Source organism: Anas acuta, chromosome 1, assembly GCF_963932015.1.
Source record: "Anas acuta chromosome 1, bAnaAcu1.1, whole genome shotgun sequence".
Classification (NCBI taxonomy): Eukaryota; Metazoa; Chordata; class Aves; order Anseriformes; family Anatidae; genus Anas; species Anas acuta.
In genome coordinates this window covers 161,058,362-161,317,720 of record NC_088979.1, presented here as the reverse complement: position 1 = coordinate 161,317,720, position 259,359 = coordinate 161,058,362, and the positions used below count along the sequence as shown (strand labels likewise).

General features: G+C 46.2%; 46 protein-coding genes and 1 long non-coding RNA gene across 58 annotated transcripts in view; 23 read left to right on the top strand and 24 right to left on the bottom strand.

The window, feature by feature from the left end:
* The window catches only part of GSG1 (germ cell associated 1), an 88,842-nt gene extending 73,749 nt beyond the window's left edge, over window positions 1-15,093 (top strand). Inside the window, exons 1-7 of one of the 9 annotated variants that reach the window (XM_068668974.1) lie at window positions 22-496; window positions 1,486-4,597; window positions 7,199-7,517; window positions 10,017-10,064; window positions 12,242-12,394; window positions 12,728-12,839; window positions 13,895-15,093. In XM_068668974.1, the coding sequence (XP_068525075.1) occupies window positions 7,199-7,517; window positions 10,017-10,064; window positions 12,242-12,394; window positions 12,728-12,839; window positions 13,895-14,210 (948 nt within the window). In that variant the 5' untranslated portion in view covers window positions 22-496; window positions 1,486-4,597 and the 3' untranslated portion in view covers window positions 14,211-15,093. Of the gene's footprint in view, window positions 1-21; window positions 502-544; window positions 1,384-1,485; window positions 4,598-5,094; window positions 6,933-7,198; window positions 7,518-10,016; window positions 10,065-12,241; window positions 12,395-12,727; window positions 12,840-13,894 lie in introns of those variants that run through there. The other 8 variants (XM_068668977.1, XM_068668972.1, XM_068668978.1 and 5 more) reach the window with 8 other exon arrangements.
* FAM234B (family with sequence similarity 234 member B) lies at window positions 15,028-36,420 on the bottom strand. Of its 2 annotated transcripts, none has more exons than XM_068668969.1 (13): window positions 36,265-36,420; window positions 30,415-30,807; window positions 29,378-29,476; window positions 27,252-27,440; window positions 25,572-25,702; window positions 24,747-24,894; window positions 24,245-24,386; window positions 23,440-23,583; window positions 20,003-20,084; window positions 19,621-19,776; window positions 18,894-19,011; window positions 17,519-17,745; window positions 15,028-17,116 (listed from the first exon to the last, which is right to left on the bottom strand). In XM_068668969.1, exons 1-13 carry the CDS (start codon window positions 36,299-36,301, stop codon window positions 17,111-17,113), a joined length of 1,872 nt encoding a protein of 623 aa, XP_068525070.1. In that variant the 5' UTR covers window positions 36,302-36,420; the 3' UTR covers window positions 15,028-17,110. The 2 variants fall into 2 exon arrangements, with proteins under 2 accessions (XP_068525070.1, XP_068525071.1); XM_068668970.1 differs by lacking the exon at window positions 36,265-36,420 and adding an exon at window positions 33,556-34,201.
* A 6,461-nt stretch (window positions 36,421-42,881) lies between these two features.
* LOC137849401 (uncharacterized) lies at window positions 42,882-52,710 on the top strand. Its single transcript, XR_011091870.1, has 5 exons — window positions 42,882-43,231; window positions 45,819-45,990; window positions 48,332-48,461; window positions 48,870-48,999; window positions 50,948-52,710. It is a non-coding gene; the product is annotated as an uncharacterized lncRNA (long non-coding RNA).
* A 1,205-nt stretch (window positions 52,711-53,915) lies between these two features.
* On the top strand, window positions 53,916-59,724 carry HEBP1 (heme binding protein 1). Its single transcript, XM_068668967.1, has 4 exons — window positions 53,916-54,078; window positions 54,215-54,353; window positions 55,685-55,865; window positions 57,183-59,724. The coding sequence occupies exons 1-4, from the start codon at window positions 54,001-54,003 to the stop codon at window positions 57,352-57,354; spliced, it is 570 nt and encodes a 189-aa protein (XP_068525068.1). The 5' UTR covers window positions 53,916-54,000; the 3' UTR covers window positions 57,355-59,724.
* A 15,946-nt stretch (window positions 59,725-75,670) lies between these two features.
* LOC137849399 (retinoic acid-induced protein 3-like) lies at window positions 75,671-82,931 on the bottom strand. The gene is made up of 4 exons (XM_068668966.1): window positions 82,719-82,931; window positions 78,794-79,764; window positions 77,731-77,783; window positions 75,671-77,045 (listed from the first exon to the last, which is right to left on the bottom strand). Exons 2-4 carry the CDS (start codon window positions 79,716-79,718, stop codon window positions 76,953-76,955), a joined length of 1,071 nt encoding a protein of 356 aa, XP_068525067.1. The 5' UTR covers window positions 79,719-79,764; window positions 82,719-82,931; the 3' UTR covers window positions 75,671-76,952.
* A 14,633-nt stretch (window positions 82,932-97,564) lies between these two features.
* DDX47 (DEAD-box helicase 47) lies at window positions 97,565-105,730 on the bottom strand. Its single transcript, XM_068668965.1, has 12 exons — window positions 105,571-105,730; window positions 104,950-105,043; window positions 103,483-103,671; window positions 102,872-102,943; window positions 102,237-102,355; window positions 101,672-101,743; window positions 101,425-101,541; window positions 101,037-101,183; window positions 100,582-100,719; window positions 99,125-99,195; window positions 98,485-98,614; window positions 97,565-98,394 (listed from the first exon to the last, which is right to left on the bottom strand). Exons 1-12 carry the CDS (start codon window positions 105,685-105,687, stop codon window positions 98,272-98,274), a joined length of 1,389 nt encoding a protein of 462 aa, XP_068525066.1. The 5' UTR covers window positions 105,688-105,730; the 3' UTR covers window positions 97,565-98,271.
* A 2,905-nt stretch (window positions 105,731-108,635) lies between these two features.
* On the bottom strand, window positions 108,636-112,986 carry APOLD1 (apolipoprotein L domain containing 1). Its single transcript, XM_068668964.1, has 2 exons — window positions 112,830-112,986; window positions 108,636-111,001 (listed from the first exon to the last, which is right to left on the bottom strand). The coding sequence occupies exon 2, from the start codon at window positions 110,994-110,996 to the stop codon at window positions 110,292-110,294; it is 705 nt and encodes a 234-aa protein (XP_068525065.1). The 5' UTR covers window positions 110,997-111,001; window positions 112,830-112,986; the 3' UTR covers window positions 108,636-110,291.
* A 12,402-nt stretch (window positions 112,987-125,388) lies between these two features.
* On the top strand, window positions 125,389-126,308 carry LOC137849380 (histone H1.10-like). Its single transcript, XM_068668944.1, has one exon. It carries the CDS (start codon window positions 125,583-125,585, stop codon window positions 126,249-126,251), a length of 669 nt encoding a protein of 222 aa, XP_068525045.1. The 5' UTR covers window positions 125,389-125,582; the 3' UTR covers window positions 126,252-126,308.
* A 402-nt stretch (window positions 126,309-126,710) lies between these two features.
* On the bottom strand, window positions 126,711-127,221 carry LOC137849390 (histone H2A-IV). The gene has a single exon (XM_068668956.1). It carries the CDS (start codon window positions 127,219-127,221, stop codon window positions 126,832-126,834), a length of 390 nt encoding a protein of 129 aa, XP_068525057.1. The 3' UTR covers window positions 126,711-126,831.
* Window positions 127,222-127,240: 19 nt separating this feature from the next.
* LOC137849394 (histone H2B 5) lies at window positions 127,241-128,004 on the top strand. Its single transcript, XM_068668960.1, has one exon. The coding sequence runs from the start codon at window positions 127,547-127,549 to the stop codon at window positions 127,925-127,927; it is 381 nt and encodes a 126-aa protein (XP_068525061.1). The 5' UTR covers window positions 127,241-127,546; the 3' UTR covers window positions 127,928-128,004.
* A 1,311-nt stretch (window positions 128,005-129,315) lies between these two features.
* LOC137849386 (histone H3) lies at window positions 129,316-129,863 on the top strand. Its single transcript, XM_068668951.1, has one exon. The coding sequence runs from the start codon at window positions 129,369-129,371 to the stop codon at window positions 129,777-129,779; it is 411 nt and encodes a 136-aa protein (XP_068525052.1). The 5' UTR covers window positions 129,316-129,368; the 3' UTR covers window positions 129,780-129,863.
* A 626-nt stretch (window positions 129,864-130,489) lies between these two features.
* LOC137849387 (histone H3) lies at window positions 130,490-131,034 on the bottom strand. Its single transcript, XM_068668952.1, has one exon. It carries the CDS (start codon window positions 130,982-130,984, stop codon window positions 130,574-130,576), a length of 411 nt encoding a protein of 136 aa, XP_068525053.1. The 5' UTR covers window positions 130,985-131,034; the 3' UTR covers window positions 130,490-130,573.
* Window positions 131,035-132,241: 1,207 nt separating this feature from the next.
* LOC137849383 (histone H2B 5-like) lies at window positions 132,242-132,983 on the bottom strand. The gene has a single exon (XM_068668948.1). It carries the CDS (start codon window positions 132,839-132,841, stop codon window positions 132,326-132,328), a length of 516 nt encoding a protein of 171 aa, XP_068525049.1. The 5' UTR covers window positions 132,842-132,983; the 3' UTR covers window positions 132,242-132,325.
* Window positions 132,984-133,047: 64 nt separating this feature from the next.
* On the top strand, window positions 133,048-133,654 carry LOC137849393 (histone H2A-IV). Its single transcript, XM_068668959.1, has one exon. It carries the CDS (start codon window positions 133,048-133,050, stop codon window positions 133,435-133,437), a length of 390 nt encoding a protein of 129 aa, XP_068525060.1. The 3' UTR covers window positions 133,438-133,654.
* A 313-nt stretch (window positions 133,655-133,967) lies between these two features.
* Window positions 133,968-134,743, bottom strand: LOC137849379 (histone H1.11L). The gene has a single exon (XM_068668943.1). It carries the CDS (start codon window positions 134,704-134,706, stop codon window positions 134,029-134,031), a length of 678 nt encoding a protein of 225 aa, XP_068525044.1. The 5' UTR covers window positions 134,707-134,743; the 3' UTR covers window positions 133,968-134,028.
* An 11,081-nt stretch (window positions 134,744-145,824) lies between these two features.
* On the bottom strand, window positions 145,825-146,329 carry LOC137849384 (histone H2B 5). The gene has a single exon (XM_068668949.1). It carries the CDS (start codon window positions 146,250-146,252, stop codon window positions 145,872-145,874), a length of 381 nt encoding a protein of 126 aa, XP_068525050.1. The 5' UTR covers window positions 146,253-146,329; the 3' UTR covers window positions 145,825-145,871.
* A 222-nt stretch (window positions 146,330-146,551) lies between these two features.
* Window positions 146,552-147,571, top strand: LOC137849391 (histone H2A-IV). The gene has a single exon (XM_068668957.1). The coding sequence runs from the start codon at window positions 146,594-146,596 to the stop codon at window positions 146,981-146,983; it is 390 nt and encodes a 129-aa protein (XP_068525058.1). The 5' UTR covers window positions 146,552-146,593; the 3' UTR covers window positions 146,984-147,571.
* Window positions 147,572-153,001: 5,430 nt separating this feature from the next.
* Window positions 153,002-155,352, bottom strand: LOC137849382 (histone H2B 1/2/3/4/6-like). The gene has a single exon (XM_068668947.1). The coding sequence runs from the start codon at window positions 155,350-155,352 to the stop codon at window positions 154,834-154,836; it is 519 nt and encodes a 172-aa protein (XP_068525048.1). The 3' UTR covers window positions 153,002-154,833.
* Window positions 155,353-155,559: 207 nt separating this feature from the next.
* LOC137849388 (histone H2A-IV) lies at window positions 155,560-156,075 on the top strand. The gene has a single exon (XM_068668954.1). It carries the CDS (start codon window positions 155,560-155,562, stop codon window positions 155,947-155,949), a length of 390 nt encoding a protein of 129 aa, XP_068525055.1. The 3' UTR covers window positions 155,950-156,075.
* Window positions 156,076-156,091: 16 nt separating this feature from the next.
* LOC137849381 (histone H1.01) lies at window positions 156,092-157,643 on the bottom strand. The gene has a single exon (XM_068668945.1). It carries the CDS (start codon window positions 157,613-157,615, stop codon window positions 156,959-156,961), a length of 657 nt encoding a protein of 218 aa, XP_068525046.1. The 5' UTR covers window positions 157,616-157,643; the 3' UTR covers window positions 156,092-156,958.
* A 9,570-nt stretch (window positions 157,644-167,213) lies between these two features.
* On the top strand, window positions 167,214-167,624 carry LOC137849395 (histone H4). Its single transcript, XM_068668962.1, has one exon. It carries the CDS (start codon window positions 167,251-167,253, stop codon window positions 167,560-167,562), a length of 312 nt encoding a protein of 103 aa, XP_068525063.1. The 5' UTR covers window positions 167,214-167,250; the 3' UTR covers window positions 167,563-167,624.
* Window positions 167,625-168,483: 859 nt separating this feature from the next.
* LOC137849389 (histone H2A type 2-C) lies at window positions 168,484-168,976 on the bottom strand. The gene has a single exon (XM_068668955.1). It carries the CDS (start codon window positions 168,933-168,935, stop codon window positions 168,546-168,548), a length of 390 nt encoding a protein of 129 aa, XP_068525056.1. The 5' UTR covers window positions 168,936-168,976; the 3' UTR covers window positions 168,484-168,545.
* Window positions 168,969-170,376, top strand: LOC137849385 (histone H3). Its single transcript, XM_068668950.1, has one exon. The coding sequence runs from the start codon at window positions 169,878-169,880 to the stop codon at window positions 170,286-170,288; it is 411 nt and encodes a 136-aa protein (XP_068525051.1). The 5' UTR covers window positions 168,969-169,877; the 3' UTR covers window positions 170,289-170,376.
* Window positions 170,377-170,966: 590 nt separating this feature from the next.
* On the top strand, window positions 170,967-171,457 carry LOC137849392 (histone H2A type 2-C). The gene has a single exon (XM_068668958.1). It carries the CDS (start codon window positions 171,006-171,008, stop codon window positions 171,393-171,395), a length of 390 nt encoding a protein of 129 aa, XP_068525059.1. The 5' UTR covers window positions 170,967-171,005; the 3' UTR covers window positions 171,396-171,457.
* Window positions 171,458-172,303: 846 nt separating this feature from the next.
* Window positions 172,304-172,701, bottom strand: LOC137849396 (histone H4). Its single transcript, XM_068668963.1, has one exon. The coding sequence runs from the start codon at window positions 172,675-172,677 to the stop codon at window positions 172,366-172,368; it is 312 nt and encodes a 103-aa protein (XP_068525064.1). The 5' UTR covers window positions 172,678-172,701; the 3' UTR covers window positions 172,304-172,365.
* A 4,988-nt stretch (window positions 172,702-177,689) lies between these two features.
* On the top strand, window positions 177,690-178,577 carry LOC137849378 (histone H1.03). The gene has a single exon (XM_068668942.1). It carries the CDS (start codon window positions 177,838-177,840, stop codon window positions 178,513-178,515), a length of 678 nt encoding a protein of 225 aa, XP_068525043.1. The 5' UTR covers window positions 177,690-177,837; the 3' UTR covers window positions 178,516-178,577.
* Window positions 178,578-181,361: 2,784 nt separating this feature from the next.
* On the top strand, window positions 181,362-182,303 carry LOC137849376 (histone H4). The gene has a single exon (XM_068668940.1). The coding sequence runs from the start codon at window positions 181,399-181,401 to the stop codon at window positions 181,708-181,710; it is 312 nt and encodes a 103-aa protein (XP_068525041.1). The 5' UTR covers window positions 181,362-181,398; the 3' UTR covers window positions 181,711-182,303.
* Window positions 182,304-183,353: 1,050 nt separating this feature from the next.
* LOC137849375 (histone H3) lies at window positions 183,354-183,869 on the top strand. The gene has a single exon (XM_068668939.1). The coding sequence runs from the start codon at window positions 183,377-183,379 to the stop codon at window positions 183,785-183,787; it is 411 nt and encodes a 136-aa protein (XP_068525040.1). The 5' UTR covers window positions 183,354-183,376; the 3' UTR covers window positions 183,788-183,869.
* Window positions 183,870-185,317: 1,448 nt separating this feature from the next.
* LOC137849373 (histone H3) lies at window positions 185,318-188,107 on the bottom strand. Its single transcript, XM_068668937.1, has 2 exons — window positions 187,530-188,107; window positions 185,318-186,920 (listed from the first exon to the last, which is right to left on the bottom strand). Exon 1 carries the CDS (start codon window positions 188,077-188,079, stop codon window positions 187,669-187,671), a length of 411 nt encoding a protein of 136 aa, XP_068525038.1. The 5' UTR covers window positions 188,080-188,107; the 3' UTR covers window positions 185,318-186,920; window positions 187,530-187,668.
* Window positions 188,108-189,494: 1,387 nt separating this feature from the next.
* LOC137849377 (histone H4) lies at window positions 189,495-189,892 on the bottom strand. Its single transcript, XM_068668941.1, has one exon. It carries the CDS (start codon window positions 189,866-189,868, stop codon window positions 189,557-189,559), a length of 312 nt encoding a protein of 103 aa, XP_068525042.1. The 5' UTR covers window positions 189,869-189,892; the 3' UTR covers window positions 189,495-189,556.
* An 11,386-nt stretch (window positions 189,893-201,278) lies between these two features.
* On the top strand, window positions 201,279-202,200 carry LOC137849372 (histone H1.10). The gene has a single exon (XM_068668936.1). It carries the CDS (start codon window positions 201,316-201,318, stop codon window positions 201,973-201,975), a length of 660 nt encoding a protein of 219 aa, XP_068525037.1. The 5' UTR covers window positions 201,279-201,315; the 3' UTR covers window positions 201,976-202,200.
* A 1,077-nt stretch (window positions 202,201-203,277) lies between these two features.
* On the bottom strand, window positions 203,278-203,757 carry LOC137849371 (histone H2B 1/2/3/4/6). The gene has a single exon (XM_068668935.1). The coding sequence runs from the start codon at window positions 203,704-203,706 to the stop codon at window positions 203,326-203,328; it is 381 nt and encodes a 126-aa protein (XP_068525036.1). The 5' UTR covers window positions 203,707-203,757; the 3' UTR covers window positions 203,278-203,325.
* A 205-nt stretch (window positions 203,758-203,962) lies between these two features.
* On the top strand, window positions 203,963-206,384 carry LOC137849366 (histone H2A.J). The gene has a single exon (XM_068668929.1). It carries the CDS (start codon window positions 204,038-204,040, stop codon window positions 204,425-204,427), a length of 390 nt encoding a protein of 129 aa, XP_068525030.1. The 5' UTR covers window positions 203,963-204,037; the 3' UTR covers window positions 204,428-206,384.
* A 2,341-nt stretch (window positions 206,385-208,725) lies between these two features.
* LOC137849370 (histone H4) lies at window positions 208,726-209,140 on the top strand. Its single transcript, XM_068668934.1, has one exon. It carries the CDS (start codon window positions 208,768-208,770, stop codon window positions 209,077-209,079), a length of 312 nt encoding a protein of 103 aa, XP_068525035.1. The 5' UTR covers window positions 208,726-208,767; the 3' UTR covers window positions 209,080-209,140.
* A 31-nt stretch (window positions 209,141-209,171) lies between these two features.
* On the top strand, window positions 209,172-210,031 carry LOC137849368 (histone H2B 7). The gene has a single exon (XM_068668932.1). The coding sequence runs from the start codon at window positions 209,606-209,608 to the stop codon at window positions 209,984-209,986; it is 381 nt and encodes a 126-aa protein (XP_068525033.1). The 5' UTR covers window positions 209,172-209,605; the 3' UTR covers window positions 209,987-210,031.
* A 264-nt stretch (window positions 210,032-210,295) lies between these two features.
* Window positions 210,296-210,707, bottom strand: LOC137849369 (histone H4). The gene has a single exon (XM_068668933.1). It carries the CDS (start codon window positions 210,666-210,668, stop codon window positions 210,357-210,359), a length of 312 nt encoding a protein of 103 aa, XP_068525034.1. The 5' UTR covers window positions 210,669-210,707; the 3' UTR covers window positions 210,296-210,356.
* Window positions 210,708-219,770: 9,063 nt separating this feature from the next.
* On the bottom strand, window positions 219,771-220,417 carry LOC137849365 (histone H3). The gene has a single exon (XM_068668928.1). The coding sequence runs from the start codon at window positions 220,236-220,238 to the stop codon at window positions 219,828-219,830; it is 411 nt and encodes a 136-aa protein (XP_068525029.1). The 5' UTR covers window positions 220,239-220,417; the 3' UTR covers window positions 219,771-219,827.
* Window positions 220,418-221,301: 884 nt separating this feature from the next.
* LOC137849367 (histone H2B 8) lies at window positions 221,302-221,817 on the bottom strand. The gene has a single exon (XM_068668931.1). The coding sequence runs from the start codon at window positions 221,756-221,758 to the stop codon at window positions 221,378-221,380; it is 381 nt and encodes a 126-aa protein (XP_068525032.1). The 5' UTR covers window positions 221,759-221,817; the 3' UTR covers window positions 221,302-221,377.
* A 207-nt stretch (window positions 221,818-222,024) lies between these two features.
* LOC137849364 (histone H2A-IV) lies at window positions 222,025-222,545 on the top strand. The gene has a single exon (XM_068668927.1). The coding sequence runs from the start codon at window positions 222,113-222,115 to the stop codon at window positions 222,500-222,502; it is 390 nt and encodes a 129-aa protein (XP_068525028.1). The 5' UTR covers window positions 222,025-222,112; the 3' UTR covers window positions 222,503-222,545.
* An 8,446-nt stretch (window positions 222,546-230,991) lies between these two features.
* Window positions 230,992-231,446, top strand: LOC137849362 (histone H4). The gene has a single exon (XM_068668925.1). It carries the CDS (start codon window positions 231,034-231,036, stop codon window positions 231,343-231,345), a length of 312 nt encoding a protein of 103 aa, XP_068525026.1. The 5' UTR covers window positions 230,992-231,033; the 3' UTR covers window positions 231,346-231,446.
* Window positions 231,447-232,312: 866 nt separating this feature from the next.
* On the bottom strand, window positions 232,313-232,815 carry LOC137849360 (histone H3). The gene has a single exon (XM_068668922.1). It carries the CDS (start codon window positions 232,769-232,771, stop codon window positions 232,361-232,363), a length of 411 nt encoding a protein of 136 aa, XP_068525023.1. The 5' UTR covers window positions 232,772-232,815; the 3' UTR covers window positions 232,313-232,360.
* A 532-nt stretch (window positions 232,816-233,347) lies between these two features.
* LOC137849359 (histone H3) lies at window positions 233,348-234,177 on the top strand. Its single transcript, XM_068668921.1, has one exon. The coding sequence runs from the start codon at window positions 233,719-233,721 to the stop codon at window positions 234,127-234,129; it is 411 nt and encodes a 136-aa protein (XP_068525022.1). The 5' UTR covers window positions 233,348-233,718; the 3' UTR covers window positions 234,130-234,177.
* Window positions 234,178-235,055: 878 nt separating this feature from the next.
* On the bottom strand, window positions 235,056-235,508 carry H4C16 (H4 histone 16). Its single transcript, XM_068668926.1, has one exon. It carries the CDS (start codon window positions 235,466-235,468, stop codon window positions 235,157-235,159), a length of 312 nt encoding a protein of 103 aa, XP_068525027.1. The 5' UTR covers window positions 235,469-235,508; the 3' UTR covers window positions 235,056-235,156.
* A 150-nt stretch (window positions 235,509-235,658) lies between these two features.
* Window positions 235,659-239,028, top strand: LOC137849361 (histone H2B 1/2/3/4/6). The gene is made up of 2 exons (XM_068668924.1): window positions 235,659-236,102; window positions 238,265-239,028. The coding sequence occupies exon 2, from the start codon at window positions 238,598-238,600 to the stop codon at window positions 238,976-238,978; it is 381 nt and encodes a 126-aa protein (XP_068525025.1). The 5' UTR covers window positions 235,659-236,102; window positions 238,265-238,597; the 3' UTR covers window positions 238,979-239,028.
* A 1,142-nt stretch (window positions 239,029-240,170) lies between these two features.
* LOC137849356 (histone H1) lies at window positions 240,171-240,991 on the bottom strand. The gene has a single exon (XM_068668919.1). The coding sequence runs from the start codon at window positions 240,890-240,892 to the stop codon at window positions 240,236-240,238; it is 657 nt and encodes a 218-aa protein (XP_068525020.1). The 5' UTR covers window positions 240,893-240,991; the 3' UTR covers window positions 240,171-240,235.
* Window positions 240,992-242,832: 1,841 nt separating this feature from the next.
* On the bottom strand, window positions 242,833-243,400 carry LOC137849358 (histone H2A). The gene has a single exon (XM_068668920.1). It carries the CDS (start codon window positions 243,342-243,344, stop codon window positions 242,955-242,957), a length of 390 nt encoding a protein of 129 aa, XP_068525021.1. The 5' UTR covers window positions 243,345-243,400; the 3' UTR covers window positions 242,833-242,954.
* Window positions 243,401-247,172: 3,772 nt separating this feature from the next.
* On the bottom strand, window positions 247,173-258,010 carry WBP11 (WW domain binding protein 11). 3 transcript variants are annotated; one of them, XM_068668916.1, is made up of 12 exons: window positions 257,852-258,010; window positions 256,169-256,269; window positions 255,320-255,351; window positions 254,642-254,735; window positions 254,074-254,270; window positions 253,109-253,242; window positions 252,304-252,503; window positions 251,375-251,569; window positions 250,618-250,719; window positions 249,766-250,074; window positions 248,971-249,153; window positions 247,173-248,264 (listed from the first exon to the last, which is right to left on the bottom strand). In XM_068668916.1, exons 2-12 carry the CDS (start codon window positions 256,230-256,232, stop codon window positions 247,831-247,833), a joined length of 1,944 nt encoding a protein of 647 aa, XP_068525017.1. In that variant the 5' UTR covers window positions 256,233-256,269; window positions 257,852-258,010; the 3' UTR covers window positions 247,173-247,830. The 3 variants fall into 3 exon arrangements, with proteins under 3 accessions (XP_068525017.1, XP_068525018.1, XP_068525019.1); XM_068668917.1 differs by having other exon boundaries at window positions 256,169-256,335; window positions 257,852-258,004; XM_068668918.1 differs by having other exon boundaries at window positions 256,169-256,297; window positions 257,852-257,992.
* Window positions 258,011-259,359: the final 1,349 nt, after the last annotated feature.

Sequence of the window (259,359 nt, the reverse complement as noted above, 5' to 3'; positions counted from 1 at the left end):
GTAGCTCCAGCAGAAGCTCTGTGTTTCACTAGAAATGATTGAAATTCTTTAGTTTCTGTTATGGAGGAGATCAGACTGTTGTAGTAGTGGTTTGTCTTGATAATAATAAAGAAAGAGCCCATGACAGCCATTGAGTCTGGGTGTTTGTGGTTCCGTACAGGAACAAACTGAGATCCCATAACTGGTAGATTTAAAACTGGCAACAATTTTCATAAAGGAGAATGTTATAATTTCCAGATGCATAAAGATGCATTCTGCAGAGGTGGACGCCCTGCTGGTTCTGCAACTGTGATGAATTAGCAAGCTGAGAAAAGAATTAACTCATCAATAAAATGACAAACTTGCTACATTTCAAAGCATCTGTTAGGATCTCATAGAATTTCTTGACTGTTGCATGTTTAGTCAAAAAGAAAGAAAGAAGTGGGGTGAATCCATGCTCACCTTGCAATATTTCACTGGATGCCTCAGAAGAGCTGATGAAGATAGTGAGCAATGGGTAAGGTAAGATGTTATATACTTGGGGGGTATGGCCCCTGTTCTAAGACTCGGTCTTATTTAATGTCATTACAGATGTCTATAAAAAGTTGTCTTTTTCTTGTCTGCTTATAGTTTACAGTTGACTAAATTTGATAAAAAACTTTTTTTTTTTTTCTGTGTGCTCAGCTAAACACATCCTAAAATAGCCCAAGTTTAAGTACTATGTGAAAAGCAACCTCCCTTTAACTAGTCTTATACTGCAAATCTAAAAATTGTGGCATCTAGAATCTTTAAGTGAATCCTCAAAGTCTGTGTTGCTGCATCTGACTTATTTTTTTTTTCTAGGTCTACTTTCTATTTGTTTTTTGAGTGTTTCAAATAATACAGATCAAATGGAAAAAATCTAGCCAACTAAGACCTGTCTGGGGGAAAAATAAGTTAGGTTTAAAATAATGGCAAGTTTATTTGTTCATTTTTAAGATGAATTTACTTGTTCCAATTCAATCTTTATGTCTGTTCTGCCACAGACGTGCTGTCTAGCAATGTAAGCTGTTCATGTTTAAAAACAGAATTCACCTTTAAATGTGCTTTGACTAAAAAAAATTGCCTGGTGAGGTCATTTGCAGAGCAAGAGTTAATGCATCATGCAAACAGCTAAATAAAGGTTACAATCTGAGTGGAATTATTCAGAGCTCAGGAAGAAATCTGGCATTTGCAGTCTGTCACCGGCTTAGAGAAGTCTGGTTCTCTCAGTGTCACTGCCACCCAGAGACATCCTGCTCTCTGTGTGGCAGCAAGGGAGGGGACTGCAGTGCTGGACCGTCTTCCTGTAAAAACAGCAAAAACAGGAGCGGTGGGTGGACGGAGCACGGAAGTGTCATGTACGAAGAATGTGTGGAATGAGGGGTGAGTATGAGCCTGCCTTTGTCCAGGTTTCAAAGAACAACTTTATGGGTGTAAATAGCGATTTTATAGGTGTAATTCTTTCTCCTCTCTCTTCCTCTTCAGGATGACTGAAGAGCTGATGTCAGGACAGCGTATGATCCCCGGTACCCTGGGGGAGGAGAGCTGCATGGAAGGCTACGAAGAGCCATGTGCCTCTTGAAATCTGCCAGTTAAGTATTGCAATCGTTGGGCCCTATCTGGTAAGGGCTTCTTGCCCTCCTTTCCCACCAACATCCCTGGGAGCTGAGGGTGTCACTGTTGGGCACTTACGCCCTAAGTGATAGGGGCATAAATGATTTGTGGCACTTACGCACATATGTGATACAGACGGGATGAAAATGCATCACTTCTAAACCCTCAAGCTTCTGTAGATTTGGTAATCTCCACAGAGGTGTTGTGCTAAGATTGTGCTGTACATTTTGTTTCCTCATTTTGTTTCCATAAGCAAAGCACTTGGCTGATAGCACAGGAAACCAACTGCTATGGGCATTCACTTCAATGGGTGAACTTTAAACGAGTCACCAGGGACTGGCTGCTGCTGAGTTCAAAGAGAAAGAGACATCCAAAACCTCTAGTGAAGCCAAGTTATGGTGGGAAATGCCAGATACAAACAGGAGAAAACTGGAAAGCACAGTAGGGTGAAAGACAGATAGAGTTATGTTTTCCTGTCCCTAGTTGGTCAGATTTAGGCGAGGTGGGAATGCAGATTTTAAAAGAAATAACATAAAATTTTACTAAGGGAAGTTTGTTGAACATCAGGAAATGTGCTCTGGTGTTGATGTTCTATGAGCTGAGCACAATAATCTGGGAATGGAAACATGCTGAGAAAGTTAATATGGCACTTGACAAAATACTGGAAAATATATTAAAAAGAACAGTTTTGTGCAGGGCAGAAGGTAGAGCAAATGACCCACTAAGCTTCTCCATTTATCCTCTTTTTTTTTTTTTCTTTCCCCATTGATTTCAAAAATCTCTCATGCTCTCATGCAACTGAAAGAGAAGGAGCCACCCCCCACATCCATCCAGTGAAGGAAAGAGAATTTATTCACAGCAATGGAAAAAAAAAAAAAAGAGAGGAAAAAAAAGGAAGGAATAGAAGTCTAAACTTGGGTGTCAATTCCCCCCAGCACACACGTGAGCATCAGACTCCCAAAATGAAGACTAGAGTAATATTGCCATCTTCTGGAAGGATAAATATATGCCATTATTCAGAATACTAAGTCTGATATATTTTTGAAGCCATAGTACAATTCTGATAAATCTGTTTTCTAAACCTGAATTCTTATCCATATAAATGTAAATTCAGTCTCTTTTCATCAATATATATGCCACAATCTTAGCTTTAGAAAGTGACATAGCATCCTGGATTTTAATGAGACATTCATCATGCATAAAATTAAGAACATGTTAACATTGGGGACTATTGGTATTGAGATTAATTGTATGTATCTTTGAGCTTGAAAACCAGTTTTTGTTTTGTTTTGAGCATTTAGAAGCCCAACTGGGTATAAAGAATCCAAACTTAAGGTGTCCAGATGCAGAGAGAATGAACAATGAAAAAAATATTACCACTCCCTTTTTAAACAGCATCAGCTGTTACTATACCTCCTTCAGTACATTAAGTACATCTGTGTTGAACAGAGCCTTGCTATTAATCAAAAAACTTGCAGACAGCCTATGAAGCACAAAAACATTCAGCATTACTTTCAGTTAGCCCATCTTAGAGATGATTATCTATATTAGAGGAGCTTATGCAGTGGCTGGGATTAAAACAACCACACAGCTCCCAGCTGTACCACTGAGGGCAGGAAGGGTCAGGAGCCTGTGACAGCACTGCCCATGTGCAGACTCCTGAACCTCTCGGCTGTACAGGGGCTGCCCCGGGCTGTCCTGCACCCAGAGCTCTTTGGTGCTAGACGGAGGGGATGAAAGTAGCTGGACCGCTGGTTTCCTCCATCCCAGCAGAGCAGTGGGGCACCTCCTGCCTCGCTCACTTCCTGCAGCAGTAGGAACCTCACCACAGCACTGAGCAAAGCTGTGGGGTCCTGTGGGCATGGTGCGGTGTGCACCTTTGGGATGCTCCTCTCCCTTGTACTTCGATTCGGTGTGGTACAGCTCCATGTCCTCTAGTGACTGCTCTTTCTCATGAGAGGTGATGCCATTCTTACTTGCTGTTCTGATGCCAAACAAGCTGTTACAAAACCCTTAAGTACAGTAGGACCTTTACACTTTTAGGACAAGAGCACAGAGGGGACTTTGAATGAATGTGAATCTTTCTGTCTCTCTTACTAGCTTCCCAAATCCATCCAATGTGAAGCTGCTGGGAGCTGAAATTCCTGGTGAACTTTATGCCTTGTTAAAGGCTGCCACTACGAGGGACAGCATCCTTTGAGTTCTGGGCTTGACTTGTCACTGTTTCACAGACCTCTGTCCCTGTGGTGATGCCACAGTGTCACTCAGCACCGCTTCTGCTAATGGGCTTCTTTTTTCATTAAAACTCCAGTTCCCAAGGGGAACGCTGGATTGATATCTCTTTAGGGTCTGAAACCGCAGTCCTCAGAGCAGATGCAGTTGCATGAACTTTCTGCACCCTATTTCTCTCATTTCTATGATTGGCATCTCTGGCCAGGAAGATATCCTAGGGCTGGGGGCTTGTGGTCTTTGTCACCTACTGAGGCTGTGCACAGGGCAAGGGGCTAGATGATGCCAATAGTGTTGTTAATTTCTGAGCTAAGGTCACATGTCCCCTGCAGCACCAGTCAGAGAGCTGCAGCTCGTTCCATTCAAGCTCCCAAAGAGCCAGTGTCCAGAGATGGCTGGGATCTTTTCATGTTTTACTGAAACGTTTTACTCGCTGAATGCAGGTCGCCCTTTTGCATTTAATCCCAGCCCACAGCACCAAGCACTTCCCATATAATCTCCCAGAACAGCTGTGCTGTGATTGCATTGTGGATTATAAAATGACCATTTTCCACAAAACAGCTGCTGGCTGTAGGGATAGCTTGTAATAATCATGGGGAGAGGGGTGGAGGAGGAGGGAGATGAAAAGAAAGAGGGTTTGGAGCGGTTTGGTTTCTCGGAAAATTTAGAGATGAGCAAAACAGAAGACAAAGTGTGAGTTCCATTTCTGTATTACTCCTCCAAATTAACAGGACTTCAAGGACTTCCTGGTAAGGTAAATTCAACCTTCTTTCCTTTTGGGGCTATCTAGATACTGTGGTCAGTTATTGTCAGTAAGTGTGTGGCTTTTATGGAAGGAAACTTTTCTGAAAGTATTCTCATCAGGAAGTATTTCTGATTTGCTTCTTGTCTCCTACATCCTCGGCACCCTTGATCCAGTTCCTTCTTCTGACTAGTCCCTTTTCTTTTCTTTTCTTTTCTTTTCTTTTCTTTTCTTTTCTTTTCTTTTCTTTTCTTTTCTTTTCTTTTCTTTTCTTTTCTTTTCTTTTCTTTTCTTTTCTTTTCTTTTCTTTTCTTTTCTTTTCTTTTCTCTTCTCTTCTCTTCTCTTCTCTTCTCTTCTCTTCTCTTCTCTTCTCTTCTCTTCTCTTCTCTTTCTCTTCTCTTCTCTTCTCTTCTCTTCTCTTCTCTTCTCTTCTCTTCTCTTCTCTTCTCTTCTCTCTCTTCTCTTCTCTTCTCTTCTCTTCTCTTCTCTTCTCTTCTCTTCTCTTCTCTTCTCTTCTCTTTTTTCCTTATCACTTCTTCTGAAATGATATGGCCTTTGACCTACTAATACAAATCAAATGGAGAGAATATTTTTCCCAATATTGAAGATTCAAATTAGAATTTTTTTTGTGTGTGTGTCAATATTATGAGTGGAAAGATTATTTTCAGTGAAAGTATGAGCAAACTGAAACGTGGTAACAGAAAATATAATCAAGAATTGAAGAAAAACTGAAAAACTGTGCAACAAAGGCTTCTATTTTTCAGATGAAAAGTCATGTTTCTGAGACAATTTTATCTATAATTTCCTTTTAAGTCAGAAACCAATTTTTTGATGAAAAAACTTTAAGAAGAATTTGCCACCAACCTTAGCCAGAAACCTTCATATAATATATCCATATATATTATATGGATATAATTATATATTATATATATATATATATATTATATTCATATATATTAAATGTATATAATATATATTCATCTAGTATGTTCATACATTCATGTGTTCCTGGCAAATATCCACTCTATGAAAGTTGACTGTACCCAGCATGCCTTCAGATCATGGAAGTTATTTGTTATTGTATCACTGAGACAGTACCATCTCCAGGGTGCAGCATCTCTGTTGCTGAAAAAAAGAAATGCTCTAAAGACGAGACGAAATAAACCAGAGCATAAGACAATGTAGGAATTTCTCAGGAGCTGGGTATTTTTGTGCCCTTGGTGAGAATGTTCTGGAGTAGGCACTGTTTTTTCATTGTGATGAGATGCTGATCGAGTCCTGTCTTCCAAGCAGAGCTTCAGCACCATCTTTATTGACCACATTTCTGAGCTTGCTGGTTCTAACAAATGCTTCTAACTGCACTACTTTTGGCTGTATCCTGTAAGACTGTCACAAACAATGCAATCATTTATTTATCATTTATTTATAGTGGTGTCCACAGTGTGCTGGGCCTTTCTCACACATTCAATGTTGGGTGAGTCAACAGAAGTTATGTGAAGAGGCCCAGAAGCAGGCAATGTCTGTACAAACTGAATCTATTCATGGCCAAATAGATTTTAAGAGTCATAAATAGGAAAGGGTGGGAGTAGCTGGATGAAGTTGTGCCAAACATAGGGAGTACAATGTGGGAAGAGGTAAGCGTTGATTACATGAAAGTTGATGTGTGGGTAGATGACATCTAATCAATCCATGGCGTGATAAGATGGGGTTCTCAGAAGTCAGTGCAGGGTTTTACAGGAACCTTAAAATCTTAAGCTTCTCTCTGAGTGAGAAAGACCGAAGGACCCTGGTATACAACCTGCTTTCAGAATTCCTTATTCTGAGGAGATGAAACTGGGAAGAGTGTTTGTGACAACATTCACTCTTAAAAAAAAAAACACTTTTCGCACTTGGTATGAAAGCAGAGACACTGTCATCCACCAGCCCTACCAAATTTCTGATGTGCGGAGCAGTGCTTGCTTCAGGTGGGAGGTGCTGCTCTGTGGCTTGAACTCAAGCTGCTGGGTGTGAATACCTGGGTGTCCCTCTTGGGCAGGTCACTGTTTTGAAGTGTGACCTTCACTGGGATCTGGGAACATTTCCCTGCCTTTCCCCACTATGAAATCAATATCCTACCTGCCCTTCTAGGTGCAGTATGAATGATGCTGGAAGAAGTGTTGTGGGACACTTGGCAGCAAGAATTCTCATTTAGTTGGACAAAACATTCATCATGCCCCATCTAATGGAAATACATGACATTCTGGGGAAGTTGGTTAACAGCTTTTCCCTACCATCTCCGAGATGGGGTGAACATGATCACCCCTCGCATGTTGCTTATACTCAAACACACTGATGCACTCAGCCACGGTAGGTCCACAGGGTCACCTGGTCTTCCCCCGCACACACATTTGGTGTATTTTGGAGTGGTTGAAACTGAGCTATTGCTCTGTCACCCTGGCTTTTAGGAAATTGTCCTTCCTTGCTGGGTGAGATGTTGGGACATCATGGGGAGGGCAGAGTGTTTCTCCGACACGTATCCCCTCCCCACAGGTGCCCCCTGGGAAGAGTTAGGGTTCATAACATGAGGTGGGACAAATGGCTGGCGTGACGGTCCCACCGTTTGTGTGTTGCAGATGGAGCTGCTGAAGGTGTTGCCATGGCGCCGTGCTTTCCTGGCAGTCATCCTGAACCTGCTGGCTCTCAGCCTCTCCACCACCGCCTTGCTCGGCAGCTACTGGTGCACTGGGACCCAGAAAGTGCCCAAGCCTTTGTGTGGGAAGAGTAAAGCCACCAAGTGCATTGGTGTCCCCATGCCGCCCGATGCAGGTGCTAGCAATGCTTCATCCCAGGATGTGGTGCACTACAGCTGGGAGACTGGGGATGACCGCTTTGCCTTCAGATACTTCCACACGGGGATGTGGCTTTCCTGTGAAGAGAGCATGGAAGGGCCAGGTAGCATCTTGCCCAGCCAGACACAGCTTCTTCCCTTGATTTTATTCCATTGGAGTTTGGAAATGAAAAGCAGAGGCTGACAATGCTTGGGAGAAAAGCCATCTTCATTTTCCTAGATGGCACCAGCCCTGCACACTGTCATTATATTTCTGTCCTTCGTTGAGATGTTTATGGGGGTGGCAAGAGACAATGTCTGTCTCTGGTGTGCCCTTCTGCCTGGAATAGGGGCTGTGAAGTGAAAGTGGTGGCACCGTTCATCCTGATGTGAACTGGAGTGGGCCTCCTTTCTCTTTCCTACACAAAGCTCAGCTCATGCTCTAAAGGGCTCATTTGTGCACATCTCCTGGGAAACTGAAGCATGGTGATTTTATTCAGTGTTGTCAGTGTGTAGTTGACAACTGTGAGGAGGACTGCAATTGTTGGTATTCTCCTTAAATCACCAAACTGAGGAGTTATATGAATTGAACAGGGACTGGGATTTTTTTAAACAAATGCAAAACAATAAAGGGAAAGAAAAAAAAAAAAAAGTATTATGTTATAAGTGCAGGGAAAAACTTGAGGATCTGACCACAGAGGAACCAAAATTAGGATGCAAATTGACCTGAGGATTAGAGCTGCAGTATTGTCATTTTTAATATTTTTTTTTGATATTGTGATAGGTTTGATTTGTGATTTTTGACCATTTGTGGCTGTCACAGTAGGCCCTGGAGTGCCAGGGGCTGGTCATGCAGCCTGTCCTAGACCCCTTGGTGTCTCCATTCACCCTTGATTTGCTTCTTCCAAGCCCTGCTGAAGGCCTTCTGCAGGAACCGGTGCCACACCAGTACAGGTGGAAACTCTACAGTGCACAGATGCTGTTTACAGCCTGCTTCACACATCAGGGATCAGAACTGACCCAGAAGGTGGCCAACAGAGAGATTTGTAACTAAAGATGCAATGATGAAAGTTTCTTTCATCAGGCCCATTCCCCTGAGCCTACTGCCCTCCCTTCAGTTCTCCCCAAGCATAAGCATCTCATCTTCTTTTAACTGACCAACCACTCTAGTATAGTATTTCTTGCTTTCTTATCTGTTGCTGTCAGAGTTTGAAAATTACAAAAGTAAATAAAGATGAATAAAGGCAGACAGAAGAGACAGGAGCAGGAAAGTGCTTGAAACTCTCATGTCCTAGTGAGAAGATTGCTTCATTATGAGCATTTCCAGATATGCTGTGGAAGGAGGTGTGTTTATTTGGGACTGGTTTGGGCTGGAGTGTGTTTCCATGGTGCTTATGGAAATGGGACTACATCATTTGACAGCTTTCTCTGAAAGAATTGTCTGGCCACCAGGCAGTCCTGGAATAACCTCAATGCCTGAAGGAATGCTGAGAGCAGGTTACATCTGGATTGCAGCAGAGCATGGGGTAGAGTACAGAGACAGCCTTGGTCCCCAGCTGCCTCTGAATTGAGTACAAGCCACCCACTGCTGTGGGTCTTGGAAGCAAGTGCAGAGACAACAACAACTAAAAAAGGGGCTATGATCAGCAAAAGGAGTTTGAGTTGAGCTGGAGAAAGGATTTCATTATTCAGGCTAATCTCAGGATCAGCTTTAGATGAGCCATTATGAAGAACCTCATTAAAGTTCTAGGTGAAGTAGCAAACAGCAAGTTAATGATGACTGCAGATGGCACTAAACTGGGTAGCATCCTGAGAGCCATGGATGATAGAAGTAATATAGGGGATTGGGAGAGATTAGAATTGGGGATAGACATCGAGGAAATGAGATTCTTACAAAAAAAGCTGCAGGCTAGTATTTTCTGGGAGAAAATGCCATGCCATGTAGAGGACAGAACCCTCAAATGCAGTATAGAGTAGTGCTAAGAAAGACTTACACATAATAATGGTGGACTCTCAGCTGAGATAACAGTTTGCATCTGGCCACTATAAAAAGCCAAAGCAAACACAAACAAAAGAATTTGTCTAAATAGCATTCCTAAAATGTGAGGACAGAAGACTTTACTTCTGTGTGATTCTCTATCACAGGAGAACTTCACAGGAAAGATTTTTTTTTATTCTTCTTGGGAAATCAGAGTTGTAAATTGCTTTGCTTGAGCCTGAGGTGAGTAGAAGTGCATGTACTCAGCAGCAGTGCTCGGTCTATGGTGTTACAAGCTACACCTTAATTGGCCTGAGCAACAGTCATCGAAGTCTTGTAGTAATGTGGTGGATTTGTAGCAACAGATTTATATATTTACTAGAGGCTCATTTACAGATTGCTGAAATTTTTCTAGAAAGGCCACCTCCTAGAGAGAGGTGGAGACATTGCTAGGAGATCGCCTTCTCCTGCCATGCCCCCGTGAAGGTATGGAAAGATGGTCAGAAAGAGAGCACAAGTGAGAAGATCTGGTGGGTAGGCTCAGGTGACTGGAGCTATGCAGTTAAGTGAGAGAGAGGGGGAGAGGTTTTCTTTTGCCTTACCCTACATTATTTTACAAGCTAATACACTTGTTTTTGTGTTTCAGAGGAGAAATGCCGTAGCTTTATTGAGCTTTCCCCACCAGCAGAGAGAGGTAAGAGCAAATCCATGTATCATGCCATAGCTGTCCAGTGTACCCCCCCCCCCCCCGGACAAGTGACCTGCAAAACCACTGCTGTGAGGACAGCAGGGTGGGTCCCTGAAGTCAGGTGTGAAATCCTGGCCTCATGGATGCTAGGAAAAACAAACAAACAAACAAACAAAGATTTCCTCCCAGATGCTTCAAATTATCCTGAGGGAAACTATGATTCTGTTAAACCTCAGTTACCTGGATGTATGTGCACACATGTGATGGAAACTTCATTTAGGATTCTTAACAAAAGCTTTTCAGGTGGTGTGGGGTTGCTAACTGCTCCTGGGGCTGGAGACTGGAGACATGTCATTTCAGAGGACATTCATGCTTGAGGGGAAAGCCCTGGGGTGTAGGTACCACTGGTTAAGCTGTTAAAGCAAGGGCTGGAACACACACTGGGGTATTGTAACAGCTGCCAGGAAGATGAGTGCTTTTGGGGAGCTCATCTTCTTCTCTGCCTTGCTTTCTCTATTATAAAAACAATGGCAAAGAATGACGACCTGCTTTTGTAAAGCCCCGTGCATTCACAGGCATGGGGGGGGGGGTCCAGTGTGAGTGATGCGCTGTGGAGTCACTGTGCAGATTAAACTGGGTCAGTATCAGCAGAACAGCACGGCAGGGTAATGTCTCTTCTTTTTGGAAACAGCATTTTACAGAAATCAAATAGTGATGATGTTACAAGATCATTTTGAAGTCATGTAGATCTCCATTTTGTCGTAAATGAATGACTTGACTGCAGTAAGAATTACTTTTGCATTTAACATAAGCTGCTCAGTTCACAGGGAGCAGTAATTCATTTTTCTGCCTTCTTACCATCTTGTGGTCTGTTCCCTGGCCAGGTCTCTGGCTCTAGTGGTTCCAGTGTCTTCCCTATAGCCAGTTTTCCTAAGAGAATAGGTTTATGCAACCAAAGTATACATCTTTGTAAATCTATCTGTCTGTCCCCCCTCACACTCCTCCTACTGCTCCTTGCCTCATTTCAACACAAATCTGAAAGAAAGTCCCAGTTGTGTACGACACTGAGCTCTTCAAAATTAATTGGAAGATCACTGTGAGCAACACTCCCAGTGTAACAGCTCCACCAGTTGCCTTCACCCCCTCCTGCACACAGCATCACCTCAGGATGGCCCGGGCCTGCGGAGCAGCTCCTCTAAGCTGGGAACGCGTCCCAGCAGTTGCTGTTGAAGAGCTGGGTGACTCCATGGGAATAATGATGCTAAGGAGTCGAGTCAGTACCCCACTAATGAGGGTTTTCTTCACATTTGTTTTCCCAGTGGAATGGCTCCTCTAAGGCCATTAATGGTTGCTAACAGTAATGCCCACAGTGCTTCTTCACTTGCCTTTTTCAGTGACTCCCACACCCTTCCAGAGCCCAGCGTTAGAGTGCCTTTCCCTGCTCAGCTCCAAGTCCTGGCACACAGTGAGCCGTGCTAAGAACTGTGCTATCAGTCATGTCCCACTGATAAACCCAGCACGAACCTTACCTGCTCTCCATTTAAGCAGCAGGGCGGGTGATGAATGTTACTGTTCTAGCTGGGTATCCACCCCCAGGAATGCATTTTCAAATTGGGGTTTCAGCGAGAAATACAGGCCTGCCTGGGGCTTTGTGAATTCCAGAGCCCCAGGTCCCAGCTATCACCATGGATGTACCATGCAGTTCTTTTCTTAACCAGATGAGCTCCAGATTGAAATTAATTTTGTTCCACTGTTGTGATTATAAATCTGCTCTGTATGTCACTGCACTAATGGGTAAGAACCTTTCAACGTCCAGCTGAGATGTTTGCGGCCTGCCTATGACTGCTAGGTCTTGTGCTAATACTTGGTGGCATTGCCTCCATCTTTCCTCTCATGGCTTCTTCATCGCTGTTTGTGAATAATGCTGCCTTATATACAGATAGCTGTTTTAGGTCCTCTCATCTTTTGCAGTCAAGCCATCTTCTGTGGCAGATTCTCTGTCCCCTTCAGCATCTTTCAAGCCCTTGCTCACAAGCTGGGGGGATTGCTGTTGGGGGCTGGTTGTTTTCCTTCTCTCCCTTCTTTCCAACAGACATCCTTTCAGGTTTGGGTTGTGAAGGGGGAGTACTCTCCCTCAAACAAGCCACCTGGCACTGATATGAGGGGTTTCTGATTCCTGGCAGGAATCCTGTGGTTGTCACTGGGGTCAGAGATGCTGTACATCAGCCTGCTGCTCATCAGCTTCATCCTCCTGATGGTGGAAATGCTGCATACTGGCAATCCTGTCTGTGGTCTGAAGCTCAATGCCTTTGCTGCTGTCTCCTCAGTGCTGTCAGGTAAGTGTGTTACCCTAAGGCACGGTAGCAACAGGTACATGTGGGCAGAAAAAAACACATAAAACACTGAGAGCCTCTCACATTCACTCACCTCAGCTGATGAGAATCAAAGTGAAAAGGGCAGTAAAAAGCATGTGGCTGAAGAGAACATGAGCAGGAAGAAACAGTGATGGGGAACTGCAAGGAGATGATGGTGTAGGTGCAGCCCTGCAGAGGTGGTGTTCCAGCTTCTGGCCATGCACAGCAGCAGGAATGCCCCCTCCCACACAAGGCTGAAAAGTACAGCTCAGGCTCTTGCCATAACTTCCTTTCTTTCCTGTCTTCTCCCATCAGGTCTCCTTGGGATGGTGGCACACATGATGTACACTCAAGTCTTCCAAGCCACGGTTAATCTGGGACCAGAGGACTGGAGACCACACTCATGGGACTACGGCTGGGCTTTCTAGTATGTGAGCTCTAAAACCATCTTCACTTGGTCTTCAGCCATACCATACCTCGGCAAAACTCTTCCTCTTCTAGACTGTTTGTGCTTCCAAAGACAGGTGTACCATAGTTCTCACACTGCTAAATCTCCTGCCTTTGCCTCATTGCCTGCTTTAACAAATAGTTACTGAGTTACTTAAATGAGTAGTTACCAAGGACTCCTAAAACAATGGAGTCACACCTCAACAATTACCTTCTAACCTGCTGACTAATCAGGCCTGTCCCTGTGCTGGTTTGCCCTGTTTAGTCTCAGCTCTTCCCTGTGTATGGAGGCCATGGTCACACCTGTGATGTTGCTCTCAAACATACCTTGCTTTTCTGCCGTTTAAATAAAATTGCATGTTGGTTTGACATCTTCACTGAGCAAGGTCCAAAAGGCCTGTTCCTGTAGCACATGGTTAAAGATTTGGACACTAGAACCAGGAAGAGCAGATATAAAAAGCCAGTGGCTCAGGATTGTTTTCTCTGAAGGCTAAAGAATGACACAGCTGACACACCACAATTGACTTGAAAAACAGTTGGATGAGGCCTGCTATGTCCGTGGAAGGTACAGACTCTTGTTTGCAATGCTGTGCTGATGGTGGCCAGTTGATTTTTAAGACTTGAATGCTCCACTGTCACGTGCCAGCTGTGGACATGAAATGTCAGCATGGCCATCTGGTTATGCTTAGATACATATGCCTTTTGTCTGGGAAGACACCGAGCGGCCCTGCTTTACAGAGCTTGCTTCCAAGCCATGCTGCCCTGCTCTGATAGACTTTCCTGTTGCCCTTTTTATTTTCCCCATAGCCCTTCCTCCCAGTGTCAAGGATGACCAGTGTTTAACCCATGACTAAGGAGAAGGATTGGTGCTGGGATAACAGTGAAGCACTTTAATGTTATGAGCCTGACACCTCTAGTCTTTCTAGTTCAGCAGCTAGATCATTTGCCCAGCAGCTTCTGCCTGGCAAATCGGGGTGTATCAAGGTGCATGCAGTTCAGTTCATGGCATATGTTATTCTTCTTTCTCTCCTGTAGCATGGCCTGGGCCTCCTTTACCTGCTGCATGGCCTCTGCTGTCACCACTCTCAACACCTACACCAAGACAGTGCTGGAGTTCAAACGGAACCACATCAAGGGCTACGAAGCGAGCTTCAAGGATCAGCCTCAGCACCAGCAGTACTTCATACAACAGCAAATAAGCAGCTACTACGAGCCCCGAGACAAGCCCCTCCACTCGGTGTCTGAGGGAGTTGACTTCTACTCTGAGCTGCAGCAGAAAGTGCTACAGCGAGAACCAGAGCTGGAGCTGGATGAGGTCTTGGGGCAGACGATCGGGGAAGATCGCTGTTAAGGATCAATGCACTGGGGCAGAGCAGTGGGGTTTGGGAGGCAAAAAGCTCTGAACCAAACACCAACACCACTATTAGCAAGTTCATGGGGAGCTCTTCCTTCCTCTAATGTTCGGGGAGTGAGAAGAAAAAGTTGGCACTGGGACAGAGCAATGGCAGTGCCAACAGGAGCAATGTGGGTCCTCTCTGACCACAGCTTGAAGGGTGTCCTCAGCTGGGAAGGATGAAAATGGGGGTAGATGTTGTTGGTGCCAGCTGTATCCAAGCATTCTCTGACAGAATTGAGGCAGGTGTCCTAATCCCAACAGTACTGCACTATGGCATAGATACATTCAGTGCAATCCAGCTGGCAAATTGTAGTGCTGGGCCTCTTTGGGTGGTGTCACATTGTCACTCCAGCAAGCCCCCTTGGTTCAGAGTTGGGCATGGGTGCCCATACTGATTTGCTGCAGTCTTCTCTGAACACTATTTATTCCTCATTTCCAGGCCCTGTCACCTCTCCCCACCCCCAGGTTAAAAGTGCTGCTGAAGAATGGGGGGTTGCTCCCAAACATCTCTCTCTTTCTCTTTCCTATCTGTAACGACTCCCATAAATACTCCCTCCTTGTTTTGCCCCCTCCAGCTCCTATCCTGAGATACTTTCCTGTCTTTCTACTGTGCTTCCCCACAACCTTTAAGACTCATCTGGACTTTTTCCTTTTTTTTGTTTCTTTATACCAGACCCCTTTTCCCCTACTGTAAAAATAATGCCAACAGGCCCCATATCAAGCAAACTCGTAATCCCTCAAAAGTGAAATGGTGGCTCATATGACACACTGATGCTGTACACAGTATTTATTTGCTCCACTGCGGTTCACAGTTCAAATACATTTTCCCAACAATATACAGACAGACTCTTTATTCACAGTGGGGACGTGTGTGTGCGGGTGGGGTGAATTCACATTATGGAGGAGCTAGTGTCACTGCACTCAAGTATCAGTTCTCTCGGGAAGAACCTCAAGAGAGTAACTACAGATAACAGATGCCTCACCTCTCCCAGCAAGGTGGTGGCTAGACAGGAGGAAAGGTGCACTCCTGTATAATCTTCATATGTTACTGATCCTCACGGTTTTAGTCCCTATTATGCATCTGTATTAACTAACTGAATATTATAAATACTAACCTCTGTCTGGAGGAAAATCCCAGGCCTAGAGCTGTTGCTACAGTTGTGCTAATATATACAAAGCTATTTACACAAAAATACCATTAAACATATACAAACTGTTTTCAGGGTCTGACATTAGGAGAGAAGGGCCCAAGGACCAGCCCTGGGGTTTGCAGCTAATCCTGAAGAGCTATCCTGGAAGCTTTGCACATAGATGCAGTGAGGGAGAAGAAAGGGTGACATCGCAAGAAGAGGTGTCAAGAGCCCAGGAGAGTAAACCCATGGTAGCTGTGCCCATGTGGAGGAAGGATCAAACTCCTGCCATCACCTCACCACTTGGAGGAAAGTGCAGGGAGGCAGGAAGGGTTACATGCCAGCAGGAGGACAGAAGAGCCATTTGCAGTTCTCACCTCAGCCTGGTTCTGCGTAATGGCAACAGTCAGACCTAGGAAGGTATATTTGCAAAACAGGCAACATGCTGTTGTCCTGCATTGTTGGGAGCTACCAGGGCACCAAAGTGGCCAATTTATACATGGTCATTTCTGTCACAGGAAGCTTCATGTAGATGCTCTGCCACTACAACGCGGGAGACTGATGGAACACTCAGAGGCACAGTTCAAAGCACTAAATGTACTGAAAGCAAACCTGCCCCGAGGGCAGTCTGTTCTTTCTGGAACTACACACAGAGCTGGGCTGGCAGGAGAGAAGCCCAGAATATGGGTCAAGTGCACAGAAAAGCTTTCCATCTCTGCTTCTCTGTCTGAGCCTCTAAAACCTGAAGCAGTAGTGAGAATCAGCTTCTCTGCAACTGGATCTATTGTGATCTTTATAGTGCCAGCAGGGATCTGCTGGGAGTCTATCCCAAAAGGGCTGCAATGCTTCTCAAGGGGGAACTCAGCCCACTGGACTGCAGTATGACATTGCAGTGACACTTCAGGTTCATAAAAAGCTTAAGGATCGATGAACAGGAGGTAGAAATGAGATATGAACCTTTTGCTTCTACGTCACCCACATTAACTTGTTTTGAACTTGGGACTTGAAAAAAAATACACAAGTGCAAAGGCTGAGAAATGCTGTTGCAGCCTACTTTCTCTAGATCGGGGAGTTCAGCAAAAGAGTTAGCTTTTTTGTGAGGTTGGCAACAGAATGGAGAAGAGGACTGAGAGCACAGGAAAGGTTGTAGACAAGACATGCCCTGCAGGAGCCAGATGGAGGCTTCTTTCCAAAAATATAAACATTAAAATAGATGTGTCCTTTACCCACACCATTTGCCTTGAGTCATCATAGCCCACCTTAGGCCTAGAGCTTGTTTGTCTGCCTGGGAATACTGTTTGGACATAAAAAGGAGTGTCCTACATCTGTTCATAAATTAAACATACAAAAAATATACGTGTATTGTATAAATTGATACATACATATATATATATATCTGGAAAACAACAGTTTTCCATATATATATAACCTAGTTGTATATATATGTATGTATATAAGCTCTAAATTCACATTTCCATGTTACCTGGAAGGAAGCATGCAAGAACAGCATATGGAGGGGGAGATGCTGAACAAGGTTCCTCTGGTACAGGACAGGTTTGCCTAGGACAAACCTGCCTCCAGCAGCATTCCCCAGAGCTGAAGAAAGGGGAAGTGCTTTTAGCCCCCATTCCCTCTACACAGCAGTTTTCCTGAAGATCCACAGAGCAGCTTCCTCTATTCCCCATGCAGGCCATAGGTCCAGCCAAAATCTGAGGAACCACTAGGCTAGAGCTGCAAAAGGAAAGGGAAACAAAAAACAAAGCCAAAATCCATTATCATCCAGTCTGGTAGATAGAACTGGTAATTCATGGGAGAGCAACTGAACCTGGGCACCACTGAAGAGAGGATTGATGTTTGCCCATGTCAAAACAAGGGATTTCTGTTCTACTTATCCATTCCCTCAGTCCCTTATGATTACCATCCCTGGTTCTTTTTAAGATCCCTCTCCTTGTCCAACTGTCAAAATTACAGCTTGGCCTCATACTCTGGCCAGCTTATGCCCAAAGGGGCAGGTGGTCACCTTGCAGTCAATTTGCATCCCACCCTATAAAGAGCACCTAAATGTGCTTGTACAGAAGAGATCAGATGTCCTCAACAACCTGGATTTCATCAAAGATTCCTGCACAATCTCACCTTGTGAGGAAAGTCAACAAATTTTAGCCGGGCAAGAAATCGCCTCACTTCTCCACGGCTGATTTTGGGAGTGGTGGAGTCCTTTAGCCACACCATTCGACCTTGAGTCATCATGGCCCACTTTAAGCCCAGCTTGCTGACTGAGAGAAATCCTGGCTGTTTTTCAGAGGTTGCAGTTGTTGTCACAGTGATGTGAAATGCATCCTTCTGGAGATCGTTAATTCCAACTGGCCCATCAGAAAAGAGAGAGAAAATATTGGCAAGGAGTAAATGATTATGCTTCTCCCAAAAGAAACCCTCCTCTTTACTCAGACAAAACATCCACTGGACTGAGGGTATATTCTGATTTTCCAATTGCATGCTCATGTGTTCATTAGGGCAAACAATTTTAAGTTAAAAAATTTCTGTGTAAATAAACTGAAAAGGAAATCAGAAATGGAAGTTTTTGGTTCCAGGTGCTGGTTTGAGTTTGACATACGAGATGTACATATTTAATTAATGAAGTTCACCTGAATAGGGCATTCCTTCCCACTCCTATTAGCAGATATTGTTACCTCTACAGAATGGGAAATTGGTAAGGCATGGGCAAGTCAGTTCACTCCAGCCACCACAGAATGATCTGTACAGATCTCAGAAATCCCAGTTTCTAATAAACCCCTCTAAAATGATTTCTATTTATTTTTGACCAAGCTGTGTTTTTTGATACAACTGTGATTAAACATACTGCTATGTAGCATCTTCTCCCTGCTTCCTGGTCAACTGGACTCAGTCCTACATGAACTGATTTTTTAACCCACATCCTGTCATGCCTAACAAGTTGGCTGTTGACTGAACTACTTTAGAAAAGCAAGGAAATCCAACAGGGACTGTATGATCTTGTATAGACATTAAATCTAGATCCACTGTTCCTTAAAAACACACATTTAAATATTTTGGATTCTCACTTTCAAAAAGAAAGTGGAAACAGCAACACAGCTGCTATCTCAGAGAGCAGAACACAGCCAACAAAGGCAGAAGTGTATCTGAGGTAACAAAGAAGTACCATAGTGATTCTTCATGCACTGCCTTAAATAATAATCAGCTCCATGGAAAGCAAGGGAACTTCTCTGGTATAAAACATGCGTGAAATCAAACTCCGACTTTCCCATTTTTAAATGTGTAAATGAAACTTGGTGGGTCTTTTATTTACAAAGTAGAGGTTGGACAGGACCTTCCTTCAGGAGGAACAGCAATGTGATTTCCCATCTCTGGCTTATATGTGGTGGACCACACACATTTACTGTAGGCAAAATGAGACCACATTGTTTCTCATAGCTAACTCTCCCTTCCTCTTATTTCTTTTAGCCTATGCAGTCTCTCCTCCATTTGTACTCACTTGCTGAAGCAATGACTTTGTCTGTTGCATTGGTGAGGTCCAAAAGGACTGTAGGGAAAACAGGATGGAGGAGATAAAGGTGGTGCAGCCCTGGGCGTTCAGATCTGGGACCAGGTTGCTGTTGGAATGAAAGGCAGACAAAAATGTTTCAGATGGCTAGCAAAAAGCAATCTAGTGTTACCAAAGAAATAGAGAAGTTTTCTGACACTGCACTAACTTCATTTGGTTCAGAGAATCAAAAAAATAATGGTTTTGTGGAGCTGAAAGCCTGGAAAGTTTTCTTTCTGGAACAGAATTTGCTCCCCAGACTACATTTGGTAAAGTTGAGATTTGGCTCTACGAAAGCCATCCTGATGGACCAAGCTACAGTCTCGAAGTTGGAGTTTCCATGCTGAGCTGTGTGCCTGCATGCTGAGAAGAAGCTCTCAGGGGCTGGGAACAAATTCGCAGTAAGAAAATCTCAATGTTGCAGAAAAAAAAGTGAAATTCACACAGAAAATTTTGGTTTTGAACAAATGAGTTTTAAGTCAATTAAACTTTTTGGAGGAGAAATCACATATAAGCTCCTGTGTGCAGGCTCAGAGAGGTCTGAGTGTCAAACCAAGAAGAAAAGATGTTCCTGGCAGTCTCATATAGTATGTTTAAGGTCAAATTGCATTAGGAATAAAAGAGAAATTGCGTGTGTCTCACAGACAAGCCTAAAAATGAAGAAAGTATGGTTGCTCACCAGACTTTGTAACACAGGCTGTGCTTCATCAGCCCAGAAGAGGAAAACAGATTTCTTGTCCAAAGTCATGACTGACAGTGCATCAAGTTGCTGCTTCTGCCATGGGAGTTCCTGGTTCCAAACAGGGATGCCAGATTTGCCATCTATCACTACCACCTCAAGACAGGGAAAGAGATATAGCTTCAGTGGCTGTTCAGGTATCATCATAACAGGAGTCTCCTTCCACTGGCACAGCCTGTGCTGTTCCCTGCCATGACTGGCCACACAGTGACCAGTGCCAGCCACAGAAATGGGAACAGCCAGGAGTAGGGAATGACTGCCCCTTCCAACCCAGCCTCCCTCACTATGTTGCTACTGCCCTCTTTGCCTCCTCTTGTTTTACCTTTTTTTTCCCGTCTCCAGTCTGTGCTTGCAGCATGAAGTCCAGAGTCTGATCAGCACTGAAGTAACCCAGCACAGGCTGGCTGTAAATTTGGACAAAGAAACATTCAGCCCTACGTCAGAAAAGCAGGAATTGCTTTCATAGTACATTCTGCCTTTTACAGAGACAGGATTTGTAATACTAAGTAAAATCTTTCATCCACTGAGAACTGTTCTTACAGGCAGGAATCATTTGTTGGTGGATCAGAAAAGTGAAAAATGATCAAGCAGCTCATTGTGCTTGTTAGCCATTCTTCAGAGTTGTCTATGTTGGGGCCAACTCTTGCAGGGCTGTCTATGACCCAAGACTCTATGACCCTTTCCTTAGCATGAGAACCCATACAGTTTTGTTATGGTCATAAAAAAATTCCTAACCCTTTCAAAATTCATCAGCAGATTTGACCTCCTGCTCAAAGTGAATGTCCCAGCCTGCCTTAGCTGTGTAAAGTTGCTCTTAACATCCCCATCATTAATGTCAGCCCATGAATCCTTGCTTTCTTACTGTTGGTGATTTTACAAGCCTTTTTGTAACCTTCAGGAGTTCAAATGAAGCCCCCTCCCATCCTTTCCCTTCCGGGCAACATAACACCACTACTTGAATCTCCCATTGTAACTCTTTTCGAACTGTCTTACTTGCCTTTGGCTTTCTGAGTCTCAGCTCTGCCTTTCTTAAATTCAGCACAGTTGGACATAAGGCTCTAAGAAGCATAAATGATTCCTTTAAACCACAGAATCATATATTTTAGGGTGAGACGATCACACCATGCCCTCCCTCCTCTTATTTATGACAGATTACTCTATTTCATCCAATTAAGCAAGTATCAGTAGGCTGAGTCTGACTAGATCTACCCAGCCCTGAGGCTTGCTACAGAAATACAAAGAGGAGATAAATTCATCACTTCTTGTGGCAGTCAGTTCTAATGATTAATCCCATCCATAGAAACATGCCTGCATTTTCATTTTCTTGAACATGAGTGGCTTCTGCTCCAAGGCACTTGTTCTTGCTATGGCAAGATTAAAATATCTGTTAGTTCCTGTGACTTATATGCGCATATGAACTCACCTCTCAGGCTTCTCTTTGATCATCTAAGCCCACTAACTTCAATCTACCATGCTAAAGCACTTTTCCAGCCCTTTTCTCCAAATTTTTTAGCTTCCACTTTAAAATGTGCAGACTAGAATGGCTCCTGAACAGCAATGCCACAGTACAGCAGTGGCTTCACTATGTATACTTAATGCTTCAAACGATGTAATTCACTTTACAGACACCTTTGGCAACCACAACCAATGCTTCCAAGGCAGTATTCTGGAATACTCCCATAGCTTGAAAACTCTCCTGTACCAAAAAGAAGTAGTAGGTAGTTCTATCCTATGGGCATTAACTTAAACTCTCCTGAGATGACACATCTCATGTCCCTTTAGGGCTACAGTCAGTGACTGATCCTACAAACTGAACGTAGACAAGCAAATGTATTTCAGATGCTACCATCAACTGAAAAATCCCACGGGCACTTTCTCAAATGAACCAGAAGGCTGATAATTACTCCTGCCCAACAGTAATCCCCGCAGCAACCTGCTATTAATCCTCTCTCATCTGAAACATCCATTTACAACACAATTTTCAACTGCTTACTCAATTTCATGGTCTCTGAACTTCACTCTTGTTTTATGACTACTGGTTCTCCTTTATGGTCTTCCAGGGATCTTGTCAAAAGCTCTTTGGAAATGCAGCACACTTGCAACAGCCAGGCTGTTTTTATCAGAGAATGCTCCCAAAAGGCTGGAGTTAGTCAGCTTGGCTGGAGCAAGAGGGAGCTTGAGGCAGGTCTACCCAAGTAAAGGGGAGCTCTCAGCTGGTTCTGTACACTATGGCTGATGATGACCCAGGTTTCACAGCATCACATAATCACAGTTTGGGACTGTTTGAATCCCTTGTGACACCTCTGAACTGAATTGGTTCCCCACCCTGTGTTGCTTAGGCAGAACCTCTAAGTCCTATAAAAAATACCATCTTAAATTAATGCACACTATATTCAACCTACTAGATTTTATCTCCCTTAACTCTGAGAAAACAGACAGACCAGGACTTTAGCACAGTGGCCTTGAATAAGAATAGCTTTCATTATTTTTCAATGACCTATCTGGCAGCTTCTGTACACATACTGTACTTTGTTCCTTGGGATGTCACAGAAACAGAAAAAACATGGCTGGAGTGCAGCAACCTGAAATACAAGTTGCCCAGAGAGGTTGCAAAGTCTCCATCCTCACAGCTATTTAAAACGCAACTGCACACAGCCCAGAGCAACCCGGTGTAGCTGAACCTGCTTGAGAAGGGTTGGATTAGATAATCATCAGAGGTGCCTTCTATTCTCAATTATTCTGTGATTCTGAGAGTTGAACAGGAAAAGCAGTTTTCAACCCTTCTTGGTTCTGAACCCCCTACAATTTTTCCGTTTAGAAATTTCTTCAGTATTCCTGCTTTTACAGCTTCTTTGAACTGGTTTTGTTTAGTCAGCATGTATTTACTCTTTGAACTAGATTCCAGACACATCCAGAAATCTGCAGACTCTAGGCCAAAAATACTTTTACTCCACCACCTTTCCCCACAGCAAGATGATCTAGCCATAAGCCATTCCCTAAAGCCACTGCTTATGTCACCCACCAGCCCTCAAGATGCTCTTGACAGGTAACACTGAGCTGAGAGGTAACACTGCAACGAGAGCTGCTTTCTTTCCTCCAGACAGCAGAGCAAACAATCTGTTTCCAACATAATTTCCTTGAACTGTGTCCAACTGTCCTTTGCATACATTTAATACAGAGCAATCTGAAATTGCTGGTTATCATCAATTTATTAGATCTAGCAAATTGCTTAATTTACATGCGTGAAATAAGAAGATGAGCAATATTGTTTTAAGGTTTACATTTAGTACAGACTGACTGCCATCAGAGTGATGACTGTCAGCTTTCAAGGAATATTATTATCTGTGGGACATATTCAGACACCTTCTCTAAAGACTTGGATGCTAACACGCTAATGCACCTGCTCCTCTCCACTGAGCTGGCAAGTGGCAGCTGCGGACAGCAGATGGGCTGTAGTCCCCACCGGTAGTCCCCTGAGCTTCAGTGCCACAGCAGTCATGACATCAGTGCTGGGTATCTGAATCAAGCTCTTCATATATGAGCACACAGCTCAAAAGATTTCATGTCTTCTGCTCTTTGCTTTCTTTGCCCTCCTTGTTTGCTCAGCAATGTATCCACATGCCCCCAGTTCTTAGATTTCCCTGTGGACTTTGTTTTTTTTGGACTTGATTGCTTTCCAAGGAAAACATGTGCTTGAAGGTGAAAGGCAGGAAATAGAACAGAAAGATATAGGAAAGAAAAATGTTCCCAGTACGTAACCTGCTGATATTCTGCATTTCCAGAGTCCAACGGGGCTCCAGGTCCTGTCCCTGTAGCAGGATCAAGCCCTCTTTGCTGGTGATGAGCAGGTTGCTGCAGTTTGTGTCAGGTGTCTTCATCATCTGCAGGAATTCAACACCCCCACTGGGACAAATGGAAAGCAGAGAGAAGATTCCTAGGCTTGTATTCCCACATCTCAGCATTACCTGCTTGTCCACATAACAATTCATGCTACCTAAAATTTGAACTATTCTTGGAGAAGCCCATCTTTTCCCCACTGATGGAGCTTAGCTTCCTGTTGTGGGTTTCTAAGCAGGCTAAATAAGCAGGCTAAATTCAGGTCTGGGCTCTTCTGAACATCTTGAGTTACTATAAATAGCACAAACTGTGGAGGCTCACATTTGTTCCTTCCCTTTATTCCTAACTGGGCTGACCCTGACCACAATTTGCCAGTAACGGAGAAGGGGCTGTGAAATCCTGGCCCACAATGCTGTACAGGGACTGGGCTTCCCAAAAAGACTCTATTAGCTGGAAACACTACGTTTTTTCCTCCAGAAATGCACAGGAGGCAGAAGAAAGGTACAAGGAGCAGAAGAAGCAAAAGAGTCAATTTTATCATACTTTGTATTTCTTTTCCTAGGACAACCACAGGACAGGGAGGAAACAATGTACTCTAGAGTGCTGTTATCAAGGAGGCAATGAAAGACAACATTGAAGTAGCAGGGAACGTGTCTAGGAGCACTAAAAGGCGCTCACCCTCCCCTACCTCTTCCAGCAGAAGCAAGATGACCAGTTTATCTCCTACCTGTAAATGTCAATGAGCTCTGACAGGTTTACAGATCTTCGTTTTTCCCACTCTGGCTCCTCCTGCTGCAGCATTGCAGGAAAGCTGTCCCGGTTTCTGGCTTGGGTAAAGATATCCCTCAGGGCAACTGCTTGGACATTACCTGCCAGGAAGAGTAAAAATGAAGTCATGCCTGCAAAGGTTAATTGTGTGATAGTACAGAGGGTCCTTTGGACCACTGTAGCTGTGGTAAAAGGCCACATGAAGTAGAAGGCAAAAAAAGAGCTGAAAGTTCCTTGGAATGATGTGCCACTGGTAGAGCTGGCTTTGGGAAACTCCAAGATATTCCAGGCACTGGTACTCTTTCACATCATGGCAGTGAGACTCTTTCTCATGCTGTCTACTTCCAGATTTTACATTGCAAAGCATGGAGCAGACAACCCAGGCACTCTCTGAGCCACTTCTGGTAAAATAAATGTTTCCTCAGTAAGGGGAAGTATTGGAGAGGCTAGGTGTGTCTTACCAAAACCAAAGAGGATGTAGATGGCTCCCCGGCTGGTGATATGGACTTGAGGACCAATCACTTTCCCTTCTCCATTGATGCTGTACTTCACAGGCCCACCCAAAGCAGTCCCGGTCTTTCCTGACACCAAGACGAAAAACACATCAGGCTGCAAAGAGAGAGATGTAGAGATTTCTGGCAGTGATTTAATGCATTTGTACTCTCAGAATCTTTCCTGGTGCCCACAGCATGAAGCTCTGCTGCCTTTTCCATCCACAGCAAGGTCTAACAAGTGGCGTCTCTGCTCAGTTTGGTTTCCTGGGAGTCTTACATTCATGGTTTTCTCTTGTCTGCAAAAGCATCAAAGATGGAAGGGACTTCAAAGAAACGGACTCCTCTAACAACAGCAATGCTAGAATCACGGGGATGTGAGCATAGAGGAAATCTGCACTTAAATTCATCACACAAGTACTTATTGCCTCTGGATAAGCTGAGTGCTCTTTTCTCCAGGGATCTAACTCAACATGACTTCCTACAATGCTGCTAAACACTCACTTCAAAACAAGCATTCACTGAGCAGAAAAAGATAGTTCTCAAGTCTCAGCCAGGAGTGAATAATGACCCTTCTGTTCATTCGCAGCTGATAAGAAATGCAGGTAGTGTCATTATTGCTTGATCTCACTGCTCTGAGCCACTGAAAGAAAGAAGGCGTTTTTCAAAGAAATCTAAGGGAACAACAATTAGGAGCTCTTGTATCGCCTGTTATAACCTTTCCACATCAAGGGTCCCTGTTTTTCCTCTAAGCAGTTAAGGTCCTTTCAGACCTGTAGCAGGGACATGCTGTACCTGTGTCTCTTTGAGAGCCAGAACAACAATATCTCTAACGCCATCTCCATCTACATCCGGAAGAGTTGCAGCCGGTGCAGCCAGGATCCCATCAGAAAGGTGGATAGAGTTCAGTGTCCAGATGGTCTTGCCTGTGGGAAGAACAGGACCAGAGAGACCTGCAGCACTTGGAGAACCAGTGGGCATCCCCAGCAAGTTCCTCAAAACCTATGTGAAGGACAGAACAAGAGAGCTTGTCTTCCCCATTCCTGGAGAAAAGGGAAGAAAAGCATTCAGACTGGGACAACATGCAGTGGGAAGTAGAGTTCTTCCCCTGGCATTTCTTCAGATTGGCTTTGAGACATGCCTTCGTCCTGCTGTGCTTCCTTCTCTGCATCTCTCTACACAGACCTGAGCCCAACAAGCTTCCTGAAACAGCAGGGAATATCTGAGGTTCACTCTTGGAAGGAGAACCTAAATAGGAGTGCTGGTCTGCAGGACAGCAGTCAGCAGTAAAGCCTGTAGGTGGATGCCAGGAAAGGGAACAGATGGGCAGTTCTGATATTCAAAGTGCAAATCTGTGTTTCAGTTAAATTCCCAGCAGCAAATAGCCACTCCAGCATAGAATGCTCACTCCACCTCAGGGTGAAAGCATGTTAGCAGACGTGATGTCAAATGGTTCAGCAGTCCAGCATGGACCCAGCTGGAAACTCAGTAAAACCTGATTTGCAAATTGGCAGATGAACGCCAAAAAAGGCAAAATGGAATGTGATGCTTTTACTTCTTTGTAAGTCTTTTGCCAGCACTTCCATTTTTCAAATCAGTTTAAAAATGCTTTGCTCCTGCTACTGCTATGTAGGATATGGTTCATCCTTGCATGACAAAGGATACCAAAGGCCAGACCTGCAAACACTAGTGCACATTATTAAAGCTGCTACTGCTGGTAAAGGAGACAGCCTGTGGTCCTCATGATGCAAACATGGAGCTGTGCACATGATCTGGTCCCTAAAAGTATTTGAAAGGCAAGTACTGCTGCTCATTGACTGAATCTGTCACTTACACCCAAAGTTTCTTGTTTCTCTCCATCCTCTGTTCTGATTCCAAAATCATTCTCCTATAGTTACCTATCAATATTTCTGTCAGTGAATTAATGTGGCAGAACAAGCAGCAATCAGAGAATGGAGATGCACATGACCATGTGATTAAAAATGCAATATTCATTCATATTTAATCATTTTTTCTATGGGCCTAATTTCTCTGATGGGTTTACTAGCTGTAGCATATGTCTCTGTGTAACTTCTCGATCTGGTGCTCAGCTTCCCAGTGCTGCTACGTAGGTGCAGAGCTGTACTAACAGCTCATTGTAGATGAAAACAGACCTTACATGTCCTTCATGCCACGCAGCTATTACAGATCAACAGATAAGATTAACACTTTGAAATGCTCTGAGATGGTAGGATGGAGATGCTACCAGAGAGTGGCAATGGTCTGCTGTCTCTCTCACCCTTTGTAGAAAGAGTGAAAACACTAATAAGTTTCTAGTTACAAACTAGAAACTTATTAGTGCTTTCACTCTTTCCTGTGTGTCACTAGACAACAGCCAGCACAAAGTGCCAACACTGAATCACTCGTGCTTATTTGCCCTTCAAAGGAAAGGCAAAAGCAGCAGCATCCTTCTAACATGCTAGTAATTGCCTTTACCTGTGGAAGCGCTGAGAAGGCTGAGGAATTTAGATGTTCCTGTCACAAGGCAGGTGGGCTCTCCTGGTGCCCCCAGAGACAACCCTTTGCACTGTACACTCCGGGTCTCCTCTGGAAGCTGGATGGACCACAGAGTGCTGCCATTCATACCAGAAAGGGCCACCACAGTCACAGAGGGCCTAGAGACACCTGGAAGAGACAAGAGAGAGAGAAAGTGAAATCCCTTGGCTTCAAAGGCTATCTTCATAGTGTCTTTGGTCCTTGTGCTTACATTCCAGCTCCACCTCCTGAAGCTGAGTGGCTCAAGCCAGTTATCTCCACACTGTCTTAAAGTAAAGGTCAGATCCCACCCTTTGGATTAGTCTCTCTGCCTGCAGAGCCTAGCAGTGACCTGAGCTCACTGCAAGAAATGTGGTCAGGTGGGCACAGAGAAACCAAGCTCCTCTTGGGGACAACCTGCTGAGCTGTGCTGACTTCCTGGTGTGAAACACATCGCTGTCAAACCAGACTGACCCTTCCGATCCCCTCTTCCTTAAGCCAATGGACACCACTGAGGAGATGTCTTAAGTGACTCCCAAGGCAGCTGCCACCTCATGTGGAAGGTCTGGGCTGTCTGTAATTCTGGGGCACCAGAAAGTGACTGACAATCTGAGAGCTTTTTCCTTTGTTTTCCAACTTTTTTTGTTGTTGCTGTGAAAAGCAGACTGAATGCAACAAATTGGTGTAACTCAGGGTCTTTTCCTTATTCACCAGTTAGCACAAAATAACAGTGAGAAAAGGCGTCCTATGCTGCTGTTTCAATAGACTGTTGGCTCTGATTCCAAATGCCAACAACTTTTAGCTCAGCCTCTCCTCAGATACAATTGTGGTTACTGCAATCTCCACCCTGGACATTCATACCACAACTTAAGATGAACTCCCATACATTTCAAGATAACAACAGTTCCTGTTGGCTCCCGTCTTTCTGCCAAAACTCAGCATGACCTGACTATGTATGGAGGGCGTATCTGGGCCACTGGCTAAAACCAAGTCTGAGCCCACCCTCTAAATCTAAACCTACCCTCTTCTCAAACTGAAAATCATATGGCTCACGCTAAGGATCAATTCTTTTTGTTGGGTTGGTAGGGATCTAGAACACCTAATTCTTCAATGCAGCTCACAACTGCTGTGTGTATAAGCTGGTTAAATATCTAACAATGTCACAGCTTGGTCCACCAGAACCTATTCTAAGCAGCCACCAGAACAAAGAAGAGTGATCCCTGCTAAACAGTCAAGCACAGAAGCTTCCCCACCATCAGCCAGTTTATTGTACGTGAATTAACATTTGGAGCCTGGTAGGGATATGGAGGGACATGGAGAAAAAGGCAGCAAGGTGGGGCTATTTCCTGCAACACCAACCTGCTGCTGCTCTAAAAACAACAGAATCACTGCAATAAAAGAAGTTTGTACAGCCCTCTTTGGCCCCAGGGAAGACAGGGAATCAGAGCAGCTCCAGGGAAGAACATCCATAACGCTCCCTGTTGGCAAGCAGTGAGCTAGGTCAGAAGAATCAGAGCACTCAAGCAGTCAGTCTGTCATCACTTTTCCTATTGCCAGCTACCCTTAGCAATGGCCAGGATCACGGATCAGGAAAAAGTCCAGACTACTACTGAATCCTGTCTATGATCTTTGTCAAGCTGCTTCCCTTCTTTGTGCTTCCACCTCCCTATCTGTAAAATGGAGGTATAGAGACAGAGCTTTTTAGTTAAGAGCTTTGTGAGGGAGCAAAGGGGGAAAAATAACACCTTATTTCTAATTGCTATTTGTAGTGCAGTGCTTTCTGATTGCTTTATCTCTGCCTTCAAGCCAAGTGTGCACTAGTACAGGACAAAGAGATGGACTTGCCCCAAGATGAGATGAGGGGAAATGGATGACTGACTGGCTGAGAACAGGTACTAGAGCAGAGGCTTGCAAGGAAAATAATGAACAGCATGACAAAGCACAGTCACAGAACAGAAGCCATGTTAATAAAAGAAACAACAAGGTGGATTTGTAGGGGTACGAACTCTTCCCATGCGCTAGATGTATATACCAAGGTTTGTACTGACAAGTACAGAAAGGGGAGTGGAAGGAACTGTGGTGCTTACCCATGACACTGGCATTCATCAAGGCTGTGAAGACGATGAGGATGTCAGGAAGCCCATCGCCGTTCACATCACACAGCTCCAGTGGGGATAACACTCCACCTGCAACAGTCACAGAGAACCACCGCGCTGCTGACAGAGCAGCCACTCAGCCCACTCTTCACACTGGGAGCAGAAGGCTGGCACAAAAAACAGACTCATGGAGTCTGCTAGGGAAGCAGTAATGCCAGACAGCTCCCACCACAGCTAGATCTTTCAATGCATGGAAAGGCAGAAATGTAGCATCTGAGACAGAGGAAGGAAAGGGAAAAATACAGGAACTGACAGAAAAAGATATCTGTTTCCCACTTCACTTTCTGAGGTGATGTGGGAGACACATATCTTATGAAGGGCTTAGATTTGGAAGCCAGGGGCAGAAAGCAAGGAGGGAGAGACATATCTAGACCTGGCAGAAATTATTTCACAAACTACTGTTACTTTACTTCAGAGGTCAGAATGGGAGATACTTCAGAAATGTTATCAGTGGCCTGTGTAAGTTGACAAAAAGGTCCCAAATGTTGATTTAAAGATTCAAGCAGGGCAAGACAAAAGAAATAAGGTTAGTTGAGCCAGTCAGGAGACACAAAGATTTCTATCTGTCTCTTCCCAAGCACTCCCACACACTTCAGTGTGGAGGTGCTGGTACAACCCAGGGTCTAGAGAGGGAGGCACTATGTTTTAAGGTGGGCTGGGCCATCTGTATCTGAAACAGAGCACACCATCCAGACAAAAAGGTAGGATGGGAGAAGAGTCAAAATGCTTTTCGGTGTTGACAGAAACAAGATGTTGTGGTACTGTTAGCTACTGGTGCCAGATTTCGCAGGCCTCAGCTTGAAGAACAAGCAGGACAGAGCTGCCTGTCTATTACCTTGAAGCATCTGCAGTGGTGAGGAAGGGTCTCTGCTCTGAGCTGGCTCTCCCAGATAGGTCTCTCCCGCCGATGCCCAGCCTGGGAGCTGCCACCTCCCCCACGCCAGATGCTGTTCCTGGGGCTTTCTCACCTGTTCCCTGACCTAGGTTGCGGTTCCAGGTGTTATGCAAATCCCTAGGGGGACAGGGAATGAGAAAGGCGCACACCAAAACAAGAATCATCGAGATCACCACAGTGAGCAAAAAGACCGCTGTGCGCAGGTATGGCATGAGGGAGGGAGCAGCCTTCTGCTCCAAGCTCCCAGCCGCCTCTGCAGGATAACCCTCGGGCGCGCTTTCTGACGTGCGCTGCTTTGTCATCCCAACCTCCACATCGGAGTCAGGATCCTGCATCTCCTCAGGGGGGCTCTTTCCATTCTTGACACCCCCGTTTTTCTGTATGTTGAGTACGAGGTCATCTTCGCTTTCATCACTATCAGCCTGAGTGAGGGGATCGTACTCCCCGAGGTCCGGGCTCTTCTTTCCTGAGGAGAGACGGAGACAGACAATAAAGCATTAGCTCCTTGCTTTTTCAGGATTTCAGTGGAGAAAAGGCTACAGTGAGCCAGCTGAGATCCCAGTGAGAGCTGTGAGAGAAAAGACGAGGTCTGTCCAGGTTTCGGAGTAGGAGCCACAGGAGAAGTGATGCCAACAGTTTACTTCCCCAGGATAAAGGCATATATATATATAATATCTGTACACATACATAGATACAAGTATGCATGTAAACTTTCCTGTTTGGTAGTGAGCTACACAGACACGAATTGTGCTTAGTCCTCCAAGTACCTAAACTGCAACACTCTCCTGACTTCAGACTGAACACCTTTAGCATTTGCCAAACCCTAATCCCAACACAGCCCCTCTTCACTTGTAGGCTATGTCCCTCAAGGGGGGCATCACCTGCAACTCATTTTTCCCCTGCTTCTTCTGCCCGGTCCAAGCAGCACTGCTGCCTTCTGGTGTGGTGTATTTGCTGTCCTGCTTCATGAGGGATTGAAGGGTCTCAGCTGGGATGGAGCTCTGTGAAAGGTTTGTCTGCGCTGCTGGTAAAAATGGATATCAACTCCGTGAAGATTAGGGCAAAGTAAGTGATTTTGGCCTGTTGGATCGGTATATTCTGGTGTCTGAAGGGATCAGGGATGCTCCTTTGAGACACCACCTTCTCTGCATGGCTCAGCCAGCCCCTACAGTGGGAAACCAGCGCTCCTGCTCTGCTCCTGCTCCCACCTCAGCTGACAGCTTGTGCCCACCCTTGCTGAGATAAACACCATAGCGCTGATGCCTTCAGGTGGTGGTACAAGAAGCTAGTTAAGCTCTTGGAGCCTTCCCAGCTCCTGCCCCTGCGCCACAGATGCCTGACACATGGATGACTTCTCCCCCAAGCCCTTGCCAGCCGCAGGGAGTGTGATGAGGGCAGGGGCAGAGCCCAGTGCTACCTGCTGGCTTAAGGCCAGGGCCATCTGGCCACGGGGGCAGGCGAGATCACACAGCCTCAGGCTCCTCAGGCTCTGAGCTACGAGTGCAGGAGCGCATCTCAGGGAGCTGCCCCCAGCCACTGGGCTGGGCACAGAGCCATGGCCACTGCTTGGATGTTTAAAGGGTTTCGGTCTGTTTCTTTCTCTCTCCTATTCCAAGCTGGGATTTTGTTATCCCAGGTATCTATCTCATTTCCCTTTGCCTAAAGATGACCTGAGACAAGAGCTAACTTGTGCCTGGAGATGCTTGAAGGGATACATGCAAGGCATAAATGACGGGAAAAAAAACCACAAGCTATAACCATTCTCAGACACTAAGATAACAGAAAGGCTCTACTGAGCGGAAATTTAAGGACTCTCATGGGTATTCTTACTGCATAATATGCCTTACTTCTGGTTTTCCTGTAAAAGGCAGACCCATGCTTAAACAGGTACTGTAACATTTAGTTAAGATTTAAGAAAAACAGTCAATCCCAATACAGGTCAAAAGCCCCACAGTAAGAGGAGCAGCCAGGGCAAGCCACCCATACTGATCAGAGGGAAATAAAGATATCCAAACAGATCATACGTCTAAATCAGACCCTTCCCTTCTGAACCACGTGCTTCCACGTAGCACTCCCATTAAAACACTCTGGTGCACAAACCCACTCGAAAAAGTGGTAGAGCACTCAGCTAAAAAGCACTGCATTCCTATGGGACTGTGTATCCTTGTGAGACACTGCGTTGTTGGACATAGTTCTGCCCTGAAATAACATGCACTCAAAGTCTGTGCATTTCAGGGAAAGTCTTGGCCTGACCTCAGTGGCACACAGCTCTCTGCTTGGAGGTTGCAGTGAGCGAGCAGTGTGAGTTTCCCATGCAGCAGGATTGTGCTACGCTGCTAAAAGAGAATTCAGCAAAACCAAGGAGTTCCACAGAGGACTCACTAGCAGGGTATTTACAGCATCACACTACAAATCCAGATGTGCCAGCTTGATCCAGGTCACAGTGGTATTAAAAGTAAATGCTGCTGACCTAAGAGTAAATGGTATTTCAAATATCTGGCCTGGGAAGTCAAAGGTGGACAGTTCTGATGTTAACCAGACTGCTCCCGATTTTGAACCCTGGTGTACTTTGAGTCCAACAGCATGCTTACACTTCAAATAGACTGTGACCTCCTTAGTTATTTTAATTCAGGCAGTGGACCCAGAAGACTAGAATCTGTTGCTCATCCTTGGAGCAACTAAAAGTATTGGCAGGAATGAGCTTTATCTGCTATGGTTTTGCTTTGGATCTCTAGGAAACAGAAAGGACCTTGAAACTATGGCTCACCCACTCCTTGTGCTGCCTGGGACCGAGATGCTGGGAACATGGACAGTCATGTCAGCCACCACAGAGGTTCTGTGACAGGAACACCGTTCCTGCTGAGAACCAGGTAAGAATCCCAATCCACTTGTCAGATGTTAGAAAACAGCTACTATACAGGTAAATAAAGATTGAGATTCTTACAAGGCATAAAATGCTCTGATGAGGTTTTTTTAAACCACAAGGAGAGAAGATACCGCCCTTTAACACGGGCTGCTGGTGCACTCACCTAGTCCATAGGAAACCCAAGTGTATATCTAACCTCAGAGGATTCACATGCTTATCTCCCACTGCTCCAAAAATACCCTAACAAACGATCTGTCGATGCTTTGGGAACACATCTGGCGTGCACATGCTCAGCCCAGCCTCCTGAGGCTGTTCTGCAGTGCAATGAATAAGTAACTCTGGATTCACCTGGCTGGAGAAAGAGCAGAAGGGATGTGACTCTTCACCTGAGTTTCAGGTCACTTGCCGTGGGAAGGAAGGATGCCACACCAGGTTTCCACTGATTGCTCCAGGATTTTTAAACAGAAAAGTACAGAGAGACCTAAATAGCAGTAGGATTTGTGAAAACAAGGCCACTCTCACATCATTTAGAGAATTATCATTTACTAAGACGTGCTCACTGACTTCAGACTCAATTTTTTTCCTTTCTGGTCAGCTCCGAGGCTCAGGCAGGGGGAAGGCAGTTTGTCCATCGAGAGATTGCTAAAGCTGCCATTGTTTTAAGTGATCAGCTCTCAGAAAATCCAATATTCCTGTGCAGTTTCTACTTTCCACTGTGCAAATAAAAATAAGTCAGCTTCTTGATCAAACTCTTCTTGATCTCACCCTATCTCCTGAAACAATAATCAATGTGTAACTGTCACAATCCTGCACTAAATAAAACAGAGGCCAGACGAGCCTGCAGCAGTTCTGGGGCCTTGGACATGTAATAGACTTGTGTAACTCACATTCTGTTATCTTCTTTTGCACAGTGTCCCTAAGTGTATATAAACTTTGCACCCACTCTACTGGGACAGTACTCTCCTCAACAGTCAGCTTGTCTACTGATCTGCATTTTCACCTGTGGCTAATGAACAGCTTCCCGACTGACCTCACCTAACTGGTATTTGTGTTTGTTTTTTTTCATGACACTAATGATGAAACAGAGGTTCCCAGTCAGTGGCCTGTGGTTACAAACAACCAGGGGAACTCCTGGTTGTGGTCTGTGGATAAGCTATCAGTAATGACACTCCTTTCTTTCTTTTTTTTTTTTTTTTTTTGCAATCACTGATAGAAAAAGCAAATACCAAAGAAGGAGATTTTCCAAAGCAGAAGAGAGAGAAAATGCCCCAAGCTTGTTAACTTCCAAGGGCAGTAAGACTCCAAAATGCACTTTACGAATTTGAAAATCATCATGCATTTGCCTGACAGTACTTTTTGCACAGGGTGCTCTTGTGAGTGCTGCAGCAGTAGAATGTGACCTCCCACAGAAGAAAAGATGAATTGTGCTACGGCTTGGAAAGGAGGCACCTGTGAGGTGATCCATGTTAAATCAGGTCCTGCTCATAATGAAATATTCATTGCTAGTGCTGATGCCTTGAAAGCTATTAAATTGTCATATTTCTTTCTTTCTTGACTTACTGGAAATGTTTTTTTTTTCATCTACTTTAGAGTGAAAAGAGCAAACCTTGGACTTCAGACAAGGTGCAATTTTCAGCGCATTATTCCAATGATGACACACTGGTTCCAGTATCCTTTGTACTCGCTTCAGGCTTCTGTTTATTCTTTTGTTTTTTTTTGCAGTTGGCAGGCACCAGTCATTGGGTACTGCAGACATATCTCTCAGCCCGTAGGGAAGTAAGTTGCCACATATTGATGTAATTAATTTAATGAGATGCAGCAGAAAAAACAGCTCTAGCAATAGGCTTTCTGCTTTTTCACTGCTGTTGAAAGCTGCATTTTTCAGGAGATAACCACATGAACGAAGTATGATTCATGCAGTTTCACCTAAGGACTGATACAAGAACCATTTTCCTCACTGCAGCTACAAGGCCTGTGCTCTTTTCCCGAATCAGTGCCTCCCAATGGCAGATCTCAAATAGCTCTTGCTATTGCCAGAGATCCCAAGAGAGATTTGTCCTTGTTACTGTACAGTTCCCCAGTGGTCACACACCAATAGACCCACACACCAGTTTGCATTTGTCCTAAATAAACTTCATGTAAAATCGATTCTTTCCTGCTGCCAGGAACAACAGTCTCACGAAACCAAGAAGAAATGGAGCAGCAAGTGAATCTGTGTGTGAGACCAAACAGGCCTGATGTAAATACAAAACTACTGAGCACTGCTGTGGGTTACCAAAGGCAGGCTGGAAGGGCCCTGCAGACATTACTGTGACCTTCTTGGACCAACAGAGGAGGAAGGCACCGCCTGCCCTGGATGCTGCTTCATGGATTGGGGCACTGCGGGGTCATACTGGGGTGCAGATTTGGGAAGGAGCCTCTGTCCCATGGCTGTTCTGAGGGCAAGACGTGGCCAGGAGGGGCACCGAGGCACCTTGCCATTGGGGTAATGGAGCCAGGTGCTTTGGCAGCGTCCCCTGCAGAGTCCTGCCAGTCCTTTCAAACAGCACCTAGCAAACTCCAGGCGTGGTTTAGCAATGTACCCTGATAACCCATAATATCCGTGCCAAAGAGAATGGCTGGACTGCTGCTGGCTGCCTTATCTTTGGAAGATCTGGCTCCCAGCACAATAGTCCCTTGTGTTCCCATATCCTTTCATCTCGCTCAACATCTCCGGCCAGGAACTACGCAGAAGAGCGAGGCAGACCCCGAACTCCCACCTGGCTACGCTCAGCGACACGTACCCAACCCCTGCCCTTTGCCTTTTTGGGGTAAAACCGGCAGGAGGGCCTCAGGCAGGGCCCTGCGAGGCTGCCTGGAGCCCTACGCCCCCCGCAGCCAGCCCCAGTCCCGCAGGAGGCCCCCGCAGCGCCCGCAGCCCCGGCCCCTTCCCCACCGCCGCCGGGAGCAGGAGCAGGAGCAGGACCGGCCCCGGGCGCGGCTGCCCCCGGCCCGCCCCGGCCCATCCCGGCCCTGCCCCGCGCTCCCTCCCGGCCGGCCGCGGCCGCAGCCCCTCACCCGGCAGCTTCAGCGCCCGGGACAGCACCGTGGCCATGGTGGAGAGCGCAGTGAGCAGGCGCCGCCCGCTGCCTCCTGCTCCCTCCTGCGGCACGCTGGGGAATGTAGTTCTGCCGGGGGTCTCTGCCAGGCCGGGCCCGGTCTCACCCAAACCAGGGCTCTTCGCCCCTGTGGGGTGCTGCGAGGCTTGATTCAGCCTTCGGCACTGAGCCGTGGCCAAGGGCAGCCCGCATTTCTGCGGCTCGCACAGCGTGCTGGGCACAGATGCGTGCGAAATTGCACTCCTCGTCCCAAGAGGTTAGTGCAAGAGCCAGTCCTTTGAGTTGTTCCTGGTACAAACACGTGCCTACATTCTTGGGAAGAGTTTGGCTGGGAGAAGGCTTATTTTGCCATTTGGTTTTGTTTTGCAACATTTTATTTTTTTTAATTACTGTACAAATGACCACCCGGGCATTTTCCAGAACTCTCCTCCATCTTCACCATAGCCTTAAGGCAAGCTCCTGAGTAAACTCTTCCCTTCCCACAATGGGGAACTTCAGCAAAGAGGGTTTTGTGGTTTCCCCAAAGCCATAAGGCTCTGGCTCTCTGATTCCCAGCCCCACACATTGGCCTTCTGACACCAGCACTTCTTCAAGCCATGATTTGTATGAGAGCTCTCAAGACTGAATGTTTTGTCAGAGAAGAGAAGGGTATTAGCTAAATACAAGAAAGGAAAGTCCAACTGCCTAAAGACTGCATCATATTTTCTCAGCAACTGCTGCTGCTTTCCCCCTATTCTGTTCCTGGAAATAATGCACCACCCTTTCCTGTCCAAGTCTGTCCTGAAACTCGTTAGATAATAACAGTAAGGAAGGAGCAGAAGAGAGACACCAAGTGGTTTAACCGTTGAAGAGACTTTATTTATTTATTTATTTATTTATTTTAAAAAACAAACTTGAAAGAGGGAAAAAGAAGTAGTTCCCGATCCAAAACCTTTTGGTACCACTGGAAGTTTTTCCAATGATGTCACCAGGCTTCAGATCAGGACTTTCCTGAGAACACAGCGCATGGTGGGACAATCCCAGATGGCAAACTCTGCAAAAGCCATCAGAGTTACTCTTTTTCCTTCCTTTCTAGGTCTGTCTGAGTACACACTCCTGTTCCATATTGCCATTTCCCCTCCTCCAGTTTTTGATTTAGGAGCCATAGTGATCCTGTAACTATGTCAATATTTACGGGAGAGATCCTGGATGCTTTTCAAGTCTCAGTTAGAAAATCTTGTGATACACAGGGACAAGAACTGCCCTGAAGAAAAGCTCTTTCTAAGAAAATGCTTCTGGCACCAATTAGACTTGGGAGCTAGGTTGCAACAGAAAACAGCCAGAACTGGGAACTGGAAAATCTGTTGTCCTCATTTGTGGTCTTCTCACATCAGGCACACACACATACACTGCAAGAGCCTGTAGTTTACAGTGCTCGTGTGTTTGTGGTACAGCATAACCCACTCTTAAATTCATGCATACCCACAAAAATGTCTCTTTCCCCAACCCCTGAGATCTCTGTGAGCCTAATGGATAGCAAGGGCAAGTGATCTGCAGCAAAATCTGATGCATTTGAGGAACATCTGGCTGAGCAAAGTGTTCAGAGAGTTTAATGATATCCAAAGCATGAAAAATGAAGTTTTTCTTCTTTACACTGTGAATGTTAGCTGATTTGCATATAAATTGGACCTGTCAAGTGCACTAATATCAATCAAAAAGCTGTGAAAATAAAACTGAAGTTGCAAATAAATCATTCATTTATGTGAATGTTGCTTTTACATGAATTGTTATTTATTTTTTTCAAAGCTGTTTGAAGAAGCCAAATGCTGAAAAATGGGATATTGGGACATAAGCATAGAAGTCTGAGAGCTTTGGCTTGCAATGCTTTTTGTCTTTTAGAAAAACATTACAAGCCAAAAAGCTTGGAAATGTGCAGCTGCAAGCCCCTCATCAGCATTACACTTGTGCAAGCCTTCTCTGTCTAGACTGGCACTTGTTGTCCTGCTTAGGTTCTCCCTGCCTGAGGTAAACTATCTGTGCCCTGCTGGATGCCTGATTTCTGACCTGACCCATCTCCTTTGAAATGCTGGTGTGTTGAAGTTGCATTATTCATCTGACTACACAATTTGTAGCAATATCCAAGCTTAAGATGACCAGTGCAGGATACTTTGCAGTTGACTCAAAAATGGTGTGACACACACGTAGGAAGACTTTTTAGTATCACCATTTGCATTACCTTTTCACTGTCAGTCTATGTGAACAGAGAAGGGTGATGTCCTTGAACAGCAACAGAAAAATGACGTGTGTGGGCAGCTGCATTGTGCAGCAGTCCCAGATAATGCATTCTAACCCTGCATCCAGGTTGCAGCTATATTATTTTTTTTTTCTCCTCCTTTATTTCTTCTTGTGATTGGCCATGTATCATCCCCCTCCTGCCTTGAGGTCCTTGTATTCAGTTCTCTTCACCTTTAGCCACTGGACCAACCTACACTGAATGTCCCACAAGTGAGAAGTGCTGTCCTTTCTGTACAGTGGTAAGTGCTGCCTATTTTCCTCTGTAGGAGTTGCCAGATGCTTGCCCGGTGTGTCCCTGCTGATCCTGCCTTCTATTTCCAACATCACCTGCCTTCAGCATGGGTCTGAATCAGACTGATTTTCTTCCGTCTTTGCAGCTGATGCCTGGCCTTTTGATCTTGCCCACTGAAAAGTGATAGTGCCACATGCAGCTTCTGTGAGATCTTTGCAGCAATGGCAGTCTTCCTGCTGCTCTGCTAGGCCCGACTCTTTCTTGCAGGATAGGTGTGGAGGCAGGTGGGGCAGGGAATGTGATGTTGGGAGAGCCCTTGCTGAGCTCACCCCTGGTCTGTTGACCCTACAGAACAATCATGCAGGTTCCCATGTGTGGAGAAGAGGGGTCATTGGCAGCCCTAGGTACTTAGTGCTGTTTTAGGAAATTAGTTCATTGCCAGGAAGGCAGCAGGCACTCTTGTGGCTTGGGAGGTTACAACAACCATAATAGCTCTGTGCTGCACCTCCGTCTCATAGGCACCAGGATGTCCTATCTGGTTTTGTATCTGTGGGCTTCTCTGGCTGTGCTGGAGCAATGGATACGACACAGGTTTCATCTGCTGCTCTCCAGCCAGGTACAGGCCTTCATCACTTTCCGCCTCTCTGTGTTGCAAGGTCTGATAGGCACTATGGCTGCCATATGGCCCATCGTTTCATGTCTACTCCAGGGGGTGCCTGGCAGCCAGCTGTCCCACAGCTCCAGCCTGCAGCACACAGCATGGGTGTCTGACATGGACAGACTTGCCATAGCCTGCCTCAGGGATCCTGCTGAGCCCTCTCCACCCAAAGCAGGGAGCCACGCACAGCCTACATGGCCGGCCACTGAAAAGTCCCCGTCCCTGCTGCAGCCATTTCGGGGCTATCAAACGTGTGGTCAGCAGCTGAAGGGGACAGAGACTCACAGCTGCCTTTGGCTTCATGGTGGCACCCTCCCCGCCTAAGGAAGTGTTAAGAACCTGTGAGAAGAAACTGTGGAAGAAATGGTGAGAAGGGAAGACTTAAGGAAGGATGTTTCTTCACTGCTCCAGTCAGCTGTGGTGGCCAGGATGCTGTGCTGTGATGGAGGCCTGGCTCACTTGTACGGAGAACCAGCTGGGAGGTGCACACCGCAGCTGGAGCAGCTGTTCTCAGCTGTCCAGAGGAAAGAAATACCCAGTATCTTTGCACTCCTATGTGCCCTAAGCTAATGCTTTTACGGTTCTTCTCATCCTGCCCGTCTCATTTGCAGGGCTGGCCTTGGCTATGTGGGCAGGGCTGGGAGCACCATCCTTGTTCCTCTTGTGCCTGGCTGAGTCTCTCCAGGATGGAGAACTCACATGGGAGCAGACACTGCAATAGATAGGAAATGCTTGTTCAAACAACAAAATAAAATGCAATCAAGCAGTGAAAGCTAACAGGAAGAAATAATAAAAGCAAGAAACAGGAAAAGTGGCAATAACATTCCTAGCAGGTGCAAAACACTCCACTTTTTCTGGTACCTACAGCAAGAGTATTTCAGGCAAGTTTAAGCAGTGCAGATGTGCACAGATTTTTCAATGAGCCCAGGCATTTAAACCAGTTCCAGCCCTGAATCCTCCTCAGCATAAACAAGAGGCCAAAAGATAGCTGCAGCTCTGCAGATGTCTAATTTGTGGAGCCCCACGGCTGTGTGGTGTGCCTGTGTGCGGCCGTGGGGCCAGAAATGCTGGGTGTTTCTGATGTGAAACATCTTGAGGCACCCTTGGGAGTCACCTTCTTCCTTCTAACCAGCCTGGCTAGATAACACCTGTTTAATCCATGCTCTGAAGTGCTTTGCAGGCTTGCAGAGCCAGACCTGTGGCCCCCGTTGGTCTTTGAGGCATCCTCTGAGAGCCAGGACTCCCTGTGCAAACACCTGGCCTTGGCATGGGAGGTCTGAGCGCTGCTGCAGGTGCCCATGCCCAGAGCACTGATGCGGGAGCTTGCTGTGGCTGTCAGACCGCAGGAAGGAGGGATCTGAGCCCCTTTTGCCTTCAGCTTGCTGAATCTGCACCTGCCTAAAGGCTGCAGGCTGGACCAGGGACAAAGCAGAAAAACACAAATGTTTCTGCAGGTGTTGCTCTTGCCAGAGGGATTTAACTGTCTTGGAGCTCTTCTGTGGCCTGAGAGACCCCCAGACAGACGTGCAGCAGCCCATTTGTATGTCATAAGCAAGCTTCAGACTGAGGCTGCTTGTGTTTAGAAAAACAACTGAAAGTGGCAGTCCTCAGAGAGGAGATCAAATTAAACGCCCTGCGGTTGCTTACAACACAGTCATAGAGATGTGCCAAAAAAAAATTAAAAAAAAATGGGGAAGTGTTTCTTGTTGCTTGGTTGTATTAACAACATTTCTGATCTCTGCTTAGCTCATTGCAGTGATGGCACATGGGTGCTGGTGGGCTGGGCAGCACTCCTCTTTCACATCACTGGAAATGTGGAAGGTACAGGGCAGGCAGAAGAGAAGGGAAGTGCTGGAGCTCCCTTGGGTTCTCCTTCCCTCCACAAACCCCAAGAGCTGCTGCTAGCATGAGACCAGAACATCATGGAGGACATTGTCACCCTTTCCCAGCACAGGCTGGGTTTGGCGTGTTTCAGGGTGCCCTGATGTGACTGTGTGGGTTTCCCACCAGGGTCATTTAGAGCTCAGCTGGGCCCTGCTGTCCTTGTGGACACCCTGGAGGGCTTCTTGCATGCATCCAGTGTCCCCATCCCACCCTGTCCCACAGCAATTCATTTCCTCTTCTCAAGGAGCTACAACAGCAGCATGACCGGACTGTGTTTGCCCTGTGCTAAACAGGGAACAGCTGGAGACAGATGATTGTTTGGGTTATTTTCTCGTTGCCTGGACATTTTATTTGCTTGTTTGAGCCCTGACAAAATAGCTTTCCAGTTCCTCCTGAGGCTGGTCTATGCTAAGCCTTCAGATTGTGGGCTGCTTTAGAAAACTGGTGTTTTATAACTCTGCAAATGAGCGTCCCGCTGCTTCAGTGGCAAGGCTCTGTAAACCAGGCAGAAATTGCCTTGCAACAGAGCCAGAGGGACTGGGGGTGGGCAGAAGCGGTCTGAGCTGTCCTTGTCTGGTGTCAGAGATGTAGATATCCCTTTCTGTGGTCCTGGCTGGAGCTCTGCTGTGATTGGAATTAAATGGCTGGCTAAATGCTAGTAGTGAGCAATGTTGATGGGCTGTGCTCAGAAGGATGCCACTAGGCTTTCCTGCTGATCGGCTCCTCACCTTGGGTAAACCTGCATTGCCAAGTCCCTTCCAGCTGGGGATCTGCCTCTCCGTAACACTTACACACAGCCTCTTGCTCCTTCATTTTTGGCTGTCAGCTTTTATTCTGAGCAGCTGGATGGTCCTTTGCCCCATGGAAAAGGATCTTTTTTTTCTCACTACCGAGTGCAGACGTTTTGGCCGCGGAAAACAGAGTTAAATAAGAATAGACTGATCAGGAAGCAGAGAGGGTGTTGCAGCCAGCTGATACTGGAGAAGTAATATCAGGAAGAATGCGGATTTGGCCAAGGCACTTGCAAGCAGTGCCTTGGTAGGTCCAGTCATGAGCCTGGGTGCGCTGCAATTGTGCTGCTCAGGGCCACTGCCGTGGTGGCTGCACATCCTCGAACCACTGCAAAATTTCTGTCTGACACAGACAGGACCAGACTTGGGGTCCCACCTCCTGCTCCACAAAAATCATCCCTTTAACACCTTGCATTTATTTCTTTGGGAGTCTTTTTATCAAGCACTGACCAGACCTGAGCCTGTTTGTTTTGGCAGGCACAGACCTGGGAGAGGGGGAGCAGGGAAAAATATAATAACCCTGCCGCCGATTCATCCCTCCTTGTTTATTCCACCAGAAATAGATTTGGCAGAGAGCATCGGGAATGAACTAATCAGCAGGGAATTAATTGGCATGTTTGTTAAAAGGCAGGAACAACGTGGTGAGCAAATTCATGGCTGGATGGCTGGAGGGTTCAAGCAGCCAGAGAGGAGCAGTGCATAGTGGAAACTGTGACTAGTCAGAGAAGTCAGACAGCTGTGCCGGGGAGGTTGAGTGCTGCCCAGAAGGAACCGGGGGCAAAGAGATACGGGCGTCCTCACGGGCAAGGCTGCTTTCAGAAGGGGCTCCATCGTTGAGGCTTCCCTTCCCATGAGGCTGCCATGTGTGGGGGAGATGGCCAGCTTGCAGGAGTGGGAGGGAGGGGTAGGAGAGGTGCAGCTGGAGGAGGCTCCAAGGAAAGGCTGTGGAAATGCGGAGAGCAGGGAAATGACGAGGGACACGTCACTCATTGCAAGCTGAAATGCAGAGGGGGTGGTGAGGAGAAGAGGAGCAAGGAGGCAGAGATTTGGAAGCATCAACACAGAAGGACTGTCCTCAAGAGTGCAGGTAAAGCTTGTATGCTCTTCTCTGACTTCTTTCCCAGGAATGCTTGCCTTCTTCCTCTGGATGAGACACATCCAGGCACCTAGGGCAGAGCCTGTTGGGTTGAGGAACTCTAAAGGCACCTGTAAGAAGGGCCAGGAGAGGAGGGAACATGTGCAGAGTGGCATAGACTTGGAGGCTGGTGGCTTGCTACCTACATTTCTGAAGAATAGTGTCCAAAGTGAAGGAAGGAGGGAGAAAGGAAGAGTGAATAGATCCTTAGAGACAGACAGACAGACAGACAGACATGTAGAGTGCCAGGTCTGTGTACACCTGTCCAGGAAGAGAGAGGAAACTTCTTAAGAGGGAGAACTGAGCTCTAGCTGGGAGAGAGGTGGAGATAAGACATAACCTGAAAAAGCACGTACACCTGGAGAAGAGGCAGAAGGTATACATTACCTCCTCCAAACATTTACTGATGCTATGATTTTCAGTGGATGTGTGCTATGCACCTGGATGACTTTGTTTTTCAGCATCGGGATGCCTGCTTGCTGGCAAAGCATCACCCTGACTGCCAGTCACTGGGGCTGTCTCTGAGACCCCTGTGCTTAGCAGGATGGACAGGCTGTTTGAGGGAGTTGGGTGCACTTTGCTTTCGCAGAACATGCAGGTAGAAAATGAACAATTTAACTCTTAATTATATGCAAAAGTACTACTACTACTCTGGTGTCAACCCAAGTATGTCCTCACGTTTGCAGAAGTCAAGATATTGTTACTGCCGTGTAACCAAAGGTGTGTGTGCATGTGTGTGTGCAGCATTTAACCCACATGCATATGAAAAGGGGAATAATACATTACAAGGGATTATTAGCTTTTGAACTTTTTGGACTTTTGAAACAGGTGATATTCCAGCTGTACCAGCATGGCTGGGTTAATACTGCAGGCTCCATTTTTTAAATCGCTTTTGACATTTTTCATGATCTTTCCACCATTACATAATCCTACAACCATATGCTAATGTTTATATTACCCTGTTCTTTTGCTGAGAGAGCTAACAAATGCCATCCGCTTCGCAAGTGGGGCTTGCACATTCTTTGTTCTGGACTCGCAGGCTTGGCAGCCTTCTCCTCTACACAGCTCAGAGTCTTTTCAGGATCCCAGCCCGGGAGCTCTGGGAGAACTGGCATTAACTGAGAAATTGCGCAGCTACTAATTTTTTTCTATTTATTTTTATGTGAGACTCTTTCATTTATAACATAAAACTTCCTTGACTTTATACATAAAACATAAAATTTTAGTTGTGTATGTGTAAGTAACATAACCTTAAAATATCCTTGAAGTGTTTCATATGAAAATAGAGAAATTCGAACAGCCTGCAAAATATCTTTATTATATATTGAGATACTTTACAAAATTGAGAGCCTTAAGCTTACTTTGTTGTTTAAATGTCCATTACCATTGGGGTGCAAGTTATATTTTATGCATTTATGATTTACCTGACATCAAACTCTCTGATTCATTTAAAAGTATATTTTATTCCTCTGCAAATAACATCAAACCCAATATCACTCGTCAGCTTTAGTTTTAAAGTGGCTTGAAAGGAACTTGGGAAAATTAGGAGAGTAGAAAGGGTCTCAAATGCAAACCACAAAGCTAATTCACTTGCAGTCCAATATTGCAACAAAAAAAAATCCTTCATTTTAGGTATCACTACAGTGACTGCTACCTCTAACCAACAAAATCCTCACCTTGAAGCAAGCATGGGCTTGAGCTGATACTCTGGGATGCTCACACATGGCATCAGGAGAGTGTTATGTGCTCGGCGCTGTTAGAAGTGCAGGCAGAGGTTTCAATCTTTGCTGTACACAGGCAGGCAAGCTCTGAATCACAATGCAACATCTCACGTCTGCAGCAGAGACAGCATGTACTCCTCTCTGAAACGAAGCTGTGTCTGGCACCAGGAGAGCGTAACCTAGAAAATTCCCTGATACCCTAGCAGCCAACACAAGCCGTGGGCAGTGGGGAACTCAAGTCATCACCTGCTTTCCCTATGGGTGCTGAAATCTGGAGCAGGTACCAGTGAAATCAGTGCTCTGTCGTGTTCCCTGCCCTGCTCTGTGCAGGGAGGGATAGGTACTGGAAATGGAGTGTACTGGAGCAGCCAGAAACAGAAAGGGTGAATGGCAGAGGGACACAAGGACGGGAGCTCAAATTCTGGCAGCATGCCTTTGCTTTGGGGCAGAGATTCAGGCTTGGATAGTACAACTGCTGATCCTGGCTGTGCTGTGCTTAGGGTACTGAGCTCGCGGAGCTCTTTTATCATGTCAGTGAGGAACTGAGAGGCCAGAAGAAGAAAAAAATATTGGGTAATAATGACACGAGTACGTCTGTCTTCATTGCTTTCAGATGAAGGCAGTGAATCACTGCGCCTACCCTGCTCCAAGGGCAGAACATGATGCAATTTTCTGACAGAGAGCATGCCATATTATTGTAATTAGTAGTAGCAATAACAAAGCTACTATATCATTGTTATTCTCTGGACTTAGAAAAGAGCTTCATCTAAAGATGTGTGTGTTTTCCCTGTTTGTGAATCTGCTTTCTACCCTGACAGTGTTTTCCAGTGCAATACTGCAACAGATCTGAAGACATAATTTCCATGGGCTAGGCATCTGGTTCCTGTTACAGATGACCCTACAGACTTTTTCTGCTAGAAACCTTGTTAGTAAAGATCCAGTTGCTTTCTACAATTCCACCTAAGAGAAGGAGGACTGCTTGATTTCTGTGTAAGTATCTGAGAAATGGGAACCCTTTTCAAAGATGATTACAACCTGATGTTTATAATGACAATAAATTACAACAGGCGTTCAGGAATGCAGGGAGCAAAGATACAAAGAAATTGGTCCATGAGGGACCTTGCAAACAGACCATGTGTGTCTTGTGATCCATTTGAACGCATGATGCTTTAAAATGTTTGAGGTCAAGTAGGGTGGATTTTCAGTACCAGATGCAGGTGGAACTTATCACAAATCTTCTTTTAATATAAAAAATAAAGATCAAAATATCCCTGCCCTGGGGTATTGAAACAAGTGGTACGTGGAAAGGGTAAGGAATGGAAAATCTCTTCAGGATGTTTTAAAATGAGCTGGAAAGCCACACTGCCTCCTTGATGTCGGCAGCATTTTAAAATCATTTTCAATTAGAGACATTGGCGTGTGGGAAGTCCTTTCCCACCAAGGAAGATTGAAAAGGCATGTGCAGTGCATCGCCATCAAACAAACAAAAAAAATAATCCAAGGAATATTTATCTGGAAAGACAGAGAGGCAGAGGAGTTTTGGTGTCAATGGTTATAGTTTCAAGAGTGTCTGTAGAGACCGTTTCATTATGTGCCTTGGTGATATCATCAAGCTTTCTTAGAGATCTGCATTCTGGCAGCGCTGGGTGAGTTAGGGGGGGGAAGAAGAGGTGTGTGCATGTGAGAGATAGGAAGGAGGTAATTTATTTTTTTCCTTTAAATGAACACTGCAATTAGAAGAATACAAAATACATCCTGACAGGTGGAAAGTAATATTTTTAAAGTAGCATGACATTTTCCATCAGTATGGCTATATTCATACTGCTATTTTAAATATACAGAAAAATAAATGCAATTTCAATTAAAATACACTAGTAATTAAATGTAAGAACAGCACAAAGTAAAATGATTTATTTATGTTCTGCTTTATCTGGTACAGCTCCTAGTAGGTTTCGAGGTGGCTGAATTCTCCCCAGATGGTTAGGAGATGAGGATTATATGATACTAAAAAAGCAATTTAACATTCTTGTATTTTGCAGTGAGGTCTTAGACTTCTGATGCATGCACATGAACAGGGGAATAATTTGGGTTTTCTCAATGTGCCTACTTCTCACATGAGCCCCTCAATCACTGTGTCTATGGATGACTGAAAAATCATCACTAGAACTCATGAACTTGGCAATGCATATTTTTCATTTGTTGTGTGCAATATGTGCATAATTGATATTTCCAGCCAGTTTCTGCCACAACAGCTGTCCATGACATAAAAATAACCGGTTCAACACTGAAGGACTACTTAATTAAGACAGAATAAAAAATTAGCATGAGTAAACTCTGGAGAGACTAATCTATCCTCCTACATTCAGAGGAGTACTTGTCCAGGAGGGCCTGTAGGTTAGGACTGGCTTCTGTTGGCTTGGAAATGACGGTAAACTTGAAAAAAAATGAGGATCTTAGGTAAACACTCACATCAGTTACATCAGTTTATCTACCTGCCTTGCCTACTCTACAGATTTGCTCAGGAGGAGCACACCCCGCTAATGGGCGAGACAGCACATGGCTTTGTGTTTTTATTTATTGATTCATTTATTTATTTATTTATAATGTTTGTTTGTTTGCTTTGTTGCTTTTTTTTTTTTTTTTTCCTTTGAGGCCCATCACTGGGTGACATCTCAGTTAGGCAGCTGGGTTGTGGATCACGTCAAAGAGAACAATTTCCTATTCTTGCTTCTATTAAATCCTTGATGAATTGCTTCACTACTTTTTACCTTGTTTTCCCTAACTGCAAAGTGGGGATGCAGCTGTTTTTGTACCTCTTAGTGCCTTCTCCTGACACTCACAAAACATTCATAGCTAAAAGGTGCTATCCCAGCATGGCTACACATGAAGCAAAGCTACTTTCACACAATCACATAATTACAGGGTGGCTGAAGTTGGAAGGGACCTCCAGAGACCATCTTTTCCAACCCCCCTGCTCAAGCAGGGTCACCTAGACCATGTTACACATGATCCCCCCAGGTGAGTTTGAATATCTCCAAAGAAGGAGACTCCACAGCCTCTCTGGGCAGCCTGTCCCAGTGGCCTTCCTAGCTGCTGTCAGTTGAGGAAGCATCTCTGGTACCACTCAATGGCTTGAAAAAAAGGTAAGATACTTTGTACTTGTGAAAAAGAAAAGCCCCTGTGCTTCTGTAAAAGCTCAGCTGAGCAACTTTTAAAACATTTTAAAGAAATACATCATCAGAGAGAAAGGTGGTGCTGGGGTGACAGATGGCAGACAGAGGAAGAGGGGAAAGAGAAATAAAGCAGTTAGCAAGATTTTCTGTCTCCACAGAGCAAAGGGAAGTCCAAGGCCCTACGAACCACCATTATGGTGACTATTCCTCTTTTCCTCTTCTTCATCTTCTTACCATGCTGTAAATCCCAGGAGGACCAGTATCAGAAATGGGACTACAGAGACGGCGGTAAGAAGTGGTGCTGGGTCAACCTGGGAGGCATTAGCTAACTCAGGGCTGAAGATTTGCCTATTTCCCCTTGGAGTGGGACACACGCTGCTCTCTCATGAGTTGTCTTTCTTGATTCCTGGGTAGCTACTGAGATTTTGGAGAGAAAAATGATTTTAGAAATAATCAGCTGGGGCATTCAGTGACAGCAGAAAACTTGGGCAGCAGGAGGCAGAGAATTACATAGCGAGGGAGAGTTATCTGCTTTTTAATTTAGATCATCCTTATATTTGGTATTTGGCAATGAATATTTTCATTGCAACCCATCTGAGGTGAAGAGGAAGGGAATTAAACTAAGACTACTGGCTCATGTTTTCTTGTTCTGTCAAATTTATTTTCCTCGCTTTCATGGATGTCCTGCTAACCTAGCTGACAAGGTCAACATAGAAGGCGTTAACAGCATTACTCAAACACTTGAGAAATGGGGAAACAGCATCTTCTGGCAAATGAAACACACCCTGCTGAACAACCCAAACGCTTTACTGCCGGAGATCTCCAGGTAATTCCCTTTATCTGGAGGTGTGATTCAGTCCTGCCCCGGGTGTCCTGCCTTAAGCAGGATTCATCTTCTTTAGCTTTCAGATTGGTCAACTGCAGGGAGCTGAATCCCACTCTTGGTATCTGTTGTGCTAGCAGCTCTGAGCACCCTAGGAAATTGAATATACTGCTCACTATTTATTGGGAAAGATTGCCAATTGCCATGATTGTATTGTAAGAATTACCCTGAAGAAAACTTAGGCTGTCCTCAACACTTCATTTCTGTGAAGTGTGAGAACAGACTGGAAAAGATGAATTGTGTTACAAATCCACACATGGATTTGGCCGCAGGGTAGGGAGAAGAAGCTGAGCTGGCCTGTGATATTTTGATTTCAGTCTCTGTAACACCTAAGCAGTGGAAGCTATTCTGTAGTCCATCTCCTCACATTTCCCCCTTAGCAATACAGGAAATATTTCCTATTGAACACACTCAAATGTTACTTTAATCTGACATTTCCAAAAACAGAGTGGAAAAGACAGAGGAAGATAGAGAGAAGAAGGGAACACAGGAACTACAAGAAACTACTATCTGTTAAACCAGAGTTGTTCCTAAAGCAAATGGTTCTCTTCCACAGCTCAGATTTCTCTTTAGAAAAACAACAACAACAACAACAACAAGAAGAAACAAAAAACCAACCACACATGCACAAAAAAAAAAAAAAAAAAAAACACCACAAAACCAAACCAAACCAAACCGAACCAAACAAAACAAACCACCACGCAAAACAATCTCTCCACAACTGCTGTGCATTGAGACAGATGAAAAGGAAAGGCTAGAAGCATAAAATGACACTAATGAGAAGGTCACACATTATCAAATTAGGGTTTAAGGAGGATATGGTACATAGATTATATGCTGGTCTTTGTCATCAAGTAGATTTCTCCCCACCTGCATGGGGGATGCTATTAGCACAGAAATGATTGCAACTTTCATACCCCCAGTGCAGAAATTTACCAGCACCTAAGATTTTCAGGGCAGACATTAAGTCATATATTTGGAAAGACCTAACTTAGAGAGATCTAAGGACTTTTGAGATCTTTCTTTGACTCCTTAACTGTTGTGCAGGGAGAGGTAATGAGACTATTCAGTCACTTTTCCCACATAGTGCTGTGAAGTGAGTGCTTGCTGGTAAGGACACAGGCTGGTCCACTTTAAGTGCTGAGGATTGGCAGTAGCCTGTGGGAATCAGTGGCCCAGCCTCCATTTCTGTTCCTGGTTAACAGTAAGTCTGATTAATACTTATTAATATCACATGAGATTGGAATGATGGTCAGAGCTTGTTAAGACCCAAAGGGAGACTGAGAGAAAGCCTTCCAAAGGAAGGGCCAGGGCTACTCCCAGGCATGCCAGTGCATCAGTGAAGCCCTCACCCTGCTAAATCCTGTTGAAAAACCCAGCTGTCCCCTCCTCAGCTTGGGGAGAGGCACAGCCTGCAGAAACTGGTGAGGGGGCTCTGCAATCCCATCTGCACTGTGGCAGCCAGCAGCCTGCCATTCATCGGGAAGTCCCCACAGGATTTCCTGCACATTGCTGCTCTTGGCTGCTTAGCCCCACTGGTTCCAGCAAAGCAGGATGGTTTTCATCTCCTCCCTGAAAGCAGCAGGGCTGTGAAGTGCTTATGGGAGCTCATAAATCAGCTGTCAACCTGCACCGAGCCAGCTGTGCTCCGGCAGAAATGGAAAGAGCGTGTTGCACACACTGGTCCTGTAGTTCATAGTTTTCTGATGGGCTCAGAAAGGGGTGTCTTACATGAGTGTTTTGTAAGCATCTTTTAGCCGACTGCTTCCAGCTCTTTCAGCTACCTGTCTCCTTCCCCAGGCAACACAAGGCCTGGTAGCCTGTTAATTTATTTAGCATGCTCAGGATCAGCCCCCAAACTGAGTTATTCTTCTGTGTTACTCTTCTGTAGTCTCCGTCCCGTGTCTGCGGCTGTAGACAATCTTGTGAGGGAAGTCCAGTCGATAAGGAAAAGGCTGGAAGAACTCAATGAACGTCTCAATGTCATCAACAAAGCTGTCCTCCCCATCCGACTTAATGCTCTGCAGAGCCAAAGGCGTGGAAATACTCAGCTGCGGAGACTCCCAATGCACAGGAGAAGGTTGTATGCTCGCAGGAGACTTCAGAGGAGTTAATTTTCTACCAGAGAAAAAAAAGGAAATCTCTGTATTTTTTTTTTATTTTTTTTTTCACCTGCTTAAGCCTTTCCTGGTACAATGCTGCTAGACAGAATAAAGCAAAGCACATACAAGAAGGCTTTACTGAAGAAACCAGAACTTATGCATTTTGTCGCTCCCTTTCAAACCTATGTTGGTAGGTCAAATCTGACCCTGTTCTTCAATGAAGGCAGTTTTGTGTCCCATGCAAAATGAGTTGAGAAGCTCAGTCTACTTCAGTGTGAATACCTTTAGGCTATGCAGTCATTCTTTCTGCTTACCAGAGTAAGCTGTTTCTATAAAGATCAGTTGAATTTCTCTGTCCTATTTTCACAGCACTCTGTCAGAAACAGCTGGGGAATTCAATCTTCAAAAGTGCTGAATGCCATATGAATGCAGGAAGATAGATCAGTGCTTTGTACTTCCAGCTGGGTGGGGAGGGGGAGAGGAAGCTGTGTTTTAAAATATGGCCTTAACCTATTCTTCACCAGTGCAAAGAATGCCCAGTTCATGTGTTCAGAGAGTGGGTAGGGTTGGATAAACTTGGTCTGTGCATAGTGTTTCGAGAGTGAAGATGTATCAGATTCTAGGGACCAAATTTCAACACCTTCATTCTACAGAGAGCTTTCTTTTAGCTACCTGGAAGTGGGCACTGAAACCCTTGTTATTCAACAGAGATGTCCAGAACTTCCAACACTGTGAAAGACATCACAGTGACTTCAGCCAAGACCCTTGGAAAACAGGATGTTTTTCCAAAACTATTTAGATACCTAATAGCATAAATAGATGTCTAGAAGAATTTTCCAAAATAGCTTAGGAGACGGTTTAGTTTCCAAAATCACAGGTAATTCAATTGGTGTCCGACTGGTAATTTGGTGTCTAATTCATGGATTATCTTCTCCACATGCAGACACAGACCTCCAGTCATTATGCACTGAATGGAGGATAGAGTGTGCTTGTTCTTCAGGTCTCTAAAGAGATTCTTACCCAGCACTGTACTCAACTGCATACCTGAAATCTTTTGAAACATAGATAAAAGAGTCAGAGAAAATAAACTATTTTTAAAGATCTGAATGAAGCAATTTATGAGAATAAAATAAAGAATGAATTATGCCTAAATGGTTGTGGCTAAGGCTGGCATACGAGTTCTTTTGCAGTCTTCAGTCATAGTAAGGATTTAAGGATTCCCAAGGCCTGAGTATATGGAAAGAAGTTCAGTGACATTTAACTTTAAGAGGGAAGGGGAGAACCTAACTTCATATTAAATCTTTCAAAATGAACCACAAGAATTAACTCAGTGAGCATTGTGGCTGGGATCTAGGAGTTGAGTGGGGGAGTATGAGGAATATATGAAACAATCTGGTAAATATTTCCTGGGTGTAAATTCTGAATTCGGGTTTTCAGAAAATAACAAAACCCTAATTTGGTAAGTATTTCCTTGGTTTTTGCTTAGGAATCTGAAACACTGTTTAGCTAGAAAAGGGAAAAAATATGTAAAAAGGCTGTTGTTTTTTTGTTTTGTTTTGTTTTGTTTTGTTTTTTAAATACAGTCATACCTTTGGCAAAACTTTCATCATAATTTCTAAGGAGATGTAGACTACATGTATTTTGATTCTAGAATATATTTTCCTAAATGACAGTGAGTAACAGGAGAGAAAGGCCCCATCAACCTCCTCCTTGCTGCCCTGCGTTCAGAGCTACAAGGCAGTGCTGGAGCACCAGCTGTACGCCTGCACCACTGCTGCTCCCTGCATGAGCTGCTCTGCACACCTCGCCTGGGGCTGTAGGGACTAGTGGGCATCTTGGCCTTTCTGGAGGAAAAAATACAACATAGACGTCAGCTTTCATTACCTGCTCACATTTCAGACATGAGCATCTCACCAGGCAACCTGAAGTTGTATAAAGTTGTATAAAATCCACCAAGGACTACCTGAAATGGGACGATAAGATGTCTGGCCCAGGGAAGTCTCTCAGCCACAGATGGCTGGAGGTGGGAGGCCAGGCCTGGCCACCGCGGGCTTTGCCTTTTTACCCAAATGTCCACCAGCACCCTCTGTCACAGACAGAAGACTGGGCACGATGGGCCCCTCCGGTCTGACCCAGTCCATGTTTTCCTCCACTGATAGGCACAAATAGGTATTTTTGGCAAAACTCAGCCCAGCAGAGATAGTCACCACTCGTTCCAAAAGAGAACCAACAACCTGCAGCACACAACGTCTGTTACAACCACAGCTTCTTGCGTAACAGCAAACAAAACAAATTACAATGGTTAATAGGTGACTAGAGCTGCATCCATGCCACCCTGTCAGCGCCGGTCTGAGCACAGCCACCGGGCTTGGCTGGTCACCGACCGCTTTGTCATCGCAGGAGGGTCCCTATCAAGGGGGAAGTGCCTTAACATCTCTTCTGTCACATTCTTTTTTTTTTGGGTCCTTAGCAAAACCCCGGGGGCTCCTCACCAGCCCCCCTCCGCCCGGCTCCTGTCCTTCAGCACCCCACGGGCCACCGCGGTGGGCTTCACCCGCGTAGCTCGAGCCGGGTGTCAGAAAGCAAAAACTGACAACAAAAATTACAACAAACGCAGAGTTTTCGCAGCTCCGGGAGAGCTGAGCCCTCCCCCCCAGCCTGTCCACGTACTCCCCCACGCTTCTGGCAGCCCCTGGGCCCCGTTTAACCCCTTTCCCCGAGCGTTTCCCCTCCTCTCCCCGCCCCGTCCCGCTCCGCCCCGCCGCGGTCCGCGGCCGCTCCCTGCCGGCCGTGCTGCGCTGCGCTGCGGGGCACGGCGAGGGGAGCGGGCGGTGTGGGCGACATGCTGGGCATGATCAAGAACTCCCTGCTGAGCACGGTGGAGACATGGCCCCACCGCGTGCTGAGGAGGGGGGAGAAGGTAGGGGGCGGCCCGGCTGGGTGGCGCGGGGGTCCCACGGGAGGGGAGGCAGCGCGGAGGGAGGCTGCCCCCCGCCTCCTGCCCCTTCGCCTTCCTTTTCCTCCTCCCCGGCTCCTGACCCTGCGCCTTCCCTCAGGAGCAGCTCAGCTACGAGGAGAGGGAGTGCGAAGGCGGGCAGTTCGCCGCCGTGGAGGTGGAGGGCAAGCCCTTCGACGAGGCTTCGAAGGAAGGGGTGCTGAAGCTCCTCAAGTACGTCGGAGGAAGCAACGACAAGGGTGAGAGGCCGGGCGGCGTGCTCAAGCAGGAATGTGCCGCCTTGCAGCCGGGATAGTGCAGGGACAGGCACACGTGGAGCTGTCACGGCTCTCGGGGTGCACGGTAGCTGATGAAATCCGGGGTAACTGGGGCGCTCCGGTTCTGTGATCACGCCCGGAAAGCCTGCCCTTGTAGGCAGGGAAATAACTTTCATGACCTTGAATTTTTATTTTGTAGCCCGGTTATTTTTATTCATGAAAGGATAATGAACAATGAGCGTGCTTTTTAATGGTACTTCGCAGTGTTTTATAATGGTGCTTCCAGGTGATTGCCTCTAGTTCTCAACTTACTAAAGTATGTGCATCAATAATCATCCGTAACAGGCTAAGAAGACCACGGAGTAGATCTGAGGCATCTCATACCCTTCTCAGACATGTGGTAGAGGGAGTTATATAGTCTACATGGGAATAGGAGGTGGATAGAGAAGAAAAGGGCATTTACAGCCCTACAGTTTCAGAAAGGTGATCACTGCTGCTGTAGAAGGGTACCTTCTGCAGCATGGCACTGAGACGGGTATGGTATCAAAGTGTACAAATAAGTGAGAAAGATGTCATGATTTCAGTCCATTGTGTGCATATCAAGAACTCCTTGCTGATTACAGTGAAGGCATGTCCCCAACAGAAAGCTATAGGTTCATTACTGCTGAAATGACAGGGAAGAAAAATGTTCTTGCATGCCATGTACCTCTGGGAAGTAATGAGCAGAAAAGAGGTGTGCTGTTCCCGGACTTGGGGACAGTATGGACAGTCCTGTTGAAAGCCAGACAAGCTCTGAGTTTTGGGGCACTGGAACTCGTAGGACCTGTGGAAGCATTTGGAAGGGTTTGGGAGAAAGCTTCTATCACCCAGTATTGGCTACAGCCAATACTAAGTATAGATGATAATGATTTAAATACTCCTGAATTTAAATACTCATATATAAATGTGCCACTGCACAAGAACTGTAGGTCCTGTTGTATTAGAGGTGATTTGTCAGAAGAGAGTGTGGCATGAGCTATATAGTTGAGAGCCACAAAAACAAAACCAATCATGAAAAAAACATCCAGAAAATCACCTGGGGCCCTTACTTCCCAGGCTCCCTGTGTAGTCAGTATGAAGAGAGGTTTGGCTCAAGCAAAAGCCTGAAGGCTGTTCTGCATGCCTCAGAGTACCCCACTCTCTCAACTGACTGTGCAAGGAGATCATGGTGAGGAGCCTTCCTAAAGCAAAATTAGCGTTTATGAATCCCCTGTTAACGCTTTGAGTTCCTGAGAACGTAGGCTTCTGTAGTAATTTGTGTGTGTCTCTTTCAGGGGTTGGAATGGGCATGACTGCTCCAGTCTCCATCACTGCCTTTCCTGCTGAAGATGGATCCTTACAGCAAAAAGTGAAGGTCTATCTGAGAATCCCAAACCAGTTTCAAGCCAGTCCTCCTTGTCCTAGCGATGAAAGCATTAAGATTGAAGAGAGACAAGCCTTGACCATTTATTCCACGTAAGGAATACATCCTGGGATTCCCAGTCCCATGTGCTCAGGTCTCTGGGGTGCTCTGAAGGACAGTGGTGTTTTTTATTTGGTGACGTGAAGGACAGGGTGTGTGTGTGGTAGGAGATGGTGGGATCTTTCTAGACTGTGAAGGCAGGTGCTTTATGTCATTTCTTGTCATGATTCATGGTGCACAGATTTGGAATATTAATTTTTTTTAACTGGTAAAACAAGTGCAGGGGTTAGCCCTGAAAGGCTCTTTGTTTCACCTGAGGAGGTGAAGAGCCAGGGAGGGTGAATATGAAGGTACTGAGTCATTCCTAATCTCTGAAAACCATTGTTTTCCCCATTTTCTGGGATCAAGATGGTTCTTAGTCATCAAGGATGTCCCTTGGTGTGGTTCACATCAAATTATAGGAGTCAGCTGAAGCCCAAATGTCAGAACCCATCATGGAGACAAGTGGCCATTGCATTGCTTCAAATCACCTTTGAATGGCTTTGGCTATTGACTGACTTAAGCTGGACTCAAGCCAGCATCACAGCAGCGATAAACTCTTTACCCCATTTTTAACCCCTTGGATGTTCCCCTGCCTCTTTGCTTGAGCTATTTTGGCTGACTGAACTGTCCTGGGCTGCTGGTTCCTCCCATGCCTGTGACTGCTGCCTGGCCTTTGCAGTGGGTGTGGGCTGCTTCTGCAGCAACAGGCTGTTTTGTCTCAAACCTTGGCCCTAAAGCAGGGCTGCTAGGTGCAGGCTGATGTGGAAACAGTTTCTGTTTGTGGGAGATAAACATAAAACAGACCAATTCCAGCCCACCCCTTTAAAATAGCATTGTGGGCTGTAATTGCTAATGTTTCTGTTCCCCGCCTCCCTTTTTCTTTGGGCTAGCTAGAGTTTGGCTTGCCTTCATGATCTTGCTTCCAGCAGTCGGTTGTTCACACCCCAGTGAACATGGCTGTTGACAGCATTGGTGGAAGGACTGCGGGCTGAGCAGACTTGGAGATAACCTTGCTCTCTGGGGAGCTGTTCCTCTGATATGGCATTCATTCAAAGGGCAGGGCCATTCTGATGACTGATATACATGGGTCCGTTTGGGGTCTGTCAGTGGCTGTCAGTACCCTGGCTGTGTGACCTTTGAGACTATTGATCTGTTGCAGACGCAGTGTGCTGGTTCTCAAAGAACGGTGCCTGCGCAAGTGCATGCTGGCGGGACCTGGATCAAAACGAGAGGCTAAATATATTCTAGCTGTGCATTGTTCTCCTTCTCTTTCGTGCTGTGCTATTCCAGTGCTGCTCAGCACTTCTCCATGTTTGGCTTCTTTGCAGGCAGTTTGGTGGCTATGCCAAAGAGGTGGACTATGTGAACTATGCTGCCAAGCTGAAGTCTGCGCTGGGAAGCGAAGCTACGTACCGCAAGGATTTCTACTTCTGCAATGGTTACGACCCCCCAATGAAGCCTTATGGACGACGCAATGAGGTCTGGTTTGTGAAAGAGTGAGCATCTGGATCCTGTTGGTACTGCCTTGCACTAATAGCCTCCCCATACCATGTCCCTCTTCTCTTCAAAATAAATTAACAATTTGACAGAGGCAGAAAAACCAAATCCCCTCCCTCCATACCTGTGCATTGCCCTTTTAAGGACTAACCATTTTAGAAGAACACTGCATACCCCCCCTGATGATCGTGCTCCTTCCTTCGAGACTAAGTCCTCAACCACATGGACTCTCATGATCTCTCAGCAGCTTGCTTTTATCTCCCTCGTGCTCCCAGAGCTCAATGCTGAGACAGCTGAAGTACTTAATTACCAAGACTGGTGCCTGACAGGAGTCACGTCCAAGTGCTGGCAGACTATTAGTCTTACCTGAGGCAGGCAGGGGAACATGACGAGAGTGCATACAGGGACTTTTTTATCTTCTTGAGCTTGCTGCAGCTGTAAGATTCTGCTTTTATCTGTGCCATTTGAAAGGCGGTGTAAAGGGACATGAACATTGCTACCAAAACAATGCAGTGAAAATAGGCATCCTTTACATTTTCCAGTGTGTGCAGGAAAGCAACATTTCTGTCATCTGACCAAGAAAAGTTACTTGAGGGAAAATACTGTTTTCAGCTCTCCCTTCTGTTTAAAGTGGGACATTTTGGGTTCTGTTTTGTCCTGATCTCAACCAGCAGCTAGACAATGTGACACAGAGACCCCAAGACCATTTCATCACCTTCCTATTACTTGTGTGTAATTTTGCTTTAAAACTAGCCTACACAAGGACCAAATTTGAAATGCAGATGGTAATCTATTTGAATTAGAAAAATGGAAACTGTGAAAAAAGTGGGTACCTATTATTTGCAATCTAAGGGTGCATCTGAAGAATGGTGAGCATCTAGTGGAACTCCTGTGGGTGCAGATCTTTATAAAACCTCTCCTTAAATGTTGTGAGTTTCAGAAAGGCTTCTCTGAGCAGCTGTCTTTAAAGAAAGAGGACAGTCAGGTTCTTGAAAACTGGGATTTACACCAAATAATAAGTAGCCTTTCTGAAACTTCAAGTACAATAGTAAGGGTGGGTCTTGTTTTAGGAACACTGTCAGTGTTTAATTGGCAGGCATCAAACCAGCATTTTAGCTGTCAGCTCCCTGCCAGGCAGGAAGCAAAATGCCTACAATGGGGACACACTCGCACACACTGTGATACAGTGGGTACTTGTATAATTCCTTAACTCCACTGAAAGAGATGCACTCCTCTGATGCTAAAGTGCCTCAAAGTTCAGGTGCTTTCCAAAAGCCATTTTCCTCCTAGAGCTGAAAGATTGTTCTGATGGAGCCCTGGGTTCTGACCAGTTGAGCTCTTTGACCTGTGCCTTCTTTTTGAGAACAAATCTTAGCAGTAACAGGAGAAAACCTGAAGTTCTGATTTTTTTTTTCTTTTCTCTTTTGCTGAGCCATATAGGAACTTTGCTGTGGACCTCACGACAGAGTTTCAGTTCCTTGTGTGCAAGAACTGTTAGTCAGGATGGGTAAAAAGCAGATGAGCACTTAATTTAAAAAATAAATATCAAATGGAAAGCTTTTCACCATTCTTAGTGATTGCAGCACAGTGTAAGAGAAATCAAAAGAAAATCAAAGATGTGGCAGGTTATGAAGGCTCCTTAAAGGAGCAAAGGCCCTTCTAAGGCCATCCCCAATGCAAAAGGGACCTGTTCATGTCACATATTATTTTTACCTGCACAGGTAAGGAGTGGAGGGATGTACTGCTGCTTAGTTTATGCATTCCTGAGTTGATTTTGGAAGTCAGATATAGACTGACTGGATACAAATCTTTCTGGGTACTGACAATGAATGCACTGCAATGATCAAAATCCTGACTTTTTTTTTTAATTTCTCCTGTGAAATCTCAGATGTTAGGAAGACCAGTAATAAACCTGGTATGAACAGAGCTACGCATCTCAACAGCACAGTATGGAAGGAAGCTGGTTTTTTTTCGTAACATGCATACACCTTCTGAACAGCGAGCAAGCATGTCTTACCCAGTATGAGAGTAGCCAGGTCTGTAGGCTCTGCCTCTGCAGTCCTGCCCCTGGCCTTTTACATGCAGTAAACAGGGTAAAGTTCAACAAACAGTGTTCCTGATATCAAAAGCTTATGCAGATTGAATTGCCTTTTCTATACAAGCAAAGATGCCTGTGTTCTGTCTGCATTTTTAGAGTTTTACATAAATATAATAATACTGTGAATTACAATTTTTGTGCTGATGATTGACTTTGTGAGCTCAGTGGGAGTTGTTGATTTGGAAGACTCTAGGTTTCCAGTTTGGGCTACTAATCATGTCACAGTATCTGTATGTAGTCATAAAGCTTTTTCCAATAAATTTCTGTGTTGGGTATCTTGGTGTGGCCTTGCATTATCTGACTGTATGAAGTGGGAGCTGATGGAATAATCTCTTTTTTTTTTTTTTTTTTTTTTTTTTCTTTCCATTGGTTTCAGCCACCGAAAGGCTTTCACTGATTTATTTGTGTTAATATAGAAACTTTGAGAACTCACCTGAGGAAAACTGTGTCTTCGCTTCTATGTTCCCAGGGCTGGGGTTCATAGTGTTCAGGCAAATATTCATGACTCTGCTTTTCAATATGCACTTCTATTCAGAAATGTTAGACATACTGTCACATGAAAGTCCAGTCAGCTTTCAGTGATGGACAGTAGAGGAAACTTAAGGCAGAATACAGGATCAATGCAACTCTGTACTGATACTCCGTCTATAAATATTCCCCTGGTCTCTAGCACAGTGTGGCTCGGGGCATTTTGTTTCTGTGTGTAGTAGACCCAGATAGACTTTTTCCTGTGCTTTTGTGCAGTTACATTTTGGGCAAGCTTACTGTTGGTGGCATCCTTCCATCCTTTGGCAAGGAGCTCCTTGCATGTGGAAGGGCAGAAATCCTCTGGCTGAGGGTTTCCAGCAGGTTGGCTCTCTGCTCTGGGCAGCAGGGCCAGCCAGCCTTTGGATATGTCTCCATCACTGGGTGGATGCTCCGTTGGTGTTAGGGGTGGTCTGGTAACCGCATTTTGCTGGGGCCAGGAGTGTAACCAAGCCAGAGGTACGCTCTGGATTTTTGACCCAAGACCAACATGGATGTATGAGTACAGGGAGGGGGAAATCAGAAGGCTTGCTCCAGCGCTTCAGTGCAATGGTGGGTTGCTTGGTGCTGGAGGTGAGCACAGCGAGGGCCACAACTCTGCCTGTGCCTTTCTCCTGCAACTATCAGCCAGGGGCAACCCTGCAGCAGCCGGTGCTGCTTCCTGGGGGGGTATGCAGGCAGGGGAGGTCAGGCTGGGGGTTATCTTAGCTTGCTATAAACAGTAGAGATGGTGCTGATAATTAGCTGATAGCTGTAATGCTTCTCCTTGTCAGTGGTGCCAGCGCTCAGCCCCATGCTCAAGAGTGCTCTCCTGCCCTCCCTCCCAAACGAGGGGTGGTAAATGGGGGCCTGGTGTGTGGGTGAGGTGTGTGAGCAGAGCCCTGCGTGGCATGGAGCAGTGCTGTGACGGCAGTGGGGACAGCCACGGGTCAGGACAGCTGTGCATGGGCAGGCTCAATCTCTCCTGAACCTCCAAAACATATATATCGATAAACATGTCTGTGTGTGTATGTGTATAACTGCATGGATTTGTTCACCTATATAGGTCATGTACAAGTAGGGGCCTCCAGACCCAATGTTTGCAGCTATTAGTCAGCTTCTGCTGTCACAGAACTTGCCAGTGCAAACACAGCCACAGGGCAAACATTTGCAGACCAAGGCTTTAAGTCTGCTAGGATCAGAGCTTTGTTAGCTTCAGAAAGAGATACTTTCTTTTGTAGGCACATGCCTAAATATATCTAACACTGCATTAAGAAGACGACAGCCTTGATAAAAGAGCTAATTGGTTAAGTTGTCCATATAAATCTGGGCAGGCTTACAATTCCCTAGCCACTTTGAGGGGACGGTTGATTTATGATGAATGGAGAAGTAACATCATTATTCCTCCATTTTCATCAATCACCATGGCAAAGGGTGCATGAGCAGCTATTGTGCTTGCGGTAGCAAATTCTCAGCTTTGCGAGGCTGCCCAAAGGCAACGGGACAAGGGAAGAAGATGGTGGCTCCTGGCTCGCATTATCCCTCTTGCTGTAATTACAATACTACCTCTTTTATAATAGCACTCTGAGCAGTGGCTCTCTTCTCTGACAGCATTTCAGCCACACCGAGCTAAAAAAGAAATGTATCTCTTTTAACAGGACCATAAGGAGCTTTGGATGTATAACGTCTCTATAAAATTGCTTGGCAACTTGATTTATGGGAGCAGGATCAGTGATAAAAGTGACTTCTCTGACAGTAATGGATGAAACACTTCCAGTCTAGCTGCTCCGTCTCTGCTCGGTGCCTATGCCAGCAGCAGGCTGGTTTTGTCAGCTCATTCATAATCTCTCTGCTTTTCTCTGAGTTTTCTCTCTTGTTGCACAAGACAGGTTTTGGCCATGCCTTTTTCCTAGTCTTCTGCGGGAGCCGCTGCAAAATATGGGTCAGTGCAAATGCTGCTTGATTTCTAGCACAGCGTTTGTCTGAGTCCACACCCAGGTGAGAGTTGGGTGCATGCTGCTCCCCTACCCCTCGTTTCTGTCCACCCCTCAGTTTCTATGGGGAGAAACTGGAGTGAATGGGTTGGAAGGAGGCACGCTCTTCGGAGGCTGAGTGCAGAGTCTGGCTGATAGTCTGGCTCTAGGTCCTGGGGTAGCTTCAGGTGTATCTTTCATGCTATCCAGATATTTGAGTTCAGGAACCTGAATTTTAGGTGGTGATTTTTCAAAAGTACAAATGGAAGTGGAGCCTCCCAGAAACATCTTGAATGATACCACTGTTATTTAAGTACTTCAGCATCCTTGAGGACTTAGATTCTCATGCATGTGGGTCAACTCAGTGGCATGCACCGAGCATGTGATTCAGGCCAGTGCCTCCTGTTTTACGTCCCCTGCAGCCTGGCCCGCAGTCTGGACTTAAAAATGCAGTGGCCCTTCTACTTCAGGGTCCTATGAGCTGATGCAGCTGGACATCTTAGGCTGCAAACCCCTCACCAACCCCACTGACTCTGTGTGATCAAGACCCAAGAGTGAGAGGTACAGAAAAGCAGTTCCTTGGCCATGTGCTGCAGCGCCCTGAGCTGCATCATGGCTCAGGTGTCACGGTGGTGTTGGGAGTGCAGTGTGGCACTGGCAGTGTGACCTGACACCGGGGCTGCCCGTGTTGAGACACCAAAGCACAGTCCCACTCTACGTGGGCAGCTGTACCACCCTGTCTGTGTTGAACCTGGAAGCTCAGTGGGTTTGAGCCTCGTCCGTGCCTGGAGCACTGCGGGGGGTTGCTTGGTCTGCGTGAGGTGCGCGGTGGGGAGGTGCCATCCGTACATACTTCTGTTATCCCAAGGGAAAACAGAGAAACATTGCCATGGCAACTATTCTCTCTTGAGTATTTTTCCAGAGCTTTCCAAGCCACCAGTCTTTTTTTTTTTTTTTTTTCTTTCTTTTTTAATATCCCTAATGTTTAATTTAAGGCCTTTCTTAATTGGCGTCTGAAGAACCAATTGCAGTGTCTTCTGCTATTAGACAAAGAGTTCAGTCACCTTCCCACACGACCGATGAAGTACAAGACTAACAGAATTAAATGTTGCTCTTAGTACGAGAGGAGAGGATCTGAAATTTGACATGCATCATACTCAAACAAATGAGACAAATGAAACCTTTTACCCAAAGCGAAGTACTGAAATAAAAGGTAGTGTACGGCGTGACAATTTTGGACACACATTTCTGCTGGCAGATCTTTCTAGCTGTTTAATCACTGACTGCAGAGTTTCTCAATTCTCTTTATGAGTCATCTTTGCAAGGGAACATCTTTCCAAATCATCATGTGCTGGCTCATTGAAATGTCTTCCATGAACTGTAGTATTATTTAGCAAGGGTACTCAAAAGAGCATGGCAGTTAGGATTGCACTGCACTGGTGTTTATATGGGGTAATTGAGTTCATGTAAATCAACATTTTTCATTCTCCATTACCTTGCTACTACCTGCACACTGGTACCTGTGCATGGGAAACCCAGGAGGAGCAAAAATCCTGTGAAGATGTAGGAGAGCAAGGATTGTGCTGTCTCAGGGGAAAGGTGGTGTGAGGCTGGGCTGGATGGACGTAGCTCTTCGGGTGCCCCATAACTTGTGTGCCTACCCCCTCCAGATAGGGTTTATGCTGTGATGGGTGCAGCACACCCTGCCTTGGATAGGCCAGTCTCCTCCCTTCATTCCAGGGAACAAAGATCTCCCTGGAAATCCCCAAAACAACTCCACTCCTGCTGTGTTGCCATCTGTTTTGTGCAAGACTTTGGTACACGCCTTTGTGGAGAGTTGTACTCTTCCTGCCCCAGGGAGGGGAAAGCAGCAACCATGGTTTTATGAGATACTGTGTCTTGGGAACCTGGCCTGAAACACCCTGCAGCTGGGAACCCAACCAGCTGATTTCAAAACGATGAAGGACATCCGGTGGATTTAGGGGTGTTAATGGGGAAGCAGGCCTATGTAACTGGAAAATGCAGTTATGGTTTCAAGCATATAGAGCACCCAGGGGTGGTTGTGTTCCTCCCAGGTGTATTTTTTGCTCTGGCTGTGTGTAATCCTCTACCTCCAAACCTTAACTTCAGGTTAGGCAGTGCCCTGTTTCCCACTTCACTCTTTGTGGCCCTCTCTAGGTGCAGGTGGTTTCAGCTTTTTAACAGTTGCACAGGAGCTGTGTCTGAGATCTGTCTGGATCCAGGAATGAAGCCCAGATCTTGAACCTGGGGAGTCATCTCGCTGAAGACAGCTCTCCACAGAGTTGTTTTTTAACCAGAGGTGTGGGTTCATTTATATGCATTGCAATGGTGCTGTCTCTGGAAAACAACAAAGGAGAAAAATACAAGCTTTTTTTTTATATATATATATATTTATCATTTTTTTTTCTGTTGTATATGATTTAGGTTTTGGCTTTTAAAATTTTGTTTATTTTGAATGGAAGCCCAGAATGCACAGAACGTTGCAAAAATTGCATAGACACAAACAGGGATTTTTATTCCACCTTCCAAGTTACTCCTGCTCCTGATGGTAAGTCAATAGCATTTGAAAATGCTCTGGATGTTTTTCCTTTCCCTGGAAAGAAATATCTGAAAATAATAATCCTGAAGGAAAAGTGGAAGAAGCTGCTTTCAAATTACTGAAAGCTGCAAGATGCAACCAGGCACACCAAGGAGGTGGGCAGCTGCCACCCACCAGAGGGTCTCCTTGAGACTGGGAGATGCAGGAACGGGGAGGAATGGGGTCTCTCCAGACAGCCCTGGTGTGGAGGCAAACACAATCGCTTTCCAAAATCCTGCAATCAACAAATCCATTTATCATAAATAGCCAATGCACAGCCTACTGTTATGACAAACTCTTCTGGAACAAATCCAGCACCAGAATTATGATGAGCTAAAAATGATGTCTATTCCCATGGCTATAGACAGAGAGCTGCTACTCAGCAACAAATGTAACACCAAGTGCCGTAAAAATAGCCCCTCTGGAATTATTCAATGCTGGGGAGTTGTCATTTCAGAGGGGTAAAAATGGATCCATTTTGTCACAAAATATGCATAATATGTATTCACAGTCTTATAAATAGCGTTTATAAAATTATGTGTGTAATTTTATCTTAAATTGATGCTGAGCAAACAGACAAAACAATCAACAAGAACTTAGCCCACAACTTTTGTTCTAGGGAAAAATTTCAGTTGCTTGTAACACCTTAGATAACTTCAACAATTTTGTCTTAGAAATGCAGATGACAAAAGTGACCTTTCCTTCTCCCTGTCCCTTCTTTCTTTCTTTAGGACAGTTTTAGGAAAAAAAAAAAATCTTGGTGTCCCAGATTTTGCAAGTGGAGTCACAGATGTGATGGAAATTCAGTTGCTGAAATGGGTCTCTGAGCCAGAATTGGGGTCAGTAGCTGGGATATAGCTTGAACTGGCTCTTAAAGGAGCATTTGGGATGGTGCTCTTCGGCTTCCTCTATCATTGCTCTCCTTCCTGATCCAGGCCATTTGTCTCACTGCCTGTGCAGCACTGATGTAGGGACAAAGCACTGGTGCTGGTGGGTGAAGAAGGTGAGGAGAGGTACAAGTCTGACTCCTTGGAGGCTGCTCAGCATCTTTTCTTTCCAACTTGTTGGCTTTGCTGAAAGGCAGCAGATGCAAATGTAGAGGCTTCCCTGCTGCCCTGCCTCAGGCTTTCCTTCCTGCCATCTATCTCAGAGCCCTGCTGAGGATCCTTCTTATCTCTAGAGGTGGTCACATCACATAGTGGCCAAAGCCATAGGGAGGAGAAGGAGTTGGGAGTGGGGAAGAAGACTTCCAGGGAAAAAATACTGGAACACTGGATCCATAGTGCTTCATTCGTTCACTCTCTCATATCTGTATAGATATGAAAGATTTATCTACATGTATCATAAGCAGCCTGATGCCAGTATCTAAGTGGCGGTTTACTCTGGGAGAGATAGCCACAGCTGTCACCAGTGGGACAACCTCTGCCGGTGGGGTTGGCATCAGTGTTGCTGAGGAGCATCGGGCAGTTGTCCCCTGTTGGTAATCAATCACCTCTGCAGCCTTTCAGAGCCTGCAAGAAGCAGGAGGCACATACCTGCAGTCTCCCTCCTCCAGCTCCATGCCAGATGGCCATAGGGACCTTCAGGCCATAGGGGAGCTGCAGGGTGGGGAGCAGGGCGCACACACTGGGAGTGTCACCCCCCCAGGACACTGTGCCTCAGAGTGGGGTTTGTGGTTGTGGCGTCTCCTGATACAGTGCCCAAATGGGTGCAGTTATGCTGTGCTGACCAGGGGGGGATAGGGCAGTTTAAAAGCAAGTTGCAGTGACTGAGAGAGGAGAATAAAATGGGTCCCCAGAACAGTGCAGCTGCACAAGACGGCAGCTTTGCTGAACTTGGAAATAATTTAAATTGTAATGCTTTTCTTTAGAAATCACCATTAAAAAGCACTTCTAATGAAATGTGATGTTTTTCTTTGAAAAAAAAAAAAATCTTAGAATTCTACATTAAAAAAAAAAAAAAGGATTTTCAGATGAATCCACAAAATTCAATAAATATTTTCTGGGGAAAATGACATCCCTCTTACCATTTTACTGAAATTATCAAGTGGTTGCTAGGACAACTTTCCAATAGCACTGGGGTTCACATTTCTGCTTCTTGAAGGGTCAGGAAGGTCTTGGTCAGAGGAATCATGGAATAGACAAAAATGTCAGAACAGCGCTTTGATGTTTTCCCACCTCTTGCTAAATCAAGAAATATTGCCTGCTAATGTGATAAAAAGGCGTGAGGCTAGCAGGGGATTTATGCCCTCCTGGAGACATGGTGTGCTAGCTCTCCTCCAAGTTCTCTCATGCTATTTCCATGGCAACTCCATATAATGATAACTCCCACTGATTTTCTTCTTTTATCTGTTATTTTGGTCCCAGATAGTGACGGAGCTGAGGAATACATTTCTTTCACACCATTTGATGCCCATCACCAGCCTAAAGTAAATAATGTCCCCATTCTTCAGACCTTTAGGAAGTGCAGTTAGTTCACAGCACTTTGGGGAGTTCACCTGCAGAGCTGGACAGAGCTGAGGCAGGAAAATCAGTGCTACAGATGCTCAGAGAAAGCTGCAAAGGGTGAACACTCACTGTCAGCACAAGGTGACAGGAGCACATCCTGCTCCTGCCCTTCTCCTCCCCTTGGCTGGGATAACAGCTGGAGGAGAAGTAGGAGGTCACAGCGCAACGGGGGACTGCATGACCTGTGTGCAAGGAGGTGCTTCTGTTCTGCCCATGGAGACAGGCTTGGAGGTACTGCCACCCCCCTCCTCCTCCCCTGCTCTCTGCTCGTGATCACAGAGATGATCCAGCTCACGAGACAAGGGGCAGGAGCTTCTCCCAGGCAGAGCTGCAGCCAGAGACACCCTTGACCAAGTGCCTCTGACCCGTGACTTCCTCCCTCTTACGAAATCCCTGCAGCAAGCTGCTGCTGCTGGGTGATTTTACATAGCAGAAGTGGCAGGCGTGCAGCTTGTTTTGGGAAACCTGGGCTTGCTTCATCAGGACAGTACAGGCAAATTGTCAGGACCAGGGCAGATAGTCGACTGCAGTCAGTGCCAGTGTCCCCTGGCCTGCCCTCCTTACTTCATGCCGTGAGAGTGCACAGGTATCTTGGCTTTCCTCATTTCTTCATGTGGAGATTCCCACTCAAGCAAGTGCTCAGTGCCAGCTGAAAGAGCGTCCTGCTTCAGGAGGGAAGCTTAAATCCCACTGATCCATGTGATGGTGGTACCCCTCCTGAGTAAGGCTGCTGCCTCAGAAAAGAGCTGTCCTACTCCGACCAGCCCTCTGCCCTGCAAACCAGCAAGATCTTGGCTGGGGCTGTTTTAGCAGTGAGGCTGATCATGCAAGAAGTGATTCAGTTCTCTACATGTAAGGAGCCACTGGTGTGTGCATGGGAGGATGTGTGGCTGCAGGAGCTGGCGTGGATCAGCTCCTGGCTCCCCTGCAGCCACCCCTGAACTGAGGCAGGGACTGCAGGCACACACTTTTCCCCACACACCACCTCCACTGCATGAGAGGAAAGAGGGCTCCGTGCCCTGAGTCTGTGCCCAGAGCAGCCTGGGTTTGAGTCTCTTCTCCGAGTGTCAGACAGCACCCTGGGTGTGAGGGCGAACAGCCACCTAGGCACGGTGACAATCTGCCCCTCACCTCGTGCCCTGAGCAGAGCAAACAGCATTTCCCCATCACAAGGGCATGCCAGAAGGATAAGCACGTGGAAGGTCTCATGCAGGAGCTTTGGCAATTCAATGGACACACCAAACACACAACAGGAGCTTTACTAAATGCCAAATCTGAGGTCACCAGTACAAACTCAAGCCCAGTGCCTTGTCCACATGTATTACAATGATCCCATCAATCACAAGCAGTTCCTTATTCCCCGGGGCAGAACAGGGGGTGAAGCCATGGGGTTAAAGACAAAAGCACATCTTTGCTAAGAGGGAGGCTGTGAGGATGCATTTCCAAACTCCCCATATAAAATTTTAACAACATACATGCATATTTATTTCCTAGGATGTTGCTAAGACACATATACCCATAAAAATGATTCTTTCCAGTCTTACATACCCAGATGCCTCTAACATGAGAACTAAAGCCAAAGAAACTTTTGTCAGTGATTTTAACATCAAGTATTTAACTTTTTGTCCCAGTTTCTCACTTCAAATACATCATGATGCTTCTATTAATTTCAGTATGAGCATTTGTATGCACGGCTGGAGATGGAGCAAGCCACAAAAGCTGATTACAGTTGAAGAGTGCACTGTGAAAGAGAAATCAGGAGAGATGCTACCACGCATTTCATCTCTTTGGGTTTCTGTAAGGGAGCATATAGTTTCTTTTAGAGTTTACACATTTGTTCAATGTAGAGAAATTCACTTGCACTTTTAGAATTTGCCACCAGACAATAAAGGCAAATGTTATTCAAAAAAAGACAAGGTGCATAATGAAACTCGCAGAGAGGCCCTTCCTCTGTCCCACCCGTCTTGTCTCCAGGATTTGGAAAAAAAATCACTTGTAACTAGAACAAGGGCCAGACATGCTGGTAAATCTTTAGGACTACTGTTGGATGAAAAACGTAGTGGCCACAAGATGCAAAGCGCTGATCTTGCTTGAACTCACTCTAATACTCTGAATTGGTTACAAAATGTTTCGTGATCCATCCTCATGTGTCCTGCCTGGGTAGCTCAGCAGATACGGGGCGTGTGGCCGTGCTGGCTGGAGATGCCCTTGCCCGGCTCCAGCAGGTGGCAGAGCAGGAGCACCAAAACGGAGGTGGTTCCAGGTTTCAGGTCCTCGCGTGGGCCAGGTTTCACCTGATTTCCAGGGAACACACCAAAGCGCAGCAGGAGCAGGGTGGCAGGAGAGCAGTAGACCCGAGGTCATTTGGAGTAGCACGAGAAGAACCCGCAGTCCTTCCAGCAGCCTAGCAGCCTCCCGTGCCTCACAGAACCTGCTGTCCATGCAATACAAGCAGGAGGAGATGCTCCCCACCACCACCCCAGAGTCAGGCTCCTCCGTGTGTGATGTGGGGCAGGCTGTGCGATGTGCTCAGCTGCTGCAGTTCGCCCCCCCTGTGGGTTGTGCGGGCTCCTGGAGGGTCTCAGAGGGAAGGGGAGATGCTGTGCTTTTCTTACAGGGAGCACACACCAAGCTTGGCTGTGGTGCAGCTGCAAGGGGCTCAGCGGTCGAAGCATGCCCCCAGTCCTGGCTGTGGCTCTTCCCCAATAGACCCTACCTTTTCCGGCCAAAATCTTGCCTTTCAGATCCATCTCTTGGGCCCAAAGCTGTGTGACCCAGATTGGAAGCACACTAGAAGCCTAACAGATGCTTGTTTATATTAAAGTCTTGTGTCTTCTACATGCCAGGTACAAACAGATTCTGGGGCTGGGGCTGCCAAGGCAGGCCCAGATGTGGAGCTGGCCTTTCCCCGCTCTGTGCTGTGCAGCAGAGGATGCGCAAGGAGTGGCAAGGCCATCTCAAGGAAGCCTTCCAGATCGTGGTTAGAGCTGCTTTTCAGCCCAGATTTGCTCTTTTTTTTTCTCTGTCTCTCTTTTTTTTTTTTTTTTTTTTTCCCATGTGGACAGTGACAGCAGAAAAGATGCTTTTGATGCAGCTTGAGACTCTACTCTGAAACAGATGCAATCTCATATGGCTGAACATACCTTGGCCCACCAGACTCTTCTCACAAACCAATAGCTTACCATGCTGCCAGAAACTCCCAGGTAGATCTGTCATGCTGGAAAATTTGTGTACTTTCCTCTTCTCCCTAGACCACTAAGAGAGCCAGAAAGATGGGTTGATAGACTTTTCTACCCTTTCCCCTTTGAATCAGCACACACATCCTTGCAGAAGTCACTACATCTTCTTTTGAGGTGACCTGCATTTAAAAGTTGGGCATTTAATCCTGACTCTGCCAAGGTGTCATCTGACAGAAAGCATTTTCCATCTGGCACCCAGAAGATTGGACGTAGCAAGGGGAACCAGAGCACATCCTTGCCATATAGTGGTGATGGTGGCTGCGGGGCAGGGGGAGAAGTGACTTGGACAGCTTGTGTTATCTACAAACAGCACCTTGCAATGTTATCCACCTGCTGCCTCTCTGTGTAACAAAGCTGTCCTGCACGCATCGCTGCCATCTGTCACCAGCTCTGCTGCTGGAGACCTCCTCTCCGGCTGACCCACCCAGGCAGAATTTGGCAGCCTCCATCTGAGAGGCTGCATGGCACGGGGAGAGGAGAGGAGCTGTGAGCCATAACCTGCCCAGACACCCAGCTTGCAGGCAGCGTGCCCTCACACACACTCACTGCTCTGTCCTAGTGGCTGTCTGTCTCCTGTGGCCTCCTGAAGCACCACGAGTTTGTGCCCTAGGCTGCGGGGAATGACAGTGCCCCCTTGCCCACACACACCTCACCAGAGCTGGGCAGGAGGCTCCCCAGGCAGCCGTTTCTCCCTGGCAGCTGCAGTGCAGGCAGTTAGGAAGAGGCTGGTTGAAATCAGACCAAACCGTGCCCAAAATAAAATGAGCTCAGAGAAGCTTTTTGTATTGCTGTGTAAAACAAGCTGAACGGCGCAATGGAAAAGCTTCCCTTTTAGGATGGATATATTTTGTTTTTCTTGCTGGAACATGCTGAGTCAAAGAAATGAAGTCATTTCATGGGAGCAAAATTGCAAATTTTATTGAAGTTCAAAGAAAGACTGTGATTTATTTTATATTTTATTTTATTTTATTTTATTTTATTTTATTTTATTTTATTTTATTTTATTTTATTTTATTTTATTTTATTTTATTTTATTTTATTTTATTTTATTTTTCAAGCAGGACTCCAGCGTGTGGGCTCTGCTATGTCCTCCCGGAGGCAGACCCCCCCCCAGCCCCGTGTCCCCCCACCCCCCGGGGCTGCGCCGCGCTCCGCGGAGCACCGGCGCCACCCAGCGGCCGCCCGCAGGACCCGGTGGGCGCTGAGAGCATCCTGCCCCCGAGCACCCCACAGCACCCCACAAGGTCAGGCAGGGGCAGGAGCTGCGGTGGGCTCTGCCTGGGCAGGCAGGTGGTGAGATGAAGGAAACAGCAGACACCGCTGTGTGTTGGAGACACGGTGTTCTTTTTTTGACTCCTGAATATTCCATTAGAGAAGAAGATGCCCGTTTTGTAAGCCACAGCCTTTGGTTTCTCCTCAAATACACCTGTTACTGGTTTAATGGGAGAAACTCCTCAGCCAGGTGGAGCCCCAGATGACGGCGGGAAGGCACTCAGCCCCTCCACACAAGGCCAGCCTGGCCAACCCAAATTGCAGCTCCTGCCTGCACTTCAGAAAAAAACTTTTGCAGGAAACAGTGCTCCCTGTAGCAAGTGTGGTGTTCCACTTGTCACCATAGTGAAGGCAAAGCAAACACCACTTTCCCTCGAAAAGTTGGCCAGGAGACACAGCATGTTGACTTTAAGGGAGGGCGAAGATCCCATGTAGGATGGAGCTTGGTACAGAAGGCTGAGTGTGCTGCAAGCGGGGAAAATGGACAGGACCAGTGCCACGTCCATATGGGGAACCAGGGCTCCTGGAGCGGGGCAGGGACCCCCCTCTCCCCAGGGGAGAGTTCCCATTGTTGTGTGACAGAGGGAGGGCACAGATCCAAGGATGGCAGCTGGTCACCAGCATCTCACCAACCCCAGCCTGGGCAGTGACGCTGACCAGCTGGTACCCAAGGGCTGTGCTTGTTGAGGCTGAGGGCACCTCTGCTCTGCCTACAGAGCCCCCAGGAAGCTGGAAAATATCAGCAGGGGCTGTTGGGCTTCCTTCTGTGGGGCTGCCCACTGGGAGAGCTGCCTGCAGCCCTTGGCTCACGAATAGCCTTGGTTGCTGTTTCTGGCTCCTGTACACGTGCCTTAGAGATGAAACCTCAGGACTGCATCATCACTCCTATTTATAGCCACACAAGTTCCTCCAGGGCAAAGGGATTAACTGGTTCTGGGTAAAATTAATCTGAAGAAGGCATTGCCCAGCGTCGTGCACTCAGTGTAGGCTGAGCACATACCAGGCTGCATGAGTAACGGTGAAGTCAGCAGGGTGAGGGAATTGGTTCTTCCCCTTCACATAGCACTTGTGGGGATGTATCTGTAGTACTGTGCTCAGTTTTGGCCTCTCACTGCAGCAGAAAGATTGATCAAGCTGAGTAAGTCTGGCAGGGGGACCACTGAGATATCGGGGGCTGGCTGGAGCCATCACCAGGAGAGACTGAGGGAGCTGCTCAGCCTCAGAGAAAAAAGGCAAAGGGGCATCCTGCTGCTGCTGGCTATTTAGCAGATTGGGGCTATAGAGAAGATGGAACCAGATTTTTCTTAGAGGTTCACAGTGAAAGGACAAGGGGTGACAGATACAAGCTGCAACAAGTGAAATTCTGTTTAGAAACAAGGAAAAAAAAGTCCCAATGAGTGATCAAGTCTCCATCCTTAGCGATATTCAGAGCTTACCTAGAAAAGGACCTGACACCCTGGTCTATCTCTGAAGTAAGCCCTGATAAGGGCAGAAGCTGGACTGGACCCCTCCAGAGATCCCATCTGACCCAAATGTCTGCTCAGATGCAGAGAAGAGCTGGGAATGAGGAAGAGCCTCAGAGCCACCACCTCCCTGCTAGCGTGTGAGATGGTGCTGTGAAGGGAGCTTGGGGCAGAACAAAACAGGAGGCATCCAGTGCGTGACCCACACACTGCCAGCTTTCAGAGCTCATGTTTTTCTTTCAGGCATTGCAAAACCAGTCCTTCCCTGGGGATTGTGCATGTCACTGGGGACCAGACACTCCCCTGTGCTGGGGACGGTCACCTCTGGCAGAGGAGCACCACCACTCTTGGGCCAACAGTTGCCACAACCAAGGCGTGTCCCCGGGATTTGGCTCCCCGTGGATCAGAGCTGACTGAAGAGAACTTTGCCCAGCCAGCCCCCCTCCGGCCCCCGTGAGTCATGCACAGCCTGAGTCACCTGGTGACACCCCTGAGTGTCCCATACTGAAACAGGGAGGGGAGCGGGTGGCAGCACAAGGGACACCTGAAGGAGGGAGCTAGCTGTTGCCTGTGGCAAGCCAGCGAGCACTGGGGAGGTGAAGGAGTGAGGTCCTTCCCCATGCCAGGTCCTGGCCCTGCTGGCCCTGTGCTGTGCCCCAAGGTTTTATGGCACCCCCTGCCCAGGCCAGTGGAGCCTGACAGCCCTGGCAAGGTCCTGCACCCCAGCAGTGGTGCTGCCGTTCCTCTCCCTCCTGTGACACCCTGACCTGCAGATGCCAAAAAAATAAAGCAGCTGGAGCCTCCTCCACTCACTTGTTCCTTCCAGGTCTGGCCTATCCTGCCCCACCAGTTCAGGATTTCCCTAGGGCACGTGTGTGTGACTAAGTATCTGTCTGGGCTGGCTGGCTCAGGTTGCTGTGCTGTCCTCTGCTCATTTGCAAGGAAAGAGGAAACTGCTGCTTTCCCCAAAATCCTCTCCTGAGGTTTATGGAGCCCCGGGCTGCCCGTTGTGCCTCCTGCATGGCAGCACCATCCCGCCTTCCCAGCCAGCTCCCAGTGCCACCGAGATCGGTGTTTAGTTTGGCAACTAAATCAGCCCTCACCCAAAGATACCTCAATATCGAACTGCAAGATATCTCTGTGCACATGAATATTTGTCTCATTATACAGTGTTTAAAAAAAAAAAAAAAAAAAAAAGACTGAAAGGTACTGTAAATCCATTGGGGGGGGGGAGGGGGAAAGGGAAGAGAATTTCACTCTGTGTAGAGCAGTGTGCACAGTAACAATCAATTAATCACAAAAAATGTTGTCCCCTGCATCAATGGAAGTGTGTATGATATACCTCATCCCTTCTCGTTGTGCTGCCTCTGGGACCAGGTGCATTTGGAAGGCACCTTTCAGTCTGTGCCAGTCGGTGAAGGAGTTGAGTTGTGCCTGGGATTCACGGAGGTGCAACACACATCTCTTGACTTGATTTCTCTTACTCAGATGGCATCAAGTTCTCCCCATGCTCACAGTGCCAGCAGTGGAGCAGTTTTGGAGGCAGTGTTACCTTGCCCTCACCCACCAGTGGCACTTCACTCCCATGGCTGGGAGTTGGAGAAGTTTTAAAAGCCAACACTGTAAAAGAAAACATACCTCTGTATCCCAGGGGTAGCCAGGCCCCAGTAAAACCCTTGTATTTGGGAAGAAATTGAGTTTCACAGAAACACCCAAGGGCCTCAGAAACCTGGAGTGAGGGACTCAGCTCTTATTTCTCATGTTAGCCTATTCCTTCGCAGGCCTCACTGAAGCAGGGGATGGCTCTATCTCTGTTTACCACATTTTGGGCTCTTCCTGGAACACCTTCTAGCTACGTTTAAGCCATCAGTGTCACCACACTAGCTTAAAAAGCCCATTCCTTGAAAGTTTGCTCTTGCTTCAAGCACATCCCACTTACCTTCAGCTTACAAGTCAATAATGTGTGTCATGGTTTCACCTACCCCCTTCCCAATCTGCTTACTGATATTACATGAGTATCCCCGAGTTTTTTTCTCCCATTCTTGTGGAACTGGGTAGGTTAGAGGGGAGAGAAGTAGAGGAGGGATATGTGGGAGCCTAACATACCATGGAAAAGCTAACGGTAGAGAAAGTCTCTAAACTGGGAGATTACAGCCTCATGCCACCAGGAGATGATTTTAACTATTATTATTATTATTTTGTTTTGATATTGTTTCTGCTTTCAAATAAAAATGTTACATGGGTTCAGAACATCAGAAAGATGTGTTTTTACAAACTGAATTAAATAAATACCTACACAACTATTTCCTACCCCTGATGTACCCAGCAGACACAAGCAAATGCTGCGATGAAAAGATCACATCCTTCCTCCTTCATTTGCTTGTTGTGGCTTGGGTTTAAATTTCTTCATTTCTTGTGCACTTGTAGCATTGATTCAGCTCTCTGTATTCAGGAGAAGTAGCATGGAGAAGCTCCTAACCCTCTTCTGCACCCTCAGGCAGCTGATCTCTGGTCCATAGCGACGGCTCCGAAGAAGCCAGCAACTCTTTTCTATTTGGCCCCCAAATGTAATCTCCCAGGTGGTCCACACCAAGCCATGGAGAGCTGCTGCTGTCAACCTCTCACCCCACCTGCCATTAGAGGAGCTGTGTCACCGAGGAAAAACACCAGTATCTTGTAATGAGGTTGTTCAGGTTTTTATTAATTAAATATTCCACATACAAAGTACTAAATAAATATATAGCTGTGTCAGACACCAGTGTACCACACACACAGACCTGGAGAGCTCTGTGTATTTATATGTGAAATTCCATGGAAAGCTATTTGCCAGATGCAGGCTGCAGAGTGATTCAGCTCTGCAGGCTCATTGCTCATCGCCAGGGTGCAGTCCTCGCAGCACAAGCGCAGGCACACACGTGCACACACTCGTGTTCGCTCATTCCTGGGACAAAGAGTGCCCATCCTCTGTAGCCTGGCTGCTTGGGAAATGTCGGTGTTAATGCCACAGAAACACTTGGGAGGAAGAGCTCAGAGGTGCATGGGATGGGATCCCACCGGGGTATTGCAGACAGCTGCAGAGAAGGGGTTTTGTCTGCAGGCACCCACAGGCTGGGGTGGCAGGGAGGGTCTGCGGGGCACAGCAGGCTCCCTGCGGGGCTCAGTGGTGCTCGTGGTCAGGAGTCAGAGCTAGGGGGAAGGCTGATGATAGAGGGCAAATCAGAAAATATGTCACGGTAAATATGTGTGGGTGTTTTTATGCCTTTTATTTTTCTTCATCATGTATGGTCCCTAGCTGATGGATCTAAGAGGAAAAAAAAATGATGTTTTGTATGTTTGTTTGTTTGTTTGTTTTAAATCTCTCTCTGTATCTTTCCTCCACTGATTGCTGGAGGAGAGCCAAGCAGGGCTGGGAACAGGCACAAAAGTGATAGTGGTTAGATAAGGGCACCTTGCCAGTACCTGTGATGTGCTCGCAGGTAGGTAGGAGCCAGGACATGTAGGGCTGATGCTCTTGCTCCCTCCTGTTCTCCTGTCTGACATGGGGCCCAGGCAGCCACGTGGGCTGATCTGGGGCAGAGCAGGTCCCATGCCCAGCTGATGATCTTGCTACTCCAGCCCTGCAGCATTCCTGCTGAAAATAGGCCAGGCCAGGCTCTTCCTGGTACATTTCTCTATCTGAAGAGATGAGCTCCATCCCACAGAGAATCTGGGTGAGCAAGGACAGGATTGCTAGAGCCATGTCTGAAAGTGTTCGAGGAATGAGAGGGGGCTACAAGGGTGCCTGTGGGAGAACCGAGGGAAAAGAGGGCCCCTCTCCTTATCATCAGCATTGCCAGTGGGGGTCTGAGACTATCTCTTCTGCAGGATCAGTGCGCTTGTCACCGTGTGGCCTATTCCCCGAGCCTTTGCTGATGGGTGCTCAGTCTCTTTGCTGCCTGCAGAGCTGTTACATGGGGCCTTTCCCACCAGTGTAGTCATGGTATGGGCTTGTCTGTGCCTTGGGCCGAGGGATGGAGAAATCATTCCGGGTGTCGATGGTCTGAAAAGGAAGTGAGAAGGTTTTTACTTTCAAAAAATGGGAAAAAAAGTTACGAAATAGAGTTAAAAATACAGGGGGAGGAGGAAACAGAACTGAAGGTTTCCAAAGAGTGTGACTGATGACACTGCAGAAGAAGATCCTGGCAGCACAAACCAGCTGCTGAGACATGCCTCCAGAGGACATGTGAGGACAGAAGGCGAGCTACTAGTCCTGGCCAGGCCATGAGCTGAAGGAGGACTGGTGAACACACACTGACTGCAGCATGCAGGCTGACACTCTGGGCCTGCACTACCAACTCGTGGTGTTGGCTGGTGGGAATATATTCAGGTCATGGGACGGGAAAAGGAACAGTCTACTGAGGAATGGGCACAGACTATTGCAGGAACTGTGCTCAAAGAGAGGACTTCTTATGTGATATCACATCAAGAATTATAGAAAACCACAACCTGAGATTTTGCCTCGGCTCCCTCTTGCCTTCCATGGTCACAGGCAAACCCTCCTCCCAGCCACAGGCACCTCTACAAGCACACATCCTGGCATCACCTAGCTCCATGGGAAGCATCCACCTGCCTCTGCAGAGACTACTATGTGCCCATCTGGCTTTGACCCTTCTCCTCCCCTTCCAGTCAGTCCCTGGACTGCGGCCTACATCTGGTGAAATGGGTAAAAAGAGGTGTGAACTTACCTTCAGCTGAAAATGAGAAGAGTACGGGGAGTAGCTGGGGTCTTCCCCGTCTCCTGAGTCACAAGACAAAAAGGGGGAAAAGTTAGTGAGTTAGTGTCACTTGGTAGCTCAGAAATACCACACCAAGGGAGACTTAAGAGCCTGCAACTATGTTAACAACTGATTTTAGTTTGACGAAACTCAATGCAACACTCATGCAGGAATGCATTAAAATCCATGGCTCAGTTTCTTGTTAAACATTTCTTTATAAAAGCAGCACTGAATGGTATTGCAAATAATAGTACATTTCTAAGGTGGCCTTGGAGTTTAGACCACCTCCTGTTGTCTCCTCCTCTCTGCCCAAAACCCTACAAAGGACATTCACAAAACCCCCTCTGCAGTACTCCCTGAGAGAGCACATCCTTTCTCTGCTATTCTTTGACAAACCAGGAGGTCTGACTGCAAGGGACAAACGTGATCTCAACAGCAGATCACTGGGATCTGCTGACAATCATACTATTCACAAGGAGTGCAGTCACACCTTCCCTCCATAGCTTTGGAAGGTCTCAACTGATAAAATGTTTTGCTTTGTCCCAGTAGGAATGAGACTTAGACAGCAAAGTAAGACCTCCTCGCCTCCTTTTTGGATGAGGGATTTTATTTTTAAATGGATAATGGGTACAAGATCTGAACTGGAAGACAAAATATCCTAGGTATAACTTGGAGAGGTCCCAGGTGCAGAAGCATTGCTAAGAGACAAACAAAAAACTGTCCTGATTTTTTACCTGGACTTTCCAGACATAATAGAGTCATAGGGAATTACCTCTCAATCTGACACACCAGGACACTCAGTCACTCCTCCTACACATCTGTGGTTTCTGCTTTGGTCCTTACTCTTTTCCCTGGTCTGTCTGGAGATCCATTTCCATTTGCATTTCTTCATCAGTCTGAAACTTTCCTACCTCTAAATTATTCATCACCTTCAAGTCTTGTCTTGTAGCCCTCCTACATTTTTTAACTGCACATGCAGTGGTGCATGCATGCTTAGGGCTGGGGGAGAGTGCAGTCAATCAATTCATCATACCTCGCACAATTTCATCTTGGGTGTAGGCACGGTTGTCCACTCCAGTAGTCTGCTTTATCAATGTGGGCTGGCAGAAGTCATTTTCTGGAGGGTAGTCCTCCAGCTTCACAGGGGCAGTGAGGAAGCAGATTTCAGGGATGATATACATTATCAAGAAGATCCATCCATTGGACACCAGAGCAATGGCCACAACAGGATCATCCCATTCAGGGTTATTTAAAATTTGGTTGCCTTTTGTGAGCATAGTGATCCACACAACCCAAATGGCAATGGAGAACAGGACAGTGACAAAGATGTGTGCCCCGTGTCTCTTCCAGCCCTTGTATGGCCCACAGAATGTGAACATGGACATCAGGAAGGTCAAAGCCATCAGGAAGAGCACGTAGATTAGAAGCATGACAAAGTCCTTGTTGGCCTTCTCTGAAGACATATTCAGAAAATCATTTCTGTAATTTACTAGCTGGGTGACTAGGTACTCAATGTTGATCACAATTTGCACGAGGGCAAAGGAAACAATGAGTAGCAGCAACACCAGCCAGGAGAAGGACTTTTTTCCTCTCACTAGTTTGATGAGGTTGAAGGCATGGGTGAGAAGGCAGGAGAAGCAGAGTGCAAAGAGGACTCCAAATAGGAAGAAGCGAGGGGGGCGAGTATTGTTATTGCTTGTAATGATGAAGGCAAAAGTGAGACCAAAAATGCCGAGTGTTCCTAAGAGAAAGAAGAAGTAAATGGAGATCATGTGCCTCTTGTTGTTGTCTTGGACTTTACAGATGAGGAAGAAGAGGGAGCAAATGAGGAAAATGGTGACGAGGACTCCTGCTGTAGCCAGTGACTCCAGGACAATCCCCCAGGCCTTATCCATGTCACAGAGCAGGTAGTAGTCAGAATGGATGCTGCCGCAGCCTCGGGGAGGTGACGTCGTCATCCTGGTGCCTTCTTGAACAACCCCACTGGGAAATGTTTCCTCGGAGCTGTAGAAAGAGAAAAGTCAGAGGCTATTGCATCAACCTCCTGGGTGCTGCAGCACCGGGGAAGGAGAGGACAGATGTTCAACCCCACCTCACCAGGAAAGGACACCACAGTGCTAAGGATGTAGGGCTGTGGCAGCAGAGTTGTCCCCTTGTTTGGCACTGGCTCTCTGTCATGGGCAAGCCAAGTCCCTTAGCAGGAGCCAATTCACCTTACAAGTCCTCTGCACTTTGCACAAGGTTGTGCAATGCTGCAGGAGTGTGGGCAGCAGGAGGAAGGTGAGGTCCTTTTGCAGGTGTTAGCCCGGTGCCCTGTGGCACTGAGACTGAGCTGCCTTGTCACTTTTGTCCCAGGTGATACAAGAGCAGGTGTTAATCATGATACAGTTTACACTCTTTTGACAAGTTCAAACAACGTCAGTACCCAGTACTAGTGAGATCCAAAGATGAGCAATACAGAACAGGAAACTCTCCCTGGTTGGTTTCCCTCTGTTACTTTCTCTGAAACACTTGTGGCTTTTGTTTATGGGTATGAGTGAAAGAAAGCTTTAACTGCCTTTTATCCTGCAGATAACTAACTTGGATGCCTCCAGCACAATCCTTCTCAGTGCAATTTAAATGGCAAATAAAGGAAAATATTGGGGTTGTTCTGCCTGAGAAGAGAAGGCTCCAGGGAGATTTTACAGCAGTCTTCCACTACCTAAAAGGGGCCTACAGGAAATCTGGGGAGGGGCTCTTCTATCAGGGAGTGCAGTGATATGACAAGGGGTAATGGCTCTAAACTAAAAGAGAGTACATTTAGATTAGATATTCAGAAGTTCTTTACTACATGGATGATGAGGCACTGGCACATGTTTCCCAGAGCTGTGGATGTCCCATCCCTGGCATTGTTCAAAGCCAGACTGGATAGGGCTTTGGGCAACCCAGTATGTCAAGAGGTGTCTCTGCCCATGGCAAGGGGGGTGGAATTAGATGGTCTTTAAGGTCCCTTCCAACACAAACCATTTAGTGACTCTGTGACTCTATGATTCTATGAAACCAACCATGAACCCCAAGCTCACAGTCTTCCGTCTTCAGGGTAGTGCAGCAATAAGAACTATTCCAAATATCTCATCCCCCTCCCCAGATTATTGCCTTGTGTAGCTAGAAGCCTGACATGTCAGAGCTAATATTGTCATGGCATGAGAAGTAACCAACAAGTTACTGCTCGAGGAGTCCATGAGTCAAGGGTACGCACGGTCTTCCAACACACCTAGCGTGCTCCTGCTGTCTCATCACGAAGAGTTAGTTCAGTGCTGGTTGACTAAGCCTGGCTTAAGCCTGTCTCGCCTGGGGATCAAAGGGCTGTTTAGGTGAGCTCTGCCTGTCGCCACGGGGAATTAAGTTGCCTACTTCTTTGTGAGCCTGAAGCATGTGGAGAAACCACTGCAAGAGGACGTTGGACACTTTATTGCCCATTATGCAGGCACTGAGTGAACTTAGATCCCAGTGGCAGGTAGTGCTTTGCAGGTGCAAATTGTTCAGTTAGATCTAGTCTTTAAAATCTCTCAAAACAGGAGTTTAGACACAATAGCAGCATGAAACATGGGAAAATCTGGCCTTAATGGTGACCTACACTGGAAAGCCAAGGTCTTTCTTTTCTGATATATCAACAAAAAAAAGTTGATCTTGCAAAATTTAGTGTTTAGTTCTTGCTGTACCATTTACCTTGATTTCCCCCCTCCAAAACAACATACTGCAATTACAAGGTTAGTGTTAAGACACATTCTGGGGAGAGGAGGTTGAATCTTCAATAAATGGCAGCTGACCTAATCAAGGGATAAATGTAGGGGGAAAACGTCACTGAATCACTCCCAGCCCCACATACACCTCAATGTTGCCTGATTAGAAATGGTGAAATATATTTCCAGCTTTTAACCTCACTCTGTTAAAGGAGATGTGCAGCTCTTCAAAAAGCTGGCTACAATAAAATGCAAAGTATGCGGGAGCTCTGAAATCTTGTGGAGAGAATGACGTTGGTGAATAATGCATGCAAAAGTTTTTGCAAATCATTATTCACAACATTATGGGGATTTACAGTAACTTCTACAAATAGCTGAGTTTCACAAATCTTGACATTTGTGAAAAATGAATAATGAACCTTTTTGAAAAACTAGAGAGCAAATGATACAATTTTATCCACATAAAGTTATTGTTGATCAGATCGGTTTGTCTATTCCCGGCTCTGGCAGGTCCAGACCAATGCTGGCTCTCGGGGCAGGTGGAGAGCCCAGAGAGCCAACAAGACCCTGGGGCAGCACAGAGCGCACACCTAGCTGTGGGACCTCTCCGATGCTTACTGCAAGTGGTGCTTGCCACACCACCAGCTGTTTGTTCCAGGCACTTGGAACAAACAGGGTGTAGAAAACATTCCCGTCTTGGAGAACTGGGCCACTTACTTTTATTTTTACTCCTTTTTCTTTTTTTTTCCCAGGATGGATGTCATACAAGGTACGAAGAGTCTCTGCCCTGTCTCCCTCTCCCCAGAAGCTGAGCCTGCCCATTTGGCACCTATGTAAATCTCTGGGATTTCCAGGGGCTCTGCAGTCTATGCAAGGAAGCCCGTGCTGCGGTAACTTCACTACTGCTGTGTCTGCATCACAGCTCACCCCAAACCGTGGTCCTCACTGTAGTGCTGAGTCTTCTCCCTCCAGCCTGAGCCTGCTCTCTCATTGTGCTTAAAATATGCCCATCCAGCCACAAATTTCAAATTACATCCCAGCAAAGTCTGTTGTAACTCCTCCAGTCCCAGCTGGCAGCCCCAGGTTAGAGTCAGGGGTGGGAGGCAGTCTCTGTTTGCCATGGCACCCCATGCACCCTCCTCTCCCATCCCTATATCCATGGTCCTGCACACCATCCCACCCCGCGCGCACAGCGTGGGTCCGCTCTGGATCCTGTAGGTCATTGCCTGGAATTACCTTTGTGTGTCCTGCCCGGAGAAGGCAGCAGAGAGACTTCAGCTGGAAGAGGCCACCTCCCAGCACACCAGTAACACAGTCACCTCCTCTCCTGTGACCCCAGCGGAGCAGCAGCCCTGTGCTTAAGCTTCCTGAGAGCTTTAAAAGCTGGAAGGCTGTGGAGGTGTGGCTGAGCACACCTATTCCAGTTCCACTACCTCTCCGACGCTGCTATGAAAATACGGTCCCCGTGCCAGGAAATGAAGTCTGGGCTCCTGACGTCAGCGGGGCAGTCACCCCTGCGGCAGGGTGGGGATGGAGCCTGTCCCAGCCCAGGGTCTGGGCCGAATGCTGCTCAGCCAAGCGTCTGATAAGGCACTCCTCTGTCTGGCTCCTGGCACCTGTAGGGGAGGGTCGTGGCTATGAACTGAAGCGTGTCCCCTATCTGCTCCAAGCCAGATAACTGCTTGTGAGGTGGACATGGAGGAAGTCTCGGGATGCAAATGGCCCCATAGCACCTGGAGGAAGAGCAGCTGCAAGCCTGGCTCCAGAGACAGTTTCCCTGGGCTCTTGCTGGGATCTGCATCCATGAGTGGGGACATGTCCTGCTGTCTTTCCTCTTATCACTTCCATGGGTGCCAGAGAGAGCCGTGTGCTGCTTCCCAAGGGCAGCTTGCCTTTCCCGGGGCCTCGCTCTGCCCAGCCCTGCTCTCTGGCAGCGCAGGCACTGAGTCATGTTGCCCAAAGTGCTGGCCCAAATGGTGAAGGCAATGACGAATTCCCCCTTGCCCCACATTGTGCCTCTGGCCTGACACGCCTATCAGCACAAATCCATTCAAAGCCGGGGGGGGGGGGTATCTTCAATGGGTTCGTGACTTCATCTATTGCTTCAAAAGTTACTCACTGGGAGTATTTTATTATTATGATTAAAGAAATGACATTTGGGCCCATCCACACCAAGCCCCTAAGTCTGGAAATCCCTCCCACCCCATGAAGGACGTGATCCTTCCCAGCACTGTAGGAGTGGCTGCAAATGCCTGTGCTGAGGTCTGGCTACCAGTGGCTACCTCACCTCTTATTCTGGAGCCCCTGGTTTATTTAATTTGGATATTGCACATAGAGATAGTCACAAAACATGTACAAATGTGTTTTTCTGAGTCTTCTTTTTGCATGCTCTCTAGAAGTAGATGGGGGACTACAAGGACACCTGGCTCCTAGAGTGAAGGGCAACTCTCGGAGCAGCTGCTGTGGGGTGGGCTGCTCCTCGTGGCCTTCCTGCTCTCATTTCACTGGAAAAAGCTGAGGCTTCTCAGGAAAGAGCATAGCAGGTTTCTTTATATAAAATTAATCTTAACTTGAAAGTAGCTCCCAGGCTCAGTGGGCCAGCCAAGAAGGAGGCAGTTGTGAAAAATGAGAGGAAGAAAGAAGAGGGTGATGGAAAAGGGTTTAGCTCTGGCTCAGTGGGACCCAGCTGGTCTAGGAAGAAATCCCTAGAAGCTTTCAAAGGTCACCGGTCACTTGCCAGCCCATTTGCATCTTGTCAGAGCATATTATGGATTGTCAGCTACTTTGCTACGTTTACACAGACACACAAAACCCCATGGAAGTCAGCACGTCAAATTATATCAGGTTTGTGGGGAAAAAATGAAGAAAAGATAAGAAGATTAACACTGACATTTTCCAGAATGCCTGAGAAATCCTTGTGAGTCAGTCATCAAACACACTCTGTACTTTCAAGATACTAACTAATACATAGAGCTGGATTTTTATAAAATATCCCAAGTGACCAAGGAGTTCAAGGGCTGCTGAACTGTGGTAGAGTGAGAAGTGGTGGCCCACGGCCCTCATGCTGTGCTGAGGAGGGTGGAGAAGTGTCACCGGTCTATATGAGAGCTTGTAAATGGCATGATGCTCACACTGGAAAGGTGAGGTGACTGTCACCTCACTTTAGGGATGGGATGCAACTTGCAGATAGAGGCACTTAAATTTAGATGTTTATGGGTTATTACCTAATTGTGAGCTGGGTGTCTCAGAACTCATTTGAGATGCCACAGGGTATATATATCCAGTGGCTGCTCCAGGAGCACATGTGTTTCCCATACCTCCTGTATCAGATCTGGCAGCTCTGTGCAGATGTTTTAGATATCCTAAGGCATCTCAAATCACCTTCGTAAGAGCAAATTTTTCCACTGAGTACCGACATTCCACCAACTATTTCAGGGCTGAGATGTCTGGCTTATAGGAAGGCAGCTGGGTGTTCACCATATGGGCTTCATTCTGGTGCATCAACACCAAATACATGTATGTCAAAGTACTGTAGAGTAACTGAGTCACCAGCATGGGGCTGGCATATGGGACACAAGAGCTGTAGGAAGCTACACTTCTGGAGCAGCTGCTGACACTGGATAACCCAGGGGATCTCAGATGGCAATAGTGTGTAGTCAACTGAATTGAGTCCTGGGTGTCTACAGAGTAGACATCTTCATGTCAGCCAGTTGTCCAGATTGCCACTGCAGCTGGTGAAGAAAAAGAAACATCTCCAGTGGAGCTTCAGTTGATCTGCTCTGGATGAACCAAATCACACCTAAGATGTACTCTTTTCCCTTCATAAGAGAGAAAGTGAGATAAGATGTAAGGCAATTAATTCAGATACACATCTTTATACTTGCCAGCTGAGTTGCATACCAAGCCTCCAAAATCATTGCAACACAAGACAGTAGCAAAAAACTGGTGATGTTGGCAGGTCCCTTGGATTGGGAGGCTGTTGGTAGCAAACTAGCTTGCTTTGGCCATAGCATGGCCCTGGAAAGCTAAACTGGCTGCTGGTGAATGGGAGGGAGCGGCAGCTGGGTTATCCCTCTGTGTTGGCTCTACTCTTTTCCCCTTCTCTGGTCCTGAGGTGCCAATGCTTGGTGCTGCCCACAGTGCCCTGGAGTCCAGGGCCAACCCTGCTCCACCAGCTTCAGCATGGAGCCATCTATCAAGGGTGAAGCACTGCAGCCCGTCTCATCACAGATAGGTCTGGAGGAGAGAGTGTGCCAAGGACGTTCAGGGAGTGAGTTCGTAACTTCTATAAAAAGAGGTAATAAAGCAATTAGACCCATGGGGAGAGACAGTGCTTAGTGCCCTGTAATGAATGTCTAAACAATGTGTATTTTTGGTCAATGATATTCGCTGAATTGTGAATATGTTTGTGTCATTCCTTCTCTTAGTTACCTGTGCAGTATGTTGACAACACAAGAGCAGACTTTCTCCTTGAAAACTCCCCCTGCCAGCACTTATCTCCTTCATACTGAGCTAACATTGCAGCAGCCTCCACCCTGTCCTGCCCCTTTCATTTCCTGCGGTCTTGAATCAGATCAGATACAAACATTACAACACCCTTGGAAATAGTCATGGGGCAGGGGACTAGCCCAGAGGTGACAGACCTCCAGCACAGGCAGCCAGCTTGGAGCACTCTGCCATAGTCAGGGGTGAAGACGAGGGCAGGGGCTATCATTTCTGGGTGCCACCACCCTGTAACACTGGACTTTGTGTTGGGGGTCCCATCCCTGAAGCCCCTCTGCTTTGGCTCAGAAAGCACGTGTCCAAGGATTACCAAAAACGCTACCTGAGTCAAGTGCTTTTCGTTTGGAAATGAAATACATGACGCCAAGAAGTGAATGTTTTCTAAAAAAAAAAAAAAAAAAACCCTCATAGCAGTGTGCTTCAGAGCTGTTGCTTGTCTCTGCAGCCATCAGCTCTTCCAAACTGCATGTGTCCTGCTTACCATTTTCAGTTTCACTAACAAAATAAACATTTCCAGTATGTAACAGTGGTGTGTTACTTTGCCAGGAAGTGCTGGTTGACACTTCCTTCATTAAATTAATAGGTTTGGTCAACCTCTCTGTATTCCTGGCTCCTAAATGCCCAGATTCCTAGTACAGAGGGTTCATTTTCTGGGAGGGGGGAGATTTGGACAGGAGAGCAAGGAGATTTGTTAAAATATTCAGACCACTGCTACTGAGTATGTATTACAAACAGAGACTTTCAATTCTGTGAATGATCTGCCAGAACATCCCTAATTGGTGAGAAGACCTTACTTCTGGAAATATGATAGAAATAGACTGTCTACTCCTCCACCAGGAACAAAATATTCTGTTGTGCTGCAAATGAGATTGCTTCCTTATGCAATCCCAGGTACGGCTACCTTTGTACCTGGAAACCCAGGGGTTGGCTCCTGAAGCACCCACCTAAACTGTCCTGACTTTATGCCTTAGACTTGCTCCTAGGCCAACTCACATTATTTTTCATACACCATAAGTGCAGAATCCTTAACAAGAACAGGAAGAAAGAAGAGGAAAACAACTATGAGCATCTGTGGCTGGGATCACTTTGGCTAGGAAGAGCCTTCTCATGAAACGGGACTGGTGCCCTTGAAGGCTGTGAGAAAATTCAATGAAAAATAGATTTAGCAATTCCTTTTGGACTTCCAAGTATATGCTGATAAGTGCTTCACTGATCACAACCAAGTCATTCCTTCAGATGTAGTTTTCTGGAGATATCCTGTACCCACCACCTGGGGAGCTAATAGGGTTCCAGTCCTTTTTGGCATTAACATCATCCACTTCTGTGCTGATGCTGTGTGTCCCTAAAGCAGAAAGTTGCACTGGTGAGTCATGTATGTAGACACATACTTGGGAAGAAGCGTGCAACTTTCAGGAAACAGGGGATCTGAAAACATACCAACCAGTGGGGATGTGACCTGACACCCCTGGAAAGCAAGACATGCCAAATTTGAATCAGAAGAACCTACATTTCTAGGAGAGAGAAAAGGATGATCCCAAGGCTGGGCAAATGATTTAGGAGGGAGGGGATGTCTGGCTGCATCTTTAACTGGTGAAGCCTGGCAAAGAAACTATCTGCAACTGCACCAGAAGAAGTTGGCTTTTGCTTTCCCTTGTGCCAGTCCTTCTCATCTGGGTACCCTGCCTGGCCTCTAACAGGATTCCCTTTGATATTCCTTGCCCACTGGAGTTTGGCTAGTTTTCCTTTTTCACTCCTTGCTGGGGGTTGAGGTGGCTGGCTGAGATGCTCACTGGCAGATGCTCAGACCATCTCTTTGGACAGGTGGCTGTTGGCAATAGATTTTCCAAGACATACTTTCTGCCCTGGAGCATGATGCTGATCTCATCTGATAGCTGTGGCTCAGATAAGAGGCTCTGCAGAGGGCTGTTTTTGCACAAGAAACATTCCTGAGACCTCCAACCTCCGAGTATCACCAGTGACATTAAGCTCACTAAGAGCCATAGCAATACTCATTTCATGCATGCCTGCTGCATCTAGTGGTTAAACAGCATTGAAATCTATGACATAATGATACACATTCAAATAGCTGCACTTAGGGAAAATGAGGAGGAAACAGTGCCCTATTGTATCTGTTTAACCAAGGCAGAAATTTAAGTGGGTGTGCCTAAACTGCCTGAGAGCATTCCGGCCCCAGCCTCTTGCTTCTGTAAGATGATGCCTCTCACTGTAGTTTCTATCCAATCTGGGTGGGCATTTACCCGCACACGAACACACATTCTTGCTCGCAGGCACGCACACGTAGCAGCCTGGCCGCACCCAGTCCCACGCCACCTGCATCTCCCCTGCCTCTGCTATTGCAATAGGTATTAAAACTAGACAAAAATGTAGGATTTGCAAGGTGCGTTGGTGAAGGCAGGAGCCAGAGAGTATAAGAGAGAGAGGACAAGTGCAAGCCACTAGCACCACTGAAAAGATTTTCCCCTAAAAACTCATTGCAGGTTGTTCTGCCCATGCTCCATTGTGACAGGACCTCTTCCCTTGCTTTCCAAAGTTGGATATGAAAAATCTACACTCTTTAAATGCTATTTGGTTCAGTGTCTGCACTTTATAAGATGGAGCACTTAAAGGCCACAGATTTGAATCCTAGCCAGGGAGATTAAGTACTTGAGAACTGAAGCTGAGGCCGTAATGTAATCCATTTCATTATTTTCCCTTTAATTCTATCGTAATAGAGAGTGGAGATCTCAAGGGGAGAGCTGACTGGAAAGTGCAGTCTATATATAAAATTTCCACTCTTACTGTATTAATCTTTCCAACAAATGCGAAAGAAAAATAACTCAGCATATGCAGCCTTACACATGGAGTCACACACATAGAGAATGAACACACGCACTCTTTCTCACTCCTTTAACCAAAAAACCATCCTTCCATTGAAAGTTCAAAAATGGAAATTTCCACTGGTGATTCAGAACAGCTGGCAGGACTTTTAAGTCTCCTCTTTTACTGCTGGGATTGATTTCTCTGATTCACCCCAGGCTTTCATTTAAGATAAGATTGTAGGGCTGCCAACATTTGAGCCAGGTGCCTTCCTCTTCTCTTGCTCGGTGGTCACAAAAGACATTGCAAACTTACTGCGTGTACGAAGATTGAAATAACATGCAATGCTGGGTTAGGAAAGAGCATTACGCTGTTAAACATCAACTAGAAACTTGTGCTTTCCAGGAACATCCAGTCTGGATGCTGTGCCCGGGACTGGGTGGAGGCGAAGGAAAAGAGAAAAGGGGTGTCTGAACTAGACAGAACACAAAGTTGATTGCCAAATTTCTGGCATTACTTACGTTTCCTCCAACCTTCTTGACAGCCCAGGAGCTCCTCTAAGCTAGGTGGAAGAATGTCAGTGTGCTGCCATTTTTAGTAGTCAAACTGAGAGAACTTGGCAGGAAGAAGTCAGGTTTGCAAAGCTTCTGGCTTGTGGTACGGAGAGAAAAAGAGCACGTGCCAGTGGATTTTGGTCCAAATTGGACCAATAACCTCAGCTAAGGAGCACCTTTTAAGCTAAAATTTGGCCCTGCTCCATTCCTCTCCCCTCACTCACTCTCACCCTTCCTCTAGGTGGGATGGGCCAACAAACTGTCCCTGGAGAGCTCCTGGGCTCTCCAGACCCAGCAGCCCTGGGATGCTTTGCTTGGTAAACAAAGTTACACACAGTCCCAGTAACAGCCATGCCCCAGGGAAGTGTTTAATGAAGGTTTAGTTGCCAATTAACCTCCTTAAAAATGCAAACACAGCTTCAGCTAATGATATCAGCAATCCAGCAATGCATCAGAGAGATGATACTGCCCTTGGCGTGTGCATGCTTTCCCATGGCAAATGGAAGCTGCAATCTCCCCATAGCAGGTTCTGCTCCTTTTCCACAGTTGTTGCATTGGCTGATCATCTCTTCCTTGTTCATTATTAACAAACTGCTACAACAGACATTTATTTGCAGTAATATTTGCAGTAATGGAAAAAAAAACCTGACTGGTGTAGGAGCAGCTCTGCTGAAAAGGCTGTGAAGTGCTTTTCCAGGAATCCCTGGCCACATGTAAGACCTCACCCCAGGGTAAAACCTAGCCACTGTTGGGCATCAGACAGTGCCACCGCATTTTAGGGAGCAAGTAATAACCCACCTCTGGGACCTGCAGGGAGGTTCACATAATCACACAGAAAAATTATTGCCTTTGTGATTACATTCTTCGAAGGCTAAGGGAATTGCTACACATTTTGGCTCTGACCTTCTCTTTGGCACATGACACATCATACCGCATGTGGGATAAGCTAAGATATATTCCTGAAAAAAGTCTATGCTGTAATGGAATGAAGGAATTCCACTTATGCTATGGATCTGAGCAAAATTATTGCTGATCCCCAAGTTACAGAGCCAGTATGTATGTAGGGGAAGAAGTTACCATGAGATTTTACATTACATGGGATTAGAGTCTGGATGTTATTCTGGATTGGGTCAACAGATGTCTTCATCAACAGCCCTATGACTTCTCATGCTAGGCTTTCATAGCCTAAATAGCTTTTCCAGCTCTAAGGAACCAGCCTCAACACAATCAGCCAGCTTACAGTTAGGTTTCCTTGAACCAGAACTGAACTCACACAGTGAATCTGAAGTTGTGGTGAACTCAAACAGCACTAAACCAGCTTCAGCTCTTACCTGACACCCCAACTATGAACTCAATCCAACCTATAATGATTCACCTGTCTGACCAGCACTGTGTTTTTACTAGAGGTAAAGGCAAAGGAAAGCGACAATCTGTGTGTGATCCTGCCAAACAAAACACACATTCTGGATTTATTAAATGACAGTCTGGCTTCTTTAACAAACACAGCATCTGTTGCCATCCTGTTTCTAATTAAAAAATGTTTGCTGTTACATAACAGTTAATCCCCAATCTCCAAAGTGGTTAATCTAGATGTACACATAGTTAAAACCTTTGCCAGCCAATTGAAATCTGGTTTTCCTAACCACTGATGTATTATTGTGAACCAGAGAAACAGGGCTGTTGAGTGTTACTGGTTAGGACGTATCCTGATCTTCCACAACAGCAGAAAAATTTGATAGATTTGCCCTCTATCTAACCATCATTTTCTTTACTCACCAATCAGATTTAAGACTAATCCAAGTTGCTGAATACAAATTAACCACCACTTCCTAACAAGCAGTCCTATATTATCAAGCAATGAGAGACTGGTCCTGCAGGCCCAGCAGGGTCTCCACCGCCTTGTTTAATTTACCTCATTGCTTTGCATCTTCTCGAGCACCTATGAACACAGACCCCAGCCTGTCCCTGACTGGATAAGATAGTCCTGCAGTTGTGCAGTGGAGGGACCTCCACCTGCACAGGGCTGCAGTAGTTTCCTCTAGCAAGAGGCTTCAAAGCACAAATGTCTCCTAAAATGCCATCAATACAGGGAGAGCCACACAGGAATTGCTGAGGCAGCTGACATCTCCCCTTGCCCTGGAAAACACAAGGCAGGCAGAGCTGGAGGCAAAAGGGCCAGGCAGGCACCTGCCCACTGCCAAGAAGAATAGCCCACAGGACCGTATCATGGTGAGATGTGAGCAGCAAAGCAGAGAACCATCTCTTGGGCAGCTTAGGGACCTGCTTGCAGGCTGATCAGATGGGCAAGGCGAGCAGGGAAGAGTGCAGGAGCTACTTTAGAAAGGGGTATGCATGCGTGAGACTGTCTTGGTGAAAGCAGGAAGTCAGACATGTAAGAATGGGTAAGGAGGAGATGAGAGGTCCCAAAAATGCACCGAATAATGGACGCTTAATAAGGCACCATGTTCTGGGGCATGCTGAGCACAAGGAAACCCTGCTCAGGAGGCATAGCAGCAGGGTTCAGCAGGCCTGAGCCATCTGAATTTGGGTGCTGGTTAATTACACAAAAGGAGGCCTCGGCTGACACTTCAGAAATAATCAGTCTATGCAAAGAGGCCTGAAGGCAGGAAGAGAGGCAGCACCCAGGGACTCAGGGGCAGAGGGGCTCCCCTACCCTAGGCCATGCAGAGAGATTCCTCCACGCTGGCAGAGGTGTCTCCCAGCTCTGCTCCCCTGCAGCTGGCACTGCCCCAGCATTGCAGTCACCAAATGCTTCCAAAGGTCAGTGGAGTCCCTGGTTCAGCTTTATCTGATCAGATGATGGGAGAGGACTAAGCAGTGATGCAATCCGGCAGACAATGCAGAAAATCAGAGCTTGCCTATTTCTGCTTGTCTGGGCAGAGATTTCGCTGAGGTGCCAAGCAGGCAGGATAACCTGCTCAGAGGGGGCAGTCCTGTCTTCCACCTCAGGGCCCAGCCCGTTGCCCATCTCAATCACAGAGAACACTTCCAAGCTGAAGGTGAAGGTGGACCTGGGGCCGTGCACAATTTCACAGGATGTTTCTTTCAATCCAAGATTAATTTTAAGGCTCAACATGGCTTCTGGAGCAGTTACCTCGCTTCAGCAAAGCAGGCAGAAGATGACACATTTGTCCTGTCATGGTGAAGGTCAGTGAGACAAGCGTCCAGATCCTGGGAGACAGATCGCTTCAAGGCAGGGTCACCTAGCCATGGTTGGCTTCAGATCTCTGCTTGTCAAAGGTTGTTTAAAACCCCTTCTGGGGCTTTAAAGCTTTAAAGCCCAATACTCTGCATTTTTTAAAACTTGCATTTTCACCTAAACTTTTCTTGAAAATTGGAAAAGTGACTCCAAGATTCCTGGTCAATACTAAAGTAATCCTCGTGAAAGGGTGTGGAGAGCCTTAGACAAAGACACATATAGATGACAAGTCTATCTAGTGGAAAATTGCCCAAAGATCTGCAGAATCTCTAAGAGGCTTTTTGAGACCTGGAACTGCAGGAAAAGAAAACTGATTCTGTCTAGGCTCTGTCAAAGGGGTCTGTTAGGGTATCTGCTTTCTATTGTTGATTGTGTTTGGGGATGACTAGTCCTTAACAACCATATAGAGCCTCTAGCATGCACCAAGATAAAAGGTTTAACACACCTGCATGTATGCACATGAACAGAAGGAACAGGAAATCAGTCACTAGTAGCAAATTTATCATTCCTTACTTTTTGTTACATTAAGTAAAACCGAACAACTCTCTACACTTTCTCTGCAAGGCTTGCTCCATGGGTATTGCACTCGCCTTCCATTGCTACTCCACAGAAGTTATTTTTATGACACCAACTTTTATTATGCAAAAGACCTTTTTCTATGTTAAAGCCAACAGATTTCATTCGTAAGCCCTGGTTCATGGGATGAATCAGAAGAACAAGGAAAACACACAAGAATAATTTCCTTCTGGAAAGCCAACATAACTGAAGCAATTCAAAGTTATCATGCAACCCTCCCTCTACCTCACATGGAAGACTTGCAGAGCAACTTTTGATATTTGCTTTTCTTTACACAGAGACGTGTTTGTATTTTATATATTTTAAGAAAAATATATAAAAAGGAAGAAGTGTTGGACAGAAGAAATAGATTCTGTGAGAGGCATGTCAACTTTTTCTGCCTTTGCTAGGATTTGAATGGAAGACAAAGCATTTCCCCCCTTTCACACAGAAAGCCCACATTGCATCTTCCGTCCTCAGGAACCTTCACAGAAATACCAAACCAAATGCATAATGAAAGGCAGACACTTCTGACGAAGTCCTACCCCCTAGAGTTTATTATAGAAAGGCAATGAAGCTGTATGTACATCTCTGCAATTACGATGATCCTCCAGCAGAGAAGGCAAAGATCAAATCTTTGTCATGCCCTCTCTTCCTTGTGGGCACATCAAATTATCCTGCATCAGCCTCTAATCAGCACAGCTTCATGTTTACAAACACTTCTGCCAAAACTACTGAACAAGCTCCAAGGGCACCCACCCCGCCCCAAGGATCAACAGTGTAAACAGCTGAAAACTGCACAGTGCTGCCATCCCCTATTGCACAACTAGGCATGACCTTGGCACGGTCCAACATACACCCTCCCATGAAACATGATGTGCACTTGCCTATCATTGGCAGGAAGGCACAAACCCATGTCCCAGGGGGCTTTGGGAGCAGAAAGTGCTATTGTCATTAGTGTGTCTCCACATCTGGAGGACTCTCAGGAAGAGGTACAGCTCTGGAGGCATTGCTGTATCCATCCCATGGCCACACAGCGAGGCTATTCTCATTTCCCAGGTGCCAGAGAAAAAACATCCTCTACTCTTCCTGTCAAATAGTTATTCAGAAGGAGCTTTCATAGCTTGACCAGGAGAAAGAAAAAATAATCAAATTCTAAGGACTAAGAAAGTTTCCTTCAACTTTTTTTTTCCCCTCCTCAAAACTCAGGGGTTAACCCAAAGCTTGGGCTTCTATGTCAAACTCATATTCTGATTCTCTGAGTTTACACAGTGAGGTTTTTTTCCCCCGATCAACTGGTAAGTACTTAGGCAAGAGCCTGTAAGAATTCAGAATGACTATGCAACTACTTCTAGCACCAAAACTGTATTTTTACAGCATTTGTTTGTGCTGCAACATTTACTAGAAATAATTGCTCACTTGAGTGTTCACAGAAAGTCCTTACATGCCATCGCAGGCAAACCACAACTTCGTATTTATAAGATCAAAATGCTTGGTACATGCCTGTGTCTTTCACAGGTCACGTAATCAATTCCATTCCTTTTTAAGTACTTCTAAGAACTTTTTAAGTATGTTGGATGTTTTCCTTCTTCAGTGCTTGGCTAACCTGTGAATGTTTACTAATTTCAGACCTGCTTCATAACTAAGTCGCTCCAGATTCCCAATCACTTTTTACTCAGTTCCCACGTAACCTGAGGCTCTTCATAGCACAAATGGTGTTACAAGAATGTCACCACTGTCACCTCTGGTCTTGGTGGTTGACTGAAAGGAAGGCTGTCTGGTCTTCGGACCACACTGTGTTCCACACACAACCTTCAAACTGAGCTGATATATCCACCTTCAGTCCTATGACTACTTTAAGCAGACTTGGGCCGCCACCACAGAGTATAAATCCCTGGGATTTCCCACACTGGTTCCCAGCTGTGCTTTCTTGCCTATGTCTGGTCGTGCAACCCCTGTGCAGAGGGCACTGCCCTGCGGAACTGATACAACCAAATCCATTTCAGACAGGTCAGATAACACAGCTCTGGATCATGGTAGGGCTGCAGGGAACCATGCTACCTCTCTGCAGCTATCCTCATAATGTTTATGTGGCGTAACAATAAAACAGAAACCCAATTTTTGGTTTCCTAGTACTAGGCCTGAACACAACCCTGCTTTCTACCCTAACATCAGTGTTTTACTCCTTCCCTCCGAAAGATTGTCCTGCCTCTGCTAGCTCTGTAATATTAAAATGAAAGACATTATATTCCCATTCTTTACCACTTGAGGTAAACATCTGTGCAGCATTAGAAATCAAAATTGTAATAAATATTTTCATGCTTTATAAGTATATAAACCACCATCCTCTCATTATTTCACCTTCAGGGAGTGCAGAAAACAGCTTTTGAGAACAGCTTTTGTTGAAATTTCATTTGAGTTTCAACTACAAAAATTGGCAGGTTGTGCTAGCCTGATCCTGCTTGATTTCACTAAGGTTAATCCTCCACCTCAGCTCCCTGGTGAGCAGGGACTTGAGAGGCTTCTGTAGAAGTATGCTTCAGAATTGCCCCTCAAGGGTCCTCCTAACTGAACAAACACGCCCGCACCAGTTAGTACACAAAGCCACACACGTATCAATGCTGGTATTTTCTTTTATCCAGAGAGAGACAGGTCTCGCTCCATTCTTTTCCCCTCACATTTCATTAGATCAGCCACAGATTTTGCTTTAGTCTGGCTGTAAATTGTTTTGACCAAATTCATCTTTAGACACTCCCTATTCTACTTGGGTTGTATAAACACCCTCCAACCTATCCCTCGTGGCACAGTCAGAGTAAGAATCTATTTCCTGCCACTCCAACTGGCTGAAGTATTTTTAGTTGAAATTGAATGCACATACCTGTGGCAGGTGAGGCACCAGTGAGAACGTGGATGTGGGCAGACCTTTGCTTTTCTAATGCCAATGGTTTCTACAGCTTATCATTCCAACCAAAGGGAGGTGCCCAACTGTCTAGGCGTCACTCCTCTCACGGAGGATCTGCACCCTTTTACAAAGAGTATACTACTTCTCTCCTGCATTCTTCTTGCTACTAGGGGCAAGACAGATATTCCCCCTCCCCCTCCGCTGATACAGCCTTCCACACAAGAAAGAGCACAGAGATTGCTGGAGTCTGTAAAACTTGTTAGGAAAGCCCCGTGCAGCTTCTGGAAGGAATGACCCTGCCCCATTTCCTCTGGCAGTAAAATTGCCCTCCACATCACTTTATGAGATTGGTTCAGGACTGGCTCTGTGTGCCACCCAAGTTACATAGCTGAGAGAGCACTCATGGGTATTCAAGAGACCCAGAAACTTGGGGAGTTTTCATTTAGTATAATACAATCTTCACATAATCTTAATTTGCTGATAACAGGTCTAATCCCATGCATTTTATGAATCATAAATTCAAGCACCCAGCAGACCTGAAGAGCAGTCAGAAGAGCTCCCGTGCTCCATAGGGAACAAGCATTTTCATCTCCACCCATATGCTCACTCATTTTTATTCCTCTATCTATGGTGCATTCTGGGCCTGTTTCCTCTTACCCAAGGGGATGCCTACCAAAGGACCCTGCAGAATTAACATCGTTACTGCGCTTCTACTCCTGCCTCCCTGCTGCAAAGCCCACAGAAGATGCACACTCTTCCTGCTTTATAGGAATGCTTTCAGCAGTCAACATATCCGAGTTCTGCACTAATCCTAGACTGCTTTAGAATCATCATACTTGAAGACAAATGCGTGGAAGATTTGAGTAAACTATTATAAAAAAGGAGAAAGTTAGAACTCGGGCATTTTTCTCAACACTAGTATGTTCCTCATGAAGATAAGAGAGTTGACTTAAAGAAAACACATTGCCCGTATTACAAAATACAGCTTGATTAGCATTCGTGTTTTGTAAAATGTGTTGCATTTATACTTCTGTTTGGGGCATTCTGACTAGCATACATGTGTATATTAGATTTATGTTGACACTATGAAAGTAACCATCCTTCTGGTTTTAATTACTGCAGTAGTTTCTGCTTTTCATTTACCTCTTAAAGAAGAATTTTTTTGGTTTTCATAGAGCAGAATGCCCAGTTTTTGGGTGGTTCTGGACACTGCATTTTTGTGTTGAATGATCACGAAGGAGCTTCTCACCCTTCTCTGTCCACCAGAGTGGCCAGTATAAATATGTTTATTGCTATTTGGAACTAGCACTAACCTTAAAGTCTCATATGAAAATTATATTTTTTCCATTCTCACAAGGTTATTTATATGATGCTGATCTCCGTACAAGACAAAGAGAACTGACACAGAAATAAATAGGGCAAAAAAACTCCACCATCCAGCTTGTTGGGTGCTTTTCCACGTAAATACCACCCTCTTGTGTTAGTCTGTAAGTACTACAGGAATCAGCCAGAGAACAAAACAAAACAATCCTTGATCTTGCCAATCTTTACATATTCTGGATTGAATTCCATGCAGTAAACAGCCCAACCCAGCCAAAACTGGCTCTATTGCTGTTGGTCCACTCTTCAGCTGACACATTTAAAGTATTTATGTCACATCTGAGTCGCTAGTAAGAATGACCTAGGAGGAAAACCTTCTTGCATAGCTGATACTCAAAACAAGCATAACAGGTCAGTGACAAAACACGGAAAAACAGCTAGCTTTAAAATTAATCTATATTTGGAGTTGTCCATGTCACACGTCCCTTCTCTAAGGCAAAAACATGACACAACTGTGCTGTGGAAACTCAGTTACTTCTTTTAACTTTTTCATCTCTCCTTTCTTCTGACAGACCTATTTGACTCCAGATGTACTCAGTGAGTGTGGGTTACGGACATAGGCTGCAGCAAAAGGAAAGTTGCACCACCCTGGACTTCTCTGGGGCCAAACCACATCTGCTTCCATGCCCCGAGGAGATGGTCTGGTGTCTCTGGAAGGAAGACTGACCTCATAGTACCACAATGGACCAATCAGTCTATAACTTGCAAAGCAGAAGAGAGGAAAGTATTTTCCATCTGGACTACCCAATTAAATGTTAAGCAGTCCAGAAAAAAAAATCCACTGGAGATGGATGCTGAAGGTCATTTTTGCCAAGCTCATGTAGCCATAAAGAAGTAAAAGCTTGTCCAAACACTGAGCTAGAAGGCTTTCCGTTTCTTCTTTTTCCCACCTGCCACCTTTTTCCTGACACCAAGAGCTTCTTCTGTGTCATCATCATCACCATTCCGAGATCGCTTCTTCTCTCCCTGCTCCCGCAGCTCCTGCAATGCAATCAAAAGATCAATCAGAAGTTATGCCAGACAAGGAAATTTAGGCTACAACAAGTACAGCAACAAAACGTTACCACCTACCATTCGAGCAAATCTCTGGGCCTCAGCCACACGTTCTGTCAGCATCATAACCTCCTCCTCCTGCATGGGGAATGCTGGCAGCTTCTTGCCAATCAGGTGTTCAATGCGTTGAAACAGCTCTACATCATACCTGAGAAAAGACATTACCCTGAATCAGCCCAGCTGGGATTCATTCAGCCGTCGCTACCCACAGACACTGTCCCTTAATTCCTCCAATAGCTACAGTTGACTTGTGCTGATGGCCTCACAAGCAACTCTTAAATGCATCCACATGATGCTATCCTTCACTGATATACCTCAGAAGTATTTGGCAAACACTTTGTTTAGAGGAATACTTCAGCATTTCTTAACAAAAAATAAAAATATTAAACCTGCATATATTATAAAAATGTACATATATTACGCAGTGAAATTATAAACAATTAGTTCTGATATTTACATAGATCCAGGATAAATTCTGGAAGCAGATTTCTCCTTCCCCACTCCCCTGGGCTTTGAACGCTCTCCCCTTTAGCTAAGTAAATCCAACTGGTGCCTCAAAATGAAATACAGTATTTTCTTCTCAACCAGGATCAGGTCAGATGTATTCTACTCTAAAAGACAACTAGGAAGAATAAGTCTGCTGTAATTTAAGACTTACTGTGTGACAAAGGTGATAGATTTTCCAGACCTCCCAGCTCGAGCTGTTCTCCCAACACGATGAATGTAATCCTGAAAGCAATTTTCTTGATAAGCAATATCACACCAAAAATACACACACCCAGCACAGAAAAGAAGTAGGGGAAAAAATCAGACTGTACGTTTGTTTCTTCAGGGCAGAGGAAGAAAATGGGGAGAAAATAGGGCCAGGATTATATACTTAAACTGGTGCAGCATTAAGGTTTGATATGATGTGGCTTGTAGAAGCATCTTAAACGTTTATCTTTTCTTTTTAAAAGAAAAGATCACTTCTGATTACTCAAGACTACAGAACAGAAGTTGTGCCACATGACCTATTACTGGTACTATCACTTCCTTGGAAAGACAGTATTTAAAATAAAAGTGAGCCAATGCCTCCATTTTCATTCTCAGGATCTAGTGCTCTACATCATCTGTCTTCCCTACAAACTCTCTAGCAAGTAGATTTAAAACTGGCAAACACAGTGAGAGGGAGGATGGATGAGAACAATTTGGAAGTTTCTATCTAGCACCTACAGCTCTGGGCCGTTTTCCAGGTTTTATACTGCATTACAGAAGTTAAAACACTCTATCCTCCAAGCAGTGTCTGTGGACTTTGCTATAACATGAGAAATCAAAGGATGTGTTCTGTGACATGGTGAGCTGAGAAGGAGGTGCACAAAATTAATGATGTCGTTCACGTGCCTGGTCCCCCAGCTTTAACTTTTGTCCTTTTACAATCGCAAAAGCAATGTCTTCAAAGATGAACTATACTTTCTTCTGTTTGCAGCGTATAGTACCTTTGAGCATTACAGGGAACAACAGCAAATCCGTAACTGCATGTTAGTAGTGTGCTTTCTGAAACTAGGCTGGTGAACATTCACGTCCCTAAGATAATATTATGCCTTCTGTAAGGAAGAAACTTAGTAACTCGCCTTTTTTTTCAGTTTGCTATAATTTTGTGATATGAAAGTGGAACATGCAGACATCTTTCTTGATCAAAAGAATCTCCGACTCTAATGTTCTTGGACGATTTATTTTTTTGCCCTTTTCAACAGTTTAAAATGCAAAGGCAACACCCGTATCACAGGTACAGAGATGACTTCCTGAAACTTGTAATATGGTAAAACTATTTCCAAAGTCTGTAATCTGCTTGATGCAGCACGACAAAACACATACTCTAAGCAGAAATACAAAGACAGAGAACATCCCTCACTTTTCTCAACTTAGAGGATCAGTTCTATAATCCAGATCAGAACACCCTACCAAATAATAGGTATCAACTCAATCGCAGAGGCTGAACAACTTCTTTTCGTTAACACAATTGTGAACTACACATCCAGTCAGCAGAACACAGGTTGTCTCTTTGTCTAGCTTCAACACTCAATATTACGCCTCACAGTGACAGGAAACCCTCAGTTAGCACACACACTAACTTACCTTAGAGTGCGTAGGAATATCAAAGTTTATCACCACATCTACATGTGGGATATCCAGACCTCTGCTTGCAACGTCAGTAGCCAGCAGAATAGAACGTGCCTTTGCCTTGAACTTGTTTAGAGATCCCAAGCGTTTGTTCTGGAAGAAAGGACAACAAAAAGAGAATGAGAAAATAACGTTCACTCCAGTTAATATGCTCTTGTTGAAACACTGTTAGAGAAGAACTGGAGGAGAAACCACTCAAAAAAATAAAAAAACCCTCACTTCTCTAATTGCTTTTTGAACTATTACAGAAATCAGTGGAAGCACTCACATTAGATTGGCTTCTAGGGATCAATCCAGTCCACTAGTTGTGAAATACTCCTTCTGCAAGGTAGTTGTGACTCAGTATGGTACAGCCCATTTCCCAAGAGACATGACTCCTGTCTATTCTGTTCTGTGGGATATGCCCATACCTGACTCATCTGCCCGTGGAGAGGAATGGCAGTGAACCCCAGGTTGCGGAGCAGCAGAGCAGTCCTCTGAGTATTGTTACATGTACTACAGAATACCATGAAAGAATTTCCAGCTAGTTCATTCAAGATATAAACCAAGTAGCTGTCCTGTAAAGAAAAACAGGGAGGGGAAAAAAAAAGGATAATCACATATGCTGCATTAAAGAACAAGTTCAGTACAAGCCAGAGAAAATGACAAGATATTTTGCAGATGTAGGAACAACAAGATAAGATACAGAATAAAGAATATATTCTTTATTCTGTAATATATTCTATAATCTATATATTCTATATTCTGTAATATATTCTATATAAAATATATTCTTTATTCTGTATCCAGGGATATTACCTTGAATTTGGATGGGATGAAAATGTAGTACTGCTGTAGTTTCTCAACTGTCTGATATTTGGAAGAAACAGCACATTTAACAGGATTCTTCAGAGCAGCACGCTGGAGTTTTTGAACCTTGAAAGATCAAAGTAAGTTAATACCATGTGGACAGAGACTTTGTCAGAAACCTGGACGTGTATCAGGCAGCCGAGGCAAAAGTGTAGCCTGATGGAAGGATAATTAAAGCAGAGTACTCTGCTCTCACCTGCTTGGTCATAGTGGCAGAAAACAAGAATGTCTTCCTGTCTCGAGGAATCACTTTCAGTATCTTATCTACCTGTAGAAAGAGAAAAGAAAGAAATGCTGTACAGAACAGCAATCAAGATATAACCCCCCTCCAAATATAACTGTTATCCAAGTGAGGAGTTCTGCCCCGCATGCAACTTCCCATCTTCTCATGGGAAGTTTTGGGCTGATACTTTGTTGATAGTCATGCAGTGTGCACTCTAGAAGTCAAACAGCAGTGCAAATAGCAAGCAATACTCCTGCAGGAAGGTGTATGTGGTTGTCCCATGCGTTACTGTATAACATGTCAGGCATTCCAGAGAAATCAGTAGAGTTCATAGACAAAATGCCCCCTAGTAGTCTGCAGAACTCTCCTGCAAAATTCAGCTCTCACCACAGGCTTCCATGCAATTATCAGATCTTCACAACAATTTGCTATTAACTTCTACAGAACTACTTGCTGAAACATTCACATGACTGCATGAAGCAATTTAAAGGGATGCCCCTGTGGTGTTCCAAAAAATCTTCCTTTAGCACGTTCCTACCTCTGTCTCAAAATCCATGTTGAGGATCCGGTCAGCTTCATCCATCACTAAGAATTTCAGAGCTCGTAAGTTGAAACCCTTTGTGTTCTCCAGGTGATCAACTAGACGGCCAGGGGTTGCTACCAAGAGAATCAGAGAGAGCAAGTTAAGAATGAAAGCAAAGGAAAAGATCCAAAGAGGTATGTCATCTGTTACAGAAATTGAATTCTTCACTGAAGAGAAACCAGATTGCTTTGTGGGAAGCACTCTTTCAGAGGTTATCCTTGAAGTGATTTGAAGTAAGACTAATGGAGTCAGATTCTCTGAAGAGCATCCATCCCCTCAAAAAGCAAAACAAAACTGATTGCATATGAGATATACTGAGAAGAATGAGATCAGGGTTTTGAATACCTCAGAAGAATGAAAAGCCAAGGCAAAGGCAATCTAGCAGGAATGCTTTGGAATGAGCTCATAGCAGCAAGGTTACTGATGCCTTCTCTAAAAACATCAACAAGCTAGAACTCAGATCTCAGGATTAAAACAAATGAAGGATGTACTTTCACTTCTTCAAACACATAAAAGCTTGTGTCACTCTTTCTTTGGATGACTGCAATTTGATCATATTCATACCCCGTACCTCCTGCACATTGACTTACCAATTATAATATGCGGCTTCTTGGCTAAAGCCAGAGATTGAGACATCGTGTCAATTCCACCCACAATAACCGCTGCAGGACAAACAGAATAGTGTCAATCGTTCAATTTAGCAACAGCCAACCCCTCGAACCTTTATGCGTTTCCTCCCACTCCTTGCCACCCACAACAGCACTAGACCAATTGAAAGTTTGTTCCTTTGTGAGAATTCACTGTATTTCCACACACCTGACCTTCCCAGGCCTCTTAAGCTATACACTGAAGCCCTTACCAGCCTCAAACATTTTTTCACAGTTCAAGAGCTACAGACAGAATCTATTCCTTGCAGCCTAACTCAGATGTAGAGTCTTGGAATTCTAAAAATATCCCAAACCAAAAAATAACACAGTTAGAAGGGAAGATTAAATTACAAAATGCTACAGAGCAGATCTCTATGCAATTTAACTCAACACAAACTTATTATTGGGAATATCCTCTCCTACTTCCATTTCTAATGGTTTGGACATAAAACGCATAAGAGCTGCAGAGTGTTCCATAAGGGAAGATCACACTGTCACAAGTACAGTTTCTTTCCCACAACTGATATGTCTGTCTTCCAGGTAAGGCTACTTACCACTGTGGACACCAATGGAAGATCCGAGAGCTTCAAACTGCTCTGAGATTTGGAAGGCCAGCTCCCTTGTTGGTGTGAGGACAAGAGCAAATAACCGCTGAGGTGCCTCCAGCAGTGCTTGAAGAATTGGTAAAGCAAAAGCTCCTGTTTTACCAGAGCCAGTTTCTGCCAGTCCAATTATATCTCTGCCTACAAGTAAGAGGAAGAAGAGCAAGAACTGTTACAATTCTATACTAAAGAGGACTTCAAGGAACTGTGCAAAAAGTACAAGAATTCACTAAGTACAAAAAGAACAGCCTCTGCAATAGCTCCTCAAAAAAAAAAAATACACAAAGGGTGAAGGAAAAGAAAGAACTTCAGAACATGTCTACAGAATTTTAAGAGTTTAATTTCATATGTACTATAGCAATAATTACAGTCCTGATTCCTTTCGTTCTTCAAATAGATTTCTGACAGTATACAAGTTTTCATACGTTTCACAAACCGCAATGTATTTGGTTCCATAGATTAAAACAGTAATCTAAACCTGCCTGCATCCAGCAAGGATTAAAACAGCAAGTCCTCTACGTACACACACACAAAAAAAAACACCACATAGGCAGCAGAGTAGAATTCATCAGCAGGATCCATTCTAACTTCCTAAATCCCAACAGCTGAGAACATGCTGCCAACAGGCCTTAAACACAAAACCCAGGAATACAATTTTACTTTTGTTTTTGAAGAAAATATTATATATGGATTAAAAGAGCATGACAACAGTTAAGTGCCAGGACAGACCAGACACTAAGTTTATTTCCACTTTTTAAACCAGCATCACTACATTAAACTGTCGCTGTGAATTCATGATGGATTATTTTTTCATTTGAAATATTCCAGAGGTAAAAATATTTGCTGAATTTAATAATGTATTTTCCAGCAGTCCAGTATGATTATAGAAAGTCATAGTGGCTTCATTATTTCTTATTTCAGAACTCTAATTTCAAGGAATTGTCTGCTCACAACAAAGCAGATTACACAAGCTATGTAATCAGTCAAGGTATCTCCAATTTCAAACACAAATTGTAGATCTCTAACAGAAGATGAACAGTCCTACGTCTATCAAGAAGCATCCAGCATATCCCTGAGTACTTCAGAAAGACCATGGGCAAAGATGACTAGCAGCTCAAATAACTGAAAACAATTATATTTAAGATGGAGTGCCATAACTATCCAACAGTAGAAAACACATAAGAACCCGCACATTAATCTGAAAGTCTGAAATTGCAGGTAGTGTCACAGCGGAAATTAACATTTCAAGCTCCATCAGGAAAGGACATAAGAATGAACGCTGAAATTCCTTTTATACAGAAATCTTCCATGATGAAATGAGGATGCTTTCAGCCCTGTCAATACTCAGCAAAGTTAAGTCCCTCAGAGCTCCTGAGGCATCCATACCCATACCTGGGATCAGAGGAGCACGCTACTCACCTTGGAGAGCCACAGGAATAGCCTCAACTTGAATCTTTGTTGGTACCTTCCATCCTAACTGGTCACAAGCTTCACACAGGACATCTGTCACTCCCTGAATATTAGTGATAAGAAGAAATGGAGACAAATATCATCAGGCAGCTCTAAATTAAGTCACTGGCTTACATACATACTGCAACAGGACCACGCTTGTTTCTAACACAGCCAAATCCCATCAAGCCCTCAAATCACCTACATGTAAGCACGCTTTGCTCACAGAGATGCTCACTTCCACCAGGCCCATCCTAGATCTTTCCAAACCCATTGGAAGTGACTGCCATCAGCAAGCGACTTCTCATTCCCCCCCTGGTTTACACAAGCAACTTTCCCCACACAGACAGCTGCCTTCCTTCCTCCGCGAGCAAATAGCATTAGGACAGAAAAAAGGAAAACTCCGAGGCAAGTTGCTGCAACTGGAATAGGGGCAAGCGGCCGGGAGGCAGCACCCGGGGCAGCAACAGCCCCACAGCGGGCAGGGCCAGGCAGGGCAGCGCCACGCACGTGTCCTCCCCCAGCACCAACAGCTCCCCCCGGGCCCTCGGGTTGGGGCAGGGAGCGGCAGCGGCTCCGGCCGCCCCTCACCAGCTCCTTGAAGCTCTGCGCTGCCGCTGCCGCCACCTCCTCCTCGTCCTCCTCCACCGGTGCCTCCACCGCCGCCTCCTGCTCGGCCGGGCGCCCCGGCGCCGCTCCCGCCGCCATTTTGTGCCGTCCCCCTCGTAGCGCGGCTCGCAGCACGCTGGGAGCTGTAGTGTGCCCCGGGGCGGCTGTGGGACTTGTAGTGCGGGACGGGACAGGATGGGACGGGACGGGGCAACCCGCGGGGCCGCAGGGCTGTGGGTCGGCTCTCGTGGTGCTTGGGCACCGTGTGTGTGGTGTGCAGGGCGTCCCGGCTCCTGAATCCTGCGGCTGTAGAGGAAGCAGGCAAATGAGCCAGCCAGCCCCCGAAGTGCATGCATGCAGGGAACAATTTAACATACTCAGAGCTTCATGTTGGAGTACCAGTGTGGGGGAAAGAAACCACAAACGGCAAAAACTGTCATTGTTCTCCCTTGTTTTCCTATGCATGGTAGTTACCAAAGTGCCTGAAACGCAACAAAACACGCCGAACTGTAGCGACAGAGCACAAAATGAGAGAATGGGCGTTGGGAATGGAAGAAAACTCATGGCAGGGCAAGAGGGAACAGCCTCGAGTTGTGCCAGGGGACAGTCAGGTTGGAAATGAAGAGACATTTCTTTGCAGAAAGAGAAGTCAGGCACTGGAACGGGTTGCCCAGGAAGGCGGTAGCGTCACTGTTCCTGGGGGTGTTCAAGGAAAGGTTGGGCCTGGTGCTTAGGGACATGGTTTAGTGGGTGACATTGGTGGGGGGGGGATGGTTGGACCAGATGGTCTTGAAGATCTCTTCCAACCTTAATGACTCTGTGATTCAAACACTCCCCCAGCTCTCTTTCGAGGCACTGTCACCACCCAGGCAGGCAGCCTGCAGGTGCACAGGGACAGGTGAAAATGGCGGAGGATGTGGTGCCCTTCGGGGGAAAGCAGTGCAAAAATTCCATGTCATGGCAGTTGTTCCTAAGCTCCCCCCCTTCCATCTCGTCTGGGTGTGCCCTCTGATCTGCAGTCCCAACACCGACTGCAGCAGGGCACTCTTGCAGCGAGGTGAATATCCTTTACTTTAAGGAAGAATGATGCTACAATATCAAAGGGCTTGGGCCTGAAAAGGACAGCAGAGCTGACTGCAAAACAGAACTCATAACTGCGTTTCTGAGCAGACCTCCATCTCTTGCCACTTGGGAAGCCTGTCTGGGTGTGCTCATAGTGGAAAAGCTGACGTACCTGAGCATCTGTCACTTGATTCCAAGTGTGCCATTTCCTCTGCTCCCAGAACAATGAGGAAAGTGAGAGGAAATCCGAACAAACTCTCTGCATGACAGGGAAAGGAGAGGAAACCTGAAACAATTCATTGTGCAGCAGTGGAAATTAAACTGCTGCATCCCACTGTGATCAGGAGCAATTATTTAAAAAAAAATAATACCACAGCACCTGATGTAGATGCTAGCTATGAAAATATGTTAACGAAAAATTATAAGGGTTTGAGCTATAAGCTTGCTGTATCTGAAGTGTAGGCCTGGACAGTACGTAGACATGAACCCCTGTAAGGGTCACTGTGACACCTTGGGAAATGGAGTCAGGGATGTGATGGAAGTCACTGTTTCTGATTCTTTGTTGAGTTTACTGCTCAGATAACATGACAGGTGCTGTTTTTTGGGGGCAAGGGGAGCAATTCGTTAGCTATTCTGGTAAGTTCCAGTTTAGGTGATTTCCTTGTGTACAGCCTCCCTTTAGTACAGGTATAATAGCAACTGTTTCAGAAGCGATACATAATAAGACAAGATGTGTATAGGGGGTGATAGTTAATGCTAAATGGTCCAGTCCACTCATTGGGACGCACAGGGAGGCTATTAGAATATCCTCGCTTCCTGACTTTATACAGACACCTCTGTCATATATACTTTTTATTATGCTTTCAGAACGTACTATGGGATTTCGTGTTAAAATGATAATTGCATTCCTACCTCATCACCGAATCAATCCTCCCTGAAGCAGTTTCAGCAAAAGGGGAGTAAGGATGGCATGAGGAGGCCAGGACTCACAGCTACCAACCCAGGCTATTCATCAGCTCACACATACACACTTCTCTCCCCCACTTCCCAGCTGCTGAAGGAAGAGTTCAGCCAACAAACACATCTACAAATTTGAAGGACTAATAGCATAACTACTATTAAAAAAAGCTGCTGAGATAAGACAGCTCCCCTAAATGTTGCTTTTGACTCTAAGGGAGTCAAAATATTGCAACTAAGCCAATACTGGGGTATGTGCTCCACCCCAACCCTGCCCAGCCCTCCCTTTCCCCACCCTCTCCCCCCCAAAAAAAAAGAAAAAATAAATATTTTTTGCTTGTGTAGCTAAGAATGGAAGTAAAAGTATCTCTGATTTGTCCTCAGCTACTGAAGAGGTGGCTGTGATTGCGGTGCAGGACTGTGTTAAACAAACCAGCACTAAAGAAACTCTGAGCTGTCAAATTCAGATCTTTTTTTTAGATCTGTCTATTCAGATTTGTGTTGTTGTTCCTATGTTGTTCCCTGTGGTGGGATATGAACACAAAAGATGCATTGCCAGAAAAACTGGGGAGAGAGTAAAAGAAGAAATGAGTTATATAATTTTGTCTGTGATGACGAAAGCAGCTGTCTCAAAAGAACGTGTTGTTTATGGTATGGAGCTCTCTGGTGACATGCTGGAACACTAAGAAAAATTCCACACCATGCCTGTCTTTGCACAGCATGCAGTTCACACTCCGAAAACACACTTATGTGCTCACATGTATGCACCTCGCAGCATCTGCATGTCAGAGACCAGCATGCACAGGGTACATGGGCTCATGTGCACGCCAGGATATGCAGTCACACAGATATAAATGCAGACATTCATACGTGAACGCCAGCTGGGTATCATGGAGTCGATGACCTCACTTTTCATTCTCCCCTTCTGAGCACATCCAGCTGCTCATACAGTGTCTGGAGCTGTGGGGTGAGGCAAGAGGCAGGAATGTGATCATATGCAGGTGTGCAGAGAGACACTGACACAAAAGTTCTTCATATTCATTTAATCAAACTAACAATGTACTTGTTCATTTATGGCAAACAGACACGGGCATTACAGAAATCTGAGTCACATTCTATGGGACCAAAGCTTTTGTTTCATGTGCCAAAACAAAAGTGGGAGTCATGAGAGAAAGAGACAAGGTAAGGAAAAGTAGTCAAAATTTGTGAGATGGAGTGTTTCCCTTCCCACGATTTTCTTGGTGCTACAGAATTACAGATTAACTTTTCTGATAATTTTGATTCATGTTTCTGCAGGAAGTTCCCCTGCGGATTGGGGTCTACCTCTGGAGGTGGAATTGTCGCTGTGTTAAGTCCTCTGTCTCAAGCTAGCTTCCAGGGTGTCTTCCATGTACCTCTTCCAGGTACTGACACGATCCCCATCATCACTGCACTTGAGCACTTTGCGATATTTGTCCCAGAAATACCCCTGTGAGGTAGGGAAGTGCTACTATCCCCATTTTTACACAGGGAACTGAGGCACTGAGGGGCTGAAAATCACTAGGTACGTACTTAGCAAAACAGTCACTGGAAACTGGATCCCAAGTCATTCCTCCTGCTTCCTAAGGGCTCTGACCACTGAATCATCCTGCTCCTCTGAACCCCTCTTGATTATTAGTACCTGTGTATGTATTGTCAATGTGAAGCCTTCCATTGGAAGCACTGCTAAGAGTAAGTGTAGCTCTCTGCAGGCACTGCCTCCTCCTTTCCCAGACAAGTCACTGTGGGTTTCACAGGCTGTTTGACTGCACAGAGAGTGGCACCTCCATCTCTCAAATGTGCTCACATCAGTGCTAGGCTCCAGCTCAGACCAGTAACACAAGCCTACTCTTCCCTCCCTGCTCCAAAAGGTACACCTACTTTTCTCCCCAAGAGTCCCCCAAGGCAGTCTCTGGTCCCAGGGTCACTGACCTATCTTCCTCCCTATTTTGGTTCCTAAGATCTGTCTCTGATTAACCATAGTTCCCCATACTTTATAACTACCATCTTTCAGGCCATGCTTTCCATTTCCTATAGGGGTTTGCCCTCCCTCACAGACAAAGATCATGTAACTTGCTCTCACATGCCACAGACTTGCTTTGCCTCTCAGAACTGCTGTATCACTTTGGAGCAGAGATATCCTTTAAAAAAAATAAATACAACATCAAAACCCTAAAATTTTCCTTTATAAATAAATAGAATACAAATATCACAGTTCTCAGCCAGGAAAGGTTTCTTTAAAACAGACAACAGTTTCTGGCCACTATATATTTTCACCCTGGGATGAAGAGCCATCCATACAGTCTATCATATCTGGGGCTGCTTGCTTCAACAGCCTTTCCAGATGTACCTTGGTAATGGGACTGTAATCTACTGGAAACTGGTGGCTGCTGGCTCTTTGAGGGTATCCCAGCCCCCTCACTGTTCATAGATTTGTGAGTTATTTACAACCGAGGGTCAGTCAGCACCAAAACTGCAGGGATTTCATGGGTCTACTGACCAGCTCCTTTCTGCTGCCATGGGAAGGCAGAGTTAGGTGGCTGGAGAAACAGGACTGAGGAATGGCCACCTTCCCCTGTGATCAGACTCCATGTGTCCATCATAACCTGGTTTAATTATGGGGCAAACACTTTCAGCTGGATGGTCTTGGGGTCTTGGTGGTGGTTTTAGCACCCAGGCTGTTTCCTCATCCGTGGGGAAAGCTGTGTCCTGGACTCAAGGAGTTCACAGACTTCATCCATTGCCCTGGTACAGGTCTCAAGGTTGTCAGCCAGCTTCTGGATTTTGGCCTTCAGCACGGCCTGGCTCACTTTTGTGACCTCCTTTGTATATTCTGGCACAAGGAAGCTGTGGGAGCCGCAGAAGACCAAGAAGCAGACGGAGTTGTACAGCGAAATGGAGGCCCTCTTCTCGGACTGGAGCAGTGCGGGGTCCCCTGGGCCCTGCCCCCGGCGGAGGAATTCCAGGCAGCCGAGGATTTCCCTCATCTGTTTCCGACAAGTCGTTGCAATTTCCTGCACCTTTCTCACCTCCCGGGAATTGCAGAGCACCAAGGAGAGATCAGAGGTGATATTGACAGCCCCCCCAGCAGTGGCTAGGCCCAAACCCACAGCTGATGCCAGGAGGGAGGCTCCCAGTGTAGCCGGGCTCAGGGACAGCCCCACGATGGCCGTGACTGCTCCCGCGGCGGTCAGTGAGCTCCCGCTGATGTTGGCAATCAGGGACCTTTTGCGGAGCTTGTTTATTTTACGAGCTGCCTTGTGGAGGTGAGCAATTTGACCACGCAGCCTTCGTCTCTGATCCAGCAGTGCTATATGGAAGTGGTGCGTGGGGTCCACTGTCTGGGGAAGGGCAGCACCGTTCCTCTCCATGGCCTCTGTCCAGAAATAGAAAAAGTTAAGTTGGGATTTACAGAAAAAAAAAAAAAAAAAGACATGCTCAGCCTGGACTTCCATTTCAGGGATGGCACCCAGCCAATTTTCTAGTTTCTCCCGGCTACTTGAAAGGTTGGCTGTCTGCACGCACGCATACGCTCACGTACACACACGCACGCACACACGTACACACGTGTATGTTTAATTACCGTATTCCAACTTTCAGACAGAGGAATTTTTAAATGTTTTTCTTTATCCTTGAGAAGACTAAAGTATCTTAAGGACTGGCATCTGAGGTACTGTTCTTGTTTCTGTGAGCACACAAAATATCTCTTCCTACCCTGGGAACAAAAATTTCCTTAAGATTAAGTGACTTGGTGTCCAATGCTGCCAGAACTAATAGGTACTGTCCCCACCATGGGATTCAGAGGATTTGCGATATTAAAGGGCATCCATCACAAGAAAGGACAGACTCTGAGGAGATCTCAGTAGTAGAAAAACCCCGTTTCAGGACCAGCTAAGCAAAGCTGTTCATTAATGCAGCCATCTTTTCTAAGTATTCTGTACTGTGAACTGGAGGGTCCTGGCCCCTCACACTGGCACACTATGACTAGGTCCCCTGGTGAAGGGATGCAAGACACTGTCTCCTGATGGCTCTTGAACAGGAGACGTTTATTACCCTTTTTCACTTATTACCCTTTTTCACTTATTACCCTTATTCACTTTTTCACATATACTGTCCCCGTAGCCCCACGTGCTGTCCATGCACCCGAATCTGTCATACAATTGGTTAGAGACCCTCAGACATGCGCCTCGAGCCAGCCAGCAACTGGCCACTGCCCAAAGCTCATCTTTAACACTGTAGCCAATTTACGTTATCTCAACCTTGCTCAAATGACGTGTGAAACAGCACGGAGCCACCTGCAAATTCCTTTCCCACACCCTGGGGCTTTCATTCTGCAGACTCCCTGTCTTTCAGAAGGAAGAAACCACCTACCAAAGAGTCTTTCCATCCTGAAGTGTGTAAATAAATTATTCTTGTTGCTTTATTATTATTATTATTATTATTATTATTATTATTATTATTATTATTATTATTATTATTATTATTATTATTATTATTATATTTTCCCTCCTGCTTGTCCTAATCCATCTCACACAGAATCCTTTAGGGCCTCCCCTGTCTCCTGTGACTGTCAGAACAACATCCCATTCTCTCTGAGGCCCTTGGTATCATCAAGCTATTTGAGCCACTTGTGCTTTTCTTAGCTGGAGGCATTTTTTAATATGGCTATAATCAGAGATGAAGCTGAAGGGAGAAGGACTAACACTAAGCTAAATAAATACTGGTGTCGAAATGAGCAATGAGCACATCATCAATGACTTAGCAACAGATCAATATCATGATCATTAACTATATCAATTCCTGTAGCATCTTAACAATTTGTTCTGCAGATTTTCTCTCTGAGAACACTCTAGTAATACCAGTAGCCATCTAACTGCACAGTTAGTAGAACAGTCATTCAATATATAGCCTCAGCCGTACAGTGAAACATTTCTTTTGATTACACTGATTTATACCAGCATAAAAGAAAACCAAGACATCTCCTGTTTTTAGGGGAAAATCTCCGCAACAATATTTTTTTTTAAATTAATTTACTGTTATTAAGAAATTATAAATACAGTTTATTAATAAATTATTAATAAATATTAGCTTTAGAAATATTATTAAATACTGTGCACAATAGTCCCAAATCAGTTTCTAAAATGCACATGCTTTCCTAATGCAGGTCTCAAACAGATTCCAATGAAATACTGGTTCAAACTTACCTTTAGTTTCCAGCTGACCTCCCAACAGACAAATTTTGGTCTGTTTCTGGAGGAGACCAATTTATAGCTCCTGTGGACCAATTGCTGCAATGGGAATGCTTTGCCTCATACTGGGAGTTTGCCATTTCCTGCTCTCCCTTGTGCAGAAGGATGTGACACACTGGAAAGTGACCTGAGGGACAGCGAGCACACATCATGTTCAGGAAGCGATCCCTGCGAATGAACATTGTGTGTTCGCTTTTCCTGAAGTGTAGGGGGGAAAAAAATAATAATGAAAAAAATCTCGGCCTATTCCTGGTTCTGAGCTAGTGCAGTCATTCCCCCCAGGGAGCAGTTGCCTTTCCTTTCCCTGAAATAGCAACTGACTTTACTCTATGCTGGAGCCGCCAATTACTTGATGACTGAAGTTTCCCCCCACTCCACATCTAGAGCATCAGCCATTCAGCTACTTCATTCAAGGCCAGTGTACTTTTAAAATCCCGTCTCTTTGGGACGATGGTGCTTGTGACTGGCTGGAATGCAGCAGTGCTGCGTGAGAGCTGGAGAGGTGCTCAGCCCATGTAAGGGAAGCAGCAAGTGGCAAGGTGATGGCTCTGGATTCACATCCCTGCCCCTTTCCAGTAGACAAAACTGTTGCTCTGTTTCTCAACCATGGGCACTGTTATTTTCCTAAACTGCATGCCCAGCAGTTGATGACCAGAAAGAAGGGGTCACTGGGATCTCCTCCTTTGCTGCCTGCTATTGCCTGGCAGCCGTGCCCACCTACTGATGTGGCCAGAAGGAGGAGATTGTCAGGGTGTTGGGGAGGAACAGTCTGAGTGACACTCCTGGTGCTGCCTTTCACACTGAGCCAGGGCCAGCTGGAATTAAAGACAGGAAAAGGAAATGACTGTTTGGTGGCACTAAGTGGTGCAGTTCACCTCAGACCAGAGTGGTGCGTGTCCCTCTTTACACAGGGCCTGCAGTGCCAGGGACATCCATTTCAAGCAGCTGTGCTGGAAGACAGCAAATGTACTTTCTTGCTTGGTGGTTTCTTCAGGACTGCTTGCCTCTCATTCTGCCTTGGGTCCCCCAGGCATAGCTAATCTGAAAGCCACATAGTTTTTACTGAGTGGCAAGTCTTTACCGTTGAATCTGTGAAGTGTGTAGCCACACAGTTGCTGCAGCTGACCCAGAGAAGGGACAAAGACTGTGAAAGAGCAGGCAGGGAGAGGAGAAGGCTGGGGTTGCTCATTTCAGTGCAGCTTGGTTTTAGAACATCTTAAACTGACCATGAAACAGTATGTCAAGTGTTTTGTCATGGGTGGATGAAACTGGATATGAACTAAAAAAATCGATAGCATTAAAAAGCTTCTACAACCTGTCACAGAATGGAAAGAGAAAACATTGTTTTGAAGATGCTTAAATAAGCAATCTTGGTCTGTTACACTTTGTACGTATTATATGTTAACAGGAAGATGACTTTTGACACTGAGGGAAATTGTGCCTTAGCCTTTCCTTTTGTTTTAGCAAAAATATGCTTGAATTGGAGCCCATCTGCTTTGGCAAAGGTTTGCAGTTGATAGACATGAGAGTTCTTTCACACATTCCCAACAGAAAAAGCTTTCTTGATGTAATTGCACCTGCATTGTGACTCGTCTTGGCATAGATATTTTTGTTTGAACAGTGAGTTTTGATAGGAGAGGAGAGGAGAGGAGAGGAGAGGAGAGGAGAGGAGAGGAGAGGAGAGGAGAGGAGAGGAGAGGAGAGGAGAGGAGAGGAGAGGAGAGGAGAGGAGAGGAGAGGAGAGGAGAGGAGAGGAGAGGAGAGGAGAGGAGAGGAGAGGAGAGGAGAGGAGAGGAGAGGAGAGGAGAGGAGAGGAGAGGAGAGGAGAGGAGAGGAGAGGAGAGGAGAGGAGAGGAGAGGAGAGGATGATGACAGTACGACAACAATGACAACGATAAGGAGGAAGATGAGGAGGAAGACAAGGAAGATGAGAAAAAAGAAGGGAAGGGAAGGGAAGGGAAGGGAAGGGAAGGGAAGGGAAGGGAAGGGAAGGGAAGGGAAGGGAAGGGAAGGGAAGGGAAGGGAAGGGAAGGGAAGGGAAGGGAAGGGAAGGGAAGGGAAGGGAAGGGAAGGGAAGGGAAGGGAAGGGAAGGGAAGGGAAGGGAAAATAAGAAAATATTGCAGAAAACAAGGGATTCCCATTAAGTGCTACAAATAATATCAACTTGATTTTTAAAAGGAAATGTAAATTCAAATAAGAAACTTTATTTCCTATGGAGTCTTCCAACAGCAGTATGCTGTGGTCTGTTTCTGTTCCTGTTCACACCCTTACAAGCATCGCTTTGGTGTGAGCATTTGTCTTCACTCCCACAGAGAACACACCAGTGAAGGTAAGCTGGCAGGAGTGGGAGCAGAACCATCAAGGAACATCTCTGAACACCTCCCAGGGAGTGAAAGGCTTTCAGTGCCATTAGCACACCTGCAGATGTGAGCATATTTGCTGAGTCAACAGGCAGGTCCCACGGACGCTGACTGAACCAGCTGCCAGAGACCTCAAGACTGTTGGGTCACGTCCGACCCTCCCTGGGCAGTCCTGCAAGCTAGTGGAGGCCCAGAGATCCTGCCGGCTGTACGTGTTCATCCAAGCCCCGCTGCTGCTGCTGCAGTCTCTTCATTCTTGGCTCATGAAGAGCTGGTGCTTGAGGGTGGAAGAGGTACAGCAGGCATTTCACGATTACACTGGCCAAAAATCATCCCTCTGCTCCACCCTTTCCCATCTAGCCTCATCCTCCTGAAATGTGCAGAAGCCAGACCCATGCAAAATCTGCCCTGAAGGCATTTTGAGAGAACAGATGACAAGCAAGAGGAAGGAAGGATGTTTTATGGCCTCAGCTCTCTTCCTTCCAGTGGATTTTGGCAGAAGTGACTGGACTTTTTGCTCTCGATCTCCCCGGCAGAAGGGATGTAGAGCAGAGTGAAACTGTTTTGATCTGCAGTGTAGCATTTGATGGTGGAGTTTCATAGATGCACTTCCTTTATTAATACTATTTTGATATAAAGTACATTCACATTTAAATGCCATCTTTTTAACAGGCATGTTTTGTCATGTTTGGTGCTTTTGACCTTAGCTGCTGGATCCCAGGGTTAAAAGTTTTCTCTTTTTTTCTCTCCCTCTCTCTCTTTTAGTAGAAAAGAGAGTTCTTCTCTTGCATCTTTCAGGTTAACCAGAAGTGCATTGCACAACTTTTGCAGCTACTTGAGAGAGATAACTCAATATTCATAACAATACACAGGGATTTAATTGAGAAATAACTTAGATAAGAGAACTAGCTATCAAATACAGTTATTGGAAGTGGAGTTATTTTAGAAGGAGGCTGCACTGCAGGTCTGCATGTTAATTTCATTCCAGTTTTGCCAATTATGATGACTTTTGATAATACGTCTGGTGCTGTCCTTCAGCTTCAAAAACTGGAATTTCAGAAAGGGGGATTGGACTTGTGCTGGGATGGTCACAGTCATGTGTCAGAGTTTCATTCCTTCATTGTCAAAGATTTTATCCACAGTTCATAAAGAAACTGATGCTACATTTGAAGATCAATGAAAAGTCAAGCAGTTTGCATTGTGATGAAAACCAAAATCCTAGACTCCTCTAAAATCTTCTGGTCTCCTCTCATTGTTTTGCAGGGTTTTTAAACACTTCCAAGACTTGGCAGATGTTGTTGTTTTGTTTACTTTCATATTAAAGTTTTACTACTAGGTTTAAGATAAAGCAGGAACCATTCTGTATGAAAATACATTATGATGAAAACAAAATAATGAAATTAATTATACTGATTAAATTCAGAATGAATTTGTCTCAACCTATTTCCTTTGTCAGTGAGCATGTTTATGAAAAAATAAAAATAAAAAAATCTACAGCTAGGGGTGCAGTGCTACGTCCCTCACCATTTCCTTGATGATAAGGGCCTTCTTGCCCACAGATTTACCCTGTACCTTTTGACCCTGCTGATGCCAGCTGCCTCTACCACCTGCTGTGACAGCAAAGCCCAGAAGTTCTTGGTTACTCATGATATAAAGTATTTTGTTTTGTTTGTTTTCAGCTAACATACCAGTTTCATAGAGTGGCCCTTGTTCTAGCAGTGTGGAATTTGGGAAAGAAGAGTTCTGCTTTTTCCCTACCCATGGCTTTGGTTATTATGCACTGCATGGTGTGTGGCACATGGCCCCCCTCATGCTCATGAGTGACAACTTGTTAGTCACATCTTCTAGTATAGTGGAGGATGTGTACAAGCCAAACACATACAGAAGAACAGAGGACTTTGCTGAGAAACAACTGGGAATGCCAAGAAAACTCCTAGTAAGAAACAGTCTCCAGTGGGCACCTATAGCACCCAATGAATGCTTGGATGTGCATCCAACAAGGACTTGCCAACCCTGCTGCTGAGGGACCGGCTGCCTGCTGGTAGGCAGGACAGGAACAGGCAGGTCTGAGAAACTGGGGATGAGAGTGGCAGCTAGCTAAGCTACCCATGCAGTTGTGCTGGCTTGTGCTGCACCACGTCTCCAATTTTCCGTTCTCAAAATAAAATACCTCTGAGGTGATTCCTCTCGGCAACACATGAGGACTGGGAACAATAATCAGAAATGTTCTGTCCTATTGCCAGTGTACTTAGACAGAGGAAGAAAGAGAAATACTTCCTTTCTGAAAGCCAGGCAGATCTTTTTGTATCTTTCTCAGCATCAGAAATTATTACATGCTCCTCAGGCCTGATGACAGAGTAGCTGTTGGTGACATAAAGTTCTCTGAAGGGAAATTTATGAAGAGAGGGGGGTTTAGGATGGCATGAAGGACATCCTGGTATGCTCATGAAGCCAACGACCAAATCTGTTACTGGGAGATCTGGCAAGAGCAAGTCACCACTCCTATAAGGCCCATGAGTCTGCATTTCCAGGAGAGAGGAAGGTGCCCTGGTACAGAGCCAGGATGTGATGGGGACTGGCGCTTGGCATTTCTCCCAGGCTCTTGGTTCAGATGTGTGCTGTGCCCAAGTGCTCTGCTGCCCAGTGTCCCTGAAGCCATTTGTTAATAGCACAGGGATGGTCAGCAGGTGTTCTTGGGCCAGGAGGATTTGTCCTGTTTCCTGACACCCTGGACAAATGATCGCAACACGGGAGGGAGGAAAGGAAACCCGGGAAAGAGTGTACTTCCCCGCATCTGCAGGTACACCCTGCAAGATTAGCAGAAGCCATAAGGGCAGGGCATAGTTGAGTGACCTCTTGGTGTGCAAACACATACAATTTAAAAAAATACTTTCTAAAAATGCCATCATCCTGGGAGGTACAAAGATTTGGAGGGGTGGTATACCTCTCTAGTAGCATTTGATCAAATGTAGCCTCTTGAAAAATCAGATAGTACTTCTTGGTTCTTGTTTGGAGAGGCCAGTTGGATCCTGTTGAAGTCCATTCAGAACCAAAATGGAAGTTCCCATTGTCCTTGCTCTACAGGAAGATATGGTAGGTAGGGTAGACACTTTGCAAGCCTTGAGCAGGTTAGAAAGAAGCTCAAAGGAACAGCTCAAAGGATTAAGTTCCCATAGGTGGGTGGAGATGGCTGAAGTGACCATGGTGGGGAAACGATGACAGGAAAAAGGGAAAGAAGATGCTGGCACTGGCACTGATAACAGCATGGAGGGCTAAGGGTAAGAAAGCATCATACAAAAAGCTGCAGGTGTGTCTGAGCAAGGAATACAGATAAGAACATAAACTATAGTGGATTGCATATAAGAGTATAACTGAGTTGGCCAAAAAAGGATTAGAAGAGCAGCTAGTTAAAAACAAAAAAAAAAATCAAATCAAAACTAATACTAATTCTTCCATCTGTCACAGCAGCAGCAAAAATCCTACCAGAGAGCCAGTCAGGTCACAAGACTCCAGATCTGTAAGCCTACTGTCTGTGCCAGACACACTGGTAGAGCTAGAACAAGGATCAGAACAACCTCGTGGATAAATACAGCCTTTTCAATAAAGTCAGCAAAGTTCCAGTTTGCAAAAGGAAGTCCTGCCTCACAAACATCATGAAGGTTTTTTTGATGGGGTCATCTGGTACGTGGAGAAAGGTGACCTAGTTGACATGATTGGCTTGAGTTTCCAAAGGCTTTTAACAAAGCCTCACTGAAAAGACCCTAAAGAAAAATAATCAGCAGCAAGGTAAATGGGAAAATCTAGCATGGAGAGGTAAGTAATAAAAGAATGGAAAAAGCACAGCACTAAATAGAGAAAGGTTACCAGGGAGTTCTGCAGGGGTCTGCACTAGGATTTGTGCTACTAAACAGAGCTACTAAATGACCCGGAAAAAGGGGGTGAACAGTGAGATGATGGGCTCTGCAGAAAATATGGCAAGTTAAAATGCTGATGCAGTTATATGTCTAGAGAAGCTTTTGTTTCAGTGAATACCAACACTAATGCAATGTGAGGTTGATGTCCACTAAGTATAACCGTAATCCATGTCTGCTGTTACAGCTTTGGGGAGGAGAGAACAAAACAGAACAGAAAAGAGAATAGAGAAAAAATAAAATAAAATAAAATAAAATAAAATAAAATAAAATAAAATAAAATAAAATAAAATAAAATAAAATAAAATAAAATAAAATAAAATAAATAATATTGAAATATAATGTAATGTTATATAGTATATATAATACACACAATATACATAATAAATAAAATAATTAAAAATAAAAATATAAATATGTAAATATGAAAATTTATAATATAATACAATATGATATGATACGATATAATATATAAGAATGTATTTTATATTTTATAAAATAAAATAAAACAGAAAATTTATTTATTTATTTATTTATTCTCTGTTCTCCTGTCTCCTCCCCTCCCCTCTTCTCCCCTTCAGCTTTCTTCCTACGTCTCATGTGGACCAGTAAGGTTGGAAGTCTGCAAAGAGAGCTGATAGAAGATAAACTGATACGGCTTGTCAAGGAAACAGGATATGATCCAAGCTGCACCTTATGGGCAGAGAACTTCAACTGAAGGTGGCTGTCACCAGTGCTCTATGCCAGATGTTCCTGAAAGGTGTGATAAAGCCACTGCTACTGAATTTATACATCTCTGGGAGCAGAGATGGTTCCCCTGAACTCCCTTGAATCAAGATGCCAGATTTGACAAAGCTGCCTTGGAGGCTGGTTGTGGACTCTGCCTTTAGGAACGAATCAAATTCTTGATGCTTAGGTTAGATTTTAATCCAAATCCATAATGTTAAATTTATACTTGCTGACTTCTCTTGAAGTGTCCTAGGGCTCCCCTCTATTATTTTTTTGGGGGGTATTATTTTATTTTTGCAGCACGAGAGAGATTGAGTGACTATATAGATCAGATGGCAATATTTTTACTGTCAGAGCTTGAGAAAAACTTTTTCACATCTGAAGCAGCTCTTCAGGCTAGAAGTGGACCTGAGAAGCATACGGAGACCGATGCATTTCCTGATGTATACTCAAAAATTGGATCAGTGTGAATGTAGGACCTCTGATATCAATGTGAAGCTACAAGCTGCTCACACTTCCTAGCTGTTCTGCAGCAATCTTCAGCTAGAGAGCTCAATGAACTTTGAAGGTGCCTCTTTGCACAAATCTTCTTGACATGCAGGGAAACAAAGGTAAGGAGAAAGCTGGTGGTTTGCTCTTTGCCTTGCAGGCGGAACCAAATGTTGAATGTAGGTGGCCTCAATTTCAGGTGAGTATTTGCTTGCTGAGGCTACCCTGCGACCCAACATAGCTTTTGTAGCACTGGTCAGGCTGTGATTTTAAATTCTGTTGTTCTGGGCCCCTTCAAGATTGGAGGGTGAGACTTTCCATTTCTGCATGTACTTCATGCTTCTGATTCTAGGCAGCCGGATGTGAGGAATACTGATTCAGCCTTCAAGGCCACGGTATTCTTTTTTTTACTGGGAAAGAAACGGCATCAGTAGGCCAAAAGGAGCGTTTCCTGTGTAAAGAAAGGGGCAAAATTCCTGTGTCCTCTGGGATAAAATTTCATTTTTGTCTGAATAGGACATCTGTCGTAGGAATTTCTCATTTGAATACATGCCAGCAATAAAGAAGGAAAGAATGTTGCTTGCACAGGTAAAAGGAACAAGAGTCATGGATGCCTTCAGGGTCCCAGAACTGAGCACTGTACGTAACACACCCTCCACATGCTCAAAAGGAAGGTGGCAAAAAAAAAACACTAGAAGTATCCCTCCTCCTCCAGCTCTTCTCTGATGCCCGCTTGCCCAGCCCCACGCAGCCCCCCTGGCTGTGCAGGAGCCGTGATGCCAGCAGCCAGAAGCGCTTCAGCGGCTGGACGTCGGCGCCGAGCTGCTCCTTTCCTTTGCAGACCCTGCATCCCAGTGGCCTCCTGGAAAAGTGCAGGGAGCATCAGCCTCGGGCCCTGCCCTCCAGCAGCCCGGGGAGAGGAGCCTTCCCCGGGCGGTGGGCGTCTGTCCCAGGAGCAAGGCGCCGGCCGGACCCCGTCTGAGCTAACAGGCTCAGCTGCTACTAGCAACTGAAAGAAGTTGTCCTCTCCTTGGCAGACCTGGTGACCACCACTGCCTCTGGCTCTTCCCCTCTGGAGAGGCTGGGAGGGGAGGCCCAGGGCGTGTGAGACCCGAGGAACATTTACCAGCCGGTGGTGTGAGACCAGCTGCCTTCGAGGAAGCCAGCCCGAGGTGGCTGAGGCAGCCCCGTGACACGGGGATGTGGCTCTGAGTGGGCTGAGTGCCCACGGGTTCTCACCTGTGGTTATCAGGGACTTGGTGTGCTCACCCAACCCACAGCCCTGCAGCAGCATTTTCTGCAGACAGCAGCTAAAAGGTGAAAAAAATGGCTCTTGCTACAGGTCCCTTTACGGCTTGTGTTTTGCTGGAGCAGATGGAAATGCTGTTATCTAGAAGGACAGGCTGGCAACTGAAGCTGGCTGCTGCTAGCCCACATCCCCTCAAGGTGTTTCCCCATGGGGCCAACTGCACCTGCAGGCTGACATCCCCACTCAGCCTGTGTGCGTGCGGGAGAGAGCTGAGGTTTGTGACAAATTGGAAGTGAAAATAAACAAACAAATTAATTGCATTTTGACTTTTTCTTCTTTTTCTTTTTCTTTTTCTTTTTCTTTTTCTTTTTCTTTTTCTTTTTCTTTTTCTTTTTCTTTTTCTTTTTCCCTTTTTCTTTTTCTCTTTCTTTCTTTCTTTTTCTTTTTCTCTTTTTCTTCTTCTTTTCCTCTGTTAAATTAAATGAACATCCCTGAACTACTTTCTCCTGACAGGAAATATGGAGAGTTAACATCTTAACAGCAGGAGGGCAGAAAATCTGAACCTGACAAAAGTTGGAGGATACAAATATGATTCAATTTTTAAGAAATGTGGAAAAGTGACTTCCAGTTCTCCCACCTCTAAACTGGGGGTGGCCTTTACTTGTTTTGGAAAGATATGGAAACACAAAAAGAACAAACACAGTGTGCTTAAACACTAATGGCACGTGGAAAAGTCATAAGGAAGGGCAGGAAGAGGAGCAAAAAGGAGTCAGGAAGAATTATCACGAGTATGTGTAGACAGATAAATGCTAGGTTACTGTAAGGTGATCTCCCTAGGGCCAGTAATGACATTGATGGTGGCCTCTATGCTTCATTACCTAGAGCAAGGTGACCATAAAAGGGACATGCAATAAATTGAAAATTACCCTAATATTGCAACAACTTCTTATTGTCTTGGAGGTTTTAAGTGTGGTTTGAATTACTGTATTTTTCGAGAGTTAGTAGGCATATGTTCTTGGTTACAACAATCCATATTCTTCACGCTGGCTGTGCTCTGTAAAGGCTTTCAGGTCTGGTTTTGCAGTTTAAGCTGGCTCACGTTGATAGCACTAGCAGCAACATTCTGGGTGATTTGCTGGCAGATTACCTTACCAGATATCTTTCTCCATGCCAACAGCTCTGAGGTCCTGTAATTTCTTGATGGTTGCCTCTTCTAATGTGAGGCAGCAAAGCTTGCTGTAATTGCAATGGTAAATGGATAAGAACGGTGACAGTGAGGGAGGGAGAATCTCTCATACAAGTATCCTCCCTATCTGCTGTTCTTGTGTGTCTGCATTGCAGGGAAATGTGTACTACTTCTGTGTATCCTAATTAGGCCTGATCATGACCAGAGTAATAACCTTGGTGCATAACTTCATGTGGGTTTTTCTTTGTGATGCACACAAGGAATAGCTGTATTTGAGGGAGGAGGGCAAACCACTGTCCCTGTGGTTTCTCATTCACTGATGAATGAAGTGACACTATACATGTATTCAGCCCTCCCTGTATGCCTTGATTTTTCTCTGGTACTTATGCACCCTCCACCCTCATATGCACTGCTTTGCTGCTTGTTTCTGAGATGGTCATGAGAATATACTGTCTTCTAAACAAGAATGGAAGGGAACAGTGGAGTAAACAGATAAATGGAAAATCAAATAATCAGAAGCAGTTAAAATAATTATAAAAATGGCTTCAATTTTTAAAATTGTCATTTAACATTTGGTGGAGATCAATAACTTTAAAACTAGAGTGAGGGCTACATCAAGGTGCTGCAGCATTGCTCTGGCACATATTGAGAGGCTTTTCCCCTGAAGATGGTTGGTGCTGTAGTTTATCACTGCTATATAAGATTTAGAAAGACAGCTGTGTTCCATTTGACTACACGTGTGCAAGATTTTTAATACTCAGAGGAAAACAGTCTTGAGAATATCAAATTACAGACTGGAGAAAAATCTTGCAGAGAATGGGGGAAATTGTTTTATTGTGAGGTAGAAAGGTTTCCATCCCAACCCCCAGTCTCGGCACCAGAGATGTGAAAAGAGTTAGTGAGTATTGAGAGATTCAGCCACTGCAACAAAAATAGTTTTTAGGGAACACAAAGGGTTTTACCAGACCTAGATGGGATGGAAGAGAAGTAATCATACACATGATATCAGGAAAAGTTAGGAGACGACACTTATTTCACTAGTCAGTTCTCTGTTCCCCCTACTGCTATGTGCAGTAAATCTGGCTTACAGTCAAGTACTCTTGCCCTTGTAAAATTCGTAGAGAATATAACTATATAAGCCATCCTGCTTCCAACACTATTGGATAGCCCACATCCAGATGTGATGGATTTTCCATCTAATACCCTCCTTTCCCGTGGAATAACTCCTCAACTAGGAAACCCCAATGATGAGGAAGAGTTAGGTAGAAAGCATAAGTGGGAGAGATGAATATTTTCCTGAAATCATTTTTACCAGAAGGATTGGAGAAAAGGTCAAAATATGCATACAACTTTTTTTTTTTTTTTTTTTTTTTTTTTTTTTGAGAATGAGACTTTATGAATTAACTGAAGATGACGGGTCACCCAGAAGATCTGAGAGGTTAATTTGCCTGTCCTGTAGAGGAATGAGAGGGGTGATCAATTTGTTGAAACAATGAAGTTGAATTTCTGGTCAGCACCATGTACAAACTATACAAGAACAATTTTTATACATTAGGCATAAAGACAGCAATATAATGACAGGGTGCTAAACAAGGTAATGGCTATTAACGGACAACCTTTGAGATAAATACAGTTGTAAATCCTGTTAGGTTCACAAAAATATATACAAAGCTTTTGCTGATAAGGAGGCATGCGTGCTAATAGGGTCACCATTTGTCACCACAGCATGGACAAACAGCTTTGGGTCCCTGTATACTGCAGTTAAAGATTTTGTGTACAGAAATTGCTGTGACTTTATCTGTAATCTGCAGAATGAGCAGTGAGCAAAGACTGTGATTTTTCTTCTTAGTTTGGCATCAAAATATGCACAGAATGGTGTTTTATGTCTCCCGCAGATGTGATCTCTTGTCAGTTATGTCCATGTTACTGAATCATACCAACATGTTTCACAGAAATAGCACTATGTGCTTTATTTAGCGTGTGGCTTGTTTCTGTATGCCGGAGACGTACATGAAGCTCAGTGATTCGACACAAACGTTTTCATATTTGGTCTTCGCGTTCCTGTTCATGACATTAACATTAAAGAGCCCTGTGCTGCGCTAACAACAGCAAAGAGTTGCAGAGAAAGTTGCACGTTGGGAGGTGAATAAAGCGTACACTACCTACTGCTTCACAGGGACGCTCTGGAAATCGTAGCTCGGGAAATACGGGGGAAAAAATCACTAATTCAGTGTTTCTCAGGAGCCGGAGGTACAACGCTCGGTGAGAAAGGCTGCGGCACGGCTTCTGGGAGCTTGTGCTACCTCACTCTCTTTGAAAGCTTTTCATTTCAAGCCGGTAGCTTCTAAACGCTAGCTTTCTTCTCTGATGGGAAGAAGACCCTCTGAAGTTTAGCACTGAGTGTCTTGTCTCCCGTTATCATTAAAGGATAATTCCTAATTTACAAAGAAAAACAAAACTTTCGCTCTCTCGAGGACCGCTCGGTTCCAGGACTCGGGATTTCTGCTCCCCTCTCTCCCCAAACTCAACTCTTCCCGGAACGAGACCCCGACGGACGAAAGCAGACACCCCCACGACCCCCCAGGGGCAGAAAAGGGGCGACTTGGCGAGGGATAAAATATTGAAAAACCGCTTTATTCTCGCCCAAGAAACACAAGCCGAGCCGCCGAGCGCCGGGCGGCGGCGGGGCGGGGCGGGGCGGCCGCACCAATCAGCGCCCGCTGCGCTGCTATAAAGGGGGCGCCGCCGCCGCCGCCAGCACCGCGATCCGCGCCCGTCGCGACATGGCCGAGACCGCGCCCGCCGCAGCGCCCGCAGCCGCCGCCGCCCCGGCCCCCGCCGCCAAGGCCGCCGGCAAGAAGCCGAAGAAGGCGGCGGGCGGCTCCAAGGCGCGCAAGCCCGCGGGCCCCAGCGTCACCGAGCTGATCACCAAGGCCGTGGCCGCCTCCAAGGAGCGCAAGGGGCTCTCCCTCGCCGCGCTCAAGAAGGCGCTGGCCGCCGGCGGCTACGACGTGGAGAAGAACAACAGCCGCATCAAGCTGGGGCTCAAGAGCCTCGTCGGCAAGGGCACCCTGGTGCAGACCAAGGGCATCGGTGCGTCGGGGTCGTTCCGCCTCAGCAAGAAGCCCGGCGAGGTGAAGGAGAAGGCGCCCAAGAAGCGGGCGGCCGCGGCCAAGCCCAAGAAGCCGGCGGCCAAGAAGCCCGCCAGCGCCGCCAAGAAGCCCAAGAAGGCGGCGGTGAAGAAGAGCCCCAAGAAAGCCAAGAAGCCGGCGGCCGCTGCCACCAAGAAAGCAGCCAAGAGCCCCAAGAAGGCGACCAAGGCTGCCAAGCCCAAAAAGGCAGTGGCAGCAAAGAGCCCGGCTAAGGCAAAGGCAGTTAAGCCCAAAGCTGCCAAGCCAAAGGCAGCCAAGCCGAAAGCAGCCAAGGCGAAGAAGGCACCCAAGAAGAAATAAGCCCCCGTGGAAGAAAACCTTCCACACTTAAACCCAACGGCTCTTTTAAGAGCCACCCAACCTTTCCTAAAAAGAGCTGAAACACTGAGATCGATTTCTTATAGACCACGGGAACGATAGGTAGTGAGAAGGATAATGCAGATACTGAGGACAACGTACGTTTTAGTTCGGGGACAGGCAGAGCAGGCTCGGATCAGACGCTCTACGGACCTGAAATCCCCCTGCCGCTTAGAAACGGAGCGGCGAGGGAGTTAAAGCTCCGCAGCGGTGCTTTGAACCACCCGCACAGCGCCGGGATTGGCGGCGGCCCGGGGCTGCCGAGCTGCGCCCGTAGCGCTGCGAGCGCCGCGCGGCTCCGCCCCCGGACGGGGCGTGGGGAAAGACGGCGGGGCCGGGAAGGGCTGCGCCCTACACTGCTGGGGCTCAGTGCTCCGGCTCCGATTAAAACTTTGTGGAACAACTGTTGCTTTTACTGACTGTAAACAATGAGATTGCAGCTCTTTTTCTGGACCTGTTGGTGGCTCTGAAAAGAGCCTTTGGGTTTCGATGGGAAGAGCTTCCCAGGCACGGTTCTCGGTGTTCACTTGGCCTTGGCCTTGTGGCTGTCGGTCTTCTTGGGCAGCAGCACGGCCTGGATGTTGGGCAGCACCCCGCCCTGCGCGATGGTGACCTTGCCCAGCAGCTTGTTGAGCTCCTCGTCGTTGCGGATGGCCAGCTGCAGGTGGCGGGGGATGATGCGCGTCTTCTTGTTGTCGCGGGCCGCGTTGCCCGCCAGCTCCAGGATCTCGGCCGTCAGGTACTCCAGCACGGCCGCCAGGTACACCGGGGCGCCGGCGCCCACCCGCTCCGCGTAGTTGCCCTTGCGCAGCAGCCGGTGCACGCGGCCCACGGGGAACTGCAGCCCGGCCCGCGACGAGCGCGACTTGGCCTTGGCCCGCGCCTTCCCGCCCTGCTTCCCGCGCCCGGACATCGCAGCGACTGACTGATCACCAGCGGAAGACGTGGAGAAATGCCGGCAGCCTCCCAGCTCGGCCTTATATCCCTTCCCGGTAAAAGCAGCGCGATTCGATAGGCCGAGAATTAGATACAGCGAAAGCAGCCAATGGGAAGGCGGATCGAATTCTGACCAATGGAGACAATAGACGGAGAGTTATGAGGGTAGGGATACGAATCAGCCAATGGAAAAAGAGGAACGAGGAACCCCTAATTTGCATACGGTTACTATATAAGAAGGGAGCGCGTAGCTGCCGGAAACACCTCAGCAGTTTCTGAAGAAGTGCGGGAACAGAGAAACAATGCCTGAGCCGGCCAAGTCTGCGCCCGCGCCCAAGAAGGGCTCCAAGAAAGCCGTGACCAAGACGCAGAAGAAGGGCGACAAGAAAAGGCGCAAGAGCCGCAAGGAGAGCTACTCGATCTATGTGTACAAGGTGCTGAAGCAGGTGCACCCCGACACGGGCATCTCGTCCAAGGCCATGGGCATCATGAACTCCTTCGTCAACGACATCTTCGAGCGCATCGCCGGCGAGGCGTCGCGCCTGGCGCACTACAACAAGCGCTCGACCATCACGTCGCGGGAGATCCAGACGGCCGTGCGGCTGCTGCTGCCCGGCGAGCTGGCCAAGCACGCCGTGTCCGAGGGCACCAAGGCGGTCACCAAGTACACCAGCTCCAAGTAGAGCGCCGCGGATCCTGTTTTTAACCCAAAGGCTCTTTTAAGAGCCACCCACGTTTTCAATAAAAGAGCTGAGGCAGCGGTGGTGGCTTGCAAATATATATATGTATTTTTTCTTTAGACATTGCCTAGTTGCAGATAGGTATAAGTTGCAAACATACCATAGTACCTTTAACGCACTCCTAAACGTGCACGGAAGTCCACTTGTTTCTTGTGTTTAGATTGAGACCGACAATAACGAGGGATCATCGGTGTTCCTATCGGTGCCTGCACTAAGTGTTCTGCAGAGGAGACACTTGCTTCCCGCCCCCCTCCTCCCTTCTCATCCCCTCCTACCAGACGTTCACATAAGGGGCAAGACGGCTAAAGAGGAGCGTTTAATCTTGCTTACAGCAGGCAAGAGGCTAATCTGTGGACGACTTCGGCGTTTCCGTAGACCTAGGCGAACAGGAAAGCAATCTGGGCTGCTTCACTGCGCTGTTGCCCCCTGAGGACGGTGTACCCTGCGGTCTGCTCCTGCACTCCCGGCCATTTCTCTGCGCTCCCCCGCAATGGGGGAGCTCCACCGCACTGAAGAGCCCGGGGCAGCGGAGGGGACGGGTGGGCGGGCGGCACTGGCGAGCCCCGCCGCAGTCCGACCTGAGTGAGAACTGCACAGAGCCTCCCGGCAGGCGGCCCCGACACGGCTCTGGGAGGGGGCGGGGCCTGGCGGCGTTAGGCGGCTCGGAGCGCGGCCCCGTTTCCCCGCGGGGAGCTGGGCCTTAAGGCGGGGGGCACAGCAGCTAGGAGGCGTTCGCGGTGCCGGAACGGCCGCCGCGGGCTAAGCCTAGGAGGGCTGTGTTATGGCCCTAAACTGGCAGAGGTCGGTGAAAGAGTAGAAACAGCGACCTCGAGAGGGAGACGGAGGCCGCCTAGCCAAAGAGCTTTAGACGACAGCCCCGATTTGTGCGCGGGGGGTGGGGCGGGGCTGGGAAAGAGACCTGAGGAAGGGAGCGGTGGTTAGAGGCCGAGGCCTTGGCGGCGGGGTCAGGCGCTGCTCTCGTCCCCAGTATCCGCGTCTGCCGGCAGCGCCAGCCTCCACGCCCGCCACGCCGCTACTCGTGGGGGAGGCTCCCGCATTGCTCCTTGGGCAGCACGGCAGCCGGTGCCTAAAAGCTGCGGAGGACCGGCCCGCCCGCGGAAAGGAGCGGAGCGCTCAAGCACGGGGCTGGCCGCGGCGGGCGGGGTCAGGCGCTGCCGGCTCTGGCTGCCGGGGGGCGGGGCAGGCGGGCGGGCTTCCCGGCCCCGAAGCGCGGGCTTTTCGAGCGCCCGCCTCGGCCAATGGCAGGCGGCCTCCCGCGGGCGGCCAATGGGCGGGGGCCCTCGGCTATAAATGCCGCCGCCGCCGCGCTCTCGCCACTGCTCGGTGCCGGGGGCTGAGAGAGGGCGGCGGTGACTGCTAGGCGATGGCGCGCACAAAGCAGACGGCGCGTAAGTCGACGGGCGGGAAGGCGCCCCGCAAGCAGCTGGCCACCAAGGCGGCCCGCAAGAGCGCGCCGGCCACGGGCGGCGTGAAGAAGCCGCACCGCTACCGGCCCGGCACGGTGGCGCTGCGCGAGATCCGCCGCTACCAGAAGTCGACGGAGCTGCTGATCCGCAAGCTGCCCTTCCAGCGGCTGGTGCGCGAGATCGCGCAGGACTTCAAGACCGACCTGCGCTTCCAGAGCTCGGCCGTGATGGCGCTGCAGGAGGCGAGCGAGGCCTACCTGGTGGGGCTCTTCGAGGACACCAACCTGTGCGCCATCCACGCCAAGCGCGTCACCATCATGCCCAAGGACATCCAGCTCGCCCGACGCATCCGCGGGGAGCGCGCCTGAGGCTCCTGACCCAGCCCTTTGCGCCTCCTCTGTTCTCAGCAGAGGAGGCTGCACTCAGACCCAAAGGCTCTTTTAAGAGCCACTCCATGCTCAAAAAAGGCTGTTATTACTTATGTTTAATGGTGATGTTATATTAAATCCTAAATCTCTTCAAAACTCACGAAAAACTTTATTTCTTTGAGTTTAATTATAGTACATATTATAAACGATAGATGCTTCCATACCAAAAGCGTTCCAACATCAGACAAACTAGATATATAGATCACTGTGTGTAAATTCTAGGAAAAATAGATGTGGTAGTATTAGTACATGTAGTCATTATCTACCCTATGAATATGGTAATTAGCGAAACCATTAGACTGTGCCTGAGGCTCCTGCCATGCCACCACCAAACCCAAAGGTCCCTTTTAAGAGCCACTCCAGGCACAACAAAAAGAGCTGTTGACAGTGTAATGGTTCTGATAATTACTCTTAACATGGTAATTAGTAACTATCATATCTTTTTTTTTTTTCCCTACAAATCCCAATAATCTAGCTAGGTTATGCCTGATTAGAACATATTTTGGAAAGCTTTTAGCATGCAGGCTCCTAGTATCCATAATGTATACTATAATTGATCTGTGAGGAAATTAATTTTTCATGCGTTTTGAGGGACTTAGAATATAACATCTCCATTAAACGTAAGTAATAACAGCCTTTTTTGAGCATGAAGTGGCTCTTAAAAGAGCCTTTGGGTCTGAGTGCAGCCTCCTCTGCTGAGAACAGAGGAGGCGCAAAGGGCTGGGTCAGGAGCCTCAGGCGCGCTCCCCGCGGATGCGTCGGGCGAGCTGGATGTCCTTGGGCATGATGGTGACGCGCTTGGCGTGGATGGCGCACAGGTTGGTGTCCTCGAAGAGCCCCACCAGGTAGGCCTCGCTCGCCTCCTGCAGCGCCATCACGGCCGAGCTCTGGAAGCGCAGGTCGGTCTTGAAGTCCTGCGCGATCTCGCGCACCAGCCGCTGGAAGGGCAGCTTGCGGATCAGCAGCTCCGTCGACTTCTGGTAGCGGCGGATCTCGCGCAGCGCCACCGTGCCGGGCCGGTAGCGGTGCGGCTTCTTCACGCCGCCCGTGGCCGGCGCGCTCTTGCGGGCCGCCTTGGTGGCCAGCTGCTTGCGGGGCGCCTTCCCGCCCGTCGACTTACGCGCCGTCTGCTTTGTGCGCGCCATCGCCTAGCAGTCACCGCCGCCCTCTCTCAGCCCCCGGCACCGAGCAGTGGCGAGAGCGCGGCGGCGGCGGCATTTATAGCCGAGGGCCCCCGCCCATTGGCCGCCCGCGGGAGGCCGCCTGCCATTGGCCGAGGCGGGCGCTCGAAAAGCCCGCGCTTCGGGGCCGGGAAGCCCGCCCGCCTGCCCCGCCCCCCGGCAGCCGGAGCCGGCAGCGCCTGACCCCGCCCGCCGCGGCCAGCCCCGTGCTTGAGCGCTCCGCTCTTTTCCGCGGGCGGGCCGGTCCTCCGCAGCTTTTAGGCGCCGGCTGCCGTGCTGCCCAAGGAGCAATGCGGGAGCCTCCCCCACGAGTAGCGGCGTGGCGGGCGTGGAGGCTGGCGCTGCCGGCAGACGCGGATACTGGGGACGAGAGCAGAATGGTACCGCCGCCCGTGAGATCTCTGTTCCTGCTCTTTCACCGACCGCTTCCCGTTCAGGGCCATAACAGGACCCTTCCAGGTGTAGTTCGCGGAACTAGGCGCAGTTCCGCCACTGGGAACGCTTCCTGGCTGCAGCCCCCGCACAGCCGCGCGCCCCCTCTCCCCCGCCTTAAGGCCCAGCTCCCCGCGGGGAAACGGGGCCGCGCTCCGAGCCGCCTAACGCCGCCAGGCCCCGCCCCCTCCCAGAGCCGTGTCGGGGCCGCCTGCCGGGAGGCTCCGCGCAGTTCTCACTCAGGTCGGACTGCGGCGGGGCTCCCTAGCGCCGCCCGTCCGCCCCCTCCACTGCCCCGGGTGCCTCAGAGCGGTGATTTCCACTGCGGGGGAGCGCAGAGAAACGGCCGGGAGCGCAGGAGCAGACCGCAGGGTACAGCATGCTTAGGGGGGGTACTTGCGATGCAGTGCGGCACGGGAGCATCAGACCGCTAAAATCGAACGGGTTGCTTTCCAGCTCGCCTCCAACAACGCTAACGGTGAGGCTGTCCGCCCCGCGAGCCTTTTGTCTGCTGTGAACACAGGGAAAGATTAAACCCTTTGTGCTTCACGAGGTATTAGTCCTCATAAGGATTCCATGAAGGAAATCAATACTCCCTCTCCAAAACACCTGCAGTTATGGTACCCCTGGGAACATCAACGAACCGTAGTTATCTGACCATCTCTAACGAGTCACAAGAGAAGTGGCCTTGTTTATAAATTCTATGTGTGAAACATGCACTACATTTTCAACTTACGTGTTACTACAAATAGGTATTGTCTGAAAAAAAAAAAAGATATTAGCAAGCCATTGCCTACTACCTCAGCTCTTTTTATTGAAAACGTGGGTGGCTCTTAAAAGAGCCTTTGGGTTAAAAACAGGATCCGCGGCGCTCTACTTGGAGCTGGTGTACTTGGTGACCGCCTTGGTGCCCTCGGACACGGCGTGCTTGGCCAGCTCGCCGGGCAGCAGCAGCCGCACGGCCGTCTGGATCTCCCGCGACGTGATGGTCGAGCGCTTGTTGTAGTGCGCCAGGCGCGACGCCTCGCCGGCGATGCGCTCGAAGATGTCGTTGACGAAGGAGTTCATGATGCCCATGGCCTTGGACGAGATGCCCGTGTCGGGGTGCACCTGCTTCAGCACCTTGTACACGTAGATCGAGTAGCTCTCCTTGCGGCTCTTGCGCCTTTTCTTGTCGCCCTTCTTCTGCGTCTTGGTGACGGCTTTCTTGGAGCCCTTCTTGGGCGCGGGCGCAGACTTGGCCGGCTCAGGCATGGCGATCACCGTCTCACAGCAAACAGCACCGCTTACCGCTTCTCCTCGCAGCAGCGCAGTGCCGCACCCGCCCGTCGCAGCCGCTCTTATAGGGGCGCGATGCAGAGCAGCGGCTCCACCGCTCCGCGCCGCCATTGGCTGGAAGTTTGGCTTTGTGTCGTCACCGAACGCCACACTTCGGCATTGGGCGCCTTTGGATCCGCGCTGCCATTGGCTGCTGGCGTTCTGCCGCCCTCGCAGCCAATCAGCGCTGCCGCCCGCGGTCCGCCCGAGCCGAATATAAGGCGGCGGGGGCGGCCCCGGGCAGGTCGCTGCGTGCGGTGTTTGCTGGAGTCGCTGCGATGTCAGGCCGCGGGAAGCAGGGTGGGAAGGCGCGGGCCAAGGCCAAGTCGCGCTCGTCGCGGGCCGGGCTGCAGTTCCCCGTGGGCCGCGTGCACCGGCTGCTGCGCAAGGGCAACTACGCGGAGCGGGTGGGCGCCGGCGCCCCGGTGTACCTGGCGGCCGTGCTGGAGTACCTGACGGCCGAGATCCTGGAGCTGGCGGGCAACGCGGCCCGCGACAACAAGAAGACACGCATCATCCCCCGCCACCTGCAGCTGGCCATCCGCAACGACGAGGAGCTCAACAAGCTGCTGGGCAAGGTCACCATCGCGCAGGGCGGGGTGCTGCCCAACATCCAGGCCGTGCTGCTGCCCAAGAAGACCGACAGCCACAAGGCCAAGGCCAAGTGAACACCGAGAACCGTGCCTGGGAAGCTCTTCTCATCGAAACCCAAAGGCTCTTTTAAGAGCCACCCACGAAATCATAAAAGAGCTGGATTATTTTGTGTGTTTGTTATTACTTAAAGAAATAACAATTTTTACTTCAATTGAATTGCTTTTCTGTTTTCCTGTTACCACACATGTAATTTCATCAGAGCTAAAAAAATTTGGTGACACATGCACATTATTTCATCTCGTGCTCTCATTTCTTTCTCTAGTACATGCATATGTCAATGAGCAAGGGAAAGCAGTAATGGCTGCTATACTATTGTAGAACAAGATAGGAATGGAGTCCTCTGTAAAAAAAAAAAAAAAAAAAGCTTTCCCTATACTTGCAGTGATAATTGAAGTAGCATCAAGAAATGCTCATATTTGTATCTCCATGGAAAAACCATGTGCATTAGTGTGAGCTGTCTTAATGTAAGTTATTCACCAGATTTTACCATATTTTATTATGTTAATGTTGAGCAAAGTATTTCAGCTCCTTTAGAGAATGTGTGGGTGGCTCTTAAAAGAGCCGTTGGGTTTAAGTGCGGGTGAAGAGTTTTCTTCCATGGGGGCTTACTTCTTCTTGGGTGCCGCCTTCTTTGCCTTGGCTGCTTTCGGCTTGGCAGCCTTGGGTTTGGCAGCTTTGGGCTTAACTGCCTTTGCCTTGGCCGGGCTCTTTGCAGCCACTGCCTTTTTGGGCTTGGCAGCCTTGGTTGCCTTCTTGGGGCTCTTGGCTGCTTTCTTGGTGGCAGCGGCTGCCGGCTTCTTGGCTTTCTTGGGGCTCTTCTTCACCGCCGCCTTCTTGGGCTTCTTGGCGGCGCTGGCGGGCTTCTTGGCCGCCGGCTTCTTGGGCTTGGCCGCGGCCGCCCGCTTCTTGGGCGCCTTCTCCTTCACCTCGCCGGGCTTCTTGCTGAGGCGGAAGGAGCCGGAGGCGCCGGTGCCCTTGGTCTGCACCAGGGTGCCCTTGCCGACGAGGCTCTTGAGCCCCAGCTTGATGCGGCTGTTGTTCTTCTCCACGTCGTAGCCGCCGGCGGCCAGCGCCTTCTTGAGCGCGGCGAGGGAGAGCCCCTTGCGCTCCTTGGAGGCGGCCACGGCCTTGGTGATCAGCTCGGTGACGCTGGGGCCCGCGGGCTTGCGCGCCTTGGAGCCGCCCGCCGCCTTCTTCGGCTTCTTGCCGGCGGCCTTGGCGGCGGGGGCCGGGGCGGCGGCGGGCGCCGCCTCGGCAGCGGGAGCGGGCGCGGTCTCGGACATGTCGGCGCGGCGCAGAGCGGGGCGCAGCGGCTGCCGGCGGGCGGCGGGGCCCTTATTTATGGGAGCGCAGCGGGCGCTGATTGGTGCGGCTGCAGAGCCCGCCCCGCCCCGCCGCCCGGCGCGCTGCCTCTCCGCTTGTGTTTCTTCCTCCTCGAAAAAGTGTGTTTTTCGTAAAAATTCGTCACCGCGGCACCCCGTTTCTTCACAGCGGTGCTGGGGACAGAATGTAGTTTTGTCCTGTGGTTTTTCTTTCGCCTCAGGGTTAAAATGGTTTTCGTGCGAGGCTGGAATCCTTGAGTTTGGGGTTTGCACGCAGAGCCGGACAGTAAGATTTTTATTTTTACTTTTGAATTACAACTCTGCTTCTGACAGCACTGCCGTACTGGCAGCGAATTCGTGTTCTTGAGACGGTTTTTCATCAGGATAGTCTAAAATGGAGGTATTCCCGAGTCATTTTCATCGCTTAAATTAGCTTTGAAAAGAAGCAAGTAACACAAAGTAGCCTCTGAGCTCTGAAACTGGGTTATGAGTTATTTCCCGTAATACGGCTTCATCTCTTAAAAATAATGAAACCTTCGGGCATACTGCCCTATATAGCTTTACACAGGACTTATAAAAAGTAAAAGAAAGATGTCTTTCACCAGAAATGTTTACATTAAAACCATGTCTTTTCAATTAGCTGGTGTGTTCAACATCTTATAAGAAGATAGAGAACTTTTTCCTCTGTTTCCTTTATTTTTCTGCATTCTTGTATTAACCTTTTGCTTAATTATATTTCTGTTTCTTTCTCCAAAAGAGTTCTTTTCATTAAGTAAGATAGGCACATTTGTTCATATTTTCAGATTTTAAGACCAAATATTTATTTTTGTGCTTATCTTTGTACTGTACTGCAGGGCACTTTGTCAGACAAATAGAGCACTTGAGCAAAAAATAATCAAAGTGTGATGTGCATGTTTTCCCTGTGAAAAACAAATAATAAAATGTAACCAGGTTAGACTGCAGGAAGTTCTTTAATTATGATTTAAATCCACTGGCTTAATCAATTATCTCCTGAGTACTATTGCGGTAAATTAGAGCAGGGGATTAAAGGAAACCATTAAGAGGAAATTCTACAATACAACAATAGTTCACTATTTCTCATGAAAATGTCTTTTTTTTTGCCTTTTTTTTTTTTTCCTTAAATTTCAGGTCAAGAATGCTGTTAAATAACCTGTGAGAATTTTATTTTGCATATAAGTGCATCTTTCTAAATTGAATTTCAATACGGTACAGTATTTGCTAAGTTTTGTAAATACAACCAATACATTTCTCAATTCATATGCATGTACCTGCTGTCTCCTCTCCTTAGCACACTTCTTTACTCTAGAAGATCATGTGTGGAACTCTAAAGTCATAATTAGTGTTATGAGTCTTAATAATGTCCAGGTTATAATGAGAGATATGTTTCTGTTGGCATGTCTTCTATATCATACTAATTTTAATGTACAAGTTATTATTATAATCCTGTATTTCATTTGTCCACAAATACATGAAACACAGCAAATATGTAAAGCATAGCCACAAATCTTCCATCTTACGGCATATATTATTTTTTTTTTTATCTGCACATAAACGTTAAAGCAAGGATCAAGATGGCCAGTGCCATAGTTCATGAGACTTGTAGAAGCAGGATCCAAATAGGACCCATCCAGACAGAATCTGTTCAGAGGCTACTGGATGAACCCTCATGAAAACAGAAAATAACCACGACTTTGCTTTCCAGTTATTAACTGCTGTTGCAGAAGAGATCATAAACACAACTAAGGTGAGAAGACAGGATGCAGCAGCAGGCTTTTGTCTTGCTCTGAGGCTTCACACAAGATGGAATAACATACAACCACAGCACAGATTTTCCTGCTCTCAGCACTGGTCCTGCTGCCAGCATGCTTTTTTTTTTTTCGCTTTTTTTTTTTTTTTTTTTTTTTTGTAGGTCATTAAGGAAACTGCTTAAACAAAGAAATGAGGCCATAGAAGCTTTTGGAAAATTCTTCTCTTGACTTGCTCAGGTTGCTGAGGCAGAACATTTTTCATTCCTATTATCACGAATTTCCCTTCCCTTGTTACAAGGTCAGAGAGTGGCAAAACATGCACACACACATACATGAAAAGGAGCTCATGTTTTGAACTGGCAGATGAGAAAAAACAGGGTGGCGGGGGTGGGGTGGTAGCGGGTGTGGTTTCTTTTTCCAAGCCAGGAGTCTGTGATGTGGGATAAACTGAATATGTATAAAATGAATTTTTTAGGATGGGCTGGATAGAGGAGTTACTTGTTTAGAAACATGCAGTACAATGTGGGAAAGAATAGGAGACCTTAGTAAATCATTTGATATTATGAAAATGCAGTCATCTGACTTTCTTCATTTCTTCTTTCAATAATATTATGTCACACAGACATTCTTGTGGATTGGGGCAATAGAGGGGACAGTTTAAAGATCTTGTTAGTGGTGCTGATTTACCATGACTCAGGTGTAGCCAGTGTGAGAAACTGCCAAGAGATGTGGTAGCATTCTAGAGTGGCTTTTGTCTACAAAAGACAGAATGGCATTACTTGCAAAAGTATAGCAACAACAGAAGGAGATCAAGTGAATTTGGAGCTAATATCTACACTGATGCTGAATTTCATTAACACTTGTTATATGTGATTTATTTAGATTAATTCTGACTTTTGGGTAGTCCAGATATACCCAGAAAATAAATGAAGTCACAAAGTCACTCATCGCAATGGAAATCTGTCAGGCTTAGGATGATTTGTGGTTCACTTTTCAGCTATGGATGTGGGATTTTATTTAAAAACTGATTTAGTGTGCTGTTCTAAATCATAATGCATTTTTACATTAAAAAACAAATAAACAAACACTTTTGTATCTCAATAGGAAAGAGTTACTATTGCATACTGCTCAGTGTCTGGGACTGATTCTTCCCCATAATAAAAGGATTTTATTATTCATAGAGTTTTAAAATTCCCAGATAGATCAGTATTATCTTTACATAAGAAAATGATAGGCAGAGGCAGAAAGTTTGCCGTTATCTAGTTAAAGAGATCTATACAGCCTTTACCATTTTCATTAAAATGAACTCCCTGTGAAATTATTCAGATTTCCAACATTCAGCTTTAGTTTGATGCAAAGCAAAAGAGAAATAGCTCCTGGATCATTCTGGGCCATTTATTGAATCATTGAACAGCTTGCGTTGGAAGGGACCTTAAAAATCATCTAGTTCCAACCCCTCTGCAATGGGCGGGGATGCCACCCACTAGATCAGATTGCCCAGGGCCTCGTCCAGCCTGGTCTTCGGCATTTCCAAGGATGCAGCACCCACAACTTCTCTGGGCAACCTGTTCCAGTGCCTTACCACCTTCTGAGAGAAGTATTTCCTCCTAACATCTAATCTAAATCTCCCCTCTTTTAGTTCAAAACAATTCCCCCTTGTCCTGTCATTATCTGCCTGAGCAAAAAGTCGCTCTCCATCTTTTTTATAAGCCTCCTTGAAGTACTGAAAGGCTGCAGTGTGGTCACCCTGGAGCCTTCTCTTCTTCAGGCTGAACATCTCCAGATGCTCTCAATCTTGTCCAGGTAGTATATCCATGAAACCACAAGATGGTTTGCCCAGTTTGTCTAACTAGAAACAAGATAACTAATTAAAAAAAAAAAAAAAGTTTTCAAGCAGGGCTATCAGTCAACCCTCAAAAGATAGAGTTGCTGTTGGCCAATTTCTATCTCACAGCTCCCTTTGAAATTAAAGAGGTGTCAGCATAGCTATCTAACATCAGCCAATTGCTTCTTATAGTTACATATCATTTGATGAATTACTTTGGAAAGAGCCTGAGGAATACACTAGCAAGACACAAAAGGTGGAATAGCTGAAGATTTTGTGGCAATTGTTGATTTAACTTTTTTTTTTTTTTTCTCCAAAATGGGCATACAGCTTATTTTCTCACAATTAATATAAAAGTTGAATTTTATAAAACTTGTTATGAACTATTAAGTAATATATATATATTATTTTTTTTTTCCATTTATAAATTCTATTCTACACCCTAAACTTTTCCCTCTTGACTTCATTGCTACCTCCATATAAACTTCAATTCCAGGTAATTGGCTCTGCACTATCAACATCGTTATACTCTCCCTGCCCCCCAAAAAATTGCATTTTAAGGAAAGACTAAAAGCAAGTGTGGAAATTGACAGAAGTTGCATGTGGGGAAGATGACTGTTAAAAAAAAATAGTAGCATGGAACAAAAGTAGTATGGAACTTGAGCTACTGACAAGCTAAAAATTTGAAAATAAATAAAATAAAATTAGAAATATAGGAAGAAACAGTGGAGACTAGAGAAGTAGAGAATAGGCTAACAAGGCGTGTCTGTGTAATAAATGGCTCAGTCTTCAAAATAGGACTATAATCAAAGTTTACAATTTATTAAAGGAATAGAGGTAAGCAAACAGCGCTGGGTGCACCGGGAGTCTCTGCTCGAAGACGTACACCAGTTACATCAAGCAGCTGATTTTTATGCTCCTAGGCTAATACATATTCATTACTACTTCTAAAAAAAACAACAGGGTTATTATAATTAGTTTCCGGAATCCAAACCCTCCTACTGGAGCATGCCTATCAGTCTCCGGTGGTCCGTCTAGGGGTCTCTAGGGATATCTCGTGCTGAAGGCTCATAGTCTTCCTCCCTCTTGTCCTCCTTTGTCCAACGTGGCTGTACGTCGGAGACTTGTGCAATGTCCCCTGCAAGCTTTGTCTTTTAGTTGTTCTTCAGCTCTCCCCGTCTTCTTAATCTCCTGGCCAGATATCAGAGACTTGCATAGTGTCCCATGCAATAGTCATAATAGTTAGCAGTTATTCTGAAACCCCCAGATATCAGAGACTTCAAGAAAAAGCCTACAAATACATTTCCCTTCAAGCTTTCTATTGACATGAATTGCTAAAACATTCCTTTGCAAGATACAAGAATCGTATACATTAACCACTCTGTTTTTCTTAGACTTGTGGTTATACAAGGGTATGTAAGACAGAAGGTCACATTAATCATACCATGCGGCCCTAGCATTGTTCCATACTGACACGAATCAGATGAGCATATCTCACATCCGCAAGAATAGGAAGTGAAAGCATTGTATATTTTCCAAGAAAAAATAGAATAAATGTGTAGTTTTTGCTAGATTCCAAGCTCCAAATTAAGGCATAATTTCAAGAATCAGTTCAGCTCAGTCAGTCAATATAAAGTTTCATTTCAATGTGATATAAATACAAAATGAAATATGAAAATGAAATGAAAAAATACAATATGAAAATACTACTGTTCTGAATTACTTTATATGTGTATACCAATGATTTCTAAAAAAGTTTAATTTTACTGATAAGAAGTGCAGATTCAAGTAGAAAGTAGCCATTCATCATTTTTCTTTTCCATTTACCTTATTCCTTTAATAAGCTGGGAGTGTCACAGGAGACACAGCGTATGACATGTTTGGAAAATGTATTCAGCAGTTTGGAAACCTGTAGGATGCGTAGAATGGAAACTGTGTACCATTGATATTGAAATTGAATATTTGTAGTCATTCAGGCAAACATTCAGGATCTTTTTGGCAAATGTGAACATGTGAAAAATCACTTCACAATGGCACATTAACTTGACTGTTTCTTTGTTGCAGCACATGTCGCGTGTGTCATCCAACATCTTCCAGTGCTGCATGTTTGGACCACTGCTGTCCGTCCTGTCCATGGTGAAACAGCAGCTCCTTTCCACTTCAGCTTTATTCTGGAGAAGGAGGAGGCATTCTCCTAGGCTGTCCACTCCACAAACAGCCTCATTAAAATGCTGGTTTACCCGGCCAAGTCTTTACTTGCACTTCAAGGCTTTGAGAACAAAATATTAGTTTTGACTTCTAACCGGCACCTGCAGCAGTATGGGTATAGGTTTTGTCAGGGTGAAATAAGAAATGACAGGTGTGTAGCAGTACACCTTGTTGCAGAACTCTAAAGTCCTGTATGGTTTCCTACATCAGTAAGCAGTGTGGGCAGACGTGGGGTGGTTGAGCTGCTTCCTAATTGCCTGGTGCCTTGGCTCAGGAGAAAATTTTTGATCAGTTCTGGAAAGAAGTACTACACAGATGGGAAGAGTGCCACCAGCTGCAATACTTCAGGAGGAGGAAGACATTTGTCCCACCCTTCCCCCTTGTAGCTTGTGGTATATGAGCAGCAGAGGACTGCAAGATCACAGAGGACTGCACTGAGAACACAGATGAGATGCTGAAAAGTTGGTATTCATGGCTCCTTCCCAGACTTTTTGAGGTTGGGAAAACTATGCATTTCAGGAGCTGGTAGTCCTTTCCTTCTTGGTGATACCCAGGGAATTATAGAGGTGTGAGGTTTTTTTGGTGTTGTTCGTATTCCTCCTATAAGCTTTTTCACTTGGTTCGTCCAGCTCCTATCTGCTGTTTCCTCCTTCCCCCTCATAAATAAACAAACAAACAAACAAGTGTTATGGGCCTTGCAGAGCATTCTAGAAACTTCCCTGGCAAGATTTCTCTACATGCAGCCCAGTATTCACAGGATGAGCCTTGGTACCAGCAAAATCACTTGGATATTCCAATTTTTGGTGATGCTTTCCTAACATGGCTTATGGGTCCTTACCCTGGCTGCTTCACCTGTCAGTAGGACCTCTGCACAGGAATGTGTGGGTGACCAGAAGTAAGCTCTTCCCTGTAGGATGCTGCCAACTATCTCCTGGGCATATGGGCACCTGAGGTAGGTGGTCAGTGCTGCTCAGCTTTGGTTCACAGGTTCCCTGGGGTTTTGGTCTCTCCTTAAACTATTCAACCACTTACATCACTGTGTCACCTCTGCCACTGTCCATCTCCTTTGTCCATTCTTTTCTTGCTGTAGATCTACCCCTGCGTGCTTGACTGCACACAGACAACTGAGGCAGGATGGGGAGCGTGATACCTATTTTTTGTTCAGTTGGACAAAGGAATGATAAGAATATCTTCTCTGGTGTTTAATATCTGCTACAAGCTTCACCTGTCTAGGCCAACCACACGGACGTTCAGCACATTTCTTGGCTGAGTTGCTATAGTTCAAAACCTCAATCCAGGGAAACAAAGTAGGCACATTTGGTGAGGTAGGGAAGAGGTGGATGTTACATATTTAATAATGTCAGGCTTTGCTTGTATACTGTAGAGAAGAAATGGTTCTTCTCTGGGAGAAGGAGTGCTGGTGTGTAGCAGATTGCTGGAGACAAGAGAAACAAAGAGCAGGAGGCACCTTCGGATGGGTGAAGTGGATGAGACGGAGAAGAGGTGAAAGAAAAAGAAAGCAAAGACAGAACAGGCTGATGGGCAGCACTGTTGACACCTATGATACTTTGAAGTCAATATTCACTCAAACAGCTGTTGTGGTTTAACCCGGCCAGCAGCTAAACACCACACAGCCATTTGCTCACCCTCCCCCCTCCCTCTCTGGGATGGGGGAGAGAAACGGGAAAGTGAAGCCTGTGAGTTGAGATAAAGACAGTTTATTAAGACAGAAAAATAATAATAACAATAACAATAATAATGATAATAGTACTACTAATAATAATGTGTACAAAACAAGTGATGCACAATGCAATTGCTCAGCACCCGCTGACCGATGCCCAGCCTAACCCCTCCACCCCGGCTATCCACCCCTATATATTGTTCAGCATGACACCCTATGGTATGGAGGACCCCTTTGGCTAGTTCGGGTCAGCTGTCCTGGGTCTGTCCCCTCCCAGCTCCTGCTGCACCCCTATCCTGCCTGCTGGCAGGACAGAAGGAGAAGCTGAAATGTCTTGGTGTAAGCACTGCTCTGCAACAACTAAAACATCTGTGTGCTATCAGCACTCTTCTCATCCTAATCCAAAACATAGCACCCTACCAGCTACTAGGAAGAAAATTAACTCTGTCATAAATGAAACCAGGACAACAGCAATCCTGAATTGGGTCATTCCAAGTAGGAAATTGGTCATCTTTACACAAATCAAAGGGAGCCTACCGTGACATTAATCCAGCAGCGGGTATCTTGAGAATCCAAGAAATCCTGGCATAAATTGCCTTCAAGTATGGCAAATGGAAAGGAGGAAAAAGGATATAGAAAAAGGAAGTATGGTTTCCTTGTGGGAACGGAATCCTGTCAAATGCAGAAGCATAAGCAGAACTGGAGTAAAATCTTCCTCTATGCAGTTAACATGATGTACAAAGCCTTTTTGTTCTGTACTGCTGGATAAGGGTCGGATTTTCCATCCCATGGAACCAGAACCCAAAATTCTTCCAAATGTCATTCTGTGCTCAGGGAATCCACTCTTTGGTAAAACTGGAAAGCACACAAAAGGCCAGGGGAAGCACAGGCTGGCTGTGTGTCTCTGCGTGCTGTTCCTGTGGGAAAGACAGTGTTTCAAGAGAACAAAAGGGTGCTAAAACCGCTTCTTTAAAATGCGCAGATTTCTTCTTTGTCTTAAGTAAATTCCCATTTCCTTTGACATCAGGTTGGTAGACCCATGCCTGAGGAATGACTTCAGCTTCCTCTTTCTCAGCTCTCCATCTAATTTAGAACAATGTGTCTAGTAAGGCATCTAACAAACCTTGGTGACTAATGTTTTTGTTTTCTTATGCTTGTGACTGCCTGGTGAACTCCCAAAAGAAAACTGGTTTATGCTGCCTGGGATTTACTTAGTGAACCTTCTGGTGCTGATTCCAGCTGTTTTTTCCATCTCTTTCCATGGCATTTACCATTCTCTCCCAGAAAATATGTAATACGCACCTGTGTCTATTAGGGACAATATTTTGCAGGCAATAAATGGTAGAGAGACGATAATTGTTTGTCTGCAAAATCCAATAACAGGGTTTGAATTTAGAATCTCTTCATCTAATAAATAATAACAATAATAATAACAACAACAATAATAATAAATTTAATAATATTTAATAATAAATAAAAGTTTCTAATTTAAATATTTAATAATAAATACAAGTTTCTAAGGGTACGGGTCATATGCAAATCAAAGTGTTAAGCTATTTGGTAAAGTACTTGCTAATATCAGTGATGGTAGTCATAGTTCTGAGGAAAGGAGGAACTTTCACACTTCATCTCATGCCAGGATGTTCCTACAGTTGTTAACTATTTGACTGTGCTGGGCCCATATTAATTGTTCTTGTGTGGCTAATGATAGCACAGAAAATTAGTGAATGATAACTCTCATGTGGAGCTCTTAATTAGGCAAAGAGTGGGTTTCCTGCATAATCTGTGCAAATGAGAATGTGTTACTGATGGATGGGAGGTAGGAAGACTCCTGAAATACTTGCCCCTAGAGTGGGTTGAGTGAAGGATTTTGGCTGATGAAGGGCATGGTGCTGGGTTGTCCTGAGTGCTGCCTGTGCATATTATCCTGTTCCACACAGGGTGAGGGGCCACTCCTTGCTGGGAGCTCTGCTAGAGCCTCCCTTCCTATGTGGAGATCCCTCCTGCTGGGCTGTCTGTGTGGAGCTTGGAGCTGCAGGTGTAGCTACCATGCGAAGCAATAGAGTGAGTATGCAGGCCTAAAACTCAAGGGAACTGAGGAGGAAACAGCTGGGGAAAATGGGGAGGAGAGGGAGCAGTGGGGGCTAGTGTTGTGCAAGCAGGTCAGTGCCCTGCTGTGACTCAGTCCTGAGCCTGATCACTGATCATCAGGCTGTCCTCTCTGAGGCTATTGTGGCTATTTGCTGTGAGGGACGGGCTCAGTAATCCAATAAGAAAGGGGTGAATGATGCTGTATGTGAGGTGGACACCACAGCACTCCGTGTCTTGACGCAGCAGAAGGAAGACCTGATGTCCTTGCCCAAGTGTGCCAGGGTCCCAGCATGGAAGTCTTATCACAGTGATCTTTGAGGCTGCTGCATCCCAATTTTCATCCGGAAAACAACTGTACACCCCCTTAACGGTAACATCCGTGGGTAACAAATACCCTAACATCTCCGGCCACGGGCTAGGGCCTTCCTACCCGTTTTTTCTCATCAGAGTGATGCAGCCCCGGTGGTGGCATCCACCGCCATTCCGGCCAAAGGGGAGCAACACCGCATGGGCTCAAATTGCCTCGTTAGGCAATTAACCACCTCTGTTTGGATTTAACCTCCCGGCTCCACGCATCGTGGGCGGGGGGCTCTCCTCGAGCGGCGCCTGTGCCAGCTGAACTGGCCGAGCACACTGTCAAGGCCACCAAGCTCAGGTACATCACTCCCATATCGATCATTTGTGACTCCCGTGGCTCTTTTCAGAGCCACCCACTTTTTCATTTGAAAGGCTTTGTCAGTGCTCTCTGTCCTGTAAACCTAGCTTGCATTATTTATTTTGAGACCAACTTAAGTATATTTTTTCATTCTGTTGCAGTTTTCCCACTGAAGATGAGATCTGTTATTTGACTTTATAAAACATACGGTGCCTAGAAAACCCCGGAAAGCCCGTCAGGGGGCAGTAGAGACTAGGACATCACAAAAAGTAACACAGATCTCACCCATTTGAATATTCCACGCTAAAATAATTCATGGTCTTGCATTAAAAACCTTAGAATAGAGAAATATTATGAAATACCTAATAATAACCTCTAACATATGTTTTAAGTATAAGATAAATGTTCTCTTTGTGGATTTGTTAAATATGTCAAAGGACATAAGTGTATTTGGTTATGTACATTACTGCTAAAGTAAAGCCGATAATACAGGAGCAAGAACAAAGGACTGAGCATCGACACGACTTTCCCTTTCTGTCCTTGCACACAGCAGGGATGCTCATTGAGCAGTGTCACACATGTGCAAGAATTGCCATAAGTAACTAATAGTGTAGCCCAGAAGAGTGCAGTAAAGGGTGGTGGTAAAGAAGCTACTGAAATCAAGTTATGACTACGGCATAGAAAGCAGTAAGTTTGTGTGCATTAAACAAAGTGTCAGGAATAGGAGATAAAAACCACAGGTATAACACAAGGACTATTAAGTCATCTACACAGAAGATGCATTTAAGATCGGAGAATGTGCCCTTAGTAATATTTAACGGAAATTAAAGCCCTTTCAGTGAAAAGGTGGGTGGCTCTTAAAAGAGCCTTTGGGTTAAAAACAGGATCCGCGGCGCTCTACTTGGAGCTGGTGTACTTGGTGACCGCCTTGGTGCCCTCGGACACGGCGTGCTTGGCCAGCTCGCCGGGCAGCAGCAGCCGCACGGCCGTCTGGATCTCCCGCGAGGTGATGGTCGAGCGCTTGTTGTAGTGCGCCAGGCGCGACGCCTCGCCGGCGATGCGCTCGAAGATGTCGTTGACGAAGGAGTTCATGATGCCCATGGCCTTGGACGAGATGCCCGTGTCGGGGTGCACCTGCTTCAGCACCTTGTACACGTAGATCGAGTAGCTCTCCTTACGGCTCTTGCGCCTTTTCTTGTCGCCCTTCTTCTGCGTCTTGGTGACGGCTTTCTTGGAGCCCTTCTTGGGCGCGGGCGCAGACTTGGCCGGCTCAGGCATGGCGATCACCGTCTCACAGCAAACAGCACCGCTTACCGCTTCTCCTCGCAGCAGCGCAGTGCCGCACCCGCCCGTCGCAGCCGCTCTTATAGGGGCGCGCTGCAGAGCAGCGGCTCCACCGCTGCGCGCCGCCATTGGCTGGAAGTTTGGCTTTGTGTCGTCACCGAACGCCACACTTCGGCATTGGGCGCCTTTGGATCCGCGCTGCCATTGGCTGCTGGCGTTCTGCCGCCCTCGCAGCCAATCAGCGCTGCTGCCCGCGGTCCGCCCGAGCCGAATATAAGGCGGCGGGGGCGGCCCCGGGCAGGTCGCTGCGTGCGGTGTTTGCTGGAGTCGCTGCGATGTCAGGCCGCGGGAAGCAGGGCGGGAAGGCGCGGGCCAAGGCCAAGTCGCGCTCGTCGCGGGCCGGGCTGCAGTTCCCCGTGGGCCGCGTGCACCGGCTGCTGCGCAAGGGCAACTACGCGGAGCGGGTGGGCGCCGGCGCCCCGGTGTACCTGGCGGCCGTGCTGGAGTACCTGACGGCCGAGATCCTGGAGCTGGCGGGCAACGCGGCCCGCGACAACAAGAAGACGCGCATCATCCCCCGCCACCTGCAGCTGGCCATCCGCAACGACGAGGAGCTCAACAAGCTGCTGGGCAAGGTCACCATCGCGCAGGGCGGGGTGCTGCCCAACATCCAGGCCGTGCTGCTGCCCAAGAAGACCGACAGCCACAAGGCCAAGGCCAAGTGAACATATTTATAATACATTTGGAAACATCCACAAAAGGCTCTTTTCAGAGCCACCCACAAAATTCACAAAGAGTTGAGTCATGCTTTGTAGTTCTGATTTTTCTAATGAATGGTGATGCAAATGTGTAAATTGTTTCTTGTTAGTGTTTCTCCTACCTCTACCTGCCTGTCTGGGTGATAATAGTTACTTTTGTGACTTTTTTTTTTTTTATGTTGGGTGGGGTGGGAGAACAGATCTTTCATGGTGTTTTGTTTGTTTTTTTGTTTTTGATGTATGTCTCACCAAATGTACTTGGTGTTGCTGTAAAGTCTCATTATAGCTGCAACTACAGGGTAATACATGAAATCGATGCATTATTCTGTAATATTTTTCCCCTGATTTACCTGTCAAAGGGAGGGCTGAGTTGTTCAGCCTGGGTGCTGCATGAGCTCTAGTAGGGCTGTCGTATTTCCACCCATCTGGCACCAGGGTCCCACAGCCTTGGATAGCTGCATGTGCCGGGGTAGGGAGCCTCATGGGCAATACGTTTTCAAGCGGAGGAGGAAAGGAAAACAAAACAATAACAAAATAAAAACATATTAAACAATAGCATGCAGTCCTGGTGTCTCCCCTGAACTAGCTTTTTCCCGGGGGAAGGGTTATAATTTCCTGCCTCGGGCCCCTTGGTGCTTTCCCTTTTATCGGCTCATTAACGCTGTTACGTGGGCGAGTGCCCGTAGCTTGACGGAGCTGGCCGGGGCGGAGGAAGGCTGCGGCCGTTCCGCTGTCCCCGCCGCTTTCAGTTTCGGTTTTCCACTGCTCTCGGCCCGATGCGCTGCTTCTTGCCCAGAACGCGCGGGGAGCTCCAAGCTCCCGGCCGGCTTCGGGAGCGGTGTGGTGGTTTTACCGTGCTAGGCAGCTAAACACCACAACCGCTCTCTCACTCCTCCTCCTTAGATGAGGAGGGGAAGAAATAAAGTAAAGAACTCACGGGTTAAGATAAGGATAATTTAATTAAAGGGAAAAATAATAACTATTATTATTAAGGGAAGATTATTAACTAAATGATTTAACTAAAGAGGAAAAAAAAGGTAAAGGGGAATAGGGAAAAAAGGAAAAAAAAACTGACAAAATAAATAAAGGCTATGTGGAAGTGCAGAGGAAAGAAATTAGTCTCTACTTTCCACGAATGAGCAATGCTTGACCACGTCCTTGAAGCAGGGGCCTCAAAGCACGTAGCTGGTGTTCGGGAAGAGGACTGATGTTTTCACAATGAGAGCCCACCCCTCCCTTCTTCCTCCTGTTTCCACCTTTTATTGCTGAGTGTGACATCATATGGTATGGAATATCCATTTGGTTGGTATAGATCAGCTGCCCTGGTGATGTTTCTTTTCTCACTTTTTTGCCCACCCCCTAGGAGGGTTAGAGAGAGTCCTGATGCTGTGCCAGCACTGCTCAGCAGCAGACACAACACTGGTGTGATAACACTGCTGTTCCAGCTACAAGTGCAGAACACAGCACTGTATGGGCTGCTACAGGAAAACTTAATATCCCAGCCAGACCCAGTACAAGCGTCTCAAAGAAAGGCTGTCGGGCTTCCAGCGGGATGTGATGCGCTTTTACGGCCACTTCAGTGTTTTGCGTTGTGTTGCTCTGTTTGCCTCCGGCGTCTTTCTCTTGGCTTCAGCGAGGCTCCTCAGATTTCCCTTCCTCTGCCCCCGGTACTTCCCAAGAAAGATGTGGACTAACATATCTATACATCTGGTGTTTATTGAGTTTAGTTTTCCTTAAATCGACTCGGGAATAAATTTTCCCAGCCCGGGGGAGGAAAGTCTTCACTCCCCATCCGTTTGTTCCACGCTGTGAAACTGTCTTTGTGTCAGCCACTGAGGATTGCAGCAGAAATGCAGGAGAGGCCCTTTGAACCCCCCTAAGTACACCTGGATCATCCCGATGTTGAGAATCTCCCGATGAGAGAATCTTAATTCTAGCTCCTAGACCATAGAGACTTTCAGAAGAACAACTTTTGGGATTTTTTTTACCTTATAAATGAGTACTCTGGGATCAAAAGTTCAAATGCAAAGGTATGGAAGATACTATATTATTCTTGTAAATGTCCCTCTTAGTTCCCTGTTGCAGATTTTTTTTTTTTTTTTTTTTTTTTGCATTATATACCTGTAGTTTCCAATCATATGTTCGGAAAACAGAGCCTTAAAAACAGTCAATAAGCCTGTAGGGCTCTGTTAGGTCTGAACTGTGAAGGGTGGCAGGCCTCAAATGCATTTTGTACAGCCAGACACTTCCATGGAGATGCTTCATAAAAGTGAACTTCCAGAACTGGGTAAGTGGATGGATTTTTGTTTTTTATTTTTGAAAACGTATCTTATAAGGTGTGGGAATAGAAATGTTGTTTTTGCAGAGTTACATTGTTTAGAGGAAAGGAATGTGGTATTGAGATATGCTTACAGTGATAAGAAAGCTTAGCAGGCGACCTTGTAAAATGCAGACAACCAGACTCAGAGCAAATAGGTGAAAATCACGGTGTTAAGTCAAGTCAGATAAGTGAAGAAACATTACCACTTCAAGCAGTAAAAATGTCAAAAGAAATTTGAAATTTAACAGGCTGGCAACTGAAGGTCATGCATTGTCTCTGATTGTGAACCTGGATTACCCACGCAGTGGGGAAACAGGGGAGGGTCCTGTCATCAAAAAGTACATAAACTTTGTTTTGGAACTAGTAGGCGCGCTCCTGCTTGTGGGGCGCCCGCCATTGCAATCGCGAATAAATTACTACTTCACTGAGATCCTCGCCTGAGCCTAAGTTATTGGCTACGGAGTGTTTCTCACAAAGGTGATGATGAACACTCAGCGCCTCGCCTAAAGGGCCCGGAGAAATTATCGATCGCTTCCTTACCGTCACCTTGGTTATTGAAAAGGCAAAAAGGAGGAGGAAAGACCGAGGAGGATTGAATGCCTGCCACCAGGAGTCACGGAGGACTCAGCACCCCGGGCGAGCCGGGGCTGCGGGCGGCCTGGCCCCGCTCCGGGGCCGTGAGGACCGGTCCGGCCCCGGAGCGGAGGGGGCTGGCGGCCGCCAGGGACGAGCCTGAGGAGCCAGAAGGGCACGGGGAGGACAAACGGGGAGGGACTCGGGGCCCAAGCCTCCGAAAAGCCCAGGGTTGCAAGAGACGCCTGGGAAGGATAAGAAAAGGGTCGGGGAGTTCAGCTAAAGGCAAAGAAAAAGTGTAAATAACCCCCTGTTGTTCTGAAGCTTCCTGATGTCCACTGTTCCTTAAGCCCTGAACCATTTCCTCCTGAGACATCCGTTCTGTCATGCAAATGTTCCCAAGTGGAAAATAATGCGAAATTAAAGAGCTGTTGAAGACTCTTCTGCCTTCATGGTGTTGTCAGAAGGGTTAATTGTTCTGATTGTTTTTATCAGCATTTTAGACCACGTCAATGTCTGATTTTTATCCATATCAACAAATACTGATATGTAATTAACGGTATTGATATGTAATTGACGGTTGCTATTATAAACGTGCAGTACAACACACGCCGTCTTTTCCATGGGGTTTTGTGACATTTAAGTAGCTGTATAAGACTAAAACTGCTCTAGCTTAGGTAACTGGCCTGCTCTTTTCTCCAAGACCTAAATGTGCATTACAACCATGTGACCAGCTCTGTTCTTCCATGGGCTTTGTATCAGTGGTTTCAAACAGCAGACTTTACGAGTTTCTCCGTAGAGGGAGTGAAACAGATTCGAATACATTGTCTGAGCTTCTTGAGCCAGCTCGGCTCTGTCCAGGCAGCCTTTATTTGCCTGCGGTGCTGTTAGACTGGTCTTGTGCAGAGCACAGCAAGAGCTGTTCTATCCAAGGAACTATTCTGATGTGTAGAAAGACTGGGGATATCTCATTCCTATGGTAATGATCTCTTTTCTGTGAGGAATGATTTATTTATTTATTTTTTAATAGTCTTTCTGTGATACAAGGTTATAAGAAAAAACAATAACAACAACAAAACACAGAACAACAACAACAACAAAAAAACACTGGCATCGCAGTGGTTGCTACTTGCTGCAAAAGGAAAAGTGAATGCACACAAGAGAAGTATGCATTTCTTCATGTCTCTGATGCTGCACAATGGTAGTGCACATGTTTGTGTTTGTCAAAAATAAACAGAATTAACTTTTTGGTTAAAGTTCAACATCATTTTTTACAAGGAATATTTTTGAAACCTCTCTGATGGAAGCAGGAGGAGGGGTCATGAAGTACAAGTAATTTGCATCCACAAAATTATAGTAATAGTAATAAAGAGTAATAGTAATAAAAACGATAATGCAGCAGATGACTTCCAGAGGTTGTTTTGAACCTATGTAGGCCTGTTTCTGTGACCCCTGTTGCCAAGGACAGAGCTGCTCTGCTCTTTATGTTTCTTCTCTCCTTGTACGTATGTGAACAAGAGGCATTCCCAGATGGATTCCTCTCTACTTCCAGGCATTTTATGCAGTGAGATTTGTGTCATGTCTTGAGTTGCCCTGTGTTTAGATACAGCACAACCTAGAGATCACATTTTTGGTGCTGAGGACTCCATATTTTCATTTAAAATCTGAACTAGTCATATTTTCATTATTGATTAAAAGCATTAAATCAAAGTATAAATAAGTCCAAATATTTTTCAATTCTTCCTGCTAGTAATTTCTCTCTTAATGCTAGTTATTTTGAAATATGCTCTTTCTTCATAAAACTGGAAAACAAAGACTCTGAGAAAGTGGCTAGACTAAAATATCAATAATTGTCACTATTTTTAATAATAAATAGTCTCTGGCTACTAGGACAAACAACATGATAAGTAGGTGACCAAATATTAACTTACTCAAAAACAAACAAACAAAAAACATAAAGTACTATAAAATTGTTATATCAGGCATGTGTTTTGTTCTGGTTTTGGATCAGGTTTATGACATCAATCATTTTATTTATCATTTCTGAAATTTATTCCAATTTTTTTATTGCCCCATCAAGTAATCAGAGAAGCATAGTTATTCGAGGTGGTTTATTTACCTTTAGCAAAAAAAAAAAAAAAAAAAGTATATTTTTATTTCATTTTGCTTAACCCATAATGTTTGATAAATATAAAATTTACTGAGGGTACACTGATCTAGAGAAGGTATGTATTTCCCAAAATGCTACAAACTCTACTAGTCTATTGAAAAGAAAAAAAAAAAAAAAGACAATGGCATTTTTTGACTGTTTAGATTGTTCTCTTTACAGATCATTGTGGCTGATAATGCACTACAGGCATAAATAACAGCATAACTCTGACCATTTCATATAGAAGGTACTAATTAAAAAAAAAAAAAAGTATTTTTACAACGTTTTTGTAAACAAAAATAAATATACTCTGTATTTCTGTTGCTGTGAATAGAGAGATGTTTTGAAGACAGGCACAGACAGTAGAAAAAAATACAGTATAAATGACCTGTTTAAAGATCACGGTTTATAGCAATTCCTAGGATGATATATTTCAAGATTATGCCACACTACAGTTCCTGGGCAATATAATCTGAGAAAAATGTCTCATATAATACAAAGAAAATTACTTTGAACTGAATAGTAAATATTAAATGACATGAAAGATGTATGAATGCACTATCATGTGATTTTATATTCACACTATTGTCTTGATTAATTTTCACTGTTCATACTCCTGTGGAATTAAATCGTTATGTTTGCTATTCTTGCCTAGCCTAAATCCTACTGCTACTGCTGGTAGTGAAAAAAACAAGTACACATTTTCCACAGTAGTTGGGTTTTGTCTCAGTGACTTGGGTCTCAGCACTGGGATACAATTTCTGAAAGAAAGAACAATTTCTGGATTACAAATAGATCTGAGGATGCATGTGTGCAGATTGAAATGCTTCGTTCACATTATAGCCCAATAACGTTTCTGAGATTTAAATATTGCACTAAGATTGGAAGAAGAAATCATAAACATAGTTTATCTGGAGACAAATTTCAGGACTCTAGCAAGAACTGCACATACTGAAACAGTTTTATTGCATATACTGAACAGTCTTAAAATAGAGTAAACAGAGAGAATGATCACACAAAATTTATGTGAAAGCTACATAGATAAAGCAGCCAGCATACAAAAACAGGAAAAGTTGTAATAATGCTTGTGGATTCCCGAGTTAGTGGGACAAAATGCACCACTGGGCTCCTGTGGTAGGTGCAGTCTAAACTAAGCTTTTTATTTATTTATTTAAGGACAACAGGAATGAATTTGACTTTTACATAACTGATTACTAATAATAGCTTCTGCCAAATTGTTCCAATGATCATCACCACTGTCAAAATATGAGCGCTTTTAGATTCTTTCTAAATTCCCTCTCTAGCCACCCACGTATTCCGTTACATAAGAACCTAGAGACTGGAACACAACATTCATCTTTTTAAGTCCTGGATGCATAGAGAGGCATAGAAAATTAAAACTATTAAATTAAAATTAGTTTATACTAAGGCGCTTTGAGAGCAGATCTCCAGACACAGTTTGAAACTGCAAAACAGGGAATGTGGAGGGCTCTTACCATCAGATGTCCAAAATCCAATCCAAAATGTCCCCCATCAGCCTTCAAGCTGAAATTAATTCCTGTACATTAGCAACCAATGTAACAGACTTAGTGCCTGCCTCTGTACCAGCACTACCAGACAACAGTCAGTCAGTACCAGAAAGCTTGACTTTGGGGTTAGGCAGTCCTTGTATGGGGCCAAGTGTGTTGATGAGGCCACAAATTAACATTTGGAATTAAGGATTATTCAGATCCATTTGGGGAAGAGGATTATTATGGCTCAGATCCGCATTTGCAGAAATGTCTAATTACCCAAGAATGTATATGATGGGGAAAATCAGAAAAACAGCGATTTGGGGAATGAAAGTCTTCAGGGCTACTCAGTAACTACAATAAGCTCATGATACACAGTGCCTAGTTTTGAAGTTCTTAATCATTTCAATATAACTGAGATATAAATGTAGGAAACGTGAAGTACATATGAAATAATATTCATGTTAATTTGGCATTTGTAAGGGGAATATTCTCTCCTAAAGAACATGTAGGGAGAAGCCGTGCAAACTACTGCAAAATTCACACGTACAGAAGAAAATTGCTGAAGGTAAGTAAACTTAGAAAAAAACTTGTGTTTTATTAACCATTATATGCTTTTTTAGACGTGGAGGCTAGTAACAGCGATTAACAGCTTATCAAGAAAAAATTGGTTATTATTTAAGTTTTTACATTACAGTGCACTGTGGTCACCTGCTTTAGTTCAACTCTGAAAATGCACACAGACTGAGACACCCTCAAGCGGTAGACGTCGTTACAGCAGCTACAACACTATACGCAGTTTCCATAAAGCAAATTGAATTCTCTCTCAAGACCTAATAATCTACGCAAACGTTTTCCTTACATTTGCAGCAGATACATGAAAACTGGAGGAAAACTGAAACAGGATATTGAGCAGGATGCATTGTACAATAAATACGTAATTTTAAAAACAAAAGTGAAAAAGTAAACGGTTGAGTTTCACCTAGGAAAAAAAAATAAATTATTTCCATCACAATAAAGACATTACTGGTACATACTTAGTTTTCATTTCCTGATACAGAATTGGCTAGGAATTTTTTACCATAATTAGTTTTAACTGTAACTTCAGATGACTCTTTAAAGTAAGATCACACTAAATAACATCTTGAATCGTCCTCCCCCGCCCCCCCCCTTATGTGACTATGCAGCCCTTTTATTGAAAAGGTGGGTGGCTCTTAAAAGAGCCTTTGGGTCGAGCAGGTCTGGCACAGGCTGCGGAGGCAGCTTACTTGGAGCTGGTGTACTTGGTGACCGCCTTGGTGCCCTCGGACACGGCGTGCTTGGCCAGCTCGCCGGGCAGCAGCAGCCGCACGGCCGTCTGGATCTCCCGCGACGTGATGGTCGAGCGCTTGTTGTAGTGCGCCAGGCGCGACGCCTCGCCGGCGATGCGCTCGAAGATGTCGTTGACGAAGGAGTTCATGATGCCCATGGCCTTGGACGAAATGCCCGTGTCGGGATGCACCTGCTTCAGCACCTTGTACACGTAGATCGAGTAGCTCTCCTTGCGGCTCTTCTTGCGCTTCTTGTCGCCCTTCTTCTGGGTCTTGGTGACGGCTTTCTTGGAGCCCTTCTTGGGCGCGGGCGCAGACTTGGCCGGCTCAGGCATTGCTCGCGGCGGGACTGTCTCAGAGAACGACTTCCACTCAGCTGACAACAGGAAGACGAACGTGGGGGAAGCGCCCGCGGGCCATTTATTTATAGCTCCCCTATGCAAATGAGCAGCATTCCTTTTGCCTCCTCTCATTGGTCAATACTCGACAGCGCGTCATCCCTCTTCTACAGCCGTCTTTTATTGGTCCGAATTGGATTCGGCCCCTCATTGGCTGCCCGGCGAAGCCCGACGTGCCAGCCTATCAGCGCGGGGGCTCCGGCCATAGCGGGGGTATAGCTGAGCGCCGCCGGCTGCGCGCTGCGTTCCCCTGCTGGGTGCTGTGCGGAGCGGCTCGCTGCGATGTCAGGCCGCGGGAAGCAGGGCGGGAAGGCGCGGGCCAAGGCCAAGTCGCGCTCGTCGCGGGCCGGGCTGCAGTTCCCCGTGGGCCGCGTGCACCGGCTGCTGCGCAAGGGCAACTACGCGGAGCGGGTGGGCGCCGGCGCCCCGGTGTACCTGGCGGCCGTGCTGGAGTACCTGACGGCCGAGATCCTGGAGCTGGCGGGCAACGCGGCCCGCGACAACAAGAAGACGCGCATCATCCCCCGCCACCTGCAGCTGGCCATCCGCAACGACGAGGAGCTCAACAAGCTGCTGGGCAAGGTCACCATCGCGCAGGGCGGGGTGCTGCCCAACATCCAGGCCGTGCTGCTGCCCAAGAAGACCGACAGCCACAAGGCCAAGGCCAAGTGAATGCAACAGGAAGGCTGCACGTTGTCACACCTCGAGATGATAATTAAAAGGCTCTTTTCAGAGCCACCCACAAAATCATAGAAGAGCTCAGGAATCCGTAATACACTTATGCAGTTGCATGAACTACTCAAGCCGTGCTGTGTTGTTTTTTTTTTTCATATGTTTATTATCGGTATTTTTGTTTGGGCCATAGTAGCAACGCTTTCCATGTTTTTGTTAACAAAGTCGTGCCATAATGTTCTCCCGAAACAAGCTCCTCCAGGGACGAGACAGAATACGTTTAATTCTCAAACCGCAGAAAGCGAGAACAACCCGTTTCGGTGTTAAGTCCCGCCTCCGTCCCCCTTCCGCGTTTTCCTTCCTTACGGGCGGCAGCAGCCGCCGCACCAGCCGCGATCTTCTCCGGGGAAGCGCGCGGGGAGGGGGAAGGGGGCAGCGGGCTGGGCTCGGCGCTGGCCAATCCTTGGTCAGGGCGGGCTTTTCCAATACCTAAAGCTTCTTTTCTTTCTCAAAGAGGACAAAAGGAATTGGAGAGCTCAGGGCTGTTTTCGGGGCGGTAAGAAAAGCCTCCCCTCCTCCCCCCGTAGTACACAAAGCATTTAAGGAGGCACCTTAAGAAATAATACAATACATTAGACATGGCTCAGTAGTAGCGTGCCTGGCAAATCCATTACTTTTGTTACAAAATATATACTTAAAAAAAGTTACATCCGATTTTTATCAAATCATTATAAAACATTTCGTCATGGCAGTCAAAACAATTACTCGGCAAAAGATGCAAAAGTCTACACTTCCCTAAAGCCGCCGCGCTATACCGTGCTCGTTAGGGTTCGCTTCAGAAATCGCAGGGGAAAAAGACAATTGACCTCTGACGACTTACGAATTTCTGGATCCTTGCTGCAGGTGACTGACGACCTCGGTGCCTCAGCTCCTTTAGGGAAAGTGTGGGTGGCTCTTAAAAGAGCCGTTGGATAACAAAATATGTACAGCAGGACTCTTCGAGGATAATTTACTTCTTCTTGGGCGCCGCCTTCTTTGCCTTGGCTGCTTTCGGCTTGGCTGCCTTGGGCTTGGCAGCTTTAGGCTTCACCGCCTTTGCTTTAGCCGGGCTCTTTGCTGCCTTCTTGGGGCGGCCAGCCTTGGCGGTCTTCTTGGGGCTCTTGGCTGCTTTCTTGGTGGCAGCGGCCGCCGGCTTCTTGGCTTTCTTGGGGCTCTTCTTCACCGCCGCCTTCTTGGGCTTCTTGGCGGCGCTGGCGGGCTTCTTGGCCGCCGGCTTCTTGGGCTTGGCCGCGGCCGCCCGCTTCTTGGGCGCCTTCTCCTTCACCTCGCCGGGCTTCTTGCTGAGGCGGAAGGAGCCGGAGGCGCCGGTGCCCTTGGTCTGCACCAGGGTGCCCTTGCCGACGAGGCTCTTGAGCCCCAGCTTGATGCGGCTGTTGTTCTTCTCCACGTCGTAGCCGCCGGCGGCCAGCGCCTTCTTGAGCGCGGCGAGGGAGAGCCCCTTGCGCTCCTTGGAGGCGGCCACGGCCTTGGTGATCAGCTCGGTGACGCTGGGGCCCGCGGGCTTGCGCGCCTTGGAGCCGCCCGCCGCCTTCTTCGGCTTCTTGCCGGCGGCCTTGGCGCTGGGCGCGGGCGCATCGGGAGCGGCGGCGGGAGCGGTCTCGGACATCGCGGCGGCGTCCTCTGCGGAGCAGGCGAACACAATTGGGCTGGCGCGGGTCAGATGCTCGTATTTTTAGAGAGGAGCCGCGCGGTGATTGGTGCGTTGCAGAGCCCGCCCCGCTGCACGGCCGGGGAGCCCTTCGGTGTGCTCGATTTGTGTTTCTTTGGACTAACAAAAGTGTATTTTCCTCGGAATTTCTGCCACCAAATCGCCCCATCTCCCCGGGGAGGGAGGAGAAGACCAGGTACTTGCGTTCGGGAGAGTTTCCAGCCGCGGACACGCGTCCTGAGATAAAGGAGAAGCCAGAAATCCCGTGTGCTGCTGCTGGAGAGACCTCTGAAGAGAGAAACTTTTGTTTTTCATTGCAAATTAAAAATTTCCTTTCGACATAAATGTCACGGCAACGGCTATATCTGATTCTTTAGAGGGTTTTCTTGTGGTCTAAACCGAAATCTGCCGATTTAAAGCTATTTTGACTGTTTAAATTGATTTTGAAGAGGAGGAAGTAACACAGACTCCTCTTTCAGCTCTGAATATGGATTAAGAACCGGTTCCTTTGACCATGTGTTTTACCTCCTAAAACGCTAAAGTCTATTGAAATAGTGTCTCATACTACCTCCTATTGCACTTATTATACAGCCATAAGCAATTTGTTAATGTTTGGAAATCTATGAACATGTAGTTGTTTTATTTTGTCTTCTTGGAATTTCACTAGAAGGGAGGCAAAGTTACCCTGCTGCCTTGTGCTTTTTTTCCTTTGTTTGTTTTCCATATGAATTTCTGTACTAATTATTAAGTTGATCAAGATTATTTTTTTTCACATTGCATTTCTATTTCAAGTAACTCAATACCCTACATTACAAAACAGCAGCATTCTAACAGAAAGCAATCTCCTAAACTTCTGGTTATTTTTATTGATATTACTTTTGTGTCTCTAGTAATTTAAGATGTGGAGGACCTAACGTAGCAGTTATGTAGTTAGGTTCTTACTGCCCAGAAAGCATTATCTTGTTGTGTATTTTTTGTAATAGCTGGAAAATTTAAAACCACATTACTTTTTTTTTTTTTTTCTGTACCTCTCAGACAGTGTATTGAAACAAAGGTTTCAACAAAGCCAATGCTGAATCTTCTCACCATTCAAAAAAAGAAAAAAGAAAAAAAAGCCCACTTAATTCTTTCTTAGGCATTTTACAGTCATAGAAATGAGGAACTGCTTTCCTGACAAGAACTCATTGTGATAACCTGGGTTTCAATTAGGGGAGTGGTAGGCCATAGTTCATTCCTAAAGAACCAGGAAGAATTCAATCAATATTGATATCTGGTTGAAGATCATGTAGTCTGCTGAAAACAGGATGGAGTTCTGGAATAATACTACTGAATCTGTACCTGGTTATAAAGATGCATATTATCCATTGCCTTTTAATAGTTATTTAAGAATCACACAAATATTACACTTAAACCTAGCTTTCTCATTTTCTTTGATATCACCAGATATAGCACAGATGTAAACACAATTTATGCAGATATTGGCAACCAAAATTTCAAATTGTATGAATGCTTAGCTTTAGATAAGTGTAATTCTATTTCCACATTTTTTTTTTTCATTTACAGCTGCTGCTTTGTCAACACTAAACATGAATACAACATGAAAACATTAGTTTTCTGTTAAATTGGGTTTCATTGATTACAAAACCAAATACTATAAAGAGAAGCAATGCAACCTGCATCCTAGAAGACAAAACTATAAGGAAAAAGATGGCAGGAAAAGTGCACTTGAGCTCTGTAATGTTACAAGAGGAAGGTGATAGAAGGAGGTATCTCATTGGAGCTTTCTGGGTCTTGTTTGTAAAAATTATGCAGCACAAGAGAAGGATATGAGAATGAAATATATCGGAGTGAATGTGAATATTGAAGACATACCTCCATCAGTTACCAAAATTGCAGTAAAATAAGATTTTTTGTTAGCTCATTTTCTACATGTGCTCATAAACCAATGAATGAGATGTTCCAGTGACTTGATTACATAGGGCAATATCTAGCAGGGCTTGGAGATGACATTTAACAGCTGCCAAGAGACTTCACAGCACATAAGACAGAAGAAAGGTGTAGATCACGTATGACATGCCTGCAGCATGAAAACTGTTCCTGCCCAATCTTGTTATTTTGAACTCATATGCATTAACTTCAGTAAGCTTCACTGAAGGAGACTTAAATACTGCACCCGTCAGTTGTGGCTTCACAAGGTGTTTATTGGGGGCTGAAACCGAAGTGTCTAAGATGGTCACTGTCCCAATTGTCTGCCTAGCCTTTCTCCCAGCACTTGCTACCCTCTCCCTTTCCCAGAAGGGCCAGCTAATAATATGGGTAGGAGCTTCTGATCTACAACAGTTACAGCTTGCCATTTTAAAATAAACTGAAGTAACTTCAGAAATTTCATGATATGGGGATAACACTAGGTTCTGCTCTTCATTTTCTAGTGGCTCTCCAGCAAAGGTGGAAAATAACTTCAGCAACACAGAACTGTGTTTGGAGTATATCATCTCTACTTGAAAGAAATACATGCAGGACCAATATTGTGGAAAGTTATAATGCATTTGGGAGTTTGAAAAAGAGTTTCCTCCACAGTCAGAACAGATAGGTAAGAAGGAATGGAGAAATGTAATCAGGCAAATAAAAAAGGTGATGAAGGATTCTAAAGGAAACAGGAATCACAGTTTCACCTCTAGGTGAGCAAGTGAGAAAAAGGAAAAAAATAATCTTATTTTATGCATGTTAGGCATTTTAGGCATATTTTGTTATAGAAAGACCTCAATAGGCCCCTACCTAAACTCTTGCCTGCAGTTTGGTTTTCCCAATAAGGAGAGTGGAGGGAGGTAGACTTCCTCATTCGTTAAAAAAGGAGGAGAATGACATCAGGATCTCCAGAGATGACTTTAGAGAGATCATCACTGTAATATCTGCTACATCTGAATGACTTCAATTCTTCTCACCTTGTGGGCAGCCCAGCAGGCCACGCTACATCACAAACCTGTACATGATTGCAATCTGAGCACTACAAGTCACTTCCCTTCAGATGTCCAGTTCTGTCCAACTTTTGCATTTTTCTATTAAGACCTCTTGGTGTAAGCAAGGAGACACGAACCATAGCCAAGAGATGGTGCAGCACGTGAGAACTATCAAACATTCCCATCTCCAGTTTAGGACCTGCCAGTACTTGTTCCTCAGAATATGATCTCTGGGTTATATTTAGATATGTGTGCATTAGTGCAGGGTAACATGGCGGTTGTTCTCAAGGAATTTGGTTAGGAGGCATTAGCATGAGAGCTAGCCATGCAAACATGGTTCATGGGCTACTCCACCAGCTGTGGAAGAGTCCTGTGATGGATCTTTCTTAGACAGCTGGAGAAAGTACAGTGGGTATGCCCAAGCAGCACAGTCCCTTCCTTTCCTCCAAGCAACAGTTTCACAAAAATTTCAGTGAGGGTCTTTATGCTGTGTGCTGCACTCCTGTGTACATGTTCCTCAGGAATGAGGTGTAAATACTTCCTGCAACCGTGATTACACTCATATTACAACGTTACACCCATGTCTTACTTACCCTCAGTGACTTCATCTTTATCCAAGTCACAAATGTAATAACTCTTGTGATCCAACCAGCCAGCACAGTTTAACAGCTTTTTAACCCTTTGCTAAACGATTTCAAAGTAGTACCTACCAAACTACAAACTCATTGCAGTTCTGCAAGTCTTTGCCTACATAACACCAGTGTTGCTTTTGCTGCTGATGCTGAGGAAGACTCCCAGGTGTAATGAAGCCATGCAGGGCTTTTTAAGCCAGCATAGGGCCAAGCATCTGTAGTGGGCAGGACAAGTAGGGTAGGGCAGTGGGTGACTGTCTCTGTAGACTCAGCTTTCTGGAATGTTGCACACTCCTCCCTGTACTCTTGGTTAAGGGATGGGGCACTCATTGAGGCCTCCCTGCATTGACATTGCTATGCCGTGTCATTTTGGAACTGAAAACCTAGTCTTTAACCTGGATATGGCAATAGTCAGAGGAACAGGGAAGGATGCCCTTCTTGGTGGGCATTCCCCTTGGCCCGTAGGGGAAGGGAAAATAAGCAACAAAAATTTGGAGGCCAAAACCTTCCCCTGGAGCAAGGGGGAAAAAAGATGCACTTTGCTCCATACCACACAGGAGCCTCTACTGTTGACCAGGTTAAAATATTTTTACTTTCCTCACACATCGGCAGAGAAAAGGTCCTCGTTGTCAGTCAGCTATCAAAGAACAGTGTTATTCATGTCTTAAAGAACTCTGGCCTTCCAAAACTAAAGTAAGGGATTTGACAGACGAACTTCTGGACCACCCTGACATGCTTTGAATGTAGTCATCAGCCATAGATCAAGAATGTCAGGCCCTGAGACAAGCTGTCTGTGATATGTAAGCAACAAGAACAGAAGCTCAACCATCCATTGCTACCCAAAGAACTCCTTTCCACCCGAATTGATGGTGCTTTTCTTTTACCTTCATTTCATAACAGTGAATGTCATTAAGAAAGCATGCTACCACATTGTCCTTTCAGAGTAGTGTCTCCATCAGCACGGAGGCCTGACTTCTCAGACCAGTGAGCAGCCCACACAGAGCAATGCTGAGCAGCCTGCTCTTACTCCCCGCAACCCCTTGGCAATTCTTCACCTTTTCTGCTCTCCACCCTTTCCTACTTGTGTGCCTGTGCGCCCTGTGAATACTGCTAAGAGCAGCACTGGTGCTTGCAGGGAACAATATGATCAATCTACATGCTCCCCTACCTCCAGTTAGAGCTCTGTTTGACATTTCTCAGGGAACAAAGTGACTTTGGGTTGGTACATGCATACAGAGCAGGTCTGCAGTCCGCCATCTCCCTGATGGATAACACCCCAGGTGCTGATGAGACAAGATGCAAGGTAGATTTGGGTTGCAACCCAACAACTACCTTTTTTTTCTTCTTTTTTTTGTCACACAGGCAGTGACAGTGGTACCCAAATACCATGTAGGCTTGGCACACACCATCACTGAGAGCCAAAGTGTTTTGTCATACACCTTGTGAAGTTGCTTTTGCTAAGGGATGCTGCCTTGCCAGTTTTACTGAGCTGTGGGGGTGAAACAGGTCCTTGTTCCAGATAGGGCTGTTTGTGCCATCATTCTAGAGCAGGAGTATCACAAGGCAGCATTAGGTTGGCAGTGACATAGGCTTGCTGTCTTCCTTTAGAAAACAGCAAAAAAAGGTTTTGAAGAGATATTAAATTCTGTGCTTTAGCTTATGTTTTTTATAGCACATGCTTCACAGCTGTGAAAGCTAAATGCTGGTGCCACAGACCCACTGTCCCTGGTTAGGAGGTCACCCAGACTGCCAGAGTCACTGCTAGGGCTGGCTGGTGCCCCTATTTCCCTACAATAAACAAGTGAGGGCCATCACTCAGCACTCCTGCTATCAGACAGCTAGGAAGTCAGGAATTTGGCTTCACAGGCTGCTGAGTGAGATATGTGTATACAGGGTGGGCACATTCAAGAAGTCCCGGCACTTTATTTTTTCATGTATTTTGCCTGCAACCTGCCATGTGTATGCTAGTCTGAGGAAGTAGTTAAGTAGCTAAGTGTATTAAAGTCTAAACTTTGGCCTTCCTGATACAGGTTTTTTTGTTGTTGTTGTTTTGTTTCTTACATGCTGAAAATGTAATGAATCTTTTGTTGATTTGTACATGAAATAAAGAGCAGAATAATAAGCTTAACTAGTGTGTTGTTTAAATTTAGAAGTCTGTAACACCTTCCATTTAACTATAAGGTTTAAAGACCAGGAAACAAAGCCAGCACTGAGCAGCTATGGGCAGGGATCAGCCTCTGTCCAGCTCTATAGAGGTAGCAAGTGAAAAGAAGCCAGGTGGGTTTTGGGGTTTGTGGATTTACCCAAACTGCAATAGGAGGCCCTTACAAGGAAGGAAAATTCATAGTCCCCATAATCCAAGTCTGTTGAGAGAAGGGTCTGCTCATTATTTGAGTAATTCTAATACCAACTGTCTAGACTTAATGCATATTCACTTAAATAAGCATCTGCTGGTGGGAGGGGGGCAGGAAGAGAGAAAAAGAAAAAAATGGAAGAAAAAAAAGCAACAACCAACGAACCAAAAAACAAACAACCAAAAAACAAACAACCAAAAAACATAACAGTGTAGGATAAACATTTGTACCAAAACCTAAGTGGAGACAAAGGTGTAATCTCTGCTTGTTCTTTAATTAATTCTTTAGGAGAAAAGAGGTTTTGGCTTCCTTGGGTGCATGGAAAGGCTTTCAAGGGTTACTGCTGTCAGCCACATCACTGTACAAAGCCAGAAATATTTGTTTGCTTTTGACACTGAAGAAAAACTAAAGGATTCTTATACTTTAAAAATATTACTTTTTAGGTTTTTCTCTTTTTATTTTACAACATGTTTATTCCCTTAACATGGTGATTATTGAAAATGATTTTATCTCTTTTTTGTAATTTCCTTCCCACTAGGGTGACAGGACCACCTGGTTATGGCCTCTTCAGAGATGAGGGAGACATTTGCTCATGCTCAGATAAGGTCAGTATTAGGGACACATAAGATATAACTCTGGGAGGGGACAGAGGAGGAATACAAGGTGTAGTAGTTGAACTTGATTCTGCAGTTAGGGAATCCTGGATCCTAAGCAGGAAGAAATGAATGAGCAATATGACTGGGGCAGCCTTGAGATTCTGCTGCCCTTTGTAATGTATTCTAGATAGTGACTTGTTATCATAACACTGCAAGAACTGAGTCATTCACAAAAAACTGTCTTGTGGGCCAATATCCCATCTGTGACAGAGGCCAGTTAAATTAAAAAAAAATAAAAATAAAAAAATAAAAAAAGAGTATAAGAACACTATCTCACCAAAATGATCTCTTAACTCCTAATGATTTGTAGGCCAGAGGCACCGTGAGTCAGAGGGGATGTCTTTGAATTGGAGAACCCTCAATGGATTTTTTATCCAGTGTTTATTGACTTTCTCTGTATACAGCATCTCTCATTTCTCTTGCTCTAGGATATGATTTAGCATGACATATAAGAAGAAGCTGAGGAACAGGGACATTGAAAGTGAGTGTGGGAGATGGGGAAACAGTTGATGGACATGTATACTAAGTGGGATTTATCTATTTCTTTGAGAAGAATCCCGTTTATATGCAGTTAAGTGACCTGTCTTTATGTGTTTGCAAAAAGCTGGAAAACGTACTTTCTATGGTGCAGATGAAGTGGGACAAAGTGGCAACCAGCACAGTAGGAAGGCTAAACACCCTTTCTTGTGGCTGAGGAGAGGTAAAGAGAATATGTCTACTGGGGAGGGAACGACAAGTAATTTGACAGGACAGAGGAAAAAATCAGAAGCCTTCAAAGCCAGGCAGAGAGATTCCTGTATAAAATATCTGAGCCGAAAGGTGCTGGGAAAGAATTACCTCATCATTATATTTTTAGATCCCATCACTTGCACAGACCTTCCCTCCTGGAGTCACCATGACTGAGACAGAACCAATGCCAATGCCAGCTAGAGAAAGGCTTGTCAGAGTTCCCAGAGACTTTCATCTTGACAGGCTTTCCTCTGTCTCTGGATAATGAGGTGTGTATCAGGATTGTACTCACACTCTCCATACTGGAATTATGCAAATCTTACAGCCCCAGAGGGCTTTGAGCTACTGAAAGGAGCCCTGCAAGGACAGCCAGCAGAAACTGAGGTATAGCTTTAACTGTTGTGATGACTGATTTTCAGTCATGAGGTTGTATCACAGCAACAAATACATATTACATGAAAATAAAAATAAAAATAAATTAAAAAGTACCTATCCACTCAGAATGATGTCAGATCTTTGCAGTCATGGAGGTACACATGCACATAGCTGAAGTAGTCACTTTTGTTGTGCATTTGATGTGCATGACTAATTTTCATCCAATTAGTAGCAGTGATCTAGATGGATGTATAATCCTTTTTAAGCATGACCAGGATATTTGTGACTTAATCTTCAGCAACACTCCAGACGCAGGAGAGAAAAAAAGGATCAACTCCAGCTCCATGCTGATAAAGCCCATCATGGACTCGACAGCAAAACCACAGTCTGAGAGTCAGGCATAGCCAGCTTCTACAAGATGCACACTATTCTCTAACCTGAGGTGAAGGCATAGAAATGGCTTTCTTAATGGCCTGTAGCACAAACCAGATGCTAGCATAAGGCCATGGAGGTGACCCATCACATCTTACATTTAGCAGCCAGTGCTCAGCACTACCATTGAGTTCTTGCAATATGACCTCAGAAGTACTGAGACATGGTTCACATCTTAGCAACAGCAGTCGTCAGCAACACACACACAATTTGCTTGTTTCAAAAAGTGGCTAATATGGGTCTTTGACTAATTCATGGTTGTGCAGAGGTGAGCTAAGATTTTTTTTTTCCCATCTGGAAATTGATTCTATTTCTTACTTGTGCTTAAGTTAGTTCTCAGGCTCATGTATCAAACAGCATAGTCACTTATATAAGGAAATGGGTTATTTATGATGCAGACAAATATCCTGGAACAAATGATAAAAGGCTTTCTTGAACTTACAACAATGGACTGGGGGAAAATGGCTTTCCTACAGTTGCCTAGTACAGCATGCAGGGTGTTTTGAATGCAATATTTCAGAGAAGCTATCACCTGGAAACACAGTAACCCAGTGACATCCCAGCTTCTGCTCTCAAGAGCAGTCCCCAAGAAACTTGTAAACATGACAGAAAGAAGCCACTGGAAGTGGCAATGATAATTCTAAATTCAAGGGTGCTCCAGGGGATATTGGGAGACACGCTGTGTGCATTATCCCAGCCACAAACTTTATTACATGCTACCTTCATTTATGAATCAAGGAGAGTGTAGGACTAGATTTAGAGATTTGCAGGGACAAAAAAAACAAACTTCAGAGTGAGTAGCATGCATGGTAAGCATGTAACCAAATTAATGGACAGGTATTTTAAGCTAGAAAACTGTATCTGGTTATTACACTTACTAATAAATGCATGATATCTGCAGGTAAAATTCAGAGATTTGCTTCCAGGTGCATGAAAACTGATTGCTTTCACACAACTGATTGCCACTCAAGTACTCCTTGGCTTACCAAGTATCCTGTGTGTCAAACAGCCCACCTAACAGCAAATTGTAATTGTATTAATTTTAATATTAATCTATATTAATATTAAATTATAACTGTTTATTTTATAAACAAATATGAAAAATTAAAAAATAATATCGGAGAAGCGTATGCAGTCACGCTCGGCCCCGGAGAGAAAGAAGCCGGAGCGCCACCGCCCCGCCCGGAGCCGCCGGGGACCGGGGGGGCGCGGCCGAGGCGGGGCCGGGGCCGGGGCTGCGGCGGGGCCCCGGGAGGTGCCCGAGAGCGGCGGCGGAGGGCGGAGGGCGAAGGCCCCGCCCCGCCCCGCCCCGCCCGGGCCTCAGGAGGGGACGCGCCGCCGGGACCGCCTCCGCCTCGCGCCCGGCCCTGCTTCCAATCAGGTCGGCTCCCCCGCTATAAAGGGCGCGGCGCGGCAGCGGGCCGCTCACAGCTCGGCTCAGGCAGCAGCAGCGGCACCATGTCCGGCAGAGGCAAGGGCGGGAAGGGGCTCGGCAAGGGGGGCGCCAAGCGGCACCGCAAGGTGCTGCGCGACAACATCCAGGGCATCACCAAGCCGGCCATCCGGCGCCTGGCGCGGCGCGGCGGCGTCAAGCGCATCTCGGGGCTCATCTACGAGGAGACGCGCGGCGTGCTCAAGGTCTTCCTGGAGAACGTGATCCGCGACGCCGTCACCTACACCGAGCACGCCAAGCGCAAGACGGTCACGGCCATGGACGTGGTCTACGCCCTCAAGCGCCAGGGACGCACCCTCTACGGCTTCGGCGGCTAAAGCGCGCAGCCAGCTGCTTCTCGGACCCTCTCGACACCCCAAAGGCTCTTTTAAGAGCCGCCCACCTTCTCTTCAGAAAGAGCTGTATCGCGTTTGCTCGCTTTCTTGAAGCTGTTCCTGTACGGAAGTATCTTTCAACTAATTTTTGCCCGCCCCACTAAGGTTTCGGTGCCTAGCACCGTGTCAGCACCGTATCGTGTCGTGGTGCTTGAGGCTGTCTCGCAGTGCTCTGTTATGTAATTCCCTTCCCACTTCCCTTGCTGCTCCTCGCGTTTAGCAGCCGCTTCCGGGAGGAACTGGTTGGGCTGCTCGTTAACTGAGCGCTGGACGAGCCGGTGGCCCTTCCGAGGGAGGCGCTCACCGCTACTAAGAGCAAGCTGCAATGTGCTGGGCGTAGGCTCCGATCCTCCCAGGGCTGTAGCCGCGTCCGGAAAAGCCGCGAGCGAAGGGGGCCCGAGCGAGCGAGGGGGGAGGGAAGTATCCGCCTTGTCAAGCACCCTGAGGGCAGGGGGGAGGCCACTCTTCCCTCCCAGTGACTCCAGCCCGCAGAAAAAAAGCGCAGCGACCACGCGCGCTGGGCTCGCTTTAGGAGGCGGAGCGCCCTCACCCTTTGAAAAGCCCGCGCGGGGCAGCCACAGGCTCCAACCGCTCCCGCGCCGCGCCACGGGCGGCTCTACTCGAGCCCGGCTCGCCGCAGCTGGCGCTGCCTGGGCTCAGAGCGCTGCTCCGCGGGTGAGCGCGGGGCCTACGAGGAAGGGCCGAGGCTGCCCGGCCGCAACCGAGCTCTCCCATGCAGAGCCTGGGCTTTAGAGCAGGGCGAGACTCCCGCACACTTCTAGTCAGAAGGGCGGGCGCACGCCCTCCCTCCTCTCTCTGTCCCTCTTCTACAGGAGCGTCTCAAGCTCTTTCTCGAGGCTGTGGGTGGCTCTGAAAAGAGCCTTTGGGTTTCAGTGGTCCGCTCCGGGCCTGTCTCCGGGGCCGCTTTACTTGCTCTTGGCCTTGTGGCTTTCGGTCTTCTTGGGCAGCAGCACGGCCTGGATGTTGGGCAGCACCCCGCCCTGCGCGATGGTGACCTTGCCCAGCAGCTTGTTGAGCTCCTCGTCGTTGCGGATGGCCAGCTGCAGGTGGCGGGGGATGATGCGCGTCTTCTTGTTGTCGCGGGCCGCGTTGCCCGCCAGCTCCAGGATCTCGGCCGTCAGGTACTCCAGCACGGCCGCCAGGTACACCGGGGCGCCGGCGCCCACCCGCTCCGCGTAGTTGCCCTTGCGCAGCAGCCGGTGCACGCGGCCCACGGGGAACTGCAGCCCGGCCCGCGACGAGCGCGACTTGGCCTTGGCCCGCGCCTTCCCGCCCTGCTTCCCGCGCCCGGACATCGCTGCTCGCTCTCTGTGCGCTGCACACACGCACCCGACGAGGAGCCTTCTCCGAGTGAATTACCCGCGCCCCGCGGCCCGCCCTTATATCCCTTCCCTTCGCGCGGCCCGCGCCTCCTGATAGGCCCAGGCGCACCCGGGGAGCGCGCAGCCAATGCCCGAGCGAATCTCGCCCTCACCAATCGCTCTCCGCAGCTCGACTGCCGAGGTGGGGAGGATGCAGAGAGGGAAAGGCAGATCTGGGTGTCTTTGGAGGGCTCTCAGAGGGCAGAAGGGTGGGGGGTCTGGCAGACCAAACGCGGTAGCTTCAGTCGAATTCACAAAGATTCAATGACTTTAAACAGCGCCTAGTCCTCTGATTAAAATTAAAGTATTGTTATCACATCATCAGAAAAAAAGAGAGTAGATTTTTTCACTTTAATTCCACTACACGTTTCCTAATTTTTTTAATGGTATCTTCGATACCATTGTTTCCTACCTTCTGATTTCTTTTTTACTGCATTTTTTCAAAAAGTTAAAGTAAGGCTTCCTAGAACTTAACGATAAACTAAAGCCTCTCTGCATGAAAACATCGATGCTGAAAACATACATATTTTTTTTCTGCGTAGGATTAATAAAGAAATATACAGAAGGGAAGTAAAATATATTTAAGTTTTTGTAAAGAATCTTCAGGTAGTAGGTGGATATATTCCTGAAATAGAAGAACAAGTTGATACCGTGTATCAGAAATTATCCGCGTGACTAAGTACATGGAAAGGACAATGACGGAACCAGGGGGTGGTCTTTTCCAAAGGCGGTAAATTCAAAATTAGAATCCACCAATGAGATTCAGCGCGTATGTATCCGCCTATCAGAGCTGGGGACGCTGCTATATATACAGGCAGTGTGCGAACGCGCTCTCACTGCCTTTTGCTACTCTGCTTGTAGTAGCTGTTGTTAGTGATGGCGCGCACGAAGCAGACGGCGCGTAAGTCGACGGGCGGGAAGGCGCCCCGCAAGCAGCTGGCCACCAAGGCGGCCCGCAAGAGCGCGCCGGCCACGGGCGGCGTGAAGAAGCCGCACCGCTACCGGCCCGGCACGGTGGCGCTGCGCGAGATCCGCCGCTACCAGAAGTCGACGGAGCTGCTGATCCGCAAGCTGCCCTTCCAGCGGCTGGTGCGCGAGATCGCGCAGGACTTCAAGACCGACCTGCGCTTCCAGAGCTCGGCCGTGATGGCGCTGCAGGAGGCGAGCGAGGCCTACCTGGTGGGGCTCTTCGAGGACACCAACCTGTGCGCCATCCACGCCAAGCGCGTCACCATCATGCCCAAGGACATCCAGCTCGCCCGCCGCATCCGTGGGGAGCGTGCATAAGCAGATTTCAGTCACAAAAACTCAGTTTTACAAGACAACTATCATCATCCCAAAGGCTCTTTTAAGAGCCAATACATAAACCATAAAAGGAGCTGTGGCACTCTTTATTGGAATATACTTCTGCACTATACCTTACTTCAAGGTGTAGGTATCCGGCAAAGCAGATTATCCTTCTGAAAATCGTTTCTAAATTCTAAATTGTTATTAATAAGTACAAACAAGGAGATACCACGTTTCCTTTGCCGGATCTCCCCTCACCCACTGAGAGGCACCCGTCCAGACATTTCTTCCTGCCCCCATTCTCAAATCCCCAGATTTTCCATCCACTCAGCCCCCCTCAGCGGCACAGATGCCGTAGGAAAAAGGAGCGGTGACAAAAGGGACGGAAGGACGGGGGCCGGCGCGGGAGCGGGCTGCAGCGGCTGGCGCCGAGTTTTCGCACCGCGATCGGAGCGGAGCCGCCCGGAGCGTCCCGCGGCGTCATTGGCTGGGCCGAGAGGGAGAGGTGGGGGGAAGGGTCGCTGCGCCGCCCCGATTGGTGAGGGCGAGATTCGCTCGGGCATTGGCTGCGCGCTCCCCGGGTGCGCCTGGGCCTATCAGGAGGCGCGGGCCGCGCGAAGGGAAGGGATATAAGGGCGGGCCGCGGGGCGCGGGTAATTCACTCGGAGAAGGCTCCTCGTCGGGTGCGTGTGTGCAGCGCACAGAGAGCGAGCAGCGATGTCCGGGCGCGGGAAGCAGGGCGGGAAGGCGCGGGCCAAGGCCAAGTCGCGCTCGTCGCGGGCCGGGCTGCAGTTCCCCGTGGGCCGCGTGCACCGGCTGCTGCGCAAGGGCAACTACGCGGAGCGGGTGGGCGCCGGCGCCCCGGTGTACCTGGCGGCCGTGCTGGAGTACCTGACGGCCGAGATCCTGGAGCTGGCGGGCAACGCGGCCCGCGACAACAAGAAGACGCGCATCATCCCCCGCCACCTGCAGCTGGCCATCCGCAACGACGAGGAGCTCAACAAGCTGCTGGGCAAGGTCACCATCGCGCAGGGCGGGGTGCTGCCCAACATCCAGGCCGTGCTGCTGCCCAAGAAGACCGAAAGCCACAAGGCCAAGAGCAAGTAAAGCGGCCCCGGAGACAGGCCCGGAGCGGACCACTGAAACCCAAAGGCTCTTTTCAGAGCCACCCACAGCCTCGAGAAAGAGCTTGAGACGCTCCTGTAGAAGAGGGACAGAGAGGAGGGAGGGCGTGCGCCCGGCCTTCTGACTAGAAGTGTGCGGGAGTCTCGCCCTGCTCTAAAGCCCAGGCTCTGCATGGGAGAGCTCGGTTGCGGCCGGGCAGCCTCGGCCCTTCCTCGTAGGCCCCGCGCTCACCCGCGGAGCAGCGCTCTGAGCCCAGGCAGCGCCAGCTGCGGCGAGCCGGGCTCGAGTAGAGCCGCCCGTGGCGCGGCGCGGGAGCGGTTGGAGCCTGTGGCTGCCCCGCGCGGGCTTTTCAAAGGGTGAGGGCGCTCCGCCTCCTAAAGCGAGCCCAGCGCGCGTGGTCGCTGCGCTTTTTTTCTGCGGGCTGGAGTCACTGGGAGGGAAGAGTGGCCTCCCCCCTGCCCTCAGGGTGCTTGACAAGGCGGATACTTCCCTCCCCCCTCGCTCGCTCGGGCCCCCTTCGCTCGCGGCTTTTCCGGACGCGGCTACAGCCCTGGGAGGATCGGAGCCTACGCCCAGCACATTGCAGCTTGCTCTTAGTAGCGGTGAGCGCCTCCCTCGGAAGGGCCACCGGCTCGTCCAGCGCTCAGTTAACGAGCAGCCCAACCAGTTCCTCCCGGAAGCGGCTGCTAAACGCGAGGAGCAGCAAGGGAAGTGGGAAGGGAATTACATAACAGAGCACTGCGAGACAGCCTCAAGCACCACGACACGATACGGTGCTAGGCACCGAAATCTTAGTGGGGTGGGTCAAAATTAGCTGAAAGATACTTCCGTACAGGAACAGCTTTAAGAAAGCCATCAAACGCGATACAGCTCTTTCTGAAGAGAAGGTGGGCGGCTCTTAAAAGAGCCTTTGGGGTGTCGAGAGGGTCCGAGAAGCAGCTGGCTGCGCGCTTTAGCCGCCGAAGCCGTAGAGGGTGCGTCCCTGGCGCTTGAGGGCGTAGACCACGTCCATGGCCGTGACCGTCTTGCGCTTGGCGTGCTCGGTGTAGGTGACGGCGTCGCGGATCACGTTCTCCAGGAAGACCTTGAGCACGCCGCGCGTCTCCTCGTAGATGAGCCCCGAGATGCGCTTGACGCCGCCGCGCCGCGCCAGGCGCCGGATGGCCGGCTTGGTGATGCCCTGGATGTTGTCGCGCAGCACCTTGCGGTGCCGCTTGGCGCCCCCCTTGCCGAGCCCCTTCCCGCCCTTGCCTCTGCCGGACATGGTGCCACTGCTGCTGCCTGAGCCGAGCTGTGAGCGGCCCGCTGCCGCGCCGCGCCCTTTATAGCGGGGGAGCCGACCTGATTGGAAGCAGGGCCGGGCGCGAGGCGGGGGCGGTCCCGGCGGCGCGTCCCCTCCTGCGGCCGGGGCGGAGCGGGGCGGGGCGGGGCCTTCGCCCTCCGCCGCCGCTCTCGGGCACCTCCCGGGGCCCCGCCGCAGCCCCGGCCCCGGCCCCGCCTCGGCCGCGCCCCCCCCGGTCCCCGGCGGCTCCGGGCGGGGCGGTGGCGCTCCGGCTTCTTTCTCTCCGGGGCCGAGCTCGCCCCTGAGGTCGCTGTGTTCCCTCCGTTCTGCCTCACTGGACCGAGTCCCGCTGCGTCCCTGCGCAGGGGGCCGGGGACCGTGGCTGCCCCTCGGAGCGATCCATCGGGCACCGGCTCGCCCCAGGACAGCGGCTCCGAGCAATGCGGGAGCCCCGCTCCTCTGCCTGGCTTGTTGTCTTCTGCCATCTGCTGGGCATGAGTTCATTTTCATCAATAAATTCCGAGACTTTTTAGATTTGACGTGAAAAATAAGTTCTGGAGCATGTATTGATTTTTTTGTTTGTTTGTTTCTGCTGATCTTTTTTTTTTTTTCGTAGTGATGATGATTATTTTATTTATTACTTCATTTGTCTCTCTGCATCACATCTTCTTCGTTATTGACATATCTACCCTTGGGTGTAAATTACCCTGTAGGTCTTGAGTATGTTTTTTTTTGTAAGATTGGTTGCTGTTCTTACAAATTTCTGATTTCTTCCTTTTTTGCATTGCAGAAAATCCCTGAACTTTTCATCTATAGTTCTTTCGGTACTGGGTACAGTATGCATGCAACAAAGATGACTATAGTGTAAAAACACTTGAACGGTATGTCCATATTTCTTTTTTCCTGTTGGCCTTTTTTATTATGCATTTTGGTCCTACATATGTCCCGAACTCTTGTAAATACTAGTAGATGTAGAAATAAATAATATATTGTATAAATTTTAACTAATATATTTCTAAAATATTTTATAAAAGAATAGGCCAGCTATAGCAAATATCCTTTTAAGTACCTGTGTAAATTATGGATGCATTTTTTGAAGATTTTCTTAATGGTCACTGTTCCCTGTTCTCTTAAATTATCTGCAATTCTACTTTTCTTACAATACTCTTCTTAGCTTCACTTTCATAAATCATCAACATAGACTATTACTATAGAGACCAGAGAGGTTTTATTAGCACAGGAATACTTTTATATGAGGGTGAAAATATTATTTATAGGTTGCAAACACAAAGTCAACCTCTTGTTAAGAGCAGAGTTGAAGATGTGAAACGTGATCATCAGATGTAAGATGAATGTCAAAAGAGTACACACAGAATCAATAAACAGTTGAAATCATTTCAAAAGGTCGGCCTTTTTCTTTGTTCTTGTTTATGTCCCTAAACTATTTCAACTATTGGAGCCTTAGAAAGCAGTATTTCATGCACATCTTATTTCATACCTTTCTGAAATATATTTCCACTCACTTATGTATCACCTTGCTTCTTTTCCCTGCTGTCTCCACGTCAGTATATGCTGAAGTATTCACCTGCCAATCTATTCATACATGCAAGGGTTAAAAATCTTCACAAAATAGCTAAGCAGGAAGGGATCTATTTGAGATTACAGAAATTCACTGTCCCCTGAATTTTGGGGGATTATTCATGAATTCTAAGCTTCAAGAACTGGATGGAAGCTCTCTTGAAAGCTTTCCAAAATTCCAATATCAGGTCTCATAGTTGTGGTTACTAGAATTTAAGTAAATAGTTCTATAATGCAAATGATAATTTTAAGGTTTCATCAATCATGGTGTTAAAGGAGAAGAGGAGCTTCAAGAATTATAGGACAAATTTCAGTCTCTGTGGAGCAGAGACTTAGCAGAAGATCCAAATGACATTTTATGTTAATATAATAGAAAAATAAAGTCTTTTATGTTTTTATGTTGCAATTACATTTATTAATTTGTTTGTTTGTTTATTAAATAGTTAACCTAGAGCAGTGGGCTAATAGGCATTGAACCAGAGAGGCGCTCCTTTTAGTGTAGAAATACCTAGGCTTGGGCTGTGGTAGGCCGCAAAGTAGCTTGACCAATTATACCATAGAAGGAATTAGGCTTACTGGTATCAGTGGTGTTGGGGAACTCCACATACTGCTTTTGCCACTTCTGGGAAAATAAAAGACATTCCAAGTACATTAGGATTTTCCCAAGCATCCTGGCTTTCCTCTACTATACTCAAACTTTGCTTGTGTCATAACTGGAGTTTCCAAAGGGCAATAACTGCTACCTGCCTGTGGGCAAGATGTCCCCATTCATGTCCTAACTCTGCAATTCTGGATGGAGTTCTAATCTGATATTTAAAAAAGTGCTCTAAGTCACCTCATTCTTCAGTCAGCTTTGGGAATTTGAGAACTGAAAAACAATACTTTCTAGCCCATCCTTATTTCTAGACCTATACTGTTGACTAAGCAAAAATTGTTCCTTATTATCATTTCCTCTCTTGTGATGCTGGGTCCGCTTCAGCTGCAGATATTTGGTCTATTGCTTTATCATAAACTGTGCTTGCTCCACACAGGAGAAAAAGAAAAATTAAAAGTTTCAGTCCACTGGAGCAGCATGTGGCTTCTGTTTCCTCAGTAACAATGTTTCAGTCCTCTGAGAGTGATAGTGAAAAAGGCTGGAAGACAGGGAAGTGGGTTTCATCTGTATTTTAATGGCATTTCTGTGATTTATAAATAATAATATTTCCTGGTAATAAGGCAAGTCCAGTTGTTTGAAGAACAGTGTGATTTTGAAATTTCTATAAATGTAGAATACAGGCTCTTTGGAACATTTTCTAATGCATATCCCACCTTGAACATTTTCTAATGCGTATCCCGCCATATCCCGCCAATATCCAGGAATTTGACAAAAGAATCAAATAAGATTGACATACTTACAAGCCAAGAGCCTCATCATTGCAGAAGCCACAATTTATGGTGAAGTTTATTAAGAATCTTTCAAAGACTGAGAAGGATGACAATATTGCTTACTGTACAAGTCCAGAGAGTTGACAGAAAGCCATTTAATGTAATAAGCTTGAACAGAAAGAAAGCAAGAAAGTGAGCAAGAATGAAAAACACACATGTGCAAATCTTAATGAACTAGAGAGTTCTTAGCTCCTCTGTCTCTGAGGACTTCATACCTACGCCTGTTGTTACAATGAGGTCACTGCTACTAGTTTAGAAAAATCTTTTCCTCGGGGTGTCAGAACTGCTTGCAAGACAGTCTTCAGTAATGTCACTGAGGATCTTAATTCCCTGAATTTTAAGAAATAACCACCAGATAAAATTATTTTTTTAGTTTCTGTGTTCATACAATACACAATACCGCAAACTCATACCTAGCATTTCTGTCTTGCTTGTTATCACAGATAGATCTTTCAGAAGACGTATTTACCTTTGTCTTACAGGCTGATCTGCATTCTCTGGGACACCTCACATAGCCATGTATTTCTTCATTCATTTCACCTCCAAATAGAGAAAAATAAAAAATATGTATGTTAAATTACTGAATAATTCAAGTCCATACTTTAATGTAAAGATTTCACATGATTTGCTTTTTGAGTGACTTTAAGAAAACACAGTTATTAAAAAATGTTCAGAGGGGTCATGTGATATTCCCATCTTCTTTCATTTAGCAGGAGTTACTGTCAGGATATAGTTCCTGTTATTTCTCAGAGACGTTCAGTTTCACATAAACATGTGTAAATAGGAAAGAATATGACATTTCCGGAATGTAACGTGGAGACTCAAGACAATGTGTTTGTATATTTTCCCAGTCCCGGGCTTCTGGAATTCTATGCTGTACAGTCATTTGATTTACCTTGTTACAATTTCTTGTAGCCCTGGACAGATCTGCTCTGCTGTTTTGAGTGGCTGATGATAGCCTACTATCTATTGTGTGATACAATGTTATTGCAGGCAGGCTGTTAAATGTTTCATATTAAAAATAATTATTATAATTATAAAGGTAGGGAAAATTTTGAAGGCTTGAAGGCAGAAACCAAGAATTCGTTGGGGTTTTTCTGTTGGTTTGTTTGTGTGTTTGGATATGGAGCTGCCACTGTCGAGGAGAAAGAGACCTCTTGAAATGGTGTAAAAAGCTATCTTTCTTCTAAAAAGATCAAAGCGGCGAGTCATCTGATGCTGTCAGCCGAGCAATACACTGAACCATCAACATTCCCTCATTAGAACAGAGAAATCGGTCTTGCATAATAAAGGGTCCTGGTCGCACTCACCAAGGACGGGGTTTGCAGCTTTACCTCACCGCTCAGGTCAAATTTTCACTACGCCCCAGATTCTGCTTCTCAAGGAATGTTAATAATTTGCGATACACAGGACATACTTCTTACATTTGAAGATTAAAAGACAGTGTACTGCCGTAGTAAGTATGCTGACTGCCAAAGTCAGCAGACGGAAGCAGCTTTCCGAAGGGTGTATCGAAAGCACATTCCCAGGAACATCAGCCCGCACAGAGAGGTGCGGCGGTGCTTTGCTCCAATTTACACCCAGACAGGCGCAAAGTGATGCCGGCTTTCCACACGCTGCTGAAGCGCCAGCTTCTGCCAGACGTGGGGGAGGCCGTGGGACGCTGAACTCCCAAATCCTCACGGGGGGCCCTGCTGCGTTACTTCCTCGCGGTTACCACCGCTCTGCGCGGCTTCCAGCCCTTGGACCAACTCCGGTGTTGGCCCTGCTCTGGAGAGGACCTCCCAGACCGCAGGATGCCCGCGGGCTGTGCCAGCTCGGGGCTGGGTGGGTTTTAATCTAAAAGCCAAAGTTTCCCTGTCCCTGGGTAGGAACGGCCCCGCGCCGCGGGGCTTCTCGGGTCGCAGGTCGTTCGTTTTTCCTCCTTCCAGCGAGAAACGCCGGCAGCGCCCGCGCCCCACTCCCTGCCGGCACGGAGCAGGGGCGGCGACTCTGGGAGGCGAAGGCGCCCGGGGGCGAAGCAGGAGCGCGGCGGGGCCGGGCCGGGCCGGGCCGCACCAATCAGCGCGCGCGGCGCTGCTATAAAAGGGGCGGCAGCAGCGGCCGCGCCATTGTTCTGCCGGCTCCGCAGGAGGCGCCATGGCTGAGACCGCTCCCGTCGCTTCGCCCGATGTGGCCGCCGCTCCTCCGGCTCCGGCCAAGGCAACTCCCGCCAAGAAGCCGAAGAAGGCGGCGGGCGGCTCCAAGGCGCGCAAGCCCGCGGGCCCCAGCGTCACCGAGCTGATCACCAAAGCTGTGTCTGCTTCTAAGGAGCGCAAGGGGCTCTCCCTCGCCGCGCTCAAGAAGGCGCTGGCTGCTGGTGGATACGATGTGGAGAAGAGCAACAGCCGCATCAAGCTGGGGCTCAAGAGCCTCGTCAGCAAGGGCACCCTGGTGCAGACCAAGGGCACCGGCGCCTCCGGCTCCTTCCGCCTCAGCAAGAAGCCCGGCGAGGTGAAGGAGAAGGCGCCCAAGAAGCGGGCGGCCGCGGCCAAGCCCAAGAAGCCGGCGGCCAAGAAGCCCGCCAGCGCCGCCAAGAAGCCCAAGAAGGCGGCGGTGAAGAAGAGCCCCAAGAAAGTCAAGAAGCCGGTGGCTGCTACCACCACCAAGAAGGCGGCTAAGAGCCCCAAGAAGGCGACCAAGGCTGCCAAGCCCAAAAAGGCAGTGGCTGCAAAGAGCCCGGCTAAGGCAAAGGCGGTGAAGCCCAAAGCTGCCAAGCCCAAGACGGCCAAGCCAAAGGCAGCCAAAGCAAAGAAGGCGGCGCCTAAGAAGAAGTAAATGGTCCTGAAAAACTCCCGTCTGCCTTGCAGACAACCCCCAACGGCTCTTTTAAGAGCCACCCAACCTTTCATGAAAAGAGCTGAAACACTGTTTCTTACTATTTTATGTGGTTCTTGTTGTAACTTCCGTTCTCCGGCACTACTGCTGCCGGCAGTCCCTCAGATAACGGTGCACACAGCTGCTTCCGCGGGCGGCTCCGGCAGAGCGCGGTACCGCTCGCTGCAGCCCGACAGCGCGGGCGCGGTGTGAAAAAGTTCCAGGGCAGCTGCGGGACGCCCCCCGGGTACGATCCCGAACCCGCTGTGCTTCGGGCAGCGCTCACCGGCCCGGCCCGCGGCGGGAGGCAGCTCTCGCAGGCACTGCTCCGTCCCTTGTCAGCCCGGGAGTTGCGCCGGGAGGGGGGGGGCGCGCTCGGGGCCGCTCCCGCCCGCGTCCCCGGAGCTGTGCCCATTTCGAAAAGCCCGCGCTGCGCGTAGATTGGCTGCGCCTCTCGGGCTTTGCTGGTGCACGGGAGTTTTCGGGTTAAACAGACGCCCCGTCTCTAACGTTCTTCCCGCAGAGGAAGAGGTTTATGGGCTTCCTGGTACGAGCCTGCTTCACAGCTGAGGGCTTTTTCACTCCTAGTCTATGTCTGCCCCCCCCTGGAAGTCGTAGGGTGAGGGGACTGCCGGCAGCACGGGGGTGTTCCTCGCCGCCCCTTGAGCTGCCCGCGTCCCCGCTCTCCGGTTGAGGCTGTGTCCCTTAGAGCTGCTGGCCGGGATCTAGGGGCTCGCTTCGCCAGGGGAGGCGGCTACGGGCACTGTAGGAACCCGCGGGGGCTCGAAGCATCCCCCCGCCTGCCCCCCAAACTCGCTGCCCCCGCCTCTTCCCGGCGATTTGACCGTACCCTCCTCCCGCCGCCTTCACCGCATTCAAAGGATGCTTTCCCTCTCCTTAGCTGTGGCAGGAGAAAGGAAAAGGGACTGGAAAGCTCTTTCCTCACTTCTAGTCATGGCTCTGGTATCACTGTTTCCCCAGCAGAAGGAAGAATTTCGTAGAATTATCTGTTCAGCTCTCAACAAAAACGGTTGATCTCGAGTCAGTAGCTCGTAAATCCGAAGTGATTAACCCAAAATGGGGTCCCTGCAATTTAGAGAAGAAATTGAGACCTGATTACTGTGTTGCTGAAAAAAATAAATAAATAAATAATAGACGTCCTAAGTCCTTGTGCTAAAACGTAATGAATACAAAATAGACCCTTCCCGATTTGTGGTTGTGGAAAGTGTCTTAAAATAAATACATTTTCCTGAAAACTTTCTCTTATGCTTTTTTTGCATGTCTACCTAGAACACAGCTGATATTTTGGCCCTTATTTGAAATTGCCTCTTCCCCTAGATAACGTAGAAACCCGCATACACATCACATTCTTTATTTTTTTTTTCTAAGATTCTTGGGCCACGTCCCTGCATCCTGATAACTCAAATTCCTGAGCTGAGATGCGTGTGCCTTTGCAGTGGAGGTGTGTGCCTAACATGCTCTCGTGGTTACCGTAAATGAAGGCTGTCGGGTGTCACACCAATTAATTTTAGAGGGTTTCACCCGACTGCTGGCACTGACTCGATGAGACTGGGTCCGATGCGATTCTCCAGCCGCCTACACCTGGTTAAAAAGGAGTGGAATTTGACTGGGTACCGTCAAACAAAAAGCTGTGCAGTGAGAGAGAATGGGGGCGGTGGTGGTGGGAAGGAACACGTAAAATCACAGGCCGAAAATGCATATTTTTCATAGATCAATGTTTTGTGATATCTTTATGGGAGGATACATTATATGAAGCCTTTCAGCTTGAAAGGAGGGGGGAATAAAAAAATGTCCATGAGAGGGCAGCAAACACTCAATAATGGAAACATTTTTTTCATTTGTGATCCTTTTTATCTTGAAAGCCAGCTACTTAATGTCGGTCGCCGAGATCTTTGATAAATACTGCTTGCAACAGTAATACCGCAGCACATTTTCCACTCCAAAAGAAAGCAAAGTAAGAAGTAAATACACTCCCCCGAAGTATAAAAACAACTTGTTTTTAGGTCTTTAATCTTTCAGCCTCTTTAAAAAAATAGCGAAATATGTGTTTATACTACCATAGGAATGGAAAATATTATGCAACTATTTCTCCAAAGAATACATTTAGTCATAAAAAAGAAACTAAAATGCAGTAAATAAAGATTAAACTCTCTCGTTTAATATACATTTTTGTTGTTAGACTTTCATTGAAGGAACTCTCAGAAAAGGCAGGAAATAGAGATTATTCAAGGAGGAGGAAAAAATTCTTAGAAATGCTATTGGACAGATTTTGCTGCAAGACACTCCATTAAAAATCGAGGAGCAGCTTTTTTAAACACTATATCCATATATAATAATCAATGCTACTGGAAAATTAGTCGAAGAGGTTCAATTGCAATACAAACTACGTACCCATATTTTGAAATAAAAATTACAGTTGATAGAGAAATTTCAGAGTTGCAGTAACCAGGATACCCTTATATGATCGAGATTTTAGTTCCAACTCATCGTAATGTAGCAGACTTGTTGGGGCGTGAAAAGGAAAAAGAAAAGCTTCTACAGGTATATCTTACCCGATACATTTTTAATCTGGAAAAAAATAAATAAAAGAAAAAAAAAAAAGACCACACACCAAAAAAAAGCCCTGGGAAGAACAGAACAAGTCTCACGAATTTTTGTGCGATTGGGGCTCGCTAAACCAGCGGCGGGAACATTCGGCGGGAGCGAACCCCAGGCTCCGCCCCGTGCCGGCGCAGTCCCCAACCAGGTCGGCTCCCCCGCTATAAAGGGCGCGGCGCGGCAGCGGGCCGCTCACAGCTCGGCTCAGGCAGCAGCAGCGGCACCATGTCCGGCAGAGGCAAGGGCGGGAAGGGGCTCGGCAAGGGGGGCGCCAAGCGGCACCGCAAGGTGCTGCGCGACAACATCCAGGGCATCACCAAGCCGGCCATCCGGCGCCTGGCGCGGCGCGGCGGCGTCAAGCGCATCTCGGGGCTCATCTACGAGGAGACGCGCGGCGTGCTCAAGGTCTTCCTGGAGAACGTGATCCGCGACGCCGTCACCTACACCGAGCACGCCAAGCGCAAGACGGTCACGGCCATGGACGTGGTCTACGCCCTCAAGCGCCAGGGACGCACCCTCTACGGCTTCGGCGGCTAAAGCGCGCAGCCAGCTGCTTCTCGGACCCTCTCGACACCCCAAAGGCTCTTTTAAGAGCCGCCCACCTTCTCTGCAGAAAGAGCTGAGACATTGTATGTGTTCTTTGAAAGAGCTGCGTGTTACATTTATTGCTTATTGTAGCCTTTCTCTGTATTGACAGTTACTGTTTCTGAAGAATTTTCCATAATGGTAGTTTTGTTCTTTTCCCAACGTTAATAGCAAAGCTGCTTGTGCTCTGTGAAAGCCTTATAATTCCCCTGTGATTGCTGAGCACGCTGCCAAAATTTAGTGTTTCGTGACCAATGATTTCCTAATCAATTTTTTTTTTTTCATTTTCAAAGACCTATGTGGAATCTGGAATACTATTCAATGTATTATTCCTTATTTTTTTATATTTAAGTATAGGTTATCTGCATTTACAGGAAAAGGGAAGCTAATGGAAGAAAAGATGGAAGTTCCTCCCATATGAGTGTTTCTTTTCTCATAACTTTTCTAAATAAATTTTTTTAACTGTGATCTGGTTTCAGTTCTATGTTAATTATTTTTAAAAGTCCTTTTTCACGTGTAGTATTTAATGCAGATTTTTGGAAAAATATGTATATATATTTGCAATTTTCTCCCTCATGCACCTGGCAACACATCTTAATAAGAAAATAATCCCCATCCGTTATTTTATCAAAAGGAGAATTGTCCACAGGCTCCTGTCATTATGCAGCTCTCCCTCCCAACTGAGTTTTCGAGGAAGTATTAATGTTTTCTTCATTTCATCATAGAAGAAGATCAAATGTAATAAATAAATAAAATCTTTCATACTTATATAAAAATATTTGTTACAAAAGTCGACTCAAATGGCTGTCAGTAGATGCTTGTGGTCATTTCTCTGTTTCTTACAGATTAAGTTCTCACCAGTGGAGTAGAGCCGAAAGAAATCAGTCTATTCCAAAGTGTTTTTCATTACACCAGAATGACCCTTGTCTAAAATTTCTCAGTGAAGAATTTAGTTGACAATTCTTATGATCTCTTGTGTTGACTTCCTTTAGCAACAAGTAAATGATGTAAGAAAAGTAACTGAAAAGACCCATCTTCTATGTTACAGCTCGTAACATAATGAAAATTTATAGCTCTGGCAAGTATAGGATTTCCTAGGCATTTGTCTCTGGGAAACTAGGGGATTTTTCTTAGAGGCTGTAAGGTTAGTGTGCCTGTTACTGTAAGAGGGGGGGATGTATAAAATAATAGTCGTAGTAGTATGATTATTATTATTCTGTAATCAGATCACCAAAATAAACTATTAAGCTAATTTATATAAAACTGCATCTTCTTCGAGCCTCCACACGGCTCTTAACCTGTCAGGAACCCGGGAGAGAGGGAAAGCCAGAGAAGCAAAAGCGATGTGAGCGCTGTATCTGAAATGCAGCCCCTCCGACCCCCTCCCCCCTCCCCCACCCCGGTTCTAACACGGAGTGAGGAGGAGAGAAGGAGGAGGGGGGAGAGGGGCAGGGAGCGGCGCATCCGCCTTCCTTGAGCTCGGGCCGGGATCTCAAGGTACCCAATGAGGATAGCGCTCCTCTCGACCAATCAGCGATGGGCCGGCTCTATAAATAGCGGTGCTCCGCTAGCAACCGCGGTGCCTTGCTCGCAGAGCCTGCTCGGTGGCTGCTAGGCGATGGCGCGCACAAAGCAGACGGCGCGTAAGTCGACGGGCGGGAAGGCGCCCCGCAAGCAGCTGGCCACCAAGGCGGCCCGCAAGAGCGCGCCGGCCACGGGCGGCGTGAAGAAGCCGCACCGCTACCGGCCCGGCACGGTGGCGCTGCGCGAGATCCGCCGCTACCAGAAGTCGACGGAGCTGCTGATCCGCAAGCTGCCCTTCCAGCGGCTGGTGCGCGAGATCGCGCAGGACTTCAAGACCGACCTGCGCTTCCAGAGCTCGGCCGTGATGGCGCTGCAGGAGGCGAGCGAGGCCTACCTGGTGGGGCTCTTCGAGGACACCAACCTGTGCGCCATCCACGCCAAGCGCGTCACCATCATGCCCAAGGACATCCAGCTCGCCCGCCGCATCCGCGGGGAGCGCGCCTGAGGCTCCTGACTCAGCCCTTCCACCTCTTCTGCTGCGGCAGAGGAGGCTGCACTCAGACCCAAAGGCTCTTTTAAGAGCCACTCCATGCACAATAAAAAGAGCTGTAGCACTGTTCTTAAGGAGTTTTTAGAAATAGTAACTTGAAATATTTGGTCTTTTTCCAAATTGCAGCACTGTGTTTGAGACCCCTGCCCTCCAGATTCTTGTTAACTTAGTGCCTGTATAAAGATATTTCATGTATTTCCCGAGTATTTTGAGGTGCTGAGGATTTCTGTTTTATTAACAGATTTATAAAAATATTAAGAGTGAAGACTGATTATTTTTTTCCAATAATTAACATATATAATCTGTTTGAACTTGCACTTCCATATGTATTAACGAACAGATAGGCACTCTTAAGCAGTCGGGAAAAAATACTGAGCAGTATTAGAATTCTAGGATTAAATAGCAGGCAGTGGTAGCATAGATAAATGTATACATGGCTTTCTCAGGTAAGAACATCTCCCATATAAGGACTTGCCTTAGCTCAAATCTTCACTGACACATTCAGAGGTTTTGTATGAGGCTTTGGATTTGTAGCAGAGAAATAGGAATTTCTCCTGTTAACTTGAAAAACATCTTCCCCTTCTCCCTTAGTTGTGAGAGCTCCCAGTTCATTACCTGGGGTATGACACTAAACCTGGGATGGCACTGAACATGGGCTAGCAGCAAAGGGTGCTACCCTGTCAGAGCAGTCACCTGTTGCACTTAGAGAATTCTTAAGACATAACTTGCTGTGCCTTACAGTCCCAGAGAACACTCAGAGATAACGAGAAATGAGAAAAGGAGATGGCAACATACATTGACTGTAGTAATCAGCCCAGAATGAGGTTGTGGATTTCCTTCTTGTGCTTCCCCCTATCTCCCCTCCCCCCAATTAATAAATAAATAAAATAAAATAATTTGCCCAACACATTTATCTTTTTGTCCTTAATTTGAGATTAGGTTGTAAAGGAAGTAAAGAGATTAAAAGTTACCAAATCATAAAGGGAATGGACAAAGGAGCTACTGTTTTTTGATCTCTACTTCTTAGGAATAGAATATATCTGTGTGTATATATACATATATATATAAACCACAGATTTCACGCCTATTTACATGCAAATAACATAATAAAATTTCTAAACTCATTTTGAGTCAAAGTAAATGAAACTCAAAAGATACAGAAAAAAAATATTGGCAGGTTTTGGAATTGAGGTTTTATGGTATGTCATAACAAACATTTCTCATTATTGTAAAATCATGAAGTGAGAAGTAATATTTAATTTACAATTTGGAAGTAAATAAAAGTTTCATGTTCTCTCAAAAGTCAGGGGACAAAATCATAGCCTGACTTCTTTCTTGTATTTTGGTTGTTCTAGAGCATATTTTACATTCACTGGGCAGAAAAAAAAATAAATATATATATATATATATATATATAAATACAAAAATGCTGCACTGTTTTATTTCAAGTTTTGTCTTTTGTAATTCATCATAGCTATTCTCTCGGGGTCAGTTTTGATAGATACTGCATATACATGACCTGGGAACAAAGATATTAACTAATCATCAGTCGTGATGAAAAATTTCCCCATTCACTGTAGCAATTAGCTTCCATGGACTACTATCAATGCAGGCTCCACTCTGTGATCAGGCATGGCACTGTACATAGGCAGCGAGGTAGTTTTTATTCCCCTCTTATCTTCCCCTTCATTTAATTTCATATGTAACAAGGCTGCCTGCTTTGACATTTTAACCTTTTCTAACCTCAAATTGGTACTTGGCTACAAACTTAAGTCATTTCAGCAACGAATCTCTTGCCAACATGGAACAAGAAGAACAAACAGTATGTAGCCTGTTGTCCAAAGTCTTAGAGTATAGTCAGATACATAGTTAATAATTCCTTTTAAATTACACTTATGGGCACAGTCTATATATTACTCTAGCTTAAGCAGTTCCATTTAATCAAATTTTCACCCCTTATCATGCAAGTGTTATTGTGCAAAGAGAGTAGTTTCTTCTTTCACTTCTTTTATCAATACAGCAGAACAGATCAGAACCACAGAAAAGAAAAAAAAAAAAAAGGAAAAAAAAAAGAAAAATCCAGGTCGTTTTGAGAGAGAGGGAATTTGGAAATAAAGATGATAGATACTGTGTGAAGGAAAAACATATGCATATATATATATATACACATGTATGCGTATGGACATTCATGTATACATATAAAATATGTACGTCTGTATGTATGTATTGCTACCCTACATGTGACCTTCACAAAAAAAAAACAACAAAAAAAACACATTGCTGTTTTCTAGTCCCCATCCCTTTCATATCTAAAATAACATTGAGAATATTCCTTGTATTGGGTATGTTTTACCTCCTGTGTAGTGTTTCTGAAATGCCCTGTGAAATTTACTGCAGGTTTCCCCAGATGCCATCCTCAAATAGTTCAATTTCATTTCAGATCAGATTGGATAACATTTACAGAAGCATATTCGATAGGCCAGACTGTATGATCAAGGGCAGAGGAAAAGATGCCATAAGAATCAAAATCACAGTAATCTGAGTGTTTTATTTGTGAATGAAAATAAATGGTGACTTTTCTGAGATGTTGAACAGATAGAGACTGCAAGACTAGACAAGATAAACTGGAAAATGAAAGTGAGCTTGAGGCCAACTGTAACTTCCTGTCTACAAAAATCTTGCACTAACAAACAAAATTCTAATAAACATTGATCTCACATTGTATTCCTCTTCTGACTCTACCTTCTTCTTAGAATGAAATACAAACTCTCGTCCTCCATTCTCGAAGCCACGTAAAGATGTTTCCTACAAGCCTTAAAGGCTTGGCAGCTGCTTCCCCTCCCCTAGCTCTTTTGGTCCGAATGAAAACCACAAATATTCCTCCTGTGCCAGCGCTTCCTCTTTGCGAAGGGCAGGGGGACGGAGGGGGTGGGAGAGAGATGGGCGAGGAGAACGGAGCGGTGGGGGAGGGACGGATGGGGGAGACAGCAACCTTTCCCAGGAGCATCCTCCAGCTTCCAGCTTGTTTTTCCCAGCCTCGCTGCTTTACAATACTCCAGCCGGATTTCTCCAAGTCAGGCAAACAACACTGAGAATACAAAGAGCAAATAAATTAACTTGCTTCAGTTTCCTATTATCCCTAACATAAGGATTTCTTAACTAGTTTTTATTTTATTCACGTGATGCACAAAGAAGTAGGACTCTTACATACCTTATAAAGTCTTAAGTCTTACACTATACCCTCTTTTAAGTAGTGACTCAGTACATTTGTATCAATCACATTAATAAAATTAAAAAAAATTTAAGAAGTGTTATGCTAATCTTCGATGTAGTAACACTGACCATGCCTTCCATGTTCCTTAACTGTAGTAACCCATGCAGGGGACAATAATACTGCCACTTTTTTTTTTTTTTTTAAATGAACGGTATAGTTCTCGCCATGCTTAATGAATATCTCATTTGCTAATTTTCTCACAACGTCTAATTCAGTGTAGCCGAACAGATATATTTCCAAGCCCCTCAACTAAAACAGCACATAACACCGTTTACTTAAAAACCCAATGGGATACTCCTGAGAAACATTTACAAACTTTTTTCCCTCTGGACTATCGATAATAAACTGCAGAGCTCAGGTAGGGGAAACTAAACAAATGCAAGGTTTAATAGTACTTATAAAAGAGTTTAAAATGTACAATACCGTGAAAGAACTCAAAGACTGTCATGTATTCAAATAGTGTCTCAGCTCTCTCAAGTGGTGAAGTGGTGGCTCTTAAAAGAGCCTTTAGGGTGCAGGGATGAAGTTGAGGACCAAGGACCGGGAGGGTGGGTCAGGAGCCTCAGGCACGCTCCCCGCGGATGCGGCGGGCGAGCTGGATGTCCTTGGGCATGATGGTGACGCGCTTGGCGTGGATGGCGCACAGGTTGGTGTCCTCGAAGAGCCCCACCAGGTAGGCCTCGCTCGCCTCCTGCAGCGCCATCACGGCCGAGCTCTGGAAGCGCAGGTCGGTCTTGAAGTCCTGCGCGATCTCGCGCACCAGCCGCTGGAAGGGCAGCTTGCGGATCAGCAGCTCCGTCGACTTCTGGTAGCGGCGGATCTCGCGCAGCGCCACCGTGCCGGGCCGGTAGCGGTGCGGCTTCTTCACGCCGCCCGTGGCCGGCGCGCTCTTGCGGGCCGCCTTGGTGGCCAGCTGCTTGCGGGGCGCCTTCCCGCCCGTCGACTTACGCGCCGTCTGCTTCGTGCGCGCCATCGCCTGCCGGTTGCCGAGCCGCCGCTTCCAAGGGGAGCCGTGCGATGGGAGCGCTGCGGCTCCGCGGCCGCTCTTATAGCGTGCCCCGCTCCTCGATTGGCTGGCAGGAATGCTGCGGCTTCATTGGGTGTTTTCAAATTCAAAAAACCCGCCTCGAAAGCGCGCCTCTTCGCTAACCGGCCAGCGGCGCCTGCCCTCCCCCTCCTCGGAGTCCCCGCTGTTGCTTTCGGCCGCGTCTGTTCCTTAGGGATGGAGATCTCCACGTTGTATCTCCAAAATGGAGACTCGCAGCGGTCTGCGGGAAAGACGTTGTTACGCTTTCCCAACCACATGGGACATTCGCGTTCCTTTTCTCTCAACTCACTTGCACCCGAGCTCTGAACATAAAGCGTGCTCCAGATTTTTCTCAACAGGACCCCTTACAACAGATCCTTTCATTAAGAGAACTTAGTCCTGAGCTAGTACAAATTAATACCGCATCGTGTGTGCTAAATGCTTTCCAACTGGTATGAAGTGTAAGTGAAGATGCTCTAATCCAAGGAATGAGATTTTGAACACAGAATTTCTTTTAGTATAGAGAGTACTATAAAGCATGCTATAATAAGCACGCTTATTTCTGTGCTACGTTCCCCAACCGGGAGGGATCCTGAAACGGGGACGGGTTTTTGAGCGAAATGAAGAGCGCTGATGAAAAGCGGATGCACGGAACTGCTCAGGCTTCAACAGCTCCGTATTGAAAGAAGAGACGGTACAAGTTTTAATACACTTCACATACAGATCGTTTGAGATGATTTCTGAAAAAATACGTTCGGACACTTGGGGTCATTCCAGCATTTGCGTGCTTATGAGGTGTTCAGGGGACGAGCAGCTGTGGGCATGTCCCTTCCCCCTCCCCTCCCCTCCCCCTCCTCCAGCACCCCTCTCCCTCAGCACACTTCCTTTTGCTGTAAGGCAGCCCAGGGAACAACGTGATTTAAATATAAATAGCTGCCTACATCCGCTCTTTGTTTACTCAGCGCTTGAGAACAGCCCTGCAGAGACCCCTGCTGGGCGCAGCAGACCTGCCCCTGGGCTGATCCAACAGCTCCAGCCTGGATCAGTAAGTTAAGGGGGGTTCACCTCTGATATCCGGCCTATTTTATCTTTCGGGAAATAAGCCAATCCTAACCTTAAGATTCCCGTTACACTGCTGAAGGGGAAATCAGTTACACTGTACATTCTCTTGTTCACTTATCTGACTTAACAGAAGTCAAGCCACGAAACAAAACTAGTAACTGGGTGCTTAAGTACATCTCACTTAAGGCTGACTAGTAAACAATGTAAGACTTAAACAACTTTCAACAGTCAAGGTATAGATATGTGAAACTTTGTTTCAGTACGTTTAAAGTAACACAGCTCTTTCTGAAGAGAAGGTGGGCGGCTCTTAAAAGAGCCTTTGGGGTGTCGAGAGGGTCCGAGAAGCAGCTGGCTGCGCGCTTTAGCCGCCGAAGCCGTAGAGGGTGCGTCCCTGGCGCTTGAGGGCGTAGACCACGTCCATGGCCGTGACCGTCTTGCGCTTGGCGTGCTCGGTGTAGGTGACGGCGTCGCGGATCACGTTCTCCAGGAAGACCTTGAGCACGCCGCGCGTCTCCTCGTAGATGAGCCCCGAGATGCGCTTGACGCCGCCGCGCCGCGCCAGGCGCCGGATGGCCGGCTTGGTGATGCCCTGGATGTTGTCGCGCAGCACCTTGCGGTGCCGCTTGGCGCCCCCCTTGCCGAGCCCCTTCCCGCCCTTGCCTCTGCCGGACATGGTGCCACTGCTGCTGCCTGAGCCGAGCTGTGAGCGGCCCGCTGCCGCGCCGCGCCCTTTATAGCGGGGGAGCCGACCTGGTTGGGGACTGCGCCGGCACAGGGCAGGGTTCCCGCTGTTTTTGCTTTCTCTTCTCTCTCACTGACTGAGATTTAAGTTACTTTGACCTCCTATTAATTTCGTGCTGTTGTTCACTTACTGACTTCTTTTGTTTATATTTCAGACTGATGAACTTTTCTTCAAAAGTTTTCATGTTTTGATATCCTGCCATACAGGCTTTGTACTTTGGAGCTTTTTTCACAACATTTGTGCTGTCAGATTTTCTAAAATATTGTTTTTGCCTTTTGGTTTCCAGCTCTTGTTTCTAAAAAGGGGACTGTGATACTCTTTCCCCATGTTTACATAACTAAGTTTGAGTCTATATACACACATTAACCAGAATACTGAATTGAATCTTTTCATTTATATATTTATATTTATATTTATATTTATATTTATATTTATATTTATATTTATATTTATATTTGGTGATCACCTTTATTTTGCTCATTTGCACTTACTAATGTGAGTTCTTTTTCTCTTACCTTTTACCATATTTCCATTATTGCTATTGTTTTGATTTTTTTTCCTGCCTATCTAATATGCATTAACGCAGAAAAGCTGTATGCTAAAAAAAAAAGGGAATTATCTTTTTTTTTTTCCTGTCTTCCAATGTGAACCATCCCTCACTAAAACCTTCTAATCAACTGCTATACTGCACCTAGTAGAAGCATTCACAGTTTTTATCTAAGCTGTACCAACTGTGCTTGCTCTTCCAGAGGCACCAATTGATGTTGGTATACTCTGGTATAATCTAAATTGTAATATAATTAGGTATAATCTAAATTCCTGTAGATTTGCCATAGTCTTATTAATATCTCCTTTCTCTCCCTGGGAGGAGTTAACAGGCAATGTGAGTACAATACTTAAAAATAAATAAATAAAAATAAAAATTTTGCTTGCTTCAGTTCCTGTCATGTCACAAAACAGTAAGCATCTTGGGCATTTTCTGCTGTTACTAACCTAAAGGAAGATTCTAGTACTGCGTAAGGTTCTTGTTTGTTTGATAGGTCATACTGTATTTACTTCACTTAGTAGTGCCTTGTTATCAACAGAACACAACATTTCAGAAGCCTTTCCCTTCTGCTCCCCGACACCAGCCAATACGTAGTAGTGACAGTGCTCTTGCAAGATTAAACATTTTTTGAATGTTTAGTACAAATGCATACTAAGGAAAGATTCACAGCAAGATGGAATCAAGACAGACTGGATTTTGTGAGACAGAAGCAAATGATTCCGGTGTGCTGACAACACTTGCTATCCATCCATGTGATAGGTACTCTGGATTTTTTGGTTTCCATCTGTAAGATTTTGACTGCCACACTTATATTCTCTTTGTGTTGTTGCTTTGCTTGTGTGTTTTTTTTTTTTTTTTTTTATTTATTTTTTTTTAATTTTTCATCCTCTAGTTAACTTATGTAGTTTTTCATATGTGTTTAAACTATAGCACTATTTGATAGGGCTGGAGGGTTTTATGTATGCATTGATAACTTTAGAGTAATTAATTAGAATATACAGTTTTTAATTTAATCCTGAGCTTAAAAATAAAACTATCACATCGGTGGTGATGCCATGGTAGATAGTCTGAAACACTTTTCAATTGGACCGAAAATGCAAACTAAAGCAAACCAAAAAATGTCCTGTATGTTGTGCACGCATACCCCAAGATTCAGCCAAAACCACCACCAGAGGAGAGAAGAAAAGGAATGAAGTCTGGGGTGCAAAAGCTGGGGAAAAAAAAAAAAAGGAAACCTTGAAGAAAATAGGGAGACCTGTAGTTTGTGTAGTCTTTCTACAGGTTACAAGCCTTCAGGAGTCCCAGGTAGGAGCCTTCAGAGGCCTGGACAGGACTGTTTGTGTTAGAATTACAAAAACACACTTTGTAGGGTGTTTCTCACACACAGCAACATAACAGCTCTCAGGACTGAAGGTCATGGCCAGACTAGCATGCCTTTGGATTAGTAAATCTGGTGTGTCTACCTTGTAAGGAGAAGGCTTCCAATGGCCTTGTCCCCACCTCACCATACACAAGCTGCAGGCTAGCTGAAATATATAGGTCCCTCTTTCCCCTGCCACTACACTATTTAATAACTTAGTGGATAGAATTGGTGACAGGAGGACAGTTGGACTAAATTATCTTGTAGGTCCTTTTCAACCTTGTGTTTCTATGATTCTATGATTCCACAGTCTTAAGAGATATGCACTCGTGATTGCAGCCTGGCAATTCCCCCAGGCTACCTAGGCATGGGCTGGTGCTGGCAGGCTCACTGAATAGCTGGTGTAGCTGAATACCTCTATGAAGAAAGACTGGGGGAACTCCTCAACCAGTACTGGGGAGTTGGGAAGATATTAGCATACCTAGTTCCTCACATGAAGCTCTTTTAGGAAACAGTAGAGAAAGGACAGGGCAATAAGTTGAGACTGGGGACAGGTATAACCTTGCCCATCCATGTTGTCCTCCCTGGGCTTCTTCCAGGAAGAAAACGGGATTGAGCCCAGTCAGATCTCACCAACTGTTGCTTCAAGTGGTTTTCCAGGAGCAGGGTGGTAGATAGATGTCAAAGCTCTGTAGCACACCATGCATATCTGTTCCTACACCTGCTCACCAACTCTGCTGATACTAACTGCTTCTCTTAAATTCTGATTTTGCTTCCTAAACTGGCACTTGAAGTAGCACAGGTCTCCTGATATATTGACCATTGATTAAGCTAGAAAAACCTTTAATGAAAGCATTGTAAGCATGAAGTTTCCCACGCAGCAGAGACTGTTAAGATTTTCCCTTGCCTGGGATCCTGCAGAGCTGCACTGGGCAATAAGTTTTCTTCCTGAACTCTGCCAGCTCCTATGGAGTTGTAAATACTTAAAAGCAGCTGAAGTACTGTTCAATCCTAGGAGTCATTCTGGGGCATAGTTTTCCAAGAAATGAATCTACTGTGGGCATGCCTGCAGAAATGTCTTGAATTTTGTCTTGGGCTGTCTGTTTCTGGAGGAGGCCAAGTCTGTAAAATGGTGGTATGCATTGTGTCAGTGTCTCCAGACACTACTGCTGTGCTTTTGTCTTTTTTTCATTAATATTTTGGTTGGAAACCCAGATGTGGGAGGCGGGTTGTTGTTTTTTTGTTTTGTTTTGTTTTGTTTTTGAAACCCCAGCTGCTTACAGAATTTTATTTATTCTTAGGCTCTGGCCACAGCAACAGGCTTCCCTTTAAACACCCAGTACCTGGGAAAGATGACCTTAAGCCCCAGGTCCTTTGAAGGGAGGCTCCAGCCAGTCATTTCCCAGACCATGCTGATACAAGTATCTGTTCTGCTTTATATTTCTCTTTGACAGACTGCGTAAATTCTATCTTGGCCCAATCTTCAAGTTTGTTAAAGTCTATTGGAATCAAATATCTTACTTTTGTCTCTTTCTACCTTCTATCTAACTTAGTGTCTACCACACAAGCCATTCTGTTTTGTCATCCAGGTTATTACTGAAAACACCAAATTATAACAAGTATCCAGTCATGGGAATTTCTTCTCTTTTATGAGTGTCCACTGATACTGAGTTCTTAACTGCAGTGCTTTGACCCCATGCTACAGCCAATTTTCAAACATCTAATGGCCTGCTGATCCTGCCCATATTCCCTCAGACCCCAAATGAAAATGCTGTGGGAGATTGTTCCAAAAATGTTCCTAATTGCAAAGTGTAGTGCACTCTTCCCTTGCACATGCAGATTTTCTCTGATCTATAGTTCTGTGATAATTACCAATATTTAGACATCAGCATTTATTTGTTGCCCTCCACCCATTATCAACAGTTAATCATACCCCTTTTATTTCTGACACTTGCTTAGTATCACTGACTCTTGGACACTTCACAGTCTTCCCAAGCTACATTTTTCCAGTGTGTCACTCTAGTCTGTATTAGAAATTATTTCCTTTCATCTAATTTGCTGCAGCAAATAACATTTTTTTGTATTTCCCACAATGTACACTCAGCAAAGTTAAAGCCCCTCCTTTTAATATTTTTAAGATATATTTAATATTATATCTTTAATATTTTTTTTTGCAAGAAGGAATTTCAGGTTTTCAGCCTTCTCTTTGAGACAGGCAACTGCAATTGTATGCACCTTTCTATAAGATAATACTTCTTAGACTTCTGATGGTTACCGTTGCCTTTTTTTTTTTCCCTTATTTTCCTCTTCTTATTACCTGATGTTCTGCACTAAAAGCTAGGCATAAAACATACATGTACAATGAGACTATACCAGTCCTGACAACAGTGGAAGATCTTCTCCATCTATGATGCAGAAACAATCATTGTATACTCATCACACATATAATCATGTGTTTTTTCCTTAATACCTAGTAAAATAGTTGGTTCATTGTCAAGCTATAAATATATAACTTCAGGTTATAGCTATATCCTTTGATATCGTACCCACTGCATGTACATGTTTGTTTTGTGTTAGAAAAAGTTGTCCTGATTAGTAGTTTCACTTACAATATTTTTTGTGCTTATGAGAACTTCCAAAACTGAGTAAAATTGAAATGGAAGAAAATCTGTAATATATCAGGCAGCAATTGAGAAATATTCCATTCTCTACTGAGAATATTTCCAAATTTAATTTAAATAAATAAATTTAAATTATTTTTAAATTAATTTAAATCTAAAGTTAATTTCAAAAACAAAGTTAATTTTGGAACAGACCAGTTTCGTATCTTCTTTGAATTTGGCTGACCTGGTAACTAGTACAACTCAATGTCAATGAGGTATTCCTTTCCCAAGATATGCTGAGTCTGTAGCCCTGTAGCTTAGTTCTTGCCCATGCTCTTTAGAGATCTTAAGAGTAAGAGTAGTCACCTAGGTAAGGAATGGAACTGAGTATTAATCACAGGTGAATTTCCTATTTAACTTCACTCATCATAATAGGTTAGAACTACCTTTGGTGTCTTAAGAAATGACACCTAAGAACATGCACATCCTCACTGCCACTGAAGGGGTAAGACTTAAATTTTCTATATTGATGACCCAGTTTCAATTTACATCTCTGACACCGAGTTAGTATTTGCAATGTGACTGAAACACAAACACACAAAAGGCACTCTTCTGAGCATCTGGGAAAATAGAATCAGGCCTAAGCTCAGCTACCTTTTTTGTTTTGGTTTGGTTTGGTTTTTCCTTTCCAGGCCCCTAGTATTTTTTCTTGCCTTTATTTACCTGCTTCATCTTTTTCTTCTACTGAAAACAAAACAAAGACATCAATGATAATTTTCAGTCTCAGTGAAGGGAGGATAGAAATAAAACATGGTTTTGTGAGGATTTCTCTTTCACAGGCTTTCAAAGCCAGAAAGGACACTTTGATGATTTAGACTGCTGTTTTCCATGCAGACAAAGAGATCTGGGGCTTTGTTCATGAAAAGATACAACCTTGTTTTATTTTCTATTTAGCAAATATTCAGCAATGATGGCCGACAGGGGAGTCACTTCTCCCTAGACTGGCTTTGTTGATTTTCTTTTATCTACTCACATGCAGGATAGAACTGCATGTGATAGAAGGATAGAGGAAAAACAGAACCTGTACTAGATCCCTCTTAGATATTCCAATCACCTTATTTTTTCTGAGTAATTCCCTTTCTTGTACCAACCTTTTGATCACCCGTGGATGCAGGGCTTTTGTTTCATTTTGATTTGTATTGTTATCTAATGTGGCAGTTCACTGAGACTCCAACTAAGCTTAACAAATCCTACAGCCATGGACAACGTGACCACAAAGCCAAACCAGAGTAGTAGCAACTTCTATTTTACAACCAGAAGTTAAAGTGGCAGGAGTACAATTCAGCATTAATCTGCATACACATTTTACAATTTAACCCGGATAACTGCAGTTTGCAAACTAATACTGCAGGAGGTGATCATTTCTCTCCACTCAGCACTGATGAGACCTGTCAGGAGAGTGGCATCTGATTCTTGGCTCCCTGGTGCAACAGAGACATGAACATAACTGGAGTGAGAGCAGCAAATGGTCACAAATATGATAAGGAGATAGGAGGACCATCTGTCATATAAGCAGAGGCTGAAAGAGCTAAGACTGCTCAGCATGGAGGAGAGATGTCTCAGGGAGATTTTACCCATGCGTATAGGTACCTGATGGGGGAGTAAAGGAGACAGAACCAATCTCTTCTCAGTGCTGCTAAGTGACAGGACGGGAGGCATTTGGTAAAAACTGAAATGTAAGATCTACTTAAACATAAAAGTGTTGTTTGTTTGTTTTTTTTTTGGTTTGTTTTTTACTGTGAAAGTGGTCAAATGTTGGAACAGGCTGCCCAGAGAAGTTATAGTGTCCCCCTGCTCGAGCTGACCATGCTTTGACCTTGGGGTTTAGACTAAATAATTTCTAGAGACATTCTCCACATTTCATCTGAACTGTCATTCTACAATCACTGTGGTCTTACAAATCACTGTTATTATCCTCGAGTGCATCCCTGACAGCAATCCTGCTTTGCTGAACCTAAGCAAATATGAAAACTTCTACTAGGGAGATACCTAGATTCTTCTATGATGGAGAGATTTTGGTAGGAACATTACCCTCATATCTCAACTTCTAAGAACTCAGCGAGATGATGGTCCTCAAAGTTATTTTCCTTTCTGTGAATATTTATGATTTCACTTTCTTAGACATTCTTTGTCCTACTTTGAGTGTAGCAGTGCCCAGAATTTTTCCTGAACTCAAGGATTAAAACATGTCATGGCAATGTACATGTGTTGAAGAAAGAAAGCAGCAGTGGCTATCCTACCACTACTCAGCTGCAAAAGAACTTGCTTATATTCTCTTTCCTAGAGATGGCTCACAGTGTTTTTCCAAGTGTCTGGATTAGACCATTGACCATGGGTCAATTTTCTCTTGCATATCTTTAGAACTATGTTTCTTGGCTTATACCAAATGGAAATTCATTTTTCATAACCTTCTAAGCTGTTATATCACTTCAGGTAGTAAACTAGAAGGCAAGATACTTTAATTAGGAAGCATGATGCCCTAACATTCAGTGATGTATTTTTTGTTAGCTTTATTGAGATATATATAAAAGACAGGTCACTTTATCACTGATAGCTCTTTAACATCTTAACTCTTCCATAGTATATAATTTTTTGCAATTGCTGAAACAGTATGTCAAGAAATTTGCAGGAACTTGACTAATATCTCTTGATCTTTTTATGTTTGGGTGCTCACCTAAATGTGTGCAAAAACATCCTTTGTCAACAGAATGGGATGCTTAAATTAAAAGATCATTATTTCTCTTTGTCTTCACCATGCTAAGAACAGTAAATATCATTAGTGTAGTCTTTCAGCTATATTTGGTTAATCAGCTTATCCAGATTGTTTCCCTGTAGTCTGTAAATCTAATATGTCTCAATCTGTCTAATGTCTAATCTGCTTTTCCTCCAGTGGAGCCTACTTCCTGATGGGGGGGGGGGGGGAAAGACAGAAGAAAAAAAAAAAAGAAAAAAAAAGTTTCTTCCTTTGTTATACAGTTGTAGGAAGGATTTCTTATATAGGAATTCTTTTTGTTTTGAACATACTTACATTGGACCTCTCTGCATTGGCATTTTGTAGTACCTTCTGTAATCTACATTAGTACCTCTACTAGTACCTCTACTAGTAGGCAAGGAGGGAAGTCAGGATACATTGTGTGATGATAGTTGGAATTTAAGTTCTGTTTTCAAGAATTAAGGCTTATGTAATATAAGGAGACAAAAGAGATTGGTTAGGGGTGCTGAGCAGGAGAAAAACAAAACCTGCGTTTGAACAGGATGCTTGGAAGGGAGAAAGAGAAATGGGAGAATTTTCTATCTTTGCTGTTTGGTTGAAATCTGGTATAAAATGAGTAACATTTATATACCTGTTTCTTCACATGGAAACTGTAAAAAAAAATAATCATCATCATCAATCATCATCATCAATCATTATCATCTCACTCAAAAACTTCTGCTTCAAGTAATATTGCTTGGCAGTAAGAAATTTCTCTGTGAGGTTGAAAAACTGTTTTCTGTTCCATACTCATTGATTTGCTAAGTTAAGTGCTGAGATGATTATTTTATTTATCTTTCTCTCTCATCTGTAAAACATGTGGGGCAATAACCATGCTATTTTTGAAGTAGATTTTGATTAGTCTCTAAAATCTGAGAACTGTTGTTTTGGTTCAGTGTTGCATTTAACAACTATATCCAGAAAAGCCAACCAGAAAAGCAAACTTGTCAGAGCTACCGACAAGTTGGTTTTATCTGATTAACTGGAAAAATTCACGTCTACATGCAGGGGAGGGAAATAAAACTGTAAAAAAAAATAATAATAAAAAATAAAAACTAACTTTGTCACGCCACCTCATATTTCTAGAGGCCCACCCTTTAAAACTTCTGCAGAAATAATTGGTAAGATGAAGAAAACACTCGTCTCCCAGTAGTAGGCCAGGGATAAGGCTTTGGGCAGAACAGGGCAGGTTTGATGGTTGAGGAACAGGATAAAGTATAAAGGATGATGACACTTAATGCTGGAGGCCAACTGCCAAGAGTTCACGTGTCTCAGACAAACAGGGAACAGGAAAGAACTCGAGAAGTGCGACTCCAAAGAGTCAGCACCAGGAGGAGAGAACTATTTAAAAATAAATAAATAAAATAACACGGACTTATCTAGAACTAAAACCGGGAGAAGTCCAAAATTCTTCTCCTTGCAATCCTCAAATCGGGACCTTCTTCATCATCTTCCCTTACCAAAGCCGAGGCGATCTTTTTCCCTGAGGTCTTGGCTCGGGGCAGGCGCTGCCATCCCCACCCGCCGACATCCTGCGTGGGGGGAGCCCGGCCAGAGCCGCTGTTTAGGGAGCAAACCTCAGAACTGCCCTACCGCTTCTCTCCGCCTCCTATCTCCATCCCTAACCTACAGCCCATTCAAGGGCAGAGGGAGGAAATCGTCTGCTGGTGCTCTGAGGACACATTTGCAAAGAGCAAGCTTGGAGGGAAGCATGCTCCAAGGTGTGCAGGTGAGGGATGGACCTGGAGCAAGACCCGTGTCCGGGGCTGCCCGGCCCCAGCTGCTCCCAGCGTCCTGGCCAATTTGCCTGTACTGAGCCTGACTTGTAGAGATCTAGCCTTAAATCGTCCGAGCTACAGAGTAAGGTACATTACACATCCTCCAGCCTTGTTCCAGAAGTGTGCGTTACATTAAGCAGATCCGAACACCTGACAGCCCTTTTGTGTCACTTACAGCCTGATTCTGCTGCATGGACATCTCCATCCCACCAATCTTGAAAATTACCACAATGCCTTCATTTTACTACTAGCAACGACCTTTCTTGCCTCCATGAACCTCATTCCTATTATTCATTTAGATTACCAGCCTGATATCCCAAAAGCTGTGGTTTCTGTGGATGTGCTCTGGTTGCTTCTCTGCGAATGACATCACGTTCACAAGAAAAGCATGGCAGATTTCACAGCCAAATTCAGGGTGCCATTCAATCTGGCTTTTACAGTAGGGTACAGAAAAGCTTATTTTTTCCTTTCCTCTGCGTTTTCCTCCCTCTCCTTCTCACTTTCAATGTATTTATTAGCTGGCATAAATGCAGACACAGCAATCAAATATAGAACCAAATCAGAATAAGAAAAGGGAAGGTGGCAGTTCATTGTTTTCACTCTAGCTACTCCAATGTATCTCATTTCTCCCTAACGTCATTTCAACCAAAACTACATACTATTAAGAAAAATGTAATGGTATCTTCAACATTTGATCAAGAAAACTAAATATCAAGGCCTTTTCTAGCATTTTACTTGTCTTCTAGAGTCTCAAATGTATAAGTGCTGGAAGAAATGATTTTGTGCTGAAATAGCACACTGATGTTTTGCATGGCAGGTATTTACAAAGTATGGGGCAAAACAATAGGTTTCATCTTAATTTGATCTTCTCAGTGAAGGAGTAAATGTTTGTTTGCATTCTAATTTGAAGCCAATCAAGGCTACTGTCGTCTGATTAAACCCCAAAATACTGATAACAATACGTAGTACTCCTTAAAAATACTAAAAGTATTTAAAGAGAGACAGAGATTTAATTTCTGCTGTCACTTTGCAAGATTTTATAATTAAATGAAAATCAAAGCAGATTCTTATTTATGAGGATTATCAGGAAATTATTTAAATATTATGAGGATTTGTAAAAAAACTTTAAAGACTCTTTAACACTTCTTCTTTAAAGAAGAGTGTTAGGTTTTATGAATCCTATAAAAAAAAAAAGTCCATATGCAAACATCAGTAAGTAAAATGTAGTCTGATTCATTCTGTTCAGAGAGGCCAGAATTCCATTTTATTGTATTTATTTGCGGATAAGTGATGCTTCAGCTTGCTCCATTAATGTTTAAGAATTGTGTGATACTTATTTGTGTATCTATACCTGTTTGACTTTTTTACCCTGCAAATCTGTTTACTGCTGCAAGTTTTAAAGAATAGTAATATAGAGTATTGTAAATGAGACGTTAAGCTATCAGTTTATCCGGAATCTATTTGTATTAACAAGACATTAACAGCTTCGTGTTTATAAACACAAACTGTTTTCTGACCCAATTAAAAATAAAAAAATAATAAAATAAAAATAATAAAATAATCAGAATCCTGCCATTCATTTACAGCACACCACAAAAGACATCGAGCCATGACAAGTTCCAGACAGTTTTAAGAAGTATATACATTCGTCTGAAGGTCTCTTATTTTCCTCAAACATGAAATTCTGTGGAAATACAGTATCCTTAATAGTTTAAGATGTGGTTAAGGGAGCCGATTCTTTATCCATATTCAAAGCTCAGCCATGAAATTGTGTTACTTCCTTCTCTTTGAAATCAATTTATGACAAAAGTATTGAAGCTGCCCCCTCGGTACCTGTTCTAATCTGGAGAAAAGCCCCTAAAGAACACCCCAGCATTATGGGGGAAGTTTTTTAGCTACGAGATTTATTTTAATTTAGAAGGAAAAACAAAAGTTCGCCTTCCCCGGGGTCTCCCTAGCTGCACGACGGGAGGTTAAACGCATCTTTTTTCTCTCATCGTGGGTGTCTACAGCGAGAAACTCCCCCGAATGAAACTTCCCACTCTTCTCTTTACTCCCCGAAGAAACTGGGGTGGTTTCGCGGCAGGCATTTTCTAAAAAATATGAATTTATAACTCCGAAGAAACACAGACTCGGAGGACGAAAAGCTCTTCCTGGCTAACAGTTAGGCGGGCTCTGCAAAGCACCAATCACAGATCACCGCTTCGCTATAAATTCAGGCATCGGGGTTACTGTAGCCCAATTACTTTCTTTTGATTAGGAAGAAGTCTCGGCAGCGATGTCGGAGACCGCTCCCGCCGCAGCGCCCGCTGTCGCGGCCCCCGCCGCCAAGGCCGCCGGCAAGAAGCCGAAGAAGGCGGCGGGCGGCTCCAAGGCGCGCAAGCCCGCGGGCCCCAGCGTCACCGAGCTGATCACCAAGGCCGTGGCCGCCTCCAAGGAGCGCAAGGGGCTCTCCCTCGCCGCGCTCAAGAAGGCGCTGGCCGCCGGCGGCTACGACGTGGAGAAGAACAACAGCCGCATCAAGCTGGGGCTCAAGAGCCTCGTCGGCAAGGGCACCCTGGTGCAGACCAAGGGCACCGGCGCCTCCGGCTCCTTCCGCCTCAGCAAGAAGCCCGGCGAGGTGAAGGAGAAGGCGCCCAAGAAGCGGGCGGCCGCGGCCAAGCCCAAGAAGCCGGCGGCCAAGAAGCCCGCCAGCGCCGCCAAGAAGCCCAAGAAGGCGGCGGTGAAGAAGAGCCCCAAGAAAGCCAAGAAGCCGGCGGCCGCTGCCACCAAGAAAGCAGCCAAGAGCCCCAAGAAGGCTGCCAAGGCTGCCAAGCCCAAAAAGGCGGCGGCAGCGAAGAGCCCGGCTAAGGCAAAGGCGGTGAAGCCCAAAGCTGCCAAGCCCAAGGCGGCCAAGCCAAAGGCAGCCAAGGCAAAGAAGGCAGCGCCCAAAAAGTGAAGTATTGAAGTGGAAATACTTAAACCCAACGGCTCTTTTAAGAGCCACCCACTACTGTCCGAAAAAGAGCTGATACACTCGGTCACCGCGCTCCGCGCCCGCAGCCGTGCTGACCACACGCTGCTATCCGCGTGGGACGGGGCGTTCGGCTGTGGGAAGGACGGGACGCCGAGCTTCCGGCCGTAGAGACTTGGGAAAAATAAAGTTTGCGATCCCTTGGAAAAAGCTTTTCGCAGGCTGGCTTTTTTGAGCACCGCAAGGGGGTGCCTTTGTTAAAGGGACCGGTTAGGGCGGGTATCGCTGTGGGGCGCGCAGGTTTCTCTCAGTGCTTTAAGCAGCTCAGTGCTTTAACCAGCACAGCCCGGTTCCTAACTGCAGCTCCAGCCGCACCTTTTAGGGACCGTAGCCCCGTCGGCACGGCTCCCCCGCCTCCTTGGCAATGAGCTTTCCGCTCGGCAGGGTCGGCGGGGCGCCTCCTAATTTCTGCCTGACCGCACAGCACCGCTTCTAGAGCGGGAGCTGCCGGGGCGGGAGGTGGGCAGCGTTGCCACCTGTCCTCCCCGCAGCCCGAGCGCGGCGGCTCTGCCGGTCGCTGCCCCGACCCGCGCCGGGGCACCTGGAGCCGCAGCCCGGGCGGAGCGGAGCCGAGCTCCCCGCGGCTGTGGGGCTCAGCCTCTGGCCTCTTCTGATTGGTTGATGGGGGGAGCCGCGGCCGCTGATTGGTCGTCTGGGAGAATTCGAAAAGCCCGCGCTGCTGCCGGCATACGGAGCACAGCCGGCGCCAGCTCCGGGAAGCTCATCCTCTGAAAGCCTCCGTCCCGCCTCCAGTCTGTATTCTTTTCTTGGCCTGCGGAGCTAAATGCTCTCTCAAAAAGAAAGAAAATAAATAACCCCGGAATAATCATAAAACTACTACACAAAAAATAATAATAATAAAGGCTTTTTTTTTTAATATATCCCCCCCCCCCCCGGCCAAGAGGATGTGCTAATGAATGTTTTAGGACACCTGTTAATTTCTATTTGTGATCGACTGGTGTGCTTCATTAAATGGAAATCACTTAACAGTACTGCTTGCATTTATTGGAAAAAGATTTATTCTGACATGATGATGTCAACATTTTTAATAGCTTAAAGGTAAAAGATATTGACCAATGATTCCAGAAATTAATCTTCTTAATTAGTGCAAACTCTTTTTGGATGTGCAAAAGCAGTATTTCTTTGTTTTGCTTGTCTATTAATTTACTTTTCAAGTCTATTAAACAGTGTGACATGCTGTGTTAAAGCTCTTTCAGGGAAAACGTGGGTGGCTCTTAAAAGAGCCTTTGGGTTAAAAACAGGATCCGCGGCGCTCTACTTGGAGCTGGTGTACTTGGTGACCGCCTTGGTGCCCTCGGACACGGCGTGCTTGGCCAGCTCGCCGGGCAGCAGCAGCCGCACGGCCGTCTGGATCTCCCGCGACGTGATGGTCGAGCGCTTGTTGTAGTGCGCCAGGCGCGACGCCTCGCCGGCGATGCGCTCGAAGATGTCGTTGACGAAGGAGTTCATGATGCCCATGGCCTTGGACGAGATGCCCGTGTCGGGGTGCACCTGCTTCAGCACCTTGTACACGTAGATCGAGTAGCTCTCCTTGCGGCTCTTCTTGCGTTTCTTGTCGCCCTTCTTCTGGGTCTTGGTGACGGCTTTCTTGGAGCCCTTCTTGGGCGCCGGCGCAGACTTAGCTGGCTCAGGCATTTTGACAGCGATACCCACTCGTGCTGAACAGGAACAGCAGCCAAAATGGCTTCGGCGCCCCGCATTTATAGGGCTGCTATGCAAATACAGCGGCTCTGACTCGTGCCACGCGATTGGGCCCGGGTTCGCAGCCGTTCCTCTGTGTCTATTGGTGGCGGCGCGATCCGCTCTCTCATTGGCTCCTCGCACCGTGCCCGGCACCAGCCAATCACCGGGGTTAATCCCGCCCAGGGAAGGGATAAAAGCGAAGGGCGCGGGTGTTGGGAAGGCTTGCTCGGCGTTCTGTTCGCGGCGTTCGTGGTCTGTGGTTCTGTGCGCTAACAGCAGAGCAATGTCCGGCCGTGGGAAGCAGGGAGGTAAAGTCAGGGCTAAGGCCAAGTCGCGCTCGTCGCGGGCTGGGCTGCAGTTCCCCGTGGGCCGCGTGCACCGGCTGCTGCGGAAAGGTAACTATGCCGAGCGAGTCGGGGCTGGAGCGCCCGTCTACATGGCGGCTGTGCTGGAGTACCTGACGGCCGAGATCCTGGAGCTGGCGGGCAACGCGGCCCGCGACAACAAGAAGACGCGCATCATCCCCCGCCACCTGCAGCTGGCCATCCGCAACGACGAGGAGCTCAACAAGCTGCTGGGCAAGGTCACCATCGCGCAGGGCGGGGTGCTGCCCAACATCCAGGCCGTGCTGCTGCCTAAGAAGACTGAAAGCCACAAGGCTAAGAGCAAATAAGTTCAATCAACGGAACTGCTCAGATTTTTTTAAAGCATAATATAACCCAAAGGCTCTTTTCAGAGCCACCCATGTAGTCAGAAAAGAGTTGGGTTGCTTTCTTTGTGATAGTGCTTTTGGTGTCAAGTGTTTCTTTCATGCTGCCTTTGTTTTCACATTTAAATCTATGCTCTGTAACAGTGTCTTGAAATTTTAGGTTCCTACATAAGACCTGAGATACTTCAATTATGAATCATCCTTATCAACAAAGAAAAGCTGAATATAAACACAGTTTTATACTAGATGCTTTTTTTTTTTCTTGTAAGTGCTTGTTTTATTCAATTTGTTCAACTTTATTGACCCTCTAAATGGCATGTTATGGTCTTATGCTGGGAAAGAAGGGGGGCAAGAGGTAGCTAAAAGGTGGGAAAAACACCAGGGTACATAAGACAATAAGTGAATGACCTGACTCCACATAACTACAGCTAACAATGAGTAAAGGTTTTCTTAGGAAGTCTGTGGTCTTTTAAAAAAGTTTTAACTGTGGCTGTACTTTGTTATATAGGTATTGAACTGGGAATGCCTTAGGGGATATAGCTTATTTTGATCTGGACCCTCAACTAGTCAGACTCAGGCATTAAATCACCAACTGTAGCATCTTTTCATTCAGAAGAAACTAGCACTGATACGTTCCTGTTTTAAGCAGGATTTTCAGATGTGAAAGTCTTCTTAAGTTACCTAACAGTGCATTGCTATTCCTCTGTTACATCAGTTAACAGTGGGCAGCATTACGTGAATAAATCCTATACTTCTCTGGCACAGATGTCACCCAAGAACACAGTGCTAAAGCACTTTGGATTCTCTGATGTGGGTTATTAGAAAGTGGTGGATTCCTCTTGTGAGGGTGTTCCCAGAAGCTGCCTGTGAGTGCAGTGAGGCCATTGCTCTCACCTGTGCAATGGGTCTGTCCCCTCGATCCCCTGAGGAGGAGGAGCAGAGCTGTAGAGGAAGAAAAATACCACCTATAGCAAGGCAAACGCCCCCACACACACACCCCAGCTGTAGCAGAAATGCTCTTTAGGGAGGGCTCTCATATCTGAAGTAGGATATTGTGGATAATTGGTGCAGAGAGACAGAATGGAAGTGAGGCAGAAAAGTGGTTTGACATGGTAGCAGTATCTGTGCTTAATCGTTCTGTTCCACAATGATATAAAAAATGTGTTCTAACATGCAAATTTATTTTATGTTGAGTCTCCAGAACATAGTTCTTTGTGTGTTTGTGTGTTTTGAGGATTGGAATAGCTGGATCAAAGAAATGCAATGCCATAAAAAGCACAGGGGTTGGAGGCATCTGTACCCAGGTGTGTGATCAGATCATGAACAAGATCTTGGACGTAGCAATCAGTTGGAACCATGGGAGAGGACCCCTGCCATTTGCTGCATGCAGGGATACATCCAGCATGGCTCACAGAATTCTTTTTGTCTGACCACCAATTCACTATTTTTCTCTACAATCTCATTCCAAGCACTGCCTATTTCTCTCAAATCTCTTCTCAAATCTGTAATTTTATCCTCTGTAATACTTATGTCCACTTCTAAGCATTCCCTATTTTTGTTCTTAGTTACTAGTGGTTGTACCGGTTGTGATTCCAGTGCTGCCAACACACTGAGGCTCCAAAGCTATGCATCCTGGAAGTCAGATAATTCTGAGGTAAAATGAGTTATCACATAAGAGTTCTGGCCAGCCTTCAGTAGTTAAAGACCAGTGGCTTTCAGGCAAATTATGCTGGATAAAGAAAAGAGGAAAAAAAAATTCCCTCAAACAATGTAGGTTAATTAGATTCATCAGTAACTCTGTAATGCCAGTCTATATATCAAGCCTTAGAATTGCATAGTTTAAAAGCAAAATTAAAGATTTGTGCATAAGTTTTCACCTTTATTTTCAACGTTAAGAATAGAGGCATGCTAAAAAAAATAATAATAAAAATCCCACATCTCTTTAATTTGCATTATTCCAGGTGTAATAGATACAGACACAGACATAAATTGCCACTTAAGCTTTCAAGAAAATCAAGGGTAATTTTGAAGTCATATATAGTTCACTTGTGCTGATTTTTATTTTATTTTTTTTTACTTAGGATGATGTTTGATCCACGTAACACTTAATGTCCTCAAGCCACAGTAAAAGCAACTTTATTAGAAACTACTGAGCAACAATTTTCTTTCTGCCTCAAGTGTTTTTTGTATAAGAAAAGCTGCTGGTCCATGACAGAGCTGGGAATATAACTAAGAGAAACACATGGGAAACACCTGTCTGTGGTCACTACAGACAAGGCAGCTACCTAGGAAGTATGATATCAAAGTATTTTAAATATGCTCCACACCTTGGGGAAAGTGGGTTGCATTAATCAATCTGTAGGCTTCTGGTCTCAGCCTCTGCACCACTGTTCTGCCAGAACACTTTGGAAGGCCATTTTTCTGGTGTTTCAGTGCTTAGACTGCTGGAGGAGAAAGTGACACAAGGATACTCACTGTGCACTAGGAGTTATGAAGAAATTATAACTCTAAAAGAAGAAAATATTTCCTGTAATTCTTTTATGATTTGTTAAGTATTCTGGTGGTGGTTTTAAATGTTTTGAAACTCCACTGCTTCAGGAAACATGTCTAGACACAGAACTTTAGGTATAAAGAACAAAGCAGACACCGTGCAGCCAAATGGTAATTGTTGGTACCAGCCTGGCAGGTCCACCACTGGCATGCCTTCCAGCTGCTTTGTGAATAACTTGAGTTCTTTCTGTTCAGTCACAAGGCAACAAAATGAAAGCTGCTTCTACCAATTCAGGTTGTATGCATTTGGTAGGTAATTCTTCCATTTTCATTTCAATTCAAACTTATTGTAAATAAATTCAGATTGTAGTACTAGTTATAATCATAGAAAAGACTTGTGCTTTCTTGGATACCTGTAAATTAAAAACTGAAAATCTCTGTCATATTGTCTCTCTAATTTAATATATTCTGCCAAGAAATACAATGGAGATGTGGCCCACGTGATGTAAATTATGTTCAGAAATTAAATTATATAAACATCTGTACAAATTTAAAAGGAATTCACTTAAAATGAGGTAGAGAAGTTGGATGTGCACAACATGCTAATAGTATAAGCAAAGGGAAAATGTCACTATCATAGGTTTTATTTAGTGTAAAATAACATTTAAAAATACATTTTAATTTCTGGGCTCTTAAATCTTGACTAATTCATCTACTTTTGAATACAGCCTGACATATTCTCAGAAGCATATGTGACAAGTCCATTAGCAGAGATGTGAAGTAACAAACTTTTTGGCCATGTCAGTTGAAGGAAATATATTTGGTTGTCGGTTTTTTTTTGTTTGTTTGTTTTTCTTCCAGTGGTCATTCAGACACGCTCTGGTTAATGTTTATAACGTTCTTTCGTTTGTAGCTCCAGCCACGCATTAGCGAGCAATTCCCCATTCCGGGGGCAGCTTGGGGGATGGCGGGGAGGAGGAAAGGAGATGGGGGTAGAGACGAGGGCCCTCCTGCGGGACCGAGTAGCCGATTTGCGCCGTAGGAGGCTCAGGGTCGCGCGTTTCCCACCCGAGCTCCCTAACGAGCGTCGCAGAGCGCCTCGCTCCCCGATCCCCTCGCACCGAGCTGCGGATGCGGGCACGGAAGCACCGAACGCTCGCGGCCCGAACTGCGGGGTTGAGCGGACGAGGGGAGCGGCTGCCAGGAGCGGAGCCCCCGAGAAGGCGAACAAGGCGCGGAACGGCCGCGCTCGCACCGAACAAAGGAAACGAGGCCGCGGAAATAGCCCCCGCTGGGCCCCCAGCGAGCGGAAGAGGGAACGGGCGGCAGGGCGGGGCGGCGGCGCCGCGCAGGGCCCGGGATTGGCCGGATTTTGCCGCAGACCCCCGGGCAGGGCCGGGCCGCGCCGGGGAGCCCCGGGGCTGCTGCGGACACGACCCCGAGCCGGGGCACGGCCGGGACCGGGAGGGACCGAGCCCGGCGGGAGCCCGAGCGGGGGCAGCGCGCGGGGAGCTCCGAGCGCGGGGAGCGCCGGGCGGGAGCCCCCGAGCGGGCGAGGCCGCGGCTGAGGGCGAGGCCCGGGGCGGGCGGAAAGCGGCCGAACGCCCGGCTCGGCTGCCGGCCCGCGGGAGGGGAGCGGAGCAGAGGCGAGGGGAGGGGAAGGGAAGGGAGAGAAGGGGAGCCAGGGCGGAGCCTGCGGGGCTGCTCCGCCCCCTCGGCGCCCGCCGCAGTTCTCAACCAGGTCGGACCCCGCCACTTAAACCGCGCCTCGGCGGGGCTGGCGGTGCGCAGTGTGGTCTGCGGGCGGTGCGAGCATGTCGGGCAGAGGCAAGGGCGGGAAGGGGCTCGGCAAGGGGGGCGCCAAGCGGCACCGCAAGGTGCTGCGCGACAACATCCAGGGCATCACCAAGCCGGCCATCCGGCGCCTGGCGCGGCGCGGCGGCGTCAAGCGCATCTCGGGGCTCATCTACGAGGAGACGCGCGGCGTGCTCAAGGTCTTCCTGGAGAACGTGATCCGCGACGCCGTCACCTACACCGAGCACGCCAAGCGCAAGACGGTCACGGCCATGGACGTGGTCTACGCCCTCAAGCGCCAGGGACGCACCCTCTACGGCTTCGGCGGCTAAGCTCCCTTCTCAGACCGTGCACTGTTAAACACAAAGGCTCTTTTCAGAGCCACCCACAAAACTCACCACGAGAGCTGTTAATTACTGCTTTCATTTCATTTAGAGCAAGTCACTATGCTTATAACGTTCAAAAAATAATAATTCTTTACAAACATAAGTATTATGTTTATAAACAGTCCTAGAAAACACATACAGTTCAAATGTTATAGCATGCACGATGTGCGCACTGAGTTCCAATATTACATTTCGTTAGTAAAACGGCAGTATGTATTTCGCTACGTTTTTAAATTCTTGATTTAAAACTACTGACATCGCCGTAACGAGAAATCCATTATTTGTACACATCGTAAAAGGCATGATGGCAACAGATCGGAAGTGCCATTAACTACGTTCCTCTCTTTTGCACCAATAGGAATGGAGTGATTACAATCCTCTAATTTGCATAACGTCCTTATAAATAGGCGAGCAGGCGCCATTTTCGGTGTTGTTGAGGTCCGGTGAAGAGCTCGGAAAGAAAGTTTGAGAGATGCCTGAGCCGGCGAAATCAGCTCCAGCGCCTAAGAAAGGCTCGAAGAAAGCCGTCACCAAGACCCAGAAGAAGGGCGACAAAAAAAGAAAGAGAGCACGAAAGGAGAGCTACTCGATCTACGTGTACAAGGTGCTGAAGCAGGTGCACCCCGACACGGGCATCTCATCTAAAGCCATGAGTATCATGAACTCCTTCGTCAACGACATCTTCGAGCGCATCGCCGGCGAGGCGTCGCGCCTGGCGCACTACAACAAGCGCTCGACCATCACGTCGCGGGAGATCCAGACGGCCGTGCGGCTGCTGCTGCCCGGCGAGCTGGCCAAGCACGCTGTCTCCGAGGGCACCAAGGCAGTCACCAAGTACACCAGCTCCAAGTAAATCAGTTTAATCTAACCCAAAGGCTCTTTTAAGAGCCCCCCAAAATTTCTTACAAAGAGCTGTAATTGCAAGTAAACTGAAAAGGATACCTTTGTTTCTTTTTCAGATTTCCCTCCCCCCCCAAATTTCCTTGTAAATGCTATGATTGAAAGAAATTATGAACCTAGGTAGTATTACATGTATCTTTAAATACTTAATGTATCTTTACAAATAGATACATATACATGTACACATATACATGTATACATATACATGTATCTTTAAATATGTAACTTCTACTTTTTAGTAATTAACAGCTCTCGTGGTGAGTTTTGTGGGTGGCTCTGAAAAGAGCCTTTGTGTTTAACAGTGCACGGTCTGAGAAGGGAGCTTAGCCGCCGAAGCCGTAGAGGGTGCGTCCCTGGCGCTTGAGGGCGTAGACCACGTCCATGGCCGTGACCGTCTTGCGCTTGGCGTGCTCGGTGTAGGTGACGGCGTCGCGGATCACGTTCTCCAGGAAGACCTTGAGCACGCCGCGCGTCTCCTCGTAGATGAGCCCCGAGATGCGCTTGACGCCGCCGCGCCGCGCCAGGCGCCGGATGGCCGGCTTGGTGATGCCCTGGATGTTGTCGCGCAGCACCTTGCGGTGCCGCTTGGCGCCCCCCTTGCCGAGCCCCTTCCCGCCCTTGCCTCTGCCCGACATGCTCGCACCGCCCGCAGACCACACTGCGCACCGCCAGCCCCGCCGAGGCGCGGTTTAAGTGGCGGGGTCCGACCTGGTTGAGAACTGCGGCGGGCGCCGAGGGGGCGGAGCAGCCCCGCAGGCTCCGCCCTGGCTCCCCTTCTCTCCCTTCCCTTCCCCTCCCCTCGCCTCTGCTCCGCTCCCCTCCCGCGGGCCGGCAGCCGAGCCGGGCGTTCGGCCGCTTTCCGCCCGCCCCGGGCCTCGCCCTCAGCCGCGGCCTCGCCCGCTCGGGGGCTCCCGCCCGGCGCTCCCCGCGCTCGGAGCTCCCCGCGCGCTGCCCCCGCTCGGGCTCCCGCCGGGCTCGGTCCCTCCCGGTCCCGGCCGTGCCCCGGCTCGGGGTCGTGTCCGCAGCAGCCCCGGGGCTCCCCGGCGCGGCCCGGCCCTGCCCGGGGGTCTGCGGCAAAATCCGGCCAATCCCGGGCCCTGCGCGGCGCCGCCGCCCCGCCCCCATCCCCCGCCCTCCTCCCCTGGTTCTGTTCTGCGTTGGCCGCCCCGGGCGATGCTTTCGAAACACACAAATCCGTGCCCGGCTGCTGGAGGCCTTTCTCAGACAGACCGAAATAATCTCTGCCCGCCTTTCCCTATCCGACTTCCAGCTTCTTCCTGTCATTGAGTGCCGCGTTTGGTGGGACAGAACTGCTTAAGCCTCATGAAATAGCTTTTTCCTTTTAGAATGTTCCATATTAATATGTTCCATAATTTCCTTCACGTGGATGAGAACGCCTTAGATTTTTTCTCCAGTGCACATATGCACATACCCGTGCTTGCTCAGCCCTTTAATATTTAAGGGAAAACAGAGTATTTATAATAGTCTTGCTCTAATCCTTGGTTTATCTCCACAATATATGTCAATTAAAACTGTAAAGCAATTTATTTTTTCAATGGTTAACAACAGGACTCTGTTCAAATTTTACTTTTATGAGTTAGGGCAGATTTATACATTCTAGTACACTTTACTTCCTGACACAGAAAACATTCATCTGATTTCCACTGAGATAACATTTGTGTGGGGAAAGGGAAGCATTTTGGGTGTAGCTGGGGTTTTCTTTTTTGTTTTTAGCAGCACAGACTTTCAAAAATTTTTACTACAGCACTAGTAAATATTTTTGTGATTTAAAGAGCAATAATGAAATAGATATGTTTTCAAAAAGTGTGAACAATAAAAAATGTTTTCTGTGTTTTTTGTTCTTGTGTCATCTATTTTTCCATATTATTGGCATTCAGTCTTCATATTTTGAGACTTCTTTAATGATCACCGTTTAGTATTATTATTTGGAAAACGGGAAATGTTCAGTGGAAACCACAACACAATCCTGAACCTTTCTTATTTATTAATCGTAATAGGTTCTACATTTCTGTGCTAACAGATTTATCTCTTTCTTTCCCATTCCCACTCCTCCTGCATTCCCAGAAAAGTGAACTCAGCACAGGTGCCCAAAGCAAAAAAGAAGACAAAAATTCTCTCATTCTCTTTTACTTTTTCTAAACACAGAAACAAAAAACACTGTTGTGCTTTCGTTTCTGTTTGGTTTTGTTGTTTTTTATACCTTTGTTGTTAGCTTTTATTTCTTTTTCCATTTCTTGTTTCACCAGACAAAATGAGGATCAAGATTCTTCAGATGCCTTTTCTGAAATTGTATAAATCCATTAATGTAATCAATGCTATAATTTAGATAAATGTCTGACTAGAATTGTGACTACAGCTTTCAGGGAAATGTCATAAACCTTTCGAAATTCTTTTCTTGATAAAAGGTCCTGTTGGCTTTCCAGCTTATTTGTCATCTTAGACACACAACCAGTCAGCTTTCTATTTGATTCCCATGTATAAAATGATGAATCTTAACATGAAGGGATAGATTCTTTCACACATTGGAGTCAGCATCAGGTATGTAATGCACTGCATAAGCCTCTTATATTTACCAAGCAAAACCAACAGCAACTGAACAACCCATGTCAGAACACTCTATGAAGATGTCTATAGGAGTGATGGACACATGAAGCAATTATGGAAACTTATTCCAGGGAGGAGACAGGATGCAAAATGATCTCCTCTGCAATAACAAACATCTAGAGGAGCTCTATGAGGGTCTTGGGGAAGCTGGGTGAGGTCCACTTTACCTGTACTTTACCAGTTACTTTTAGTATCCATTAAATGTTATTTATAATACACTTTAAAAGAATATAAGAAATAATAAAGAATATAAGAAAATAATATAAGAATAAATAATATAAAGAAGAATATAAGAAAGAAAAAGAAACGAGAGAGAGAAAAAGAACAAAAGAGAAAGAAAAGGTGTGCGTGTGTGTCTTTAGAATACAAAGTATCAGCAAATGTAAGTGCTGTAGGCCTCAAAATGCAATGTATTCTCAAATTTCTCTTTTGTGGCCTCCATGCCATTTTTTTTCCAGGGTCATACAGCCTCAGAAATTTTGTAGCCTTAAGAACTTTCTATTTGTGCAAAGAATAAATATTCCAGAATATCTACATATATTACAGATATCTAAAAATGTATAATATGTGTCTCATGTCCTTACAGCATGTAATCAGTATTGACTACTTCGCATTAAGCTGGCTGTTCATTTTATTTCTATGAAGGCTGCACTTGCTTTGCAGCTAGGACATCACAAACTACACTCATCTTCCTAAATAACCAGTGAAACAGCAAGATTTGGCCTGACAGTAATGCAGGCTATTAAAAACATCAGTTGTTCCATGCAGAGTTGGGGTGGTACTTTATCTACTGAAATTTCTGTACTGTATTGTCCTACATTGAGATTATCAAAGTACCCTCAGAGAATAAAACACTGATATCCCAATCATTTTCTTTGGTACCTGTATCATCAACTCTCTTAGACTTTTCTCTCCCAAAACTGGAAGGGTCCAAATACAGGTAAATGAGCATCGTTTATTTTCTGGAAATGTGGCTTTTCATTATAAACAGAACAAAAATTCTGTGTCCCTCTCAGAAGAACTGATGGATAGATAAAAACTCACACAATGAAGGAAAATAGCATTTCAACAAGCAGCATATATTGATAAGGGGAAGGGAAAAAGAAAAAAAGATTTCTTAAATGTTTCAGACACTACATAACTAACTCAAATTGTGGATAGCATTGTTCTTTGCTCAGAAGTCCTCTAATCTTCACGTGACAATGATTTTAACACCACGTTGGTTGACTTGAACAAAGTAACACAGCACAGGTACACTGTGGATCTTATCTTCTCACAGAGTATCAGTATTCTGAGTTCATTCTAAAAATGTTCATCACTCGGCTTATCGCATGTGTCTGAAACGCACTGAAAGGCTTGCATATGATTAGTGACCCTTCCTGAAAGGCTGTTGCACTGAAAAAATCCTTCTCTATTCTATCACACTTCTTATACCATGTCTTACACTCTACATACCTGTAGTAGCACACCTTGGGAATACATTTTTTGTTTAAAATCTGAACACCAAAAATTCTCTCTCATGTCCTCTGGAACAATTACTTCCTTAGTAGCCTCACAGGTTGAAGCTAGTGCAGGCCAGAATTTTTAATAGCTTTGCTGGATCAGTGTGCTTGGGACAACATGCAAAAGTGGAGATACAGTGCAAAGATGTCTGTAAAAATCTCAAATATTCATAATAGGGCAGGTATACAAAGAAATGTCAGAAAGGTCTTTAGAGATGTAGAGTGATGGATCAGGATAAGTGTAAAGAAGCAGTTGAAAAGGATATAGAGCAGACTTGAACAGCTTTGTGAATATTTCGACTGTACTTCATCTCTACATGTGCATCAGTGTGTTTAGCACAGAGGACTTAGCACAGCACAGTACCATCATTGCTGACGTATAAACATGGGGTGATCAGGCCAAGACAGACACATTCTTAATACCCTCCAGTTCCATGATAGCAACTTTACACAGTTCGTGGGTGTGCAAGTCTCCAAGACAATTCTGGAGCTGAAGCCATATGCTGTCACTGCAAAGTGATGGATAGTTCTACATCTGTTATTAATGTTTAAACAGTGTTATGAAAAGAGAAAAAAAAAAAAAAAAAAAACAGGAAGGAAAAGCACCCAACACTGTGTTGTTGCAAAACACAGTGCAAGAACATACAAGGAAGGGAAGGCAATCTTATTTTAAAAGAAGTGATCTCACTCACACACCCTAAAACACACAGACACTCCAAACACCAAGCAAGTTTCCAAGTGGGCAGGGCAGGTTTGCTTGCAGGGACAGGCAGGACCAGGAATGCTAGCAACGTGCCCTCAATGGGTCCCAGGAGGGGCAGGTCTTGCGCTCACTGCAGCAGGGCTGGTGTCTGAGTGCACCTCTTGTGCAGCTGAGAAGCTACCCGAGGTTCTGTTCTTTCCTCTTTCTGCCACATAACACCTCTGTCAATGTTAAAATTTACTCACTGACCAACAGCTGAAAGCCTTATTGCTCTGAGACAGATTGTTATCTTCCTGTCATCTCCCAATTGCTTTGTTGTCCATCCCTTGTTTTATGCTGTGCTTTGTGCAGCCTGAATGTCCCAGAGAAGCTACAAGCAGATATTTGGGGATCTTGATTATCTACTCTATGGGTGCAATTGACTACTGTGTTTATAGCTACTTTTCTGCTCAATCTGGTGCTAGCACGCACGCTATTTTCAGAGTTCTTGGAATATGTATTTTTTTCACATTTCTGAGAAAATGTGAATTCTTTCACATCTTATTTCAGCTATCAATGTTGTGTTAGTACTCACAGGAGTTTGGAAGGCCACTGCTTTTCCCCAAGAAAACATAAGGCTCCAAAGCTCAGCAGCTGCTGAATGGTGAAGTGCACCCCATGTAGCAGTGCTGCTCCATCCTAGCCCTGCACCATCACCCAGGACATTCCTGCATGGAAGTCATCAAGAGTTTTCTCTCACACTGAAAGGGGGTTGCTTAAGGACTCTGCCACAGTGTGGTCCTTGGAACAACAGCTGTGCTAGGATAAATGAGATTAAAGAGGCAAAAAATGTCAAATCTTTTAACTTTCACATTATCAAGAGGGCTCTAAAGGAGACTGCTTACAAGCACAGTTATTTGTATTTACAATGTGGTATATTGTCCTAACCTTTTGAAAAGCACAGAAATGCTTGTTAGACCTAATTTTAGAACTTCCAGGGCAGCGTCTATTTTTCATATAGTTTCAAAACACTAATAGAACTACTTGGTAGTTAGAAGAACTTAGGTTTCAAAGCCAAATTATCACATTAAGCTTACAATTCTCAGCTTCCAGCTGTTCCAATCAAATGTTTTTTTTTTTTGTTTTTTTTTTTTACTGTATTGATTTATGTACTGTGTTCCATCAGTAGGTTTTCTTTTTGTTATTAGTCATTATGCCTTCGGTAACAGCTTCTTATTTTACTATGGCTTCCTAGTAACTGGGAAATAGTGCTTCCTAGAGTTTAATGTATGAATAATATGGAAATACAGCAAGTGTTTGCTCTGCACCTCAACTTTTGTATGTCTACAACACTGAATATGGTTATGCTCAGCTGAAGAGACAGCATAACTTTAAAGCCAGAGAGAAGAGAGAAGGGAAGATGCAGCAAGGCAGAACTGCCCTGGCTGGCAGGGAAGCTGAGGCTGGCAGAGCTCATGTTCAGGCTTCACTCTTCATAGTTACTGAAGACTGAAAACAAAAAAAATAAATGACCCATTTATGTGAGGAAGCCCTTAAGGGGGATTTGCAAATGAAGAGAATGATAGGCTTTATCTTCCCCTACTGGCTTGCAGGAACACAACCATACCACCTCCACATAGATTTTACATTACAATGGTCAATGCAAATGAAAGCTTTATCTCATTTTTTCATATGGAGAAAGCTTCCGCTTAGATCTTTTTCTGAACTAATAAATGTCTGAGGTAGAGCTGATTCATATATTTTGGTTTGAGAAAGGTATTTTGATCAGTCCTTCTTCTATACATTTCTGATAAATGAGGATTAATTTCACCAGGATCTCAGTGGTTATGGTTTATCTTAACCATTGGACTGATTCATCCAAGCAATGATTTAATCCAAACTGTGCCAATAAAAAGTTGTGGATCATTCTCAGTGGGTGGAAGAGCAACCAGAAACAGTCTCACTCATATCTCACTGAGCAACTAAAGCCACATGCAAAAGCACTTTACACGCTAACCAACGGAGTGCAAAGCAGCAGCAGTTTTGCAAGGCAGTCCTCTGCACACAGCCAGCTTCTACCTGGCAGCATTTGTTATCTCCAGCCCTCTCCTAAAAAACTCACAGAAAAGTTCCCTTCAATTTAGGAAATTTCAGCATTAAGTTACCTGTGTGTGACTTGGTACTATGCAAATGCTAAAGTAAAAAAAAAAAAAAAAATTATAGCAAAATCTATGTTGTTTTGTGTTACTGCTGTGCTTGAAGGCAAACTTCTTACCAGATTTATTATGTATCAGACTGATATTCAGGTTTTGAGTTTTGATAGAAATCTATCAATCCCTAAACTAATATATCTCTGGTCAAAAATACATAAGTATTCCCATTACTAGTTCTTATTCATATGTTATGAAAGAAACCTCTTTTCTATCCAGATATGATTTGTTATTTTGTGGTTACTCTCATAGTTAAAGGATTTAATATCATATGCAAACTCATAGAATTCCAGGCAGAAATTATGTAAGGAGGGAAGAGCAAAGCCTATTTCATAAGCTAGTCAGTCTACTGTGGCTTGCCATATCTCCACTACAACCATCTGCAACCAACTGAATTCAAAATCCATTGCTAGTCTCATGCTCTGGAACAAGCTATGACAGATTGTCTTTCTATAGTTTATCTCAAAACTTCTTCAGGATCAAGCGTTACAATTCACAGTTCAAATGAGCTCACCTTTCCTGCAAACACTTGCACTTTTTCTTCCTTCTCTACAGATCGTGTGATAGCGTTTATTATCATTTATACAGGTAGCTCTCACAATAGGAAAGTAATACTATATTTATTAAAAGTCCATGGTCTTTAAAATAATAGAAGGAAACTGACAAAATTTAAAATCAATAAAGCCCATCACCTTTTCTTCTCAAAATTGTTTATTTCATGAGCATGTAAAAATATTCAGCATTTTCACCCAAATTGCTACCAAAATGTAACTATTTTCAATACTGGTTACATAAGATGGTCAATACCCATTACATAGTAAAAATGGGCATTAGTTTACAGTTTAATCTTATCACTGAGTTTATGCTAAATATATTTTGACAGACAGGTAAATAGATCCCTTCTCTTGGTATAATAGATAGTAACGGGAAATGAATTGCATTTCACTAAAACAAATTCCTAAACTCACATCAGCAATATCTACTGCAAAAAAAAATATGTTCCAAAATAGACAAGTCTTATGCCATAAAGTAAGGACAGGGGAGGGAAATCAATAAAAATCACTGTTTATCTTACTTCCCAAAGCAGTCTTCTGAGAGCCATTTCCCCACCCCCCCCCCACCCACTGCTTTAGTGCGCCAAGAGTAAGTATAGAAAATGGCTGAAAGCAAGAAAAAAGCAAGGGAAACAAAATGGTGCATCAAGGAATTTGATTGGTCAGATTTTGCTGCAGAGTCCAAGTCCGTGATACAGAGAAAGGAATATTTCCTGAGAATAAACATATAAGCAGCTAGCAATAAATAAATAAAAAGAGCCTAGGAATCTTACAGTACAAGGCTTCAAAAAAATATTTTTTTCCTCTAAGCAATCCTCCCTGTTTTCTTGTTTATCCGCTTAAGAGAAAGCTGAATTGAACTCAATCCAACTGCCTCTTACAGATACATCCGCTCAAGCGTAGCATTGCAAAACTGAGACTTAGATTTCCTACTCGAATGGAGCAGAAAGCTCCCTGAATTACATAAAAGGCCTACTACACTGAAAAAGAAATAAACCACCATGGAAATACAGAAAAAGATCTGGAAATATCTTTTTAGGTGCTAAATCCAAATCTATTGAGTAGGAGGGCAAGGGTTTGTGCAGGTGAGCGCAACAGTCAGGAAGAAATATCGTTTTCCTGGAAGGTCTACAAGAGCCACTGAATACAACAGGTGGGTGAGAGTCTGCATTTAATGATATTCTGGACACAATATCAAGTTATGAATCAGTAATACTCCATGGGAAAAACACTATGTGCACTGGGTGCAGCAAAGATTTTGGGGGAACCTAAACATTCCTGGGAGAAAATTGATCCAGATACACATCCCTAAGCATTCAGAGCCAGAATCACGATTGATGCCACAAGTGCATCTCAGAGCAGACATTTTTCTAAACGTTTTAGCTTAAATTTGGAAAAGTTACCCAAAACAGGGGGCAATGTTTTTCAAAGTTGCCCAACCCTAGGTTCCCACTGCCCTACACCCAGCTCTGCAGGGAAACATTACACTTATCTCAGAAAAATTATGTGCTGAGAAGGGCCGGAGACCAATGTCACTCATGATAGAAACGTTCAGAGCAGAGTGATAAAGAACTGAGAAAATTACTGACAGAACACCCGCCATTAAAGGGCGGGAAAGAAAATGTTGTCACTTCAGAAATAAGACTTAGAGAAAAAGCATTTGGAAAGGGAAACACTTGCTATTACAGATTAACTGTTAGTGGTACTACAAGAAGAACATAGTATTTGCTGCGTAAGAAGGGGTGTTGAAAATATACTAACCTCACAATTCATTGTTACTAATCAAAGAAAACAGAACTGTAAATAGAGTTGCATTAGTGCATTCGTGATTGTTTTTAAGAGCAGACAGTAAAACAACTAGTTTCACTTTCAGCCTGACAAAGCCCGCCAAAAGAACTTTTTCATTAATACTTCAAGTTGACTGATAAAACCTATGAAAAGAAGCGTTCCCCATTAATGGAGATTTGTCAAGTAACAATCACAGCAGGAATTAATCCAAACAGGTTTAATGTCCTCAACCCGAAAAAAAAACGTGGCTTACATTGTTTGGCACTTACCTTGTAAGAAATGTGTTTTGGCCCCTGAAAAATTACAAAAGATGCAGGAAAGCGCAACTTCTATTATACAAGATGAAGAGTTTACAGCTCTTTTTAATGGCCATGTGGTGGCTCTTAAAAGAGCCTTTGGGTTTTCGGTAATCAAAGATCCTTTTGTTGGAAACTTAAGCACGCTCTCCGCGGATGCGGCGGGCGAGCTGGATGTCCTTGGGCATGATGGTGACGCGCTTGGCGTGGATGGCGCACAGGTTGGTGTCCTCGAAGAGCCCCACCAGGTAGGCCTCGCTCGCCTCCTGCAGCGCCATCACGGCCGAGCTCTGGAAGCGCAGGTCGGTCTTGAAGTCCTGCGCGATCTCGCGCACCAGCCGCTGGAAGGGCAGCTTGCGGATCAGCAGCTCCGTCGACTTCTGGTAGCGGCGGATCTCGCGCAGCGCCACCGTGCCGGGCCGGTAGCGGTGCGGCTTCTTCACGCCGCCCGTGGCCGGCGCGCTCTTGCGGGCCGCCTTGGTGGCCAGCTGCTTGCGGGGCGCCTTCCCGCCCGTCGACTTACGCGCTGTCTGCTTTGTGCGCGCCATCTCCCCCGGAGCAGCCTCCCGGCACTGAAGGACGAGGGGCTTGGGAGAATGCGGCTGCAGGACCCGCTATTTATAGACCTGTCCGCGCTGTGATTGGCTGCCGGGATGGCGCAGATTCCATTGGTCTGCGGCGGGCGTTTGAAAATCCCGCGCTGCGGGGGGAGGTAACGGCCGCTCCCCGCCCGCAGCCCCCCCCCTGCGCGGCCCCGGCTCTCGCCCCCCCCGGCCCGGGCCCCGGCCGCCCCTCACCCCGCGGCCGGTTTGATCCAGGCGCGGTCATCGCCGCCCCCGTCCCGCACAGCCCGGTTCCCAGCCCCCGCGTTACGCCCCCCCGACGCATCCTGCGCGACCCCCACTTCGATACAGCGCGCTCGCTCCCCTGGTTACTTTCCTCGGGCGTGACCTGCTGTTTACTTCTATCGTTCCCTGTGAATTTCAGGCGATGATGATTCCCTTTTTTTCCCCAGCGGTTCTTTCATTTTATTATAGTAACGGGAAAGGGATCTGCGCCACACACTTGGGGTATCCCCGAGGCTCGTTAAAATGATACTTTTCCCTCTGCACTTACTTAGTATCTTCAGCTCTGTGTGGCTCGGTAACCCCCATGAAACAGTGTTGCCTTGCCGAAGGTCCCGCATATGCGGCATAATCCCCATGGAGTACCCTAAGTAAACAACCCGCTCGGTGGCGTTCGGCCAAGTCGCCTGGGAAGAGCAGCTGATGCTTAAAGGGGACGGCGGCACTTTATTCGAAATGGTTTATTTCATAACGGAGGGACAGAGAATACCGTGTGTATCTCTATGACTACCAAAATCCAAAGTTGAAATAAATGCACTAATGAGAAGATAAATATTTAATCGCTTAGAATTTGATTTTCAGTCTTATCTTTATATATCTGTCCTTGAAAGAGCCCAGTTACGTCATATAAAAATCCACCACTAGAAATCCCATTTTCTCCTCACAAGCAAAGAATTATTTTTTTTTCCCCCTATTAATCGGAACATCCTAATCTGGAAGACAAAGTTAATACTAAATACCAGTGCCACTCACCGAAACGAACAAGTGTGAACCACTCTTTTACTGAAAACGTGGGTGGCTCTGAAAAGAGCCTTTGGGTTAAAAACAGGATCCGCGGCGCTCTACTTGGAGCTGGTGTACTTGGTGACCGCCTTGGTGCCCTCGGACACGGCGTGCTTGGCCAGCTCGCCGGGCAGCAGCAGCCGCACGGCCGTCTGGATCTCCCGCGACGTGATGGTCGAGCGCTTGTTGTAGTGCGCCAGGCGCGACGCCTCGCCGGCGATGCGCTCGAAGATGTCGTTGACGAAGGAGTTCATGATGCCCATGGCCTTGGACGAGATGCCCGTGTCGGGGTGCACCTGCTTCAGCACCTTGTACACGTAGATCGAGTAGCTCTCCTTCCTGGTCTTTCTACGCTTCTTGTCACCCTTCTTCTGGGTCTTGGTGACGGCTTTCTTGGAGCCCTTCTTGGGCGCGGGAGCGGACTTGGCTGGTTCCGGCATTTCAGGGGTCTGTCACTACCTGTCTACCGCAGGAACGACGTAAATACAATAGCGGCGGCGCCTCTATTTATAGGGGCGGTATGCAAATGAGGCGGCTCAGGGCTGTTCTCTTCCATTGGACGCTCAAGGTCGGTGATGTCAAAGCCTTTCCCGGCGCGCAATTGGCCTGTGCCGCATCGCTGCTCCCATTGGCCAACTCTGCAATCGCAGCCTCCGCCAATCACAAGTGCCGCGGAAGCCCAGAAGGAAGGGATAAAAAGGCCGGGTGGAAGCTTTTGCTTTACTCATCCGGATTTCGCTGCTTCCCTGCTCTCTTCTGCGGGCCTTGCCGATTTCCGAACTTCAGCCGAAGACATGTCAGGCCGCGGGAAGCAGGGCGGGAAGGCGCGGGCCAAGGCCAAGTCGCGCTCGTCGCGGGCCGGGCTGCAGTTCCCCGTGGGCCGCGTGCACCGGCTGCTGCGCAAGGGCAACTACGCGGAGCGGGTGGGCGCCGGCGCCCCGGTGTACCTGGCGGCCGTGCTGGAGTACCTGACGGCCGAGATCCTGGAGCTGGCGGGCAACGCGGCCCGCGACAACAAGAAGACGCGCATCATCCCCCGCCACCTGCAGCTGGCCATCCGCAACGACGAGGAGCTCAACAAGCTGCTGGGCAAGGTCACCATCGCGCAGGGCGGGGTGCTGCCCAACATCCAGGCCGTGCTGCTGCCCAAGAAGACCGACAGCCACAAGGCCAAGGCCAAGTAAAATCGTAGCAACAAACAACCCAAAGGCTCTTTTCAGAGCCACCCACATCTTCCTAAAAAGAGCAGGAACACCTAAGTATAAGTACTGGGATCACTTGTTTCTTTGGAAACAGATTTTATGTAACTGGAAACTTGCATACAGGGGGAGTTCTAAACGGCATCTCCATATTTAGTGAACCAGCTCTGTTCTGCAAGTCCCTTCAACTTTACTCTCTAACAAGTTACTATTACTACTGAAAATCAATAAAGTTTGGGGGGGGGCGAAAAGACCACCACCAAGCTCCGTCCCTGGGCACGCCGTGGGACAAAGCCCAGCCCAGCCCCAGCGGGCACCGCGCGGTTTCCGAGGGGAAAAGCCCCGCGGACCCCCGGCGGCGGGAGGGGGGCGTGGCCGGGTCTGGCCAATCAGGGAGAAGCGCGCCAGTTTCGAACCCGTGGCGGGAAGGGGCGCTCTGCCTCCCGGGTTGTGCTGGGTCCTTCCCCTGGGCTTTTTTTTTTCCTTCCCCTCTCCTGCCTTTTTTTTTTTTTTTTTTTTTTACACTTGTCATGTATTGCTACTAGAGCTCTCAGGCAACACTGACAGATCTGTAAGTTCCTCACCAGGATGCTATCTCGCAACTAACACAGGTTTAGCTTCTAAAGATCAGGGGGGACTGTTCAAGTACATGATATTGGAAATGCAGTGGAGGTAATGGAGGATCTCGAGTTCATGTAAAATAGACTGAAGGGTACTTTCCTGCACCGCATAAGTTCCTGTAGGGGATTGTTATGTACATGTCTGGGCTTAAACTGAAATATCAGCTTATTTTCTTTTCTGTTCTGTTCTGTTCCGTCCAACAGCATTGCTGGCTGTTAAAGGTGCTCTTGGTTTTATCTGCAAGTTTTCTCTTCTGATATCCTTACATCTTCTTGGGCCATTTCTTGCCTTGGCTGCTTTGGGCCTTGCTGCCTTGGCCAGATACTTTGCTGCTACTGCTTTCTGTTGGGGCTTGGCAGCTGCACTCACTTAAGGCTCTTGATCGCTTTCCTGACGGCAGTGGGCGCGGTCTTGGACGCGCTCAGAGAGAGGATTAAAACTGGAGGAGGAAGATAAACAAGTGAAATCATCCAGAAGCTGGTATCCGCAAGGAGGAGCCTCCCACTGTTCGCGCCTCGGGGATTTGGATTCTGCCTTGCTGTGGCTCTCCACTCTGTGTTTTTCCGGAACATATATATATATACTTTATATATATATATATATATGGTTTTTATTTTTTTTTCTTCCACTGTAATGGACCCTGCATGTTCCGCTTTGTTAGGCAGACACAGTCAAAGCAATTTATATATATAGTTTTTTTATTCAGTAATGTTTTATGCGCAAGAAAATAAAGCTGTCCGAAGGACAGCCTTGGAATGCAAGGTCCGGAAGCTGTAGGAGGCTCTGAGTGAGGCTCCGCTGGGCAGAGTGAGGCCCGGGGGAGGTTTTTTTGTGTTCTCTAAAAGCGGCTCTTAAGAAAGACAAGGAGGAAAACAGCGTGCTATTCTTTTCAGCGTCCTCCCTCAGGAGGAGGAGGAGCGGGTCACTTGTGGCGATGTGTTAATCTGCGATGCTCAAAAGTGTTGCTTGGAAACATGATGACAATTGCGGGGTTGTTTTTAACCGGTTATTAGTTAATCAATGCCCAGTTTTGATTTGTGATTTTTTCTCCTACTTTTAAAGTGGTTCTCCCGAAAAGTTGAATTTTGAAAACATAATAATTGCAGGACTGTAGTTATGCATAAATTCGAGGTTGGAACTAGGTTTAAAACTTTCAGATTTTTTAAATATAATATGTTTCTCTTATATAGTGTGTTAAACAGAATAACCTCCTGGTAGATTCTTAGTATGGGGGGTGGGAAGTGATAAGATTAACTTGAAGGAGAGCATTAATTTGTAGAAGGTGCTGATTGGGCCTTATGGGAAAAAAAAAAAAAAAAAAAAAAAAAAACAAAGTTTTGAAACCGAGGCCTCCTAGCTTTCATTTTTACTTTGGAATCACGGTGTGAGGAGGGAGCGTTTCTCTCTTTTCAGAATCGACGCTCAAGCTGAAGTGCGTGACAAGAAAGCCTCTGTTTTGCTTGTCTTGGAAGTTTAAGAAGGAAGGATATCTTTCCATAAAGATATTTGAAACATCCTTTGAAAACACATGTATTCTGACATTATGTTTTCAAATGACATTTTTCTTGGTTGAGATGTAGTCTGAAATAGATTTTTTTCTGTTCTATTTGCTTTCTTTCATAGCACTTTATGACTAATGTTCTATTTTATGTGCCACCAAAGCACTATCATGGTATTTTACAATTATTAATTAGTTATTTAAGGCATACTCTGACATATATATTCCAAATGCCCCTATTCTACAGCTAAAACATAACTGGAATTTTTTCGTACAACTACCAGCTATACTTTCTCTTCCTTGTTTTTCTTGGCAATCTGTATTTAAAATGGAAAGGCAATATGTTTTTCTGCCTCATGTTAACATGCTTGGTTTAGATTAATACAATTTTTACCCTTGTACAATAGTTCCATAAAAGTCATGGATATTTTAAATTAGAAAAGAGAAGTGGATGAGAACAGCTATTTATGTATGGAATGACAAAAAAAAAAAAAGTACTATTTAGAAAAATGTCAATTCATATGCAGAATTTCTATTTTATTTGGATCCCTCCCAAAATGTCTTTACCAGCTATCCAGCCAGCCTAAAGTATGGAAGTATTTCTACATAAAAGACGAAACCTGTTATTTAAGAATGATTCATCACAGGTACTGGTAGTCATGGGGAAAAAAAGCAACAGCCACAGACACACCTAATCTTTTGACTTTTAAGTCCATACAAAGCATATCTTTATGATTTAGAGCATAAGAATGTATAGCATAGCATAGGTGATGCCATCTCTCAGATAGCCTGGCCTCAAAGGGTGTTATTCAACCTATAGTTGCTTTATAGGTCCCTGTAGTTACTTCATAGATATTTTTTTCCATAAAGATAGAAAGCAAAATGATATCAAAAAAAGAAACCATACTTGGTTGCACAAACGTTTACTAGTATGTAGACAAATAAGGAAAACAATAAAGGAATAAAAGAAAATTCACATTTTGGTTAACTTTACCACAGTGAAAAGATATAATCCAAGCTCCCTTGCTTCTGAACAGTTTTTCATTAGAGGAAGGTGTGATTTTTATTTATTTATGTTTTCCTGCCTTTCATGAGGAGATGTTGCTTCGGGCTATGCGATTTTCTGAGTGTGTAGGCAAGTTAGAGAATTCCCCCAATTCGAACAAAAAATAATTGAATGAATTGTATGTTGTTGAGGGTAAGTCTGTGAAATTGTGTAAATCTTATTTAATGCTGTGACCATGTGACAGTTTATACAAAACATAAATACTTGAAGATTTTTTCATTGATTCCTCTCAAACCTCTTCACTCAAATATTTAACTCTTTTAGTACCTTTCTGCAACTGCACATAGCAAATCAATGTATAATCAGGTAGAAATATCTCTCAGTTTTGCTGTATTGCAGACACTTTCTGAATAATATCATCGCTACATTACTGTTTGTGAGCCCTTGAAAACTGACCTGCTTAGACAGCAAAGGGGATGAAAACAAGTTATTGATATTACTAATTTCTCTGAGATATATGGTACAGGACTGATTGGTAAACACGAAAGGAAATCATGTGACTTCATTCACGTAGTTATTTCAGTCAGTGCCTCTGAATTCAGGAAATCTGAATGGAAGGATTGGGGTCTGAAAGCCAATTACTTTGTAGCTGCACAAGCACAACAGAAAATCTGCATTTGTAGTAAAAAATAAACGCTCCGAGTGTATCCAACAGTAACACAAAAGGCGGATCGATGTAATAAAACGCAGCTAACGCATCGTGCGTCGCTCTGTACGCTCGGCATCGTCGCAGGTCCCTAGGATCCCTAGGATCGCTGTAGCACAGCCGGGCGGGGGGGTCGCGGTGCGGGGCCCCTGCCCCTGGAGCGCGGCCCCAGCCCGGCGCTGCAGCAATTTCTGTCCAATCCCGCCCGGGCAGGAGCTGCCCGCCCTCCTCCTCCTCTTTCTCCTCCTCTCTCCTCTCCCTCCCTCCCCTCCTTTTCCTTGCCCCCCCGGCGCTCTCTTCCCCGGCTCGTTCTCATCTCAGTCACCTCCCGGCGGGGTAGGAAAGCGCCGAAAGGCGTGGGGGGCGGAGGGGGGGCAGCCCCCTTCCTTGCAGCAGAAGGCAGCTGTTAAAAGCAGCCCGTGCTTTGAATGCCTCTCGTGTTTCTGGGATCGAGCTTTGGTCTTACTTAAACCGCGTTTTCTTTGTATGGTGGCTGCTGCTCTGCGTAAACAGCCAAGGAGCACTCAGGGTTATCACCTTGCCCTCTTACAAAATATTGTTTTGGTTCTGCAGCTGAGAGCAAACAATGCTCCAATCTGCTTGAAAAACTGCTTCCGTAAGGAGTCTGCGTTACAGTGTTTTCCCCCATGGTCATTCTGTATTAGAAAACCTGATGTCTGACTACAGTGCAGAAACAACCATACCGTCTTAAGCAGGCCAAGGTGGACAAATCTTTTCCTTTCTGGGTGGCATTTCTATTAAGAAATAGTAGGAAGAAAGGCACTTCCTTAAGAATTTGACTGGTCAAGTCTGCACTCTGCATATGAATGATACTGCTCTTTGATACATGGGGAAGGATTTCAAACCAAAACCAGCTCCTTCCCTCCTGCTAGAAATGCTGCAGCTTTCCTCTGTTTCCATTGCTTGCCCGTGTGGTTTGTGTGAGAAACACAGAAATGCCTGCGGGAACCAGCAGGAAGTGTTCACAGTTATGCAAACAGCTGCATTCTTCAGAATTTATTTCTGTAGAGGGGAGAGAGAGATCCATCCTCAACATTTCACTCACCACATTCAGCTCTTCCTTCCTTGGAAAAAGACAGGGAGTCCATTTGTTCAAGGAAACCTGCAGTGCATAGACAGCTCTTTGGGCCTCTAACTTTTTGCTTGTTAACTAACTTTAGATGATAAAATAGACCTCACTGAACTGACAGATTTAACTAATGACATTATAAACAGTAAAGGAGATAAGTAAAACCATCTTCACCCAATAGTTGTCTATGTCCTGAAATTGTCCTAGTCTCAAGTAGGTCCTTGTATGGAAGCCATTTCAGACCCTTAAATCATCTTCATTACATCTCCCAGAACTTTCTTTTCTAATTCCACTACACTTTAAAAAATATTTTAATTTAATTTTCAACAAAAATGTACACAATTAACTAAGGTGCATCTATTTTATCAAATGTTTCTATGGTACAAAGATACAGTATTCTCTAGTTTGCTCTCTGTTACTTTTCCAGTGATTCTTGACATTCAAATTATTTTTGTTTTAGCGCTTCTGAGCATTGAACAAATGATTTATTTAACCATGCATTAATTGTCTGCAGATGTGACAGGATTTTTTTATGCATCAGTAATATACACATGCATACTTTTTTTTTTTTTTAATGTCAAAACTTGTTTCATGCAGTAATAAGTTGTTGCATGCTGTCCCTCCCTATTGCACCTTTACCTCCTGGTTACATTTTACTTCCATGGCAATAAGCTAGCCCAAAAAAAAAAAAAAAAAAAAAAAAAAAGTATTATTAAGATAGGCCAGCACAGGATTATTTTCTTTAGCAAGACTTATAAAACTCTTTCAGAGGAGAACCCCATTGGGCTTGGGATAGGAGATGTCATGATTCTCACTGCACAAGCATTTCTAGTTTCTACCTAGAGGGAAATGACTTTGAACACAGCGGTGGTCTTCAGCATGCAGATGCAGGTAGAGCCCAGAGGCAAATTCACTCCTGAAAAGAGTTGCTGCTCTGCACTTGGATAGTGAAACCCACAGGGAGCTGTAAGTCCAGCTGTCAGGTCCAACAGGTTAGTCTACCTGAAGGAAAACAGAAATGAGGGCTAAACTGACCAAAACTAAGACAGACCATCTGTAATCTAGAAGCATATTGAGCTAGCAGGCTCAAACTGCAGGATTCTCCTTTATATTGATGGGTAACCACCAGCTTTGACTATAGACCTGTCTTCAGTTTCATGGAAGATGACCTGTGCAGAGGTGTAGGTTGATGGCCTGAGCAGAGACTGACATCTTCAATGTTCCATATTTGTGGGGTGAGCTCCTTTATAACAACTAAACGCGTTTCCTCAACACCCCAAGGAGAGTAGATATTTGGAAAAAAAAAAAGGTTGAAATTCACATTATTTCACCAGTCTTCTCCTTGAAGTGTTGGTTGTCTTTTGGGAAGGTAAGAAGTATTAGTGGGAATGGCAAGATGTGATTGAGAGCAGATGCAGAGGGGAAGATGAGTGCTATGATCTGCTATGAAATGCAGGAGCAGAGCTGCTTTCTCTCTCCTTTCCTGCCCTCTCCCAAACTGTTCCAACTGTTTTCTCTGGCTGCCTTACCATGTCTGAGAGACAGCTAAAGCCTCTTCCAACTGATGCTGCCTGATCAGGAAGAGGAGAACAGAACTAATTACCCTCTCCGTTCTGTTCTGACTAACAGGGAAAGCTGACCTATAAAAATGACAAATAGGTAGTTCATAGCTTAATAACAACTTATTGGGGTCTATGAGTACCAAACTCTATACAAAAGAACCACCAGGAGTAAAGGGGTAAACACTGGGCGTGGAATACAAGACCAATATGTCACATTAGGAGATATTTAATTCATCCAGGAAAGTTTAATACTCCATTTACTGATGTCCTGGTTTCAGTTAGGACATAATTAATTTTCTCCTAGTAGCTGGTAGGGTGTTATGTTGTATATTAGGATGAGAAGAGTGCTGATAACATGCTGATGTTTAATTGTTGCAGAGCAGTACTTACACCAAGCCAAGGGCTTTTCAGCTCCTGGCTCTGTCCTGCCAGCGGGCAGGCTGGGGGTGCAGCAGGAGCTGGGAGGGAGAAGACCCAGGACAGGTGACCCAAACTGGCCAAAGGGGTATTCCACACCATAGGGCATCATGCTGAACAAGATATAGGGGTGGCTAGCTGGGGGGGGTCGGCTGCTCGGCGACAGATGGGCATCGGTCAGCAGGTGGTGAGCAATTGCAATGTGCATCAGTTGTTTCATACACATTATTAGTAGTAGTACTATTAGCATCATTATTGTTAGCATCATTATTGTTATTATTATTTTCTGTCTTAATAAACTATCTTTATCTCAACTCACAGGCTTCACTTTCCTGTTTCTCTCCCCCATCCCAGAGAGGAAGGGGGGAGGATGAGTGAACGGCTGTGTAGTGTTTAGCTGCCAACTGGGTTAAACCACAACAACTGATTAAACTTAATTAAGGAAGATACTAATAATATAAAATAACACTGATAATTTCTCAAACTTTATGAAACTCTCAAAAAGAAAGACTCCAGAAAATCTAGGGGATGTGAGAAAAAATTATTCAGTCTTGTGCTACATGGTTTAAAAAAATGGATACAATTTCATTGCTTTTCATAGTACTCTTACACTAGAAGACGAAAATGTGAGAAACACTGACAAGCCTAGTGTTGGCCTATATATGGTTAAGTTCGGGAAAAAGAAATGTAAAAGGACAAAAAAATAGGAAATACAAATACAGTACCTGAAAGGAAAAGAGTCATGAAATTAACATGAAAAACAAACATGAACTTTTTATGTTCAAGATAATAATAGTAGAGACCTTTTAGGGAAAAATACAGTAAATATATAGATATATACCCAAGCGTGGGATATACGGAGACCTTAATACTGTAACTAACCAGGCATGACAGAGAATAGTCTTCGAAAGAATTAAACGGTATGTTCTCAACGTCTGGAATACAAGTTAATCGATGATTTTTCAAGAACACAGGAGAATACCCAGAAATGTATATTTCCGGTAAATATAATTTGGAAGAAAGAGGGCCAAAGTCACACAGCGTGTGCGCACCCGGGGCTCGGCGGCTCTGCACCGCCTGCCCTCAGGAGAAGGGGCCGGGGCCGACGTGTACTGACAGGAGACCCCCGAGGGAGTCTCCTTAGGACAGGCTGAGGTTTTAACCCGAGAGCGCGGGCGCGGCTGCCCCCGGCCCGGGCCCTTTGTGTGAGCGCCGCGAAATGGCGGCGGGGCGCGGGCGGGGAGCGGCGCCGCCATTGGCTGGGATTTGGTGCAGGGCCGCGGCCGCGGGGCCCGGGTCCCCCAGCGGCTGCGGGGAAGGCGAGGCGGGCGCCGGGAGGCCGGGCCGGGCCGAGAGGCGGACGGGGCCCCGCCGTGCCCGGGCCGGGCCGGGCCGGGCTGAGCCGAGCCGAGGCAGCAGCGGCGGGGCCGTCGCCTCCCGGGGCCGCCCCGCGGCGCCCGCCCCCTGTCGGAGGCGCCCCGGGGCGGAGGCGCGGAGGAGAGCCCGCCCCTGCCCTGCCCCGCCGCAGTCCTCAACCAGGTCGGACCGCCGGCAATATAGGGGAGCGCGGGCGGCCGTTCCCGCCACTCGCTGTTGGGGCAGAGCGCGGCGGCACCATGTCCGGCAGAGGCAAGGGCGGGAAGGGGCTCGGCAAGGGGGGTGCCAAGCGGCACCGCAAGGTGCTGCGCGACAACATCCAGGGCATCACCAAGCCGGCCATCCGGCGCCTGGCGCGGCGCGGCGGCGTCAAGCGCATCTCGGGGCTCATCTACGAGGAGACGCGCGGCGTGCTCAAGGTCTTCCTGGAGAACGTGATCCGCGACGCCGTCACCTACACCGAGCACGCCAAGCGCAAGACGGTCACGGCCATGGACGTGGTCTACGCCCTCAAGCGCCAGGGACGCACCCTCTACGGCTTCGGCGGCTAAACTCGTCGTAGGTTAGGACTCGCTTTTACCAAACACAAAGGCTCTTTTCAGAGCCACCCAAGCTTTCAAGAGAAGGGCGTTAATCACTGCTCGCACACGTACTGCTCGTAGTGTCATGATGTACTTCACGGGGGAAAAAGAGGGCGGCTGGGTTCTCCTGTCTTGGTCCGGGATCATCTGCCCCCTATTAACGCCCTGGTCTTTGTCCCTTCTCCTTTCTAAGCAGCAGGAAAACTTGCACTCGGGGACGGGGGGTGGGGGAGGGCTGCCCGTCTTGCACTCTTCTGCAAAGTGTGTGCGGAGAGCGGCTGGAAGGCTTGACTCGCTCGTGCGGTTCGCTGGGCTCGAGGAAAGAATCCCTCGGCTCCAGCTCTGGCCTCTGCCATTCTCCCCCAACAGCCGCTTCCCCTCTCCCAACGGTCCGACGTGGGGCGGGGAGGGAAGGGAAACCAGCGGTGCGGGGGACAAGCGCTATTGCGAGCCGCGTCTCTGCTACCGCCCTCAGAGAGGGGAGGCTCATGAAATGGCGGGGCTCTGTTCCCTCCCGTCCGCTCCCTACGCGGAGAGGTGCGTGGGGGGGGGGGGGGGGGGAATAGGAGCGGCCACCATCGCTCGTGGCGCCCCAGGGACAGGGGAGGAAGGAAGCGGCACGCCCTCAGCAAAACCCGCCTCGCCTATTGCCCTCCTCCCGCTCGCTGCCGGCTTCCTGCCGGCTCCCCGGGCTCGTCTCCCACTCTCCCCCTTCCCCTGGCTCCCCCCCTCCCCCCCCGGCAGTTTGAAATAAAGAACCAAGGAGACCCCCCCACCACCACACCACACACGAGGGGCGGGGGCCCGAACTAAACACAGCTTGCGGACCGCATCCCTCCCAGCTACTTTGTTTCCCACCGTCAGAAAAAAGCCCTTGCACGAATCATCGCGCGCCTGCCGCCAAAACGGAGATTCAGCTCTCTCTGGTGGCCGTGTGGTGGCTCTTAAAAGAGCCTTTGGGTTTGGTGGTCGAGGGGCAGCAGCCTCAGGCGCGCTCCCCGCGGATGCGGCGGGCGAGCTGGATGTCCTTGGGCATGATGGTGACGCGCTTGGCGTGGATGGCGCACAGGTTGGTGTCCTCGAAGAGCCCCACCAGGTAGGCCTCGCTCGCCTCCTGCAGCGCCATCACGGCCGAGCTCTGGAAGCGCAGGTCGGTCTTGAAGTCCTGCGCGATCTCGCGCACCAGCCGCTGGAAGGGCAGCTTGCGGATCAGCAGCTCCGTCGACTTCTGGTAGCGGCGGATCTCGCGCAGCGCCACCGTGCCGGGCCGGTAGCGGTGCGGCTTCTTCACGCCGCCCGTGGCCGGCGCGCTCTTGCGGGCCGCCTTGGTGGCCAGCTGCTTGCGGGGCGCCTTCCCGCCCGTCGACTTACGCGCCGTCTGCTTCGTGCGCGCCATCTCCGGTCTCAGAGCCTTTCCTTGGGAAAAGAAAGAGCAAGCGCTGCCGGCTCTTATTTATAGGAGGTGTCCCCTCCTCCTCGCCTGAGATTGGCCGACAAAGCGAAGCGTGTAATTGGTTAACTCGGAGCATTCCTCAATGCCTCACGGTGCGGTCCATCCATTTCTAAAGGGAACCAATTGTACATTTTCAACGTCTATTTTCTTCCCAGTAAGAAGGGCTTTTTAAAAATCTTCCTTTTTCTAATATTCCTTTTTGTGCCTGTGTGTGAATTGTCGTTGTTGTGTATACTTGTGTACATGGAAAGAAAAAAGAATGGATGTAGTACAAGAAAAGTGCATTGGCGTAACAATCTTTATTGTTGAAATTCAAACAAAACGATCGGTTAGGAAAGATTTCGTAGCCGTAACAACAAAACAGAAGCAGGTAAGATATTTATTACTTCAGTTTTGCAATGTAGAAATGAAAAAGCACTGATTTCCTGTCTTGTAAACATGGAAAATAGTACGTATATACCTCGTTAAGGGCTTCAAAAACGTAAATATAGAGGATAATAGCTTAAAATATGTAAAAAAAAAAATACAATGTGCTTTACTCTGAGGATATTTTTACTGCTCTTCGGTAGCAAATTTCTTCCAAAGGTTAAATGGGAAACATCAGAATATTATTGAAATCTGAACCTGACCATTAATGTAGAGAAATAATTAAAAGGAAATGTTTCTAGAAGAACGAAAGCTGAAAAGATCAAGCCTACGATTTAGCGATTAAAGAGCATTAGCCAGAACACAATGGGCTTAACGCGGGACTTTCAAAATGGCCCAATGAGCTCGGTGCTTCCCATCAGCCAATGGAGAGGAAGCGAGAGGTATAAAAGGGGGTCTGGCAGCACCGCATCTCACTGCTCGCCTTCTGCGACTTTGTCGGGCTCTGAGGCGGACGCTGAGCGATGGCGCGCACGAAGCAGACGGCGCGTAAGTCGACGGGCGGGAAGGCGCCCCGCAAGCAGCTGGCCACCAAGGCGGCCCGCAAGAGCGCGCCGGCCACGGGCGGCGTGAAGAAGCCGCACCGCTACCGGCCCGGCACGGTGGCGCTGCGCGAGATCCGCCGCTACCAGAAGTCGACGGAGCTGCTGATCCGCAAGCTGCCCTTCCAGCGGCTGGTGCGCGAGATCGCGCAGGACTTCAAGACCGACCTGCGCTTCCAGAGCTCGGCCGTGATGGCGCTGCAGGAGGCGAGCGAGGCCTACCTGGTGGGGCTCTTCGAGGACACCAACCTGTGCGCCATCCACGCCAAGCGCGTCACCATCATGCCCAAGGACATCCAGCTCGCCCGCCGCATCCGCGGGGAGCGCGCCTGAGGCTGCTGCCCCTCGACCACCAAACCCAAAGGCTCTTTTAAGAGCCACCACACGGCCACCAGAGAGAGCTGGATCTCCGTTTTGGCGGCAGGCGCGCGGTGATTCGTGCAAGGGCTCTTTTCCGACTTTGGGGGACAAAGGAGCTGGGAGGGATGCGGTTCGCAAGCTGTGTTTAGTTCGGGCCCCCGCCCCTCGTGTGTGGTGTGGTGGTGGGGGGGTCTCCTTGGTTCTTTATTTCAAACTGCCCGGGGGGGTGGGGGCAGGGAGAGGGGGGCGAAGGGGGAGACGAGCCCGGGGAGCCGGCAGGAAGCCTTTCAGGCAGCGAGCGGGAGGAGGGCAATAAGCGAAGCGGGTTTTGCTGAGGGCGTGCCGCTTCCTTCCTCCCCTAGCCCTGGGGCGCCACGAGCGATGGTGGCCGCTTCTATACTCCCCCCCCCCCACCTCTCCGCGTAGGGAGCGGACGGAAGGAAACAGAGCCCCGCCATTTCACGAGCCTCCCGCTTGAGGCTGCTGCTCTGAGGGCGGTAGCAGAGACGCGGCTCGCAATAGCTTGTCCCCCGCACCGCTGGTTTCCTTTTCCTCCCCGCCCCCACCCCACGTCGGACCGTTGGGAGAGGGGAAGCGGCTGTTGGGGGAGAATGGCAGAGGCCAGAGCTGGAGCCGAGGGATTCTTTCCTCGAGCCCAGCGAACCGCACGAGCGAGTCAAGCCTTCCAGCCGCTCTCCGCACACACTTTGCAGGAGAGTGCAAGACGGGCAGCCTCCCCCTCCATCCCCGTCCCCGAGTGCAAGCTTTCCTGCTGCTTACAAGGGAGGAGGGATAAAGACCGGGGCGTTGGTAGGGGGGAGGTGATCCCGGACCAAGACAGGAGAACCCAGTCGCCCTCTTTTTCTCCCCCGTGAAATACATCACGACACTACTAGCAATACGTGTGCGAGCAGTGATTAACGCCCTTCTCTTGAAAGCTTGGGTGGCTCTGAAAAGAGCCTTTGTGTTTGGTAAAAGCGAGTCCTAACCTACGACGAGTTTAGCCGCCGAAGCCGTAGAGGGTGCGTCCCTGGCGCTTGAGGGCGTAGACCACGTCCATGGCCGTGACCGTCTTGCGCTTGGCGTGCTCGGTGTAGGTGACGGCGTCGCGGATCACGTTCTCCAGGAAGACCTTGAGCACGCCGCGCGTCTCCTCGTAGATGAGCCCCGAGATGCGCTTGACGCCGCCGCGCCGCGCCAGGCGCCGGATGGCCGGCTTGGTGATGCCCTGGATGTTGTCGCGCAGCACCTTGCGGTGCCGCTTGGCACCCCCCTTGCCGAGCCCCTTCCCGCCCTTGCCTCTGCCGGACATGGTGCCGCCGCGCTCTGCCCCAACAGCGAGTGGCGGGAACGGCCGCCCGCGCTCCCCTATATTGCCGGCGGTCCGACCTGGTTGAGGACTGCGGCGGGGCAGGGCAGGGGCGGGCTCTCCTCCGCGCCTCCGCCCCGGGGCGCCTCCGACAGGGGGCGGGCGCCGCGGGGCGGCCCCGGGAGGCGACGGCCCCGCCGCTGCTGCCTCGGCTCGGCTCAGCCCGGCCCGGCCCGGCCCGGGCACGGCGGGGCCCCGTCCGCCTCTCGGCCCGGCCCGGCCTCCCGGCGCCCGCCTCGCCTTCCCCGCAGCCGCTGGGGGACCCGGGCCCCGCGGCCGCGGCCCTGCACCAAATCCCAGCCAATGGCGGCGCCGCTCCCCGCCCGCGCCCCGCCGCCATTTCGCGGCGCTCACACAAAGGGCCCGGGCCGGGGGCAGCCGCGCCCGCGCTCTCGGGTTAGAACCTCAGCATTTCCTAAGGAGAGTCGCCTCTTCTTACGTTTCGTTTCGGGCGTGCGTCTGCGTTCTCGTGTGCCTGTGTGTCGGAGAGTTGTTTGCCTTTATCTGCCACATCTCTGTATGATGAAACACGGCGCTTATTTGCTTTTATGGGACTGTGGGGCTGGTGAAGGAACAGGTTTGTGTTTGAAGTTAATGTACCCATGGAAATATGTACATTGCCTCGAAATCTTTTAAGAATGTGTCAGTCTTTGCTCACTTTCATGTTCATACTCTTTCCAAATCGATAGCTACACACTGTTGGCACATAATACTGCCAAGTGTTCCCTTTGCTTTTTTTTCTTCATGTTTGTACTTTCTGAACAGAAATCACAGTATCTTTTCTAACTGCAGTTATGCAACTGCACTGACAGGGAAGAGTACATGATTTTAATGATTTGCATCATAATCATTTTTAGAAAACTAAAGTGTTCACATGTTATTCAAGTCAGAAAATGGAGAATAAATTCGCCCTCCCTCTTTACCTTTTCTGTCATTTTATGTCTTTTTCAGTACAGAAATGCTCTAGAAATGTTCTAGAAATTTACTCATACTTTAAATCACTATAAGGTCTTTAGATGATAGTGACAGTCAACAGCTAATAAAGATAGAAAACTTGCAGCTATAGATGACAATGTATACAAAATATAACACGTGTTTAATATTTCAGTCTGAACATCTAAAATAACTGTCATAACTTTCGATATCCTTTAAAATAGACTTCTTAAATGTGGTTCTAAGGTATGCTGCGTCCTTTTGAAGTTATATGGAATGTTTATGAAATGTTACACTAAATTTTCTCTTTCAGAGCATTGTAACAAAATGTGTTGTACAGACAAAACCAGAGATCTTAGGGCTACACTGCCCCAGACTGGTACATTGAGGTCTGGACTTCTGGACATCTGAATACTACAGATGTTCACAAGAGAACTGCCATTACTAGACAAATGTGTTCTCAGTAGTTTTCAAACCATTTTTATGCCCACTTGTTCCTTATGAGGGGTGTTCATGGGTGGGGGGAATGGGTGTTAAATCTGAGAGCCTGAACATCACAGAAACTGAGTGAAGCTTCTCTCCTTGCTTAGAAGTTCAGCACAGCAAACCCCCTAGCATCCTGGGTCCCTCTATTCAGACAACACAACTTTGGACATAGGCTGGAAATTTTTGTGCATCCAGAATTCTGTACATCAGGGTAAAAGGCAAAATGCAAAATCAGTAACACTCTGGTAATGTATACAGAATGTTGTATTGCTGCATCAGAATATTTCCCACTATTCTGATAAACCTTGAAAGATTAGATTTGTTATGACTTTAGCAGTCTAATCCTTTTTAATCTGCATTTAGCTATGCCAGACAGGTCTCTTTTATAGGTCTATAAATCAATTTGTCTGATACCAAGAAATCTAGGCTTTGAATGGCCCTTAAAGGTTCCAAAAATAATATACATATATATTGTATTTTTTTTTATGTACCAAGCTATGTAGCCCTAGTTCCATCCAACCAAAAAATTAACTTAATTTATTTAAAAGTGATTTATAACACTAATTTACTCATGAATTAATTAAAATTGTAATTTATAATGTTGCTATGTGATACTTTAATTCTAAAAATCATAAATACTCCTGTTCTGAATATATACAGTACTGCTATAAAACATAACAATTTCTCTGTCATAATGCACATATATCATCAAATCAGGAATCTTAACATCATAAAATAATTTCAGTCTGTTTAAACAACTTTATTTTCCTCTTGGGCAGTGAAGTCAACTCAACAAGAAAGCAGCTGAATTTCTGATTCACGATGAATTTAAAGCTTAATCTTAAATCCAGGTTTCAATTTTATTACTAGGAATATCTTCGGTTTTGAAACAAATTATTCTAATATTTATTACGATTTTTTTTTTTTTTAAAAAAAAAGGTCCATGTTCTTTCAATTACAAATTAAATCAGAGCTTTAATCTCATTTAACATTCTGAAATATGAACCATGATGTGAGGGCCCCACCTTTCAAACATTCCTAACAATGAATATCATTCCAGAGCCTTTATACCTTTTCAGGTTGTATTTAATTTACGTTTGTTACAAATGCAGATTATTAATGATATTTTCAGATATACTTCTTTTTGAAGAAGAAAGGGGGAAAAAAAGTAGCCTTGCAGATTTTATTTTATTTTATTTTATTTTATTTTATTTTAATTTAATTTAATTTAATTTAATTTATTTTAATTTATTTTAATTTAATTTAATTTAATTTAATTTTCCTGGAGATAACCGATAACCACGCTTTCTCTATGCACAGACCGACCCCTGGGGGCGGCTGGGGGCTGTTCCCGGCCGTCCCCCCAGGCGGCGCGCTTCCAGGCGGCGGAGGACGAGCTCTGCCGTAGAACGATGCGATTGAAAGAGCTGACCGTGATTGGTTGACGGGATTTGAATCATTAACCAATAGCAGCATGGGATTTGCCATGGACCAATTACAAAGACGTTCGTACGAGGCGAGACGTCACAGGCTTCGTTATCCAATGGAGAAGCTGATAGCTGGAGCCAGCGATTTGCATAGGGCCCCTATAAATAGGAGAGAAATCGCCTCGGCCGCCACTCCGGGCCGTGCAGGGACAGGGGAACGTTCGCAATGCCTGAGCCGGCCAAGTCTGCTCCCGCCCCCAAGAAGGGCTCCAAGAAAGCCGTCACCAAGACCCAGAAGAAGGGCGACAAGAAGCGCAAGAAGAGCCGCAAGGAGAGCTACTCGATCTACGTGTACAAGGTGCTGAAGCAGGTGCACCCCGACACGGGTATCTCGTCCAAGGCCATGGGCATCATGAACTCCTTCGTCAACGACATCTTCGAGCGCATCGCCGGCGAGGCGTCGCGCCTGGCGCACTACAACAAGCGCTCGACCATCACCTCGCGGGAGATCCAGACGGCCGTGCGGCTGCTGCTGCCCGGCGAGCTGGCCAAGCACGCCGTGTCCGAGGGCACCAAGGCGGTCACCAAGTACACCAGCTCCAAGTAGAGTGCCGCAGATCCTGTTTTTAACCCAAAGGCTCTTTTCAGAGCCACCAACTTGCTCAAGTAAAAGAGCTGTATTGCTGGTTTCTATGGGAGGTGTGCAATTAGCTGTGGAAGTACTTAATTTCTTATAGCGGGTGACGTTAATCATTTCACTTCATTTTCAAGAGAAAAGTTGTGAATATAGGTAAGAATTAAGCTTCTACTAGACGTACTGAATAACATTTGATAGGCTGAAGCAGTTGCATGCTATTGATTTGGGCAAGTTCTGATGCAGTTTTTGCTAGCTATTCAAACTCAGTTGTTGGGGACGGTAAGTACTTCATCTATATTGCTGTGATAATTGTTCTAATTTCTAAGGATTTGTACTTCTAAGTGTTACCGCAATTAAATCCTAGTTGGTGCTGTAGTTTGCTTTATGTACCTTACAAATGTTCACCCATAAAATAAAAATCCTATTTTTTACCTACTTCAGTCACAAACAATAGTGTGGGAAGCACATACTGAAAGAGGTTTTCCAGCCGTTCCTTTTCGCTCCATATGTGCCCTCCTTAGTTTCCCTTCCCCTCATTACTATCTAATGGTGTTGTGCTTAGCCCATTAGGGGGAGGAATTCTTCATCACCCTCGTTTTACCACCGACACCGCCCGATCTCGGCAGCTTCATCCTAGAGCAGCTGGCTCGCTCTAGGATGAAGTTCTCGGGGAGAGCTGGGGGCAGGCGGGGGCGCACGGGGCGAGGAGCACTGGGGGGTGGCGCACCCCCCATTGCCCGCCCCCGGTGCGACACGGCCGGGGTTCCCCCCGGGGGGGCGGGGCCGCGGCTCCTCCGCGGAGGGGGGGCTCGGGGCGGGGCCGGCGGGGGGGGCAGGACCAGGCGGGGCCAATCCCGCCCCAGCGCGGGACTTTCGAACTCCCCCGGGCTGCCCGGGAAGGGCCGCGCCGCGCCCCGCCCGGGGGGACCCGCGGCTGCCGCGCTCCGGCTGCGCCCATCGGGGCGGGGCGGGTGGAGAGGCGGGGCCGCGGCGCTGCTATCGCAGGGCTCCCGAATTAGACGTCAGGAATCGCTTCCTCTCTGAGGGAGCCCTTATCGGCCGTGCAGGTTGGATGGAACCGATGCGCCTCAATCCGTGCCCTGGAAAGATTTGTTTCTGCCGCCGCGGCTAGCGTAGCGCTCCAGCTCTTTCTGGGAATAAGTGGGTGGCTCTTAAAAGAGCCTTTGGGTTTATTTAAATGAGTAGACTAATTTCTTCTCAGTCGTTTTACTTCTTTTTGGGCGCTGCCTTCTTAGCTTTGGCCGCCTTAGGCTTAGCTGCCTTGGGCTTGGCAGCTTTAGGCTTCACCGCCTTTGCCTTGGCCGGGCTCTTTGCTGCCTTTTTGGGGCGGCCAGCCTTGGCAGCCTTCTTGGGGCTCTTGGCTGCCTTCTTAGTGGCAGCAGCCGCTGGCTTCTTGGCTTTCTTAGGGCTTTTCTTGACTGCCGCCGCCTTCTTGGGCTTTTTGGCAGCGCTGGCAGGCTTCTTGGCCGCCGGCTTCTTGGGCTTGGCCGCTGGCTTCTTCTTAGTTGCTTTCTCTTTCGTCTCACCCGGTTTCTTGTTCAGCTTGAAAGACCCGGAGGCGCCGGTGCCCTTGGTCTGCACCAGGGTGCCCTTGCCGACGAGGCTCTTGAGCCCCAGCTTGATGCGGCTGTTGTTCTTCTCCACGTCGTAGCCGCCGGCGGCCAGCGCCTTCTTGAGCGCGGCGAGGGAGAGCCCCTTGCGCTCCTTGGAGGCGGCCACGGCCTTGGTGATCAGCTCGGTGACGCTGGGGCCCGCGGGCTTGCGCGCCTTGGAGCCGCCCGCCGCCTTCTTCGGCTTCTTGGCGGCCGCTTTCGCCCCGGGAGCGGAGACAGCGGGAGCGGCAACAGGCGCGGTCTCCGACATGGTGGCAGCCGTCGTCCACGAATCAGGGGAAACCACTGGGCCTGGAGCAAGTCGGTGGCCTCGTATTTATAGAGAGGAGCCGCGCGGTGATTGGTGCGTTGCAGAGCCCGCCCCGCTGCACGGCAGAAAGGTCCCTTCTCCCCGCTCATTTTGTGTTTCTTAGGAGTCAAAAAAGCGTGTTTTTTCGAGAATTTCTGCCACCGAATCGCCCCAGCTCGCAGCGGCGTGGAAAAGAAAGCCTGTTGTTCCCCTGGGCAAAGTTTCCCTTCGAAGAGGCAAAGGGTGAGTTAAAAAAGAGCCGATAAACCCTGAGTCCTGGACCTGGACAGACCTCGGGAGACAGAAACTTTTGTTTTTCCTTCCAAATAAAATCTACGTCGTGGGCACCTAAATTTCCAAAGTAATTAATTATTATTCTTTAAAGGGTCTTCTCTTAATCTGAACAGAAACCTAGGGATTCGAATCGATATTTTCATCGCAAATTGATTTCAAAGAGGAGGAAGTAACACAGGCTCATCTTGAGCACTGAATATGGATTAGAAATTAGCTTCTTTGTCCAAAATCCTTTACCCCTTTAAAAATAATTAAAATAAATTAAATTAGTGCATCATGCAACGAGGCGAGAAGCAGATTAAAGTCTCTTAAAGGACTTTTTCTGCCCCAGAAGGAGATGACTTTTTATAGCATTGCAGCTTGTACTGTGTTGCTCTGTGTGCACAATGCAGACATGGTTCCCTATTGCTGCTTTACAGAAATATTTATTCTTAATAAAGTACGTGGCATCAAAATTTCAAACAGCCAGTTGTTATTAACAATTATAACTGATACCCTGACAATTTATAATTCGGTATTGTTTTTATTTTGATCCAGTTTGATTGGTGAAAATCTGAGTCATCATTATCTAGGGAGACAGCGCTGCAGACGATTTTCCATTTTTCTAAACTGTAAAACTTTCTCAAGTCATTCTTTACACCTCTCCTTCCAGAACAGATTGCTAAATATTACATTTTTTACTGTACAGTGACTGATTCCTACATTGGAAGTGATATTAATAACAACATCTAATTGATGCATTTGTTGTTCTAAAGCGAGTGGCTGCTAGCAAGAGGGGGAAGTCTTCACATACACTTTATCAAGACCATAAAATAAACACGTTTTTTTTTCTTATTATCAGAAGATTCTTGTTTTAATTCCCCATGCTCTTTTCATTATTGTCCACAGCCCTTTGTTTTTCCAAAGACCACCCATAAGCTGTTCTTTACCTCTTGCTGCTGCTGTAACTGTCAGTGGTGCTAAAATTTAGCATCACTTTGATTCACATAATTTCTTATGTTTTCAAATGGAAAAATATTAAAATGTGTTTATTGACCCATGCCCAGTGATTTTTGTTTGTTTCAATATCTTTATTGTAATATTCAGTGCTTTGTATGAGGCAAAATCAAAGTTGGCAACAGTCCTTTTAACCTCAAAGTGCCTCCCAATGATTTCAAATTGTTCTCATTCAGATTTCAGACAGAAAATGGACACAGTAGCGCACATAGCAATGAGAAATCTACATTAAAAATTAATAATTCTGAATGCCTATTGCTAGGGAAAAATGACAAAGTCTCTAAATCCAGAAGTGGTTTGGAGGAGTTTAGGGACAGGTTGACAGACTTTTTTTTTTTTTTTTGACTGACATCTGAGTTAGCTCAACCTGACGTAGGATTGAACTGAAAAAAGAGACTTGCTGGATGAAGCTTTTTTGTTGTAGTAACATTCTGCTTCTTATGTTTATCACCTGTTCTAGAATAAAATGACTCCTTTGATATGGAATCATTTATTTTTTCCTTCTATATATATATGGGCAATTAGTAAGTTATTTTTTCAGATGGAGTTTTTTACTCCGGTGTGCAGGAACACATCAACGCTGTGCTGCCTTTCAACAAAGACCACGCAAATGTTGGTTTTTTGTTTTTTGGTTTTTTTTTTGATCAGGATCTACAGCTCCTTTTACGAGGAAGTGGGTGGCTCTAAAAAGAGCCTTTGTGTTGCTTTTGAGGTGGGAACAGTCCCCGGGTTTTTACTTGCTTTTAGCCTTGTGGCTGTCGGTCTTCTTGGGCAGCAGCACGGCCTGGATGTTGGGCAGCACCCCGCCCTGCGCGATGGTGACCTTGCCCAGCAGCTTGTTGAGCTCCTCGTCGTTGCGGATGGCCAGCTGCAGGTGGCGGGGGATGATGCGCGTCTTCTTGTTGTCGCGGGCCGCGTTGCCCGCCAGCTCCAGGATCTCGGCCGTCAGGTACTCCAGCACGGCCGCCAGGTACACCGGGGCGCCGGCGCCCACCCGCTCCGCGTAGTTGCCCTTGCGCAGCAGCCGGTGCACGCGGCCCACGGGGAACTGCAGCCCGGCCCGCGACGAGCGCGACTTGGCCTTGGCCCGCGCCTTCCCGCCCTGCTTCCCGCGGCCTGACATGGTTCCGACACTGGCCCTGCGCCACCCAAGCTGACGTGCAACACGCGTCGCTACGCCCCCTGCCTGGCCCCTTTTATAGCCTCCCCGCGCGGCCCGGCTCGCCTTCCGATTGGCTGCACCGCGCTCTCGCTCGCTCCGACCAATGGCGCTGCGGATCCAAATCCACCCAATGAGGAGCGGGCCCCGGCCCATCTCGCGCGCTGCCCCCGCCCGCCAGCGGCGCTTCCGCGGGGGCGCTCCCGGGGCGGGTCCCGATCGTGCCTCGCCCCCGCTGGCGGCGGGCCCCGGGCCCGGCCGTGCCCCAGCCCGGGCATCCCATGACGGGGAGACCGGAGGCGTGCAGCTTTCTCCCAGGAGCAAGGGGAACCTGTGCTAAGGCCGCGGTCGCTTAGAAATGCCCCTGTGTTTGCAAATGCTGCTACGGCATCATGGTCGTTGTTGTTCCTTCCTGTGTTAAATTTTAATTTACAAACCACATTTGCAACCCCACATGCATTCCCCTCATTTCCATGTGTGGAAATGAGACAGGAGCATGAAACAAAGGAAAATTCTCTGAGCACTCACCTATAAATCTAATCAGAGGACCATATGGATGTAAGCCTGTTCCGCAGAGCATTAGAGGTCAGTCTGCAATGCTTTATTCAGACTGGAAAACAACTGCACACATAAACAACTTCATCAACATTCAAGATGTCTGTATTGTGATCTGCTCTCAGTTATAGACAGGTTCATATACATTTTTCATCTTTCATTGTTCTAATTACTTATGTTTTCTATTTCCAGCTATCTTTTTCTCTTTCTTCTATATATTTCTAGCAAGCGCACGCACTATCGTTGTCTAAACCAACAAAGAAGCCTGCACGCTGGAATTAGCCACATCCTTCTGCTATCCCATAGTGCTTGGCAGGCTCCTCCTCCATTTTCCCCACAGCCCGAGTTCTGCTCTCTCCTTTAAATAAATTCCAGTTCTGCCTGGTTGTTGTTCCCACCTTCATTCCTTGATGCTGTCATGCTCTGACCCATCACTCTTCTTTGTAATTCATATCATAGAATCTGAGATGTATATCACAAAATTATGATGAAGTGAACAGTGTGGATACCAGACTACTCTGCTCACGCTGGATACTATCACTGTGGTATTACAGGGAAAATCGGAGACCCCACACCCACCAGGCCATCCACGATACACCTTAAACAAAAAAAACACCTGTGTAATTCAATGGATGTGAATGCTTCGCCAAAGCAAATTTTATTGATCTGTCATTACCAGAAGCCAAAGACAACGCACATAGATAAAGGGAAAAAATAATCACAGAATCACGCAGAATCACAGAATTTCTAGGTTGGAAGAGACCTCAAGATCATCGAGTCCAACCTCTGATAATCTAGATGCTGTGAGTATTGCCAGTTTAGAAATGAAACTATTTCACAACCATTTCTGAGTGCTTTCACTGCAACTGGAGGAGAAAAGGTTGGCAGCAATCCTCAGTGCTGGATCTGACCTTCCTGCCATAAGCCTATCACTTGAGTGACTGAAGTACAAGACAGTTACAGGAGCAAATGGATTGAAGCACGAGCACCCCCGGAACCCACTGCTTTGATAAAAGCAACAAAGAATTTGTCTGTTTGTGCTCTTTCCACTTAGAACTGTGCTAAAGGCAAGGGGAAAAAATCCCCCATGTTAATTTAGCTGAAGACAAGCCAGAGATCAGGTCCTTCAGATGAAGTATGAACCAGTTTCTACATGCACAGTCCCAGCCATGTGTGTTTGCAGCTTATCCAAAACCACAGAACAATGCGAGAAGCCTTGTGAACAAGCACTACACAAGAGGAGGTAGGCACCACCTTGGACTCTTCCCAAAAAATAAAAATTGTTTCCTGGAGAATTTGTATAGTCAAATCCAGCTCTTCTGCCTGGACTCAGAGCCCATCCAGGGGCACCCTCCCCCTGTCTCACCCCTACCTGTATTTTTTTCCCTCCCCATGGCATCTGAGAGATCTAGCAGTTGTAGGAACCTACCTCCCTCCTCGCCCTGCCCAGGTTGAAGGCAGGGGAAAAGAAGCTTTGTTTCTGACATTATGCACACTCCTTGTGCATGAAATTTCTCTTTTGAGCCCGCTTATACATTTGGTGAATCCTTTTCCATGTCTGAAGAGGATAGTTATGGCTCAGGCAGATGTTCGCTGTTCCAACAGAAGAAAAAAGTTGGTTCACCTATGTGAGAATAAGGCAAATAGAATCCCTAAACAAAAAGGTTAAAAATAAAATAATAAATCAGATTTAAGTGAAGGAATGGAATGAATCAAATGACTCCAGCAGGCAAGTGATGTAATCACAGGCCTGCTAGGAAGATTTTCTGGATCTTGAATGACAGGGACAGAGGTCCTTACCCCAGAACAAATTCCTCTTCTCAGGCTCTTTCCTGGGCTGGATGTCTGACCATATTATCAAGACCAAGGTCAGAAGCACCACAACGATAACCCAACCCCTCCCTTCCCCAAATCATCATTCACATATTTCACTCTAAAGAATAAAAACAAAACCACAAATATTCAAAATAAACTAAACAGATTATATCCCATAAGTCTTTTCCACTAATATTTAAGAAGCTGTTGACACAATTGTAATTAACTTCTGAACCAGGAAGCAATCTGTTGTAAAAAAGATTGTTTGTATCCAGAAATCATGAAAATAAAAGTGTGAGTTTGGGTCATTAATCATTTTGTCTCCTTAAAATGGATTTAACCTCAAAACACTGAATGTCTGAGACTTATAGCTCAAACAATACCTTTTGTTGGTTATCTGGTAGTCTGGCAGCCTATGATTATTATAAACTGTATTGAAATGTAAGAAGAATCACCAGTGCCTGGATATATCCACCTAGAAATTGATTTATTCTTAGAGAACTCATTCGTAAGGCACTAAAGACACCCACTACAAGACCTTAAACAAGGACAACAAAGTTCTACCAATCTCTCTTATGGGATATGCTACTTTTAACAGTAACTCTTTGTAGTTGTTGTTTTAAAAGCAGGATAAAGACACCTACATAGTTAATCACTAATCTTGTACTCAAATTCAGTGTTCCAGACAAAATTCATTTGGGAAAGGCTTATTGCCCACACAAACTTATTCCACCGGTCTTTTTTTTTTTTTTAAACAATGTCTTGTATGCAGTTTTGTCTACAAGATCCCACAATATTTTATTCTCATTTGAAATAGACTGCAAATATTTGCTTCTTGCATGTGGTAAGAGTTATTAGAATATTGTCTGTCAGCATAAGTAATGAAACAAGAGAAACATTTCAATCAAAATCAGAAAAAAATAAGATGGAAAATGAAAATGCCCTTTTTTTAAAAAAAAAAAAAAAAAAAAGGACCCACAGCTATATAAACAGCTTCATGAACTTGGAACCAGCGATTTTACAAAAGTTAAATTATCTGTCAAGCTCTTAGACCTGTTTACTAATTTTTGTATTCTGTACTGATTTTTATTTAAAGTAGTCTGTCCAGGACACATGCAGTGGGTATCTGACATTTGATATCAGGTTAGCCTTTCAAATACATAAAATAAACTTTTATAATTACTAGCATTAGACTTACCTTTTTTTTTTTTTAAGGTGAGTCCTGATATATTCAAAAACTTCTAAACCATTTCTTATGGCCTTTGTTGGTAGATGGTAGAAGCCTAATTGTATATATTATTTATGACGTAGCTATTGCTCTTCTTTCCTGAGGTTCAGAATGCCTGTATTGTACCCCAAGGCCAGTGAAGAACCTCCTCCCCTTCCATCTGTATATTTATACATATCACAAGAAAGCCAGTATTTTGATACACTGAACATTTATTGTCTTTCACAAGACAAAATGAAGTTTCCCCTGCCGATGAAAGCCATCAAGAGGACTGTAGAGGGGACAGGGTGCAAAATTCCAGTGTACAGTATACGCAAATTACCTCCCTGACTACCCCGGAAGATGATTGATCGATCTCACTGCAACTAAAAAAACAGGATTATAAAATATTTACAGAAAAGAACAGTACAGAAAATAAAAATTGGACAACCATGTGTGTATGAAATGCTGCTAACACTTTTCTGGCTCCTTAAAAATTGATTCCACTACCCTCACCAGCGCATTCAGGACGTGAAAGGACTCAGGCAGAGCAGAGGTGCCTCCCACTCCCACACCCCCCTCCCCAGAGTACCACTCCCTCCCTCTAAGGAAGGGGGAGGGCTCGAGGGAAGCAGCATCGCCTTACTGACTGATTTCCTTCCACCAAGTAGACATGCTAGCTCTGAGAGGAGGTGCCTAGCCACACCTCATCTGCAGCAGTCTCTATTCAGAGCACACTGGGCAAGTTGACCTGTGGGTAGGGAACTGTTCCCTGTCATGCGAGCCCTTTCGTTGCTTGCAGAAGGACCTTTCCTTCTTCCTCCGTGGTGGTCACATCTGTGTTCAGAGGGCAGGAAAGCTGACTGGGACAGGTCACAGGAGACCTTCCATTTCCTTCATGAAAGCTTCATACACATCATCCTTTGTCTGTACAGAGATAGGGGCAGACGATCCAGCCTTAGGGGCAGCTTTGGTTAATGGCAGAGCAGGCTCATCATCCTGTTTTCTCTGGGAGGCAGCCAGAGCCCCTTTATTCTCCCGGCGCACTCGCAAAGCAGTGGGCACGAAGCGAGTGATTTCTGCCTTGGGGTTAGTGATCTGTGGCTTTGCACTGATAGTAGCCGTAGCCTTCTTCTCGATGGTGGCTGCACTGGTGTCATCCGCCTTGGGGCGCTGAATCAAGCTGGGTGGGGCACTCAGCACCCCGGGATTTGGGATGGGAGCTGGGGGGAAGAGCCCAGGTGGAGCAGGTCCTAATGGAGGCACCAGAGGTGGCCGTAACATGCCTGGGCGAGGAGGAGGAATACCTGTAAGACAAAGAGAAAGCATAAGATGGCTCCACACCTGGGAATTCTAAAACCTCTATACAAATATAATGCAAAGGCACTGAAAGCCAAGGAACGTCAACCAAACAGAGTAGCGCTCTCTTTAGAGAAGGAGGGAGGGGAAATACTTAACCATGCACCAATTGCTAGCTCCCACCAAGAAGGTAAAAGGAAGAAGAATTAGGACAGAAAAGTGCCCCACTGACTTTGAAAACTACAGGATCCCATGTATTGCTCTTTTAAATTTTAAAGTAACCTGAAAATTAAGTTTTTGATGATTTATCCCACTAGAACTTAAGAAGCATCACAAACCCATGGCTAGCGAAAAAAACACAAACCACACCCTATCTCTGACTCAGAAACAGACTAACATAAGTTTAAACTCTGAAATTCTTTTTTTTTTTTTAAATGATAGATATCTTGCTACCAAGCTACACACAGCAATATGGAATTATTTGTACCGAAAGAGATACAACACTAAGGTGCAAACCTAGAAAAACTTAAGGCTGTGCTTTAAGCCACATGTACAGGAACAAAGGGAAATTGGAGAAACAGATTCTTTTAGACTTTAAATAATGCCTTGCTAACAATTAGATATACTGGCTTGGTCACCAGAGCAAAGATTATAAGCAATGTGAGAAAATAAAGCAGGGAAAGACTTGGCTCTTAAGCCAACAGAGTACTTTACCTGGTGGGGCAGGAGGTGGCAGGCGAGGAGGGGGCCCACGTGGAGGAGGGCCTGGGGGCAGACCAGGCGGGGGGCCAGGTGGAGGGCCAGGTGGTCGCCCAGGTGGGGGGCCTGGTGGTAGAAGTCGAGGTAAAGGCCCACGCAGACCTGGTAAACCAGGAGGTCTCAGGAAAGGAGGAGCTCCTGAAAGCATACATACAAGAGAAGAGCAACTTAGTTCATGGGTAAAAGAACAATTCCATCAGCTACCACTAACAATCCTCAACACAAGCTTGAAAGGTGTTCTAATACCAGTCAGCTGTCAGATTAAATAGACCTGAAAGTCTCAAAAAGAGGCAGGAGGTGTAGAGTGAAAGTTTCTTGGTTATAGTCAAATATAAGCATCCATCTTCTCTAACCTGGGGAAAGACTCTTCTCCATGCACTGAAGTAATAGTTGGGAACAGCTACTGAGTTAGGGTTATCTGAATTTAAATAGCTAGAAATGAAAGAAGTTTTCAGTCAAGCATTTGACTGTGCTTCTGGCCTGAAAAGTAGAATAGAGCAAAATTACTGACTAAGTAGCTGTTTTGACGTTTAAGGTTCCCCCTCTAGGACAGAACAGAAATCAAACTGTGGGAGAGACATTGGGAAGAAAACAATACGCTGACCATAGAAGACACCACACAGGCCTCAGCAGTTACCACACTGGGCTTCTCTACTTCATGTGCAACATGCTCTGCTTCAAACCTCCCAGATCGATTCAATGTCTGTACAACCCAGAGCCTGCAGCCTTCAGAGCAGATCAAATATTCACCTGGTGGAGGGCCAGGAGGAAGGCCAGTGGGTGGTCCTGGGGGCCTCAGTGGAGGGGCTGGAGGCGGTCCTAGCGGAGGTGGCCCAGGCATGGGAGGGGCCTGTATCTGGTTCGCAGCAACAGACTGGGAGGACTGTTGCTGCTGCTGCGCTGAGGTTGCAGTGGAAGACCCAGTCTCTGCAAGAGCTTCCTCACTGTGTTGCTGCTGCTGCTGTTGTGATGTCTCCTCAGACTCTGAGTCGTCTTCCTCCTCCTCCTCCTCTTCCGAATATTCCTCCACTTCTCTCCCTTCTTCTGGAATTTCCTGACCTGGAGACGATATGTATTTACAAAATTGGTCCACAGGTAATAACTAATATAATTCCCACTTGCAAAAAACTGCAGCCCTCCTAAAAGCTACTGCTTTTTTTTTTTTCTAGAAAGACACCTCAATCTCAATTCCATGGGTTAATATCTTTCCGCAAAATGATATTCTAAATAGTCTTAATCCTTGCAGATTACAGGCTGAACACAGTATCACCTTTTTTCATTAAGAGCTTCGTATTTTATTTGACCAATTGATTAAAAATTAAGCAAAGATTTAGAAAGGAAGGGAAAATCCCAGTACATATATAAAAAAAATTGCTATTTTAACTTCAACTCAATGTGAAAAAACATACATTACTAAACTAAAAATAATAATCTTAAGAAAAAACACTAATCACAGCTTCACAGCTGACAATCCTAGAAGATCTTACATTATGACAGTAATGCACTTACACCTGTAAAATAGAAATTGCATAAAGCAAGCTCACAAGAGAAACCTTAACCAGAAAGGTAACAGTATAGCTCCACTTTATCTATACCACCCACCTGCCATACGTAACATCATGGCCTGGAGTGGAGTCAGTTCTTTCATGTTCTTTTTCTTTTTCCGTGACTTCCCAGGCATGTCCGCAAACCGTACACTATGACCTGGAAAGCAAAGCATAGACAAAAACCAGGGTGAAAATGTGGGGGGAAAGAAAACAAAAATACATTATGTAAATATATTTCAGACATATGGAAGTCTTTTACCAGGTATGGATAATATATCATGCTAATGTAACAATGCTCCTACATAAGAGTTAGGCGTAGTCATCCTAGCCTTAAGTTTTTCTAACCTAATATTCTCTAACAATTGTGATACTTTAAAAAAAAAAAAAATCAAGAAAAGTTATCCAAAAAGCACTAGTAGTACGAAACGTGGTTATCTCAAATAACATTTAAGTCACTGAACAGCGATTGTATTTATATTAAGGCTTTTTTTTTTTTTTTTTAATTTTTGTATTTTTTCCAATACTTCAGGTGATAAAACAGCTTACAACCTCACTAGGCTAACTCAACTGTTAATAAACAGCTATATCTGAGATGTACATTGCACATCATCTCCACTTCACTTCTAGATAGTTTCCTTCTGATCCATTTATCAGGAATATTCTTCAGCTGGAATTTAAGTGAGTTAGAGCAGAGTTAATTGGATAAGCCAACTACTTCCCCCCCACCCCATTGTAAGGAAAACAGAGAAACTCTGTTAAGTAAAGTTTCTCTTCCGAAAACTCAAAGCCCCACCTCAAACTTCCCATCATACCTGATTTCTTTTCTTCTCCACCTTCTCTCTCCTTGTCATTGTCACGATGCAGGAAGTCCTCACCTTCACTGTCTGCATCTGACCTATCACTGTCACTGTCATCACTGCTCTCGTCATGCTTGTCTTGATCCATATCCTCAGGATAGCCTTCATCCTCGCTGGTACTAGACATATCGTCATCATGCCCTCGCTGTCCTGCAGGAAGCAAAGTATTAGGAAATGCATAAACTCCAAATGTACTGGTGTGAAAGACAGAATATTTATGTCCACAGATCGGAAAATTTTCCTGGCAATCAAGTGAATATATTGTCAATCCTTCACTATTTAGCACATTCTAAAAGAGTATTTTAGAGAGTCTATTTTAAGATTTCTTATTAATAGCTGATTAATTTGCACAGTGAACAAGTAAAGGCAATTCTTATCTAGAAGTCATTAGTACATTTGTATCCAACAATTTTCTCCCCTTTGAAATAATTCAATCCTTTCTGGCATGCAATAGGACTAATCTACCCATTCACAGAGTTTTCTATGGCAGATACAGCAGTTGTATGAAAATGTATGAAAAAGGAGAACCTACATTCTCCTAGACAAAGTATTCCCTCACTACTTTTTTTGAGGGGATTTTGTTTGGTTTGTCAGGTTTCATTTTTAGAAAAAGGAAGAGTTCTCTGACGATATACATACTATCTCTTTAAAAAAAAAGTTTCAGCCTTGTTAAGACTACATGGGAAAATAATCTATGCAATGTAATGGAAAAGTTGTAATTACAAGTCACAGCATTTAAAAATACAGCTAATTTTGTTAAATCGTAGATATTATGAAATATACCAGAATATCTCAGAATTGCAAATCACAACCTTCTTCAAGTAGTATAAACATCCACATTGCCCAGAGTACACCTTTTCAGAGAGAGGTGGGAGAGTCCTTACCTGTTTCAGAACCGTAAGAAATCTCTTCTTCTCGCCTTCGAGGAGCCATCTCTAAGGCAAAACCCACTTTACGGCCATACATCTGTAGGACTTGAGGTGGGGGTGGCCCCGGAGGAGGCCCAGGGGGCTTCCTGCCAGGAGGTAAACGTGGAATACCGAGACCAGGAGGAGGAAGCATGGAAATGGATCGAACTGGTGGTCTGGAAAGAAGACAGGAAATTAAAACCAGAAAAACAGAGACAAGTTGTTTACACAGCAGACTTCCATAAAGAAACGTGACTGTTTCAAAAGTACAGTTGTGCCCCAACGAGTTTACAACCTCAAAGACATGATTGCTTAAAATCAGACAAAAAGAGAAAGTTTCTTAGAAGGCAACCAAAGATGACAAAGCAAGTATTGAATCCTACCACAGAAATACAATGAACTAACCAACACATTGAGAATGAAATAGCATTAGAATGAGAACCAGATACACAAGTAAACTAGGAGCTTAAACTGAATACACCAGCAAAACAGAAACTGTCACATAGGTATTTTTAAGAGGCATTTATGCTAGAACAAAGGAGCAGTTTCACTGAAAAACCAAAGGACAAGTGCTAGAAGGTACAGTATACTACTCATAAACAAATTTAAACAAAAACTGTAACAGTAGAGAAATATTAAGGTCTTTCACTAAGAAAAAATAAAAAATCACTCCCACAGAATCCCCAGTTTATGCTACTTAGTATTACCTCTGTTTCTACCCAACTCTTCCCCACTAAAACAGGAACACTTATTTCCCCTCCAAGTTCATTTTCCCCCTCACCCATAGGCTGATGTCTTCTTGAGGATAGAAGGTGGCTGGGCCCCAGGAAGGGGAATGTCCTGTATGAGGATGTTGGAGGGAGCATGTGGCATATCTGGTAATGGGATAGTTTCCACTTCAACATGCTGAGCATTCTGAGGGAAAAAGAAAAAAGAGGGGGTGGGGACAGAGAGAGAGAACAAGTTACTTCCACAGAAGCTACCGCACCACCTCGTTACCTTTCAGAGGTCCGCAACACAAGGGACCTGCCATCACTTGCCAAAGGTCTGTTATGAGGGCAAGCTGCCTTGCAGTAGTCAACAGTAAGTTTTCAATACAAAAACCACACAAGAGGTGCAGGCATGAAAGGCTTCAGTCTTTCAGTCAAACCCCAGTCAAATCTCCATCCCCCTTTAGCCCTTCTGTCCTCAAAGCAAAGCGGCTGCAGACAAGTATGCCCACATCTGTGAAGTATCTTGAAGGCACAAATCACAGGCACTGCATGTTCTAAGAAAAGAAAACTTTAGATACTTGCAGTTGTGAAACATTATGTTCTACAATACAGCTGGAAAGAATTTAAAAGAAAGTTCTTTAAGCAAATGCCAAAAGATTCTCACTATTTCCAGCACCAAGTTTAACAGAAATTCACAGAAGTATCAACTGCACACTCACAAACTCTCTCCTTAATACAGAGAACAGATTCTGATACTGATTTGCAACCTAAGTTTCCCTTTTCCCTGTAATTTATTGTTAAATAAAATCAATACATCAGAAACAAATACAGACTTGAGATCCCCCATGCTGTCTTCACTGAAATGCTAGAACTGTAGATACAGCACATTAAACACAAGTGCTTAATATGGCCCACATAAGGTATATATACACTGGTCTCTTATGAAGATCCCACATTTTTTTAACTGTTGCACGTAAGAGTGGATAAAGTATACACTACCACAGTTACAAACCTGAAGCATCACAAGTATTACCTTGACAGCATCAAAATACTGGCTGAGTTGTGATCTTTTCTGCTCATACTCCACTTCCAATTTGCGCAGTTCTTTATAGATGTCGGGATTCTCCTTCTCATAAAGCCGCAAGATACGCTCGAAAGTCTCACGGAGCTTTTTGCGTTTATCCTTTAGCACTTTTTCATTAAGCTGTGGCTGCTGTACCGGGTTAAATTCTAACCCAAGACAGCAAAAACAAACCAGAAATTCCTAGAGTTACTCTACTCTGCAACTGTAACTAATGAAACAACTTCAAAGTAAAACATCTCCAGTTCCTATTTTCATGAATTCCTCAGTCTTGAGACTCTAAGTCACTCCTACATCCTTTACTCAGTGCTTATGTCAGCTATCTTCCCAAAAAGACAAAAACACACTTTGAAGAAATCTACTTAAAACCATAATCAATTCCTGATTATTCACAGAATTTCCCACTCTAAAGCGGGAAAAAAAAGATTGTTCTATTTTAGTCTCCCAGTCAACCCTTGAACTATGTTTTGTGTTTATATAAACCACTGCCTAAGTCCAACACCTGGTACCTCTCACTCACCCATTTCATCCAATTTTTCCATGTCCCGGATGATCTGCTTTGGATCTTTCATCTTCAGTACAGCTGCTCGTACCATCATTCGTTGCTTTTTGTTCTAAGGCGATCAAAGATGAAGGAAATCACAACAGTGTCACAGGAAAAAAGAGACAATCTTTGTACCAGTTACTCTCTCAACATTCCCAGTCTGCAAAAAAGGCACCTCAAAATGCTTTGCAAATACTAACCACAGCACAGTCAGCAGCAAAGATATTTAAAAAATACACGAGTTTTAATTCCACTACCTCACTACTTATAAATGCTTCTATAATCCAATTAAGACACATAATAAATCGTGCTAACAACTAAAAAAGTTTGTGTTGTTTTTGTGATTTTTTTTCTTGTTGTTTTTTGTTTTTAAATTCCCAAGTACTTACAACAATGCTGTGGAAAGCTGTAATCACCAAAAGTTCAAAAACATAGCAGATGACGTGATATGGCTGCTCAAACCCAGACGTCTGTGTTTTCTTAAACCACTTACTCGGACAGTATTTTCCAAACTAAATCTTACAAAATCAATAGCTAAATTAATAGCTAAATAGCAAAATCATAGCTAGTCTGCTCATCTGCCATGTGTCGTTACAATCACAAACACAATGAATAGCACAGGGAATGCCAAGTAAATGTTTCTGGTCTTTTTACCTTCTTTAGTTCTCTCTTCCGGGCTTCCTTCCCTAGAGAGGGTGGAAAAAAAAAAAAAAAAAGGAAAAGAAAGTAACTTGAGACAATCAAATCCATGAACAACTTTACCTTCAACAGGACTAGTGCTTTTTTTCTAAGAGTTCATTCATTTTACAAAAAAAAAATGCAACTTTTAAGGTCATATTCCCATTGATAGAAAAACACAGTGTGAAATACATTTCTATTTCATATATGAAATGGATTTCAAGTCTAGAAATAGATGCCTATGTGTGTTATACAGAAGTAGAAAGAAATACAGCATTTCTCCACACGTCCAGAAGCTGGGGCGTTTTATACAGAAAAGAATAAAAAGACAACACAAGCCATAGCAATTCATGCAATCATGACAGGATTGCCACTGAAATGTAGTGCCAAGGAGCAATGATGCACTTTAAAAATAAGTAGGTTTGGAATACCCATCTGAAATGAAGCACTCAGTGGAAGTCTGGGTTTCTGTATCTGTTTAGCACTGATGCCATTTGGGATGTCACAAAAAGGTTGGACAGGGTTGGACAACTCCCTCATGTAACCACAGCATTTGCTAAATTTGACACGTTCCTCAGGTTCTAGCCTCAGACAAACTTCACCCCAAGAAGCAGCTTAGCCAACAATTAAGTAGTGACCTCAGAGCACTGCTAGCTACAGTCAAAAGTAAAAGAAATACTGCAGAGCAGCCACAGCACACAAGCAAGCAGCCTTCTTGGGAAGTTCTTACACCAGACAAAACTGAGCTTTTTATCTGTTTCCAGAGACACAGATTTACTCCTTATCACCCCCATTCCCCTCTGCTTAGATTTTATGCATACTTACGGGCCTGATCTGTGGGATTCATGAACTTCCCACTCTTGGTGGATGACGTGGATCTCCGCCCCATTTTGACTGTTTTTCTTCTGCCTCAAAATGAAAAAGATCTGGAAACGATAACCTCAGTTTCAGGTCCTGCGCACAAGCAGTATGAGTACACTTACTCCTCCTCCCTGTATCAGTAGTAGGTTGATAAAAAAAGAGAAAACCCTCAGGTACTGTGAGATCTTCAAATCCTACAGAAGTTCAGACATTCCCATCAAAACCATCCTATTTTAACTAAGTGCCACTACTTAACTATGTACTTACAGCCACTTAACCAAGCACCTACTTTAAACTAGTCAGTTTGGCATTGGCTCCAGACTTGAACTTAGAACTTTCTTGCTTATGGTATGGAAGGGGGCAGTGGAACACGTTCTGCATATCAGTTATTCTAGCTTTTCACTTACTCCCATGAGAGCTCTCCATTTCAAGCATATGTTTCCCACAAATTCCCTTCTTCCCTCAGGCTTCTAAGCTGCTCTTGATCTCTCCCCAGCAACCACCATATCCATCAGAGATACACATTCCTGCCTTTTTCTGCTCCTCACAGACCACTGCCATGCCCCTGCCCCTATGCTACCTCCATCAGCACTGTTTCAAGCTGCATTATAATGACCAAAGAAAGAAGTTTATTCTGAGGAAAGTTATTTCCTGTCTTTAGACGTTTTAGAAGACCTTTAGAAGTTCTTTAACTTACAGACAACTTCAGTAGCGGTTAAATTACAGCCAGGCACATTGCCTTTCTCACAGCTTTAATTCGTCCCCCCACCTTTGGTACCCCTTGCAACCCACCACTTTAGGGAAAAAGCAACCAAACACACCGAGATTCCACGCCAAAATCTGAAACAACCTCTAAGATTCAGGAGCTGATGGGACGCAGGTTTTGTCGCCGTCCTGCATGCAAACCAGCAGCATCCAAACAAAGACTTTGTAAGCACAATCTACAGTTCCCTACAGCCTCACTCAAGTCACTGAACACATCTTTCTTTCCTAAATGCAGGAGATGCCACCTACAAATTGCTGAAGTATCTACCCTCTTAAAAATAAATAAATAAGCTGAAGCGTCATTTAGCGCATTAATGCCTCACAGAAAGGCTTCTTAGCAAGCTCCTGGAACCGACCACATTCAACGTTTGTCCACTAAAAAACTACAGGGCTCTGCTCATGCCTCACATCACCAAATTAACCTCATGGCTGGCCTGCTGGCAACTAAAGCACCCCATGGTTTGGGAACACCAGTAGCGTACCTCCTCCTCCTCAGACTACGTGTATTTTATAATAATTTCGCGATTTTACAGATGCTACAATTTCCTTCGATAGGAACCAGAGCCAGGATTTCCATTTGCACCCCACGCTCCCCAGCCACCTCACATTTCAAGAGAAACGAGAAAGATCCTCAAACCTCCACCCCAAACCCTTTTCAGGCACAAAGCAAAGAGCTTCGAAACAAAAAGGACGGGAGGGGACAGGAAGCAACCCGGGAGCCCCATCTACCGTTTCTCGGCCGCTGGGGAGCGAGGCAGAAGCCTCCCATGAGGCGCACGAAGGCCTCTCCTCCTCCCCCGGCAGAAAGCAGCGCAAGAAGCCCGCTCCCTCCCGCTCCCGCTCCCTCCCAGCCCGTGCCTGTCCCCATCCCGCTCCTCTCACCCCGGGCCGGGCCCGGCTCCCCCCCGGTGCGGCCCCTACACCCGCAGCGCTGCCCGCCGCCGCCGCGGCCCCGCCGCCATCTTGCACCGGGACGGAGCGGGGCGCCGCCGTAAAGCACGGCTGCCGCAACGCGCTCCGCTAATGGGGACAGCGGCGCGCCCGCCGCGACTCTATGGTCCCGCGACTCTATGGTTGGGCGGGGCGGAGCGGAGTAGGGGCGGGGCTGGCGGCCGTTAGGGGCGGCCGTTTTTTGCGGGGGGGAGGGGGGGAGGGGGGGCTGCTCTCTTATGTTGGTCCTGCTACTGACAGGAATTTGTTGCAGTACAGATTTTGTTCGTAACAATCTTCCTACATAGGTTTCAGACCAACTTAGACTCATTTTGCCTGTTTTCCAGTTTCTTTTCCTCGTTGGAGTTGTTCTTATATAGAACGTGCACATAATACAGTTTTAATTCTTAATCTTTGTTCAAAATGCTTCGTTGGGTTAGAAACTGGCTGGATAGCCGGGCCCAAAGAGTCGTGGTAAATGGAGACAAGTCCAGTTGGAGGCCAGTCACTAGTGGCGTTCCCCAGGGCTCGGTGCTGGGGCCGGTCCTCTTTAATATCTTCATCGATGATCTGGACGAGGGCATTGAGTGCACCCTCAGTCAGTTTGCAGATGACACCAAGTTAGGTGCGTGTGTCGATCTGCTCGAGGGTTGGAAGGCTCTGCAGGAGGATCTGGATAGGCTGCACCGATGGGCTGAGGTCAACTGTATGAAGTTCAACAAGGCCAAGTGCCGGGTCCTGCACCTGGGGCGCAATAACCCCAAGCAGAACTACAGGCTGGGAGAGGAATGGTTGGAGAGCTGCCAGGCAGAGAAGGACCTGGGAGTGATGGTGGACAGTCGGCTGAATATGAGCCAGCAGTGTGCTCAGGTGGCCAAGAAGGCCAACGGCATCCTGGCTTGTATCAGAAGCAGTGTGACCAGCAGGGCTAGGGAGGTGATCGTCCCCCTGTACTCGGCTCTGGTGAGGCCTCACCTTGAGTACTGTGTTCAGTTCTGGGCCCCTCGCTACAAGAAGGACATCGAGGTGCTTGAGTGGGTCCAGAGAAGGGCAACAAAGCTGGTGAGGGGCCTGGAGAACAAGTCCTACAAGGAGCGGCTGAGGGAGCTGGGCTTGTTCAGCCTGGAGAAGAGGAGGCTCAGGGGCGACCTTATCACTCTCTACAGGTACCTTAAAGGAGGCTGTGGCGAGGTGGGGGTTGGCCTGTTCTCCCATGTGCCTGGTGACAGGACGAGGGGGAATGGGCTTAAGTTGCGCCAGGGGAGTTTTAGGTTGGATCTTAGGAAGAACTTCTTCACCGAAAGGGTTGTTAGACACTGGAACAGGCTGCCCAGGGAAGTGGTGGAGTCACCATCCCTGGAAGTCTTTAAAAGACGTTTAGATGTAGAGCTTAGGGATATGGTTTAATGGGGACTGTTAGCGTTAGGTCAGAGGTTGGACTCGATGATCTTGAGGTCTCT

Coding starts and splice junctions, on each gene's coding strand:
- FAM234B (XM_068668969.1), bottom strand. CDS start 36,301: ATGGCCACGGTGCTGTCCCGGGCGCTGAAGCTGCCGG. Junction 30,808..36,264: donor CCGGGCGCTGAAGCTGCCGG/GTGAGGGGCTGC, acceptor GTCTCTCCTCAG/GAAAGAAGAGCCCGGACCTC. Junction 19,012..19,620: donor AGCCTGTGTTACAAAGTCTG/GTGAGCAACCAT, acceptor TCATTCCAACAG/CAACCTGGTCCCAGATCTGA.
- HEBP1 (XM_068668967.1), top strand. CDS start 54,001: ATGCTGGGCATGATCAAGAACTCCCTGCTGAGCACGGTGGAGACATGG. Junction 54,079..54,214: donor TGCTGAGGAGGGGGGAGAAG/GTAGGGGGCGGC, acceptor GCCTTCCCTCAG/GAGCAGCTCAGCTACGAGGA. Junction 55,866..57,182: donor GCCTTGACCATTTATTCCAC/GTAAGGAATACA, acceptor GCTTCTTTGCAG/GCAGTTTGGTGGCTATGCCA.
- LOC137849399 (XM_068668966.1), bottom strand. CDS start 79,718: ATGACGACGTCACCTCCCCGAGGCTGCGGCAGCATCCATTCTGACTAC. Junction 77,784..78,793: donor CCAAGATGAAATTGTGCGAG/GTATGATGAATT, acceptor CTTGTGACTCAG/GAGACGGGGAAGACCCCAGC. Junction 77,046..77,730: donor CTTCTCATTTTCAGCTGAAG/GTAAGTTCACAC, acceptor CTTCCTTTTCAG/ACCATCGACACCCGGAATGA.
- DDX47 (XM_068668965.1), bottom strand. CDS start 105,687: ATGGCGGCGGGAGCGGCGCCGGGGCGCCCGGCCGAGCAGGAGGCGGCG. Junction 101,542..101,671: donor CTGCCACTATGACCAAGCAG/GTGAGAGCAGAG, acceptor TGATCTTTCAAG/GTTCAAAAACTCCAGCGTGC. Junction 98,615..99,124: donor TCTATCACCTTTGTCACACA/GTAAGTCTTAAA, acceptor GTCTTTTCTCAG/GTATGATGTAGAGCTGTTTC.
- APOLD1 (XM_068668964.1), bottom strand. CDS start 110,996: ATGGAGAGGAACGGTGCTGCCCTTCCCCAGACAGTGGACCCCACGCAC.
- LOC137849380 (XM_068668944.1), top strand. CDS start 125,583: ATGGCCGAGACCGCGCCCGCCGCAGCGCCCGCAGCCGCCGCCGCCCCG.
- LOC137849390 (XM_068668956.1), bottom strand. CDS start 127,221: ATGTCCGGGCGCGGGAAGCAGGGCGGGAAGGCGCGGGCCAAGGCCAAG.
- LOC137849394 (XM_068668960.1), top strand. CDS start 127,547: ATGCCTGAGCCGGCCAAGTCTGCGCCCGCGCCCAAGAAGGGCTCCAAG.
- LOC137849386 (XM_068668951.1), top strand. CDS start 129,369: ATGGCGCGCACAAAGCAGACGGCGCGTAAGTCGACGGGCGGGAAGGCG.
- LOC137849387 (XM_068668952.1), bottom strand. CDS start 130,984: ATGGCGCGCACAAAGCAGACGGCGCGTAAGTCGACGGGCGGGAAGGCG.
- LOC137849383 (XM_068668948.1), bottom strand. CDS start 132,841: ATGGCGGCGCGGAGCGGTGGAGCCGCTGCTCTGCATCGCGCCCCTATA.
- LOC137849393 (XM_068668959.1), top strand. CDS start 133,048: ATGTCAGGCCGCGGGAAGCAGGGTGGGAAGGCGCGGGCCAAGGCCAAG.
- LOC137849379 (XM_068668943.1), bottom strand. CDS start 134,706: ATGTCCGAGACCGCGCCCGCTCCCGCTGCCGAGGCGGCGCCCGCCGCC.
- LOC137849384 (XM_068668949.1), bottom strand. CDS start 146,252: ATGCCTGAGCCGGCCAAGTCTGCGCCCGCGCCCAAGAAGGGCTCCAAG.
- LOC137849391 (XM_068668957.1), top strand. CDS start 146,594: ATGTCAGGCCGCGGGAAGCAGGGCGGGAAGGCGCGGGCCAAGGCCAAG.
- LOC137849382 (XM_068668947.1), bottom strand. CDS start 155,352: ATGAGAGGAGGCAAAAGGAATGCTGCTCATTTGCATAGGGGAGCTATA.
- LOC137849388 (XM_068668954.1), top strand. CDS start 155,560: ATGTCAGGCCGCGGGAAGCAGGGCGGGAAGGCGCGGGCCAAGGCCAAG.
- LOC137849381 (XM_068668945.1), bottom strand. CDS start 157,615: ATGTCCGAGACCGCTCCCGCCGCCGCTCCCGATGCGCCCGCGCCCAGC.
- LOC137849395 (XM_068668962.1), top strand. CDS start 167,251: ATGTCCGGCAGAGGCAAGGGCGGGAAGGGGCTCGGCAAGGGGGGCGCC.
- LOC137849389 (XM_068668955.1), bottom strand. CDS start 168,935: ATGTCCGGGCGCGGGAAGCAGGGCGGGAAGGCGCGGGCCAAGGCCAAG.
- LOC137849385 (XM_068668950.1), top strand. CDS start 169,878: ATGGCGCGCACGAAGCAGACGGCGCGTAAGTCGACGGGCGGGAAGGCG.
- LOC137849392 (XM_068668958.1), top strand. CDS start 171,006: ATGTCCGGGCGCGGGAAGCAGGGCGGGAAGGCGCGGGCCAAGGCCAAG.
- LOC137849396 (XM_068668963.1), bottom strand. CDS start 172,677: ATGTCCGGCAGAGGCAAGGGCGGGAAGGGGCTCGGCAAGGGGGGCGCC.
- LOC137849378 (XM_068668942.1), top strand. CDS start 177,838: ATGGCTGAGACCGCTCCCGTCGCTTCGCCCGATGTGGCCGCCGCTCCT.
- LOC137849376 (XM_068668940.1), top strand. CDS start 181,399: ATGTCCGGCAGAGGCAAGGGCGGGAAGGGGCTCGGCAAGGGGGGCGCC.
- LOC137849375 (XM_068668939.1), top strand. CDS start 183,377: ATGGCGCGCACAAAGCAGACGGCGCGTAAGTCGACGGGCGGGAAGGCG.
- LOC137849373 (XM_068668937.1), bottom strand. CDS start 188,079: ATGGCGCGCACGAAGCAGACGGCGCGTAAGTCGACGGGCGGGAAGGCG.
- LOC137849377 (XM_068668941.1), bottom strand. CDS start 189,868: ATGTCCGGCAGAGGCAAGGGCGGGAAGGGGCTCGGCAAGGGGGGCGCC.
- LOC137849372 (XM_068668936.1), top strand. CDS start 201,316: ATGTCGGAGACCGCTCCCGCCGCAGCGCCCGCTGTCGCGGCCCCCGCC.
- LOC137849371 (XM_068668935.1), bottom strand. CDS start 203,706: ATGCCTGAGCCAGCTAAGTCTGCGCCGGCGCCCAAGAAGGGCTCCAAG.
- LOC137849366 (XM_068668929.1), top strand. CDS start 204,038: ATGTCCGGCCGTGGGAAGCAGGGAGGTAAAGTCAGGGCTAAGGCCAAG.
- LOC137849370 (XM_068668934.1), top strand. CDS start 208,768: ATGTCGGGCAGAGGCAAGGGCGGGAAGGGGCTCGGCAAGGGGGGCGCC.
- LOC137849368 (XM_068668932.1), top strand. CDS start 209,606: ATGCCTGAGCCGGCGAAATCAGCTCCAGCGCCTAAGAAAGGCTCGAAG.
- LOC137849369 (XM_068668933.1), bottom strand. CDS start 210,668: ATGTCGGGCAGAGGCAAGGGCGGGAAGGGGCTCGGCAAGGGGGGCGCC.
- LOC137849365 (XM_068668928.1), bottom strand. CDS start 220,238: ATGGCGCGCACAAAGCAGACAGCGCGTAAGTCGACGGGCGGGAAGGCG.
- LOC137849367 (XM_068668931.1), bottom strand. CDS start 221,758: ATGCCGGAACCAGCCAAGTCCGCTCCCGCGCCCAAGAAGGGCTCCAAG.
- LOC137849364 (XM_068668927.1), top strand. CDS start 222,113: ATGTCAGGCCGCGGGAAGCAGGGCGGGAAGGCGCGGGCCAAGGCCAAG.
- LOC137849362 (XM_068668925.1), top strand. CDS start 231,034: ATGTCCGGCAGAGGCAAGGGCGGGAAGGGGCTCGGCAAGGGGGGTGCC.
- LOC137849360 (XM_068668922.1), bottom strand. CDS start 232,771: ATGGCGCGCACGAAGCAGACGGCGCGTAAGTCGACGGGCGGGAAGGCG.
- LOC137849359 (XM_068668921.1), top strand. CDS start 233,719: ATGGCGCGCACGAAGCAGACGGCGCGTAAGTCGACGGGCGGGAAGGCG.
- H4C16 (XM_068668926.1), bottom strand. CDS start 235,468: ATGTCCGGCAGAGGCAAGGGCGGGAAGGGGCTCGGCAAGGGGGGTGCC.
- LOC137849361 (XM_068668924.1), top strand. CDS start 238,598: ATGCCTGAGCCGGCCAAGTCTGCTCCCGCCCCCAAGAAGGGCTCCAAG.
- LOC137849356 (XM_068668919.1), bottom strand. CDS start 240,892: ATGTCGGAGACCGCGCCTGTTGCCGCTCCCGCTGTCTCCGCTCCCGGG.
- LOC137849358 (XM_068668920.1), bottom strand. CDS start 243,344: ATGTCAGGCCGCGGGAAGCAGGGCGGGAAGGCGCGGGCCAAGGCCAAG.
- WBP11 (XM_068668916.1), bottom strand. CDS start 256,232: ATGGGGCGGAGATCCACGTCATCCACCAAGAGTGGGAAGTTCATGAAT. Junction 254,271..254,641: donor GGAAAAATTGGATGAAATGG/GTGAGTGAGAGG, acceptor GTCTTGGGTTAG/AATTTAACCCGGTACAGCAG. Junction 252,504..253,108: donor AAGAAGACATCAGCCTATGG/GTGAGGGGGAAA, acceptor TCTTCTTTCCAG/ACCACCAGTTCGATCCATTT.